At 43.5% G+C, this 235,367-nt stretch overlaps 3 protein-coding genes and 1 long non-coding RNA gene across 6 annotated transcripts; 1 reads left to right on the forward strand and 3 right to left on the reverse strand.

The window, feature by feature from the left end:
- Positions 1–31,600: 31,600 nt before the first annotated feature.
- TMEM182 (transmembrane protein 182) lies at positions 31,601–78,833 on the reverse strand. Of its 2 annotated transcripts, XM_043918494.1 has the most exons (5): positions 78,507–78,828; positions 78,170–78,269; positions 76,416–76,514; positions 48,912–49,049; positions 31,601–33,612 (listed from the first exon to the last, which is right to left on the reverse strand). In XM_043918494.1, the coding sequence occupies exons 1-5, from the start codon at positions 78,636–78,638 to the stop codon at positions 33,392–33,394; spliced, it is 690 nt and encodes a 229-aa protein (XP_043774429.1). In that variant the 5' UTR covers positions 78,639–78,828; the 3' UTR covers positions 31,601–33,391. The 2 variants fall into 2 exon arrangements, with proteins under 2 accessions (XP_043774429.1, XP_043774430.1); XM_043918495.1 differs by lacking the exon at positions 48,912–49,049 and having other exon boundaries at positions 78,507–78,833.
- Positions 78,834–85,079: 6,246 nt separating this feature from the next.
- On the reverse strand, positions 85,080–95,319 carry LOC122703925. Its single transcript, XR_006343668.1, has 4 exons — positions 94,521–95,319; positions 92,413–92,611; positions 86,021–86,086; positions 85,080–85,781 (listed from the first exon to the last, which is right to left on the reverse strand). It is a non-coding gene; the product is annotated as an uncharacterized LOC122703925 (long non-coding RNA).
- Positions 95,320–95,405: 86 nt separating this feature from the next.
- Positions 95,406–107,897, forward strand: MFSD9 (major facilitator superfamily domain containing 9). The gene is made up of 6 exons (XM_043918493.1): positions 95,406–95,613; positions 96,656–96,743; positions 97,885–97,928; positions 101,332–101,461; positions 103,195–103,404; positions 104,972–107,897. The coding sequence occupies exons 1-6, from the start codon at positions 95,440–95,442 to the stop codon at positions 105,760–105,762; spliced, it is 1,437 nt and encodes a 478-aa protein (XP_043774428.1). The 5' UTR covers positions 95,406–95,439; the 3' UTR covers positions 105,763–107,897.
- Positions 107,898–111,192: 3,295 nt separating this feature from the next.
- Positions 111,193–198,197, reverse strand: SLC9A2 (solute carrier family 9 member A2). 2 transcript variants are annotated; one of them, XM_043918497.1, is made up of 12 exons: positions 197,771–198,197; positions 172,176–172,639; positions 164,143–164,393; positions 145,528–145,745; positions 143,998–144,200; positions 133,781–133,870; positions 133,086–133,156; positions 125,621–125,782; positions 121,199–121,295; positions 116,778–116,909; positions 115,036–115,126; positions 111,193–113,828 (listed from the first exon to the last, which is right to left on the reverse strand). In XM_043918497.1, exons 1-12 carry the CDS (start codon positions 198,057–198,059, stop codon positions 113,458–113,460), a joined length of 2,439 nt encoding a protein of 812 aa, XP_043774432.1. In that variant the 5' UTR covers positions 198,060–198,197; the 3' UTR covers positions 111,193–113,457. The 2 variants fall into 2 exon arrangements, with proteins under 2 accessions (XP_043774432.1, XP_043774431.1); XM_043918496.1 differs by having other exon boundaries at positions 133,775–133,870.
- Between the last annotated feature and the right edge of the window lie 37,170 nt (positions 198,198–235,367).

Raw genomic sequence — 235,367 nt, forward strand, 5'->3', positions numbered from 1 at the left:
ATTATAAACTTTTATAATTTTATTAGATAATTTTCAATTTTATTAGATAATTATAAACTATTTTCCAAAGTGATTCTACTAAGGTTTGCCATCATTAGCAGTATAAAAGTATTAATATTCCTTCCTTTTCCTGGAACACATTATCCATCTTTCACAATTTCAATCATTCTGCTATGTTGGGTCATATAATGAAGACATGGGGAAGAACCAGAGCATTCTTAATGCTATTTGGGGTCATTTGTGACCGAAGCACAATCTAGGGTGGTGGGATGTAAGGACAGCCCTCCAGGACCTCTGCCTCCTGGAATCCATGCCCTGACGTAATCCCTCACCTTGAGAATTTACAGACTCGTTTCTGGAACAGAATGCAGCAAATGTGATGGGCTATCACGGCTGAGATTAGGTTACGAAACAACCGTGGCTTCGGTGGTGGCCACCTTCTCCTAGCCTCTGATTCTCTCTCTCTCTCTCTCATCAGCTCCCACCACATCATGACAACACCCAGGCAGCCTATACAGAGACCCATATGGCAAGGACCTGAGGCCTGCCAGCAGCTACATAAGTGAGCTTGGAAGCAGATCTTCACGGAAGTGAGCTAAGAAGTGGATTCTGCATCCCAGTTGACACTTGAGCTGACTGCAGCCTCGGAAAATATTTTGATTGTAGCCTCATGAGATTCCCTGAGCAAGGACCCTCCTGCCTGACCACTCCTAGACCCTTGACCCACAGAATCTATGACATAAGAAATGGTTTTTTTGATCTAAGATACTAAGTTTTCAGGTAACATTATGTGGAAATTTGCATGGGTGCATGCTCCGTGGACTGTAACTCACCAGGCTCCTCTGTCCACGGGATTTTCCAGGCAAGAATACTGGACTGCTTTGCCATTTCCTCCTCCAGGGCATCTTCCTGACTAAGTAATGTAGCAATAGCTAAAAAATATATATTTTGGTACCTGGAAATGGGGTGAAAGTGTTAGTCATTCAGTCCTGTCTGACTCTTTGCTACCCCAAGGACTATAGCCCGACAGACTCCTCTGTCCATGGACTTCTCCAGGCAAGGGTACTGGAGTGGGTAGCCATTCCCTTCACTAGGGGATCTTTCTGACCCAGGGAGTGAACCTGGGTCCCCCGCATTTGCTGGCAGATTCTTTACTGTCTGGTGTCATGATGAAAAATACCTTAAAATGTGGGAATAGCTTTGGAATAAGACGGTTGGTGGAAGCTGGACTTTTGGGAAATGTTAGAGAAGGATACATTTCCTTGCACAGCCTGTTAGTAGCACCCTAGGTTTTGAGGATCTGAGTTAGGACTTACAAGGAAATCACAAATGTATTTCTGGAAACTGGAGGAAGGGGATCTTGGTTAAATAGCGGTGGAAAGGTTTGCAACATTATCACCTGCAGAAACGTGGAAAGTAGAACATATGTCAGATGAAATAAGGAGATTTCCAAGCAAGTTGTTGAAGTTACCAAATGGTTTCTTTTTGCTGTTTATAGTACATGAGCGAGAAAAGACATAAATGGTGGGAAGGACTGTTCGTCACAAAGGAACCAGGACTTAACTGGATTTGAAAGTTCTCAGACCCTCAAGATAACAAGTAGCTATTGCTAAAGCTAAAAGGGCTTACCTGGTGGCTCAGACAGTAAAGAATCTGCCTGCAATGTAGGAGACCCAGGTTCAGCCCTGGGTTGGGAAGATCCCCTGGAGAAGGGAATGGCAACCCACTCCAGTATTCTTGCAGCCTGCCAGAATTCTTGTATTTCTTGCAGCAGTATTCTTGTAGCCCGCCAGCCTCCTCTGTCCATGGGGTCATAAAGAGTTGGACACGACTAAGTGACTAGCACTTTCACTCTCTTTTTCAAAGTTAAAGATGGTTTCCAGGTAAAAGTCAAATCCAGAGCACTCTCAGCAAAATATGGCCCAGAGACGAAGCTGAAGGTAGGAGTATAAAGTCTTCTGTTACATCTACAGAACAAACAAAGTTGATACCCCCGAGTACTATTCAGTCACACAGGAAGTCCTTTAAAAGAGTAAGGGTATATGTGATAGATCCTCTCTGTTGAACAACCAGACCTTGAAAAGCCTAAGGTCTCATTAGAAAGGGGTTAGGAGGCATGGCTTTTGTTTAATGGGAGGAACCACAAAGAAATTCTAAGGCGGCCCACAAAATTTGAGATGATTTTGTTAGGAAAAATATAAATGGGCTGGAATGAATATTCAGAATCAGTACAAAAGGAAAAGAGGCATTTGGACCCCTGAAATTCTACTGGCAGGAGGCAGGACAAGAAAACTACTCAGCTGCAAACAAGTGCTACATTTCTGGAAAAGGGAGGATGGCTTGGGGGATGGAGTCAAGAGTCAAGGAGACTTTTTTCTGGGCCTTCATATCTAATCCCAGAACTGCCAAGATTTTTTTCCCAACAAGATTTCAAAACTGCTATGGACCAATGACTTACTTTCTTGGCCCGCACTTTTCTTATTTTTGAATAAGAATATTTATAGCGGTTATCCTGTCTGTCCCACCACTGTATGTACATGCAGGGGACATGTAACTTCTCTCTTTAGTTTAGACTTATGGATAGAAATGAGCTCCCCATCAGAGTTGTACTTAAGAACTATTCCTGAGGCACCTCCTCCACACCCGAACCTGAGTCAAATAATGGCATCCTGAACTCTGAGCTGAGTTTAGGATGCGATGAAACTTGTGGGCCTTGGAGAGTGTGGATGTGTTTCATAGGTCAGAGAGACAGGAACTTTTGGGGGCCAGAGGGAAGAGTGTAAGATGCCTCCAAGTTAGTCCCACTTCCTGGTAGAACAGATGGCTCGGTGGGAAAGAATCTACTTGCCAATGTAGGAGACACAAGAGACTCAGGTTTGATCCCTGGGTTGGGAAGGTCCCCTGGAGGAGAGCATGGCAACTCACTCAAGAATTCTTGCCTGGAGAATCCCATGGACAGAGGAGCCTGGTGGGCTACAGTCCATGAGGTCGCAAAGAGTAGGATACGACTGAGTATGCATGCACGCAATGCAACACTTGGGAGCTCCAACCCTAGGCTGAGGTGGTTCATCAGAGCAAGCCCTCTTTTCACAGGTCCTGGATGCCAATCTTGCTGTCTTAGGCCCTAGATATTGGCAGATGCAATGTTCAGTCTCTCCCATTTTCAGCTTCTGCCTTATGAACCATTAGTTACATTTGGAGAAAAGATGGCCAAAAGCCAATGCCAATTTTTTGGACCTCTGCCCTTCCTTTAATCTCAAAACACTAAATAGATGTTGATGTCATTACTAAAACATCAGTAGGAAGCTCACTGGATTGTACAGAAGCAAAGGGACCAGAGCTAACATTTGTGAGCAACTTCTAGATGCACATGTTTATTATATGACATTGCATTTATGACTCACTTTAAAAGTGGTAATTCTTCTGTCCCTATTTCTACATATTGATACAGAAACACAAGATTCATAGTTATGATTTGCTTAGAATTTCAGTTAGCAAGTAGCAGAAACAGAATTTATATATCAAGTTTTTCTGACATCAAAGACCCATTCCTATTGCACTCTCTATGCTGACCTCTCATTGAGCTTCCCTTAGAGTTAGAAAAAGTAAATATTTTTAACACCTTATATGCAAAGAACACAGTAAGCAATAATGCACTTGACTGGGACGTATATTACTTATTTGTTTTAAAGTTTGCACCTTTAAAAATTATTTATTTGATAGCTCTACGTTAGATACATGGGCTCCAAAATCACTGCAGATGGTGACTGCAGCCATGAAATTAAAAGACAATTACTCCTTGGAAAGAAAATTATGACCAACCTAGACAGCATATTAAAAAGCAGAGACATTACTTTGTCAACAAATGTCCATCTAGTCAAGGCTATGGTTTTTCCAGTGGTCATGTATGGATGTGAGAGTTGGACTATAAAGAAAGCTGAGCACCGAAGAATCAATACTTTTGAACTGTGGTGTTGGAGAAGACCCTTGAGAGTCCCTTGGACTGCAAGGGGATCCAACCAGTCCATCCTAAAGGAAATCAGTCCTGAGTATTCATCGGAAGAACTGATGTTGAAGCTGAAACTCCAATATTTTGGCCACCTGATACGAAGAGCTGACTCATTGGAAAAGACCCTGATGTTGGGAAAGATTGAAGGCAGGAGGAGAAGGGAACGACAGAGAATGAGATGGTTGGATGGCATCACCAACTCAATGGACATGAGTTTGGGTAAACTCCAGGAGTTGGTGATGGACAGGGAGGCCTGGCGTGTTGCGATTCATGGGGTCACAAAGAGTCAGACACGACTGAGCGACTGAAGGACTGAACTGAACTGAACTGAACATTAGATACTATTCTGGTTTTGTTGAGCCTCTGATAAACTGCTATCTCTGCTTCTTATGACTTATGAAATGCATAATAAAGGGAAGTATGAATCCATAACTGTAGGATCTGATCTAGAATAATCTATACTTGTGCTACTCAGAGTTGTCTGCAGGCATCCTGGTCTGCTATCTGTCACCAGTTCACGGGGAGAAAAGGACAGAAAGTTGAAAGCCAGCATCTGGAGACCTGTGGGTCAATCTGGCATCTCCATGAGCTCCGGCTGTGTAGTCAGGGTCTCCTCAGCTGGAAGGGGTTTGGCCGAATCTGGAGTTGCTGAGCTCAGGCATGAGTTACATGTGACCGGGCTTGTGCCAGCCTGGCACAGCAGGACTTGTTGAGACAGGAGCCCAGGAGTCAATGGAAATTTTTAAAACACGTCACTCACAGCAAATAATCTGAGAAGCACTGATTATTGACAGTGTCCACTCATGTGCTACTCTGGGTTGGCACGCCTGCCTTCCCCTGATGGGGATGTTGTTACCCTAGCAACAGCGAAACCTTGGACTGGACCTTGGAATGGGTCCCTCATGCTGGGAGCCTTTCGACCTATGAGCCTGTGTGTGGTGCCAGCTGCCATATCTGTCCTCTGGCAGGCTTAGGTCCATGGAGGCTGGCTGCTCCAGTGGTCACCTGGTCCAGAAAAAGACCTGACCCAGAAGTGGAAGAAAGCATGGAAACCCACTCCAGTGTTCTTATGGGCTTCCTTAGTGGCTCAGACGGTAAAGAATCTGCCTGCAATACAGGAGACCCGGGTTCTATCCCTGGGCCGGGAAGATCCCCTGGAGGAGGGCATGGCAACCCACTCCAGTATTCTTGCCTGGAGAACCCCTTGGACAGAGGAGCCTGGAGGGTTACAGTCCACGGGCTCGAAAAGAGTTGGACACAACTGAGTGACTGACACTACTACTACTACCACCAGATCAGTGGGGAAAAAATGCTGCATACCAAAATTTGTCATTATTTCTGTATCTTAACCCCCATTTCCCTTTATTTTGGTTCTTCATAACTTAGACCAACACAGAGAAAACTAAATTTGGTACCATCCTGTTGTGTAATTTATTTATTTTACATCTTGTTGCATCCTTCCGGCTTGTTCTACCTTCTAAGATAGCTATCTAGAATTATAACTTTGTTTTAAATAAAGCATATGAACACTAATATTTAAACTTTTGCAACTCTCCAGGAAATCCTCAGGACACCTCCATGTTCTGCTGACAACATCAGGATTTGGAATCCCCACTCTGGTCAGTACTCAGGGACAAGTTAGACTCCTCTGTGTGTGTGTGTGTGTGTGTGTGTGTGTGTGTGTGTGTGTGTGTGTGTGTGTGTGTGTGTGTGTGTGTGTGTGTGTGCGCGTGTGTGCGCGCGCGCGCGTGCGCACATGCACACTCAGTAGTGTCTGACTCTGTGATTCCAGGGACTGTAGCCCACCAGGATCCTCTGTCCATGGGCTTCTCCAGGCAAGAATACTGGAGTGGCTTGCCATTTCCTTCTCCAGGGAATGAGCCCACATCTCTTGCATCTCATGCATTGGTAGGCAGATTCTTTACCACTAGCACCACCTGGGAAGTCCTTAGAGTGCCCTGGGGAGCTTTTAAACTAGACTCATTCATTACTCCCCTCCCCAAAGAAAATGACTCAGTTGGTCTGAGGTGGGACTAGGTTCTGTCTATTTCAAAAACCCTGAGGCGGTATTCTAATGTGTAGCTAGGATTGAGAAACACTGTAAAGCCAACTTCAGCTCATAGAGTGCTTGTTTTTTGCTCTCTGACCCCAGAAGCCCTAGAACAAGCACACGATTCCAAGTATTTCTGCCTTTCAAAGGCAATTTAAACAACAAACACGCTACCAATACTTCAGAAGCATCAGGAAGACTTCTAGTAAAATGACATCCTGGAAGCTGAAGTCCAAGAACAAATCTGAGTCCATTTAAAATTACCTTCAAACTGCACCCCCAGATACATTTAAAATGATTTGCAGGACTTCCCCAGACAAGGCAATGGCACCCCACTCCAGTACTCTTGCCTGGAAAATCCCATGGATGGAGGAGCCTGGTAGGCTGCAGTCTATGGGGTCGCTAAGAGTCGGACACGACTGAGCGATTTCACTTTCACTTTTCACTTTCATGCATTGGAGAAGGAAATGGAAACCCACTCCAGTGTTCTTGCCTGGAGAATCCCAGGGACGGGGGAGCCTGGTGGGCTGCCGTCTATGGGGTCGCACAGAGTCGGACACGACTGAAGCGACTTAGCAGCAGCAGCAGGACTTCCCTGGTGGTCCAGTGGCTAAGACTCCACACTCGAAATGCAGGGACCTGGGTTCCATCCCCAGTCAGGGAACTGGATTCCATCCCCAGTCGGGGAACTGGATTCCCACATGCCACAACTAAAACCTGGCATACATATGCGCTCAGTTGCTCAATTGTGTTGGACTCTCGCTCGGTAACGCCTTTGACACTGCGCCCCCGAAGAAGCCCCTAAGAACCAGCACAGGCAAATAAAAATAAATGGTTTGCAATCTTCTTATAGAACTGTTACTGCCTCTTGTATTTCCTGCTTTGCTCCATGCTGTAGCTGAGGAAACGCGGTCTCCAACAAACCCAGCCCAGTGACTGCAGCCTGGAGCTCGCCAAGGTAGAAGGAGCTGGGGCATGGCTGAGGGTCCCTCCCTGAGGGAGGGATCTACACGCTAGCCCAGAAGGTGAACAGTACAGCTCCAGACAGTTCCTGGGTGCAACTCTAGGCTGGGGGCCGGCTCCCAGGAAGGTTTGGAAACCACCGGCGCTCCTGAGCCAGATTCTATACCAGGCCTGCTGCCTTATCCCATGAGTTGATTTGAGCTGAAATTTTGTGTTTGATTCTCACCTCTATTCCCTCAGTGAAAATCCCATTATCTCTAACAGCTGTGTGTCAAGAAAAGACATGGATTTTGTGTAACAACAGAAGGATACCATACTTGTTTTTCTAGGTAGCCTTAGGCAAAACCGTTTTAGCTCACTTTCTTGGCTTATTACATAAAGACTTAAACTTTGTGTAGAAAGAGGGGAGTTACTTTAGTGTGAGAAACTGGAAAAAAGGAATTCAATCTCTATTACACAGAAGCAAGTTGATAATGATATTTTTTTAAAAAAGTACAGCCTGGACCAAAAAAATGGCACAGATTTGCCGCTAAAATATTATTTGCAGTTTATTATTTCTAGATAAATTCATAAAGTGAAAGAAAACCAGAAAGGTGACATACACTGCTTGTGTAAGCCTTGAAATTGATTTCAGAAGCATCAGCCCTCACGACAAAAGAATTTCACAGTTTAATTAGGATGGCTCAAATCCAGTGTCTATATTTAGGATAAGCTGGAAATTACAGTGTAGAAATGAGAGTCATCCAGCAATACTCTAAATGGGGCCAAGGGATCTATGGAAAAGACTACCACAGCTTTTCTCAGCTAAACATAAAATTTCTCAGCTTTTGTTTTTCAGTGGATACAAACAGAATAATCTCTAAGGATCTTTTACCTGTTCAAACTGAGGAAGAAATTTTTCCTAAAATTCCCTAAATACGAACTTTTAAATCTGCACCTACACATATTACCTAAATTCTTTTTAATACCTGTGTGATCTGTGCTTAAGCACAGTTCAATTTGGCATTTAATTTATAACATATCAGAAGAATCTCATTAAAATTCTGAATGTATATAAACATATTTTATACAGCTAATATTTTGGCTTCATTTTGTATGTGGTTGGCAGAGTTCTCATGGCACTCTATCATTAATTCCTTAAATATTCCTGTTTTCTTCTCATCATTGGTATATCATCAAATAAATCAGTTCAAACCCAAGATGTGACAGAAAGAACCATATGATTACTTTTTTTTTAACTTCAGGAAATGTTTTAAATGATCTCATACAAGTTATATTGGCTTCACATCCAACAATTTATTAGAGGAGCATATGATTATTTATGACCATAATTATGGTTTTTGGATGTCCAGCAAGAGTACTTTTCTTCTTTCTCTTTCTCTTCTTCACCGTGACCTGGGTCTGAGTTTATATATGCTTGTCAGTAATTTCCCTAAAAGCAGTTTAAATGCTCTAAATAATACACTCAGAATCGTTAAGAAAATAAATCGCTTTAGCGAGCTGACCTCCGCAGCAAAGATGCTGGAATGCACAGTGAATATGCAGCCAGAAAGACGCAGAGAGAAGTCAGAACCTCGGGAATCAAAAATCCTTTGACATTTAAGTTACCTGCCTTGGCTGACGGTTTAAGTTTAAATTACAAGGAAGGAAATATTCCAGGTAAATCAGCTCTTAGCCAGCTGTAACTAACAAATCTATTGCAGATATCCGGTGCAGAGGCTGTGTGTGCCATCACTACTTGTGAATTACCTTCTCCTCTCATCTGTTTATTTTGCAATAGTTCCAATACTGCCCCATGCTATCTTTTGAATGTCAGGCAGCTCATTCAATGTGGTCATTCAGATTTGTAAATGGCCCCAAATTCACCAAACTCCCACTCTGAAGACCCAGTGGAACTGAGTTTGTTTGCTTGTGTGTTATTGTAAACTGACAGGTACACTGACTGCTCCTTTAATCCTCAAACTGTCACTTACAGATAGGTGGTCACACTCTATCGGTGAATAAACTGAGGTTAAGTATTAATGCTTTCCAACTGTGGGGCTGGAGAAGACTCCTGAGAGTCCCTTGGACAGCAGGAAGATCAAACCAGTCAATCCTAAAGGAAATCAACCCTGAATGTTTATTGGAAGGACTAATGCTGAAGCTGAAGCTCCAATACTTTGGTTACTTGATGTGAAGAGCTGACTCATTGGAAAAGACCCTGATGCTGGGAAAGACTGAAGGCAGGAGGAGAAGGGGACGACAGAGGATGAGATGGTTGGATGGCATCACCGACTCAATGGACACGAGTTTGAGCAAACTCCAGTAGATAGTGAAGGACAGGGAAGCCTGGCATGCTGCAGTCCATGGGGTCACAAACAGTCAGACATGACTTAGCAACTGGACAACAACAACAAAGTACAAATCAGTAATCTGGTGCCAGGGTCTCAGCGGAGACGCTTCCAGGTGAACACTGTCATTCCCCGAGCTGTGCCTGCTTCTGCTCCTGGGCTCTGATGAAGCAGTTTTGGAAAGATGATCCAGGAGGCACCTAACAGTAGCATGAAAAACTAAGCACTTCTGGCTTCTCTGAAGCCATCTGGTAACTGAAGGTGAAACCAACAAAGTCCATTTTTCTCTTTCTGGGAAAATGGGAAGTGGGGTGAGGTGGTGGTGGCTGAAATAAACACCTTGGGCTGCCTTTCTGTTCTCTGTTAGACCTTCAGTCATGCTCTACCCTTTGCGACTCCGTGGACTGTGGCCCGCCAGGCTCCTCTGTCCAAGGGATTCTCCAGGCAAGAATACTGGGGTGGATTGCCATGCCCTCCTCCAGGGGATCTTCCCAACCCAGGGATCAAACCCACATCTCCTGTGTCTCCTGCATTAGCAGGCAGATTCTTTACCGTCTGAACCACCACGGAAGTGGCTGCCTTAGTTCAGTTCAGTTCAGTCGCTCAGTCGTGCCCGACTCTTTGCAATCCCATGAATCGCAGCACACCAGGCCTCCCTGTCCATCACCAACTCCCGGAGTTTACTCAAACTCATGTCCATTGAGTCAGTGATGCCATCCAACCATCTCATTCTCTGTCGTCCCCTTCTCCTCCTGCCCTCAATCTTTCCCAGCATCAGGGTCTTTTCCAATGAGTCAGCTCTTCGCAGCAGGTGGCCAAAGTATTGGAGTTTCAGCTTCAGCATCAGTCCTTCCAATGAACACCCAGGACTGATCTCCTTTAGGATGGACTGGTTGGATCTCCTTGCAGTCCAAGGGACTCTCAAGAGTCTTCTCCAACACCACAGTTCAAAAGCATCAATTCTTTGGCACTCAGCTTTCTTTATAGTCCAACTCTCACATCTATACATGACCACTGGAAAGACCATAGCCTTGACTAGATGGACCCTTGTTGGCAAAGTAATGTATCTGCTTTTTAATGTGCTGTCTAGGTTGGTCATAACTTTCCTTCCAAGGAGTAATTGTCTTTTAATTTCATGGCTGCAGTCACCATCTGCAGTGATTTTGGAGCCCAAAAAAATAAAGTCAGCCACCGTTTCCATTGTTTCCCCCATCTATTTGCCATAAATTGATGGGACCGGATGCCATGATCTTAGTTTTCTGAATGTTGAGCTTTAAGCCAACTTTTTCACCCTTCTCTTTCACTTTCATCAAGAGGCTCTTTAGTTCTTCTTCACTTTCTGCCATAAGGGTGGTGTCATCTGGGTATCTGAGGTTATTGATATTTCTCCCAGCAATCTTGATTCCAGCTTGTGCTTCCTCCAGCCTTAACTTCCTATCAAATTAGCTAAAACATCCTGAATGTCTTATTGCTTCTTTTAACTCAAATTAAAAACCTTCATCCTCCAACCAAAAAACTTTCTTGCACCTTGGAGCGAACTAATCAGGAGGAGCACTGGTGATTTCTATGACAAGGCAGGCAAACCAGGCTGGTCAGATCTTGTTGGTCACCCTCATGATAGGCACGGGCACTGGGTGGACCCCGAGGAAAGGGGTTTTGCACAAAGAGCCACCAGCTGGCCTACAGCTATTCATTTTGCTCATGCACTCGGTACTGTGTCTGGTGGACACCCGGAAATTAGGCCTCGTCTACTCCTACAGGAATTACAACAAACCAGAGCATTCCAATTAAATTGGGCGCCAGGTCAGTTTTGATTTTTCTCTGGTTTAAATGTCATAAGAACAAGGACTATAACACAGAGCAACCATTGGTTTACAAAAGGTAAGAGGTTTGAAGGAGAAGGAAAATTTTCCAAACAGGTAAAGATAACAAAGGTAATTTTTTACACTGATGTCTTTCCTTTTAAATTTCACTTAAAAAATAGCTACAAAAATATTTTTCTCCAAAAACATTTCTTAGTGTGGATGCTTTATTTTTCTTGAGGTTGGCAGTGGGTAGGACATAAGTAAACATACCAATTATAACCAGTGTCATAGTAACTCTCCATATTAATAAAGTATCTCCTTATTAATCTCCTTATAAATAAAGTATAAACATACCAAATATAACCAGTGTCATAGTAACTCTCCTTATTAATAAAGTATTTTATGTTTCTGAATCAATATCACTTCCAGTGGTTAAAAGATGCCAAAAATCATTGGCTATATTTCAACTTCCCCCAAATTATGATTTCCCTCAGTTTAAGAGGGACCAGGAACCCTGACCGGCAGGAAGATGGGACAGCATGGGATGACAGCCCTCAGACCTTCCCAGGGAGCATGGTCTCTGAGTATCACCCTCCAAAGCCACAGCTTCTCTGCTCCCAGCCACTTCTGCTTACCTCCTCAGGGTAGAGTTGTTACTCTCCATCAAGTGACCAGGGGGCAGCTGTAGGCAAGAGCAGCTTTGGGGTTTGGGAAGAAGGGGAACAAGGCCACTCACAGCAGCAGCATGAAGGGTGTATGTGTCTGGGTGAAGTGCCCTTTCACATTGCGGGGTGTTGTTAACTCACTTCACTCATGTCCGACTCTTTGTGACCCCGTGGACTGTAGCCCACCAGACTCCTCTGTCCATTGGATTTTCCAGGCAAGAACACTGGAGTGGGTTGCCATTTCTTCCTCCAGGGGCTCTTCCTGATCCAGGGATTGAACCCAGGTCTCCTGAATTGCAGGCAAATTTTTACCACTGAGCCACCATTGAAGACCCTCGCATTGGACAGCTGGACACCAAGTCAATGCCAGAGGAGTGGGGGACCCCTATTCCCCTCACGCTCTGCAGCTTCCCATCCCTGGCCAAGGCTGGACCAGGGCAGAGCCTCAGCCTGAGATTCAGCAGAAGGCAGCCCTGGTTAGAAAGCACCTTTGGCCTGGGGCAGTGGCCTGGTTTCAGTCTGGAGGCTCCCGCCTGGATACAATTAGCTTAGGACAGGCTCCGGGAATCAGTATGCAAATATGCCGTAATGCAACCTTCCTTATTTTCTAAAGCCGTCATTTCTTTTTCTTTTCTTCTTCTTTTTTTTTAAAGAAAAAAAAAAAAAAAACCTCATGTATGGATAGAAATATCTGAGACCAGTGGCCTCTGCTGACCACTGGGTCAGCATGGAGGTTCCCAGTCACAAAGCGCCATCCATTAATCACCCTGACAGGAGCAATTACAAAGCGGACGTGCTGCAGAGGGAACGTTGCATTTCCCTGCTGCATGTGAACTGTTGAGGGAGTGGATAATTGGAAGCATTTTTGGAAAAACAAATACTATAATCCCCAGCTCCCTTTAATTATATGTGTAAGCAGGTATACATTTCCTCCATTCATTCAAGAAACATTTATAAGACATGATATGGTACGGGAGAAACAGTTGAACAATAAGCATTAGGAATAAAAGTGATAGGGAAGCATTTAGGCATTAAAGAGAAAAGCAGTTTAAAACAAATTCAAGATTTGTTCTCTGCTAAGGGAAATGGCAACCCACTCCCATATTCTGGCCTGGAGAATCCCATGGACAGAGGAGCCTGGAGGGCTACAGTCTGTAGGGTCCCAAAGAGTTGGACACAACTAAAGCAACTTAGCACTTGGCACACACACTCCAAGTGACTTGCAACTAATTGGGAAGGTGCATTATTGACAAATGAAATGATAAATGGCCATTACACCCCAAGGCAACTCATGTTCAGTGCTGGTTTATACCAGCGATGGTGGAAAAGAGTGGAGGAATGGGTTTCCATAGACTACTGAAGAAGTTCAGGAGGGATTGGGACAGAAAGGCTTCGAGAGACGAGTAACTGGAAATTCCACATAGAAGAGTGAAATTTATTAAGAGAACTGTTTAATTTTAGAGAAGAAATTTCTTAAGGGATTGTGAGAAACAGCGTGATTGGAACTATATCATTAACAGATTAAATCTCCAATAATGTATCAGATTATGCTCTGTCAATTTGTTAACAAGAGAGATACTCTGAGTGACTTGAATAAGGAGAAAAAAGCCTAGTTGCTGGGGCATTTTCTAGGTGGCTCAGTAGTAAAGAATCCGCCTGCCAGTTCAGGGGCTGCAGGAGACTAGGGTTCGATCCCTGGGTTGGAAGATTCCCTGGAGGAGGAAATGGCAGTCCACTCCAAGTATTCCTGCCTGGAGATTCCCATGAACCTAAGAGCCTGGCTGGCTATAATCCATGGGGTTGCAAAGAGTCGGACATGACTGAGCATGACTGGGGGATGCCAGGGTGTCCCATCAGGGGCTGACCTGAGCAACTGGGGCTCAGGGGGACAGAAGCCAGCTGTGTCTGGAAGACTCAGTGTCTTAAGGGATGGCTGCCACTCATGGGACTCAGAGGCCATGACATCAGACCTTGATGTCTCTGTGTTTCAGATCTCCTCTTCTTGGCAGGAGCATCCTTCTGCACGCACTGAACCAGAAACCTGCTCTCTGCATCAACAGCTGCGGCCAAGGGGCAGTGCCAGTGGCCCTCCTGTGTATCAGGATCGTCCCCGGAGAAGGAAATGGTTGTGACTCGGGAGACCATGGAGAGGTATCTATTGTAAGTGAGTGAGGACCAGGTACCAGGGGCTTTGCTACATGATGACGTCACCTGACTATGACATTAAGTCCATTCTCTATGAAACACACAGATGCACAGCAGGGAAGGAACAAGATAAAAATATGTCTTTAAGAAGAACATGCTAGGAGTGATGCACCCTTTGGATTTAAAGATAGAACAGACTCGAGGTCAGAGGTGTATGTGACAATGGTCCCCAACAAAATCCGGAGTATCTGTCACAGCCATGTCCTCCTGGGCCCCCACACTCGACAACTCTGAAGACAGGGATCGGGCGCGGGGAGCTAGAACTGGTGTTTGGGTAGCGCTCCCCAGCAACTCAGGAGTTTCTGAGGCAGGAAGCCAGACCAGCCACCCTGCCAACAAGCAATGCAAAAAAAGCAGCAGACAAAGAGGTGGTGCAGGCTCTGAAAATGACACTGTCAGTTTAGGGATGTGTTTGGAAATGGAGGACCATGACTAAGAAGTTGAGGTGATTCCCACAGTTCAATGTCAGGGAAAGGGGACAGCATCATCACACGGAATAAAGAGAGCAGAAAGGACACTGATCCACAGAGATAATGATCTGGCATTGGTGTCGAGCAGGACTTCAGAGCAGAGAGCGTCAGTAGGCGTTTGGACCCAGATGAGCAAAGCATGTTATCATCCTAGAGGCTGTAATTTATACATGGGTAATAACGTATGAACAGAATCTATTCAAAATGAAATCAAAGTATTAAGATAATAATGAAATCTAAACAGTATCTCAGCAATGCATCTGGATTCAGATGTAACTAACCATATAAGGTGCCTTCATGAATATTATCTTATTTAACCTTCGCAATTACCCTGTCATGGAACTGAGCCTCAAAGCTCTAAATTATGTAAATTGTCCAAAGTAACACACACGTGGGGTGGAGAAGCAAGAATCTGAACCCAGAGTTTGAATTCCTGAGTTCTCTCTGTAATATCTTTATGCTAAGTCGTTTCAGTCGTGTCTGACTCTTTGGGACCCTGTGGACTCTAGCCCACCAGCCTCGTCTGTCCGTGGGATTGTCTAGGCAGGATTACTGGAATAAGCTGCCATGCCTTCCTCCAGGGGATCTTCCTGACCCAGGGATCAAGCCCGAGTCTCTACATCTCCTGCATTGGCAGGCAGGTTCTTTACCATTAGTGCTATCTGGGAAGCCCATAACATCATCACCCCTTTCCATTAAGAAACAAACAAAATATGTATATGGACAATCAGCAGATAGGAGGAACACAGTTACAGACACTGGGAGAGGTAGGCATCTACCTTGTTAGTGTCCCTATGGACAACTATGCTTCTTAAAACAAAAATCCAGATGAACTAAAGAGATCAAAGACAACAGTCACTGCAGATTCCCAGCCTCAGAGTCAGCGGAGGCAGTGTTTCTAATTCCTCCAAGTCACTGCTGCGTGGCCTCGGTACAGTTGTGGTTCAAGGTCTTTGATTGGCAGCTCAGCTAGCTAACACGCAGCTACTATTCCTCTCCCTAGTTCAATAATTCCACAGTGACCCCTGCTGGGAAGAAATCATGGCTCAGTCCCGCCCTCCTCCCATGAGAGTTCCTGCCAGGCCTTGGTGGGGGCAGGAAAGGGGGGGGTCTCCCCCCTCCTCCCGCAGCTGCTGCTCGTCATGTGAGGGTGAGGTTCTTCCGGACGATGATTCACACCCACATTCCGGTGCCCTCTGAGCTGGGTGGGTTCCCGCCGGGTCCCAAAGCAGCAGGACCATCACCCACCCCTCCCCTGCCCTGGGCCTGGCCACTGAAGGGGACACACCTATGTGTCCTTGAGCAGCTCTCTCCCTGGCCCCTGTGTGTAGACATCAGTCCCCTCCGTCACACCCCAGCCGTGACACCATCCTGGGGCCTCCGGGATACTGTACTTAATAACAAAGTGAAATTGAAAAAAAAAAAATTAAAAGTCCCTTGGCATAACTCAGAAGATGACTTCCTCGGAAAGTGCCAAAATGTTTTAGAAATACACAGCAGACAACAGAGGCGCTGCATATTTCACCAGGCGGGATCGTAATTTATGTGATGTATTTTTAACTGTGAGAGGTGATGGGGGAAACCACTTAAATTTCACGTGAGTTGAAGATTTGTCAGTTACGCAGTTCCTGTGGTGGCAGATCTGGAAAATGTGAGAAGGACCGAGCGGTTACCCACAGAGCTGCCTACAGCTGGAGCTCTTATTTGGGCTCTGACTCCCCCTGTTGTCAGGAATTCACTTCTTTCTGGGAATAGTCTGCTTTCTGTGAAAGAAATCGGAGTTTACCTTGTCTGTCAAAAGTTCTTTGCTAAATCCCCTGTCTGCCACCTTTGCTTTATCCTTCAGGTCTCTGCGTCAGCCTCTGTGTGATGCTGAGATGGCCCTGGTCTTTGTGGCCAAATAGCATCTTCCCAACTCAGAAAGCAGGCTTCCAGGGTGGCTCAGGCGGTCAAGAATCTACCTGTAATGCGGGAGGGCTGGGTTCAATCCCTGGGTTGGGAAGATCCCCTGGAGAAGGAAATGGCAACCCACTCCCGTATTATTGCCTGGGAAAGCCCATGGACAGAGGAGCCTGGCTGGCTATAGTCCATCGGGTCACACGCCTGAGTGACTAAACACAGCTCAGAAAGATTGAGAAAGATGCTTGTGTCCAACTTGGTCCCTGCGCCATCTTAGGGGGACAGGCTCTGTGGAGCAGTCACCCGGTCTGGACTGTGCCCCTCCCTCCCTGCCAACACACACACAGAAGAGTTATACTGGAATAAACAGCCTTTAGTTCGTCCCTGGAATTTGTGCTGTGAGTACTAATGCTACAACAATCAGGAAAAACTAGCCCCTTAAGGCTCGGGGACTTCACACTGAACACACACAAGGGCAGAGCTCTCCTGTCTGAGGCTGCCCGGGTCCTCCCCGCCCCCTCCCCAGCTCCCACCACCCTTCCAGACGTGCTCAACAGCCTTTTGGAAAGACACCGGGTTTCCGAGGGAAAATTTTCTTTCTAGATGAAGCGAGCCCTCTAGTGGCGGTTTTGCAAGTTACAGCCTCTATTTCAAGGGGGTGGTTTCAATTTCTTCTTTCTTCTAAAGAAGCACCCAGAGCTAGTCCTCACTGTGAACTGATGGAATTCCATTCCTTTTTACTCCTTTTCCCCCCAAACAATTCTATTCTCCTCTCCCCAGTCTGCAGCACCCCTGAGGATCTTTTTGTCCGTTGTAATCCATGCAACTCATTCTCACCCATCAATCTGGGATCCTCCGTCCCCGTGCCTTTCTCGGCTGGAGAATTGCTGGTGTTCTGACTGCACAAGCCACATGCTGAGAACAGTGACACCACACTGGCAGCTGACTAGCAAACCCTTCTTTGAATAGTTTGGCCATGAGCTACAGCTACAGTGCATTTGAGTTTCAAAGTGTTCCAATATTTACCCCCAAAGTCACACTGTCTGCCATGCTGGTCACATGTAACACTTCTGCTTTTATAGTGCTCCAAACAAACTGAAAAGGAACGTTTTGACTGTCTAGGACAGGATGCTAGGGATGACGCGAATTTGCCAGGAGCGAAGAAATCAGAAATCAGTGCTGACTCAGGTGGGCTGCAGATCACCCCAAACCATTTAAATCAACAGGTTAGATCCACGCAGCCTCTTAAACAGCTCTGGGGTCCTTTGGGGATCCTAATCAGTCAGAAAACGGCATGTATTTAGCACCCATGCTTTATGCCATGTGAAACAAACATTAAATACAAAGGCAAAAAGAAAACTGGTGACTGAAGTGCTCGTGGTCAGATAAAGAAGAGAGAAAAATAAACAGGTGAAAATCAACGGAGAAGCCGAGCCCATCAGAAATATGAAACCAAAGCACCGTCACTTCAGGTTCCTTGAGTTTCTATGCAGCTCTCCCAACAGTAAGTTCTGTTTCTCCCCAGATGGAATCCAGGGCTTGGTTCACGCACTTTTGAGAGGATGAGCCGTCCTGGACTCCTCTCCCCTCACCTCTCACACCTACGATGTATCTGAATCCATCCTTTGCTGCACTTCGTGTGCTAGTGGCTTGGCTGGGCTCTCAGAGTCTGCCTGAGCAGCTGAGACACTCTTCTGGGCTCAAATCCTCACAGTCATTCCACCCAGGCTCCCCATTCTCCACGGATCCCCGATTCTAAAATCCCCCTGCAGATCCAATCCTGCTGCAGGCCCCATCAGGGACCTCCTCATCCTCTGCACCAGTTTCCAGAGTGCGCTCGGGATTCTGACACCTCAAGACGTCGCTGCCAGGGCTTCCCTGATGGCTCAGCAGTGACGAGCCCAGCTGCCAGGGCAGGAGCCGCAAGAGACACGGGTTCGATCCCTGGGTCGGGAAGATCTCCTGGAAGAAGAAATGTCAACCCACTCCAGTCTTCTTGCCTGGAGAATCCCATGGACAGTGGAGCCTGGTGGGCTGCAGTGCATGAGATTGCAAAGAGTTGGACACAACTGAGCATCTCTGCATATGAGTCAGCATTTCTCACTGCTGATATCACTGCGAAGCAGTTTGGACCCATGACTAGCAAGCAGGAGAGTGCAGCTAAAGCAAGTCCTAGTGTGGAGGTCACACAGGCCCCCACCCCCCAGCCCAGCACCAGCACATCCCTACCGCTGCTCCGGGAACCCTATGACTCAGGCGGGTTCCGGGGTCCCATCGAGTTGGCCTCCGGGGCCCCGGGGTCCCACAGAGCCCACTCCCAGCATCGCAATCACAGCACATAACGCTCCCAAGGCCCACACTAGCCTCTTTCACCCTAACTCTGCCATCAGTTTTACATGCTCTCATATTCGCAAGAACAGCATCTCCATCCTGTCAACAACAGCAAAGCATTCACAAGAAATCTGTAAAAAGTCAGTCAATGCTTTTATGATTTTTCTTATTTGAACGAGCAACTTTATAATTCTTGACATTTGGGGAATTACAGCCACCTAAATTGAAACTAAATCCACAAACGTCACTTTGTGTCTAACATTTGTTTTTTAAAATTGAATTGGGTTGGAACTAATGTTCTAAGAATTCTCTGTTACATATGAAAAAATTAGAAGCACCACGGGGTAGCATAGAGCTGGGGATGGAAACCACCTGAGAAGACAATTAGCCTTGGAGGGAGGTCCCATAATAACACAGGGTGTTCATCTGGGCCTAGTGTTCCCGGGCAGGGCAGGGAGTATATTTTAAGCAGACAGCAAGGCAATACTAAGTTCATGTGTTGCACTCAAGAGAGGTCTTCCGTCCCTAATCTGAGCATTAAATTAAGTACATTCAAAATAAGCACTGGGTTTGAGAAGCCTGGCATAGCCTTCATATATCAGGATTCTTCTATGTAAAACCGAGGCCTGTATTCATGCATGCTCATGTGTGTCCAACTCTTTGTGACCCCGTGGACTGTAGCCTGCCGGGCTCCTCTGTCCATGGGATTTCCCAGGTAAGAATACTGGAGCAGGCTGCCATTTCCCCCTCCAGGGGATCTTCCCAGCCCAGGGATCAAGCCCGCATCTGCATTGGCAAGCAAATTCTTTTACCGCTGAGCCACCAAGGAAGCATAAAGTCAAGGATTGCATACATTATCTCGGAAGCTAGTCCTGGCATGACTGATGGCTGAGAAGTTGGGGGTGGTCTAGAGGGTGAGGCCTGTAAGGACCAGTTCTCTTACCGTCCCTAAACGGCCATGACCTCCTGGGGGCCCTTCAGAGATCTGGAGTCCACGTCCTTGTAAAAGCGGTCGTGGAGGCACACAGCAGCACTCACAAGATGGAGTGTTTCACATTCTCAGGGAGCTCCTTGGAACACTCGGCTTCATGCTCACCATTTATGGGGCCAGGGGCAAGTGACGCTATCTTCTCTGAGCCACTGCTTTCCTCTCTGTGAGGTGGGAAGATGAAATCATAGCTCTTAATAGGATTTTTGTAAGGATGAAATGAGATCCTCATCTACAGTGTCTGCTGCATAGTCAGCCCTCGGAAGCTTCCGGCAGATGGAGACACCACTGCACACACGTTTGAAAGTCCAAAATCCAGAGCACTGGCAACAACAAGTGCTGGAGAGGATGAGAGCAGCGGGACCCTCTTTACTGTTGGGGGAGGCATGCAGAGCAGAGAGTAGAGAGGCTTCCCTGGCGGCTCAGTGGCAAAGAATCTGCCTGCAGTGCAGCAGCCGCGGGTTCAATCCCTGGGTTGGGAAGATCCCTTGGAGAAGGAAACGGCAACCCACTCCAGTATTCTTCCCATGGAAAGAGCCTGGGGGGGCTACAGTCCATGGGGTCACAAAACAGTCAGATATAACTTAGTGACTAAACAACAACAATGCAAAGTAGAAGACACTGTGGATGATACTGTGGCTGTTTCTTCAAAGGTGAACATTCTCTTACAATACCATCCAGCAATGGCATTCCTTGATATTTATCCAAAGGAGTTGAAAATTTATAGTAACTAATGAGGACCTGGGCTTCCCTGGTGGCTCAGACAATAAGGAATCTCCCTGCAATGCAGGAGACCCAGGTTCAATCCCTGGGTCGGGAAGATCTCCTGGAGAAGGGCATGGTGACCCACTCCAGTATTCCTGCCTGGAGAGTGCCATGGACAGAGGAGCCTGGCCGGCTACAATCTTTGCGGCTCTGAAGAGTCGGACATGACTGAGCAACAACAAATCAACAACAAATCAACTAAGCAACAACAAATCAAGGTGAGTAGACTTTTAAAAAAAAACCTGTGGTACAGTCACACAACAGAATATTATTCAGTGCTAAAAAGAAACTAGCTGTCAGGAAAATATGTAGAAGAAACTTAAATGGGTATTGCTAAGTTAAAGAAGCCAATCTGAAAAGGCTTGTTGTTCAGTCACTCAGTCATGTCTGACTCTGCGACCCCATGGACTGCAGGCTTCCCTGTCCTTCACCATCTCCCGGAGCTTGCTCAAATTCATGTCCACTGAGTTGGTGATGCCATCCATCTCATCTTTGTCGTCCCCTTCTCCTCCTGCCTTCAATCTTTGCCAGCATCAGGGTCTTTTCTAATGGGTTGACTCTTGGCATCAGGTGGCCAAAGGATTGGAGCTTTAGCTTCAGCATAAAAGTCTGCATACTGTATAATTGCAACTATGGAACAATATGACACTCTGGAAAAGGTAAAACTAAGGAGACAGGAAGAAGATGGGTGATTGCCAGGAGTTAAGGGGAGACGGGGATGAGCAGGCAGAACACAGGATATTCAGGGCAGTGATCCTACTCTGTATGGTACTATAATGGTGGGTACACGTTGTTGTACATGCATCCAGACTCACAGAATGCACAGCATGAAGTGTGAACTCGAATGTAATCATAGGTAATAATGACACGTCAGTGCAGGTTCATCGATTGTACCAAGTGTACCTTTTCAGTGGCGGGGGGGGGGCTGTGGGGATCAGGGTGTGAGCAGAGATTCTATGGGAAATTTCTGCACCCATTGTTCAGTATCGCTATGAATCTAAAACTGTTCTTAACAAATTAATCTACTAAAAAATATTTTTAGCCGTGGTTGTTATATAAAATTGCCTCTAGCTTTAGATTCTGGCATTCTATGTAGCCAGTATGTATTTGTAGGATGAAGTTCATGTTTATGGAGTATTTGTGTTATCCTGGCCTCTGGTGGTGAATTTGCAGAGATGTCAGAATTTTTGACTTCTGCAGTGAGCGTTTCCACAGCACTTTGCCCTGATGTTGGTTTTTCCTGAGCTGTTATAATTTTTGCGCCTTTCCCACCCCCTACAATTTCTTTGTGTGCTGCTGATGACTATTATTATCTTTAATTTCCGAAGGAGGAAATATGCACAATAGGTCCTCATCTAGGAGGTGTTATTTGGGCATAAATAACACCTCAGGTAAAACAGGTGGGGCACAATTTGCATCTTGGCATTAAATTAGAAGTAAACCCCAGGAATATTTTATTCCTGAAATAACAACGACCAAGCGGAAACGCCAGTGTGATTAACTAACGTTACTTGGCTTTCAGAATTGCTTGGTAACAAATTCGGAGTAGCAGCCACCTGCTTACGGGCTGGACTGTTCTGGACTGGCAGCCCCCCCAGGCCCCTCAGCTGGAGTGTCCAGGCAGGTCAGTGGACTCAGCACCAGAGAGCCTGGGTCCCATCAGTGATGCCACACTGCCATGGCGCCATAACCCTGGCAAGCACCTTAACTTTCCTCAGCATCAGTTCATCAGTGTTTTGGTTTGGGTTTTTTTCTTTTTTTAATTTGTGGAGTGATGATAAGACTCTCTGATTTTTACACCTCACCGGGTTGAGAAGAAAAAAGACAAATGTTGACACATGCAGATAAAAGAGACAGTGTATCTGGGGCAGTGCTTCTTCCTTCAAGCAGGCTGTTGTGCCTAAAGCTCATCAACAGATGATCCTTCGGCCCCAGAGTTAAGACCACAGCAATGTGCGGTCAGGGCTTGACTTGCCAATGGCCACAAAGAGCCATAGCCTCATCAGAGATGTGTTTAGACATATATCCATCATGCCGGCCACAAATCACAAAGCACTGACATGAAAAACAGAGGCCCAACCAATGATTCAAGGCACCAAATACTTCTCACAGCACATACATGCAGTGGACACTCGATGTCTTCTAGACTAGCAGTTAACACAAGGTTAGCCAAGCTCCTTTACTAACTCAGGACCTAGTCACAGAAATGGAATAGGTTATGTGTCGCTGACTTAGCAGACCCCACTCTGATTAAGTTACATCACCTAATGGGACATTAATGTCCTGCACCTCAGGATACGAGGCACCGAGAAGACTCCATCATCCCTGTGACATTCTTTCCCCAAAGCCCTGGCTCCAATTCATCAAGGTAGCAGAAAAAACCAAAATGACAGACACCTGAAAAGGTAACTGGTAGGTACACGTCAAAACTGTCAAGGTCATGACCGACAAGGAAAGACTGGGGAAAGGTCACACATGGGAGGAGGCCCAGGAGAACCTGCAACTAGATGCAGTGTGGGCTCCTGCCCCGGATTCCGGGACACAGACAGACACTGGGGAAAGGCTGGTGAATCCGAAAGAGCGTGCAGTCTTGGAGGTCTTGTTGTTGCTGCTCTCGCTCAGTTGTGTCTGACTCTTTGCACCTCCTTGGACGGCAGCACACCAGGCGTCCCTGTCCTTCACCATCTCCCAGAGTTTGCTCAAGCTGGTCCGTCAAGTTGGTGATGCCATCCAACCATCTCGTCCTCTGTTGTCCCCTTCTCCTCCTGCCTTCAATCTTTTCCAGCAACAGTCTTTTCCAGTGAATTGTGTCTTCGCCTCAGGTGGCCAAAGTATTGGAGTTTCAGCTTCAGCATCAGTCCTTCCAATGAATATTCAGGGTTGGTTTCCTTTAGGATTGACTTGTTTGATCTCCTTGCAGTCCAAGGGACTCTCAAGAGTCTTCTCCAACACCACAGTTCAAAAGCATCAATTCTTTAGCACTCAGCCTTCTTTATGGTCCAACTCTCACATCCGTACATGACTGCTGGAAAAACCATGGCTTTGACTAGATGGACCTTTGTTGGCAAAGCGGTATCTCTGCTTTTTATAGCACAGCTAATTTCTGTGCTTTAAGCACAGAGTGCCCTGTGCTTTCTCTGTCTACAGTTAAAACTGCTCTGTAAGTTCCAATTTATTTACAAATAAAAAGTTCTGAAAATATCCCAGTGCTCGGTATCCCAGCCACCGTGCATGACAATTCCGAGGAGGTTCTGGAGCCTGGATTGCCTGTGGTGGGAGAAGGGAATGATAGCTACCCTGCTTAGCTCGATGCAAAGGGTCAAAATGAACATGGCTGTTATCTCAGTTAATACAAAGAGTATATTCATAACTAGTTTATGCCAGACTGTGAACAAATAACTGAGGGTTTATTTGATAAGCTCCTGCCAGCAGCCCTCTTATTTACTAACACACCGCCCCTCTTCCCACATCCCACCTGCCTGGAAAAGAGAAAATCCTCCATGAGATCATCAGCTGTTCCGATTCTCGTGTTGACTCTTCTCTCCTTACATTGTTCTCACGAAGTATGCCACAAGGGCCTCGGAATAATGACAACTGCTGTCATAATTAAGCTCTGGGATGGATTTTAAAGACTCAAGGAGGACCCAGCAGGTCATCCAAGCCCATCTCCCTGCCAGTGCACAAGGGCTGTGCAGGATTTGGCAGGTCCGTCCCCAGGCTGTAAAAATTCTAGTCAAAAAATTACCACCATGTACAAATGATGATAAAAAGTTTACCTTATTCCTGGATGATTCTAGAGGGAAGGGGCTGGGGGCAGGGGGAGTAAGACATGAATAGCTTCCTGGAAACAACTGCTGTTCTATTTGGAGTATATTTTCGAAGGTGAAAATGTGGTTATTTTCCATTCAATGTGATAGCTAGGGCTTATTGTTATGCAAGAGTTGCCTCTGCATCAGATAAATTAAAATTTAGCACTGACCCCCAGCTGTCCCTCAAACAATATTATAAATGCATCTGTCCTAGTTCCAACTTCTTCTGGCTTATACTCAAGTGCTGGACTTGAACACAGTTGTGTATGAGGCTGCCATTGGCTCAGACATCTTAGCAACAATGTCAACATTGCCTAGGAATGAATGCTACAACAAAACCCCATAAGGACCACCACTTGCTCAAGTAACTGTGTGTTATCAAGTTGAGTGGGGCCTTTTCCAATGAAAATTGTGAAATGTACTCATGGGTATATAAATCCAGCAGAAAAGGGCAACAACAACTATGATGTCAGTGAAAACAGGAAGTATTTTCTGGGTATAGAACTTGGAGGAAGATTGAGGAGAACTGTTAAACAGAAGAGTTAATTCAGAAATAGATCCTTGGAAGATGTTTTGATTGTGTAAAAAGTGGAAACCTGGTGGCATAAACGACGAAGGCAGGTGAAGTCTGGTGAAAAATGTGACCGCTGTGTCTATCACAATCGCTCTTCCATGCTGGGCATAGGGAAACAGGGGCACAGAAACACTAAATATGTCCACATTTCCCATTCTTCTTGAGTTTTCTCTACTTGGCACATACATTCACCTTTATACATACAATACAATACCTTTATACATACAACACAATAGCCTATGGGGAAAAAACCCATAGCAAAAACCATGCCTGGCCTTTCCTCACAAGTACCGTGTGAGCTGGGCACATCATGTCTGTTTTAAGTCACAGTGCAAACTTACATAACAGGCCTATCCCAAGGGACTTCCTGGTGGTCCAGCGGATAAGCATCTGCCTGCCAACTCGGGGGACAGAGGTTCCATCTCTGCTCTGGGAAGGTCCCACACGCTGCGGGGCAGCTAAGCTCCTGTGCCGCAACTACTGAGCCCACGCTCTTCAGCTGCTGCAGCCTGCACGCCTAGAGCCTGTGCTCTGCGACAGGGGAAGCCACTGCAATGGGACGTTCGGGAACTGCAAGCAGAGCGCAGCCCCCACTCACCACAACTAGAGAAAGCCCAGGTGCAGCAGTGAAGCCCAGCACAGGCAAAATTAAAATAATTATTTTTTTAAGTCTTAAAGGAAAAAAAAAATAAGCATCTCCAAAGAACCATAGTTCTGTGTCTGAAATTCTTCACCACTCTTTTTTTCGAGCTTCCCCAGTGGCTCAGATGGTAAAGAATCCACCTGCAATGCAGGAGACCTGGGTTCGATGCCTGGGTCTGGAAGATTCCTTGGAGAAGGAAATGTCAACCCACTCAAGTATTCTTGCCTTGGAAATCCCATGGACAGAGAAGCCTGGTGGGCTATAGTCCATGGGGTCACAAAGAGTCAGACACAGTTGAGCGACTAACACTTTCACTTTTTAAAGAATATTTATTTATTTGGCTGCACGGAGTCTTAGTTGCAGCATGGTTGGGATCTAGTTCCTCCACCAGGGATGCCTCTGTATCGGGAGCATGGAGCCTTAGCCACTGGACCACCAGGGAAGTGCCTTTATCACTCTTCTTTTAACATGACTGTATGGAAGATGTATGCAGATGAGCTCCTGTTTAGAAAAGGTTAGTCAGTTGGTTGAAACTGAGAATGCACTCTTCCTGAGCTCCAGCGTTGTCAACAATGGCTTCCACCCCGGGGTGGCTCACGAAAGCCTCCTCGTCAGAGCTGGGATCATGCACTTCTCTACCTCTCTACACAGAATGCTCTAAACCTCAGGGCTTCAAGACCAGTCATTCACACACCACCAGGGCTTAATGCCAGCGATCCAGCACTTTCAAACTTCGAATCCTGGGTCTGTAGGATAAAAAAGGTCATTTATATGAATGGATGTCAAGAGTTTGTTGTTTATGATGTCTGAGGATAATGGCATTAAAAATAATCAGTAAAGTTTCAGACATATGAAATTAGCAACAGTAATAAGACACCTGTACGACTATAACAATGAATGGGGGACAGATTAAAAATCAAATTCTCTGCAGAAGACATAAACCCTTAGGTGTGTGTGCTCAGTCGTGTCTGACTCTTGGCAACCCCATGGGCTGTAGCCCACCAGGCTCCTCTGTCCGTGAGATTTCCCAGGCAAGAACACTGGAGGGGGTTGCCACGCCCTCCTCCAGCCATGGGAGCAGCATCGAGCTTCTCTCCCACAAATACTAGTGAAAATGTGTAACCTGGATTGGACTTGAACCCACAATCTTTAACTGAGAGCACATACCCAATATCTCAGGACTTAATGAAGCTCAGGGTCTTAATGTCTCATCACAGAAAGAACTCAGTGAGAGACAAAGTCAAAGGTAAGAAGCAGATTTATTTAGAGAGAAACACACTCCACAGACAGTGTGGGCCAGCTCGGAAGGTGAGAGCAGCCCCAGGGTGTGGGGTTCTCAGTTTTCATAGGGGCAGTTATCTCATAGGCTTGTGAGTGGGACAAGTATTCTAACTGCTTTTGGGAAAGGATGGGGACTTCCAGGAACTGGGCCACCGCCCATTTTATGAACTTTATAGTTGGCTTTGGAACTTTCCTGGTGGCTCGATGGTAAAGAATCGGCCTGCAATGTTGGAGACCTGGGTTTGATCCCTGGGTAGGGAAGATCCCTTGGGGAAGGGAATGGCAATCCACTCCAGTATTCTTGCCTGGAGAATCCCATGGACAGAGGAGCCTGGTGGGTACAGTCCATGGGGTTGCAAGGAGTCGGACACAACTGAGTGACTAACACTAACTGACCGACCTGGAACTGTCATGGCATCTGTGGGTGTGTTGTTTAGCTTGCGGATGTGTTACAATGAGCTAAACTGAGGCTCAGGGTCCAGTGGAAGTCGACTTGTCTGCCATATTGGATATACTTGGTTCAAACCAATTTATGTCATGTCCTCGGGCTGTGTCACCCTCTTAAAGGTTATGCCCTGTCCGTTTCACTAGCAGCTTTACCAGTTTTTTCCACTAGGGGTAGCTTTCTATCACGAGTGACCTGAGAGGTTATCACCCTTTGATCATTCACAGGGCGGGGACTGGATTTCTCCTTTCTGATTAACAGCTGCACAGAGTGGTGTCTCCTAACCAAGTCACATTCCAGAATATCTTTATTTCTCTAACCCTAAAACCACAGGTCACTGCTACCCAGTGTACGTATCAGCCAAATCTTTTGGAAGTTGCTTGTCTTTCTTGACCATTCTGTGAATACACTGTATGATAATGAAGGTGAGGCTTTACCCTGCTCCTCTAATGCTCAGCACTCCACCACATACTTCCAAATCTTGTCTGAGGCTTCTCAGGCTGGGGGAAAATGGTTTCTTTTCAACAAACAAGCTTCCAAGATCCCATGATGCACAAAACACTTCAGTTTGAAAAGAGAAGAGTAGAGGAAAGACAAATAAAATGGGCTCAGGCTGGAAATCCTTGAAGCTGGGGGATTCTTTGAAATCATTCACAGATGCTGGATGTACTCTTGACAGGTCACTTCATCCCATTTAGCACTTTTTATCTTTGAGTTCCAGAGCTCTTAAGCAAATGGAGAAGGTAGGAAAGCTAACATTTCTGATGATACAGTTTATCAGACTGACAACCAAACTGAAGTTCCCCTGTGGTGCAAGTAAGACATGGTTCCAAAGAGAAATAATGCAAAAGAAAGGAAAAAGGGGATCATAGAGATCACACCTTCACATTTAATTTCAGAGAAGAAGACCTGAAGTTGATGTCTGTTTAGATCAGTTGTGCCCCAGTTGGAACATGGGTGCCCAGACCTGCAGTGCAATAACATGAGCTTTGCTTTAAATAGCTGCCAGTAGCCATGTGGTGGCTGGCAGCAGGCTAGGGTTGCGAGGAGACCGATCTAGTTCAAAGTCAAGTCACACAACAAGGGGGCAAGTAAGGCTGATGTGCAGGAGAGCCATTTTTCATTATCATTCTGCTTTCCTTTATGTATATATATGTATATGTATATAAAAGGGCACTAATTCAATTTGTATATATATGTGTGTGTGTGTGTGTGTGTGTATATATATATATATATATTTTTTTTTTTTTTCCCAGATATGGAAATCCACCCCAGGAACTTCTGAGATAACTTCTCTTCTTTGGCAGTCCTATTTTCTCTGTTGCTGTTGTTTAGTCACTAAGCTGTGTCCGAATCTTTTGCAACCCCATAGATAGTAGCCCACCAGGCTCTTTTGTCCATGGAATTCTCCAGGTAAGAGTACTGGAGTGGGTTGCCACTTTCTACTCCAGGGGACCTTCCTGATCCAGGGATCAAACCTGTATCTCTTGTGTCTCCTGAATTGGCAGGCTGATTCTTAACCAGCTGAGCCACCGGGGAAGCCCCGCCATGAGCAATGGCCTCTAAAGATAAGGCAAGAAAGACACTTCTGCAAGGCGGCCTCTGCTTTCTCATCCTGGGCTTTCTAGTTTGCACTCAGGGTGGCATAAGCCACTCCAGTGGCTTCAGACTCCTACAGCCTCACACAGATTTTAGGTCACCATGTCATTGAACGTGCCCTGGGACCCTTGACCTCTGAACCAGCCCATTTAAAACCTGCAGCAGAGGGGCTGGTCAGGGGAGGATTTCAAAGTAGCTCACTTCGTGCTTCTTCCTTCATGCAACAGATCCAACATGCAACCCTAATCACTCACAGAAATCTTTCTGTTTTCATTCAGATATGTCCAAAATATTTTCCTTCCATTATTAGGGAGAAGCCAAGAGGTGTCATAGAAAGAGCACGCAGTTCAAACACCTAGAGAACCATCTCCAATCCTTCCTCACAGAGTGGCCTTGGGTGACTTCCACACCTTCTCAATTTCAGTCCCTCAGCTCCACAAGGGAGTGACACCACCAAACGGCGTAGGAATGGGTAGTGGCACCCAGGAAGTGCTCAAGAATCGGAGTCAGCCTGTTGTTAATCTTGTCTGGACTTTCATCCGGTGGAAGTCTAGAAAGTATTCTAAGGGTATGTGCTCAGTCGCCCAGCTGTGTCCAACTCTCTGCAACTCCATGGACTGTAGCCCACCAGGTTCCTCTGTCCATGGGATTTTCCCTGCAAGAATACTGGAGTGAGTCATTTCCTCCTCCAGGGGATCTTCCTGACCCAGGGATCAAACCCACCTCTTGCATCTCCAACATTGGCAGGCGGATTCTTTACCACTGAGCTACCTGGGAAGCCCATAACCTAGGGTGGACATTCCTTGTTATTTCTCCATTTAAAAATATATCCACATGAAGAACAGCAAAATGACTCAGAAACAGCAGGATCTCCAGAATCAGTGACTCTAACACAGACCAGGCGGGCCCATGTCTGAGATGCGTGGGCTTGGCTGCTATTGAGAGTGTAGATAATCTCTGAAATATCTAATGACATGAAATTGTTCAAGCTGTCATATTAAGTAAAAATCTGAGTTTACAAACCACTTTTCTGTATGACCCTCTAAGTTATCTAATGTCCCCATGTGGCCTAGTGGTAAAGAACCCACTTGCAAATGGAGGAGGCAGAAAAGAGGTGGGTGGGTTTGATCCCTGGGTGGGGAATATACCCTGGAGGAGGGCATGGCAACTCAATCCAGTATTCTTGCCTGGAGAATCCCTTGGACAGAGGAGCCTGGCAGGCTACAGTCCACGGGGTCACAAAGAGTTGGACATGACTGAGTGACTGAGAACTTTAAGTTACCTACTAGAACTATTTATGTACTGCTTGACTCTAGTGGTGGAATTATGGATGAAATTTCTTTCGTTCTACTCATTTATACTTTCTGAATGGTTTAATGAATATGTATAACTTTTGCAAAGAAAAACAATTTGGAGAAGTAAACAAATTTTAATGTCTTTTTTTTGCTGTCCTATTGTGTCTGTGAATAGGAAATAACAGACCTTAGAAATCATATTTTTCTGGAGGTTGGGTAGGTGGTACAATGGTAGGCTTTCGGGTTCACCATTTTGTGACTAAGACAACAACAGTATGAAGCAACTGCATTAGTTAGAAATGTCATGCTATCATGTGGACAGGTAAAAGTATTAGAACTCATAAACTGTACTGATAATGCTATCGATCAATCAATCAAAAACTAAGTATCTATAAGCATATGATGTGGCCCCTATTCCCAGCAGCCTTGAGATGGTCTGCCAATTGTGCTAGTAGTCAGGTCAAGTGGAGAGAAAGTAGTAAAAAAAAGAAAAACTCCACAAAAACAAACTTATAAACGTAACACACACACACACACCCAAGTTGATAATCAATAATTACCAAGCACTGACACCTCTTCCATCATATAAATATAATCTTATAAGTGGATTTAATCTTCAAATTCAGTAAATACATTTCATAGATTAGTCATAAAAGCAGTCAGTGTCCACTAACAGTACACTTAACAGAATTAGCTGACAGCATACCTTCAACCCCAAATTAAACATCTTCATTCAGCATCTTTGTAGGGTTTTTCCAGCAGTTTCCTATGTTCCCTGTCGCAGAACTGAACTAAACTGCTTGGGCAAAGAGGAGAAGGAGAGAACACAGTCTCCACCAGAGTCCAAGGTCACACCTCACTTTCCTCTTACCTCACTCTTTCTACAAGTGTCACCAAAAAGCTATCTTACTTACTGAACTGAAATTTCAAGACGCAAAGTCAATCCTCTTAAAAAGATTTGTAAAAAGATTTGTAAAACTTTGAAAGATTTGGAAATAAATTAATACACTAAATAGAGAAATAAAACAAAGCATACTATCCCAAATCAGATGTAAGACTGTTACAAGAATATATCTCAGTTATTTTTAAGTGTATTTTACTTGCTGACATGATAAGTACAACTCACCTTTCCTCCATGGATTGTTGCTGAAATAGATCAGGCAATATGCTTGAATTAATGTGATCAATGCATTACAACTATTACTTCCAAAGTGTGGATCTGTGTAAAAGTGTCACGTACATCAGATATTCAGCCAGTTACCTTAAGATAAATATATGGTAGTCACACAAATATTAGAAAGTAAGACTAACCATCTGAAAACTACAAATATTCAAACCTTTACTAAAAAAAAAAAAAAAAAAAACAGCTTGCACATGAAATTCGAATGACGTATAATACACTAGAAAAAGGCTCCATTCCAAAGTTCTACCAAAAGGAATTGTTTTTACAGATGCCATGAGTTAATCAAATACATCTAGCATCATCTGGAAAATTTAATAGCATGCCACAACTTAATATCACAGTCAACACGCATAACAGAACCCATAATTATTTTTGTAATAATCAGGCCAAAAACAAAAAAATAAATGAAGCAATATAAAAAATGAAACAGAAGAACACAAAGGAAAGTACCAGGAAAATGTTTATGACAAAATTGAAACCGTCTGAGAAACCAGTTAAGGCCCTGAAGTCTTTTCTTTTTTTTTCTTTTTTAACAGGAAAGTCCGGTTGGTAGGTAACCCCTAAAACGCCCTGTGATCTGCACACACCTCAGACCTTCATTTTTTTCCCCAGAGCACCCTCCCAGTAAACCAGGTTTAAAGGAAAAGCCCAAGGTGTGCACAGAAGAGACAATCTTGGGACTGGGGATGAGGCACCTGGGGACAGCGTCTCTGCCCCCACCAGGCTCAGCTTCTAAGGGGCCACCCTTTCGTCCGCCTCCGGCTCAAGCCCTTGGTGTCCGCAGCCGCTGCAGAGAGAAACGCTGTGTCTGGAACACGTCAGTCCGCACACCACGCAGGGCGGCCTTCACTAGGCGAGTCCTCTGTCAGGGGGTTTCCAGAATGCAGATTGGACCTAGGCTTCTCAGATGGATGTGATTTGCATCAAAACTAGTGCCAAACAAACATCTTTGATATGCAAAATGTCTACTCTAGTGAATATAATCATTCCTACATGCCCCCCCGCCCCACCCAGCCAAGTTTTCCTCCAAGAGGTTAAAGCAAATAGCAGATCTGTAAATGCTAATGTACTTGCTGTAAAGCTGAAGACAGGGAGGGTCAACAGTGAAGGGCATCAAATGATGAGAAGAGCTACATACAACCCATAAGATCTTGGGGAAAGTTAATATTTCATAGTCTTTAATAAAGCAAGACTATTATCACCCTCATCTGGAAGCATTTTGGACATTTATAGTGAGTGCATATTAAAAACACATGTCATCAGTAAATCTTCACATGCTGGACAGATTAGCAATATAATTTTTAGCTGGAAATTTTAAAATATCAAATAGAATTATGTACAAAGCACAGGCGCTTGGTTTTTACATACTTTCAACCATATTCCATATACAACTAAGCCACTTTCAGTTCACAAAAATCCAATCTGCATTATCGGTGATTTGGTATAGAGATTTGCTTCTTTTAAATATAGCTTAAGATTTATATAAGCATGCACAATTAAGTGAATAACTTAACATAACCAAACTTAATTTTGCTTAAGAAAGCAGAATTAAATACAGGTTGGTTTTGTGGGGGCCCATTCTAACTGATGAGTTTGTGTGGCTCCTGCTAAGGGAGCAACTTTGATCTATTTTTAAGTGGTGAATAATCTGCTCACAGGAGCTGGTACCTGTGTATGTGGATATTTACGTACAGAGAGAAGTAATTACTCTCCTAAGAATTTTTCTTAAGAGCAGCAGAAGTGAATGTGAAGGAGGCTTAAATCAAATCATGATTTGCCCCTGGTGATAGTATTTTGCACTTTCAGGCCTTTGTTACCTGCAAACTCCAACAAGTATGGTGAAAGGGATGAGGCCCATGTTACCTGCAAACTAGGTTCCTGAGGGCACTTAGACAGGACTGAAGCACGTGGAGAGATTCTAGGACACTCCTATGAGAGAAAATCACAATGACTAATTCAAATAGCAAGTAACAAGTTACATCAATTCACTCTATGCCAGGATCATGGAGACAAAATGAAAAAAAAAAAAAAAAAAGCTCTGTTTTAAAATCATTCAAGGAGACACTGAAGGCAGCAGTCTGACTAGTGATGTATCTGAATGTGCCGTCCAACAAGCAGAAACAGTAATCCAGCCAGCAGGGAGAAAAAAATCCCCGCCGGGGCCAGGAAAAAGGACCAGCCGTACAGCACAGAGGGGCTGAATTCTGAGCAGTATCTCATTTTCACGTGTCTGTAGCTTTCCATGTCAGCCACCGCCTGGACCCAGATGACATACAGCATCATCACCAGGGAAAACAGGACGCCTGAGGGGACAGAACAAGACACCTTTAGCCTTTTGAAGATGTCTGCCTGAGAGTGCTAGCAGACCAGTCATACACCTGATGATAACGCTGTCTGAATCCAATTCTAGCTAAATCACCTACTTTGTGTCAGACCTGCTATTGCATGCTTCCTAGGTACATCACTTATCTTCAACGTTCAGGGCATTGAGGGCGAGAGCTGCAGAAGGAGGAGGACAGTGGCTGACCTGTACTGACTGAGCGCTTGCTGTGTGCCAGGGGCTATATCAGGTGCTTGTGAACCTAAGAGTCAAAGATCCCTTGTGCTATTGTGAAAGTCGTGTCTGACTCTGTGGGACCCCGTGGACTGGAGCCCGCCAGGCAAGAATCCCTCTGTCCATGGGATTCTCCAGGCAAGAAAACTGGAGTGGGTTGCCATTCCCTTCTCCAGGGAATCTTCCAGGGATTGAACCCAGGTCTCCTGAAATGTTGGCAGACTCTTTACCATCTGAGCCACCAGGGAAGCCCTGCCTAGCAGAATTTACTTTCCAACATTTATCTGTCTTTATTGTATGTCTTGTTTGTGATGAGCATTGTTATATGTTATTTCTTTCAACATGTACAACATACTCATGAAACAGGTACTCTGAACCCCCAGTTTCAAGTTTATGCAAACTCAGCTGGTAGCTTTCCTAGCTGATTTTTAGTTCAAAGTCTTTAGACTATTGGTATAACAATATAACAGTTATAACTACAGCTAACTGGTGCTGTAGTTAAATGTGACAGTGAAAACAGAAGCTAAGTAAGTACCAGAAAAAAACAGAGATGGGAGCACTGAACTAATATAAAAGAACATACGTGACTCTTTAACAAACTTTCTGTGGATTCGCGATCAAGAGCCTTATTAAATAAAAGAGAGGAAGAAAGAAAGAAAGGAGGGAGGGAGGGAAACTACTAAACAGAAGGCAACATAATTTACCAACCATTTCAATATAAAACTGCAATCCACCTACTCAAAAATACTGTTGGGATTACAAGGGCAGAGAAGTAGCATAGTGTTGGACACTTGACTTTATCAAATAATATGGCAGTTGAGCTTTATGAATGTGGAAATCTGAGACTACTACTAAGCACATGCTTTTCCACCTGGCTGTGACCGTGAGAGCAGAAGGAGGTGGTACCGCTGCACTTAGCTGCAGTCTGGAGAGTCTGCTAAGTTGCTTTACCATTGAATGAGTGACAGGTCCCCATATATGAATTTGTCCCAAAGCAAAATATACTTCCAGTAGTCATGTATGGATATTGAGAGCTGGGCCATAAAGAAGGCTGTGTGCTAAGAATTGATGCTTTCGAATCATGGTGCTGGAAAAGACCCTCGAGAGTCCCTTGGACTGCAACGAGATCAAACCAGTCAATCCTACAGGAAATCAGTCCTGAATATTCACTGGAAGGGCTGATGCTGAAGCTGAAGCTCCGATCCTTTGCCCACATGATGTGAAGAGCCGGCTCACTGTAAAAGACCCTCATGCTGGGAAAGATTAAGGGCAAGAGGAGAAGCGGGTGGCAGAGGATGAGATGGTTGGATGGCATCACTGACTCAAAGGACATGAGTTTGAGCAAGCTCTGGGAGACGGTGAAGGACAGGGAATCATGACATGCTGCAGCTCATGGGATTGCAAAGAGTTAGACACAGCTTAGTGACTGAACAACAACAAAAATATACCTGAGGTCACTTGTTATTTGTCCAGAAGTTTAATCCAAACTTGTTAAGGACCTACTGTACTCTGAATGAATGAACTGAACCATCGGGTATAAAAGCTCCACATTCTAATTGCTAGTCTGTCTGGAAGGTAGGCACCACCCTGGATTAGGAGCAGAGGCCGAAAAACATGGAGAGAAGAGACCATTTAACGTGGGTTACAAGCCTAGCCATCCATCGCTCTTGTGGAGTTAACCATGTTCCTAAAGCATTTAAGTGTCCTCGCCCTCCTGGGTCATGAATTTCATAAAGAATCTTGAGAAGAAGGGACCACACGTTATGTCAAAGTATGTCATCAGAGCCGAAACTTTACCCTGATTGTAATACAAGCTACAGAGTTGTGAAGAGTCAACACAATGGCTTCACTAACAAGAACCATCCTTCACTCTGCCTTCTGAATGTGAGTGTACACGTCGCAGCGCAGAACAGAGCCGTCTAATCACTGCACGACAACTGGATCACAAAGAAACAGTGAAGCCGGATCCGGCCAGCAAGCTTCTCGCAGAACCATGCCTCAGATTGTGACAGCAATACGGTGAGGCCATGTGCTGTCTAGCAACTCTGAGCATCTCAATGCATTTTTTTTCAGCAAATACACCGACAGTGTGCTCTGCTAATGTAAAGGTTTGGCTTGGTCATCTGCATACCCTTTGCAAACACATTGCGAACATTTTTTATTATTTGTTAATATATATACATATTTTTAATCTTCCTTGCATCATGTGAATCTCTTTTGCTTTCAGGTATTTTTATTTTTAAAAATTTCCTTGGTGAAAAACTAATAGCTTTATACATCTTTTCTTCAAGAATTGTAAAACTCTTACTGAATTTAGACTATATTTTTTAAAGCATTGTAGGGGCCTCCCAGGTGGCTCAGTGGTAAAGAACCCACCTGCCAATGCAGGGGACATGGGTTCAATCCTGGTCCAGGCAGTTTCCACACGCTGCGGAGGAACACAGCCTGTGCGCCACAGCTGTTGAGCCTGTGCTTCAGAGCCTGGGAGCTGCAACTACTGAAGCCCGTGTGCCCTAGAGCCCGTGCTCTGCAACCAGAGAGGACACTAGCAATGAGAAGCTCTCGCACGTTACTAGAGAGTAGCTCCCACTTGCCGCAACTAGAGAAAAAGTCCAGGCAGCAGTGAAGACCCAGCACAGCCAAGAATAATAAATAAACAAATAAATAAAATTATTAAAATGTATTGTAGAACATCATGCAGATGATCCACAATAAGGAAGAATTAAGTTACATTTAATTATTGCTGTTCTTTGAAGAGCAATTACATCCTGAAAGCAACGAATAACAGTGGTTTCTATCAATACAGTCTTGTTCACTGGTTGGAGACATAGTCCATTTACTTCATAACAGATCAGCTTATGATTATACCCCTGGGGTAAAACAGTGCTTTCCTACTCTTCATAACCCATTACATCGCCAGTGTGTGTGTGTGTGTGTGTGTGTGTGTGTGTGTGTGTGTGTGTGTGCAGACAGACAAACAGAAGGAAAATGAACTAACAAACATGGGGAAACTATCAATATTTACACAAAAGGCCAACAGATTAGCTAATATGGCAGCAAAAATTTATGATGGGGGCTGCATGAAGTAAGTAGCCAAAAGAAGAGTCAGGAGACTATGCTTACAGTGGGACTGATCATACACGTACATATATTGAGGCAAACTGGAGTCAAGTTCTTTACTCCTGAAAAGGGAGTCACAGATTTGAAAAGGGGGAAAGCTAGAATGAACTCTATGGTGCTTTTTTAGAATTGAATGTGTTGGTGTGAGTTTATGGTTTTAGATAGATGGATAAATGAATGAATATGAAGGCAAATGTGTTCACACACCTTTGTGCGTGTATGTACCTAAATACACTTACTGGCTGTTCCCTGTGAAAGTCTGGGAGCAACCCCACCCCAATTCCATGGAGCACACCAGGCATCCAGATCTTGGCTTCTAAACAAGAGATTCAGGGCATCTCTGAGAAACAGTTGAGTCCAGGCTGGGACAGAAAGTACAAGACGAATCTGGAACATCATGTTATACTAAAAAAGTACAAGTGTGCTCAGAGAATAGTGTGGACATTCAGAAAACAAATCTTGGGGCTTCTCCTAGCCAGTTCTAAGAACATTTGACTATTAAACAAATAATGATAGAAGCCCTTTACATCTCATCAAACAAAAGAGGGATCCAAGAGCCCACAGAGATATAAATAAGCAAGTGAATAAATAAGTAGGGAGAAGGGAATGCCTTTCATTCAGAATGCTGACTTACAAATACAGAAGGAAGAGCTGAATCAGAAATCACTGCTAGGCGATCATTTAAGTCAGAATTAATTCAGGCAAGAAACAAAAATGGATACTAAAACTAGTGGATGAAATTTAGATGGGAAATAAATATTTACACCAGCTCAGAGTCTCTTCCCATAAAACACGTATTAGTCGTAAAGAAAAAACAGCAACTTTACACTGAAGAAACCTGGCAAATCCCACTTTACTCAAGGGATCAAGGCTGGTAAAACCAGGGACAGGACAGACTGACGCTACATACCACCGCAAGAGATTCAGTGAGAACACAAAGCAGCGGCTGTGATACTGCAGTGGAAAGGGAAGAACCCAAACCCAGTACTGAGGAAGCATCAGACAAACCAACTCAGGAATGTCCCAGAAAACCACAGGCCTGTACTCTTCGAAAGAGCCCAGCTCATGAAGGTCAAAGCAGGATTTATTCTGGTTTGATGGATACTCAACTGAAACATCTAAACACAGAGCATGTTCCAGGACTTGATTCTTTTGCTTTCTTTAATAGACATTGTTGGGAAAATTAGCAAAATGTGAAGGGAGTCTCTGGGTGAAGGGGCTTACCATTTCTCTGTACGTTTGAAAATATATCAAAACAAGAAACAAAATGAATGAGCAAAAAAAAATGTGGTGGAAGTGTGTGGCTACCTGTGCTGGAAAGTGAATGTGGTGGGGTGGGAGGAGAGGATGTGTCTTCACACCCAGAGAGATGCATCTCCTATTGGTGGGATATTGTGACTGCTGATGAACAGCAACATTATTGATGATTGGATCAATAATGTATGGATGTGAGAGGTGGACCATAAAGAAGACCGAGCAATGAAGAACTGATGCTTTCAAACTGGTGCTGGAGAAGATTCTTGAGAGTCCCTTGGACTGAAAGGAGAAAAAACCAGTCAATCCTAAATGAAATCAACCCAGAATACTCATCGGAAGGACTGATGCAGAAGCTGAAGCTCCGATACTCTGGCCACCTGATGCAAAGAGCCAACACTTGGGAAGGACCCTGATGCTGGAAACGATTGAGGGCAGGAGGAGAAGGGGGCAACAGAGAATGAGAGAGTTGGATGGCATCACCTACTCAATGGACATGAGTTTTACTAAACTCCGAGACATAGTGAAAAGACAGGGAAGCCTGGCGTGCAGCAGTCCATTGGGTCACAAAGAGCCAGACACAATTTAGTGACTGAACAGCAACAATTATTGATTTGGTCCACCCACCAAGTGAAGAGTCTCCTGTGGGTCAGCACTAATACTATGGAAAAACCTTAACTACAAAAAGAAATTCATAAAAACATAAGTAATAGCTGTCTTGAGAGACAAGTGAATTATATTTCAAACCCACTTGCCACAGTGATTTTAGCAGGAATAGAAAGTATTGCCAATATTCAGGTAATAATTTTTTAAAATGAAGTTATATTTAAATTAGGTCATACATTTTGAAAGCACAATTTATCTCCAATTGAATTTTATAATTTCTATTTTTTGAAGTCTAACAAAAATTCATAAAATATCTTACTGGAGGCATAATCAAAATATGGTCCCAAAGCCCATGAAGCTTTGTGACCATAATAAAACAAATAAATGGAAAAATAATTACAGCATATCAACAACAAGGTGGGTTTCTTACTGGCTGTGTGGTGAGGAGTCATTCAGGCTTATGAGTATGCATAGTTTCTATCACAAATGTCACAAATTCAACCTGGAGAGCATTTTTTTTTTGTACAAAGGTCATTTTTCTGGTCTCATGTCTTTATTTAATCAATGAAATCTATGTATTGGGTATTATCGATCAGATTTTTCAAATACTTACTACTTTTGTAGATTGGCATGATAATTTCTGATAAACATCCTTTATATTCAATACTCTGTTTTCTCTCTCTCTCTCTTTTTTTTTTAACTTTTTGGCCATTCCCCTTGGCATGCAGGATCTTAGTTCTCCAACTAGGGATTGAACCCACATCTCCTGCATTGGAAGCAGAGTCTCAACCACTAGACCACCAGGGAAGTCTCAATACTCTGTACTCTCTTATGAAACAATTATCGATGATAGATAGAGAATGATTGTGCAGGCGTATCCATATCTACTCACAAGTAGTGAGGGGTTTGATCTGAGAAGCAGTTTCATCTAAGCCCAAGGAAGGGTCTACTGCGATAACTGAGTTTCGGGAAGTACTCGGTGGTTGAAGGGCACAGGGCTGCAGTCCGTCCACCCTGATTCAGGATCACCATTTAGAAAGTTTAAACTTTCCTAGCTGAGTAGCACTGAGCATGTTTCTAACGCCTCTGTGTCTCCGATTCATCACTGGTAAAACAGAGATGATGCAAGTGCCCACCAAAGAGAGCAATAAGGGAAATGAACAGAGGAAAGCACTCCAGGAGCAAGATGGCCCAGACAGGACGAGCACATAGCCAACACTGAGCTTTGGCATGCGCTCTTGCTGTGGCTAGAAATATCATCCTCTGAAACCTTCTGAAGCATCAGAGCTTCTCACGTGACGGGACTGTTTCAGGACGGGCCAAGAGGCACGAGAAGCAGGTTGCCCGTGGATTCTCCTTTCTGAGACTTCACGGGTCTGCCCGTGCCTTGCTGGAATCGTCCGCCAGGTGGCGCCCGTCAGCTCACAGACCCCGTCTAGGGATCATTTCAGAAAGAGCATCAGGTGAATCCAGACTGGAGCTTATTCCTATTAAGGACGTTTTCTGTTTCCACTGTCCAGTCAAGCAAGCCTCCCTCCCCTCCACAGCAGCCCCTTAGTCATAGGAAGCAGAGATTCTTCCTAGGAAAATCCAGCCCATGTCGATCTGATCATTCAGATAAATCTATACCTCATGTGCCTCTCTTCTACATAAGAAAGTGTATGTGAAGGGGAAAAAAGGCCTCAGAAAACAGGTAACATAATCTAATGAAGAAAGCAATATGCCCTGTCCACTCACTACTAGCTATTTTTCCAGCAAGTGACAGTTTGGGGCAAGGGTGTGGAATGAAACAGAATATTCACAAACAAATTAAACCCCTCACAGTACGGAGTAAACAGTAGATGTTAATGATACACGTACTTTGGAAAAGGAAAATGAAGCAGATGGAAACACACTCTGCCCGTCCACCTTGGCAAAATTCACTCCAAACCAGAGATCCTATTTGTAGGCCAGAAAGTCTTGTCACCTGACATGTTTAAGACTCCTCAGTGTGGAGGTTAACTATTCAATGCATTCATTTGTCAGGCCTGTTACTCTAGTTCTCAGCTCAGATACATTTTTTAAAAGGGGGTGGGGAGCATTTATTTATCCATGTTTTAAACTGAAGCTTTTTTCAAAAAAGTTCCACCAAAGCTATTACTGAGCGGGCCTCTCACATCCTCGATTCACCTGGGCAGAAGTCAACCACAGTCCAGATGGTCCCCAGCAAGGATGGTGCAACCAGCCAAGGCTGGGGTGGTGGGGGCGGGGGTGACTCCTCTCTCCCCCTCTCGCCCTCCTCCCCTCTATAGTCATCATCTGGCTCAGAGGTTAAACTGACTGTGATGTGTCCTTTTTGCATTCCTCCTCTGGGGACTTGTCCCTTTGCTTTACTGTCACATACAGGCAGACCTTGTTTCACTGCCCTTCACTTTATTGTGCATCTCAGATATTGCATTTTTTAGTAAAGTGAAGGTCTGTGGCAACCCTGCACCGAGCAAGTCTGTCAGCGCCATTTTTCTACACACTATTTGCTCACTTTGCATTTCTGCGTCACATCACGGCCATCCTCACGCTATTTCAACCGTTTTCACTATTGTTACACTTGTCAGGGTGATCTGGCATTGCTGATCTCTGCTGTTCCTCTTACAAGAAGATTATGACCTGGTCAAGTCTCAGATGATGTTTAGCAATTTGCGGCAGTAAAGTATATTTTAATTAAGGTCAGTACATTTTTTTAGACATAATGGTATTGCACACTAATGGATTATAGCAGAGAAGGGTCTGGAAGCAAACCCTCATCTCTTCGAGGTGCGCCTGTGTCTACCACGTTGACTCCCATTCAAAACCAAGACAGGGCAAGTCTGATTCTAACAGTCTATGCCACAAATCTCAGCTGAGAAGCAATGTGGAGAAAAAAGAAACTTTCAAAGAAGCATCTGAGAAAGAAAAGTAGTATGACTTTAAAGTACTTTTGTAAATAATAACTATTCTAAGCTCTTCCCTATTTAATACCCGCCAAGGTTGACTTACTCTGGTACTTGATATTTATGGGGAAAAAAAAAGTCAGATTGAGGATATTAAAATTCCACATGAGAATAGTATCAGAATCCAACACGATGATTTTCCTAGACAAATCCCCAAATGTGACAACTGAAGATGCAAGGCAAGTGTACAAAAACAGGTACTCTTAGAAACATGAGTCATCTGTACACCTGAGACTCTGGACTGAGCACAAGGAAAAGCTGAGCAGCCATTCTGCATTTCCGGAAAATCCAAGACACTAATTCTCCTTCAACAGTACATCTGCCTGACATACCAGCAATGGCTAGTTATTATTCATCACTATTTTCCTCCACCGCCCACCTCCAACAGACCAGAGCCCTGAATAAAATGCTCAAGTCCTGTACTTTGGTGTATATTTGGTTCCATACTGAGAAGCTATGCTTTTGATTTTCTCTGAAAGTCCACTTCTTGCCTGCTAAGAAGACAGAAGCTTTAGCAAAGCCACCCGGCAAGCCCTTGCAGGCCCTCCAGGCCAGTTTCCCTCACAGGGAGGTCCCCTCAGCTCCCCTGGCGGGGGGGGGGGTCCCCTCAGCTCCCCTGGGGTCAGCAGCTATTTATAGTCTGAGCCTCTCACTACAGGGACTGGAGAGGGCAGGGGCGCTCAGAGAGGTGTGTGCGCCTGTAAGTGGAGGACGCTGCCTCCAGGCCATCAGCAGTTCTTCCCTGATCCCTCCTGCTCTTGATCTGTTTCCTCCATACTCTGCTCTGCTCTGACCATTTGGCTTTATCTGGAGGAAGATGTGAGAAGCAAGGCATGACCCCCAAGCCTCCTGTGAGCCATATGTTTGGTCTCAGCCAAAGGAGAGTGAATATCCGACAAACGTCCCTGGGATTCTAAGAACTACTTTTTCCAGCATTAGGGTAAAAAACGTCTCCTGCAGTATGCATCCATCGCATCTGTGTTTTCTCTAGAAATGAGCGTGGTTTGCCATGAACTACTACAAATTCCACTGATCTTTTAAATGAATTAAGAAAACACACCACAAATCCGATGTGCTTCTGAGTCAGTTTTACCGTCTTGAAGAAGAATGTCATGTTCCCTTCACATCCACTTACCCCCCTAACCCATGTTTTTAGGGGCTCCCATCCCGACCCTCTTAGAAAGCACTGTCCTCCAGACTAGAAGGACATGCTCGGGGTGTCTCACCCCACTCACGTCCCTCGTGAGCCACGGCAGCGTGTGAAACAGCTGTGTGGACAAGGAAAGGATGTGCCCTGCGGTCACTGAATGGGGCAGGAGTCAGGGCACAGCTTGGCTTCCATCACCTTCCAAAGGACTCACTGCACTGCCAAGGCATTCCTTTGGCTAGCATACCCTGGGGCTGGATGGAGTGCGGGCTTCGATGTTCCTCTGACCACAAGACGAGTGAGCAGTCTCACCAACGTGAGATGCTAACAAGGCATTTAGCCAAGATTCAGAAGTTTCCCAGCCCTCTCGACCCAGCTGAGACTATGTGGAGCTCTACACCCAGCAGAAAAAAATATAATCCCAGGTTGTCATTCAAGAAAAGTTGATTTCAATTATAGAAGAGAAATCTCTCTACCCTGTTGTTCAGTCACTGAGTCATGTCCGACTCTTTGTGAGCCCCCGGACTGCAACACAACAGGCTTCCCTGTCCTTCACCATCTCCCAGAGTTTGCTCAAACTTGTGTCCATTGAGTCGATGATGCCGTCCAACCATTTCATCCTCTGCTGCCCTCTTCTCCTCCTGCCCTCAGTCTTTCCCAGCATCGGGGTCTTATCTAAATGAGGTGGCTCTTCACATCGGGTGGCCAAGGTATTGGAGCTTCAGCTTCAGCATCAGTCCTTCTAATGAATATTCAGGATTGATTTCCTTTAGGATTGACTGGTTTTATCTCGTTGCTTTCTAAGGGACTCTCAAGAGTCTTCTCCAGCACCACAATTAAAAACAATCAATTCTTTGGCGCTCAGCCTTCTTTATACCCTGATAAGCTGATAAAATACCATTTTTAGCTGTGATGGATTATCACACAATGTCAGTGTCCCAGAACATGCCAAACCCTGTCCTCATTATTTCCGGTACACTCAGGGATCTTACTCATCCACAGCAATTCCTGCATTGACGTTGCTTTGCCGGGCGTGAGGAACATTCAGCCACACAATGATTTTCTCCACATAATTCAAATGTTTTTTAATGCCACGCCTTCTGACATCTTTCCTATCATATCGGGTATCACAGGGTGCGGAGAAGCCCTGAGTCAGCCCTCCATAGCTGAGTCCCATGGAGTTCACATTGGAAGAAACTCAGCCACTCTTCAGGCCTTGGAGTGGTGTGGCAGAGACTCACTTAAACATACTTGGGGGCTGCCACGTCCTGACGATCACCTCGCACTTGGTCCGGAACTGAACTTCCGTGGGGAACACACGGCCCGGCTGGAGGAGGCATCTGGCCCAGAGCGGGAAGTGGCGACACAGGGCCTTCAGACTCTGCCCGAGCTGCTGACAGAGCGTAAGGAAGACCGCGGACTCCATGCTCGCTCACACTGACAGCTGTGACGTCAGCACGCCCCGGCCGTGCGTGCGTGGGATGCGCCCGAGCGGCCTGCGTGCTGACGCCAGAGTCCTGTGCACACACCAGCGAGGCCAGTCGGAATGTGGTTCCGCCCTCTCAAGGCCGTCGGTCCAAATAAAGAGAGAGTGTCTTGTTTGTGGTGTGCATAAAGTAGCTACGGCAACTGCGGGCCCGGGCGACACCTGTTCCCGACTGCCAGGCCCAGCACGGAGAGTTGGCATGGGGAGACAGCGAGGTCTGGAGTGACCAGCACGCCCTGAAAATGAGAGGTTTTGGAATACTTGCCCCCTGGAATGAGAACTCTTCGTTTTGAAAACGTGACCTCTAACTACGGAAAGCTCGATAAATTCGATCCAGTTTAACTCAGTAAATGACTACATGCATGGTTCCATGTTAAATACAGCACAGAAAAATCCTGGCTGCCCCCAAAACCTAGGGACCAGAGCATATTTTCCTAATGTCCCTATAGGATAGTCTGTAAGTTTCCATTTCCAGTTGGAGAGTATTAATTGCCTATTAAGAAATCTGGGGGTGGAAATAATAGACAACTGAAAGATTTGTAAAATTTGTCTCTCAATAACACTCCGGCTTATGGATGATTTATTAAAGCCCCATAATTGCTTTAAAAGATGTGTCTCATGGTGGAAATTGCTACTAGACAGTAAGTTTCAGGTATTCCTGAGGCCATCACTTTTACTGTCCAAACTGATAAAAAAAAATAGTAATTTAAAAACTCTCATCCAATGGAATACCTCCTTGTGTTCTTAGGAAATAAACGGCCATACACAAACAGTAAATAATTGGTCTGTGAAGGAAATTAAAAGTCAGATTTGAAGTTTTCTTATAACTGTCTAGTTGAGTGGCTTTCAGGACCGTATCCCTGGAACACATTGACTCCTCCCTTTCGCATGAAGTCCTGAGCCAAGAGGACCTCAGCCCCATACCCAAGGCAGCCAGAGACCCACTGGAGAGGGAAAACCCACTGAATGGGTTTGAATCAGATGCTTCACCTTTCTTCAGAGTCCTTAGCCAAATTAATTCTTTAGATACACAATTTTCTCAAACAAATTATAAAATGGAAAAAAAAAATGACCAACAATTTTTTCAAGAGCACTGCATACACACAAACGCATAATTCTCTAATAAGACAAAACCCAGGATCACAGTATCTCTGAGTTTAAAACAATCATGTTGCCCATAATGTAAGTACTGGACTACTGTTAGTACATATTCCCTTTATAGAGAAAGGTTTAAAAAGATGGAAAAGCAAAGAAGAAGAAAGGTTTTAGTAGAAAGAAAGGTTTTACATTTTAGTAGAGGGAGATTATTTCTGGGAAGATCATGGGAAAATATACACCATAACTAGACCTTTGAATGAAGTGAGAGTAGAGTGTGATATGGGTGAGAAAATATATTTGGTGAAGAAGATGCTCAGTTTTAAGGCACATAAGGGATTCCAGTTCAGTTCAGTCACTCAGTCGTGTCTGACTCTTTGCGACCCCACGGACTGCAGCACGCCAGGCTGCCCTGTACACCACCAACTCCCAGAGCTTGCTCAAACTCATGTCCATTGAATCAGTGATGCCATCCAACCATCTCATCTTCTGTCGTCCCCTTCTCTTCCTGCCTTCAATCTTTCCCAGCATCAGGGTCTTTTCCAATGAGTCAGTTCTTCGCATCAGATGGCCAAAGTATTGGAATTTCAGCTTCAGCATCAGTCCTTCCAATGAATATTCAGGACTGATTTCCTTTAGGATGGACTGGTTGGATCTTCTTGCTGTCCAAGGGACTCTCGAGAGTCTTCTCCAGTCAAAAAGCATTAATTCTTCAGTGCTCAGCTTTCTTTAATAGTCCAACTTTCACATCCATACATGACTACTGGAAAAACCACAGCTTTGAATAGACAGACCTTTGTCAGCAAAGAAATGTCTCCACTTTTTAATATGCTGTCTAGGTTGGTCATAGCCTTTCTTCCTTTCTTCCAATCTTTTAATTTCATGGCTGCAGTCACCATCTGCAGTGATTTTGGAGCCCAAGAAAATAAAGTCTCTCACTGTTTCCATTGTGTCCCCATCTATTTCCCATGAAGTAATGGGACCAGATGCCATGATCTTAGTTTTTTGAATGTTGAGTTTTACGCCAACTTTTTCACTCTCCTCTTTCACTTTCATCAAGAGGCTCTTTAGTTCTTCTTCACTTTCAGCCATAAGGGTGGTGTCATCTGCACATCCGAGGTTATTGATATTTCTCCCAGCAATCTTGATTCCAGCTTGTGCTTCATCCACCCCAGCATTTCACATAACGTACTCTGCATATAAATTAAATAAGCAGGGTGACAATATACAGCCTTGACGTACTTCTTTCCCAATTTGCAACCAGTCTGTTGTTCCATGTCTGGTTCTATCTGCTTCTTCTTGACCTGCATACAGATTTCTCAGAAGGCAGATAAGGTGGTCTGGTATTCCCATCTCTTGAAGAATTTTCCACAGTTTGTTGTGATCCACACAGTCAAAGGCTTTGGCATAATCAATAAAGCAGAAGTAGATGTTTTTCTGGAGTTCTCTTGCTTTTTCGATGATTCAATGGATGTTGGCAATTTGATCTCTGGTTCCTCTGCCTTTTCTAAATCCAGCTTGAACATCTGGAAGTTCATGGTTCACGCACTGTAGAAGTCTGGCTTGGAGAACTTTGAGCATTACTTTACTAGTATGTGAGATGAGTGCAATTGTGTGGTAGTTCGAACATTCTTTAGCATTGCCCTTCTTTGGGATTGCAATGAAAACTGACCTTTTCCAGTCCTGTAGCCACTGCTAAGTTTTCCAAATTTGCTGGCATATTGAGTGCAGCACTTTCATAGCATCAGCTTTTAGGATTTGAATAAGAGATTTGGTCTAATGGAATTATGAAGTGTAGATAGATTATCAGTCATGAGATCTAAGTCAAAGAAGCCAAACACAGTGTGATTCCACAGACAGGAAATGTCTGGAAGAGGAAACTCACAGGGACAGATAATGGACTGGTGGTTTCCAGAGCTGGAGGGGACAGAAGGGGAGGGGAGGATGAGGTTTCTTTGTAATATGATAAGAAAAAAAAATATCCTGGACTCAGATAGTGCTGATCTTTGTCCAGCTCTGGAAATGTACTCAAAACACTGCATGACACATTTAAAAATGTACATTTTGTGGTATGTGAACTATATTTCAAATATTTAAAGTTATTTTTAAATTCATGAGCTCAGATGGGTAAATCTGGGTCCTTGATAAAGACTCCCTGAAGACTCAGTGAAGAGAACAGTTGAAATAAGAAATGAAAAGAAAGACAGAATAGGTTAGATAGGGCCCCTATCCCCAGGGTGGGCTTTGGTTTCATTTGCTGTTGTTGTTTTGTGGGGTTTTTAAGCTCTTTGAGCAGAGATCACTCTTCTTATTCCCTCTGCAAAATTAAGGATAATTTTTATACAAAAATAGTGCTTAAAGAAGCCATTTTGTTAACTGACCATTGGTTAAGTGATTCTGGGCAGCAACATGAGATATCTTTGCAGCAACTACAAAGGCTGCTGAGCCGCTCAGCCTGTCCCGTCCTTCATGGTCACTACAGTCTCAGGTGAGGCACCTGGACCTTCTCATGTGACCCTGCAACATAGCAAAGGCAGGCCCAGTTGGGTCTTGTTAGTGCTCAGTCGTGTCTGACTCTGACCCTGTGGACTGTAGTCCACCAGGCTCCTCTGTCCATGGGATTGCCCAGGCAAGAATGCTGGAGTGGGTTGCCATTTCCTCCTCCACAGCTGGGTCTTAGGCTGAAGTTTGTCTAAATTCCTAGAATTCTTATGTTTACAAAAAGATATTGTGCTTATGTTTTCAGGTTAGTGCTCTGAATTTTAATTCCTGATGAAGAGAAAAAGTCTTAAAATTCACAAAACTCACCTATTCAGTTATTTTTCTATTTGTACTATGATCATTTCAGTGGGACTTAGAAGGACTAGTTGGAAAGCTGACTAAAATAAATGCAGGTTTTACAGAGAAGGTGCTTAGATAACGCATATGAACCACAATTATGAAAATGGAATGATGATGTTATAGAAAAAATTGATTTTCACCTGAGATAAATAAATCATGAGGGTTTGTAATATCGTAACGGGCTATCTTCTTAGGCACACACAAGAGGCTTCACATACATCCAGATGTTATAGACAGACGTGTCGTGACTCCTGTTTTACGGGTGGAAATTTAACAGGACAAGGGGGATTAAAAGGCTCTTACGGCAGAGCTTTCCTGTCTATTGTCTTCACTCACAGAACGTGGGAACAATGAGCAAATGGAAAACACAAAGTCCCTGGAAAAGTGTGTGCCACCTAGGCAGCACTCAGGAAATACTGTGTGTGCATATTAACATATTACTAACTCCTAGAAGTCTCACCTCTGAAACCAGAACGGGAAAATACAAGGACGTATTCCACAGCTGGAAATCACAGCCTTCACACTGGACGTACCTGCGGCGATGTAGGCGCCTCCCCCGGCTTTGTAGAGAAGGTGGCTGGTGAAGGGTGCTGCGCAGATGATCAGAAAGCTTGCAGTCACCACGGCGACCACCCCCAGCAGCATCAGGACCGCCCAGAAGCCACGGTAAACTGCAGGTCCCAGGAGAAAAGGAAAAGAGTAAGGCACACTTAGACTGTGAACACGGCAGGCTGGCGCACGGTAAGTTTCTCTCTTCTCCACGCTTCTAATTTCAGCCCCAGCACGCTGGGCAGCCTCCCAGGCTGTGGTCCTGAGTTATCTTTGAAACGAAGCCTCACCAGATGACTTTGGATTCAATGATGCCGAACTTCTACCAACACAAGCTTGGTATTTACACCACACACAAGCTTAATATATTCCGGGAGCTCTTTTTCTGACCAGCTTATCCATTTAGAAATGGGAGCACTCACAGTTCTAGAAACACTCCTCTTGAGCAAGTTCCCAGATGGGTCACACACAGGAGTTTATACCAAATGGACAAAGACATAAAAAGGCATTCACATCCACAAAAACTGCCTCTTACTTCCTGCCAAGAAGATGCTTGAACCGCAGTGATCCCTGAGAAGCTGCTAACAGTTCCCCCAGTTTCCTAACAAAAAAGTAGGCTTCTATTTAGATTGTGACTCTATTGGAAAATAGTCTTAAGGTAATAAAAGTGACAAGCAAAGCCAAACAAGAAAAGGTTTGTATAGACTGAGATTTAAAATAAGATATTTTTAAGACTTACTACTTTCTGTGAATACTTGTTCTTAGATTTAAAATGAAAAGTTATACTGGTCTCTTAGTCAAGGGTCAGTAAGTCTGAATTAATGGATGCAGCTGGTGATAAATAAATAGTGGATTTGGTGACATATAGTAATCGAATAAAAAGGAATTCTAATGATCATTTTTGAGTGGGATAATTACTGATCCACTAAACAAATTCATCATTTTCCAAAGGCTAAAACACAAAAACAAATTCCTACATGTGTAAATGATGAAAAGTGTAGCACAACATACTGGGGAAATTACAATGAAACTACAGAAACTTCATAAGAAAGTAAAGAATGATTTTTCTCGACAAGCCCACCTGGCCAATATATAGATATAGATAGATAAATCAACTGGAATCTTTAAGAGGAAAGAGGATGGGAAGATGGAATATTGACGAGAGGAGCCACTGCAGTTAAACAGGACAAGGAAGTTTGCATTTTGGTGTGAGTAACTGGGTTTTGAAGGCAAGAACACAAGGGCAGACTTTCACCTCACACGCCGATGTGCCTCGTGGGGCACGGCTGCTGGGCTGACGGTGTGAGGAGGCATTCTGTGGTTGGATTCCAGCTCCTCGGGGCACAGGGCAGGAAAGTACTGATCGATTTGACTGTGGGTAGTAAGAGGGAAGGCTTTGAGACACACCTTTGCCTTCCCTGTCCGACCAGAGTTACTAGATAACAGAGGAGCCTCACTGTTTACATTTGCATGCACCTCATTTACTGCACCATCATGAGGTGGTTCTGTGGCAAGCGGGGTGTAAATGTCAATAAGAGGTGGTCCGGGGAAAGTGGAGCACGACAAATTATAAAGCATAGTACCGTAGAGAAACACAGCTTTTGGAATCAGAGTGCCCTGAGTATTCACCATTTATAGTTACTTAAACTTAGGTGTTTGTCACCTCACATCCTGCCCAGTGAGCTCAGGAAGTTAGTGACCCATAGGACACATTCTGTACACACAAAAAAACAATAATTTGTGGACCTAGCTTGACCATGCAGAGACAAGAATATTCGCCTGCTCAACCTGGAGGAGGAACTGATGATGGAAGCATGACATCTATTCGAGAAAAGCAAAGAAGCTCTTCTCCCCCTCCCCACTTCTCCTTTGATTATGAAACTGTAGCCCAGTAAGTTCCAGGGTACTGCATTTCTCACTTGTCTGCTTATAAACCTCACAACTAACCTATTCTAAGAAATCACTTCTTATCTGTCACTTTGCCTCTTGCTGATTTCTTTTCTGCTCTGAGACTGAGAGCTCTGGGTACCGGAGCTCTTTGGAGCCCCTAAAGTGACTCCTAACGATACCAGGGGGACTGCAAGAGAGAGAAGGTGGGTCACACCGGTGGGGTGACCGCTCACCCTGAGGCCTGCTGCTTCCGGCCCTGGTTTACTCTATCACAACCACTCGACTTTGGAGTCTCAGTCCCTGCGGAAACGCAGGAGCAACAGACTGGTACTTCATGGAGGGGGTCCCGGCTGCCTGGAGAGTTGTGACCATACAGACAGAGCTTCCAAGTGAACTTCCTTACGGCAGTCACCACAGCCTTTATGTCTGCCCGCGCTTCAGTGTTCCAAAGTGCGCAACTCTCAGCCTGTTTCAGAATTTCTTGGAACTTCCTGTTTCTTAGCTAATTATATTACCTAGTTTGCATATGTGGCACACTTCGATTCCAGAATGGAAATGTTCGGTGGTAATGAAGAATCGTCTCAGAATTGGGTAGTTCCTCCACTCTCTGAAGTAAAACTGAGGCAATCAGAATTTTCAACATGAAGTGAATTACGTTGCATGTGTTTTGAGATATTACTAACTGTGTGACTCTGATAGAACACAGTTTTCTAAACCAGAAAGCACTGTCCTTCAAATAAGTTTATAGGAAGGATTGATAACATACATGACAAGTAGTTACATGCAGTAAAGAATCAAAAATATTTGTTACTACTATTATTTTTACATGCTTTATAATAAAATGCTCTTGTCAACAATGTAGTTAATATTTAAAAGATACCTATTAATCTCATGGATCTAGGATAGGGCAAGCTTTTAGTTCTAGTACATAGACGCTAAAAAGTTTAAAGAATGTTCTTGTTTGGTTAGTGATTTATATACTGTTTAAGACTTCTAGATCTTGAATGTATCTCTGAGAATACTCAATCTGTTTGCTTGTTCTTAATATGAGCCCATAAAAACTGCAAGTTCTGTCTCTGAAAGCTTTGAACTGTGCCAAGTGAAAACATCTCTAAAAATCCATTTCTACCCCCATTAAATACAATTCAAAGCTCAACTTAAATGATATTGAATTTCTATTAATTCCTTAGAACATGAAGCAAGATATACAATATGCATAGATTTACATGTAATCTACATCATCACAATTTGGATTAATTAAAGGAAAGCTTCATCTGAATCAATCTGTGAAAGGCCAGAATTAACTATTGTTTTCAAAGAAATGAAGTTCTGTTAATCCTAAATAAATTGGTGAACTAACCTAACAAAGTGGTCCTTGGTTGGGTGTTGTAATGAGGAGGAGGATGAATAATTAACAATAGATATTGTCAAATAACTAACAACAGACATTAGAGAAATGGTTCTCCTGAAGTACTCATTATATTTTCCTAAATCGATCAAACTTTCACCCTTACACTATTACTTTCAGGGGCTTCCCTGGTGGTTCAGATGTAAAGAATCCACCTGCAAGTGCAGGAGACCCAGGTTCAACCCCTGGGTCGGGAAGATCCCTTGGAGAAGGGAATGGCAATCCACTCCAGTATTCTTGCCTGGAAAATCCCAAGGACAGAGGAACCTGGCCGGCTACAGTCCATCGGGCCGCAAAGAGTCAGACACGACTGAGCAGCTTAACACACACACACATCATTCCTGCAGATGGACAGAGAATGAACCAGCAGGAGAAAGCACAGACCAAGGAAAACAAGTGAAGCAGTCATTACAGCCTCCGGGCGGGGGCTGGGCTGGGCTGGATGGGGAGAGGGGAGGGGGGCAGAGATAACAGTGATTTTGTTGTTAGGGGTGGTAAGAAACCAGCAGGAAAAAGGCTGTGTTCATGGCTGTCGTCTGTACGCCCAAACAGGATGTTCTGTTAAGGTATCAAGACACCTCGACAGGATTTTGTAATATTTTAATTTACACAACAAACCCTCTTTCATACAGAGCGCAGAGAGGGGAAAGTCAATCCAAATGATCACGATTCCAAATCTATAGTGTTTTGATTAATTATTCTGTTGTGTCTATAAAAATGTAAATATTGTCTTTGCAGTTTCAAGATAAACTTCAGTGGTGTTCATTTTTCAAAGCTTGCGATCTTGCCTCAGACACCTCACGAAGCTAGTTCAGAGAGCCAGTCCTGTGTTTCGACACATCCTGGAGCACAGACAGCATGAAGTGCTATAAACCGTTCCAAAAGGAAGCCAAAACAAAGCCCTGCCACCCCCTCCCCGTCCTCGTCGGCAAACGAGGGCCTGCGGCATATGCTGCTGATAGCTTCGGGCAAGCCGCTTCTGCTGCTCAGGCCAGCAAGCCGGCCCTGCATTTCCACACACCACTTGCCTTGGCGACGTCGGGCGGGTCTAAAAATACAGTGATGCCGGCACCGGCACCGGAGCGGAAAGACAGCCGCTGCCCGGCGCGGCCGTCTGAGCTCCACCGCGGAGGACGTGCCAAGTCACGTGCTCTGCCCAGGCCGTGGGTTTTCAGGACAAAGAGAACACTAAGAGGCCCGACAAAGTTTATTTACTTCCCTCTTGTAAACCTGGCTGCGAAGGAATAGCTGAGAGGCAGAAAGTGCCTGCCCCGCCGGCGGCGGGGGCGGTGGTGACCTTGGGAAAGGCCCCGACGCCACCGGAGGAGCGTGGCTTCTCCCACCGGGGAGAGCTGGGGCACACCCAGGGCATTAGTCATTGTCTGGGCTGCCCTTCTGGCATCCTCAAGGTCGTGGTAGGGAGAAAGCCAAGGGTCTCAGAAGCCAGGTGAAGGACCTCAGAACAGGCCACCCCCACACATGCCAGCTTGGTACCAGGGTCACTGTGAGCTGGGGTCAAATGGGAACCAACGCACACTTGCAGGAGTTTTCCTTGTCTGAGGGAAGGAGAAACTTCAGAGAAATGAGGACCTCCAGAGGAGGAGTTTTATGGCCATGAAAAAGACAGCAAGTCAGCATAGCGATGGGTCTTCAGACAAACCTACCAAAACAACCCATCTCTTCCGTTAGTTTCTCTCATATATTTCTCCTGGTCACTTTCCCCCAATTTACAACCCAGGCTCAATTTTCTTTTTCCTTTGTCTTGTCGCATCTCCATGTTCATCACTCTGCTAAAGGATACGTAAGTTCCCAGGCCTATTGGCTTCTTCAGGTCTCGCCTTTCTATGAAGGCCTCCGTGTGCACACAGAAGTGTCAAGCTTTCCTCTGTCAATCTGTCTTTTCTGTCTCTGTAATGTGATAATACCGGCAGCCATCCCACCACGCCCTTAAGAAGACTGAATGAGCTAATGCGGGTCAGCGTGGAGTGGGGCCTGGCCTCACACGCTCTCCGAGTTCCCGAAGCCTGCCCATGACCGGGCAGCACTCTGCACTGTCCTTCTTTACATTCCCACATCCACGTCTGGCCGGTGCCCTCCTGCAGGGCAAAGACTCAGTCTGGCCCATCTTTCCTACTCTAGGAAAAGCTTTATACCTGACATGCAGTGGATGCTCAACAACATACGAGTAAGTGGATAATTGCTAACTTATCACTCAGTCCCCACTGAAATCTCAATATATACAGTCAAGGTTGGTGAGATATTTAATGACCATGAGAAAGAACGAAGCCCACCCATTCACAATGGAAACGAATCGATGGTCTTGGCCTCTGGTCACGATGACTGGAGGGGACCATTATCACTGAAATCACTACTAGGGAGAAACGGGCACAGGAAGAGAAGAGCTGAGTAGTCAAGTGGGGAGACGTGAACACCTAGATGCTAGGAGCACCAAGGGCTGCTCAGCTCTTCATACTTTTTAAACATTAAATATGAATCTGTTTACCCAAAGCTTTGGGCAGACAACTGAAAATAAGTATGGCAAATCCTTGCTTACTTGACGGTGAATATTTTGTTGTAAGTTTCTTAGGACCTCTGAGCCCATATCTTTCAGATGATTTGCCTCCAATAATTTGTAATACCCTAGACACACATTTCTCTGAGGAATTTTATGGTCATTTGTCACAACTGTACATCCAGGAATCTTTCTCTAAGGGAGCTGACTCAAAAGTAGTTTCTCTACTTCTTTGTCAGAAAAGTTAGTTTAGGAATTGCACAGCAGTAAAATGATTTGATATTTCTCCTCTATTTTTATCATAAAACACCAAAAAAAGAAGCAATTAACAACTGAATTGAATTCCACTTTTTCCTTTACCCATGCTCAAACAGGGACTGAGAAATCTACTGTGTACCAGGCACCGTGCTAGATAAGCACATACTGGTGATGTGCCATGAAAAATGCCCAACATGTGCTACCAAGCAGTCACTGGGAGTGAAAGCCACAGTCAGATGACTGCAGCTGTGCCAAATGCAAGGGCAGGATCCCGTGGTACGCCGCCCAGGAATAGAGGAAGGGCACGTGACCCAGTCTTGGCATATGACAGAAGATTCCTTGGAGGAAGTGCTTCTTAAACGGGAGAGCAGGAACACAGGAAATGGAGGCAGAGAGCAGAAAGCATGAACAAAAATCAAGGAAGAAAGTGGTGTGTGCAGGGAGCTTAGTGTGAGAGCACAGAGAAGGAAAGCTTTGGTGCCGGGGAAGTGGTGAGAGAGAAAGCAGGCAGGGGGAGGTCACAGGGGTCCTTGGAGAAAACAGTTGCTCACCAGGAGAACACTTTGGCCCACATTACATGAAACTTTCCCTACAAACGATACAAAAAAATCATTGATAAACTTAAATGAAAACAGGCATTTTAACCACATAGAGCTTTAATCTATCGATAATCACACCACTGGCAAAAGGTTAGGAGTCTGGTTTTGTGGGGGTGGGGGGTTGTTCAGGGAGAAGGAGAAACAAAGGCAGTAAAACACATACTCCCTTCTCTTTATTTTATAAATTTACATTTTCTTGATTTTTTTTTAAAGGGTAAAATACTTAGAGATAAAGGCACCCCAAAAGATCTAACAATACTTCATGGAAACTAGCCGGTCTTACGAGTAAAATGTAATGGCAAGAGACCTTATCAAGGACTTGTAATAACAAAAGGGAGTTAAAAAGTTTCTAGGAAGAGAAGAAAGGAATAGAGTTGAGAGTGCCCATTGGCTGCTGCGGTGCAGAGGGCCCTGCAGGCAAGCAGGGGCGGGTCCCAGGTAGCGAACACCTGGGAAGAGTAGCTGGCCAGCTTGGGACCCAGACCTGCATGGTTTGGGATGTGAACCCGCAAGGCAGGAGTGCTAGGTCACGGGTGTGAAATGACTGTCTCCTGGGGACAGACAAGATAGCTTGTGTCCCTGGCAGGGCAAGCCTGCCTCATTCACTCCAAAACAAACTCTCACAATTTGCTTCTTCACCAACAGACTGAGAGTCACATTTGCTCCACTGGTCTTTGCTGTTCAATATCAGCATTCACCAAGGACCTAGACCCCTCTCCCCATCTCTCACTGACTAGGCCTCTGCTAGGGCTCAACCTGAAGGAACGGGGCAGAAATGCCTATCTGCACCCCAAGTCCTCACCGACTTGTCTTCTATTTGCTGCGTGCTCTTGAGAAGTACTCACTGTCCAGCCGCCCTGGTTTTCTGTTTGTTTCCTGATGAAAAGGTAGACTAGCAGTCTCAGAAGTCACTTCCAACTTCCCTGGTTAGAGTTTCAACAAGTGAATAGTCAGTATTTCCCTTTGATAATGAACTGCATAGACTGAACTTCCAGCTCTCCGCTAGAGAAGACCAGCTTTCTAAAACTGCACATTTTAGGCAGAAAACCATTGAAAACATCAAACACAGCATTCCCATAGCTACTTTGTACATGGCGTAGTGGGGGATCTGGTTTTATTTATTTATTTGCAGTGATAAGATACATCTTTGGAAGACTTCCCTCTGGAGTTACTCAACACAGCAAGTTATTAGAGCAAATGCCTGTCATATTGTGTCGCAACAGCTGTTGCTTTGGGAACAAGTTAACACTTTGCTTTCCATAAGATGTGTCACTTCCCTTAACAATACTAGATCAATGCTCTATCATGGCCACATGCAGTATTGAAGCAGTGAATCTGAGCCCTAGAAAAAGCACTTTATAAAAATCAGTCATGTTTTAAAATAACTACATTTAAAAATCACTTGAATTTTATTTCTACACTCCCAAACTTGTTTGTAAAGAGCAATAAAGAGTAAAAAAGAAAAGAAAAAAACTCATATTGAGTCACCATACCAAAACTAAATATAACAGAACTCACCAATTCTCCCCCAAATAACAAATATATTTTGTTTTAAACTATATATTGCTTGTTAGAAAAATAAGGCATAATTTCCCTTACAATGTTATCAAGAAAGCGACTGTGGAAATGGAGGCAGCTCGCTGCAGAGCTGGACTCTGAGTTGAGAAACCCAAATGCTCTCGGTTTCCTTGGCTTTGAAAAGGCAGCAAATGAATCCTACCTGACAGCATGGTCTCAAGATCCAGGGTGGCAGCATTTGTAAAATAAAGTAGGCGGGTTCGCCCAACGACTGCACGTAATAGGAGCTTGTCACAGGAAATAGAGTAAGTCATTTTGTTGTGATAATAAAGATTTTTATAAAGTAAATAATGCTTTTCTTCTTATATATTTGCCTGTAGTTATTAGTAGGTTTTAATACTCAGAAACAAGAAATTTGGGTATCAGTGAACAACTTTGAAGAAATGATGATGGTGCCTTTGAGCAATTAACAGCTGCAATAATTGATAAACTCGCTGGATCTAATTAATCCCTCATGTCAGCACTGAAATTTATCAAGCAAGACTTACATGTATCATTCATATACTCTCATTTAAAGGTAAAAGAAAAGAGAGATTACACAAAATGTGATGTATGTGTTAAAGGGGATATAGGGGTAGTGAGCCTGAGAAGTAAATCTAGGTTGCAAAGCACGAGACCAGGTTGTTGTGGACAGCCTGCTCAATTCAAGGGTCAGACCCCCGTCCACGCCTCACTCTCCTTCCAGGCAGCACTTGGCCAAGGGTATCACTCCTTTCTCTTAGAAAGTGCTCCCTCTCTGGTTTGCAGAACACCACACTTGCCTGGCTTTCTTCCCTCTCCCCTCGCTGCCCATCCCCAGTCTCCTCTGTGGCTCTCTCCTCTTCCTGACTTCTGAACAACAGATCATCTTAGGGCTCCAACCTCTGACCAACCTCCTTTCTCTCTATCTCACTCTCCAAATGGTCCTATTTTTCTCCATGGTTTAAGTACACCCCCCAAGCAATGTCTCCCAAATGCACACTTTCCGCCCAAAGGGCTACTTTAACTCCAAACTCTGGGACCCCAAAGCCTACATAATATCTCCACTAGGTGTCCTGAACTCAACATGTCTGAAAACTACACAAGCTTCCTCTTAGCAATCTATCTCAGCCTTCCCCATCACTAAAAATAACAGCTTCATCCCTCCAGTTGCTAAGAAAGTGTCCTCATTCACTCTGCTCTTTCCCTCACACCTCACACCAGGCCATCAGTGAATCCGGTCAGCTGTGCCTTCGGAATGTAACTAGATAAAGTAAACTTCTGCTTCCAGGAAGATGAAGCACACATACGTTCCCCTATTGCTTCTTTTAGTCACCACGAAAATCCCTGGTGATCATCTATGAAACAAACAGAAGAGGCAGAAAGATGGGAGAAGAAGAAGGCCGACCGGGAAACCTGGAGTCCAAGGAATGATGTGATGGTGAGTTCAGGTTTTCTTTTTGTTCATTCATCCAATACTTAGAGCACAGGGAGCCAATAACTGGGAAACAGCAAGGGACACAGCAGCAGGCCAGCCCCCTGCTGAGGTCATGTCAAAGAAGGGAGGAAGGTGAGGCTTTTATCACCACCAGGCAGTAACATTCACTGCATATGGAAAAGCAAGCAACCCAGAAATGCTAACAATCACAGTGAAAAAAATTTCCAACAAAAACAGTTTGGTTTGATCCCTGGGTTGGGAAGATCCCCTGGAGAATGAAATGGCAACCCACTCCAGTATTCTTGCCATGGGAAATCCCATGAACAGAGGAGCCTGGTGGGATACAGTCCATGGGGTCGCAAAGAGTGGGACACGACTGAGCAACTAAACCACCACCACCACCAAAGAACCAGGTAAGGGTCTGCCTATCAAAGCAAGAAACTTTTAGAAAATAACCACTTGACACAAGTCTAACACTATGGAGGACTTCCCTGATGGTTCAGTGGTTAAGAATCTTCCTGCCAATGCAGGGGACACGGGTTCAATCCCTGGTCCAGGAAGATTCCACATGGCACCCGTTTAACACAACTACTGAGTCTGCACTCCAGAACCTACAAGCCACATGTGCTGACCTCATGTGCTGCAACTACTAAAGCCCACGCACCCTAGAGCCCGTGCTCTGCAACAAGAGAAGCCACGACAATGAGAAGCCTGCACACCACAACTAGAGAAGAGCCATCCACTTGAGGCAACTAGAGAAAGCCCAAGTGCAGCAATGAAGACCCAATGCAGTCAAAAATAAAATAATTAAAAAAAAAAAACAACACAGAATAAAATGTTGGCCCCAACCCTACTCTGATCAGTGAAGACCTAGAGGGGAGACTAGTTTTTGACTTCCGACAGGCTGTAGTAAGGTGCCCTCCCTGCTCCACTCACACGAAAGGATGTAGAAGACAAAGCTGAATGTGGGGTCAAGACGTTGATCTCCGTAGAGTAACAGGGCCACCGTTCACAGTGAGAGTGGAGACCACGTGGGGACCTGGACTTCCACCCCTGCAACATGGGAATTAGACATCCCTCCCCCTGGGGCGATAGCAGAGGAGGCCGAGTGGAGAGTTAGGACTTTCACCGCCAACCATAGTAGTGAGACCACCTTTGCAAACCTATCGTGTAAGAGGAAATCATGGTTAAAGTTGTAATGATTCAGTCCTTCCCCTCCTGGTCAGGATGGCATCAGCAGAAGCACAGTGGGAAGCCAGAACTCTCACTATGGCCCAGAAGTACCAAGGAGGGCTCCTCCTTATGTCAACACAGTCTAAGTGGGGAACCTGGAATTCCATCCCACCCGATTTTATTGAGGCGATGCCCCCCACCGCTGCAGGAGCAGGGTAAAAAAGCCAAAAAAAAAACAGGCGATCTCGAGTTTACTAACATAATATATCCAAATCCCTGGCTTCATTTTTTTTTCATTGTTCCTTTTTATTTTTTAAATTGCGAAAATATGATAACACATTTACAGGAGATTTGGAAAATACAGAACAAAGTTACATATAGTTTCACCATATATTACAATTGTTTTAAGTAGATAAATTAAGATGTTTAGTTGGAGTTTCAATATCAAACTCTCAGAAGTTAACAATGAATGGATAGAGAAGTAGAAGAATATAGTATACCTGAAGAGCATTATGAACCAATTTAACATAATTAAGATTTATACGATTTTCACACAACAGTAGGATACAAATTTTATTCAAGTTCCCATAGACTTTAAACTAGGAGACACTGGAATATATCCAGAGACATGAGACCAAGTGCAGCAGACATTTAATTTCCAAATACATGGGATTTTTTAAAAAGTATCTTTGATGTTAATCTCTCATTTAAATGCTTTCTTCTCTGCAACCACCCTCTGTGTTTTTCCATTCTTCTAACTTTATTGAGGTTTTCAATGGCTAAGTCAAAGATCTGGTTTCATTTTTAAATGAGGGCATACCAAGAACCAGAAAAATCTCAACTTCAATGGAAAAGATCACTCAGTAGATGGCAATGAAGATAGAGATGTTAAAATTATCTAAGAAGGGCTTTGAGAGAGTCATGATAAAAATGTCTCAAAGAGTAAACATGTACATGCTTGACCCAAATTGAAGAGAAAACAAAAGTTACTGGCAAAGAAATAAAAGATATAAAAAAGAACCAAAAGGAAAATTTAGAAATGAAAAATATAGTAGCCCAAAATAAAAATGCAGTGGATAATCTAGACAGTCGAATGGTGCAGAGAAAAGATATACTCTAAAAAAAACTTCAGATAATTCAAATGGAATGAAACTTTTAAAAATCCAAGTAACCCTTAGAAAGGCAGTATAAAGAAAAGAGAAATGAAAAACAGAACAAACAGAAAACAAAAATTAAAATGGCAGGGTGAAGATCAATAATAACATTAAGTACAAATAGTATGAAAAAAAGTAGAAGTGTTAGTTGCTCAATCATTCTAACTCTTGCAACCCCATGGACTAGCCCGCCAGGCTCCTCTGTTCATAGAATTCTCCAGGCAAGGATATTGGAGTAGGTTGCCATTCCCTTCTCTAGTGGATCTTCCCGATCCAGGGATCGAACCTGGGTCTCCTAAGTTGCAGGCAGATTCTTTACCATCTGAGCCACCAAGGAAGCCCATACACTAAAAGTGTAGACTTTGCCTTAATGTGTAGGTACCTAACAACAGAATATTAAACTATGCAAGGCAAAAACTGATAGAGCTTAGAAGAGGATAAGAAGGATACACTGTTACATTGGGAGACTTCAACACCTCTCTATCAGAATGGACAGATCCATCTGGCAGGAAATCAGAAAGGACACAGGCAGACTCAACAAGGTCATCAATCAACTGGATACACAGTTGAAACCCTGGAACAACATGGGTTGGAACTGCATGGGTCCACTAATATGTGGAATTTTTCAATAAATAGGCAGTTGTCCCTCCTAAGCCATCAGGTCCACATCCATGGATTCAATCCAGATGGGTTTACTGTTAAGTTCTACCAAATATTTAAAGAAGAAATTATACCAGTTCTCTCTCTACAATATCCCAGAGGGAAAGAAGCAGATGTCATACTTTCTAACTCATTCTATGAGGCCAATGTTATCCTAATATCAAAACCAGTCATTTATAGGGAAAGGAAATTATACTCAATATCTCTCATGATCATAGATGCAGAAATCATCAACAAAATATTAGCTAACCGAATCCAATAATGCATAATTATACATGATGATCAGGTAGGCTTTATCCCAGGTATTCAAGGCACCTTCAACATACAGAAATCAGTTAATATAACCTATCATGTCACCACATCAACAAGGCTAAAAAAGAAAAATCACATGATCGTATCAGTAGATGTAGAACAAACATTTGACAAAATCCAACACCAATTCATGATAAAAACTCTCAGTAAACTAGGAATGAAGGGGAAATTCCTCAAGTTGATAATGCATATTTAGGAAGCCCTATAAGCACACACAGACAGCTAATATCATTCTTAATGGTGAGAAGCTGGAAAGTTTTCCACTAACATCGGAAATAAGACAAGGATGTCTCCTCTCACCACTCATTTCAACTGCCCTGGAAATCCTAATTATGCTATTAGATAAGAAAAGAAAACAAGGAAACAAAAGGTATACATATGGAGAAGGAAGAAATAAAGCTGTTTTTGTAGATGATATGATTGTCTATAAAGAAAATCTGAAAGAATCCATTAAAAAAAAAAAAAAAACACCACTGCTGGAGTGATTAGAATAAGATTTCAGGATACAAGGTTAATATACAAAAAAATTTTTTTTCATTACAGCAATAAACAAGTGGAACTTGAAATTAAAAACTTATAGTTTACATTAGAGCCCTCCAAAATAAATATTTAGGTTTAAATCTAACAAAATATATATAAGATTTATATGAGGAAAACTATAAATCTGATGAACAAAAGAAAAGAATTAAATAAATGGAGAGATGTTCCATGTCTAGAGTAGTAAGATAGCATTATCAGGCTGTTAGTTCTTTTTAACTTGATCTAGACATTCAATACAGCTCCAATCAAAATTCTAGCAGGTTATTTTGTAGATATAGACAATTGATTCTAAAATTTATTTGGAGAAGCAAAAGACCTAGGATAATACAATACTGAAGAAGAAAATTACCGTGGGAGGACTGACTACCCGGCTTCAGGATTTACCATGAAGCTAGAGTAATCAAGAGAGTGTGGTACTGGCCAAGGAGAAGACGGACGTAGATCAGTGACACAGAACAGAGAGCCTAGAAACGGACCCACAAAAGGATAATCAACTGACATCTGACAAAGGAGCAAAGATAATAAAACGGAGCAAAGAAAACGCTGCTGAAACAAGTGGACATCAAATGCAGAAAAAAAGGAATCTAGAATCAGACTTTACACTCTTCACAAAAATGAACTAAAAATGGATCGTAGACCTAAAAGTAAAATGTAAAACTATACAATCTTTAAAAGATATTACAGGGAAAACCTTGGGTATGGTGATGACTTTTTAGATGTCCTTGGGTACAGTGGTGACTTTTTAGATACACCAAAGAAACAAGCCATAAAAGAAATAACTGATAAGCTGGACTTCACTAAAATTAAAAGCATCTGCTCTGTAAAAGACAATGGCAAGAAAATGAAAAGACAAGCTACAGCTTGGAATAAAATATTTGCACAAGACAACTGATAAAACACTGATCTGAAGTACACAATGGACTGTTAAAACTCAACAATAAGAAAACAAACACCTTAAAAAAATGGCTCAAAGACCTTAATAGACACCTCAGATAACAGAGTTCATATCTCCTCCACCTCTGCACCCCCAGGCCCCTCAGTCTCCAGGTCCTTTCCCCATCTTATGTTTCTCTGGACACCTGCCATCTTCCAACGTACTGTAAAACTGGTTCCCTTTGTGTCACTTTCCCCGCCCCCCTCACTAGGATGGCAACCCCGTGCGGGCAGGGACTTCCAGCTCTTTTGTTCACTGCTGTTTCCCAGAACCTAGAACAGTGAATACACACAGTGATTGCTGAGTCCATTTTAATCAGCATTGTCACATAGAGTAGCCAATCTTGGCCAGTACATGTGGCAATATTAACTCTCATGTACTAGGATGATGGGGATCATGACATATAATGATGAGCTTTATTTATGAAGTCCTTATTCTTGACCAGAAACTGTACCAAATGCTTGATGTGGTCACACACACACACACACACACACACACACATATTTACGAAGTCCTTATTCTTGACCAGAAACTGTACCAAATGCTTGATGTGGTCACACACACACACACACACACACACACACACACACACATTTACGAAGTCCTTATTCTTGACCAGAAACGGTACCAAATGCTTGATGTGGTCACACACACACACGCATGCACTCAGAGAGCAGAGAGCATTCCACTAGGGAGAAGCTGGGATGAACTGACATGCCTTGGAGATGACTTCTTTGGGGTGTTGTAAGTTGGGATAGCATATTAAGAATGAATGACATTTATTGAATACCAAAGACAGGGCAACCACTATGCTAAGCATTTGTACTATTCTCTCTTTCTATTTTAACCACTGTACGAGGTTGATACTAAGCTCATCTTCCTTTCACAGACAAGTGAGGTGAATCTGGGGGAGACCAGAGACAGGAAGTCACGGCTCCAGGTAGTGAACGTAGACATGCTGACCGAAAGCCCAGCTTGTAACGCCCACAGAACCTGTACCAAGAGCCAGTCCCTGTGCCGAGCACTCTGAACAGCATTCATCTAGTTCACAAAAGAGGGGTCAGGAAACAGTGACCGTTTAGCTGGTGGTGGCTCCATTCAACTCAGAGCTGTCAACTCAAAACAGACATCACCTTTTCTGTGCAGACTCCCTGTCTCTGTAGTTAATACTGAGGTCCCCTCCACACACACTCTTTCTCCTTGTATTTCTCTCCAAGTATGTGACTGGTTTATTTTTTGCCTCCACTGCAATGAAAGCCCCAGGAGGGCAAGAATTTAGGGCTGGCTCTAGAGCATCCAGAACAGTGCCCAACATACAGCAAACACTCAATAATTTTTTTTCATCAAATCTAGTTAATACTGTTTTCTCAAAAAAGGTCTGAAGCCTGAGGCAGAAGCGACGCTAGTTAAAGATAAAATCGAGGCCAAGATGGTCTTCTTGCTCCTTTCTGGTTTAAATATCCAGTGTAAAAGAAGACAGAGGAAACTAAGCGTTATTTGGGGTCCAGACTTGGAGTTGGGCACAGAGTGTGGATAATACGGGTATAATTCTGAAGAGGAGCTTGGGCCCTGGGTCAGAAGTCTTAGGGATGAATGTCTAGTGTCCCAGTAGTTCTCAATGAGGTGGTTCTGTGCCCATCCAGATAACCCAGGATATTTGGCAATGGTTGGAGTATTTCTGATGGTCACACCAAGAGGTACCACTGACATCTAGTGGGTACAGACCAGAGATGCTGCTAAATGTCCTACAACGCACAGGACCGTCCTCCCACCATAGTCATCTGGCCCCAGTGTCCACATGCCAAGGCTGAGAAACCCTGGTCTACGGCGCCAGGAGGTGTCCTTTCATTAAAGGGCGTTTCTACTTCTGTGTGTAGCTGACAGCATCACAGATATTACCGGCACCCTCTGTCCAGGTTGCATGTAGCCTGTCCTCTGGGAAGGGAAGCCAAGGTACACTGTTGTAAATGACCAGTCTTGTTTACAGGGGCTTCCCATGTGGCGCAGTGGTAAAGAATCCACCTGTCAATGCAGGAGATGCAGATTCTATCCCTGGGTTTGATCCCTGGGTCTGGAAGATCCCCTGGAGTAGGGCATGGCAACCCACTCCAGGATTCTTGCCTGGAGAATCCCATGGACAGAGAAGCCTGGTGGGCTACAGTCCATGGAGTCACAGAGAGTCAGACATGACTGAGCAACTAAGAACAGAAGGTATTTCCAAATAACTAGGTACTTGACATTTGTGACCAGAAAAGAAAAAAAAGACTGAATTGTATTTTCTATTAAACTTTTCAGAGCATGCTTTTTTTTTCCCCTAAACAACTTAAACAGAGCAGAAGTATTTAAAACTATCTGGCAAATTTACAACCATGTCCAGAATCATCATATACAAACAAAAGAACGGGCAAATAAGATACGCTACACTATTCATACTGGAATTGCAAGTAGAACGCGGTGAGGGGTGAGTGGGGCAGGAGGGGGTGGGGAGACATTCCAATGAGATTAGTTTCCTGTGACATGTTGATCGGTCTCCTCAATTGTTGAAGCATTTATATTAACCCTAGACTCAAATCTTAATTCAGTCATTCACTGCCTCAAGCTGTCCAGTACTAGGGCATGCATTTTTATGGTTTAGTTTGCCCTGAAGAGTAAAGCGTGGAGCTGTTTTGTGGGGACCTGCAGCTTTCTAAAAGGCTGTGCTCTTGGAGTTGCCTTCCCAAGGCCCAGGGTTGGCTAATGGCAAAGGTCTCCACTTCCTCGCTGCCCGCTTCCCGGACACCCGGTGTGAGGTTTCACGTTCTGTCCTTCTGCTGCCCTGCCCCTTGAGGAGGATCACTGCCTTCTGACCTCCTCCGGAGAAGAGGAGGAGAAGCCTGGGGCAGGGCCTGGCTCCCAGGAGGATCTGATGTCAGAATGTGCAGGAAAATGACAGAGAAAAAGCAATGCCAGGGAGAGAGAGCTGGGCCCCCGGCTCAGCCCCAGGGGATGGCCCATGCCCAGCAACGGGACATAGAGCAGAAGGGCTGGGGTCGCAGGCCGAGCCAGCAGCGCCTGTGGGGCTAGATTCCGCAGGAGCTGGCTTCACGGGCCTCCCCTTGGTGGCGAGGGAGCTACCAGGGCTCCGCAGAACCTCTGCATCATCGGGGTGTTACCAAGCCCTCTTGCCCCTTCTCATCCTCGTCCACTCCACGCCTGCACTGAGGACAGCCTCATTCTGCCCAAGACTGGTGCCTGTGCAGACCCCTCTGGCAGCACACCAGCCAGCCATTGCCTCGATTCTCCCTGCCTCTCTCTCTTTCTCCTTCCTGGACTGTCTTTGCTTCTTTCCTTCTCCTAAGTATAACTGACATTTTACCACCTTCTTCACTATGACCTCTCTTAAAGATCATAATGTATCAAAAACCATCTCTGCAATTCTTGGTAAATGTAATGCTAATTAAAGTCTTTTAAATCAGTTGGCAGTCCCACACATCAAGTTACTTGCTGAATTATTTCAAACTGGTATTCCACTATCAACCCAAATTTAATGTGTCTAAATCCAAACTAAATCCCCAGTCTTCACTTCAAAACAGGCCCTCTCCTCCTGAGTCTCATATTTCTGTCTTCCTACCACATTTTCTTAGTTACACGATACAGTACTGGTTGGCAAGCAGTTTGGTACCTTGGGAAAATAATAAAAATGCAATTTTATTCCTACCTTTTGATTCACATTTATGTAAATACAATCCAAAGAACTAATACAAATTGCAACAAATGTTACACACATAAAATTATTTTTAATGTGGAGGTGGCAACTAACATTTAAAATCTGAGAGACTATTAGGCACAAACATGGAGAAATATTAGCTAACTTAAAAATTAAAAAGTGAGATATACGTTTGTATTTATAATGATCAAAACAATGTACAATATGCATGTAAAAAGGACTGGAAAGAAACACACTAAAATAATATTTATTGTCTGGAGGAAAGTGACCATATTACCTTGACTGTATGTTATTTAGTAGTTATATCTACTACTGTGGGCAAGAATCCCTTAGAAGAAACGGAGTAGCCATCATAGTCAACAAAGAGTCCAAAATGCAGTACCTGGATGCAATCTCAAAAACAACAGATTGATCTCTGTTCGTTTCCAAGGCAAACCATTCAATATCACAGTAATCCAAGTCTATGCCCCGACCAGTAATGCTGAAGAAGCTGAAGTTGAATGGCTCTATGAAGACCTACAAGACTTTCTAGAACTAACACCCCCCCAAAAATGTCCTTTTCATTATAGGGGACTGGAATGCAAAAGAAGGAATTCAAGAAATACCTGGAGTAACAGGAAAATTTGGCCTTGGAGTACAAAATGAAGCAGGGCAAAGGCTAACAGAGTATTGCCAAGAGAACGCACTAGTCATAGCAAACACCCTCTTCCAACAACACAAGAGAAGACTCTATACATGGACATCACCAGATAGCCAACACCGAAATCAGATTGATTATATTCTTTGCAGCCAAAGATGGAGAAGTTCTATATAGTCAGCAAAAACAAGACTGGGAGCTGACTGTGGCTCAGATAATGAACTCCTTATTGCCAAATTCAGACTTAAATTGAAGAAAGTAGGGAAAACCATTAGACCATTCAGGTATGACCTAAATCAAATCCCTTATGATTATACAGTGGAAGTGACAAATAGATTCAAGGGATTAGATCTGATAGACAGAGTGCCTGAAGGACTATGGACAGAGGTTTGTGACATTGTACAGGAGGCAGGGATCAAGACCATCCCCAAGAGAAAGAAATGCAAAAAGGCAAAATGGTTGTCTGAGGAGGCCTTACAAATAGCTATGAAAGGAAGAGAAGCAAAAGGTGAAGGAGAAAAGGAAAGACACACCCATTTGAATGCAGAGTTCCAAAGAAGAGCAAGGAGAGATAAGAAAGCCTTCCTCAGTGATCAGTGCAAGGAAATAGAGGAAAACAATAGAATGGGAAAGACTAGAGATCTCCTCAAGAAAATTAGAGATACCGAGGGAACATTTCATGTAAACATGGGCACAATAAAGAGCAGAAATGGTATGGACCTAACAGAAGCAGAAGATATTAAGAAGAGGCGGCAAGAATACACAGAAGAACTGTACAAAAAAGATCTTCACGACCCAGATAATCACGATGGTGTGATCACTCACCTAGAGCCAGACATCCTGGAATATGAAGTCAAATGGGCCTTAGGAAGCATCACTATGAACAAAGCTAGTGGAGGTGATGGAATTCCAGCTAAGCTATGTCAAATCCTAAAAGATGATGCTGTGAAAGTGCTGCACTCAATATGCCAGCAAATTTGGAAAACTCAGCAGTGGCCACAGGACTGGAAAAGGTCAGTTTTCATTCCAAAAGTCCCAAAGAAAGGCAATGTCAAAGAATGCTTAAACTACCACACAATTGCATTCATCTCACACACTAGCAAAGTAATTCTCAAAATTCTCCAAGCTAGGTTTCAACAGAACGTGAACCATGAACTTCCAGATGTTCAAACTGGATTTGGAAAGGGCACAGGAGCCAGAGATCAATTGCCAACATCCGCTGAATCATCGAAAAAGCAAGAGAGTTCCAGAAAAACATCTTCGGTTCAGTTTGGTTAGGTTCAGTCGCTCAGTCGTATCCGACTCTTTGCGACCCCATGAATCGCAGCATGCCAGGCCTCCCTTTCCATCACCAACTCCCAGAGTTTACTCAAACTCATGCCCATCGAGTCGGTGATGCCATCCAGCCATCTCATCCTCTGTTGTCCCCTTCTCCTCCTGCTCCCAACCCCTCCCAGCAATGAATCAACTCTTCGCATGAGGTGGCCAAAGTATTGGAGTTTCAGCTTCAGCATCAGTCCTTCCAATGAACACCCAGGACTGATCTCCTTTAGGATGGACTGGTTGGATCTCCTTGAAAAACATCTACTTCTGCTTTATTGACTATGCCAAAACCTTTGACTGTATGGATCACAACAAACTGTGGAAAATTCTTCAAGAGATGGGAATAACAGACCACTTGACTTGCCTCCTGAGAAATCTGTGTGCAGGTCAAGAAGCAACAGAACTGGACATGGAAAAACAGACTGGTTCCAAATCGGGAAAGGAATACATCAAGGCTGTATATTGTCACCCTGCTTATTTAATTTATATGCAGAGTACATGAGAAATGCTGGGCTGGATGAAGCACAAGCTAGAATCAAGATTGCCGGGAGAAATGTCAATAACCTCAGATATGCAGATGACACCACCCTTATGGCAGAACGTGACGAGGAACTAAAAAGCCTCTTGATGAAAGTGAAAGAGGAGAGTGAAAAAGTTGGCTTAAAACTTAACACTCATAAAACTAAGATCATGGCATCTGGTCCCATCACTTCATGCAAATAGATGAGGAAACAGTGGAAACAGGGACAGATTTTATTTTCTTGGGCTCCAAAATCAGTGCAGATGGTGACTACAGCCATGAAATTAAAAGATGCTTGCTCCTTGGAAGAAAAGTTATGACCAACCTAAACAGCATATTAAAAAGCAGAGACATTACTTTGCTGATAAAGGTCCATCTAGTCAAAGCTATGGTTTTCCCAGTAGTCATGTACGGATGTGAGAGTTGGACTATAAAGAAAGCTAAGTGCTGAAGAATTGATGCTTTTGGACTGTGGTGTTGGAGAAGATTCTTGAGAGTCCCTTGGACTACAAGGAGATCCAACCAGTCCATCCTAAAGGCAATCAGTCCTGAATATTCACTGGAAGGACTGATGCTGAAACTGAAACTCTTTGAAATACTTTGAAATACTTTGGCCACCTGATGGGAAGAACTGACTCATTGGAAAAGACCCTGATGCTGGGAAAGATTGAAGGTGGGAGGAGAAGGGGATGACAGAGATGGTTGGATGGCATCACCAACTCAATGGGCATGAGTTTGAGTAAACTCTGGGAGTTGGTGATGGACAGGGAGGCCTGGGGTGCTGCAGTCCATGGGGTCACAAAGAGTTGGACACGACTGAGGGAATGAACTGAACTGATGTTATATAAACTGAATTACATCTTATTCAGAGAGCAGTTTCTTTATCAGCCTAGATACCCCTAGATTTCTTCTGTTTGGCTACCAAATTTACCTGTTAACTCTTTAATATCATTTATGCCCATCACTCCCTCTTGACCTTTGTTGCCCCATCCCTTGTCCTGCCCTGATAATGTCCAGGGAGGACCAAGATGCTGGTCCATGAGGAGGATCCTGTAGGTTGCTCCATCAACCGTCTGAACTCTTCTCCCCCTCCCCCTCTCCTCTTCCTCTACTCCCCTGCCACAGAGCCTGGAAAGCAAGCAACTCCAAGCCCCAGCCCAGCAAGGCCATGTGACATGGTTCTGACAAGGGAAGCATTGGCAGAAATCTACTGGAGAATTCCAGGAACACGCCTGCTCTCCTGAAGATGGGAGAACATGACAGGAGCTTCCACCTGCCAAGGATGTGGAAGAAAAGGAGGAAAGGCCAGGGTCCCTGACAGCATCATGAGAGCAGCTGCTTCTGAACTTCTTATTGTGGGACAAAAATAACCCTTATTCTTCAGTTGCTATTTGTTCTTGGCTCCTTCCAGCTTGATGAGCTGCTGACTAACACCTTGCCTACTCGCCTTCTTGCTTCTAGTCTTACATCACTCACATCACCCCACCTTTTTTCGTAAGACTGAAGAATGAGCAGACCAGAAAAGAATAGTAAATAAATATTGACAATAAAGGTAAAAGAGAAAATAAAAAAAAAAAAAAAAAAAGAATTAAAAGAGCTAATAAAGGTAAAGTACTCAAAAAAAAAAAAAAAAAAAAAAAAAAGGTAAAAGAGAGCTGACACATGAAAACAATGTTGTAGACCTAAAAAAGTTACCAGAAGTAAGAAAAAACAACTTTAAGAGTAAACAAGGCCCGCTGAGTAAAGGTTTAAAAATTCCTACACGCATCAGGAGTTATTCAAGGCATCAGTGTCAGTACCACAGTCCAGTCCAGTTAGTGAAGACTCTCAAGAAATAGTAGTTCTACAAAAACATTCAGTCAAGAGTGGAAACAACGGGGAGTCAAACAGAAGACATTACAGTTGTGGAGCCTAGAGTTAAATCGGGAAGGGATATATGAACAAAATAATTCTGCAGGAAATATTTAAAATCTGTGCTGTAAATTATCAAATGAAAGCATGGGTTTTATAAAGGAGAGCCTGGTCTAGCCCCCATGTTAGAGGGGGAAGGGGCAGCAAGGAAGTCTTCCTTAGGAACTGAAGTCTGAACTGCACGGTGGGTGATCCTGCTTCATCAAGGAAACGGGGAGGAGGGTGTGGGACTAGGAAGGAGCACCTGGGGAGAAGGATGGACACCCCTTGGGCCCTGCAGTGAGAGCACAAATGCTGATTCTGAGCTGCTGAAAGAAGGCCGTGTGGCTGGCCTGTGTCCGCCTGCTTGTTCCAACTCATCAGGAAGAAACCAGAAATTATGTTCAATATATTCTACTTCATAAGAAAGCCGTTTCCACTTGGAAGTAATAAAGTTAAAACAGTTTATCGCTGAAAATACAAACTGCAATTTGGCATTGTCATTTCACACAAACACTGAAGGATCTTCTAAGTATCCGGCACTATGCTAAGTGCTGGTGACGCAAATATGAGTAGGTCACAGTCTGTGCCTTTGGAGAGCTGCGATAAACAATGAAGAAATCGAGTAAATGAACAGTCGCAGTTAGGTACAAGGAGCACCTTGGTGGGTGTGGTTAAAGGCCAAGGGGACGCCTACAGAAATGACTGATTCACTCAAGGGTTGAGTTACCTTGAAAATTAATCTACGTTCAGTACATCATCACCCGATGTTAGCAAATTAATGGACTATGACTAAACTTAAGCATGAAACAAACCAGAAAATCTGAATTCTGACAGATATCGAGAGGTAATGAAATTGTTTAATGGACTTCGAAGTACACAGTCCTACTTCAGAAAACAATTCTGAGAATTAGATCAGCCCCTCTAAGCTTGGGCAACCATCCAAATAACAAGATTTGAACATAACTGGATTTTAGAATGTACGTTTGAGATTAAAACAAAAATAAAGGAAACAGTGAATTAGACCAGACTGTACATACAAGTCAGGATCAAACAGAAAGGTAAAAAAAAGCCAACATAAGTTTATTTTGTTTTTTTATTGAGATCCAACTAAAAGACTTGACTTTAAAAGATTTAATAGTAAGAACTAAAATCAGCCTTTTCATTCACTGTACTTGATAAGATCATCAATAAACAAAACCCAGAGGCTTGGACCTTACGTTAGTTCTGCCAGTGATCAACTGTGTGAAGACAGAAATCACATGGTTTCTCTGAGTCTCAGCCCCCTCATTGTGAAATAAAATAATTTCATCAGTAATGTCCAATAATTCTAAAATAGTCTTTCCAGAAAACTATCCACCACTGTATCATTTTCACTGATTTCAGTATTAGCTAACTGTAATTGTAAAAATTCTGGAGAAGGCAGACATTTTGCCAATAATTTGCCTGGCCACAATACATCATATTTCACACACAATACTTTGAATTTGCAAATGTACTGTTGTTCAGTTTCTAAGTCATGTCCAACTCTTGGCAACCCCGTGGACTGTAGCCCACCAGGCTCCTCTGTCCATGGGGTTTCCCAGGGAAGAATACAGGATCACCATTTCCTTCTCCAGGGGATCTTCCCAACCCAGGTATCAAACCTGTGACTCCTGCATTGGCAGGTGGATTCTTTACCATCTGAGCCATCAGGAAATCCCAGCAAATGTATAATGCCTGATAATTATGAAGCTATGAAATTGACAAGTAGTTCTGGAGTCTAGTGAAATCTCGTGGCTTTATCAACTAGGAAACACACACTTTCAACCAGATTGAATCTTTTCAATGAAGTCTGTATCTTTCTCTTGGATAAAAGAAACAATAAAATAATCACCCAAATATAATGTCAGGTATCACTGTACCAGTAGTAGGAAGATAAATGGAACTTGCATATACTATTTCTGTTGTAGGGCATACCTCTTCTCACCTCAGTCATTTTCCCTTACTGTTTTTGCTTAAAGTGAAATAAGGGATTGCAATATGTATGCCAAAGAGGACTGTGACAACTTAAAAAAATGGAACACAGTTTTGTCACTTGATCCAAAAAGTGACATAGTAATTATATGTAACGCAGCATAATAATTCTAAACGTAATTGCAGTGCAATTTCGCTGACATGCACTCACTATCCTTCCCCATCATTATTATGCACAGATAACGTTACCTTGTTTTGCAAGTTCACCACCATCTCCTTAGGGCTTCCCAGGTGGCACTAATGGTAAAGAATCCACCTGTCAATACAGAAGACTAAGAGACGTGGGTTCGATCCCTGGGTTAGGAAGATCCCCTGGAGGAGGAAATGGCAACCCACTGCAGTATTCTTGCCTGGGAAATCCCATGGACAGAGGAGCCTGGCAGGCTACAGTCCATGGGCTCGCAAAGAGTCCGACACAACTGAAGCAACTTAGCACACATGCACTATCTCCTCGAGGTGCAAATTTTTCAAATATGTAGATTCACTTTTAAGTACATGGAGCCTACCGCACCTATCTTATCACAGGACCTCAACATACGAGTATCAGCAACAGCAAAACACATATTTGTGCAAATACCTAATGTCCTAGAAAGAATGACAAGGAAGGGATATCGTTTCCATAACTTTTTGTAATGCAACTTTTTATAACACAAAGTAGTTTATCTGCCTTTTTCCCAAGCCATGTCCTCTGTCGTCAGTGAGAAAGTCCACATCATAAATGATGTAAGAGGTTTGGCAAGTGTGACTGAGGTGACTGTTTTAAAAAACAGCTGTTTTTTAAAACAATTATGAAATGATGGGGGAACTTTACTTATCTATTTTTGGTTGCACTGGAACCCAGGCAGATTTTTACAGGAAAGAGCATCTGCACCACACTTATTATCAAGACCAGCAGCCCCAGGCCCTCTGAGCTCCGGCAAGTCTGGTGGACAAGCACGGCCTCACCCCTTTTCCTACCCAGATCCATACCTGCTCCATAACACGTCATGTTAATAATGTGATCTAAACAGATGCTATACCCTTTGACAAACTCAAAACAAAATTAAAATGTATGGAAATTCATATTTTATATAAAGATGAAAAAAAATGGATGACGGATGTAAAAGTTCATTGAGTTCTGTGATTGTTAATTTTATGTGTCAGCTTAGTTAGACGATGGTGCCCGGCTGCTTGATCAAACAGTAGCCTTAAAACTGCTCTAAAGACATTTTGATGTGTCAGTGTTTACAATCAGCAGACTATCAGTAAGGTAGATTATCCCACAGTATGAGGGGGTGGGCCTCATTGAAGGACTTAAAAAACAAAAAAGGATTTTCTGAAAAAGAAAGAACCCTCCCCTAGACTGTACCATCACCATAGAAATTCTACCCAAGTCTCCAGCACTCAGAGTCAAGACCTCAACATCAGCTGTTATCTGAATCTCCAGCTGCAGCCTTGCCCCCCAGATTTCAAACCTAACAGCCTTTCAAACAACAGCATGAGCCAATTCCTTAAAACCTCCCCCTTAATCAATCAATCAATCAATTAACCTCAGTCTCTCTCTCTGTACACACACACACACAAATCCTATTGATTCTCTGGAGAATCCTAACTAATACACATTTATCCAGAATATTAAATGTTAAGTATTCTCTTTGAAAAACAGATTTTTGTTTTTGGCCCTGTTAATGACACCACTAAATTCTGTACCAACCCTTAGTTTTAAGCTTAGGATAAACACTCTCTTATGAAAAACTTCATGAAACCAGCTGAGAATAAAGTTGACATACTGAGCTCATGTACTTTTAAAAATTAGATTTATGTGCTAAATATTGTGTACCTTGTACAGAAACTAAGTTTATATACTTTCTATAGAAAAAGTAGTATGAAAACATGAAAGAAGCTGGGCAATCATGATTCCCAGTTAACAGCATAGGACTGTCCTTCTGCGGAATGTCATACACAACAAAGTTCATCATTTTGTAGAAATACAGTAACATAATAGCAGCACTAGTGGTCAAGAACCTGCCTGCAAACGCAGGAGACATAAGAGATGTGGGTTCAATCCCTGGGTCAGGAAGATCCCCTGGAGGAGGGCATGGCAACCCACTCCAGTATTCTTGCCTGGAGAACCCCATGGACAGAGGAGCCTGGTGGGCCACAGTCTACAGGGTCACAGAGTCGGACATGACTGAAATGACTTAGCACGCAATCATATTCTTATGTATGACAATGGCAAAAATGTTTTAAAATCAGGGTGTATATTACAATGTTTTCCATTGTAAGACTAGTTTTACATCAGTTAAACTCTTATGGAGCAGTTCTTCCTGATGTGTATGTATCAGTCGTGTCCGACTCTTTGCTACCCCATGGACTGTGGCCTGCAGGCAAGAATACTGAAGTGGATTGCCATGCCCTCCTCCAGGGGATCTCCCCAACCCAGGGATTGAACCTGGGTCTCCCGCATTGCAGGCATATTCTTTACCATTTGAGTTACCCGGGAAGCCCATCTTCCTGAAGAATACCATTATTTTCATATCAGAAAACAAACACACTTATAAAAAATTATCATGATAAGCAACAAGCAAATGGGCTTTGATTTTGGACCAAAGTTGTATTTTATCAAGATTATAAATGGTATTTTAAAAGTGACATCTTGGGAATTCCCTGGCAGTCCGGTGGAGAATACTTCACCTTTCAAAGCAGCAGGTGTGGGTTCAATCCCTGGTCGGGGAACTAAGATCCCACATGCCCCATGGCCAAACAAACATACAGCAGAAGCAATACTGTAACAAATTCAATAAAGATTGTAAAAAAAAAAAGTCCACATCAAAGATAAATAAATAAATAAAAATGACATCTTATTTATTATTTTATATATAACTGCTCTCAAAACCACATTGAAATTATAAATTATTTTTTGGTTGCCCACAAAGCTGCTGTGTGGGGGAGTGTTTCAGAAAGACCGCCCTTCTGGAGGCGCCCTGAGGACCCACTACTTACTCACTGCAGAGTCATAGGAGGTGGAATTGTGCTCGCCTCTCAGGAAGGGGTATGGCGACAGGTAAGCGTGGGTGCAGTTCTTCCATGGGGGCTGATTGGCTGCGAAGGAAGGCAAGACAGAGGTATTCGTTACTGAGAGGCTACATGAAGACTTGTTCCCAGTAGAGGAGAAATACAGGCTGTGGGTGGCACACAAGCAAAATAAAACTACAGATCAACAAACTCAGAGAATTATTGAATAGGGAGGAACTTCCTTAAAAGTCTCATATGGAATAGCACAGGAGACCTGGAAAGTGGATTCACCTAAAACATCTAGCTCATGACCTAATCCAGGGGAGAGAATGCCCTTAATATCACCTACAATTGAAATCACCAGATTTCATTCATTTTTACAACAGTATTTTCCAGTTCCTAACATAATGCCCAGCACAGAAAAAAAAAAGTTGCTTAAAAATCTAATAAATTTAGATCTAACTATGATTGGTTCTAACTAATGCAAAATTTCTTCTATATTCCACTTTCAGGGAAAACATGTAGATGATAGACCATACAAGTTAATGATTATAGTTTATTTTTAGCATTTGAAGAAACCACAAGAAAGAACTTTAATGTTGTTTGAAATCTTGATGATTTCATCATATACCTTTTAAGGAGTAAAATATTTTCTCCTTCTCTAAGTCTTGGCAAACTCTTCCCCTTGCAAAGTCTGACTTCACTTCACCAAAGCGTAGATAATTTTCATCGGCAGATCACATGCTTATTCTCCTCCCCCAAATGACAATCATAAACTCTATGAAATATTTCTCTCAAAATGCCATTTCATCATGACTTTGTTCCTTTTAATATATGCCAACTTACTATTGGCCTGTCTTCTGTGATCTCAAATTTTTATGATATACTCCATAATCTTGACTTGTTTAAATGCCATACTTTGATTTATCACAGGAGTAGTTTTGATAAGAAGACTAATAATTTCAACCCACAGTAAGTCAGAAGGTAATAAACAGTTCTTTCATTGTTGGATGCAATAAGATAAAGGCTAGCTATTTTCAGTGAATTGATTTTCAAAGATTAACAACAATATAGAAAATACAGTTGAAAGAATGCAACTGTATTTTTTAAGGAGCTACTCTATTTCAAAAAAGAACTTTAAAGTTTCTGTAAGAGAGTGGAAACATCAAAAGCAAAGCATTTCTTGATATTGCCCACAAACTTGGTTTAAGCCTTAATAGAGCAAGCTTTCATCTGTCACTGCTCATAATTGTTTCATTATAAAAAAAGATTTTTTTTAAATTTTGAAGCTGTTACTATAAAATAATACATCTCTAATTCTGAATTTTTTAATTTGTGATTTCAAGGATTTATAGCCCCCAAAATAAAAACATTTTATTTGCAACATAGCGATAATAGACACTCCAAAAACATACTATAGATAATATTTGTTTTGTTTGTTAAGGATGATGTATTTTAAATGTGAGTGAAGAAATAGTGGATTGTCCAATTCTGCCATAAATACTGACTGCAATTTTATGTTAGGAAATAAAATAATTATTTCTATAGCCAATTCTGTTTACTGAAAAGGAATCAGTAACCTTGGAAAGGAACCTTTGAAAGATACCCCATTGAGATTCCACAGCTAGGAATCCAATCCTGTTTTGTAAGTGACGTACACCAAAATAAGAAACTATTCTTTTTTATTGACAAGCCAGGTGTTGGGGTTGGAGGGGGTGGAAATAAAGCTGAATTGTACTTACTGTACCAGAACTGCCAGATATTGGAATCATTCTCTCCCACAATCCCATTAAACCAACATCTCCAGAAGAATCCCTCATGGTGGAAAGTGACGTTTTCTATCTGTACAGAACACAAATGAAGTAACTGGTATCAATACAAGGAACACAATCGGAATAATTACATCTGGGAAATTTTTTAAGCAACATATTGTTTCCCAAATAATAGTGATCATTAGCTTTCTACATATCTCTTCCGAGAAGAAACAGACATTCCACTGCTATTTGTGGATTCGCAGAAGATATGTAAGGCTATCCTCGTTACCACCAAGTACGGCAATATTTTGAAGAAGAAACGCACATTTTGTTCACCTGAACACTTTCCCACTTCAGTCGCGAGAAGCCAGTAATCTGATCCAAAAGCCACCAGAAAGAGTAAAACCCCCAGAGCACCAAAGAGAGCCCCAAAGAAGATGGCAATATTTAGTCTCATTGTCAATTCACTGGTTTCTGTTGAAATAAAATAAGAAAATAAATGAGAGCGGACACCCAGATCCTCAATTGAAAAAAAAAAAAAGAATAAAGACTTCTGAGCAGGCAGGATCTTCTTGAGCAGCGTCTCTTAGTTGGTGTTTCAGCAGAGTCCCACTCACACGGGCGGTGGATTCTTGCTGCCTTTGCATTCCCCTGGAGGGCCTCCAGCCCAGCAGCTGAGAATGGCAGGCTATTTTAGGACACTGACTGAGGAGTTGCCTCTCTCCCCAGGGGATCAAAAAATAGCTGACCTTCCCCTGATGGTGGAGGGGGTAGTATCAGGAACTGGCCGGAATCATCCTTATTGCTGTGGGGCAATCCGGAGAAGTGGAAAGATGACGGAATGGTGTGAGGTCCCTGCCAGCACTGGCCCAAAGTCTTAAGTGTCTGAACGGCTCCTCTTGATCCAGAATGGCCATGACAACTCTGCAGACACTGAGGACCCTCTACAAGGGTAGATACGTCACAGGTGTAAAGAACCACAAAGACCTCTCTTGGATGTAACTGGAGAAAAGGCGTAAGTAGTTCAATCAGTCAAGAATCCACCTGCAATGCGGGACACTGGCTGCACCACAGGAGACCTGGGTTTGACACCTGGGTCTGGAAGATCTGGAGAAGGGCATGGCAACCCATTCCAGTATTCTTGCCTGGAGAATTCCATGGTCAGAGGAACCTGGTGAGGTCCTCTGAGGATTGCAATTAATTTCTTTTTGGATATTTTTGGAATAGAAAATAGTGGGTCAACTGACCTAACATAACACCAAGTACAGTTCAGGTTCACAACCTAGAAATTCATAAATATATTTAAAAGATCAAGAATATGGTAACATAAATTCTTAAAGCAGAACAAAGTACTTTTATGTAGCACATGCTATGACATAAATTGCAGTTCCCAGATCCTGTACAAGTTATTCCAAATGATCATCCCCAAAGTAGACTCATGAAAAAAGTCTCAAAAATATATTATTTTCTAGATTAAAATGAGAAAATACAGCCCACATTTTTTGTTTCTTTCATTTAAATATTCAACCTCCTTAAAATAGGGAGTCCTACTTGACCCCCCTACAAGTCACCGAATAGCAATTAATCTACACATTCTTCATGTCTAGCATCTCTAGCTCACTTCTTTGTTTTCACTCCATGTCTAAATATGCCAGAGAGAATTTTTTAAGTATTTGCACAATATTTGAAAACTTTCACTGTCTCTAATGATTACTGTCTTTTGTATTCAGTTGTAACAGTGGTCTCTGCATCTTCTGAAGAGGCATCTGACCTCTATCAGCTTCCTTCACCACTTTTGTTTGACATGGGATGGGTCCTTAGAAACAAAATCGTGTGTGTGTGTCTGCATGTGTGTGTGTTCGTGTGCATGTTCAGTCACTCAATTGTGTCTGACTCTTTGCGATCCCATGGGCTGTAGCCCACCAGGCTCCTTTGTCCATGGAATTTTTCAGGCATGAATATTGGAACGGGTAGCCGTTTCCTCCTCTAGTCATCTTCCTGGCCCAGGGATCAAACCTGCGTCTCCTGCGTCTCCTACATTGGCAGGTGGGTTCTTTACCACTGAGCCACCTGGGAAGCCCCCGATAGGCAGAATAATGGGTTCCCAAAGATGTTCACACCCTAATCCTAAGCATAACCACATAATCAATGAATACTTTACCTTACATAGCAATGACCTAGATTATACAGGGTTGGCCCAATCTACACACATGAACCCTTAAAAGAAAAGTAGAGAATCCTTCCTGACAGTGGTCAGAGAAAGAAATGTGACTCCAGAAAGAGTCAAAGACTTGCCAGTTTAAAGATGGAGGAGAGAGGCTACAAGCCAAGGAATGTGGGCAGCTTGTAGAGCATGGAAGAGGGAAAAAAAAAAAAACCACCAGATTCTCCCCAAGAGCCTTCAGGAAGGAGTGCTGCCTACCAACAGCTTGACTTTGAGGATTTCTGACCTCTGCAATTGCAGAAGAGTAAATTCATATTGTTTTAAGCCACTAACTTTGTATTGTTACATTTTTACGGCAGCAGTAGGAAACTATTAAAGATGCTGTTCTATAGTTAATGCAATATAAGATCAAATTAAGAGGTTTTTCTTGAGGGATGGGTGGAAAGAATGCACCTTCAAGAAGTGCTTATTGGGAGCTTGTGACTGTCCAGGCATTTTATTAGATACACAGGCCCTGACCATGAGGAGTTCATGAGCTAGTGGGGAAAAAATGATTCATTGGAATAAGGCGCATAGCGGTTGTAGTAATAAGCTTCTTGTCACCCCAAATAATTCTCCCTGCTCACCCACACATCCCCTCCCAAGATAACAGTAGTTGTGATCATGCAGTTTTATTGTAGGTAACAATGTTGTTACTCGGAGAGGAAGAGGAACCTTTATAGGAAAAGTTTAATTCATTGTATTTATATCGTAATGGCTTATGATAAAAAACCTATGCATTAATACCAAATCTTTAGCATATGCATTCACAAACACACACATATATACAAGCAACTAGATTTTTTAAATAAGTAGAAAAGAGTGTAGGATTTTGTTATTGAAACAATTCATCTCAATTTTTATCTCTGTCACACACAAAATATCACCTTTCTGGAAGAGGTTCATCAACTATTTTTTTCACCATTTTTGGTTTATCCAAAAGTGAATAAGCATCATTATAAAAATGTGTATACACACTCACACATGTGTGTGTGTATGTATATCAAAGCAGCTAATTAACCAATCTAATTGTTTTCAACCATTCATTCATGGGCAACTATTTGAGAAAAATACTAGAGACTAGTTCTGATTTCATAAAACTTTAGTTCTGATTTCATAAAACTTAACTCCTTTAGCTCAGTTATCATTATCCTCAATGTTTATCATAGTGCTTGACATATATGGAGCGCTAAAATAAAATAAAAATCTACTTGTATTATGACTCTTGGCTGTGATGTTAAGTACACAGCCTGATTTATTTAACTGGTGATCCATCAGGAAGAAATATTGCTCATCTTGCCTGTTCTTTGTGAAACCTGTAGAGAAGGATTTTAGCAGAGTCTGTGCTTCCTCTACAGATAATCACAAACCATCTTTTAAAAAATCCACTGTCGATTCTTCTTTAGAAATAAAATAGAATTTACCATCCAGGGGTCAAAAAGTTTCTTTTTAAGAAAATTAGACCATTTGCCTTTCCTTTGAAACACCTAATTTACCACCATTCCTAAAATATTCCCAGCGATCATTCAGTTATCTCTTTCTTGAAGTCTGTCAGCAGCTTAAAATGTTGTCTAAGCTCCAGCATAATTGTTAAACAGCTGCTGTGTTCCTGTGATGTGTTCACAAATTCAGACATTGGATCTTCTCCCTTTCCATCTCTTTTCTAGTGAAAGACCGGGAGATGCGGGGAGACAGACAGACCTTAGCATCGACCTCAACTGACAGTGGCTTCCCTTATAGCTCAGTCAGTAAAGACTTTGCCTGCAGTGCAGGAGACCTGGGTTTGATTCCTGGGTTGGGAAGATCCCCTGGAGAAGGAAATGGCAACCCACTCCAGTAATCTTGCCTGGAGAATCCCATGGGCAGAGGAGCCTGGCAGGCTACAGTCCATGGGGATGCAAGAGTTGGACACAACTTAGCGACTAACCCCAACTCACAGTAACCCTATAGCAGGACAACTCCATCACTACTGTGTGTGCCCATGCCTGTGGTGAATACTGAGTCTATTTCATGTGGATACGATGATCACAGTGAACCTGCCAAGGCACAAGCATGGTGTCTCAGGTTCAATCCCTTGGGAGACCTTGATTGTCAGAAATGTAAACGGAGGTGAATAATAGTAACTAATATTAATGAGCATCTGCTCTGTGGCAGATACCATCCTAAGCATATTAGATGCCTTGAGTACAAATAAGCCTTCAGTTGGTAGAATATGAAATAATCTGTTTCTTGGGCAGGAATTTCAGCATCTAAAGTCCTTCTGGGTGGGAGTTAAAGATCTTCCTGGTGGCATACAGAAGGCCAGACGTAAGTATGGGGAGCTCTGCATGGGGTCCTCCTGACTTCCTGGAAATAATATCCCACATAGAGTCTGCTGTCTCTGAGAGAAATTATGGCAAAAACTATTTTTAAATTAATTTCTCAATCTAAAACAGTTTTTAAATCCATCTTTTAAAATCTTGAGGATACAAAGATCATAAGCATTCCAAGGTAGTGTGGTAAACTCCTCCCTTGTTTTTTACAAATTAAATAAAACCTGACAACCAAAGGATAGATGACCATAAACAATGGAAGACTTTGCCTGTTTTGATTCAATGTCTTTTTATTTACTTAACTGTGTTTTTTTTTTAACCAGTAAACACACTACAACTTAACAGAAATCCCAAGTCATGTTTAATTTGTGAGTGATAAGGAGCAAAACATTTTTTCTACGGTCATAATTTCCAATCTTGATATTGCAATAGTCTTAATTATTTCAACATATCTACTGAAGCTAGCTAAACATTCTACAAAAAAAAATTAATTCTGGTTTACTTTATTCTTAAAAAAAAAATACAGGGATGACGACAATGCTCAACATCCAAAAGTGCTGAACAAATGTGTAAATAAATAAAGAAATCAAACTTTCAGAAACAGAAGTGGTTTTGTGGAGATTTGAGGGTAAATTCTTTTTTGTCTTGGAATACTATGTTATAGATCCACAATCTTTGTCTGCCATTCCAACATTAAAAATTTCTGAAAACCAAAAGCTTTCAGCAAACCAAACCTGATTGGCATGAGGATGCATATAAACTATAGTATGAATTCTTATACATTTGATTGCACAAGCACAAACGCGTTTGATTACAGTGCTCACCAGGTTCCACAGGGGTGTGGTGGTGAGGGTGTTAGGTTATGTACAGTACACACATAGTGCTACTTTTTCAAAATACCCCAAATTCTGAGTTCTAAACACACCTGGCCCTAAAGGTTATGGATAAAGGTTTGTGGTCCCAAGTCCTAGACACAGACAATAGACTGAGTGATGACCCTAAAATCAATTGTTTCCCTTTGATCACTATTTAAACAGATTTTCACTGCCCATGAACCATCACCACAGGTCTCTGTGACCCTAATGACCTCTTTAAGTCTCTTTTGTGTTGTGGTTCTTGGGTCTTGTATGTCATGCTCCCTGCTTCCTCCCCCATCCAACAACGTGACAATAGGACCACAGCCTGTAATTTCACGAGATTATCTTTACAAGCCTTCTCATCCTGCACATAGTATAGGAACAACAAATAAACTTTGTGGGGGGGCGGGGGGATGATAGAGGTTCTGTCTTTGTTTACAGCTACATCCCTAACCCTAGCACAACGCCCTATGTAGGTTCTCAGTAGGTAGCTCAGCTGGTAAAGAATCTGCCTGCAATGCAGCAGACCCTGGTTCGATTCCTGGGTCGGGAAGATTTGTTGGAGAAGGATAGGCTACCCACACCAGTATTCTTGGGATTCTCTGGTAGCTCAGCTGGTCAAGAATCCGACTGCAATGTGGGATGCTTGGGTTCAATCCCGGGGTTGGGAAGATCCCCTGAAGAAGGGAATGGCTACCCACACCAGTATTCTTGGGATTCTCTGGTAGCTCAGCTGGTCAAGAATCCGACTGCAATGTGGGATGCTTGGGTTCAATCCCGGGGTTGGGAAGATCCCCTGAAGAAGGGAATGGCTACCCACTCCAGTATTCTGGCCTGGAGAATTCCATGGACTGTATAGTCTATGGGATCACAAAGAGTCGGACAGGACTGAGTGACTTTCACTTTCACAGTAAAAACTTGGCTGACCAAATAGCCATCTGAGTTGAATTAAATTGGGTTGAACAGTGCCATCTGCTGGCCGCAGGTAAAGTTTGCATTCCTCCATACACTAAGGTCCATAGGGAGTTTTATCACACAAATACTGCAGTGCAAGGATTTGCTGTTTTCAGAGTTTGATGCTGACCAGCCTTAACTAAGATGGTGCCATCCCAGTACTAAGGCTCTGATAAATAGCTTACGTTGAATGTAAGTGAATCAGGATCCATCCACAGGCTCATTCACTCATTCATGTGGGCACTTTACACTCCACTGAATTGACAGCTACTTACACAAGGAACTCACACAAAAGGATTATATTACACAACTATCTTCCACTTTGAAAAAGGGTCTGATGCCCAGCTCCAAGATCAGTTCCCCAAAGAACTCCATTAGTGTGCTGAAGGGCATTAACTCTTGAAAGTGGAAAAAAACTTGGAACTTATTTTTTTAAACCTGCTTTCGATTAAAATCAACACACACACACATATCACTTCAGAAACAAAACTGGGGACCAAAGGGGAAATTTTTTGATATATGAAAGTAGAAATGAAAAAAATGTAACTTATAGGAATGTGTGTATTATATAACAAATATAAATTTAATGATGGCAATTTTGATTTTAACTTACTCATCCCTTTGTTTCCTTGTATTTTTTTCTGAAGGAATACATTATACTCCCTATACCAGAAGTCTTGCGAATGAGAAGATTCCCCTCTCTGGTCCCTAGGCTATGAAAGCGCTTTGAGTGAATCTTGCATACATTATTTGAGTCTTAACTTAGAGAAAGACATTTTTATTTATCCTTGCCTCTGGGGTATGTTGCCTTCCCCTTAAAAACCTTTGTCACTGGGTCATTCTTTACCTATCAAGATGAAGATGGACTTTTAAAATTTCCATTCCAAAGACTTTTCCAAGAAGAGACTTATAGAAGGCTCAGATGACTCCAGGGTCTGTGAGCCACTTCAAGTCGACTCACAGAGGAACGACAATCCAATTCAGGAGTGAGTGGGACGGCGGGGAGACACATTCCTGTTACCTCTTTGTGTCCCCAGGCCTCTGTTGGAGAAACAGCTGGTGTTGCATTGATGTGAACACAGTCAGAACTGCCACAGGTACTTCAGCCTTCTCTTCATGTTCTGCTCAGTCAAGTCCCTGTTTAAGTCCTGTTTAATTTGACCATACATGTGCTAAGGGATACAGCTGGCTTCCCATGCGGCCCAGTGGTAAAAGTATCTATCTGTCTGTCAGTGCAGAAGACAGGGGTTCGATCCTTGGGTCAGGAAGATCCCCTAGAAGAGGAAACAGCCCACTCCAGTATTCTTGCCTGGAGAATCCCATGGACAGAGGAGCCTGGCGGGCTACAGTCCACGGGGTCGCCATGGACTGAGTTAGACATGACTGAGCAACTGGCATGCACGCAAAAGGGATACAGTTAGAAGCTACGAGGATACTCAAATAGCACAAAAGCTAAATAACAACGACAGCAGCAACAAAATAGTAACACCTCGGGCACACACAGAGCACTCACTTTGTCCTGGGCATTGTTCTAGGAGCCTGGGGCTTATTGATCCACTAACCTCCATGGACTTACGACCTGTGGAAGAGGTAATTAAGGTTAAACGAGATCATAAGGAAGGGGCCCTAATGTCATCCCAAAACAGGGAAATAAAGTCAGGAGTGAGATGTTCTGGGCACATCTCAGCTCAGTATCAGTTGACAAATAAATAACACAATGTGACAAAATCAGTAAGACTTCCATTTCCATCTTGAAATTTAGAAAGCTGGAAAGAGCACTCAGCCACCTTTCCTGCAAGTGAAAGGTGAGGCAAACCGGCCCGCACCTTAAACAGAAGGCAGCACTCGGGCAGTGCTCCCCACCTTCGGCGCCACGGGCGTCGGACACTGGATGATTCTGTTGTGGGAGCTGGGTGCCGCCCTCTGAGTCGCAGGACATTCAGCAGCACCCGTAGTCTCTACTCACTGGATGTCAGGAGCACAGCCCGAATCCCAGCATGCCCCAGGCAGCGCCAAATATCCCTAGGAGGCAGAGTCACCCTCAGGTGAGAAGCACTGCGCTAGAGAAAGGAGGTCCCATGGCGCGATGGGGGTCACCATGGCAACGAGAAACCACCCCCACACTACTCTGGACCCGAATAACACACACCCTCACACTGAACGGCTGGCTGAAGGAAAAGTGTGTGTGTGCGTGCGTGTGCGTGTGTGTGTGTGTGTAGTAGTAATAGCATAACTTCACTACCTGCTGTCCCATACAGCATGCCAAACTTTCAACAAAATATCACAGGACGTGTAAAAAGCAAGAAAAACCAGCTTGAGCTGTATTTCCAGAATGGTAGCTTGGGCTCCACAGATCCATTCCCCACTGAAGCAAATGTAACCCGTGAAATCTATTTCAAACATCTGAACATTTAAAGCCTAAGGAAATTGTCCTAAAGGCAAATAGAACATTAGTCAAAATAAAGACTACTTAGATTTTTATAAGAACACCAAGTGTCCTTGACATTTTAGCCATGACCCACTCTCTCCTTATTTCACAAAATACACAAAAAATAATAATTCACAACAGACTACTGGCCTAAATGTAAGAACTAAAACCATATAACTCTTAGAAGTAAACGTGGGTATAAATATTCATGACCATGAATTAGGCAATGATTTCTTATATAACCCAGGAAAAGCACAAGCAATACAAAAATTAGATAAATGGGACAACAATGAAATGAACTTTTGTTCATCAGTGGAAACTACCAAGTAAGTGAAAAGATAACCTGCAGGGTGGGGGAAATATTTGCAAATTATATATCTGATAAAGGACTTGTATCTAGAATATACAAAGAACCGTAACAACTCAATAATAAAAAGATAAACAGTTTAGAAATGGGCAAAGTGTCTGAACAGACATTTCTTCAAAGAAGACATGCAAATAACCCAAAAGCACATGAAAAGATGACCACCAAATGCTACACAAAATCCTACACTCTTCCCATCAAGAAAATGTAAATCCACCATCATTGGAAAGTAAATGTTGAAGAGGATGTGGAAAAATTAGGGCCCTCATATACTCACAGGGACGGGGGAGCCTGGCGGGCTGCCGTCTATGGGGTCGCACAGGGTCGGACACGACTGACGCGACTTAGCAGCAGCAGCAGCAGCATACACTGCCAGTGGGAATATAAAATGGTGCAAGCACTCTAGAAGATAGTTTGACAGTTCATCTAATGTTTAAACATAGAATTGCCAAATGATCCAGAAGCCCCACTTTGAAAAGAAAACATGTATTTATACAAAAACCTGTACACAAACGTCCATAGCAGAATGAGTCATAATATCCAAAAACTGGAAACAACTCAAATGTCCATCAAAACTACCAGTTTGGTAGCATGCAAATTATATCTTAATAATAAATCCCATGTACAGAAGGCGCCTGGTGGGCTACAGTCCAGACACGAGTTAGCCACTAAACAACGATATTGTTTTGGAAAAAAAAGAACAAAAAAAATGCAGGCTGAAGAGACAAAGCAATCATCACAATTAAACACAGATATGACATAGATGCTGAAACTATACCCCAATGGGATTAAAATAATTTTGATAAAGATGTTAAAAATTATATTGGAAAAGACAATGTGTAAGATAAGATACGCATCTTTAGCAGAGAGGTGTAAACTATAAGTAAAATATCAAATGCAAATTCTAGACGTCAAAACACAGTAACAGAGGTGGAGAATGTCTTTGACAATTTCATCAGCAGGCTAAAGACAGCCAAGGGACAAACCAGTGAACTTGAAGACAAATCAACAGAAATTATCCTAGCTAAAATTATAAAAAAAAAAAAAAAAAGTGAAAGAAAAAAATAAACAGAACACATCATTCAAAGTCTAATGGGCAATAGCTTTAGATCATGTTATCGTATCACTGAAGTCCCAGAAGTACAAGACAGAAAATGGGGCAGAAGAAATATTTGAAGAAATAATGGCTGAAAGTGTTCCTAAATTAGAGACACATCAAAGAACAGAACAAAGAAACTCAGTGCAAATAAAGCAGGATTAAAACCAAGACAGAAAAAACATACAAGTAGGCCGATCATATTCAAACTGCTGAGTATCAAAGAAAAAGATAAAATCTTAAGAGGCTGCCAGAGAAGAAAAAGTGGGCTACCCTGGTAGCTCAGCTGGTAATGGATCCACTGCAATGCAGGAGACCCCGGTTCAATTCCTGGGTCAGGAAGTTCCCCTGGAGAAGGGAGAGGCTACCCACTCCAGTATTCTTGGGCTTCCCTGGTGGCTCAGCTGGTAAAGAATCCACTTGCAATCAGGGAAACCTGGGTTCGATCCTGGGTTGGGAAGATCCCCTGGAGGAGGGCATGGCAACCCACTCCAGTATTCTTGCCTGGAGAATCCCCATGGACAGAGGAGTCTGGCGGGCTAGTCTATGGGGTCTCAAAGAGTCAGACATGACTGAGTGGCTAAGCACAGCCCAGAGAAGAAAAAGACACAGATAGGACACAGCAGACACATCATCAGAGAACATACAGATATGAATACAATAGAGTGATATCTTTTAAGGACTGACTGAATTAAAAACCCACATTTCATCTCAAATAAAAGTGAAGGGAAAATCAAGCCTAGCCATACTATAAAAACAGGGGGAATTCATTGCCAGCACAGAAGATAAGAAACGTTAAAGGCTTCAGGAAGAAGGGATGTGATACAGATCAGAGACTTGGTTCTAAACGAAGAAGATAAAATTGCTCTAACTGTAGTTTCCTACAGTGGAAGCATTTATTACTGATTTAGATCTTTCTTGTTTCTGACACATGCACTCAAAGCTGTAAATTTCCCTCTAAGTGCATGTTTGTTGCATCTGACAACTTTGACAAGTTGTATTTTCATTTTCATTTAGTTGAAAATGCTTCTTTATCTTGAGACTTCACCCTTGACCATGTGTTATTTAGAACTGTGCTGTTAACCTCAAGATATTTCTGAGTGTTCCAGTTACTTTCCATTATCAAGTTTTAGTTTAATTCCATTGGGGGTACCCAGCATACTTTATATTGTTTCTCTTTTTTTGAGATCGTTAATGCCTATTTTATGGCCCAGACTGTGGTCAATGTGATCTTGATATGAACGGCTATCCTGCTGATCTAGCTGAATTTTAGATCCAGTGGAATGTGACGCTGTTCTTTGGCTTTCTGCATTTGTGAATATGATATGTCTTATGTGTGTGTGGGGAGGTTGGTATTTATCCTGCTTGCTGTTCTGAGTTTCATGTGCCTGTGTGTACAGTTGCCTGTCATTAACTTTGGAAAATGTGAGGCTATTTTTACTTTAATTGTTCTCTCTCCCTTCTTCTAGATATGATCTCAGGTGGCCTAGACCTACAATAGCTTGGAGTGGGGCTTGGGTTCCCAGCCAGAGACTGAGGTTGTGTCGGGGCAGTGCAAGCACCAGATTCTCACCACTAGACCAGCAGTCAGTGCCAAGGTCTTTGGTGCTTCAGCTTTGCAGAAAAGAATTTCCATAAAGACGGAAAGCAGTGAAGCAAGTAAAGTATTTATTAGGAGGAAAATGAGAACAATACATGTAGACAGACACACAGGCAGACTCAGAGGGAGAGTCCCTGAGCTGTGCCTTCGTGGTAGTTTGAATTAATTTTATGGGGCATTTCTTCCAGTTTCCTTTGGCCAACCATTCTGATTTGCCTGGGAGTTCACAGTCCATATTGTGCTTCCCTGGTAGCTCAGTTGGAAAGAATCTGTCTACAGTGTAGGAGGCCCAGGTTCGATCCCTGGGTGTGGAAGATCCCCTGGAGAAGGAAATGGCAACCCACTCCAGTATTCTTGCCTGGAAAATCCCATGGACAGAGAAGCATGGCAGGCTACAGTCCATGGGGTCACCAAGGGTCGGACACGACTTAGCGACTAAACCACCACCACAGTCCATATTTGGTATATCTTAGGATCTTTCCATATGTGCACACACATCTCTCAGCCAAGATGGATCCTACTGAAAAGGTCTATAGGTAGAACATCCCTTGACATGACTCCCCTTTGGCCTCCAAGAAGCCTTTTCTGTGTGTGCATGGTCGGGAAGGTCTCCTGACTTTGGGAACGAGAAATAAGTCATCTGTGCAGGGTTCAGCCTCCTTCCTTAATTGCCTGCTGTTCTTGTCTTGGAGTTTTGGTCAATAGAGAATGAATCTCCAGTTGTTTTACCCTGGAGGGGCGGTGTCCATCTGCCTCCTGCCTTAGTATCCCAATTTTGTATATATGTTTTGAAATTGACTGACAGTTCTTCAACATTCTGATTAATTTTTTTCACTTTTTTTTTTTTGTCTTTGCTTTCCAGTATGGGAATCTTCTATTGACTTAACTTCAATCTCAATGATTTTTTCCTTGGCTGAGTCCAATCCACTGATGAGCCCATCAAAAGCAATCTTAACTTCTATCACAATGGTCTTGCTTTCTATCATTTCCTTCTGATTCATTCTCAGATATTTTGTATCTGCTTATATTACCCATCTGTCCTTATATCTTGTCTACTTTCCATGAGAGCTCTTAACAGTAATCACAGTTATTTTGAATTCCCTGTTTGATAATTACAAGATTTTTGTCATATCTGACTCTGGTTCTGATGCCTGCTTTGTCTCTTAAAACTATTTTTCTTCTAATAAAATCATAATTGTTTTCCTGAAAGTTGAATGTATGTATTAGGTACTAAAAACTCAGGTACTGGGGCTTTTAGCATAAGGCTTTATGTGAATATGCGTTGGAGCTAGGTTGTGTTTAATATTTTCATAACTGTAGGTGCCAGAGACTTCAGTTTCCTCTTTTTCCCTTTTTTTCCCCCTATCCCTGTTGCCTTTGAACTTCCCTAGAAACTTGTTTTAAAATAGGGTCTCTGTCTTACATCTTTCTCAGCTGTAGTTTACTGTTACTATAGCAAAGCCCTGTTTATATTTTCATAAGGTGGGGGTACTTTTATAAGCTTATGATTAAATCTGTTTCAGTGAGCTTGAGTCCTTGGATGGTGACTTCCAGAAGCATTGCTTAGCTTTCTCCCTGCCTCCCATTACGTGAGACCAAAAGACAGACAGGGTGCTGGAGTGGTCTGATTATCCTTTTCCCAGGTGCCTGGTGGCTCAGACAGTAAAGGATCAGCCTGAAATGCAGGAGACCCAGATTCGATCCCTGGAGGAGGGCGTGGCAACCCACTCCAGTATTCCTGCCTGAAGAATCCCATGGACAGAGGAGCCTGGAGGGCCACAGTCCATGGGGTCGCAAAGAGTCAGACATGACTGAGCACATGCTACTATGGACTTAAAAAGTTACTGGTTTTCACTTTGTCATCTTTCTTTCCCTTATTTTTCAGTGTGGAAGCTGCAACCGCCAAGCTCTTTACACATTGGAACTGAAACCAGAGTTCTCTAAAATCTTTATATGAATGGAATTATATAGCATATCCTCTTCATTTGGCTTCCTCAGTCAGCATAACTATTTTGAGATCCATCGATGATGTAGCATGAATTCATAGTTCATTTTTATTGCTAAGTAGTAATACCACAACTTGTTCACTAATTCACTTGACAGATATCTGGGTTGTGTTCAGTCTAGGGCTATTGCAAATAAAGCTTGTAGCAATAGTCGTGTACAAAATCTTGTTTGGCTATATGCTCCTTTATCTCTTGGGTAAATACCTCATATGCTGGGTCATATGTTAGGTGTATGTTTAACTTTTTAAGATATTTTCAATCTCTTTTCCAAATTGGTTGTGACATCACACATTCCCACTAAAATTATTGTTCCATATCCCACCACCTCTTGGTATATTCTTTTCATCTGCAGACATTCAAATGATGAAGAGTTGGATCCCAATGCAGCATACTATAAATGAGAATGCTTACCTTAATAATATTCAGTCTTCCAGTTCATGATCATGGTATACATCTCTCCATTTAGTTATACACTTTTTCATACCTCTCAGCAACGTTTTGTAGTTTCAGTGTACAGGTTTTTGTTAAGTCTTTAATTTAATCTTGTCCCATTTAAAAATTAAGTTAGCTTACTACAGTTTCACAGATGCCAGCAGAAGACATGAGACGCCTGCATCAGAAACAAAAGACTTTATTACTCATAATACAATGAGCAGCATAAACATTAGCATGTTTGTATCTGTTTCTCTTGCCTCCACATCCCACAAAAGTGATGTCCATATTGATGCTGCACATCTAGTGGATTTTCATTTCAAGTGAGAACACTGGGCTTAGAGTATCTATCATTTTTATAATCTGTAAGTAAGCTTTATCTTTAACCAGTGGGGATATGCAACATCTTTCAAAGCTGTGGCATAAATAGGAACAGTTACAGGTTTACCATTTGGCCTACCCCTAAGTAGTACAGGCATCAACAGGTCCAAAGAAAAAGGGATGTCTCTTTGCACAATTGTTGGTCAAATGTATCCCCATTTCACATTTCATGTTTACAAAATGATTTTTAAACTCCAATTTCTAATTGCTTTCTGTAGCATTTGTTGCTGTTGTTTAGTCGCTAAGTCATGTCTGACTCTGCACCCACCGGGCACCTCTGTCCCTAGCAATTCCCAGACAAGAACACTGGAGTGGGTTGCCACTGCATTCTGCTTTGCGGCATATGGGAACAAAATTATAATTTGTATATTGATCTTGTATTCTGCAACCTCGTTACCCTTACTTTATGAGTTCTAGTAAATTTTTTCTGTAACTTCCTTAATGTTTTCTACATAGATGACCATGTGGTTTATGAATACAGTTTTATATCTTTCTACCAACTACAGATGTCTTTTATATCTTGTGCTTACCTACTGCATTCAGCTGGGAAACATGAAAATCACTGGGAAGCTACCGAGCAGTGCCTGTGGAAATGGCCAGGAAATTACTTGCTGGGGCACCTGGGAGGTTCTCCTGGAAACCAGCTGGGATGCCCAGGGAATGTGCTGCGTGTCACAGAACCTTGCTAGGGGCTAGGGACCACTAGATGTCTAACAAGTCAGCCACACACTGCAGGAACAAGAAGAGAGAAAAGCACTTCAGTGTGTCAGAGAAGCTCCTTCCCCATGCAGTGTCCCTCAGCATCATCTACAGACATAGTTTCACATCGTGCCAGCTAGCAAAGATGTGTCTACAGAGTCCAGCACCAAGATCACACAACAGAGCAACGATGCATGTATTTGGAGCTGATACCAATAAACTGATCACCGGTACAGTCCGTTCTTTGGCTACCTGGCTTCCAAATGCATCCTTCTGTTCACATTTCAATTTTCGTAAAACAACACCACGAAGGGAAAACGTCGCAACAGTCATTGTACCCATTCTACTCCTCAAATTCAGTCTTACTGAATTTTCTGTTACCTAAAGACTAAATTAAGCTAAATTTACTAAAATTATTAATTAATTTAAAAATTACTAAAATTAAACTTCAAGGACCTGTAAAATTATATTTGGAAGAAGAAGACAGAAGAAAATAGTGAGCATGTGCCAACACCCACATGCATAACAGAAAATAGGCAAAACCTCAACAGTCCTTACCCTGGAAATGGCCCCAAAGTCATAGCTGGTTTCTGTGGCTTCCCTCTTTATTTTACTACCTATTTCTTCCTTTTTTTTTTTTTTTTTTTAAGACTAAGGCTCTTTATCTAAAAAAGGAAACCTTTGTAGAGATTTATTTCAGAAATAGCAGTAACGTTAATGACCTAATTCAAACTGAGGACAGCATGAAAATTAACATATAAACTCTTCATGTCTTTAAAAGAAGTCTGCAACTTCTCCTTTAATCACCTTATTACTGAAAACACCTATTACGGGAATAACAAGAGACACTGATTTCTAAAATGAGATTTTTTTGTCTGGGGGTTTTTGTTTTTTGTGTGTGGTTTGTTTTGATTTTTTTTTTGGTTTGTTTGTTTTATTGCTTTTTTCGGCCTATTTCTTCTTTCCCTTGCCCTCAGCCTAAACATCAGCTGATCAGGGGTCTTTACCTCACGCAAGGATGAACGTCTTTCTTCAGGAGTCCAGGAATTGATTCTTCCACAGTTCTACATTCTTTTGTTTCCTTGTTTTTGGAACGTTCCACGCAGAGTCCTTCCTCACTCCACTGGAAACGATCACCCAACCTGCCCTCGGTACTCCGGCTCCATCACTTCAGCCGGGAGAAGGTCCCCTTGGGTTTCCTGACGGTTTGGTGGCTTCGGGAGGCCCAACCATCCAGCTGATGGTCTCATTGTCGAACACAGCGGAACCTCTGCCCCACCCCTCGTGGAAGGTCAGCCCTCCTGGGATAAAAACCCTCCAAACCAGGAGGCTCCAAGTTGCCAAGACAGACGGCAGCGAATGTGCTACAAGTGAGCCGCCCTCGCAGGTCCCAGAAAAAGCGCTGGGGCGATGTTTGTATTAATATATAGACTCCTCACCCCTCCAGGAGGCTGGTCCACACTGGGTCCTCCTGTGTTTCAAGTGGGAAAAACGAAGCTGGGAGGGGCCGAAGGTTCTTTCTCCAGGTCAGTCACCGACAACTAGGCACGCCCACTCTGAGTCTCTTCCCGCCAAAGCCGGCGATCCCCTGGGACACCCCGTCACTTCTGAGCTAAAGGCTCATCATCGCAATTCCCTCCAGCCAGGCAATGGCAGGGCGAGGCGGGCTCTTTATCCCCAGGGTGCGTAGAGCATCATCACCACCATCACAAAGCTGCCGCGCGTCCAGCACGGACGCCCGTTCTCTGGGCGGGTCGCGAGCCCGCGGGGCCGCGCGGAGCCCACCTCCCTGCGCCTGCGTCAGAAGCTCCGCCCCTGAAAGAAGGTGAGAGGCGCGCGGCTCTGCGCGGGCGCAGCCGCTCGCTTCCGCCGGGGGCGGGGCCGGCGCGCCGAGGGCGGGCCCCCAGCGCGGAGCCCCCCGCGCGCATGCGCATGGAGCCGGGGGAACAGTCCAGCGGCATGGCCCCGGACAGGGGTTTGATATCAGCAACCCCGAGACCGCGGCAGGAGCCCTGGACAGGGACCCAGGAGGGGGCTCCCGGCCCCGGTGCCGTTCGAGCCCGCCGCTTCCTGCTCTGCCTCTACCTGGTAGGCTTCCTGGTAAGTAACTGCGGGGCCAGCGGGCTGTGTCCGCGACCTGGATCCCGACCAAGGTGCTTTTCCTTGCACATCCTGAGTGGTCGCCAGGCTCTTCGAGGGCTGGAAACCTGCGATCCTCCAGCTGATGCCTCCCTACCTCTCAGGTCCCTTCTTGCCCCACATCCCCTTTTTCACACTGCACCTGGACACAGATGAGGCTTGCCCCTCTCACCCACGCCGAGGCCAGTTCGCCCCCACCCTCACCCCGGCCCCGCGATTTAAGACTCTTCGGCACCAGGCTCAGGTGTGACTCGGTGATCGAGCCTCGCACAAGGGTGACCCCGGGTGGTAGATGCTGTGACGGGTGCGTCGCCCAGCAGTGCGGTGGCTTCAGGTGTGGTAGGAGCAAACAGGCCCTTTTTACTAGGCCATGTAGGAAAGTCGCTGTTGATAACCCTACTTGGGCAGAATTAGGTACATTTTCAGAGCTCCCAGGTGGCGCTAGTGGTAAACAATCCGCCTGCCTATGCAGGAGACAGACACCAGAGATGCGCCTTGGATTCCTGGGTGGGGAATGAGTTTGATCCCTGGGTGGGGAAGGATCCCTTGGAGAAGGAAATGGCAGCCCATTCCAATGTTTTTGCCTAAAAAATTCCATGGACAAAGGCCCTTGTCGGGTTATGCTCCATGGGGTCGCAAAGAGGCAGATAAAACTGTGCTAGGAAGCATGCATTAAACTTGACAGACTGTTGAACACCTTGCATTGAGGTTGGGGGAGGAGAATGTCTTCTTGCTTCTCTCCTGGCTCAGTAGAGCTCAGCACCCTAACCTTAGTCAGGCACCAGACTGGAGAGTCATGGCTATGGTTGTAACACCCTGTATATGGATTTCTCCATGCCTTTAACCAGATGAGTGTATCTTACTGTAGAATGCAATTATGAGTTCTTGTTTGCTCAAAAATTTAGATATTGTCCTTAAAAAATCAGCTTATAATCAGGATCCCACTTTAAAAATACCCAGGCCCCTGTTTTTAATTTGCATTAACCAGCAATTTGTTGTTTAGGATTTGTTTGGTGTGAGCATGGTTGTGCCTTTACTGAGCGTTCATGTCAAGTCTCTTGGAGCAAGTCCAACAGTTGCTGGGATAGTAGGTGAGTAGGTTAATCCTGCACTTTTTCAGAGCACTGAATTTTAAGCCCCCTGGACTGAGTACCTGGAAACAAATCAGTCTTTTAGCTAAGTAATATCCAAAGGTAAAATGAAAGGATATAAGATTAATTTTCAGAATGTTTCGAAGTCTGACCCTGGAGCAAATGTGATTCATCTTTTCCCGGACTACGTATATTCAGAGAGGTTTCTTGGTACAGTTCACCCCCATGCCCTGCCCGACCAGTGCCATCACAGGTAACTTACTTAGTCTCTCCAGGGGTTCTGGTTGTGCATGTTAATAAGGGTTAGGTATCGACGCCTGCCTGCAGGGACCTGTAACCTAATAGGAGAGCAGAGAGACATGATCTACAGAAATCACACCACAAGGAACAGAGTGCTTGCAGGCTTCCTTCACCACCACTAGAAGCACAGAGGGCTTCTCTCTCTGTGCAGCATAGAATCTCCATCCAGAAGTTGTCGATTTACCCAGGGAACAGTGGGGGTAGGATTCTGATAATTAATGAGAAATTGATAAAAACTCACAGCCTTTGATCATTCAGAAATGAGAAGAGCAGATGAGTTGCGGGGGGGTGGTGGTGGTGGTGGATTGTACATAATATTTGGAAACTCCTGAGCCATGCTATGGCTTGCATTTCCCTGGAAAAGTGTATCTTGAGTTATACTGGTCCACCCAGCAGAGGGAAGGGGGTCTTTGAAGAGCAGAAAGAATTCAGTAATAGGATGGAGCTGAAAGCGCTCCATAAAACTTTGTAAGTTCTTTACAAAGCAAGCATTTTATAAAACTGAAATATTAGGGACATAGGAGGTAATATTAACATTTTAAGACTTAATCGAGACTTTATGGGATTCAGATTTCTGGTCCTGCGTGCATGCCTCACGCAGGGTAAGAAGCAGTCTCTCAGGGTCCCTATGGGTGACCTCGGCCTTCAGTCTCTTTTCTGCTTTCCCTCAATTTTACTCTGAAGACCCGTACTAAACCTTGTATGACCCGACTCTCCCATCTGAAAAAAGTACGGTCATTTCCTTTTTAAAATGGTCTTTTTCTCCTAATGTTTTCTGTTAATTTTATCCATCTTCTTGATGAATCTAGCTTATTTTACAGATGTCACTTGTTTTTTGCAGGCTCCTCCTATGGCATTTTGCAACTCTTTTCCAGCACGTTAGTGGTAAGTTCTCTTCCGTCTGGCAGCACATCTCAAAAGCCCCCATGCCCAAAAGACCCCTTGCCTCTAAGGGCCATCCATCACGGCTGTAGAAAAATCAGGGCTTGAGGTTTACTCAAAAGCAAGTGTGTGGATGGCAAGGACCTAAGTGTCCTTAGACCAAGAAAGATGCGTTGGTCATCTCTCTCCCTTAGTCAACCTCTGAGAAGACATAGGCCTGAAGGGGTTGGATGGCTGGATCTAAAAGGACCTGGTTGAGTCATAGTGAGCGCCTGCTATTTAAATCATAGCGTGTTCTTCCCAGGATTACTTTTTACTAGAAGAAGAGGATGCAAACAGCCATTATGACCAGTTTTGTTTGTTTCAAGTAATTGACAGTCATCAAACCCATTCAGATCCTAGGATTCTATGTGAAGTTGTGCCTTTTGAATGACATGGCTTATCAGTTATAAAACTTAAGTGTATAGACAGAGGAGCCACTGGCAGTGATGGGTTGGACATTGACCACAGAAAGTAGAAACACCCAGAGCTGATCTTGCCAACCCCACCCACTTCTTCTTTTATTAATGGCCATGCTCTTTGGGCATGTGGGATCCTAGGTTCCCGACCAGAGATCAAACCGGTGCCCCCTGTGTTGGAAGCTCGGAGTCTTAACCACTGGGCCTCCAAGGCAGTTCCCCACCACTCCCACTTCTGACTATGCAGTGGTTTGAAATTCAGAATCCTTCACTGATTCTGTGTGCCCTCTGTGTAATACTGGTCCTGGGGCCTCAGCCTCCAGAGGTTCATGCAGTTCAAACAGAAAAGTCAGTTTGGTTCCAGGGACTGATCAGCTATGACCTTGGTCTAAATAACCGGTGTCACCTCGAGTGAGCACCAGGTACATATAGCACTGTGCTTCCGAAGAGTGGCTCGTGTGTGAAGTATATTTTAATATCAGGGAGCAGTCTGGTGAGATTTCATTACAAATTCTCAGATAACTAAACAGCTACTCCCTAATTTATCTTTGTTACAGTGTTTCATGCTTTAAATTGGTAGAGCAGCAATAGTCATATTCTCATTTAATCATTAAAAGGACCCAGGAAAATAGTAGTCTGCCTTTTATTGAGGAGGAGATTAAAACTTAAACAGCTTAAGTAATTTGACAAGGTCACCTAATCCCAGTATCTAAACTCTTAAGTGCCTTTTCTCTCCATGCCATCTGCCTCTGCCTTAATCTAAAAAAGTAAATAGATAACAAGTATCAAACTGTATGGGAAACTAATGCATTTACTTGTAGGGCAGCACATCATATTTCATATTCTTTCTCATGAGAGAATGGTCTGGGATACATCTTAGTAAATATCTTTTCTGTTGTCTTTGGGAACTCCATACCAAAATACTTTAGATGTGTGTGTATAGTGGCTTCCCAGGTGGTTCAGTGGTAAAGAATCCGCCTGCCAATGCAGCAGATGCAGTTTTGATCCCTGGGTAGGGAAGATGTTTTGGAGGAGGACATGGCAACCCACTCCAGTGTTCTTGCCTGGAGAATCCCATGGACAGAAGAGCCTGGCGGGCTACAGTCCATGGGGTCGCAAAGAATCATACACAACTGAGCATTCACACACATGTATATATTAGACCAGTTAAATCGCAGTGTATTTTAAATACTCGAGTGCCTTTCTCCTACTGGACTCTGACCTCCCTGAGAACACAGACCAGGCTTGATTTGTTTATCAGCAGCCTTGATCAGAGAACCTGGAACTCAGCAGCGCTTTATGAGTTTTTATTGCCAGCCACGGCCCAACCCTGTTTTTCAAATTGATCCTTTGCTTTATGACAGTAGTGCTTACAAAGCATATATAATAGATCTCAGCTGTAATTTAATGAGACCCTTCCTTAGACATCCTTCCGTTAAAGGAATACCTACTTAAAGTGTCTTCTTTAACCACTACTTTTGTAAGTACATATTTTAATTAAAAGTTTTATGAAAACATTTTAATTTTAAAAATAAATATTTTTGAAGAAAAAGTTTGCTCAATCACGTGAGGTTAATATTTTTTTCATATGTGTATTTTAATAAAAATGACCAGCGTTTCTTACCTGTGATACGTCAGGCTCTGCTCTTGGCACATTATTACATTTAATCTTCATAATAACCAGTCTCAACCACCAGTCTGGGAGTTGTGGGTTTCTAATGATTCATTTTAACTCAAAGCATGTAGCAAGTGTTGATGGGGATGGGGAATGGCTGAGGCAGATATGATTACTCCGACTTTATGGTAGAGAAACCGACCTCAGATACACCTGTGGGTGTAATTATCTTGACTGATGCCCGGGTCATATGTGGAATGATGAAAGTTCGGAGCTGAACCTGGACAGCCTGGCCCAGGGCCCAAGGCTTTAACTGCCAGATTACATCATGCCCTATGAACACGGAAGGCCAGTGACCTCTCCCACGTTGAAAGAGGGGAGAATTTCTAAACTGTTGAAAAGTGAGGAAAGATAAAAGTGACTTTTTCACAACATGAAATGATGTTCAAGATACACTGTTAAGTGGAAAAGCATGTTCCAAAATGGAATGTATAGGATGGTCATTTTGTTAAAAACATAGGGGGCTTCCATGGTGGCTCAGTGGTGAAGAATCCACCAGCCACTGCAGGAGACACAGATTCGATCCCCGGTCTGGGAAGATCCCACATGCCGCAGAGCAACTAAGCCCATGCACCGCAGCTGTTGAGCCTGTGCTCTGGAACCTGTGAGCCGCAGATCATGAGCCTTGTCCTGCAACTACTGAAGCCCATACACTTGAGCCCGTGCTCCTCCGCAAGAGATGATACCACAGTATGAAACCCACACACCACAACTGGAGAGTAGCCCCCGCTCTCTGCACTGAGAGAAAAGCCCATGCAGCAACGAAGACCCAGCACGGCCAAAAATATATGTATACATGTTTTCTAAAAAGTATAAAGGGAGGAAATGATCAAGTCTCAAGGGACCATTTAAAAAAAAAAGATTCAGGATTACGAGGTTTTATATTCATTTTGTTTTTCAGTGTTTTCTAAATTTCTAAGCCATGAATATAGTTGCTAAGAAGTTAAGTTGCATAAAGGATTGAGAATACAGACAAAATGAGGCTTTAGAAATTATCCTTCACCATCTTTACAGCCTTTCTTTGCTACCAGGTCATCATAGATGCTTCCTTTGGTATCTTAGGCTGTTGAAAAACTCTGTTGTATTTTCCCACTTCACATGGGAAAGGCCGGAGAACATAATTTATGTGGCAAGGGGCACAACAGAATTGATCTGTGGATCTTAAACCCGGTTCCCCCGTGATTTCCACGGGGTCACATGTTGGGGCATTTCCGGGGCGGCCAGGTTGTTTTACGGGGAGTCAGAGGCTTTCCGCTGTCCCTTGCTTCCTCAGGGCTGCTGGAGTGACGTCGTGGGAAGACGGTCTTCCTTACTGGTGTGCATCCTCTGCAGTGCCCTGGGTTACCTTATGCTCGCAGCATCTACCAACGTGTTCCTATTCACCCTGGCCAGAGTCCCTGCAGGTGAGTTCTCGCTCCGTGGCTGGGTGTCCATCCAGAAACAATCAATTTATGCGTCTGCATCCAGAGAGCCTGTCCCTGCCTAGCAGCGCCTCTTGGAGCAGACTTTATTTTTTAATACTTATTTATTTATTTTTAGCTGCATGGCGTCTTTTTTTCTCTGCACGGGCTCTCTCTTGTCGCAGAGAGTGGGGGCTCTTCTCTGGCTGTGGTGTGCAGGTTTCTGATCGCCGTGGCTTCTCCTGTGGCCGAGCATGGACTCTAGAGTGCGTGGGCTTCAGTAGTTGTGGATCTAGGGCTTAACTGCCCTGCACCATGTGGGGTCTTCCCAGACCAGTGATGGAACCCATGTCTCTTGCACTGCAAAAGCGGATTCTTAACCACTGGACCGTCAGGGAAGTCCCTGGTTAGACTTTATGTGCAGAGCCTATCATGATGTTAGCAGTTACGACTGTTAACACCGGCCGCTGCTGTTGACCAAGCACTCGCCACCGCCAGGCTCTTCTGACGGCTCCAGGATTACAGACCTTGCACTCACAGAGCCTGGAGCCTTCCTCGCCCCTCAGCGTGAACACCCATGCCTCAGTCACAGGACCTGAGTGCTGCCAGTCCACCTCTCTGCATCCGGTCAGTAGGAATTCCCTAGATGTCTTCAGCCAGCACCACAGTTGCTGTTCTCTCCCTCGGCGAGCTTATAGTTTTGAAATTGGGCTTCCTGACCTCAAATTGAGACAAGAGCAGCAGCAGTCAGGCCCGCCATATGTTGGTGAGGACAGTGGACGGCCTGTGGCTTTAGCATCCACCCACGTGTGAGTGTGTGTGGGTGTTCAGCAGACAGTGGCACACACATCCGTTATATCAGCATGAGGTAGAGGGATGTAGAGTTGTTACATACATTGTCATCTCTCATTAAGGCAAGTCAGTTTGTCAACAAACTGCCAAGCTGCTTGTGGTAGGAAGTTGGCATTGGTTAGATGATCATGTCAGAGTGTTTTTATACTTTCAGTCGCTCTCTGTCTTTCATACCCCTGCTCTCTTTCTCTTTATAGCACTTATCACCCTCCCGTGTCTGTGTGTGTGTAAAATGATATGTAGGCTCTGTGAGAACAGGGATGAGTGTCTGTTTTATTTCGGTTTTTTTCCCTTTGTTCCTTCCGTTATCCTCAGGGTCACGGTGAGTGCTGGGCTTGCAGAAGGCACATGGGAATTGTTTATTTACTGAGCAAATAAAGCATGGTCAGTCTTTGCATGGAAACCACCATGAACTGCACTTGGACCGCAGACATGGCTGGAGACCCTGGAATGTCCTGGTGGGAGGTGGACAAGGTGAGGGCTCCGGGGGCTTGGTTCAGATGAAGGTGACCCACTCGGGTCTGGGGCCGGGCCAGGAGTCCAGCCACAGTGGGGTGGGACCTGTAAGCCTTACAACACAGGTCCCCAACCTTCCTGACATCAGGGACAGGTTTCATGGGAGATAATTTTTCCATTAAGGGGACAAGATGATTTTGGGGTGATTTAAACACATCACATTTCTAATGCACTTTATTTCTATTGTTATTACATCAGCTCCACCTCAGACCATTAGGCATTAGATCCGGGAGGGTGGAGACCGCTGCCTTAGAGGGTCACGGAAAACTGAGATCAGAACTCCATCAGGGATGAAGATGAAGCTCAGGATCCCAAATGAGATGCTTTTGGTTGGAAAATGCACAGACGCGTTTCTTGTCGCCTCGCAGGTATCTTTAAGCACACACTCTCCATCTCAAGGGCCCTGCTCGCTGATCTGGTCACAGAGGAGGAACGGCCAGTGGTGCTGGGACAGTTCAACACGGCATCCAGCATGGGCTTCATCTTGGGCCCAGTGGTCGGCGGGTATCTGGCTGAGCTAGACGGTGGGTTTTATCTCACGGCCTTCGTCTGCTCTTCTGTCTTCCTTCTCAACGCTGGTAAGTTGACATGAATCATGAGAAGGTGGTTTGCTTGATATGTTTATCCCAACCAGTCTTATCTACTTTCTTTCGTTACAGTGTTTTCCTTAGAATGTATTGTGTTGTATCCAACTCTGTGCAACTCCTTGGACCGGGTTCCTCTGTCCATGGGATTTCCCAGGCTAGAATATTGAGTGGGTTGCTGTTTCCTTCTCCAGGGGATCTTCCTGACCCAGGAGTCAGACCCACATCTCCTGTGTCTCCTGCATTGCAGGCGGATTCTTTACCTAGTAAGCCATCAGGGAAGCTGTTTCTTAGGACAGACAGACTCATTACTCACAGAGGACAGTCCGGTCACATCGGCCCTGCTGGGGCCGCGCGGTGGCTCCCGTCGCGCGTGTGCCCCTGGGTCTGTCTGTCTCTCTCAGGCCCCACTTGGTGTGGGCCGGCCGCCCTCTGCCTCCCCGACAAATGTCGGCTTCCTCTTGCAGGAGGACTCTAATCCAGTCTTTCCTCCACCTACAGTGTTCTTTTCACATATCTATACTGACTGTTTCTTGGCTGATTATTCAATTTTCAGATGTTTGCTTCCTTAGACTGGCCGTCCCTGATTCTTGTCTAAAATAACTCAATTTTTTGGTAGCACTTCTGAAATCAGAAGTTTATTTTCTTATGTTCTGTTCCCCCACCACGTACACAGTTAGAAAATAAAGTCCACAAGGATAGGGGCATTCAGTCAACATTAGTCGCTGTGATTGTGATCGTTTTATCATCATTTAAAGTATACTCTTCCTCTTGGTTCATCAGCAGCAGTCCTTTTGCACTTGTATCAAGGTTCTGTGAAACGTCCAAGGCCCGTGGTCAAGGATGAGGACAGATGAAAAGCCCTCACAGGCCCACGTTCTCTGTGGCTAGTTTCCTGCATGAATCAGTTCTCCCTAGCTCCCGGTCCACTTACACTGTGTTTCGAGGAACCACAGGCTTGTTGGTGAGAACAGCCCCAAGCAGGTCTGATCAGCACTGGCCCACGTGGCACTGCAGTGATGAAGGGCTGAAAACCACGGGGATGACTTCAGAAGGATGTCCAAGAAGGGCAGGTTTGAGTGTGAAAGAAAGGGTCATTCGCTCAGTCGTGTCCAACTCTTTGCAACCCCGTGGACCGCAGCACTCCAGGCCTCCCTGTCCATCACCAGCTCCTGGACCTTGCTCAAACTCATGTCCGTCAAGTCGGTGATGCTGTCCAATCATCTCATCCTGTGTCCCCTTCTCCTCCTGCCTTCTATCTTTCCCAGCATCAGGGTCTCTTCCAGTGAGTCGGCTCTTGGCATCAGGTGGCCAAAGCATTGGAACTTCAGCTTTAGCATCAGTCCTTCCAGTGAATATTCAGAGTTGATTTCCTTTCTTAAGGTGGATAACAGAATTCTGATATCAAAATGGAGTCTAAGTAGCTGTGGGAATGGTTAAAAACAGGTTTCAAAAATCCACCTAGTAAGTGGACTAATACAGGAGAAAGAGTAGTGGCTCCCCCCGAGGAGGCCCTGCCGGATTCTCTGAGGCTCTAACAGGTCTCATCCCACATTGACAGGTCTCGTTTGGCTGTTTCCATGGAGTGAAGTAAAACTCAGCGGTCCAGAGGATGACTTGCCACGGGGTAGGAACCAAGCGCTTTGGGGAAAGACAGACTCTGCCACGCAGAGGGCAGCCAGTGCCCAGGGGACCCCAGTGAGCAAGGGGCCGGCCAGACTGCCCTGGGCGGAGGTGCTGGCCACCCTGCGGGGCCTGAGGAGCCTGGTGTTCTCCGCCCTGTGGGTCGTCTTCGTGGTGCGCCTGCTGATGGCCGTGGCCGTCATGCTCCACTACAGTAACTTCGTCCTGGCCCTGGAGGAGCGCTTCGGCATGGGGCCCCGGGCGGCCGGCTATCTCACCAGCTGCAGCAGCGCCCTGGGGGTCCTGGCCGGCTTCGCCCTGGGGCCCCTCCTGCGGCTGTATGGCCACCAGTCTTACCGGCTCCTGCTGCACTCCAGTGTGCTCACGTCTACGCTGCTGCTGCTCTTCGCCTCGGCACGCGGCCTGGACGTCGCGGTCGCCTGCTCCGTGCTCCTGTCCTTCTCCACCGCCATCGGCAGGACCTGCATCACCGACCTCCAGCTGACCATGGGCGGGGTGCGGGCCGGCGGCAGCCTCCTGGGCATGGGGCAGTCGGTGACGGCCATGGGCCGGGTGCTTGCCCCCATCCTCTCGGGGGTGGCCCAGGAGGTGAGCCCCTGCGGCCCTCCCGGCCTGGGGGCGGCCTTAGGCTTCGTGGCGGTTGTCATCATGTCACGAAACAGACCTCATTCCGGCGGCCAAGAGGGTGATGAATTAAAAAGCGAGTAGGTGGATTTAGACAGCGGGAAGAGACAAAGCCAGAGCTGCATGGATGTGGGCAGAGGCCCTGAGATGGGTGCTATGGAAAGGATCAGTGGTGATGAGAAATGACTTCTCTCCAAAAAGAAGCTCTGGTGGCGGGTGTCCCGTTAGGCCTGCGGGACAGTCAGAATCAAGATGGCACACACACATGAAGACGGGAGCTGAGCTTGGCCGGAGGGGAAGGTAGTCAGTGTCTCCCCGAGTCTGCTCTGCATCTGGCCAGTGAGCCCAGGGCTTTCAAGGGGAAATGGTGGTGGGCTCGCAGAGCAGGGCACGTGCCAGGAGGGGAGAGACCGCGGGGATGTCCCTGCTGAGCAAAAGGAAAGAAACGTGAAGGAAGTGCTGGTCAGCTGGATGCAGGTGTCAGGCGAAGTTCCATAAGCTCCAAGGAGGCTTTTCTGCCACCAAAATGCCAGAGATCGAAGAAGCTGCTGTACTGAAACCAGCCTGTCCCTTTTTCAGGGCCTCACGGTGTTCCACCCGGGATGCTGGCTCAAAACCAGAGATGCCCATCTGAGCCCATGGGCCCAGGTGAGGCCCTGGAATCTGTGTGTTTAGTGAGTCCAGCTTCCAGCTTCTCCTGGAGGTAGAGAAAGGGTCATTCCGAGACCTGCTGGTTTGGGTTTAAGTAAAAGTCAGAGACTGGGTTGTTACTAGTAGCTAATGCGTTTGCACTGTCTGTTAAAATCATGTGAGCACACGCAGGGGCAGCTCCCGGCAGTCACACTTACACCAGGGGAACCCGGTCCCCTGTGCTCCATGTCCCCAAGGCCCCGCCCTGCACAGGCCCGAGCCTGCCTGCACCCACATCTCCCGGAGCCCAGGCGTGATGATCTGTCTGCTCCTGGAAGAGGGGAAAGAACCTGGTGGAGAAACCAAACCACTTAAATGCTTCTGAGATGAACGTCGTCTTCAGGATAAGAGAGAGGCTGGCCTCAGGACGTGTCACAGGTGCTGCAGTGTCTTTGTTGAAAATCAATTCCTCTCTTTCATGTTGATATCACACCTGGGAACAGAAGTGCCATGTTGACCTACAGGTAAACGTTCTGGGTGCCTCCAGGGGCCCCGAGTAGGGTGAGCACAGATGCCCGGGAGGCTTTGCAAGCACTCGCTGACCCTCCAAGGTGACGTCAGTTACTGGTACAAACGGTTTAGGGGCCCCCTCTCTCCACACAGACCCCCAGAGCTCACGCTCCTTTCGGTCCTTTTAATCAGTCTGCTAGGGTTGTATTCCAGTCTTCCACCTGATGTGTGTAATTATAAATGATGCTTTAATACACTAATTTGTTATAACTTGAATACTTGCTACTTGCAGAGCAGAAAAAAATGTTCTGCAGCTATAGAAGTTGTGTGTTGGGTAAACTCAAATATTTATGAAGAATTAACTGCAAGTTTAAAGTTTGTCCCTGTTCCTGTTTAGCTACAAGAAAAATGTTAGCTTCTTATAAGTGTGAACTTACATACAAGTGCTTTTGAGGAAACCAAAATATATAAAATGGCCTCGCTCTGGGTGAGTGTACCAAGTTGTCACAGAGATTAGACTCAAAGGAACAATATATAATCAAGGGTTTATGCAATGAAGGAGAATTTCAAAAGAATTTCTCTAAAGATTGTCTTTTCTTCACTCTCAGAAATAGGTTTCTGAGAAGCTCTTAAATCTAGCCATGTGTTTATCTTTGTAAACTATAGCACTTTATTTTTGAAGTTATAAAAGCGTGTACACTCAATGAGGTTTTATAATGAACTAGAGACATAGAAATACTGAGAACCCTAAAAATTGATCTCAGTGTGGAAAGCAGAGACACAGTTTTGTTATTCTCTACTACTACAAATTTTAGTGTTTTGTTCGCATGATTTTTTCAGATATTTATATTAGATAGTCTAACATGTTGCTACTCGAAGTGTGGGCTGGGGACCAGCCACGTCCCGTCCCTGGAGCTCCTCGGACACGCAGACACTGGCCCACCCCACGCCTGCGGGAGTCATTTGCACAAGACACCCAGCTGCTTTGTTCGCACGGTGAAGTTTGAAAACCACCACCAGTCTCATGGACACTGTTTGTTTATAGTATGACCTCAGGGAAATTAAATCTGCTCAAAGTTTGGGTTGTTTTGTTTTTTTTTAATTTTCTTGAGTATCTTCTGTTATCTTTTACGACGTGTTACGTCAAGCCACATGAAACTGCAGTTTTCATATGTCAAAAATTTCTGAAGTTTACATCTGGTTCAACTTAAATTAACTGTTATAATGAAATCTCACTTCAGAGGCATTGAATGTGCCCAAGAAGTCTGTGAAGGAAATGGCCCCCTGTCCAGTACCGCGTTAGCACAGCTGGTACATTCTGTGAAACAGCCTGGGGCTTGGGCATCTGAAAGACCTGGCCTTTTTCAAAGAGGAAGGCGTGCCTGTGCGCCTGTCCACCTGTTCACGTGTTCAGAGAGATGAGCAGGGAGGGAGCGGAGTGTACCAGGCTAGCAGAGACATGTACCTGGCTCCACACCCAGGGACCTGTGCCCTCCTGGATCCTGAGGTCTGATTATACCTGGAGTTTGGAAGCAGGGGGCTGGAGTGGGGCTCGTCTGCCCTGGCTCCCTGTTAGAGTCGCCTGATGCCCAGAGCCTGCCCTGCACCTCAGGGCGGCCCCAGGTGCTCAGCGCACACCCAGAGCTGAGCATCGAGGGGTTAGATGCTTACCCGCCAGGCTCGGGGTAACCTTGTGTGCTATCACGACTGGGAGCCCTAAGCATTCATGCTGGATGGTGTTCCAGGGGCCTTCACCTTCCAGGAAGACCCCTCTGGCAGCAGGGAGGGGGACCAGCTGGAGGCGGGAAGTAGTCTGGGCTGAGCAGCAGGGGGCAAGGGGGGCGTGAGGCTGGAGGGAGCCGGAAGGAGGGAGAGTCCCGGAGGCTTCAGGGAGACTGGGAGGGGCTGCGGTGCCGCCCAGGTGTCTGGTCTGGCGGAGCTCTGCCAGCCTTGAGAGCCTCCGCCCACGTGTCCGGTACACTGTGCCCTTCCTGTATTACCTGATGGAACATTCATGGAACATTCAGAACACAGCAGGCGTCTTTTCCTGAGGACACGTGTAAGACATGGAGCAATCTGTTGGGGTGAGAGGCAACCCACCTGGGGAAATTTTAGGCATGTGGGAACTGCTGGAAGGGACGAGCTTTTCATTTGGAATCCACAGTAAAAGCCAGCCTGGGCTTCCCAGGTGGTGCGGTGGCAAAGAATCTACCTGCAGTGCAGGAGCTGGGGGAGACGCAGGTTCAATCCCTGGGTCAGGAAGATCCCCTGGAGGAGGAAATGGCAACCTGCTCCAGTATTCTTGCCTGGAGAATCCCATGGACAGAGGAGCCTGGTGGGCTACAACCTATGGGGTCACAAAACAGTCAGACACAACTTAACGACTAAACAACAACATTCTAAAATACATCTTGATAGTAAAAACAACAAGCCCTTGGCTTGTAAACTATCATATCCAGTATATACATAATCTGAAATTTATTCTATACTGATGGTGAGCTGATTGTTTTCAGATAACAGGTCATCAAAATTTATTTCTAATTTGATATAAAAAATACTTACTTAAAAGTGAAAGTTGCTCAGGCATGTCCAACTCTTTGCAACCCCATGGACTACACAGTCCATGGAATTCTCCAGGCCACAATACTGGAGTGGGTAGCCGTTCCCTTCTCCAGGGGATTTTCCCAACCCAGGGATCAAACCCAGGTCTTTCACACTGCAGGCGGATTCTTTACCAGTTATCAGGGAAGCCCAACTTACTTAAAAACATTTTTACTTTATATCTGTTTTTCTCAAGTATCTAAACACCATTTTACAGATAACTGTGAAAACAAAACTAACAAAATTTCTACTGTGTTCTTGATTCAATCCATTGTAAGTGTGCCGATTCTTATTTTGAAAACGATTCTCTCAAATAGTTTTGTGTTGTTCCTCAAGGGAAAAAGATAATTACAAACATTAAAGATTGTTAATTATTGCTAATGAACAGTATAAAAGTGGACTGTAAAGATCTTGTTAGAAAAAAGTTTTGTATTTTGATTGTTGTTCAATCGCTTAGTTGTGTCCAACTCTGTGTGACCCTATGGACTGTAGCCTACCAGACTTCTCTGTCCATGGCATTCTCCAGGCAAGAATCCTGGAGCGGGTTGTCATTTCCTCCTCCAGGAGATCTTCCCAACCCAGGGATTGAACCCAGGTCTCCTGTGTCTCATGCATTTTCAGGCAGATTCTTTACCACTGAGACACCTGGGAAGCCCATTTATCCATATTTATTCTTGGATGTTTGGAGATTGGAACTCACGCTGCCAGTTATGGCCACAAAATTTAAAAAATAATTTTAAAAGTTGCTTTAAAGATGACTTGAAGAAATAATTTAAAAAATAAAGTAACTTTTGCTCTAAAAGTGGGGAAAACAAAAACAGGAAACCCCAGAATACCAGACAGGCTCATGAGCCTGACTTGTTCAGGCTGATCAAAGAAATCAATATTCAGTGTTCAGGCCTCAAGAAACAATGTCACAGCTACTTCAACTGGGCAGAGAAACCCTTCTATCACTCTTGAAAGAGTAAAATCAAGTATGCACAAGGAACTAATAAAATACTACAGTTCTCATACTTGTGAAATGCCAGTTTTAACATAAACGTGATTTGTGTGATGTAACAAATGCAAAACATGCTGAACATAACCATGCTTCTCTCTTTTTATATAAACAACCATGCCCTGCACCCCCCCCCCCAGGTAAAATGGTACACCCCCACTACAAAGCTTAGCAAGAGCCCAAGGGAATTTCACTCTAGATGTTTGGGAGCATATACAGCAAATGCATGTTTTTAAGAAGTGTCAGACTTTGGGACCCACTTCTAACCGTCTGCTAACTGACATAACTGCTCCCAGCTCCCAACAGCCAGCCTTAGCATCATATATAAAGAAATAAGCTGGGTGCTCCTGTGGTTAAGACTCAGAGCCTCCAATGCAGGGGGCATGGGTTCCATCCCCGATCAGGGAACTAAGATCCCACATGCTGTGTGGTGCAGTCAAAATATAAATTACAATAGTTAAAAATTAAAATAATATTTTATAATAATAAAAACAAGTTAAAAATGTTCCCAAACCTAAAAAAATGAAAATAAGAAATAAGCCCTGACTTTGCATTCATAAATAGTTCAAATTTGTTAGCGCAAACACCAAAGACACAGCAAAATTCCATGGTCACATTGGAACTTGATTATATCAAGTACTATTTGAAACGGGAATTATTTATAAGGGTATGGATGTTTCTGTACCACAGAAATTTAGATTGTTATGATATTTAAAGGGTTTCAACTCCATAGACTCTCCCATAATGTCTAGAATTTAATTACATAAAAAGAAGTATAAAGTTAAATAAAGTCACATTTATTTTTCATTAATTTTACCATTCCACAAATAAGGAAAAATGATATTAATTATAGATAAAATGACACGTGTTCATTTTTTAGAAATTGACACAATACCCAAGATTTTTTTAATCTGACTTTTAATTAGTGAAAGCTGAATTTCGTCTATGTGCTTAACAAGAAGTATCTAATAAACATTTTTACGTTTTCTCCTTCAGTTCCAGAGCATTAGATTCCTTGTGATATTTATTAATCTAGGACACCAGGAAAAATCAGGACATCTATTTTAAGGTTATTATTTTACATTTCAACTTTCCATTTCAGATTTCCTAAACTGTAACTTACTCTTCAAAATCTCAAAAATATACATCACATCTCTTGATGAATCATAGTCCTATAATAAAGAATCTACATTAAAATTCAGCTTTAACTTATTTCCAGCAGATGAAATATATACTTTTTATATAAATATTCCATTTAAAATTAAGAATTTTGGCACAGAGTCCTAAGCTTGTAGTCTTCAAATTGTGTGTACATTGCTTTCCACCAATCAACCTGGGGGAGTCTGGGAAAGAAGTGGTGCCCTTTTTACACTTGTACCTGGTGTATTTACCCTTCCCTCTGTCTCATGCTTGACAATCCAGCGGTATTCAAGATTTTAGAACATGAGAAAAAAGGGTAGAAGATTTACTTCTCCACATCAGTGAGGGTAGAAGAAAGGGACAAGATCTAAGCCTGAGAATTTCTAAGTACCGGATCTTTTGGTTTAATTTATTCTTGTTTTTCCAGCAATTACATGTGGTCACTTGTATCCTTTGCTATGTCTCCAAGAGAGAGACACAGCAAATGTCTCTCCAATGTGAATCCATCGAGAGTGGCTTCATTTCATATCTAAACCCCTAGAAATTTCAAGTCTTGTTCAAGTCAAATTTTTATAGAAAGGTTTCTCAGGGGAAAATGACAGGCCAACAAAATCAACAGTCTGAGCGATTCCAGTATTAATCTTTAATGGTTATGTTCCATTTCTGGTCTTTCTGCTGTACTTTTAAAAAGTACTCAGATGAGTAGAATTCATTTTTATATGAAGAATTTGAGCTACTACTTTCTTGAGGGGGGAGAGGTAACAAATTAGACTAGTGCAAAAAAAAAAAAAAGAACTCCCACATTCTCCAAAGTGCTTCCTGTATGAAATTCAAAACCTGAATCCCCACCAGTTTATTAAAGGTCGGAATATCATTTATCTCAACCTTTATCCTTGTCTGCTTGGAGCCTCTGTCCTGGATTAAAAGTTCTAGAATGTTCTACAGAAAAGTCCTAAAGCAGGTGGTCGCGGATGGGTGTGACAGGGGATCTCCTGCACCGTCCCCCCAGTATTGCACAAAAGCCCGCCAGCCGGCTGCAAGTGGGCACTGTCCTGTCACCCCTCACCCAGCACATGAGGCCAAGCTTCATCCCACACTGGCCCTGAGTCTGTCATACAGCGTAAGCTGGTTTCACCCACACCTTTCACCTTTCTCTTGGTACCATTTAAACACGACGGGGAGATGGAATCTGTACATCACCCACAGACACAGTAGAAAGAGGAACACATTAAAAACCAGCCGACTCTCACAACTTCAGAGGACCTACAGTCTGGCAGCCAGGCCTCGTCTGCCCAGATGTTCTGGCTGTTAGTGTCCTCAGGAATCTCTGCTCCATGCTGTGATCTTTCTTAACCAACAGCCATCAGCTCAGAATCATCAGGAAACACCCCCCCATCTGGAGCTGATGACCTGCCCCCCATCCTGTGGAAGCTGCCCTGGATGCCGTGGAAAGGTGTTCTGAGTATTTTTAGTGCCATTCACTGAAAAACTAATTACAGATATACATATTTTTTCATAAATAAAATCTGAGGCATATATGTATATATTAAAACTTTCACCAACAAGGGTGTGTTAAAAATTTCAAGTTCTGTCCTTCAAGGTCAATAAAGGCACAAGTGTTTTGGTTTGTTTTGTTTTTCTCTCTTTCTTTAGGCTGGCAAAGAACACAACTGCTAGCAACAAGTCATCAAAGACACTGTAGGGGACTTTTTTCTTTGATTTTCTTCTTCCTGGGATGACCATCTGCCCCATGGATCACTGGCCGATGGCGTGATTTCCAGCCAAGGACAGTATTTAGATGCATAGAGGGTTTAAGTGGATTCGTTGCTGTGTCAGATTGCTAGGTAACAAGCCACAGCTGGGCGGGGCCGGTCCCCCCAGGTCTGCTTTGGCCATTTCCATTAAGGCTTCTCGCTCCCAAATCGACCCTTCCGGTTTCCAGGTTCCGAGGCCCTTCGGACCAGCCTGGGGGGTGGCTGGGGTCGGATGCCTTCGTGGACACGGTCACCCCGCACAGAGCCAAAGTGGCCTTTGGAGAGGAGGGGCTGGCAGAGCACGCCCGGGGTCTGGAGGCACCCCTCTTTACTGTGGGCAGCTGGGGAGCTGTGGGGTTGGTCCTGCCTGGAATCCACGTCCACCTCGTTCTTCCACTCCATTTTATAGGCCTGGGGGGCTTTCTTCGAGAACTGTTCTGGCAAGAAGCGCCTGGCCCGAGGCTGCAGGTTGAGCACCGTGGTCCCCGCCTCCAGGTCGGAGTCGCTGCTGTTGCCACCTGCCAGGGGGCAAAAGAAAGACAGTGTGGGCAGGCATTTTAGGGAGAAGATGATACAAGCAACTGGTCTGGCACCTGCTTGGCCCTCCCTGGGGCTCTGGAGTTCACGCAGAAAAGCCAGAGGACTCACCCTGACTCCACCTGAGTCCTGGGCCTGTGCATATGCCCTGCGAACATCTGTGTCCACAAGTGTGCACGCTTACTAATTCTAAAGAACTTCTGATGTACCAGCCGCTGTACTGAGCACTTTCAAATGCATTAACCTATGGAATCCTCACGATCACCCGCTTTACAGATGAAGTAACTAAGGTTCAAGAGATGTTAGTAAGGGTTGAATGAGTGTGTGTGTGCACTAAGTCATGTCCGACTCTTTGTGACCCCATGGGCTGTAGCCCGCCAGGCTCCTTTGTCCATGGGATTCTCCAGGCAAGAATACTGGAGTGGGTTGCCATTTCCTTCTCCAGGGGATCTTCCCAACCCAGGGATCGAACCCGTGTCTCCTGCGTCTCCTGCTTTGGCAGGCGGATTTTTTACCACTGGGCCTCCTGCTGGATGTCAAACAGACCATGTGGCAGCAGTTGCCCGCCCACTTGCCCCACCCAAATGGTCCCGGACTGCTCAGCTCAATGTCTGGCACACAGGAGACCGATCAATAATTAGCTGCTATTATGCAGATTCTTGTCCTGATCTACCATCTCATGCGCAGGTTTATTTCCTTTATATTTTCATAAAATGGTCAAAACACCAGTATGGCTTGAAATCTACATAAAGATTACCATCAATTAAAGAGATATTAGCCTTCATGTCAAAGCTTTAATAATGAGAGCTGAAAGTCAATTATATGGTTGCCTTTATGAAAATATATTAAAATGATGAACATTTAAATTAGAAATATAGTAAGAATTACAGAATTAAATGTAAACCTTTGAAGATGGACAACTTTCTATTTACCTGTTCACCAGTCACACGATGACAATAGTTCCTTTTGCTATGTCAAACAGAATCATTATCGGATAAAACTAAATTGTGTACAGCGTGCACCAAACTCTATTCCAAAGGATGCAACACTAATAAAGGTCACCGTGTTATGATGTTTGCAAATGACTGAACTCACTGTCCTTAATAAAGAAGAAAACAGAAAAGTTTTCTATTTTATAAACATCAATAAATAAGTTTAAAGTCTTTTTGCTCCAACTGCCTTCATTACCTGCATTAGAGACATTCTTTTTCTTCTGTAGCTTTTCTGGAAGCTTTGTATTTTTGGGTAAGGATAAATATCGGGAGGTTGAAGTGGAAGCCTGTAAAAAAAAATAATAGAAAACCTTATTTAGGTGTCACGCCATTTATTTTATGTTAGAAGTTTACAAGTCTACAGCAAATCTTGGTGTTAAAAATTAAAATCTTAGTTCTTAATTCCAAAACGACTGGGTGAGGAACTGTAAGGATGGGGAACAAAGTTCCAAGTGATAATCATTTGATTTAAAATGTGGAAAGCCTCTTTTAAAATATCACAGAAATCAGTACTATTAAGGAAAACAGAAATAAATTGGGACCCTTAGGAACAGGATATGAAAACCTCTGGCTTTTCTTAAAGAAAAGCTACAGAAACATCCACTTATAAGAGCATTACTAAAAAAAAAGACTTAGAACCTACATATATAGGGAGGAAGGTATATGAAAAATGTAGCATGTTTAAGTTGTATTCGCTTTAATAAATCTTGAAAATGATAGAATTAAAAATATCACTATAGCTAACTTGCTGGCATTTCCAATGCCACAGCCTCTAGTTTCTTCAACTTTTTCTTCTGTTTTCTATTAATTTCTACCAGAGTTCAGTTGCTTTACAATGTTGTTGTTGGTTTCTTCTGTACAACAAAGTGAATTAGTCATATGTATACATACATCCCCTCTTTTTTAGATTTCCTTCCCTCTAGTTTAACTTTTAGTTGATGCTGCCACATTTCACACATAAAGTGTAATACTGTTCAGACAGAACCATTTTGACCTCTAACAGTGCAATACAGATCATTATTAACAATGAGATGCAGTGCCTGCTATATTCAGTCACAATATACTTTTTAAAAAATTATGTACTTTTGTCTATTCTGGGTCTTCGTTGCTGCTTGTGGGGTTTCTCTAGCTTCAGAGAGCAAGGACTACTCTTTGTTGCAGCGCGTGGGCTTCTCTTGCTTCCGAGCACAGGCTCCAGAGTGCTCAGGCTCAGTAGTTGTGGCTCATGGGCTTAGCTGCTCCGTGGCATGTGGCATCTCCCCAGACCAGGGATCGAACCTGGGTCCCCTGCATTGGTAGGTGGATTCTTATCCACTGTGCCACCAGGGAAGTCCCAGAATCGCCTTTTAAAGTGGCTTCCTTATCTAGGACAGGGCCCTGGACCAAGTGGAGTGCTGAGCACAGAGCATCTGAAACTCTCTGGACACAGACACAGGGCCTTCTAGAAGTTTCCACTCATGCTGACTGGCTCACCCTCAGGCTGCACCCTCTCCCTGGAAAGAGCAACCGTGACTCCCCAAAACGAAGTCTGACCCCCCCATTCAGCTTAACGCTGCACACTGCCTGACCTGTCCCCGTCTTCCCAAACCTCCCTCCTCAGCCCTTTCTGGCTTATTTTGTCCACAGCACGTATCGCCTCTAACATAACAATTTCCTTATTCAGGCCGTTCCTGGTGGCCTTCCCCCCACTGGAATGTGAATTCTACCTAGGAAGGGAGCTTTGTAGTTTTGTTCACACCAACGTATTCCAAGTGCCCGGACAGCGTCTGGAACATGACAGGTGTCTCAGAAACACCTGGAAAGGTGTTACCATGGGCTGCATCCCAGGATTCCTGTGGGCCAGCCCCCCACTGCCCTGTCCTGTCCCCAGCTCCCCCGGGACGGCTGCGGGCTCTGCTGAAGGAGCCTCCCGCGTCCCAGAGGCGTGAAGCGCCTTACCCGGTGCTCCCGGTTCAAACTGCTGTCCTTCCGAACGCTCTCCCGGAGGCTGTGCCGCCGGCGGATCAGGATCTCCTTGGCCTGCCTCTCACTCGTGTCAGCCGTCAGATTGTGTCGGTTGTAGGACAAGGTCTGAAATGAAGACACCAGTGACATTTTACCAAAACGCTGACCACTGCCCGCAAGTTCCAGCACCTCACTACATTTCTTTGGCTTTGCAGCTTGAAGAGATATTTGATGATGAACGTACGGGGGGTGGGGGGGGGCGTGGGCAGGAAGAAGAGAAGTGAACATTCTTTCCAATTGTGTTAACATTCAAAGGTTATTAACATTCATGAACTTTGAAAGAATTCATGTTCTTTCATGAATTTGGGTAACAACGGTAGAAATTTCAGGTTGTGTTGTTATGTGTTGTTACTCACTCAGTCACTGTCCGACTCTTTGTGACCCTCTGGACTGAAGCCCACCAGGCTGCTCTGTCCATGGGGACTGTCCAGGCAAGAACACTGGAGCTGGTTGCCATTTCCTTCTCCAGGGGGTCTTCCCGACCCAGGGATCAAATTCATGTCTCTAGTGTCTCCTGCATTGGCAGGTGGATTCTTTACTACTGCATCACCTAGGAAGCCCCACATATATTCAATAACTGTGTTTGATTGAACCAAATAAAATTCTCTACTTAAGGGGGAAAAAAAATTCATGTTCTAGTAAAAGTCAGTGAATACTTTTCATTGAAAAGTATGATCTTTATAAATCAAAAAATGACTGAATTCATCAAACATCTTTGACTTCTTTGAAGTACCTTATACGTATTTACTCATCAGTAGCGGCTGGGAAAAAAACAGAAGTCATACATTCTCTACTGATAGTAATGACTGGTATGAAAACCAACCACTTTGGGCCACTTGGTGGTGCTATGACCCTCTAATTAACTTAAGAGCATTTCTCTTCAAATTGAGAAAAGTGGCTGTCTCCACCAGCAATAATCAATATTTGAAGCCATACAACTTATAAAGTAGGGCTGTCCAGGGTATACATTTTTAGTTCTATAAGCTATCAGTCAGTCAGTTCAGTCACTCAGTCATGTCCGACTCTTTGCAACCCCATGGACTGCAGCACGCCAGGCCTCCCTGTCCATCACCAACAACCAGAGTTTACTCAAACTCATGTCCACTGAGTCGGTGATGCCATCCAACCGTCGCATCCTTTGTCATCCTCTTCTCCTCCTGCCTTCAATTTTTTTCAGCATCAGGGTCTTTTCCAGTGAGTCAGTTCTTCGCATCAGGTGGCCAAGTTCAGCCACCTGAACTTGGAGTTCAGCATCAGTCCTTCCAATGAATATTCAGGACTGATTTCCTTTAGGATGGGCTGGTTGGATGTCTTTGCAGTCCAACGGACTCTCAAGAGTCTTCTCCAACACCACAGTTCACAAGCATGAATTATTCGGTGCTCAACTTTCTTTATAGTCCAATTCTCACATCCATACATGATTACTGGAAAAATCACAGTTTTGATTAGATGGACCTTTGTTGGCAATGTAATGTCTTTATTTTTTAATATGCTGTCTAGGTTTTTTTTTGGGGGGGGGGAGGGCTTTCCTGGTGTCTCAGAGGTTAAAGCGTCTGCCTGCAATGCAGGAGACCCGAGTTCGATCCCTGAGTCAGGAAGATCCCCTGGAGAAGGAAATGGCAACCCACTCCAGTATTCTTGCCTGGAGAATCCCATGGAGGGAGGAGCCTGGTAGGCTACAGTCCATGGGGTCGCAAAGAGTCGGACACGACTGAGCGACTTCACTCACTCACTCACTCAGGTTGGTCATAACGTTTCTTCCAAGCAGCAAGCATTTTTTAATGTCATGGCTGCAGTCACCATCTGCAGTGATTTTGGAGCCCCAAAAAATAAAGTCTGTCACTGTTTCCCATTTCCCCATCTATTACCATGAAGTGATGGGACCAGATGCCATCATCTTAGTTTTCTGAATGTTTAAGTTTTAAGCCAACTTTTTTACTCTCCTCTTTCACTTTCATCAAGAGGCTCCTTAGTTCTTCTTCGCTTTCTGCCATAAGGGTGGTGTCATCTGCATATCTGAGGTTATTGATATTTCTCCCAGCAATCCTGATTCCAGCTTGTGCTTCATCCAGTCCAGCGTTTCTCATGATGTACTCTGCATATAAGTTAAATAAGCAGGGTGACAATATGCAGACTTGGCATACCCCTTTCCCGATTTGGAACCAGTCTGTTGTTCCATGTCCAGATCTAACTGTTGCTTCCTGACTTAGAGACCTACAAATCTGCACACAGGTTTCTCAAGAGGCAGGCCAGGTGGTCTGGTATTCCCATCTCTTTCAGAATTTTCCACAGTTTGTTGTGATCCACACAGTTAAAGGCTTTGGCATAGTCAATAAAGCAGAAGTAGATGTTTTTCTGGAACTCTCTTGCTTTTTCAATGATCCAGCAGATGTTGGCAATTTGATCTCTGGTTCCTCTGCCTTTTCTAAATCCAACTTGAACATCTGGAAGTTCACGGTTCCATGTACTGTTGAAGCCTGGCTTGGAGAAGTATAGCTATAAGCTATACAGAAATCCATTTCCTAAAATAAACTGTAGTCAGTAATTAAGTTCATTTTCTGATAGAATTAATGCATACTTCTTAGGAATATTCTTATCCCCAGAGCCATATCACACCTGGGCTTTCCAGGTGACTCAGTGGTAAAGAATCCACCTGCCAAGACAGGAGACAAGGGTTTGATTCCTGGGTCGAGAATATTCCCTGGTGGAGGAAATGGCAACCGACTCCAGTGTTCTTGCCTGGGAAATCCCGTGGTCAGAGCAGCCTGGCAGGCTACAGTCCATGGAGTAGCAAAGAGTGAGACACAACATATTGAGTAAACAACATATCAGATCCAGTAGAGATAAACAGAAGTACCATAGAACCACACTCATTTCCTGCCTTGAGGAATCTGCTATCTAGCTGAGCATGTGAAAGTAACAAAATAATACAAAATTGTGAAATGAAATGCTAAAATGATGTGGGATGTAGGAACTCTAAGTGATAGCCCATTCAAAGACAGGCCAGGGAATAATTTAGAGGGTGTTGAGGAAACCTTAAAAATCGGAGAAGATGGATCAACTGACAGGAAGGAATGGGGCATTTCAAGTGGAGATGCAGAAGACAGCAACACAGTCTGAGGAACGAATTCAGACCCCTCGCTCTGTGGGTGCATGGGTGGGTGGGTGAGGTGGAAGGGGGAGCCTGAATACAGATCCCAAAGGCTGAAAGAATAGTTGAGCCTGGAAGCCACAACTGTTTTGTCTCATTTTAAATAGAAAGATGCTTTATTAAAAGGGGCTTTAAGGGACATCCCTGGCAGTCCAGTGGTTACGACTCTGCCTCCCAGTCCAAGGCGGGGTGAGTTCAATCCCTGGTTGGGGAACTAAGATTCCCATATGCCTCCAGGCCCAAAAGCCAGAACATAAACAACAGAAACAATATGGAACTCGACAATGACTGAAAAAATATTTTAAATAAATAAAAAGAACTTTAAGAAAAGAGTGGAACCGCCATGATGTCAGATGGAACGGGATGGGCTGGGAGGAGGTCAGCTAAGAAGCTCCAGAAAAGGCCCTGATGTGAGTGACCGGGATCCCTGACAAGCACTGTGTCCCTGCCCCAGGGCACCTCACTGTGCCTCAGTTTCTTCATCCATAAAATGGAGACAATAGTTAACACCACTTGCTGGAGGATGAAGAGTTAAGACCCACAACGCACGGAAACGGGGGCTGGCAAACCGCACACACTAAGTGTTGGCTATATTACCAGCGAACTATGAGAATGAGGCTCCGTGATGGAAATGGGCTGAAAGAAGTGGCTCAGAAGATACAGCGAGGGAAGAAATGGTTGCACTTTACAAACGAGGAAGGTTAAACACATTTTGAAAAGTTTTCTAAGTGATAAAGCTATTTCATTCAAAAAGTTTAAGGAGCAATAAATTAACTTTCTTCACCATTAGATAACACGTGTTTTTATCTCCAAGTCTTTGGTAGCAGAACTCTTACCTCCCAGGGATTCCAGCCTCCAGCCTTGACCAAGGTGTCTGGGGGGAGAGCTGTACCCTAACGGGACAGGCCCCTGGAGGGGGGAGGTCTGAGGGAAGGAAGTGCCTGGTGTGGGCCCTGCAGAGGCTGGCGTGATGGTGGCAACAGCCTCCGTAACTGAACAGCGTCTAATCTGCAGGCACATTTTTAACCAAAGGCAAGTATGTGTGTGCTCAGTCGCTCAGTTGTGTCCAACTCTTTGCAGCCCCATGGACTATAGCCCCGCGGGCTCCTCTGCCCACGGGATTCTCCATGTAAGAATATTGGAGCAGGTTGCCATTTCCTACTCCAAAGACAAGGACCTATTTTGCTAAATAAATTATTCTTACTCGCTGACGGATCTGATAGAGATTTCTTGACAGTATTTCTCGGATTTCATCCATTTCACCAGGTGTGAGCTTCCTTACTTTTTCTTCACGACAGTCACTGTGAACGTTTAGGAAAAAATATTTTACTATTCAACAAGTATTAAATTCATCTATGTTCTTTCTTAGAGATGTAATATCATCATTTAAGAAGAAGAAACTTAATGAATAAAACAGGAATTATTTAGTAGTTTAAAATAATTCAAAAAATCTAAAACATTTATTTCAGTGTCAAAATCATTCACTTAAGTTTAATCATGCAACAGTTTTTTCAGTCTGTTCATGCAACTATTTAAAGAGAAAAGACTAGAGTGGCTTGCAATGCTATCACTTATTATTTCTAATGCTCTATAAATAAAGTAGCATAGGGTTGTTATATTCCCACAAAACTTAATTAGCTGAATTTTACTATTATGGCTCTATTTTTTAAAATACCTCATTAGAAGTATTTACAAAGACACCATTTATACTACATATGTCCATACAGTTGATCCTCTTTATTCAGGGAGTCCATATTTGCAAATTCACTGACTTGCTACAATTTGTTTATAAACACATTATCAGTACTCAGGGCACTGTCCCAGTCATTCTCAGACATGTGCAAAGTGAATAAAAATTTGAATCGTTGGGCATGCAGGTTTCCAAATGAGGCCAAATATGTCAACCCTTTGCCTCTTTGTCTCAGCTCTCATGCTGTTTAAAAAAAAAAAAATGTCCTTTTCATCATCTAGTGGAATGTTCTTCACATTTTTGTGCTTTTTATTAAGGCGATCCTGTTGTTTTAAATGGTTCCCAAGTATAGTTCTGAAGTGCTGTCTAGGGTTCCTAAGTGCAAGATGTTTCTAAGTTTTAATTCTACTTTTTTAAAGGATATTTTAGCAGGATATGGAACTCAAGGTTCAGCTACATTTTTTCAGAATTTTGAAGCTACCAATAGTGTCCACTGGTTTTACTGAAAAATCAGTGGTCAGGTTTTTTCTCTTTTGAAGAAAATAGGTCTCTTTTTTTTCCCTCTGAGTATGTTTAAGATTTTCTCTTTGTATTTTTGACCTTCAGCAGTTTTATGAACCTGTATCTACTTTTGGTTCTCTCCTTATCTAATCTGCTTGAGGCTGTCAGAATTCAAGTCTTTCATCTGTTTGGGGAGATCCTCAGTCAGCATTCCTTAAGGTATTGCTTCTACCAATTTCCCTCTCATCTCCTTCTGGAGCTTTTCATTATATATGAATCTACCCCATATATTTCTCACTTTCTTTTTCATCTTTTTTTTTTTTTTCTTCATACTGTTTTTCATTCTGGTCTTTCCTTCTGTCCTATCTTTCAATTAATTCCTTTTCTCTTCAACTTTATCTAGTCTGCTCTGATAGCTGTCAAGTGAGATCCTAAATTTAGTTACTTTATTTTCAGCTCAAATACTTCACTTTGGTCTTTTTTGTTTATATAATCTCCATGACAATGCCAAAAGTGTCAATGCCATTTTCTTCCCTTAAGCATGTTTCTATTTCTGTTTTAAAGTCCCTGTCTGACAATCCAGTGATGGGAATCCCTTTTGTGTCGACTATTATTTTCTATTTTGTTGCTTGTTTCTCAGTGTTTTCAGTCACATTTCCTGTCTACTCATATGCTTGGTTATTTTGGATTAAGTATTACACATATATAAAACAATCATGTGGATACTTAAATGCTGTTTACAATCTTATTTTCTTCCACAGAAGGTTTAAACTTACTTCTCTTGAGCAGCTGAGATAGAGGCAATCTCAGTCTCTGATGATTTAAACAATCAAGAATTGAGATAATTCCAGGCTGGGCTTCTTTCCCTTGAGGGTTAAGGTGTAGGACTTTGAAGTAAAAACCTATACATACAGATGTATGTACATACATTGTATGAGTACATACAAATGGTCCTCCTTCTTGGTAGGTTCTGAATTCTAATTTTATTCTCTAAGACCAACTAGTCTGTCAAAACCCCTGTTTTAGCTTTTTAGACTCTTAAGACATGTTCTCCAAATTCCAGACAGAAAATAGCAATAAATGCCAGTTCTATCCTCTTGAACTTCCCTCTTTTTTGACTTCTGACCAAGAAATTCCTCACTGTATGGATACTGTCCAGCTTTCCAGCAGATATTTAAAATATATTTTGTCCTTTTTCCTCTAGTTTTCTCAGTAGTTTGGTCTGGACTCAGTTCATTATTGTCAGAAATATGACACCTTACTGCCTCTCTTTTTGCTTCTATCCTCCTCCAAAGAAGACACTTCAGAAGAGGTGAAATAGTGAACATGGCAATCATTTACCCAGCTACGTAACTATCCATCAATTTTTGTTACCCACTTCCCTAACCCTAAACCTTTGCCTTTACTCCACTTTCAACTGGCTTCAAGATGAACTGCGAACAGGGGTAAAGCTAAGATTTCCTTCTTCTATGACCACAAAGTCAATGACTCCCTTCTGAGAAGCTGGATAGTTGAATTATTTTGTGCTGCACCCACAAAAAGGAACAGTGCCTAAGAAAGATCATAAATGGTAAACCTGGAGTAAACTTCAAGGAGCAAGTATAGCCCCATTTTCTACTTGAAAAAACAATCTCAGGGAAACAGATGGACCAGCTTAAGGTCACACAGTGAGTTATTAGCAGAGCTGGGACTATAAACAGTCATTCTGCTCCATCACCACTATTTCCAGTGCAATATAATGCCTTTATTTCTGAGTCATCCTGACCACTACTACTTTTTATTCTGTATGGTGTAAACTACCATAATTTTTATAAGGGACTATCATCCTAGTGAAAATCACAGTTTATATGGTTGGGTGTGATTTGGAGTTTCTCTTTCATTTCAACCCTTCCATAGCTAGCATTTTAATTTAGGTGAAACTTTGCTGAAATGAGCTTCAAGCTCATCAGTAAAAGAAGAAATCATCGTAACCTGAAATTTGTCATGTAGAGGAGGAATGATGCTTTTGTGATAAACTCATTTGCCAATTTGCTGACAGTATGTATTATTCTGCTATGGATTTGCTATAAGAGTTTAAGTCACTTTACATTCTGGGTATTCATCTCCTCGTTTTTAAAATTAGGGAGACAGACTAGGTCAGTGCATCTCAATACTGGATTCCTTATTATACACTTCTATAAGTTTATATATTTTATTAGAATATAATTGCTTTGCAATGTTGTGTTGGTCTCTGCTGTACAACGTCATGAATCAGCCATATGTGTGCATACATCCCCTCCCTCTTGGGCCTCCCTCTCGCCCGCCTCATACCCACCCTCTAGGTTATCACAGGGCACCGAGCTGACCCCCTGTGCCATACCGCAGCTTCTCCTAGCGATCTATTTCGTACATGGTAGTGTATGTAAATCAAAGCTACTCTCTCAGTTCATCCCACCCTCTCCTGCCCCCTCTGTGTTCATAAGTCCATCCCCTACACCTGCATCTCTATTCCTGCCCTGCAAATAGGTTCATCAGTACCATTTTTAGAGATTCCATATATACAGGCTAATATGCGATATTTGTTTTTCTCTGACTTAACTTCATTCTGGATGACAGGCTCTAGGTTCATCCACATCACTTATATATAAAAAACCTATACCTGAGCCTCAACACCAGAGATCCTGATTTTATTTGTCTGGGTGGGGCCCAGGCGTGTGTGTTATTTAAATGCTCCTACAGTATTTCCAATGTACAGCCTGCGTTGAGCACCTCTGCACGAGATCGCCACTAAATGTTCTTTCCAAGCCTTAAATTATGACTCTGTGAAAAATCCATGCGGAAATAGCTATGTAATTACATTCATCTTTATAACTGAAAATCATAACACACCTTAAACTATCCCATTTCAAAATGCCTGCTAAAGAGGCTTTACTTTCAGAACAACTTAACTGTCTAAAGCAAATACAATAAACACATAATCATCCTAAACATGACCAGGTACTTTCTGACTAGTCCATTCTATAATAACACAACACGGTGTGACGTGACATGACATGACATAGCATAAAATAATGCACACATTTCCAGGTTTTCACATTTTATCCAGTAGCTCTTTCTGCTGTGAGGTCTTAAGGACTCATGTTAGGATATAAGTCAAATTTCTTATTATTACTCGCTTCACAAAACTATAAACACCTACTTAGCAATAAGTTGCTCAGATGCTCAGTCATGTCTGACTCTTTGCAACCCAATGGACTGTACCCACCAGGCTTCTCTGTCCATGGAATTTTCCAGGCAAGAATACTGGAAATACTGGAGTGGGTTGCCATTTCCTCCTCCAGGGGATCTTCCTGACCCAGGGATTGAACCTGTTTCTCTTGCACTGGCAGGTAGGTTCTTTTACCACTGAAGTACCTGGGAAGCCACATTAACTTCTATTTTCAAAACAGGACTTACTTTAAAGATGCAAAAGAAGGAACAGTGCTTATCATCCCAGTTTCTGCCATCTCGATGGCATGTTTTATTTCAAGCTTTTTGTATAAAGACACAATGCTTGACTTGGGTTGGTTCTCCCGAATCAAAAGCTTCCGCAGGTACTTGTCATCAAACTTCTTAAACCTGGAAATAAGCAAAATCAAAACTTCAATTAATTAACATGACACTGATTTTAAAAAAATCTATTTTTACCAATAAAATAATTTCCACTACTCCTAGGGGAAAAAAATAGTAGCAGTGTTTAATTAGTCTGATCATTGTATTTATTTCTGTAGGTGCATACCTGAATATACAGAGAGAGCACATATTAGTATATTTTTATTTTAACCACAACATACTTATATCTAATGGGGCTTCCCAAGTGGCCTTAGTGGTAAAGAACCTGCCAGCCAATGCAGGAGACACAGGAGACATCAGCTTGATCCCTGGGTCAGGGAAGATCTCCTGGAAAAGGAAATGCCCTTCTACAGTAATTCTGCCTGGAGAATTCCATGGACAGAGGAGCCTGACGGGCCACAGTCCATGGGTTCACAAAGAGCAGGACATGACCGAGTGACTAACACTTTCACTTTTCACGCCCAAGACTCCCAAATGTGTGTCTCCAGCTCTAACTTCTTTCCCAAACCCCAGAAATGAGTATCTAGACCCCTGCTCAACTTCTCCGCTTGGACATCTCAAACTTGGCATGCTCTAATGGATCTTCTCCCAAGTCATCCCCATTTCAGTTAGCGACAACTCCACTTGGTCAAAAACCCTGATGTCATCTCTGATTCTCCGCCTTCTCCCATATTCCACATTATGGCCTGAACTGTGTTCCCCCCAAAATCCATATGTTATAGTCCTGGTCCCCAGGACCTCAGACTGTGACCATATTTGGAAATAGCTGATTAAGTTAAAGTGAGGTCATTAGTGGGCCTGAATGCATTATGACTGGTGTGTGTATTTTAAGAGGAAATTCAGACACAGACATGTAGAGAAGACAATGTGAAGAAGCAGGAAAAAGAAGGACAACCACAAGCCAAGAAAGGATGCCTGGAGCAGACCCTTCCCTCTCAGTTCCAAAGGAACCAGTTTCACTGACATCTTATTCTTGGACTTCCAGCCCCTAGAACTATGAGACAATAACTCCTATTTAAGTCATGAACATGCGGTAGTTTTTGACAGCAGCTCTGGCAAACTAATACTCTACATCCACTCTATCAAAGACTTCTGTTGGTTCCACCATTTCAGTACACACAAAATCTAATCATTCCTCCAGCCATCGCCCTGGGCCCAGCATTGCATGCTAAGTCATGCTAGTCCTGTCCAACCCTGTGCAACTCCATGGATTGTAGCCCGCCAGGCTCTTCTGTCCACGGGATTCTCCAGGCAAGAATACTGGAGTGGGCTGCCATGCCTTCCTCCAGGGGATCTTCCCAACCCAGGGATGGAACCCATGTCTCCTCCGTCTCCTGCATTGGCAGGGGGGGTTCTTTACCACTAGTGCCACCTCAGCATTATCATCTCTCAATGGGTTATTGCAACAGGCACCAAACTGGTTTTCCTGCTTCTGCCACCATGTTCCTATAGCCTATCCTTGATGCAAACCAGCTGCTGCTGCTAAGTCGCTTCAGCCATGTCCGACTCTTTGTGACCCCATGGACTATACCTACTAGGCTCTTCTGTCCATGAGGATACTCCAGGCAAGAATACTGGAGTGGGTTGTCATGCCCTTCCCCAGGGGATCTTCCCAACCTAGAGAGAGAACCAGTGTCTCTTACTTACCTCTCCTGCACTGGCAAGCAGGTTCTTTACCACTAATGCCACAGGGATCCCATTAAAGTGTAAATCAAGAACTTCCCTGGTGGTCCAGTGGTTGAGAATCTGCCTGCCAATGCAGGGGATATGGGTTCGATCCCTGGCCAGAAAAGATCCCACAAGCTAAGCCCGTGATCTATGAGCAGTGCTTGGGCACTACCGAGCTCAAGCATTCCAACTATGAAAACTCAAACCCACGCACCTAGGTCTTGTGCTCTGCAACAAGACAGGCCGCCACGGTGAGCAGCTCATGCACCAAACAGAGAGTGGCACCCACTTACTGCAAGTAGAGAAACAGCAATGAAGACCCAGCACAGCCAAAAATAAATAAATAAAATTCTCAATAAAAAAGAAGTAAGTCAAACCACACAACTCCTCTGCCTCTCACTGAGCACAAGTACGATGACCTGGATGCCCGACACCACTTGGAGCTGCCTGCCCCAAGGCTGTGCTGCCCTAACTCAGGTCCAGCCTCTCTGAGGCCGCCCCCGTCCCAGAAACATGCCAGCCCTGCTCCCATCTCGGGGTCTCTGTACTTACTACTTTTTACTTTTACTACCTTCAAGTCTTTTCCTTAAGGTCATTTTCTCACAAGAGCCTTTCCTATCTACCCTACTAGAATTGCACTCCAGAACTTCCTCTTCTTCCCAGACACATTTTCCTCCATTGCAGTCAGCACTTTCTAACAGGCTATCCAATGCTTATTTACTGATTTTCTTCTCCTAGCGTTAATGACCCATGCGCAGACCGCGTTTCGTTTTGTTTGCCTGTGTTCCTATCTTACCAGGGTCCAGGACACGGCCAGGAGCTTTGTAAGCTTAAAGGCAGACTGAATCATCCGGCCCAGTTCCTCCCTGGACCCACACCCTGTAACAGATCAGGTTACTTGGTGATGCCCTTCCACCATGGCTGAGGTGACCTGCTCCGTCCTGCTTCCTGCCACTGAGATCAATAACGTCACCTGCTTTGGTCAATGGGCAGTCAGGAGACACGGTGATGAGAGCAGAGGCTATGGATGGGCTTGCTCACTAGAGCTCACTTCTTATGTTGCCACATGGCATGAGAAGGATGTACCCGGAGTGACTCCTTGGTCCCAGGACAAAGGTGAATGTCCCATGAAGCAGAGTTAAGTGACCCCAGTTACATCAGAGAAGGCCGGCCAGGATCAGCTGATGACCCACTGATGCTCTGAAGCTGGAGCAAGAATAGGCCAGATGAGCTGACTCTCTGCCTCCTAACTTAAGTACTTTAGTTCCTTTTTCTACTACAAAAAGATAATGTATTTCATTTTTTCCTATCAAAAATAATACATTTCCTTAAGCAGCATCATAGATTCTGAAGACATTTGTGCACCATGTTCATGTGATGATAGAAGATGAATGCTTTCTGCCATATGTCACCCTGAATTTGGTTCTTTGTGAAATATTGAACAATTTTTTCCCTTTGCTTTTGAGGGTTTTTTTTTTTAATTCTTTTTTTATTCTTCAATTGGAGTATAGTTGTTTCACAATGCTGTGTTAATTTCTTCTGTACAACAATGTCAATCAGCTATAATAAGTGACTGCTCCTGTAAGCAGTTGAATATTGACTTGGTTTGTATATAAATATTACACCAATATTCAAGTGAATCAATAGGCAGTAAATATTTGATGAGGAAAATAATGTGTTACAGTGATCACTATAAGTCCAAGGTGGTTTATAGGCACACCTGTGCTATGAAAGTGAACAATGTTAAGCCACGTTCACGGTACTAGTCCTTTGTTCCAAATACAGGAGACCTAAGAACAATGGCAGAGAGCTACCTTGAAAGGGGTTTGCTATTGACTGGTCTCCACACAAAACACCGGGCCTATTTTTATCTAAGTTTATTTTGAATTTCACGTGAAGCTCACTGAACCAGGACGCCAGGCAGCAACACAGCACCTTTACAAACTTGTATTAATGTTATTGTTGTTGCTCTTTTAGTTTTCTCTTATTTTCTTTTTTTTTTCCCAGTTATGTCCGACTCTGCAACCTCATGGACTGAAGCCCTCCAGGCTCCTCTGTCCAGAGCATTCTCCAGGCAAGAATTCTAGAGTGGATTGCCACTTCCTACTCCAGGGGATCTTCCCGACCCAGGGGTCAAATCCGCATCTCCTGCACTGGCAGGTAGATTCTTTACCACCCGTGCCACCTGGGAAGCCCAACGAGAGATTTGCAAGAAGAATAAACATTAAAGACAGTGACATCTGATCTATGTACTGTAGGATTTATACCCTTTATTTGCTCTATCTCCATACTTTTCATTTCTCCACCAAGCTACATACACATAGGTGGCTTTTTTACTATCATCAGACAACTTTTGCCAAACATGAGAAACATCCTTACTGCATGACCCTTTCATTTCATTTTCAAAGGGTCAAATGGCTCAAGAACCCTCTGGAAGGACCATTAGAAATCTACAGTAAAAGGATTTCAGAAGGAAGAGAAGGATACCTCTAAAACAGTTGCTTGTTTTTTATGCCATTTTTGTAACATCCACAATTATGTACAGACCAGAAATGAGATCTGAGAACTCATTTCAAGAATGACCTGTGTCAGCATCAAATCCCTTCACACAAACTTCTCTACTCTACCTGCAGTGCACAGTGTGCTTGACAATCCAGAAAACTATTTTAATTTACCTGGAAAACTTCATGCATGCAAATATGTAAGCCTTCATAAACTTCTTCAGTGAAGTATGCACACTGCAGAGGAGGTGTCAGGTATGTCGCAATATTACCTTCCAGACGTGAATCAAAATCGGCTCCACCACGTTTTATATTTATGGTCCAATTAGCCCAGAGCTTACAGATGTCTGCCCAGAACAGATTCACATTTAGAGATAAGGTGTCTTTGCCTGGAAGGCAGGACGAAGCTAGACTTTCTCTAGTCCTTCACTTTCTGGACCCAATCACATGTTCACAGGGCTCACCTTTTCCATCATCTACCATGGCCCCAGGGCCAACCAGCCTCATTCCTTCATCATATCTATGTTTCCTTCTGTTAGGACGTCAGAGCAGTGGGATAAATCTCTAGTTTTCAATCTCCCCTTGGGAAAAGGACAAACTGCTCTGGATGACCATGCTCATTTAATCACTTCAGAAAAGAACGGATAGGATGCGAGAGAAAGAAAAGTGGTCGGGCTGAAAAGGATGCTGAAGATGGATAAAGGCATGGGGCTCCCCTGCTGGCTCAGACAGTACAGAATCCACCTGCAATGCAGGAGACCTAGGTTCAATCCCTGAGTCAGGAAGGATGATCCCTCGGAGAAAGAAATGGCTACACTCTCCAGTGTTCCTGCCTAGAGAATTCCATGGACAGAGGAGCCTGGCGGGCTACAGTCAATGAGGTTGCAGAGTCGGACACAACTGAGTGACTCACTTTCATGCAAACAACAAAGAACAAGAGGCAGAAAAGCCTGTATCATGGGCTTGGCATAGACATCCAGAGACCTAAAGCAGGATGATGTCGGGAGTCACAGCAGGGTTCTCCGCTCTGCCCCCTGCCTCCAAAAAAGTGAATACCACCAGGACAATTGGCCTTCTGTTTCATGATTTTACAACAGAGATTTTAATTCACTTTATTTTATTACTGAGTGTTCCCATCTCACTAATTAAGTAGTCTGTTCCTACAAACAAAATATTTTCCCTTTAGTTATGAAGGAAGGCTATGAACAGGGGCCTCTGTACATTAGCAAACAACGTGGTCAGTCTTGTGAAGGTTGTGCCAGCACTTGTAGTCCCTATAACTCATTACCTAATGATGTCACACACACACACACACACAACCCTGTTTGCTATGTGACTGTTTAGTTGCCTTTACTACATTGCAAAATTTTAAAGGCCCAAGTCTATGGCTTATACTTCTCTTGTAGTCCACTGTCATGTCAGAATACGTGAGCAAACAGTAAACACTCAAAGATGTATTTATGTTAAATTACGTAAATTGGTAGGTTGGTGAACTTCATGTAAATTTGCAAGGGTGGGGGCAGAAATCTGCTTGCAAGCTAGGAAAGAAAAGACAAGCGATTGAACAGGAATCCACTAAATATATCTTGGGACCTGTCTATCTCTCTTCAAGGACCAGCTGAAACACCCTCCTTCAAAAGTCTTTCCCAGACAGTGATGTGCCGGCAAATTTGACACATGTATGATTTGGAGCATTTGTCAGTTCCCTGGTTCACTCCCCCCATGGCTGAGTCAAGTCACCAATGTGGATGGCATTGACTTAGATACACACAGTCAGCTCCCACCAGCCCATGGGAGCTGCTCCTGTACCACACTGGCCCTAACCCTGCTATTAGAATTAATCCGTATTTCTTGATCCCATAAGTCTGTTTCTCAGTATATATTAAACTGTATACCTAATTCTCCCTGGTAGTCTATCTCTTGCATTTCAGCTACAAGATCCTTGAAGAAAGACTCTAAATCTTTATTATCATACATGTATACACACATATATGTGTGTGTGTGTGTATATATATATGTACATATAAATTATATATTAGCTCAGACAGTAAAGAGTCTGCCTGCAATGCAGGAGATCCGGGTTTGATACCTAGGTTGGGAAGATCCCCTGGAGAAGGAAATGGCAACCCACTCCAGTATTCTTACCTGGAAAATCCATGGACAGAGGCGTCTGACAGACTACAGTCCATGGGGTCGCAAGAGCTGGACACAACTTAGGGACTAAACCACCACATAAATTATATATACATAGAGAGAGATACACATTTATGTGCATACGTGCATGTTTAGTCGTGTCCAACTCATTGCGATCCCATGGACTATAGCCCACCAGGCTTCTTTGTCCATGGAATTCTTCAGGCAAGAATACTGGGGTGGGTTGCCGTTTCTTGCTCCAGGGGATCTTCTCGATCCAGGGATCAAACCCATTGGCACGACGATCCTTTACCACCGTGCCACCTGGGAAGCCCACACATCTATGTAAATACACATGATTTTTCAGAGAAGTGTAACTTTTGCTCTTTTTGCAAGTCTATGTATCTCCTCAGGTGCTCTGGAGCTCTGTATTTGACAAAGCCCCTCAACATGTGTGGGAGAACAGACAGTAATGGAACCCTCGGTTTTAAACCAGACAGACTGCATTCCTCGGCCTCCCCCACAGTGAGAAATGCCCATACAATCAGCCCTGGTCATGCAAGGCCAGGACACGCGATTCAGCTGGAAGAACTGAGTGCAGCCTCTGATAACTATGATTAGGAGGAAGCTAGTACGTATTCTGCGTCTCTTTGTTGGCTTTCTTCCCGGCATGCGCACATAATAGCTGGTGCTGCAGCAGCCATTTTTGGTCCGAAAGGCAACGTTGGAAACGGAGGTTCTTGGTGGAGGAAGGGTCCTGGGACCACGAGGAGTCTGTGGAGCATAATTCACCTGTCAATGGTACACTGCCTACCTGATACTCACATAAGAGAGAAATAAGCTTCTACCTTGTTAAAGCTACTGTTGTTCTAAGCCTCTATGAGAACCAAACTTTATCTTAAAGAAAAGACTATGGCACAACAGGAAAGATCAGAAAGTCTGAAAAATGACACAAGTCAATGTGTCCTGCTCCCGGACTGATCCAGAGCCACTTAAAGCCTTCTTACTTGTCTCTCCAAAAGTTGTGACCCCAATGACCACAAACATCTTCAATCCCGGTCTTCACGTGATCAAAAAACTAAAACAGAAAAAGCCAGCTGGTTGATTAATTCTTATCTGAAATCAGTCATTCTGTTTCTATTTACAGAAATTATTAATTCCTACTTATAGAAATGGTAATGATTATTTCTGTGCATAGAAATTATAACTATAGAAATTTATAGAATTCTAATAGAAATACTATTACTATTTCTATCATGCCTAAACTTCAAAATGCTGATACTTTTTGGCTTTGGTTTGCTTGAGTTTTCACTGAAAACAAATAAGACAACAATTCATCTTCAAACAAATTCATGAGATGTTTGTCATATCGATCATTAGAATTCATATTTTTTAACACAATAGTTTGTAATTTTGGAAACTATGAAGTATGGTCACAATTTTCCAGTTAAAACATTTCAGGCTGAAGTAAGGGCTAAAAGGGGATTCCTTGTCCCTGTATTCCTGAGGTGTGTAGCCTCCATGGGGGGGCTATGTTCATTCTACCCTCAATACACCTCTTCCTCAGCCCACCCCCCACACCCCATCACCCTCTGCCAGTTACCTCTTCTTCAGGAAATGAGACCCTGGTGTCAAGCTGTCTGACTTAATCCCATAATTTTCCCTTTGACCATTTAAACTGATCTGCTACATTAACACCTACCCGACAATGGATTTCCTCACTGACAGCTTGCTGTTTCTTATTGGACCTCTTAACATCAAGGAACTCCACCAGTGGTCGGATAGTTATTCCCTGCACAAAAGAAGGGGGGAGGAAAACCTTATAAAATTCAAGAATAATTTGTAACCTCCTAATACTTGATAACCAACAAAAGATACCCTGCCCCCAAGACTTAACGGAGCATAAGTAACATTTTGTTAATTTTTTCTTCCTCTTTAAAAGCTGGCATATTTTCAGAGGGCCATGTCCCAAAAGCTGCTACTAGAAACAAAAAGTGGACAGGATGTAAGAAATTGAAAATGTGATACTCTGTAATTTTAAGAAAAAGAAAATCCTTCTAAGAAATAATAAAGGCTCACCCAGTTCAGAGGAATCATCTACTTGTCTTATTCACAGAAAACGTTTCAATGATTCATTCATTAAACTGTTAAACAATCTGAATTGAGCATTTAAGGTGTCCATGTCAGAGGCTTGGGAATCGGAGGTGGATAGTTAAGAACCTCAGCTTGAGGACGTCAGAGTCTTGTGAGGAGAAGGATACACACAAAACAGTTAACAAAGTAGAAACAGGAAGAATGAGAGAGATAGAGAGGGAGCAGGTCAAGGAAGGCTCTGTGGAAAGGCAACCCTGGATCTGAGCCTTACAAGATGTTGTGCTGCTATGCTCACTTGTATCCGACTCTGCGACCCCATGGACTGCAGCCCGCCAGGCTCCTCTGCCCATGGGGATTCTCCAGGCAGCAATACTGGAGTGGGCTGCCATGTCCTCCTCCAGGGGATCTTCCTGACCCAGGAATCAAACCTGCATCTTCTGCATTGGCAGGTAGATTCTTTACCACTGAGCCACCTGGGAAGCCCATTATATACATAATATTATATAAATACTAAATATATATATATATATATAAAATTATATACTCTCTCTGCATATGCATGAAATACATAATCCTACTTACGAAATGCACAAAACCTTTACAGAGAGAACTATAAATGTAATTAAAGGATACTGAAAATATTTGAGTTTTAAAAAGACACAATTCCTAGATAGGATTACATAACACCATCATGATGACAATTTTATCTCAGTGTATAGGCAATACAATTCCAATCACATTTCCAAAGGATTTTAAACAGAACTTGAATATTTAGAAGCCAAGAAAATGTTCAAAATTAACATGAAAGAGTAAATGTAACCAGAAAAATTTAGACAAAAGAGAATGGTGGTGAACTTACAGCTACCAAGATAAACTCTCAGCTAATATGTTTAAAATTATGTGATATGGATACTAAAATAGGCCAGGGGGAGGAAGGGGTGAGGATGTGGGGTCAAAGAGGATCCCCAAGTTACTCGCCTGGTTGGCAGATGGCTGCTACCACAGGGCATGAGGAATTCATGGGGTCACTGGACTTGGGGAAGGGGTGACTATGTTAAGGGATGCTCCCTGACACAAATTTGATTGCTATTTCATCTCTCTGCACATCTTTAAGTCTTTCCTTGGTGGCTCAGACAGTAAACAATCTGCCTGCAATGCTGGAGACCCAGGCTCCATCCCTGGGTCAGGAAGATCCCCTGGAGAAGGGAATGATTACCCGCTCCAGATGACTGCCTGGGAAATCCCATGGATGGAGGAGCCTGGCAGGCCACAGACCCCGGGGTTGTCCCACAGAGTGGGACACATCTTTGCGACTAACACTTTCACTTGATAATATAAACTGTGAGGCACAGAAATTTTAAAGGAGGTCGTTAATTTTGTTCCATCAATCCAGCTTCAAGCATTTTTCAGCTTTAATTTTCTAAAGCATGAATGATTTCAAGCAAACCTGGAATAAGACACACCTTGGGTTCTACCTGCATTTCCATCTGCCACTTTGAAATAACACAGGAGGTAACAACCATTTTTCAATCAACACATAATCTGCCATTTTTAACTTATGCAATTGAAAATAGGTATCAGCACGTGGTTTGAAGTGATGGGTGATTTCATGAGTTTCAGATTCCATGAAGCCTCAAGGTTAATAATAGCTCTAGGGGAATGATAGAGTGTGTTCTCAGTACATAAAGTGCTGTTTCATATGCTTTTATCTACCAGCATCCATTCAGTTAATAATAAGGCAGTGTTTTATATTTATAACAATAAAGTATTGATGAGATGCAATGGAACATTGCATCTTTTATTCACTCCCTAACTTTATTTTTTATTTTATATTGGAGTATAGCTGATTGTGGTTGTTGTTCAGTCGCTAAGTCATGTCCAACTCGTTTGGATTCCATGGACTGCAGCACACCAAGCCTAGTGTGCTTCCCTGTCCATCACCATCTCCCAGAGCTTGCTCAAACTCATGTCCATTGAGTTGGTGATGCCATCCAACCATCTCATCCTCTGTCAGCCCCTTCTCCTCTTGCCCTCAATCTTTCCCAGAATCAAGGTCTTTCCAGTGAGTTGGTTCGTCACATCAGGTGGTCAAAGTATTGGAGCTTCAAGCTTCAGCATCAGTCCTTCCAATGAATATTCAGGGTTGATTTCCTTTAGGATGGGCTGATTTGATCTCCTTGCAGTTCAAAGTGAAAGTGAAAGTCACTCAGTCATGTCTGACTCTTTGCGACCCCATGGACTGTAGTTCATGGAATTCTCCAGGCCAGAATACTGGAGTGGGTAGCTTTTTCCTTCTCCAGGGGATCTTCCCAACCCAGGGATCAAACCCAGGTCTGACGGGCTACAGAAGCCTGGCAGGCTACAGCCCATAAGGTCACAAAGAGTTGGACACAACTGAATCAACTTAGCACGCACCTAGCACACATATTCTAGTATTATATATAGTCTCTCTCTATTTTTCATTAGTCTTCTGTAGGTGTTTATGTTTTCGTTTTTAATTTCCAAATGGGATGAATTTGTGTATGTTCATTTTATGTCTAGCCATGTGGATTAAAAAATAAAGAAATCCCTTAGTTTTCCAACAAACCACTGAAAGACATATTTAATATTTACAAAGCATAAGTTAAATTTTCATACTTTCATGCAGCTTTGGCGCAATAAACACAACACCCCAGAGCCAGGCCTGGCAGAGAGGAATGGTTACGCAGCGGTCCCAGGGAACATCAGCGCAGTGAGGTTTATTTTTCCCCTGGGGTTCCCAGATGACTCTAGTGGTAAAGAAACCACCTGCCAAAGCAGGAGACAAAGGACACAGGATTTTGATCCCTGGGTCGGGAAGATCCCCTGGAGGAGGAAATAGCAGCCCACTTCAGTGTTCTTGCCTGGAGAATCCTATGGACAGAGGAGCCTGGTGGGCTGCAGTCCATGGGGTCACAAAGAGTCGGACACGACTGAGCGACTTAGCAGGCACCCGCGTGCCATCGCTGCTTTCTGCCCACCCTCAAACCCTCACTCTCCCCCCCCTCGCAGCAAAGTGGGAAAGAAAAAGGAACTGCTGTCTGATTAAACACGGTGCATTCTCCGCGTTTGTTCTTTAGGAAGAACTTTCTTTTGTTTTCTTTGGAATTAAATTTCATATGAAAAAAAAGAGGGGGCTGTGATGGGGGTGGGTGGGTATGGCTTTATATTTCTTTGCTGATTTAGCAGGCAACTTCCTGAACAACTTGAAGAAACTGTTTTCATTCATTAAAAAATATTACGATCATGCTATCCTGTATAAAGCTTTCTTACATTCCAAGTTTGATCAGAGAGATCATAAATACAGTTGCACACACAGAGTTTATTTTAGAATAATAAATAAATCCTACTTACCCCAGGGGTAAGTAGGGTGACAATCATAGAAGTATTCAAGGAGGAGCCTGTGAACTTGCAAATCCAGGTACCTCACAGTTCCAGACAATGACTTAACAGCCAGTTACAAAACCAGCCTCCTATGGAGGCAAAAGGAGACCCCATTCTTGTAATTCCAGTCAACCGTGCTCCTTGATGGACTTCTAGTTAATAACTGAATGAATTTCCAGAATTGTGACAATCTGCTCTATAATTATAAGGACTAACTGATTAATAATTATTGGGCTCTAAAATACTTTGAAAGGAGTTGAGTTTTCCTGTCTTTTAATATTTTACTTAATGTTATGATGAAGACAGAGAAAATCCCCAGGTTAAACACTGCATCAGGTATTGTGTTTACATACATATTTCCTCCGTACTGCCTGGGAGGGATTCCATGACTCAGATCTTACAGCAAAGCAAACAGAGGCTCATGGAGGCTGTTAGAACACCGATCCAAAACAGCTTTACTCCAAAACCTGCACTTGCCACTGCTGGATCTGCATGATCATTTGAAAACCAGAGAGACAGCTTATATTGTCTATGCCATCACCAACCTCATTTAAATGAAACTGAATGTACACATACGAGCAATCAGAATTGTTTACTCATTCAATGTTCTGGCTCAGATGGTAAAGAGTCTGCCTGCAATTTGGGTTCAATCCCTGGGTCAGGAAGATCCTCTGGAGAAGGGAAAGGCAACCCAGTCCAGTATTCTTGCCTGGAGAATCGCATAGACAGAGGAGTCTGGCAGTCCATGGAGCCTCAAAGAGTCAGACACGACTGAGCCCAGCACAGCACAGTTGATTTACGACGCTGTGCTGTTTTCAGGCATACAGCAAAGTGTTCCCATTATGCATTTATGTATACCTATTCTTTTTCAGGTTCTTTTCCCACATGGGTTATTACAAAGTATTGAGTAGTGTTCCTGTGTTATACAGTAGTTCCTTATTGATAATCTATTTTATATACATCAGTCAGTCAGTTCAGTTGCTCAGTCATGTCCGACTCTTTGTGACCCCATGAATCGCAGCACGCCAGGCCTTCCTGTCCATCACCAACTCCCGGAGTCTACTCAAACCCATGTCCATCGAGTTGGTGGTGCCATCCAACCATCTCATCCTCTGTCATCCCCTTCTCCTCCTGCCCCCAATCTATCCCAGCATCAGGATCATCCAATGAGTCAACTCTTCGCATGAGTTGGCCAGAGTACTGAAGTTTCAGCTTCAGCATCAGTCCTTCAATATATGTTAATTCTAAACTCCTAATTTATCGCTTCCACAATGAACTTATTTACAGACACACTGCTCTTTTTCAACTTGACACATTAAAAACTTTTTAATCAGTGTTAACTATTGATATACATGGTCTTCATTCAAAGTGGATGCACAGTCTTCTAACATGGGGAATCAAACCCTCACTTGTATCTTTTGGTTGAGCTCCAATTCCAAAAAAGCCAAAATACCCAGAGTGTAATAATAATACCTTATATTAACCACCTATGCACACACATTCAATGAGCAACATTGAATAAATATAAATTTATTGCAGCATTTTTCTTTTTCCTATTGATGTCTGTTCTGATTGTAGAAGTGCAATTCTACACCTGTCCGACCTATTCAATAGTATCTAAAATCTGAGCCTGCATTTTGTGTGTCCTCTCTCGGATTACATCTTTTTATTCAGCCTTTTTTATTTCATTTTACAAAGCCCACACCCATGGTATTGGGGCAGGGGGCTGTTTTTACACTGTGGACATTTGTGTAGATAATAAGAGCTGATAGATTTATCTTCAAACGACCCGGCTGCTACTTGCTCTAAACTGACACGGTTCTATTTTTGCATTTGAGACTCAGACATGACACCTTGAGCTCTGAGAGTGAGGAGAGGAGTCCAGAGCACTGACTCAGCCTGGCCAGAGCTTCCGGTGGGGCGTAAGGACAGAGCAGCAGGCTTGGGAAGAGGAGGAGAGTGACACCCTTGGTCTGACTTGTCCCCTCAGCCACTCTGCCCTAAGCTGCTGCTGCAACATTAAAAGGCTCAAGGCAAAATGGATTCACTTTCTTTTTCAAATTCCTTTCCTACTTAGGCTGTTCTGTAATATTAAGCATCGTTTAGAAAAGAGTTATGTGTGTAACCGAATCACTTTGCCGCACGCCTGAAGCTAGCACAACACTGTTAATCAAGTATACTCTGATACAAAACAGAAAGTTACACAAATGGATTCAATATATGTCACCATATTTAAAACAGAGAGCCAGTGCGAATTTGCTGTATGATGCAGGGAGCTCAAACCCAGAGCTCTGCGACAACCCAGAGGGGTGGGATGGGGTGGGGGGAGGCAGGGAGGCTCAAGAGGGAGGGGACGTACACAGACCTATAGGTGATTCATGTTGATACATAGCAGAAAACAATGCAATATTGTAGAGCAGTCGCCCTCCAATTAAAAATAATATATATATCTTTTAAAAATGGATTCATTTCACAGCATCATCTCCCCCCTACTCTGAGAGCAGCCACTTGGATGCTTGTCCCAAGGTTCCTGTAAAGACACTGTGAGAAGATGGAGACAGGGTCTCCGCTTCTCTCCACCCAGAGGCTCCATGCTGTCTCCCTGCATTTAGGACAGGAGCTCTAAGCAACCCGGGATGTCTGAACCCAATGAGTTTGTTAATCAACTGAGCTATACCTAGCCATAACCTGGCAAAGACTGTCTTCTCTCAGGGGTCAGCAGAGCCCCAAGGTTCTGAGCCTGTCTCTGGAGATAGGGTCCTGGGCTCACCCCCAGCTTCCATCACTCACCAACCTGTGCCCTGATCAGCTCGCTTTCCCTCTCTGAGCCTGAGCGTCCTCAGCTGGGGGAACCGCTGGCCTCCTTCACCAGGGCTGGTCTGGAGGATGAAATGAGATCATGCACCTAGATAGCCCTCGTCTAGCGCCCAACACAACAAGGAAGAAGCCACTGGAGGGCACTGCATGGCAAAGATGCTGGTGACAAGGACCTTGGGGGACAGGGGCCACTTCTCCACTCGGGAAGGGTCTCCCCAGGCTTCCTTCCTTCCTCCCTCCCCAGGATTCCTTAGACTGGACAAACTACCGTCCACAGTGTTGGCAGGCATGAGTGAGTGAAGGATGAACCGCTACGTGGAGCGGTAACTAGAAGGAGAAGAAATAGGAGGACATATAATATACTCACTCTGCACTGGCCACTCTACCAGGTACTTTATTTCTTTATTTTTAAGGATTTTTTTTTAACATGGACCATTTTTAAAGTTTTTATGAATCTATTACAATATTGTCTCTGTTTTACGCTTTGGTATTTTGGCCATGAGGCAGGTGGGATCTTAGCTCACTGACCAGCAATGGAACCCACACCTCCTGTACTGGAAGCCAAGAGTCTTAACCACTGAACCACCAGAGAAGTCCTGCAGGCCCTTTATTCAGAGTTAAGACCAAACTGGTCTCGACCCCCCCCGCGCCACCTTTTCCTGGCTGTGTAAACCTGGGGGAAGGTCTTCACCTGGGTTGCAGTGCCTCAGCTTCCCTGTCTATGAAATGGGAACAAAGACAGTGATTCGTCCCAGAGTTTGTGCCTTAGAACAGTTATGAGGATTTAAAGAGCTAACATCAAAGGCGCTTACATCTGAGTCAGGCACCTAGAAAGCATTCCATGACTACCTGGTAAACAAAATATTTTTTTAAAAAATCAAACAAAACATCTCCTGGTTTTCTTATGGTGTCACTCATCACCCTTCCTCGGTCCTCTCGGCTGCTTCGTCTCCTCCCAGGGTCTCACGGCTGGGCTGCCCCAGAGCCCAGTTACTGGTCCTCTCTTGGTTTCCTCAATGGATTTTCACCCCCTTGGTGACCACTTCCAGCTTCCCAGCTGTGGATCCCAGCCCTGTGCTGCTGACCCAGCTCCTTCCTGGATGCCAGGCTCAGGTACCCCACACTCCTGTTCATCACCCCCACCCGCAGGTCTCACAGCCCCCAACCTTGAGTGCTGGAAAGTGGGCTTCCAGCCCACCACCCACAGCACCTCTTCTCACGTGGGGCCAGTCGGTCCTTACAATAGCTCGGTCCCTCACGGCTCCTTTTTCCACCACCCCACACCAAACCCACCAGGGGGGTCCTGCAGATTCCAGCTTCAGAAGTCATCCCAGGACCCCAGCCCTTTCGCCACCCGGCCGCCATCCTTCTGCCTTGGCTGCTGACTGGCTGCACTGCTCCCCACCCCATTCCCCACCAGACCGGCTCATCTTCACCGTCCCGCCCCACAGCGGCCGGTGGGATGCTCTTATAAGGTGAAGCACACCCACAGCATCACCAAAGTTCCCATGCTGCTTCCATTTCACCTGGAGAGGAGCCCATGTCCTGACACCAGCCCGCCCGACCCCACATGACCCAGGACCCCAGACCCTCCCTCGCTTCCTGCATCCCACACCGCACTACCCCCCAGCCACGTGGGCCATGTAGCTTCAGATCTACCACACTGTCTTCAGATCTTCATCTTTAGCCCCCTTTGCCTGGAATGTCCTTCAGCTTAGCCAACCCCTTTACCTCCTGCAAACCTTTATTCAAATACCATGTTTCTCATCGTTGCCGTCTATGACTATTCAATCGAGAATTATAACCCTGTTCCCCATCCCCTGGCCCGAGGCCCACTGTTTCTTTCTTTTCTTTTTTTAATGATTATTTACTTCTTTTTGACTGCACTGGGTCTTGCTGCTGTGCATGGGCCTTCTCTAGCTGCGGTGACTGGGGGCTACTCTCTAGTTACAGTGCACAGGCTTCTCAATGCAGCGTCTTCTCTTGCCGTGGAGCACAGGCTTTAGAGCACTCAGACTTCAGTGGCTGCGGCACATGAGCTCAGTAGTTGTGGCTCCCAGGCTCTGGAGCACAGGCTTAATAGCTGTGGCACATGGGCTTAGCTGCTCTGTGGCATGTGGGAACTTCCTGGATCAGGGATCCAACCTGTGTCTCCTTCGTTAACAGATTCTTTACCAGTGAGCCACCACCACCAGGGAACCCCCTACTGTCTCTTACAGTCCACCATCTTTCACCTTCTCATAGACTCTCATTGCCTCACCTACTAGACTGACTTTCCCTGGAACAGAACCTCCACAGGGTTGGGGATATTTCTGGATATTTTGCTCACTCTTGGATTCTAAAAGCCCAGAGCTCTGTCCGGCACACAGCAGGAGCCCAAGGCATATTTTCTAAACGTGTGTATGTCAGTCACTCAGTGGTGTCCGACTCTTCGCAACCCCATGGACTGTAGCCTACCAGACTCCTCTGTCATGGGATTCTCTGGGCAAGAATACTAGAGTGATTTGCCATTTCCTTCTCCGATTTTCTAAATGAATATCCACAAAATAGAATCTCTTAAGGGCTGGATGATTAACATAAAGTGAAAGTTGCCCAGTTGTGTCCGGCTCTTTGTGACCCCATGGACTATACAGTCCATGGAATTCTCCAGGCCAGAATACTGAGTGGGTAGCCATTCCCTTCTCCAGGGGATCTTCCCAACCCAGGGATTGAACCCAGGTCTCCCGCGTTGTTGGCAGATTCTTCACCAGCTGAGCCACCAGGGAAGCCCAGAGTGAAAGCCGCTCAGATGATTAAACTAGAGGCTGGTTAACTTGCAGAGTCAGGACCCTGGCTCAGGCCCATGCCCCCCTACCACCGTCTCTGCCCCTCCCCATGTTAAACGTGCACTCGGCCCTCCCTCCGTTCCACGCACAGCTCTACAGTGAACCTATGTCCCGGAGCTGCTGGAAGGTCACAGCATAGCTAGCACTAACAAGCACCTTTACGAGGTCAGCCAGGGAGACAAACGCCAAGGATTAGCAAGTGCAGTTCATAAGTTTCCAGGAGGAAGCTCAGCTCACATGGCTGTTTCCTTAAATAGCAATTCTTCTGTGCTGGCCAAGTGACCAACTGGACTCTCTGAGACTGCTGCACAATCCAGTGACCTGATGAAAGACTGTCTCTCTCCTGCCCTAATGACCAAAGCCTCAAGTTGTTGCTGTTGTCAAGTCACTAAGTCGTGCCCAACTCCCACAGACTAGAGGCCTGGAGAGTTCCATGGACTCTCCACGGGGTCACAAAGAGTTGGACATGACTGAGCAACTTTCATTTCTTCTTCATAGCCCCGCAGGCTCCTCTGTCCATGGGATTCTCCAGGCAAGAATACTGGAGGAGTGGGTTGCCATTTCCTCCTCCAGGGGATGGTCCCAATCCAAGGATCAAATCCACATCTCCTGCATTGGCAGGTGAGTTCTTTACCACTGAGCCAACAGGGAAGCCCACCAAAGCCTCAAGACACCTCAGCAACATGGCGTCCTATGAGAGAAGTTCAGGATGACCCTCCAAGTGACCCTTTTTCCTCCTGGTAAAAGGAGGGACTTTGCTGGGAGACAGAGCTCTACTCACCAGGATGAAGACAGTGAAGAATATGACCACGATTGCTGCCGTGATGAATAACTTCTTCCGGGGAAACACGGAGGATGGAAGGAGAAACACCAGCGCGAAGCAGATGGCCCCCCGGAGTCCCCCGTAGGCAATGATGAACTGGTCCTTGAAGGTCAGGGGAATCGTCCGGAACCAGTTAATGACCTGAGTTAGGACGAAGACACCTGAGAAGGAAAACAAAACCGAAGGGAACAGCATGTGTCAGGCCAGGACACGGGAACAGGAAGACATGTTTTCTGTTTCAGGGCAAAGTACAGTTAAGTCCCCAACACAGGAACTTTCAAGTTTCGAACTTTTCAAAGATGTGCACATTTGCCACCGTGTCTAACCGCATAAATCAGTTCACTTGTCTGGCATGCACTGTGACTTGTCACACAAGAGGCTGTGGTTTTGTACTTTACAGGACTCTACAGAGTGGGCTTCCCACGTGGCTTCCCTGATTGGGAAGATCCCTTGGAGGAAGAAATGGCAACCCACTCCAGTATTCTTGCCTGGGTCATCCCATGGACAGAGGAGCCTGGCAGGCTACAGGCCATGGGGTCGCAGAGTCAGACATGACTGAGCCACTAAACAACAACAACTCTGTAGAGTACAACAGTATAGCGTCTTCATCTTAAGCCCAGGATGTCACCTATGACACCTATGATAAAAAGAGCTACCACCTAGACATTACACAATCTTTTTTCAAGAGGGTGCACAGAATTGAACACAGTAAGGAGCCAGAACATGTGCCTTCAATGTCAGGCATGAGTGAAGTTGCAGCTCGCCCTCCGTCTCCTGTTGCTGATGATCCTTCAGCTCTACCATCTCCCACCTCCTCTCCTTCCTCCAGGAAGTAACTCTTCGTGCCTATTCACTTGATGCCAGCCCCTGGATGCCAGCAGCTGTATTGTTGCTACTATACTTTTTAAGGTACAGTAAGATTAAAAATCTTCTCTTTATTTTTTGTGTTTGTTAGTTTTCTTATTAGTACTGTTTGTGTGCAAAGTATCATAAATCTATTCCAGGACAGTACCATATAGCCGATTGTATTAGTTGGGTATCTAGGCTAACTTTGTCGGACTTACTAACAAATTGGAAGTATGAACATGCTCTTTGAACCAAATTAGTTCCCACGCAGGGGACCTTCTGTATTTCAGAAGAAGCTCTTTCCTATCCTGGCTCACATCACCGGGTTCTGGGACCTGTGTTGTTCCAAGACAGTGAGTGAGAACGTGGAATCAGAGACACCAAGAGCAGTTAATTCCACTTAAAGCAAAGGCATAAAAATACTCCAGGAAGAAAAGAACATGTCAGGATGCAGGGAAAGAAGGAGGAGGAGGACATGGAGAATAAGGAGGAAGAGGAGGAGCTGGAGGAAGGAGATAAGAAAGACAAGAACCTAAGATGAAGGGAAGTAACAAGAGCAGCCACAAAGCAGAGGGAAAGAAGGAAGGACCAGTGCTTCTGTGCCAGACTCCCAGGCCCATGGAGGAGACACGTGCTCATTACCCAGCGCCCTCCAGATCAGGCAGAAGGCCAGGGTGAAGCAGACGAAGGCCCAGTTCCACTCGTGGTTCTTCCCCACAGTGGACACGCCCATGAAGATGAAGATCAGGGTCTCGCTGACGCTGCTTAGCATTTTCATGAAATACTTGATGGTCGTGTAGGATTTCTGAGACACGTTCTCTTCCACGTACTTATTCATGGTCATCGCACAAGCCGTGATTCTGCAAGAAGAGATTAGCTTCTATTTAAAAAGGATAATGGTCCCAATCAGAATATGAGTCAGCAGGTAGCTGATGAGGCTGGCTCTACCCTTCCGCCCACAACTACATCACTGATTGATTTTTGTAAGTGACTGTAATTTGCATCCTTGGAAACCCTATTATTTCTGGAAGTCTTCATCAATATCCAAGGCTCCAACTTGGCTCTGCCCAGCTTTCAAGTCTCTGGATGTGGACATCAGTACATCAGCTAGTCTGCCAACATCACAAATAAAACAAGCTCCTAATAAATTCAAAGCCCATTATCTTCCTATAAAGCCAGTTCCATCTTCTTTTTTCCTCTAGTGCCCCAAATGCTACACTATTGCCTAAAATCCTAAATTTGAAACTGGTCACACTGGACTTCTCTTTGCACATCCTCAGTGCCCCTCACCATTTGTCTGCTCACCAGGCATCTTCTGTCCCTCATCCTGAATCTCCTGGACCTACTCATTCATTGTGACTCTGATGCCTTACTTCTGGTTCTCATTTCTATTGCGTTGGCCCAAAAGTTTGTTCAAGTTTTTCCATTAACATCTCATGGAAAAAAATCTGAATGAACTTTTAGACCAACCCAATGCTTATCTATAATATTCACTTCTGGAAAATTCAAAATGTATTCATAGGCTCTGAAAATTCTAAAAGGAAGGAAACTGTTTTGCTTGTTTTCCCCACATTTCCAAAACTCTGGGACTACAGAGCTCTTTATGCTCCTTTTTCTTGACCTGTACGCTTTTAACTTTCTATTTTGTATTGGAGTATAATTGATTAACATTGTGGTGTTAGTTTCAGGTGTAAAAAGTGATTCAGCTATACGTATATGTGTACATCTTCTTTTTCAAATTCTTTTCCCATTTAGGTTGTTACATAATATTGTGCAGAGGTACCTGTGCTATACAGTAGGTCCTTGTTGGTTGTATAGAATTTTTTAAAAAATTTTTATTGGAGTAAATAAAACATAAAGATGGCCAAGAGGCACATGAAAAGATGCTCAACATCACTAATTTCTAGAGAAATGCAAATCTAGACTACAATGAAGTTATCATCTCACACCCATCAGAATGGACATCATCAAAAAATTTACAAACAATAAATGCTGGAGAGGGTGTGGAGAAATGCGAACACTCCCACCCTGTCGTTGGGAACATAAATCAGTGCAGCCACTATGGACAACAGTAAGGAGGTTCCTCAAAATACTAACAATAGAGTGGCTGTATGATCAAACAATCCCATTCCCAGGCATATATTGAGAGAAAACCACAAATCAAAAAGATACACCCGAGTGTTCACTGCAGCACTATTTACAATGGCCAAAATGTGGAAGCAACTTAAGTATCCAATCACTTTCATTTTTAATAATAAACCATCAGCTACAGAATTGAAGAAGCCACCAGTGCCTCAGCGGTAAAGAACACTCCTGCCACTGAAGAAGATGTGGGGTTCCATCTCTAGGTCAGAAAGATTCTCTGGAGGAGGGAACGGCAACCCATTCCAGTATTCTTGCCTGGGAAATCCCATGGACAGAGAAGAACAGCAGACTACAGTCTGCAGGGTTGCAAAGAGTAGGACACGACTTAGCGACTAAATAACAACATAGAACTGAAGCCCCTACTTGTCTCATACTAACCCTATTTCCCTCAGTCCCGCTTGGATTTGGATTTTTTCTTTATCAGTCAAGAAGTGATTTTTAAGAGGTTAAAGAAAGTTGTCCTGTGAACATGGTATTTATTTCCCTCTGAGATCATGCTCACATTCATTCACTGGGAAAAATATAAACCACACAGGCGAAAAGCAATCTTTAGTTCATTCAGGGAGCGATTTAACAAAAATTTCTATTCAGAAATTATTGAAAACTACAGCTATGCTGTAGGAATAAAAAAAAAAAAAACCCATGAATTTTACATGAGTGTTCACAGGATCATTTTCCATTGCTTTGTGTCCTTAACATGACACCGAGTGAGGCTTCTGTCTGCTAGACACCTCCCTGTAACTCCACACTGCCTCCGACCAGCACAGGTGTGATCCTCCAGGGTGAGAAACAGCCTTGGCAGGTATCAGAGACCCAGGGCCCACGCGCCCTTGTTTGGGAAACGTGGACATCTTTATGATGCACTATTCAGGCTGGGGACGAGTGTTCCAAGGGTCACTTTCTAGTCTGTCACATACAGGTTAATGCACAGAACCTCTCAAACAAAATACAGGAGGTATTTCACTGCAAACAGGGGTCTTTTTTTGACATAGGGTGCTCTAAGCCAGTCAAACCACCTCCCCTTCAATACCACCCTATGTACTCAAAACTACAAATGAGCTTTGTTGTTGTTGCTCAGTCGAGTCTGACTGTTTGCAACCCCATGGATTGCAGCACTAGTCTCCCTCTAATTAGGGAGGCACACACATGACAAACCTAGACAGTGGATGAAAAAGCAGAGACACCACTTTGCTGACAAAGATCCCTACAGTCAAAGCTATGGTTTTTCCAGTACTCACGTACAGATGTGAGAGTTGGACCATAAAGAGGGCTGAGCACAGAAGAACTGATGCTTTTGAACTGTGGTGTTGGAGAAAACTCTGGAGAGTCCCTTGGACTGCAAGGAGATCCAACCAGTCAATCGTAAAGGAGATCAGTCCTAGGTGTTCATTGGAAGGACTGATACGGAAGCTGAAGCTCCAATTCTTTGGCCACCTGATGCGAAGAGCCAAATCATTGAAAAAGACCCTGATGCTGGGAAACATTGAAGGCAGGAGGAGAAGGGGGCAACAGAGGATGAGATGTTTTGATAGCATCACTGACTCAATGGACATGAGTTTGAGCCAATTCTGGGAGATGGTGAAGAACAGGGAAGGCTAGTGTGCTGAAGTCCATGGGGTCGCAGAGTCGGACATGACTTAGCGACTGAACAACAACAAGGACACGTGACACTCTTATATTGAATATGTGATGCTTAGGAGCCTATTCTATAGGCTGGAGGGGAAAACATGAGATTATATCTTCAACCATATAATTAAAGTTTATCTCCACAACCCAGCTGGAAGCTTCATGGGGGAAACAGTGTCATCAATGCTTATCACAGTGCCTGGGACCTCGTTAGTATATTCTCAATTCATGGGACTGGTGGGGTGTCATCGACAGTTCTGTGTTTTAGAAAGAAATCTTAAGTACATGTGCAGGACAGATCTGGAGGGGCACGACCTAGAGACTACAGTCACCTTCTTTCCCACAATGGTTGTTGGTTTTCAAAATCCACTGCAGCACTTGGTCCATATAATCTCCCCAAACAGGTCCTCCTTTGAACGGGTGTTAGGTTCTATTCCATGTGACTACGTGGAGGGAAGGTACATACAGAATTCACCAGTGCCCTCTGCTTTGTTAAATCCATACTAGGGTTTAACATAACTGCAGGGTGATTTTTACCAATTTAGAGATGGAGAAGCTAAAGCATGATAACGAGTGGTTTTTAGATTCACCAGCAGTTGAGATTTTTTTTTTCTTCATCCCTGTCCCACTCTCAATGCAGTATAGAAAACTTTCGGGCCAGCTAATACTATCTCAACAGTCTTCAGGGAGAAAACAGACTTTCTATTCTGATAATCTGTCACTGGACTATTTTCTGACTAGAAAACTCCAACCAACACTTTTTTCCTTTATTGTACTCCATGCCTCCACCCTGGTGGTCAATGAAACAATGTTCACTTCCTTTCCACCAGCATGCACACTCTCAAGCAGGGGTTGGCCATCTTCCTCCACCTTGGCTCCCTGCACGCAGTGGTACCACGTGTATCTTCACCTGCTGCTGGCTGAAAGTGAAAGTGTTAGCCACTCAGTCATGTCCAACTCTTTACGGCCCCATGGATTGTATCTGGGTAGGCTCCTCTTTCCATGGGATTTCCCAGGTAAGAATATTGGACTGGATTGCCATTTCCTTCTCCAGGGGATCTTCCCAACCCAGGGACTAATCCTGATCTTCTGCCTTGCAGGTGGATTCTTTCATCTGAGGCACCAGGAAGCTGCTGGCTGAGTCTAGCTTAATGGAGACCCAGAATCCTTCACTAGGCAGTTGGCAACTGTAGAACCAAAGAGAAAGGCATCCATACAGATGGTGGGTGGTGAAGGCAAACTTCTGGTTACGAAGATAAAATACGTACACACCTTATCTGTGTTTACCTACATATTGTGTAGCCATGACTCAGTTCATTCACTTTATGAATACAAACGCTTTTATGTCTTTCAAGAGTGATCAGTTCTCTAATGTCAGTTGCAACATTGGGAGACCTGTTTAGAATTAGAATTGAACTGATAGAAAGGATGTTGCAAAAGTCTCTGGTGTCCATGCCATGTCTGTGTGTGATCTTAAAATGTATGGATTCAGTTGCAGGAAAAGACAGCCCAAACAACAGTTGCATATTCTCCATAAAGTCTTCATCAAACATAAAAGCCTGCTTCACTAATCAGAGCCAAGCATTAGCAAAGACGAGGGACAATTAACAAGCTTTCTCTGCACTGATTAAAGCCAGGTCTGCGATGACTCAGGGTACACTGCAAGTTCTCAGAATAAAGTACTCACTCATGTGAGGTAAATTAATTATTCCAGGGCACAAATTACTATATAACGGATCGCCTCTTCCAGTAAACCTGACAACCCAGAGAGAGTGAGTTTGACACATGAGGAAATGAAAAGAAAAAAAAAAGTTTTGCAAATAAATATCCAACCACAAAAACTGAACAACCTTTCTTAAAATTTCAAAATGAAATGAATTCCAACAAATATAGATGTTTGGTATTCATGAATTCTTGTCCATTTCACGGATTTTCCACATCTTTTGTATTTTTCTCCTTTGGATGTGTTCAACTATTATTTATAGTTCATTTTCTGGCTCCTAAAGTTTGGTCCCTGGGTCAAGGTCTCCTGGAGGAGGAAATGGCAACCTGCTCCAGTATTCTTGCCTGGAGAATCCCACGGACAGAGGAGCCTGGTGGGCCATGGTCCATAGGCTCACAAAGAGTTAGAGACGATTGCAGTGACTTAACACACACAAAGCAATCATGGTTTTGTGCAAAAACACATAAGAGGCCACAGCTCATTGTCAAAAGTATGATATGAAATACAAGGCATCAAGGGACCCGCGGTGTCCACTGACTCTAGTTGAGGACTGCTGATGAAGGCATGAGTGACAGAAAGATTGGACCAAGATCACGATGATGGAATTAAAGTTTTCCAGCTGGAGAACACCTGGTGGACATTGGGAGAGGGTTGCAGGCAGGTATGAGAATCAGCTGCTATGTGACAACCCTGCACCAGTGAACAGGCAGAGTAGAGTGTTCCCAGGATTTAACCTGGGAACACTGAGACCCTCATCGGAGGCTGCCACATTCTGGAAGTCCTCCTGCTCCTCACACTAGTAGCCGAGAATTATTTCTAAAAGTGTAGCTTGTTGACCACATGATTCTGAGTAGTCCTTGGAAAAAAACGCAAATGCCAAGACCCCCATCTGAGACCTATGGACTCAGAATCTCCGGTGGGGTCCTGGGATTCTGTATCCATAGCAACCTTCTCAGGGGATTCCAAAATACATCAAAGTTTGAGGAAACCAAGGGAGCCGAGGAAGAAGGTTCAGAGGAGGAAAAACGAAAGAGAAAAAGAGCTGACACTTGAATCCTGTTATTTGAAGATCTATTGGAGAGTGGAAACAAGGGTTCACATGAGATGTGAGGACTGTGGTGGATTTAATTTCGCTTTGCCACCTGTTTTCCCTTCCCTTCTCACAATATTCATGATTTGCATCCGGGTGTGCATTCCCACCTTCTCTTGCCTAGACTAGTATGCAGGCACTTTCGCTCTGCTGCTGGACACACGTTCCCACCCTCCTGCCTGGACAGAGTCCTCATCCCGAGGCATCCAGCAAGCCTGAGGCCCTGCCTTCTAGCTTCCACCGCAGTTCTTGTTGTTGTTCAATTGTCAGGCTTCCCTGTCCTTCACTATCTCCTGGAGTTTGCTCAAATTCATGTCCATTGAGTCAGTGATGCTATCTAACCATCTTACCCTCTGAAGACCCTTTCTCCTCCTGCCCTCAGTCTTTCCCAGCATCAGGGTTTTTTCCAATGAGTTGGCTCTTCACACCAGGTGGCCAACGTATTGGAGCTTCAGCTTCAGCATCAGTCCTTCCAATGAATATTCAGGTTTGATTTCCTTTAGGATTGACTGGTTTGATCTCCTTGCAGTCCAGGGGACTCTCCAGCGTTTTCTCCAGCACCACAATTTGAAAACATCAGTTCTTCTTCAATGCTCAGACTTCTTTATGGTCCAACTCTCACATCCATACATGACTACTGGAAAAACCACAGCTTTGATTATACACAGAGGATTATTCAAACATTATCAGTGTCCTGAGGGATGGTGTAAAAGGGTTTAGAAGCTCTCCAATCATGGATTCACTAGAAAGCAAAAAAAAGAGCGAGTAACCTCCCTGCTTACAGTTTCCAAAGGCTCCCGAGTGTCTACAGAAAAACACAGGCCAAGACTAGGCATCTGCTGGGGGTGGGGAAAGGACAGAGTGGGAGTTTGGGATTCGCAGATGCAAACTTTTATATATAGGATGGATAAACAACCAGGTCCTATCGTATATGATTAAGCTGGACTACTAAATAGCTTAGATATGGAAGCAACCTAAGTGCCCATCAACAGATGAATGGATAAATAAGCTGTTGTCCATATATATAATGGAATACTGCCCAGCCACAAAAAAGAATGAACTAATGCCATCTGCAGCGACACGGATGGAACTAGAGATGATCGTATGAAGAGGTTGGGATTACCAGATGCGAACTATCATATATAGGATGGATAAATAATAAGGTCTGACTGTAAAGCACAGGGGACTATATTCAATATCCTGTAATAAACCATAATGGAAAAGAATCTGAAAAGAAATAAATATATATAGATAGATAGATAACTGAAATATGTATATATGTATAACTGAGTCACTTCACTGTACAGTAGAAACTAACACAACATTGCAAATCAACTGCACTTCAATAAAAAAGAAAAGTAGACATGTGCCTCTCTTATCACCCTAGACTCAGTTCTTATGTGTAGGTGGGCGCTTCACCTGGGAGCCTTCTGTCTCTCCCCAGAATGCCCTTCTCTTCATCACTGAGGCTTCAACAGTATCACCAGCCCCACCCCACTGTATTATTTATATGTTTTATTATCAAGGATTGAGCTTCCCTTAACGACGTATAATCAACAGAGATGGAAATGGCCATCTCTCCCAGTGGGTTTTACTCTCACTGCTTTCTTCTGCTAACAGACTCTATTTCTCATACCGTCAGCTGGTCATGAGACACAGGCTGATCCAATCACAGTTCTCCAAATCCCTGGGCCAATCACAGTCCTTCCCTCAAAATTTCTTCTGCCTGGGGCTGGCAGGGTAGATCTCTGTTTATAGGGACGAGGTTGTAGAGACAGAAAGCCCAAAGTCTGTGACCTTGGTTTGATGAGAAGGTAGTCATCACATGGAGAAAGACAAAACTGAAGGAGAAAGACTGTCCAGGTGGCCAGGTGACCTGGAGTCTCCGTTATCATCACACCAAGGCTAGACCTACAAGAATTTATTTATATGAGCCAATACATCCCCCTTTATGGTGGAATCTGCTTTGATTTGGAGTTTGCCTGGTGGCTCAAAAGGTAAAAAAAATCTGTCTGCATATGCGAGAGACCCAGGTTGGATCCCTGGGTCAGGGAAGATCCCCTGGAGCATGGAATGACAACCCACTCCAGTATTCTTGCCTGGAGAATTCCATGGACAGAGGAGCCTGGTGGGCTAACACAGTCCATAGGATTGCAAAGAGTCAGACAAGACTTAGCAACTAACACTTTGGCTTTACTAACCCAGAGCCTCCCTCTATTGTTTCAGCTGGGCTCCTGCTTACAGAGCTTCTTTGGCGGCTCAGCAGTAAAGAATCTGCCTGCCAATGCAAGAGACACAGGTTTGATCCCTGGGTCGGGAAGATCCCTGGAGGAGAAAATGGCAGCCCACTCCAGTATTCCTGCCTGGGAAATCCCATGAATAGAGGAGCCTGGTAGGCTGAGGTCCGTGGGCTTTCAAAGAGTCAGACATGACTTAGCAAGTAAACAATAACTGGTTTTGGAAGTTGGATCCGCACCCATAGCTGAATTCCCTGGTCTAACACTCTCATGAAAGGAATGAAAATGTGACTTTAATCATGTGGTCAAAGCTGTCATACTCAAAAGTGTGAAGTGAGTGGTCCCTGTACACTGCATTTCACGATGAGTTTTCTAGATGTGGTGCACATAACTGGATAATACTGATTGTGCCATCCCTTTTAGGGAAAACAGAAATGGGAATTATTTCTCAGCCATTATATCATGTTTACATTTCTGATTATAACCTTGTTTTGCACCTTGGCCTACACAGACTTATAGCAAGTCTCAGACTCGAGAGTTTGAAAGAGGAAAATGCAACTTGAAATTGTAAGCTCTAGGGCTTCCCTGGTGGCTCAGTGGTGAAGAATTCACCTGCCAATGCAGGAGATACGGGTTTGATCTCTGATCAGGGAAGATCCCAAATGCCTCAGGGCAACTAAGCCCATGCACCACAACTACTGAGTGTGTGCTCTAGGGCCCAGGAACCACAGCTACTGAAGCCTGCATGCCCGAGAGCCTGTGTCCTGCAACAAGAGCAGCCACGGCGACGAGAAGCTTGTGCACCACATCTAGAGAGGAGTCCCCGATGGCAGGGCTAGAGAAAGCCCATGCAAGAAGACTCAGCACAGCCAAAAAAAGAAAAATTGTTAAGCTCTCGACCAAGAGCAATCTAGTGATGACTTGATCAACGAATCAAGTTATTTTCTACAATTTCCACGAAGCATAGACCTGAAGCAATATAATCATTTTCAGATAAAGACAAGACAAAGCAGCTGGAAAAAGCAAAGGGATGGCACAGTCAGTATTATCCAGTTATGTGAAAACTGTTTAGTCATTCAGTCATGGCCGACTGTTTGTGACACCATGGACCACAGCACGCCAGGCTCCTCTGTCCTCCACACTCTCTCACTGTGCCAACCTTTCCTTTCACAATGCGAAAAGATCCGTTCTTCAAACAGATCTCAGGGAATCAGTTCTTAATTCAACAAACTGCTACAGTTTCATGAAACTTAAATTTACCGGGAAAATACTAGATATTTTCCTGTCTAAGAATTCTCAACCCAGACTAAACCTCTCGATTAGCTGCACTCACTGAGAAGAGCAGTGGCAGGATTGGTCCTAAAGAATAACCAAAAAATTACCCCCAGTCTGTCTTTTAGGTAAATGTCATTCTGAGAAGGTAATGAATGGGTTTTCACAAGCTGCTTAAATACAGCATTTATTGGATTGACTATGCATGGGACCAATTCTTCCTCAGAAATTTAACTTTTCTGTTTGTGTTTCATATAAACTTAAATTATTATTCCTTCAGTACAACTGATAAACACAAGATTCCAAAAACATTTTAGGAGATGGGGAGTAGCTTTAAAAATCTATCCTTAATCATCTGCAACAATGTGGTACTTTATTTTACTTAGGTTTTTTTGGTTTGTTTTTGCCTCCACCAAAATCAAATCTTTTTTGAGTCTACCTAGAATAAGGCTCCTTGAAAATGACCCACTTCAGAAGCCACCACACCACAAACCTTGGGTGAGAAAGGCCCCAAATTATGTTACTTTATTCATTTGGTCTTAAATAGAAATCCATAAAATATCGTTCACAAAAGAAAACTCTGGTAACATTTATTATGGCAGCTATTTTAAATTGTTGTTCTCTGTTTTTTAACTACTACTATGGAATACCCCATATACTATTTCTTGAATTCTTAACATACCTTAAAACACCTAATTACAAACTGTGTAACTGAACACAGGACTCATGTAATTGAAATTTCACGGACTGCATAAGTAAACTGCATTTCCCATACAGACCACAATACATAGGTGCTATTGATCTTCGTCTACAGAACAAATACAGACAAAAACAAAGATTAAAATAGTGCTTGAAGGGTTGTTTTACCTCTAAGAAAATAGGGTGAGAAAATGTATTATTCTGAATATTACATATACGTTTGCAATTTTAGTTCATGAAAAATATGAAATCTCCAAACATAAAGAATCTGTTTTAAAGGATTTTGTTCATCCCTGTATTATGTGTGTGTGTGCATGCGTGTGCATGCTCAGTTGTGTCCACCTCTTTTGTGACCCCATGGACTATAGCCTCCCCCCCACCTCCCCAGGCTCCTCTGTCCATGGAATTTTCCAGACAAGAATACTGGAGTAGGTTGCCTTACCCTCCTCCAGGGGATCTTCTCAACCCAGGGATCAAACCTGGGTCTCACTACGGCTCCTGCATTAGCAAGTATATTCTTTACCACTGGGCTACCTGGGAAGCCCATGTCTGTAGGAGTGACAACTTTTGCTCAGAGAGAATCCCACCACTGAGCTAGATGTTGAAGGTGTTTATACCAAAACTCCTCTTCACACTGTTCATGAGGTTCTTGAGGCATGAATGCTAGAGTGGTTTGCCTTTCTCTTCTCCAATAGCGAAGGACGGGGGAGCCTGGTGTACTGTAGTCCATGAGGTCGCAAAGAGTCGGACACGGCTGGGTGACTGGACAACAACATAGCAAAACCCCTAAATGCAGGTTTGGGGCAACAGTTTTCATTTTTTATGGTGGCTTAAATATGACTTCTTAATCATCTCAAGCTGCCTCAGAAGACCCCTCCACTCTCCCTTCAGTGATCTTCCCCTTCCTTTCTGATCTCCCTGTTCCGAAAGAAAGGTTCTTTATAAACCACACAGCTACCATTGATGGGGAAATTGCACATCAGCTCTATTTTTCCCATTTTTTTCACACCCTCATTTTTCTTTCTTTTACTTTATCAAAGGGAAGAAAACACATTGGAACAAATCTTTAAATATCCAAGTAGCAAAACTAACACTGGTAATGTGTATATTCCAATGCCATTCTCTCAAATCATCCCACCCTCTCCTCCCATTGAGTCCAAAAGTCTGTGCTTCACCTCTGTGTCTCCTTTGCTGCAGAAGGAGGGGACACATGTATGCCTATGTGAAAGTTACTTAGTTGTGTTCGACTCTTTGTGACCCTGTGGCCTATACAGTCCATCGAGTTCTCCAGGCCAGAATACTAGAGTGGGTAGCCGTTCCCTTCTCCAGGGGATCTTCCCAACTCAGGGATCAAACCCAGGTCTCCTACATTGCAGGCAGATTCTTTACCAGCTGAGCCACCAAGGAAGCCCATATGTGCCTATGGCTGACTCATATTGATGTATGGCCAAAACCATCACAGTATTGTAAAGTAATTATCTTCCATTTAAAAAAATAAATACATTTAAGACGGAATATGTAATAAAATCTCTAAATGCAAATTAAAAAAAAAAACCTAAGTGAATGCTATGGAACAAAGCTAACAGAGATGTGATACAAGCTACATAAGTAATCTTCAATTTCCTAGTGGCCACAGTTAAAAACATAACAATAAACCAGTGAAGGCAACTTTCATAATGTATTTATTTAATCCAACAGAACTAACACATTTTCATTTAAACATGCAAACAAGAAAGATAAAAAGCATTAATGAGATACTCTAGTCTCTTCCGACTAAATCTTAAAAATCTGGTGTATATTTTATACTTAGAGCCCACCTCAAGTTAGAATGACCACATTTTAAGTGCTCAAGAGCCACATGTGGCCGATGGCCACAGTGACCACAGCACTGGACAACACCCAGGGGAAAAAAAAGGGACAGCCCACCAGTTTTCTTCCTCCTTCAAAAAAAGCCAAGCAAACACTGGAGCTCACCAGCTGGAGCTAGTTCATTAAAAGTTTAAACCATAAAAATAAGTGAAAATAATTTCACAAATCACACTTTGCTGTTTTTGTTGTTGTTCGGTCGCTAAGTTGTGTCAGACTCTTTGCAACCCCATGGACTGTATCACCCCAGGCTCCTCTGTCCTCCTGTCTCAAAGTATTTGATCAAGTTCATGGCCATTGAATCGGCAATGCTATCTAACTATATCATCCTCTGAAGCTCCCTTCTCCTTTTGCCATTTTTTTTTAATAAAAAACACTATTTTGGGTGAATTTACATACTTTGGGCAAATAGTATATTATTTCACTCACATCTCGAATCTTTGAAAAAAAAAAAAAGCAGTCACAGAAACAGAGTGTCCATTGGTGGTTGCCAGGGGTTTGGAGGGGGTGTAAGGGAAAAAGGTGAAAATTGCTCATAGGCTACAAATTTCCAATTATAAGATAAGAACTCTGGGATCTAAGGGGCCATATGGTGACTGGACAATCCTGCATAGAATGGTACATGTGGGCAGTTAATAATGCTGTATTGTGTACTTGAAAGTTCTCACTACACACACACAAGGATGGGGAACTATGTGAGGCGATGAATATGTCAGTTAACTTCACGGTGGTGATCATTCTGCAATACACACCTATTATCTAATCATCACATTTGACACCTTAAATTTATACAGTGCCCATTACATCTCAGTGAAGTTAGAAAAAAAACGGGTTATAATTTCAAATTCCTCCCTGCATTTTCTAGTTTTGCCATGTAGGTGAGGGAAAGTTATACAAAATAAAACAGAAGATAGGTGAGTCACCATTTAAAAATAATAATGCAGTTTTGTTTGCTTCTTTTTCACTTTATTTCTTGAACAGGGTCAGAAAATTAGGGGAGATATGATTTATTTCTCTATTATTTAACTAATTTCCTGCCTCATTCTACTATCTTCCTCCCCTCCCCAACTCCTTCACTCCATTTAGTGATAGAGGTGGTAACATAAGATTTTTTTTTAATTTTTAATTTATATTTTTAATTGAAGTTGATTTACAATGTTTCAGGTATATAGCAAACTGACTCAGTTATATACTTATATATGTATTCCTTTTTTAATTGGAGTATAGTCATCTAATCTATGACAAAGGGGCAAGAATATACAGTGGAACAGACAGTCTCTTCAATAAGTGGTGCTGGGAAAACTGAACAGTTACATGTAAAAGAATGAAATTAGAACACTCCCTTATACACAAAAATAAACTCAAAATGGATTAAAGATCTAAATGTAAGACTGGATACTATAAAATTCTTACAGGAAGAACATAGGAAGAACACTCTCCGACATAAATCACTGCAAGATCTTTTTCTGACCCACCTCCTAGAGTAATGAAAATACAAACAAAAATAAACAAATTGGACCTAATTAAACTTAAAATTTTCACATAACAAAGAAAACCATAAATGAGACAAAAAACCCTCAGAATGGGAGAAAATATTTGCAAATGAAGCAACTGACAAAGGGTCAATCTCCAAAATATACAAACAGCTCATGAAGCTCAATACCAAAAAAACACCTAAGATTTTAACGAGGTCTGTTTGGATCAGTCAAAGATATAAGTGAAGGTACAAAAAGCATCATCAAAAATAAAGCTTTTATTTGCCTAGACAACATAAGGTACAAAGAGACAGTGAACAGAGCAGGAGACCCAGAGCCATAGATGGAAGCCTGTGTTATGGTCCCCTCTCTCCCTCCCTCAACTGTTCTTTGTGATTCAGTGGGTTGTTCTTTGAGATTCAATGGGTTCTTCATGATTCAATGTGTTGATGTAAACAGGATACTCTGTCTCTGAGGATGGGTGCACGGTGTGGCAGGGATTCACCCAGCAGGACAAACAAGGCTTGCTCTGAGCCTCTTAATACTTCATCTCCCTCCCCACCTCCCCCATCAGAGGAACTCCCATCACAAACGCCATGCACTGATTTTGGAAAAAGAGACTCCTCATCTGGAGCAACTGCAGCCTTTAGACCTCGAGGCTCTTCTGAAAGCATGCTCATGAATACTCCAAGCATCAAAGTCTAAAGAATTTTCTCTTCAAGTTAAAACTGGGTTCTTACTCATTCTTACGACACACCCCATGTCACGCGCACCAGGGCTTCCCTGGGACTGCTCTTTGGGGCAGTGGCCGTAGGGATGAGGTATTTGGAGAAACTTCAAGAGAAGCCTGTATACCAGAGGCCAGGGCTGGTACCTGCCTTAGAAACAGTTAGTAGCTTTGCTGGTTACATTTTGGATCTTTGTAATCATTGATGGTCTGTAGCGCAAGTGCTTCTTTGTTCATCTTGACTTAATGATGTTAGAAACGAGATTCTACCTTGCATATTTATCTATCTATTTATTTATTTTTTTACTGCACTGGGTCTTTGCTGCTGCATGGGCTTTTCTCTAGTTGTGACGAGCAGAAGCTCCTCTCTAGTTGCCGTGCGCAGGCTTCTCCTTGTGACAACTTCTTTTATTGTGGAGCATGAGCTCTGGGCACACACGGTCTTCAATAGTTGCAGCTCCCGGGCTCTAGAGCACAGGCTCAGTAGTTGTGGTGCACAGGCGTAGCTGCTCCACGGCATGTGGGATCTTCCCGGACCAGGGATGGAACCTGTGTCTCCTGCACTGGCAGGCAGATTCTTTACCCTGAGCATCAGAGAAGCCCCAGATAATTGCATCCTGAAGAGATGGTCTTCTAACTGCTTACAATTGATGGGCGAACCATCACCAGGAGGAACCAGGAGAGAAGCTACAACATGGCAAGCAAAGGCACGGTTTCTTATTGTTCTCCAAGTTTTCAGTAGATGACAATCACCAACTCGTACAAAGGAAAACAGGAAGGGAAGGGAACATGACCTTCACGCCTCAGCGGTGACCGCCACAGTCCGGGGACATCAACACTTGACTTCATCCCTGAGCCTATCACTCTGGAAATTCTTGTTAAAGTCTCGTTTTAAAATGTCACGGAGAGGACTTCTCTGGTGGTCCAGTGGCTAAGAATCCGCCTTCCAATGCAGGAGATGCAGGTTTGATCCCTGGGTGGGGAACTAAGATCCCACATGCCATGGGCAACTAAGCTCCCACCGCAATGAAAACCCAGCACAGACAAAAACAAACAAACAAATGTCATGGAAAGGTGCCCATTTTTAATATTTATTTTACTGGACATACCCTGGGTGGGCCTGAAACCTGGAGATGCAGGGTCCAGGCCTCACCCTACAGCCAAGGATTCTGCCCACCAGGGCCTCGGTCTGCTCATTCATAAGATTTTTTGTTGTTCAGTTGCTAAGTTGTGTCCGACTTTTTGCAACCTCATGGATTGCAGCCCACCAGGCTTCCCTGCCCTTCACTATCTCCTGGAGTTTGTTCAAAACCATGTCCGTTGAGTCGGTGATGCCACCCAGTCATCTCATCCTCTGTCGTCCCCTAGTCCTCCTGCCCTCAGTCTTTCCCAGCATCAGGGTCTTTTTCAGTGAGTCAACTCTTCTCATCAGGTGGCCACTTCAGCTTCAGCATCAGTCCTTCCAATGAATATTCAGGATATTCAATGAATATTCATAAGATGGAACTGGTCATTAACATTTCCTACTTTCTTTGCAATAATGTGCTAACATAACTGAAACAACAGATCAAAAATATTTTGTGTGTGCTTGTGCTTAATCGCTCAGTTGTGTCTGACTCTGCGACCCCGTGGACTGTAACCTGCCAGGCTCCCCTGTCCATGGGAATTCTCCAGGCAAGAATACTGGAGGGGGTTGCCATACTGGATCTTCCCAACCCAGAGAGAGAACCCAGGTCTCCTGCACTGCAGACGGATTCTTTACCTTCTAAGTCACCAGAGAAGCCCAAAAGTATTTTAAATGTCCTCTAAAAAAGAAAGACTAAGGAATTATTAATACATGAAAACAAAACAAGAATATTGGGTACCCACTGTCATATCGAAAGGAGGACTTCTACATTTTCTGAAATTCTTAGAGCACAGCAAGAAGAAGTCAGTAATTGCCCGGCGGGCTGCTGGCTGCCATGGGAACAAAACATTCCCTCCTCGGGACAGTAGGTTTTCAGTATCCCACTGGCTGGATCCCAAAGCAACGCAAGGGTACAAGGTGAGGACCAGAAAGGGGTGATGTTCACGAGGGGGAACAGTCCCGGCTCAGTTCACATTCCTATGGATCCGATTTGAGGAATTACATTAAGCATCTGTTAGTGTTCTTGGGTAAGGGGGACAATGGGAATTATCCCTGAGCAGTTTTCTGAACATAAAGTTCAAAACACATGAACAAAGACATGAATTTCTAAAATCAATGCTATGAGTCCCTTCTCCATCCCCAGCAATAAAGCTATGGTTCTCAAGGGTCCCATACTATGGCAAAGTTTTCCCAACTAGAAAACTAGAAACTTTTCATTAACTTCAGCTCCAGAGCAGTGGAAATGCACTCTGAAACACACATGCACAGACATTCACAAGTATGCACCTTCCCTATTTCAACGACTTATCCCAGTATAGAATGAGCAGGAAGGTATCAGAAAATTAGAAAACAAGAAACTAACTAACTCTTAGTGTCTGAATATAAAACTCTCCTGAACACTTGAGAAGTGTGATGTGGCCCTAATTTGTCCCTAAGATCCTAGTTCCCAGAGCAAGTAAAGCACTGATCCCACCCTCGCGGAAGGTCAGGTACCTGGGGCATCACCAGCCTTCTGAGTTCTGTGAACTTCAGCCCAGACACAGCTAAGCAGAGATGTACCAGGACTCCGCCCCTATTAGCACTTCACCTGTCCCCCCTCCACACTCAGGATCTTCCCGTATCAGTTGCTGCTTTGAACATCAGGAAAGTTGACAAGCATATTCAGATAGCTCCATGGATGTTCTAGAACTTTTACATATGCCCAGGGTCAAAATGAGGGCTTCCCTGCTAGGGCAGTAAGTAGTAAAAAATCCACCTGCCATTGCAGGAGATGCAGGTTTGATCCCTGGGCTGGGAATATGCCCTGGAGGAGGAAATGGCAACCATTCCAGAATGCTTGCCTGGAGAATCCCATGGACAGAGGAGCCTGGTGGGTTATGGTCCATGAGGTTGGAATAGAGTCAGACAGGACTGAGCGACTAAACAACAACAACAAGGGTCAAAATATATTCAAGGTTCTTACATCAACCATTGCAAGAACACTGCTGGGAAATTAGATGCAAAGTCCCAGCCCTGTAATCTTTGCAGAGACCTTGTCACCAGCCGATCAGACAGTTTCAATGACACGAGTCAAAGAACAGTGAAGACACTGGAGGTCATACAAATGATATGAATAGCCACCAGGAAGACGCTGCCCCTTTCATTACTGGGTCAGACTGGATTAGTCTGGTGCTTTATTTAGGTTCCCTGGGATACAGAACATCACACAACTTCCTAATGCATGGCTTTCATTACAGAGGGTTCCACTCTCCTTGTGGAGGGAGACGAACCTCACTGCTTCTGCTACAAAAGTGGTGATATGGGCAGAAAATAAACAGTCCATATTCAAAGCATCACTGAAATCAGACTGCAAAAGAAAACTCCAAGAAGAACTAGACCCATGTTTACAACACAAACCCTAAACATGGATAGCAGACCCCAGTAGAGATTCTGGAGTGTGTTAAGCTGTAAATAAATACTCATCAAAATTAAAACCTTTAAAGGCATTCTATTACAAAGCATTTCTCACTGGCCCTCTACAAGTTATGGCCATAATATAATAGGCTTATTTTTGGAAGCTGCAAAACACCCACACCCAACAAGTAAACTCTGTCAAAGTGACACTCCTAATAAGCTAACATTGGGCCCAAATGTAACCATTCTTCAGCTACTTGTAGAGCTTTTTGAGAACATCCTTCTGAATCAGTTAGTGGGTGATACACTAACTAGTGGATAGTGGATAACTAACTATCCACTCTTGCTTTATAACCATACTTCTTTCAGCTCAAAGGCCATGATGGCATGCCTTATTCATTGAGTTTTGCTTTGAATGATATAAAGTTACAACCTCAAATCGAATATATCATACAGAGTGAAGGTTTTCTACTACTAATGTTGTTCAAATGAATATACAGAAGCAATTGCAGAACTCCAGACTCAGCTTGGAAAACAACCTTGTTGGAGTAAGCTGACCTGGGCAACACTAAATGGTCATCAAACTCAGAAAATTCTTGGTGCCTCACCATCCACCCCAACACTTTCTCATCATATTTCATGAGACCCAAGAGGTCACTTTTAAGTACTGTTCCATGTCAGCACTGGATCACTTTAGTACAAATCTGGCTGACCCATACTTTCATTTCTTTGAAGCAAAAAGTAAGCAAAATCTACTTTTAATTTTTTCTTAAAAGAATTCAAGAACATCTACTCTTTTTACATAACATGTAACACACACAGCTCGAAACTCATGAATTCCATGAAATGCCATCATGTGCATGAGTCAAATACTTACGCCATGATGCCTGAGAGATGGAACATCTCGGCCGTGATGTAGGACAGGTAGCTGTAGAGGAAGACGAAGAGTGGCTCGATCACGCGGATGTTGTGTGTGAAGCGCGTGGTAAACGCCGCTATAAAGCCCAGGAAGATGCCGATCAGCACCCCACCGATCCCCACGACGAAAAAGTTCGCAATGCCAGCAAACACATCAACGGTCTCGATGGTCTTCATCTGGCAGAAAGACTTGAACAGGTTGTACAGGACCTGTGGGAGACGCAGAGGGACGTCAGGACCTGCCAACTTCCCCATCATCCACGCAGCCCCAGAAACACACCTGCCTCCTAATAAGGCCGTGTCTTCTGTGCTCCAAAGTGGATGATGAGTGGGAGCGACTGGACATCTTTTTATCTCACATTTTAACAGTACATTTAATTGCTGTTGTGTTTAGTTGCTAAGTCATGTCCCACTCTGTGACCTCACAGACTGTAGCCCACCGGGCTCCTCTGCCCATGGAATTCTCCAGGAAAGCATACAGGAGTGGGTTGCCATTTCTTTCTCCAGGGAATATTCCTGTCCCAGGGATCAAACCCACATTTCCTGCATTGGCAGGTGGATTCTTTACCACCTAGCTACCTGGGAAACTCAGGCATTCAATAGCTTTAAGCAAAAAGTGTTCATGAAAGCGTGTCATCAGGAAATCTATTTCTAGACATGAGAGAGAGGAGACTTCAAAATTATTTACATGACTTACTCCTAAAACATCATTTTTTAGACCCTCAGTTCAGTTCAGTTCAGTCGCTCAGTCATGTCTGACTCTTTGCGACCCCATGAACCACATAACGCCAGGTCTCCCTGTTCATCACCAACTCCCAGAGATTACTCAAACCCATGTCCATCGAGCCAGTGATGCCATCCAGCCATCTCACCCTCTGTCGTCCCCTTCTCCTCCTGCCCCCAATCCCTCCCAGCATCAGGGTCTTTTCCAATGAGTCAACTCTTCACACAAGGTGGCCAAAGTATGGGATTTTCAGCTTCAACATCAGAACACCCAGGACTGATCTCCTTTAGGATGGACTGGTTGGATCTCCTTGCAGTCCAAGGGACTCTCAAGAGTCTTCTCCAATACCACAGTTCAAAAACATCAATTCTTTGGCACTCAGCTTTCCTCACAGTCCAACTCTCATATCCATACATGACCACTGGAAAAACCACAGCCTTGACTAGATGGACCTCTGTTGGTAAAGTGATGTCTCCGCTTTTTAATATGCTATCTAGGTTGGTCATAACTTTCCTTCCTCGCAGAAGGTCAGGTACCTGGGGCATCTTTTAATTTCATGGCTGCAATCACCATCTTCAGTGATTTTGGAGCCCAAAAAAATAAAGTCAGCCACTGTTTCCACTGTTTCCCCATCTATTTGCCATGAAGTGATGGGACCAGATGCCATGACCTTAGTTTTCTGAATGCTGAGCTTTAAGCCAACTTTTTCACTCTCCTCTTTCACTTTCATCAAGAGGCTCTTTAGTTCCTCTTCACTTTCTGCCATAAGGGTGGTGTCATCTGCATATCTGAGGTTATTGATATTTCTCCCGGCAGTCTGGATTCCAGCTTGTGCTTCTTCCAGCCCAGCATTATAAATATTGTCACCCTGCTTATTTAGCCCCTAAAAGATTATTTTAAAAAGACTTGGTCACCCTTCAACATGCCCTGCTTGCGTTCCCAATGCTCAACAAGGACTGTGTCACAGAGAAAGCTTGCTGGTGTCGGCTGTGAATTTAGTGACCTTTCAAGGCCTCCTTGTGGGGTCGGTCTGCCCGTCCATAGTGGTCTCTGCCCTGAAGACATCCTCCTCCCCTGTCACTGAGGTCCTCACTTGGTTCCTCCCTCCTTGTCCTGCCTACACACGCACCTCTCATGAAATGTAAGACCCAATCAGGTTTTCTTAAAGAGCAGCAACCACTGTATGTGTGTATCTGCTGTAACTTCATACATATCTGTCCTTCTGAAGTGATGAGACTACACTGGTGCTCAGTTTCTGAAAAATCTATAGTCTTTTACATAGTTTAATTAAGTATTCCAAAATAACAGGCATTCACACCTGTTTTCAAACATGTTTCTAAGGACCACTGAGCACACGGCACTGGAAGCAATGCCTCACTCCTGAACTTTTTTTTTTTTTTTTCATGAAACCAGCAAGTGACATACAGACAGGCACATCCTCTGCTTCCTTTCATTGTGATGTTTGCAGCCAGAATCTCCAGGAAAGTCGGCTGATGGGACATGGGGACAAAGACCTTAAGGGTACAGTCCATGTGATACCTTCCCTGGGTTTCTGAGAAACTCAAAATTAAACCCACTCATCCACAGGCACTCGAAATATCAGAGGTGATACCAGAATCCAGGTATCCCACCTTTGGGTCAGTTCTTCAATTTTAACCACGAGAACGAGGCAGAGACTCTTCTAATCAGGGTGTATCCCAACAAATAGCCATTTCACTCTTTTTCTCCTCATTTAAGGTCCTTTATAGTCTACACTTTACAGGTTTCAGGGAACTTTTCCTCTTTCCTACGTAATCATAGGGATTTCCTACGTAATCATAGGAATCCACCTGCCAATGCAGGAAACACAGATTCTATCCCTGATCTGGGAAGATCCCTGGAGAAGGAAATGGCAACCCACCCCAGTATTCTTGCCTGGGAAATCTCATGGACAGAGGAGCCTGGTAGGCTACAGCCCATAGTGTTGCAAAGAGTCAGATACAACTGAGCAGCCAAGCATGCACACAAGAGAAGAAATAAGCAACTTACAAACCCAAGGACTTAAATATCCTGGAAGATTATCCTTTTCCAGGAAGGAACTGGCTTCAAGTCTTGCTGCTTCTTACTGTCACCCAGAGACACACACATCAGATTTCATCCGCATCAACACACCACGATTGCTTCCTGAGAGTGGATCAGAGGTGCACTATATTTATCCATTGCTTCTAAACAACCAGGCCAGAAGGTGACGGTCACCTGCTGCCTGGGTGAGGGACAGGTTTCCCAGTTGCCAGCTCTGCATGGACAGCCCCCGGGCCACTCAGGCTCTAGGGTCTGTTCCCAGGTGCCATGGCTTCCTCTGCCCTGCTGCCAGCCTGCACCAGCAAACCACATCACTCATTTGTCTAGTGCTTCCTGGAGCCACCACAAGACTCATTTTCTTTAAATACTGCTATTCCATTTCTCAGGTTTCCCTGGTGGCTCAGATGGTAAAGAATCCGCCTGCAATGCTGCGGACCTGAGTTAGATCCCTGGGTCAGGAAGATCAGCTGGAGAAGAAAATTGCAACCCACTCCAGTAATCTTTTCTGGAGAATCCCACAGACAGAGGGGCCTGGTGGGCTACAGCCCATGTGGTTGCAAAGAATCGGACATGACTGGGCATGTTCCATTCCACACTCTCCAATTTAAAATCGTTGGCTGTCTGACTCTGGGAAGAAGGCTGAATATGCCTGATGCATTTCTATTTTTGTCTGCACCATGGCAGCATATGGGATCATAGTTCCCTAACCAGGTATTGAACTTGTGCCCCCTCATTGGAAGCGTGGAATCTTAACCACTGGACCACCAGGGAAGTCCCCACTTGATGCATTTTTTAAAAATGCATTAGAACACCTGCAGTTTAGGACAGGGTCTCATTACTGCTCCACAAAGCACATTGTAATTATGTACCCCTGCCCCTGGCTTCTCTTGGCAGAAACCCAGCCTGCAAACCAGGGGAAACTTTATCTGTCTTCCATGGCTCAGCTGAAGCTGCTGTTCTCCTCTGGCCTTTCTGGACTCCGACAGCCCTTGCAAATCGTCCTTCCCTCTGCCCTTCTGCAACACAGGTGATCCCCCAAACCATTCAGCGTCTGGGGACGAAGCTTCCTGTGTTGTTGGCGCTGTCTCTTGAATGCTGACCTCATTTCTTCTGAGGAATGAGAAATTCCTTGTGCAAAGAACTTGTGACTTCTCCTCTTTCTATCTCATCTCCCCACCCCACCCCATCCATATACCAATGATGTCTCCAAAGGCAGTCAGGTACTCATTCCTAAGGGTCAACTCACTGGCATACACCCTAAACTTCCCCAAGCCATTATCCTGGCAGCTCCATCCATCATGCTATCAAATGCATATTCTGTGTTTCGCATCCCTGTAGGTTTTGCAAAGGGTATGGCTGAGTCACAGGCTCTCCACGTTTAGCGAGCTGGCAGAAGCTCCCATTTGATCATTCAACTTCCTCAGATGCTGGGCCACATTAGGAGAAAGGATCTTAGGTAGAGACGTTACCTTGACAACAAGAGAGCTTTCCATAACCTCCTGCCTGTTGTACACTGAACCTGATACCTAGCGATCACCACGAGATAAAATTCTTTTAGGTACAACCAGCCATAACCCCATGGTGAGTTCATTCCAGTTACATCTTTTCATTTTACCACAAGGGAATCTACACAGAAAGGTGCCTTTGAAGCTATAATTTATATACAGTATATGCATACATATTACATACGTGGCTACAATTATGTCTCTAGCTTGTCCGTGCAAAGCTGACCTCAACTTGACAACTGTATTTTTAGAAAACTGAAAAGCCAAGAGGGCCTGTTTGCTCAATTCTGAAATGGGCTAATGTGAAAACTGGGTACTTTCAAATGTTTCTATTCATTGTTATTATTTTCAAAATACTTGTACATATTAACATGTGATATGATCTGTTTTGAGTCAGTCCCTGTGCTCAGTCATGTCCGACTCTTTGTGATCTCATGGACTGTAGCCCACCAGGCTCCTCTGTCCATTGGATTTCCAAGGCAAGAATACTGGAGTGGGTTGCCATTTCCTGCTCCAGGGGATCTTTCCCACCCAGAGATCCAACCCACATCTCCTGCATTAGCAGGTGGGTTCTCTACTACTGAGCCACCTGGAAAGCCCCCAACATCTCTTCCACAATTCTTTAAGGATACCTGACTGGGAAGCAAAATTGTAGTTTTGTACATCATTTTCTAATTGTTCCTAACACCTGGTTAATTCAGCCAGCCCACCTTCTTCTCCTGCTGTGTCCAGAAATCCATTCTCTGTATCTGTGTGAGATCTGATTCTTTTTTTTTTTAATTTATTTAATTGGAAGAAAACTGCTTTATAATGCTGTGATGGTTTCTACAATAGAACAATGCAAATTAGCCATAATTATACATATATCACCTCCCTCTTCAGCCTCCCTTCCTCCCCCCAATCCCACTCCTCTAGATCATATTAACATATATTTATAGACTCTAGAAAAAATGGTATTGATGAATCTATTTACAGGGAAACAATGGAGATGTAGAGAACGTACTTGTGGACACAGCGGCGGAAGGAGAGGGAGAAAGCAGTATAGATATGTATCACTATCATGTGTAAAATAGAAAGCCAGTGGGAAGCTGCTGAATAACACAGGGAGCCCAGCCTGGCACTCCATGAGGTCTGATTCTTGATACACTCAGAGACTGAACCAGTGAGGTGACTGAATGTGAAATCTCAGAAGAGAAGGGACAGTCATGTAAGGAAGTGGCAGGTTATCCTGAAACAGACCTGATGATGCTACCCTATTCCTAAAAGCAATGCATCAGGATACTGCTATCTCTTGGTGAGGTTTTCTATACACTAAATAGATCCAAGATTCTCAACTAAAATTTCCAGTCTTCCTGGTAACAGTGTATATACATCAAACATCAGTCAGCACGGAAAACGTCATGCCTCCAGAAATTGGAATGAGTTATAAAACATCTTCATCATTAGGGCAGTTTCCCACTTCAAATGTAATACTGGTGAGTGAATGACTAACCACTATTAATGAATAATGGAATAAATGAAGTGGATTTTGTTACTTGAATGAGGTGACTTCACTGTCTCAAAATAGCTCTCAGCTATTCTAAAAATGATGAGATGGTTAGATAGCATCACCAACTCAATGGACATGAATTGGAGCAAACTCCGGGAGACTGAGATACCGGGAAGCCTGGTATGCCGCAGTCACTGGGTCAAAAGAGTCAGGCACGGCTTAGCAACTGAACAGCATTCTAAAAGTGGGGTTTCCTTATCAGAAAATTATTTTTACATAATAATATCCACACAGAGTTAACGAATATCCTTAAAGGTGATGTTTTATTCAGGTCAAGGGTGTGAATACAGACTAACAGAGAACAATGTTGGTTTCTATGTTAACTTTTATTTTGGATGTTGTATTATTGTAAACTTTAACTGAATTATTAAAAAGATGGTCTCAGTTTGCTTCTGAAGCTGATCACAGTAACCTGTCTTTGAAGAGCCGATGCCCCGTGACCTACACACAGGATACTAAACATTGTGTGTGTGTGTGTGTGTGTGCTCAGTCGTGTCCAGCTCTCTGCGACCCCATGGACTGTAGCCCGCCAGGCTCCTCTGCTCATGGGGTTTCCCAGGCAAGAACACTGCAGTGGGTTGTCATTTCCCTCTTCAGAGGATCTTGCCGACCCAGGGATGGAACCTGTGTCTCCTGCGTTGCTGGAGGATTTCTGGCCACTCCACCAGCTGGGAAGCTCAAACATACAGGAGAAGATATTACTTAAAGGACCCTCTCTCCAACTCAGATGGAGGGACTCTTTCCAGGTACTCTTAAGTTTCACAATAAAACTGAAAGGAACTGATTTTTTTTCCCTTGTAATCTATCTGAACTTTTCAACAAACCAAGAACATCATTTCAAGGATAGGAACTAACAGAGGGGGTAAAATAAACTATTTAAGTTACTCAAATACACTTTACTTACTATTTCCCTCAATTTTCCCATCTGCAAAATGGGAAGAATACCTATTTCATAGGTTGCTATAAAAACTCTGGACACAAGATATACATTCACAAAAGGTTACTGACTATGATCCTATCACCATCCCTGCTACAGAAGCCTGGCTAACATAAGACAGCAACGCCAACACTCGCTGGCTGGTTAACATCGCCAAGGTCACCTGAGTGTCCCTGCCTGGTGGAGGAGCTCCGTACAGCTGTGTGGGTGAGGAGAGAGGCTTCTTGCCTGAGCTCGGGAAGCAGGTCAGTTCTGCTCGCATTAAGCTCATAAGAGTCTCTGACTCGAATTATGCGTCCATTAGTGAGAATTAAAAACAATTTGCATTTTCGGAATTAATACCCACCTACGGAAAAATGAGGACCCAAAGTCTGCTGGCTGAGTAGGAATAGGAAGTGAGCTGGGTAATGAAAACTTTGCTTCAAATCAGGAAATAAAAAAACACAGCATCCCCAGATGGAGAACGGCACTCAGCGGGCTTGATCATTTCACTTGTACTACACACGTCACAGGCTTCCCTGGTGGCTCAGACGGTAAAGAATCCTCCTGTGATGCAGGAGACCCAGGTCCAGTCCTTGGGTCGGGAAGATCCTCTGGAGAAGAGAGTGGCTACCCACTCTTGAGTCCTTTGACTTATGATCAAAGACCATTGTTGTGGAAACCTCCACAGTGACAAACCCCCGGGATACACAGGTCATAGTCACAGCGAAGCTCCTCTGGCAGCAGCAAAGCTGTGCAAACAGGATGAGCCACACAGCTGGTGTGATCCAAGCAAATGAATGAGGTGCCCTTATATAATCATGAATAAATTGTTGTTGTTGTTATTGTTGTTTAGTCACTCAGTCGTGTCCAACTCTTTGAGACCCCATGGACTGTAGCCCACCAGGATCCTCTGTTCATGGGATTCTCCAGGCAAGAGTGCTGGAGTGGGTTGCCATTCCCTCCTCCAGGGGATCTTCCTGACCCAGGGATCAAACCTGCGTCTCCTGCATTGGCAGGCAAATTCTTTACCACTGAGCCACCAGGGAAGTCCATGAATAAACAACAAATAATAAAGGTATTGAGAATTTTAAGACAGTGAGAGCAGAGTATGGAACCAAGCCAGGGGCCCTTCCCAGCGCTGGGGCTGGGGACCATTCAGACGCCCGCTCTGTGCACAGGGCCAGTAGGTGGGGCCCCGCCTGGTGGAGCGACACTGTGTGAGCTTGCTACTCACCACTGTCACGGCATCATTCAGCAGGGACTCTCCAAAGACCAGGATGTAGAGCTGCTCGTTGACGTGGATGTTCTCAAAGACGGCAAGCACGGCCACAGGGTCCACAGCCGAGATTAAGCTGCCGAAGAGAAGGTTCTGGAGCAAAGTGATGTCACTCAGACCAAAGGCTTCGATCTGGCAGATCCCGAACAGCGACACCCCAATGCCAATGGAATTCCATAGTGTGCCGACCACAGCGTACCAGAAGATGGTGCCAATGTTCTCAAAGAACGGGCGGGTGGGCATGAAGTAGCCCGCATCCAGCACGATGGGTGGGAGGAGGTACAAGAAAAACACATCAGTCTTCATGGCCGGCGGGGACTTCTCATCCACTCCAAAGATAATCCCCCCCAGCAGAAGTCCCACCATGATGAGCAGGCAGCTCTCAGGCACTATGGTGGGAAGCTTGTGATACAGATGGAATCCTGTTCAGGAAAACATAGGGACAAAATTTGGGTTACACAGGAATTATGGGGGCTTCCCAGGTGGCACAGTGGTAAAGAATCTGCCTGCCAATGCAGGAGACTCAGGAGACACAGGTTTGATCCCTGGGTTGGGAAGATCCCCTGGAGAAGGAAATGGCAACTCACTTCAGTATTCTTGCCTGGGAAATCCCATGGACAAAGGAGCCTGGTGGGCTATAAAGTCCATAGGGTCACAAAAGTGTCCCTATGTAGGTATCTTAATTCACATAGCCATCAAATATACATTTTTTAAAATAAAATGCAACATGCAATAGAAACAGTGAGAAAATAGTAAATACCATTTTGATCAGACACATCAACAAGCTGCTATTACTGCATGATAATTCTAATGGACAAAGACCAAGTAAGAGAATTTAACTCTAAAAATAAATAGAATCAGTGTAGACCTAGTGAGGACCAGGGACTCCCATGGCCATGAAGCAGTAATAAGCAGACCCTCAGTGGGCAATGGAAATGAAGTGGGGAACTTGAAAATCCACGCCTATCTGGCAGTAATGATAAGGCAGTCCTTCCCCGTCCTACCCTCACCAGAGTGGTGCCATAAGAAGCCATCTAAAACAAAAGGTATAAATAAGACCTTTGGTCTCATAATACCCCAAATGTCTGTGTTCCAACAGGAAATCCCTCATCATACCAGGAACCAAGAAGATGGCAAGCTGAATAGTAATAATTTTAAAAAAGATACCACCATCATAATGACAGAGATGTTAGATTCATCTGACAGAAATGTTAATACTGCCATGATAAAAATGTTGCATGAGCAACGACAATCACACCTGAAACAAATTTTAAAAATGGGAAGCCTGAGAAAAGAAATTTAAAACTTGAGTAGAGAAATACATGATACAAAGAAAAATCCTATGGAGATTTTAGAATTGAAGAATACAACAACTGAAATTTTTAAAAATTCAATTGTATTGGCTCAAAAGCAGATTATCAGTCAACTGGAAGGATGAATTAGTAAACAGGAAAGAATTAATAAACTAGAAGATCGAATGAGAAAAATTAGCCAATCTGAATGACAGTGAGAAAACAGACTTATAACAGACAGAACGTGGCAGACCTGTAAAACTGTAGCAGAAGATCCAACATTCGTGTCATCAGAGTTTCAGAAAGAGAAAAGGAAAAGGGTCGGAGTGGAAAACTGCTCAAGAAATAGTGGCTGAGACCTTCCAAAATTTGGCCCAAAATATGTGCGCTTCGTCACCCAGCTGTGTCTGACTCTTTGTGACCCCGTGGACTGTAGTCCACTAGGCTCCTTTGTCCATGGGGATTTTCCAGGCAAGAATACTGGAGTGGGTTGCCATGCCCTCCTCCAGGGGATCTTCCCGACCAAGGGATCCAACCCAGCTCTCCCACACTGCAGGCAGATTCTCCCACATTGCAGGCAGCCACCAGGGAACCCAGGGCACAAAATATAAACCTATAGAATCAAGATGAGTGAAACCCACACAGGAGAAACCCAAAGAAATGCACATCTAGAGAAACTATACTCAAACTTCTGAAAATATAGAAGAAAAAAAATCTTGATAGTAGATAGTGTAAGGACACCTTATCTATAGGTGAGAAAACAGAATTTGAGCAGATTTCTTTTCAAAAATTGTGCAGGCGATCAGGAAGAGGCACAGTGCTAAAAAATAAATGCCAACCCACAATTCTATATCCAGTGAGACCAGTCTTTGGTAATGAAAAAGAAATCAAAACATTCTCATTTGAAAAAAAACTAAGAAAATGTGTTGCCAGCAGACCTGCCCTAAAATAATGGCTAAAGGAAATCCTCAAAATGGAAAGCGATGGAATTTTGGAACATCAAGGATTAAGAAAAGAGAGTGGAAAGAGTAAAAATACAAGCAAATTCAATACGTTTTCCTTCTCCCCTCGAATTTTCTAAATTCAGCTTGGCCACTGAAGCCAAAATTACAACACCATTTGATGTGGTTCTCAATGTATATAGAGAAAATGTTTAAGACAACTAAGTGGGGAAAGTGAAAAAAAAACATTCAGGGGGAAAGGTTTCTACACTCACAGTGGCAAGTGACAACAACAGTAAGCTGTTATTAGTTATATGCATATACATTTTGTAGATATACATATATATGTATATATATCAATATATGATATAATACTTGGAGGAATCACTTTAAAAAAAAAAGCTATACAAAGCTCAAAAACACTATCGATAGATGGAAATGGAGTCCCAAAAAGTGTCAAGTAACCCACCGGAAGACAGAAAAAGAAAACAGAGAAACGAAGCACAGAGAGCAAACAGAAAGGAAAATAAAAAGTGACAGATTTTTTAAATCTCAAACACCACAGATACACCAATAGTTACCAAAAAATGTAGGTTGTCTAAATGCATCAATTAAAAGATAGCTATCAGCAGAATATAATAAAAAGCATGGCCTAGCCATACGTTGTCTTTAAAAAACCTGTACTTCATATGCAGCGGTGTAGTTACATTAACGAATGGAAAGAGTTACATCACTAAGTGTTAGTTGCCCAGTTGTATACAACTCTGCAACCCCATGGACTGTAGCCCACCAGACTCCTCTGTCCATGGGCTTCTCTAGGCAAGAATACTGGAGTGGGTTGTCATCTCCTCCAGGGGATCTTCCCAAACCAAAGACTAAACCCAGGTCCCCTGCACTGCAGGCAGATTCTTTACAGTATGATCCACCGGGGAATACATCATAAAAATATTAATCCAAAGATCAAAAGAAAATGGGATTGGCTAATATCCAATAAAGTAAGCTTTGGAGCAAAGAAATTTCCCAGAGACAGGGAGGGACATTGGATAATTATAAAAAGGATCAATCCACCAAGAAAACATGGGAAGTCCAAATGCATATGCACCAAACAACAGAACTATAAAACATACGAGACAAAAACTGATGGAACTGAAGGGAGAAATAGGCAAATACATAACTATAGTTAATAACTTCAATACCTCCTCTCTCAATAATTGCTAGACCAACAGCCAACAGGATCTAATTCTATAGAACGGAGGTCTTCAACCTCTGGGATCTAATACCTGATGATCTGAGGTGGAGCTGATGTAATAACACTAGAAATAAAGTGCACAATAAATGTAATGAGCTTGAATCAGCCCAAAACCATCCCCCCATCCTCAGTCCGTGGAAAAATTGTCTTCCAGGAAATTAGTCCCTAGTGCCAAAAAGATTTTAGACCGCTGCTATAGAAGATCAACCAACAACAGCAGATACACATTCTTTCCAAGAATCCACAGAACATATACCAAGATAGAACATTTCCTGGGACATAAAAACAAAGGTCAAAAAAATTAAATTTAAAAGAACTGAAATAATATAGGATATATTCGTTGATCACAATGGAGTCAAAATGGAAATCAGTAAAATACGGAAAATTTAAAAAAATCTCTAAACTTAGAGACCTAACAACTCACTTCTAATTAATCTATGGGTCTCACACCCACCAAGATGGCTATAATAAAAAAGACAGAAAATAACAAATGTTTTCGTGGATGTGGAGAAATCAGAACCCTTATACGATGGTGAAAATATGAGTTGTGCAGCCATTTTGGAAAATAGTCTGGAAGTTCCTCAAAAAGATAAACAAAGACATCATTTGACCTAGAAAATTCACCCCTAAGTATGTGAGGATGAGATGGTTAGATAGCATCATCCACTCAGTGGACATGAATTTGGGCAAACTCGGGGAGATAGCAGAGTACAGAGAAGCCTGGCGTGCAGCAGTCCATGGGGCTGTGTTGCAAAGAGCCGGACACAACTTAGCGACTGAATGACAATCACTTTCCTACTGCCAACTTTTCTGTCTTCTTTAACCTTTAACTTTTCTCTTTTATTTCCCAATGGAACACACAGCTCACTGGTTTATATCTGATTACACTAAAGGTTTATTTGCACCTGTTTCAATTTTGTTAAGGTTGTAAGCACTACACTATAAAAGTAATATCTTTACTGTCTCCAAACACAAAAGAGCAAATACTGCCTGATTCAACTGATATTGACTACATTAAACAGTCGATTTCATGGAGACAGAAAGCAGAATAGAGGTTACCCAAGGCTGGGAGGAGAGAGCTGGGGACTTGTTGGTTGACACGCAGAGTTTCTGCTTGAGAAGATGCAAAAGTTCTGGAAGTGTGAATGGTGGCACATCGTGAATGTATTTAACGTCGCCAAATTGTAACTTAAAATGGTCTAATGGTCAACCAAGTGTCAGAGGCATAAGAAGGATGTGTTGGCCTCCTGATGGCCACCCCAGCACTGTTTGCACGCACAGGGTCCTTATTCGAAGGGTAAAACATGAAAATCTCTCACACACAAATTCCATAACAGCTTCCCATTTTCATCAATGGTAACAGTATGTCACCATTTGTACTGACTCTCTTTGTAACACGATCCCACTCTGAGAATGGCACTCATTTTGATTATTATTAAGTTGAATACACAACAAATTCCAAGTGACCCTAACTGTCCCAGACAACAGACTCTGCTCCCTTCAATAAACCGAGTCTATATCCTGGGAGCAAAACTTCACGTAACATGAAAAAGCCTGGACCAGAGGTTGCAAACTGGCAGGCTATGGGCTATTATGGCCTTCAGGGCTATTTTGTTTTGTTTGTCTGGTGTTCTAAAATACTGAGCTAATATCTGGAAATTGAGTTTGCAGGTACAAATTCTCTTGTCTGGTTTATCCTGGAAAATCAGCAGACTGGGCCCTCTGTCCCTCACCCATACCAACGTGATCAGGGGGACAGCCAGCTTTAGCCGAGGCAAGGAGTGGCCCTCCAGCTCACCTGCCAGCTTCCCCCATCCCTGCCTCCCTACTCACATCTCACAGGTGCCCTCCCTACTCACGCAGCGCTAGATCCCGGCTGTCTGCCACCTGTCAAGAGCTCATTTCCAAAAGTCAATCTTAAGACGCAACTAAGACTGTAATGAAGATGAGGTTGGCAGGGGCTAGGGGAAACGCCCATTCTATTTCTCTCACTGTTCTTTTTAGACATGTGTGCAGGCTCAGTTGCTCACTCATGTCTGACTCTTTACAATCCCATGGACTGTAGGCTGCCAGGCTCCTCTGCCCACAGGATTTCCCAGGCAAGAATACTGGAGTGCGTTGCCATTCCGTCCTCCAGGGGATCTTCCTGACCCAGGAATTGAACCCATGTCTTCTGCTTGGCAGGCAGATTCTTTACCACTGAGCCACATGGGAAGCTCATATGTATGTATATATAAAGACTATTATTTCTCTGGATTTCAAGAAAAGTCACAAATTGAAAACCATAACAAGCTATTCCTTCAAATGACAGTTGTTCAGTCCCACCCTTGGAGGTGCCTGGGAGAAACAAGGCTCTGACCAGGGCTGGGGTGGCCAGGAAGATGCTCCTGGCACTGGATTCCTTGGCTCACAGGTCCTGGGGTGGGGGTGGGGGGCTAGCAGACACGCCCAGGGGGGCCCCCAGGCTTCTGCTGCCCCAATCAATGCAGGGCACGCAGGTCACAAGGGAAGTTCTCCAGGCTGCTGAAGAGGCTAAACCATGGCGGTGAACTCAGGAACCACAGGGCAAAACAAATAGTCCACTGATACGGCCCCCTCATCCTGTGCCTCGTGGAAGTTCTAGAACCCTCCAGTATCTCTTTAAAATCTATGCCAATGAAGGGACAAGCTTGGGCCACATCTGCTAGAGGGCTACCTCTGTAGTCCAAGGGGGTCACTCTTTGCCCAGGGATTGTCCAAGAAACTGACATGAAAGAGACGGCTAATAGCATCTATGTAAAGTATACATTCTGCATAATGATCTTGTCAAAAGTAAATTGATCTCTTCCTTTCCAAGATAAGAAATTGTCCTTGAAGTTGAAGGAAAGAGAAAACAGTGAAGAAACGGCAAATAAATAAACAAACAAATACACACACACTGTACTTTTCTGTAATCCTATTTCTCATTTCTCACTTAAGAGTTATTCATGGTTTTGAATTTTACATTCAATTGTTTACCACTAACTAGTTTTCAAAAAACCGAAACCAATTATGTGCTTGAAAGCCTTGATTACTTCCTGCCAAGGAAGTAGATTACTTAGAATGCCCTAGTAATGGGTCACATTCCCCTTCTTGAAGCTACAGCTGGGAGGGGACAGGGGGATGGGTCCCAAGGATGTTCAGTTCTTGCTATCAGGACACTCAGGGTCTAGGACAGCCAACAGAGGAACAATGTGAGGCTTGTATCATATCAATTCTGCAAAATACTCTGTGAGCAAAGTGCAGTCGAGGTGGAAGACACAGCCCGCACCATGCAGACAGCCTGGAGAAGACCACCCACAGCCTACCACCTGGCTTCCCTGGTGTCTCAGCACTAAAGAATCCGCCTGCCAATGCAAGAGACACGGATTTGATCCCTGGGGTGGGAAGATCCCCTGGAGAGGAAATGGCTACCGACTCCAGTATTCTTGCTTGGAGAATCCCATGGACAGAGGAGCCTGGCGGGCTGCAGTCCATGGGGTCTCAAAGAGTCAGACACGACTGAAGAGACTCAGCACACACAGCCCACCAAGGCAGCAGCTCTGTCCCAGGAAATAACAGTGACACTGGACAGTCAAAGTATTTCTGCAGATACAGTGCCCTGGGATGAAATACGTGCCTCCCAACACCAAGTAAAGTGATCCAGGGGGCTTTCTAACACAGCCAGGTAGGAAACAGGATCCCTGATGGCAAAATGCTGAGCATGAGCCCTGGCCACACCGACTATTCTTATTTAGACAAGTCTTTAGGGTGTGTTTCATGTGAACTGCAGCTCTAAGTCCTCACAGAACTTGCTCTGCATTCACTCTGCCTGCCTACTTACATTGTATGGCTATGAAGCAGATCTCAAAGCCCTTTTTTTATGCTGGGCATCTTTTTTTTTTTTTTAAATATTTATTTACCTGACTGTGCCAGGTCTTAGTCACGGTATATAGGTTCCTCAGTTGCCGCATGTGGGATCTAGTTCCCCAACCAGGGATTGAGCCCGGGCCCCCTGCATTGGGAACACAAGGTCTCAGCCACTGGACCACCAGGAAAGTCCCGCTACATCTTTAATTTTACTGCGCTTCATCTCCTTGTGACTCTGGACCCTCATCTTTTCTCTTTTCCTTCATTTTCCATTTTAGTGATAGAAGAGGGATGACCAAGAAAGGATTGGGTCTGAAAAAATCATTCTGAGGATAAACACTTTCCAGTGTGCAGTGATTCTTTAGGGGGAATTTCAGAATTCAGGGACTTAGTAAGTTCTGGTGACTGTTTACAGAACAGACCCTTTGCAGAGCCTGCTACAGCACAGAGGGAGGAAGCTCTGGGCTGGGGGAGAGGTGATAAGATTCTGTAACCTAGTTTCAAAACTTTCTGTGCAGGCCAACAGTTGAAAGCAATTTTTATTTTAACACCCACCCGCCCCCCCAACCCCCGGTTAGATGTTAAATCCTGGACATTTGTCTTTCAGCCCACGTGTTAGTAAATGATTGATGCTGCTTGTGGGTTTTGCCATTTGCCCATTGTCATTGTTAAGTTCTACGAGGCTATCCAGGAAGCCTACCCCACCCACCCACCCACCTTGTGCCCCGGTTTTATTTTCTGTTTGGTTTTTAATCCTTGAAGAGCCTGCCTTCTAAATAAACTGACCACTTGCTTAAAATAAGTAGATCAAAGGGTAGGAAAGGAATCCACAATTGCCAGTAATTGCTACCTGATTTCATTTTTCAATCAAGTGGTTGCTTGTATTCAATCACCAGTGATTTACATGGTGGGGACCTATGGGTACACTGGAGCCTTGGGCTAAACAAAGAGACTGCCCTATTTGGTAAATTAGACTATTTTCCAAACCATCTAGAATCATAGCATGTTCATCTACTTTGCCTCCTCTCCGGTTTCTGATTTTTACCAGCTCTTTGCACAACCAAGTGTTGTACCATTTGCCTTTCATTGCAAAGACCACCAGGGTTTCAAGGAACATCAAGATGTTTGCATCTTAAGGATCCTTATGTAGTCTTACAGCTCCACCTTCATCATATATATTATGTTTCATCAAAATAGCAGTTCAACCTACTAATACATTGAGGGGGTAAATGGAAGACTGGAGTCCTGCCAATGATGCACTTTCGTCCAAAGATTTAGAATTGAATCCCTGGTGTCAGAAACTTCAAAACTCAAAATTGAAAACAGCAAGATCAAATGAAAAAAACAGCAAACAAAATCGCTGGGGAGGGAGTGAAGTCATTCAATACATACATTAACTATCCAATCAACCAGTCCTTTTGGCAAAACTATTAGCACTCTTGAGACAGGTTAAGAATAAGATAAAACACAGTAAAGACTTCCAGGAAAAGCAACATGGATGATAGATATGAAACAACTGAAAATATAAAACAATGTAGACACCCTAAGTTTTATCTCTGAACATACCAAGCTCCACAGAGGTAGACAAACACAAAGATACATGGTTTCCATCTCAGGAGACTGTACCTTGAGGAGGGAAGGACACTGAGTCCAAGGTAGCCAATAAACAGCCATGTCAGATAGTAACACAGCGCTCTGCAGAAACTCAGCCTGGGCCACAGGGCGCAGAGGGACTGGGCTGGAGCTTGCACGCAGGCGTATGCGTTTTCTAATTCCCTGAAAAACATAAGCTCAAGCTAGAGGCAGCATCCTCCCTGCCTTCCAGACAGTTCACCAGAGAAGTTACAAAGAAGGATGCCCATTCTCCCGAGCGAGAACAGCTGGTACCAACAGGGTATCCTTCCCAATCCAGCAGAATGGAAACTTCAGTCAGATAGGAAGGAGGGGGCTGGGATTTCTCATCGTTCCTCCTTCTCACCATTTTAGTGTTTTCTTAGAGAAAACGTACACTCAGCCAACATGCGGTTCTGCCTAAGGATCTGGTGATACAGAGGGTCATGTGCACGCTAAGTCACATCAGCTGTGTCCACCCCTTTGGGACACCGTGAATTGTAGCCCTCCAGGCTCCTCTCTGTCCCTGGAATTCTCCAGGCAAGAATACTGGAGTGGGTTGCCATGCCCTCCTCCAGGGGATCTTTCCGACCCAGGGATCGAACTCACATCTCTTTATACCTCCTGCATTGGCAGGCAGGTTCTTTACCATTAGCACCACCTGGGAAGCTCAGAGAGGGTCGGTGGGTGGTTTTAAAATTGCAATAAGGACTCTGAGTAGCACTTGTGTTTTAAAACTCTTTCCCATCCAGATTTCTAAAGGAACCCTGTTTGTACACAATGTACAAAGGGACTTGGAAATACGCTGAAAAAAAGTGTTTCCCCTGCCCGTGTGTGAGCAGACATGTCTAGGGACCTTGATGACACTGTAGACCCAAAAGCTCCGGAGGTGTCAGGAGCGGGGTAGTGAAGAGAGGTTGCTGGTGCAGAGAAGGACTCACCCGACCCCTGACCCTGAGTGTTGGGTTTCAAGACAGGAACCTGGGATAAAATAATGAGTTTTCTCTTGCATTGCAAATTAGCTTACAAAAGCAGCATGATGGTTTCTTAAGTGTAGGCAACATTGGACATTGAAATACACACAATTTAGAGAGAAACCTACACATAACACCAGCACCTGGAGACAGGAACATCTAGGCAATCTGACAATTGGCTACAGAACCACTGGACAGGGGACACTTCTGTGGCGTCATACTACGAGGCTCTGGAGAAGGAAATAGAACGTCTGCGCTCATACAAGGGCCAACCACATTTTCTCAGGGAGCAAGTTTTCTTAAGGGGATAAACTCTGTCTCAACAACCCAATCAGGAAGCTACGGTAAGTCTCCTACATACGAACTGTCAAGTTGTGAACTTCCAAAGATGTGAACATACGTATGGTCCCAGCAAGGAACCAGAAGCTGTGCCATGGACGTCAGGCAGGACTGAAACTGCAGCTCGCCCTCTGTCTCCTGCTGCTGACGATCCTTCAGCTCTACCAGCTCCCACCTCCGCCAGTCAGTGACTCTGCTTGCCCGTTCACTCAATGCCAGCCTCTGGATGCCAGGTATTGGGCTGTTACAACAGTACTTTGCAAGGTACTGTACTGTAAGATTAAAAGTGATTTATTTTCTGTGTTTGTTTTTTATGTATTATTTGTGCTAGAGTATTATAAACCTAGGACAGTACAGTACTGTATAGTCGATTGTATTAGTTGGGTGCCTAGGCTAACTTCGTTGGAGAGAACAATGGAGAGACTTATCAATGCTCTCTCAGGATGGAACTTGTTTGTATGCAGGGGATTTACTGTACTGCCATTACCCTACAGATGAAATAACTGAAGTTAGTTATGAAGGCTCATTAACTCATCCCCGAAGCCACAGCTCGTATGTGGGTGCACTCAGGTTTGGGGCAGCAGAGCCCAAGGCACCACTCTAAACTGGTGCAATAACAGCAGATGCATCCTAAGTGGGGTGACTGAGTAAACCACCATACAAACCAGTATATTTGAGAAGGAAAGGGCACAGTGCTACGACCTGCACTAGGACAACAAATGTAAACCATGGACAATCCAGCATAGATGATTGCCTTCCCGACCATGTGGTTAAAGGAGAGGAACAAAAGCATCTCTAAATATTACTTAGTTATTTAAACAATGGTTGTTTATTGGGTACCTACTATGAGCCAGGCATTGTTCTAGACAGTGAGTCAACAGATAAACTCCCTTCCTGCATGAAGCTTAGGTCCTGAAGTGTCATTTACATGTGCATCTGTGGGTATGTGCATGTGTACACGTGCCCAATTTAGTAAGTATGCACGTGCAACAGTGAAACAGATTTAACATATTTTCTCCTGTAAATCTGTTGCAACAGAACTTTGTCCTATTAACATTTACATGGTGGCTCAAGTTATATGGGTTGAACCTCTAGCCTATGAACCTCCATCATGTTAAATATTGTTTTAATAAACAGTTTTTATTCAGAGATTTCACATATTTAAAGAAATGTTCTACTCTTATGAAATTCTTTTTCTATTGGAGTATAGTTGCTTTACAATGTTGAGTTAGAGGGGCTATATGTACACACACACACACACATATATCAAAAGGAGAAGGGGGTAACAGAGGATGAGATGGTTGGATGACATCACTGACTCAATGGACAGGAATCTGCACAAACTCTGGGAGGTGGAGGAGAGGACAGCCTGGTGTGCTGGTCCATGGGGTCACAAAGAGCTGGACACGACTTAGCAGCTGAACAACAGTGTACACATATAGCTGATTGACTCTGCGGTAGAGGAGAAACTACATACATATTTCAAACACACATTCAGGTTCTACAATCGCTGAGTTAGGGAGGTGGAGAAGGCTAGACCAAGATTCAGGAATTCTAGACACACGCTGAGGAATCCTCGAGTTACGGGGTTTGCCTTCTTGTAGTTTTCTACGCTAACTCAGCACAGAGTCGCCATGTGTCACACTAACCGTAACTCTGCAATCACAACTTGCTTTCATGTATCATTTCAGTTGGTTCCCCCAGTGACCCTCATCACTGTCCGATTTTACAGTGAAAATCTGAGACAGTCCACACGAGATGATAAGGTTCAAGCAGGACCGCAGCGCAGGTCTCTGGGTCCAGGTGAAGGTCGTATGACACCGGGCACGTCAAGACGTTCTGGAGACCATGGGCAGATTTCCAAACCTCATAGTCTTCTCCACGGACGGCAGGCTGCCAGGGCGAGACAGGGCAGTGCCCAAGTACACTCCCCATGGACCCACCTCTCCCGCAGAATAGCCGTGACACCTAAGCTCTCTAAGCCTGTTTCCTCATCTCCTTTCTGCCTCTGGTGCCTGCCTCCAAGAGTTAATGTGAGGATTAAAGAGAATACTGGGCGTAAAGCAGCTGACTCAGATTCCTGGCATGAAAAAAGGCTCCATCCTTGTGAGCTATTATGACTCCATGGAAGAGGCCCCCATACAGGGACTATCGGCCTCTCCCATCTCCACCCTCCAGGCCACAGGGGAGACACTGCCGTGCTGGGGTGTGTGACACGGCTCAGGTGTCCCAGCCCACGCATCGTAGGAAATAAGCTCACGAATTGGGAGTAGCAGGACCGGCCGTGGCAGGATCGCAGAAATACGGCAGTGGGGCGTTTCTCGGTCCTGGGCCTCAATGAGGAATGTCCACGGTTCACAAAACCTTTAAGTGACCTCAGAGTGATTTCAATGCAGGGCGAGTATGTGTACTCTGTTTCATTATCAGTCAAAATTGCTAAGCACAACTGTGAATTTCGTTTCTCTTTCCTTGACACACGAGCCTCTGTAGGCCAACACTAAGGAATAACGTGAAATTCACCTTTAAAATATGACTTCTGTCCTTGTTGGTTATCTATGTTATTAATATATATAGGAGTGCGTTATCTGTTAATCCCAAACTCCTAATTTCTCTCTCCCCCATCACCTACTTTGGTAACCACTAAGTTTGTCTTCTATGTCTGTGTTTTGGATATAACTTCATTTGCATCATTTTTTTTAAAGATTCCACATATAAGTAGTATCATATATTTATCTTTCTCTGTCCAGTTTACTTCACTGAGTATGATAGTCTCTAGGTCCATCCACACTGCTGCTAATGGCATTATTTCATTCCTTTTTATGGCTAAGTAATACTCTCTTGTATGTATGTACCATATTTTCTTCACCCATTCATCTGCCAGTGGATGTCTAGGTTGCTTCCATGCCGTGGCTATTGTGAATAGTGCTTCAATGAGCACTGGGGTGCATGTATATCTTCAAATTATGGTTTTCTCCAGATATATGCCCGGGAGTGGGACTGCAGGATCACGTGCTGACTCTATAGTTTTCTAAGGATCCTCATACTTTTCTCAATGGTGGTTGCACCAACTGTACAGCACAGAGAACTATACTCAATATTTTGTAATAAGCTGTAAGGGAAAAGAATCTGAAAAAGAATATATATATATATGTGTGTGTGTGCATGCTCAGTTACTCAGTCCAGTCTGACGACCCCATGGACTGTAGCCTGCCAGGCTCCTCTATCCAAGGAATTCTCTAAGAAAGAATACTGGAGTGGGTTGCCATTTCCTCCTCCAGGGGATCTTTCCAACCCAGGGATCAACCCCAAATCTCCTGCACTGACAGGAAGATTCTTATCATGGTGCCACCAGGGAAGCCCACATATATGTATATAACTGAATCACTTTGCAGTACACCTAAAACTAACTTTACAACATTGCAAATCAACTATACTTCAGTTAAAAAATTAAATTAAACTAAATTTAAAAATATTATTTTTTCATGACCACAAGGAGAACTTGCAGAGGGATTCCCATGCCTTCCCCTGGAACTACTGGAGAGAGAGGAACACACCCATCTTCAAACAGGAATGAATCTATAAAAATCAGGATCAGAAACCCTTGGACACTGATGAACAATGTGCAGGATTGTTGCAGGAAGTATATCAATTATGACTCATTACATTTAAACGATGTAATTGCAAGAGAGTAAGCTATAATTGTATATGTCTCATTTAGCATGACAAGACGCCCATGTTCACACAGCTCTTTAATAATAATGAACACATGTTTCCCTTGGCTTAAGTTTTCTTTTGCTATAAAAAGTAAAATCTTTGTTATGAATGTTTTTCTTCCGTACAGAGTCTTTCACATTATCCCTATGGAAATACTAAACAGTGGGGAGCAGATACAGATCCCTACTTCTACCCTTAAATGCAAAAACTAAGTAGGTGAAGACCTGCCAGGATCACAAGACAATATTAACGGTAGAACTGCAACTGAATAGTATCTTCCTACCTCTGGCGTTACTCTACCGACAAAGGTCCATATAGTCAAGGCTATGGTCTTCCCAGTGGTCACATATTGGTGTGACAGCTGGACCATAAAGAAGGCAGAATGCCAAAGAATCGATGCCTTCCAACTGTGGTGATAGAGAAGACTCCTGGAATTTCCCTGGAGAGCAAGGAGATCAAACTTGTCAATCTTAAGGGAAATCAACCCTGAAGACTTGTTGGAAGGACTGATGCTAAAGTTGAAGCTCCAGTATTTTGGTCATCTGACGCAAACAGACGACTCATTGGAAAAGTCCCTGATGATGGGAAAGACTGAGGGCAGAAGGAGTAGAGGGCATCAGAGGATGAGATGGCTGGATGGCATCACTGATACAACGGATATGAACTTGGGGAAACTTCGGGAGTTGTTGAGGGACAGGGAGGCCTGGGGTGCTGCAGTCCATGGGGTTGCAAAGAGGCAAACACAACTGGGCTACAGCAACTACAGCAGCCTCTGACTGGGAGACATCTTTTCCAAAAGTAGGTCCAGCACATCTTCAACTGCTGAGCTGCTTCTCTTCTATTCAAATATGGAAACTACAGGTCAAGAGAAAAGTCAGGTTAACTCAAAGTGCAATGAGAGTGACAATGAAATTCTCCTTCACAACCAAAGAGAACAGAAGGTAATGAAATAATACCTTCCAAATGATAAGGCTTCCCCGATGGCTCACCAGGTAAAGAAACCCCCTGCAATGTAGGAGACACAGTGGAAGTGGGTTCAATCCCCGGGTTGGGATGATCCCCTGGAGAAGGCAGGGGCAACCCACTCTAGTATTCTTGCCTGGAGAATTCCATGGGCAGAGGAGCCTGGTGGGCTACAGTCCATGGGGTCACAAAGAGTCAGACGTGACTGCGTGACTAATCAGTAGCAGCAGATGATAAATGATTATAATTTCAGCTCCTATACTCTGTGATATAATCATTCAAGAGAATACTCAAAGACATTTTCACACAAAGTTCAAGAGAATTTATCAGTGGAAGCCTCCCTTCCCAAAGTATCCACTAAATTAGACATTTCATTAAAAAGAAAACAATCTGGAAAAAAGAGGAAACAGAAGAAGTAACAATGAGGAAAAAATGGTAAGCATGTTTAGAAATCTGTGTAGACACTGTTTGCAAAAATTAAAAACTAACTCGTGGAGGAAATTAAATACAAATCAGGTCTAAATTATAAGGTAAAAAGATATAATTCTGAAATTGGCAGATAGCAGGTAAAATTTTTTTTAATTTAAATACTATTCATGAAGACAACAAAACAATAATAAAACAGAAAATAATATGTTTACTGTGATCCCAAATGTAATTTTAACGTTTTACATATATTAACAAACTTAATTCTCACAACAGCCTAGGACGTTGGCACTTTTACTATCCCCATTTTACCAAAGGGTAACTGAGCTCAGAATTTCAGTTATGTACCAAAAAATCATACAACTACAAAATTATGCAAGAAAATGTTCCTGAGATGTGAGCCAAGGCAGACTGGACTGGATCCTGTTTAATCAGGTAATCTTATTAAAACTGAAGTGCAACCACAAAAAAATGGAAAGAGAATATATGATAATATATTAAAAAATGAAGGGAAAATTTGACTAAGAGAAAATATGACAAGAAAAGAGAACTGAAGAGACCAGGTAAAAGTGTAGTAAACAGACAGCAAAGTCCAAATATATCATTACGCACAACATATATAATTACCCTTCTCCTTAAACTGCAGATATTTGAAAATTTAAATTAAAGATAGAAAGTCTACTTACATGTGGTTTAGCGATGTACAGCTAAAGGAAAATTACCCAGTTGATTTGATATGATAATTATGGTTAGGGAAAAAATATGTCTGGAAAATATAGGTGTGGAAAACGTAGATACAGAAAAAAATATATGTTCAAAATGAAGTTTATTTTGAATAGCAATAGGAATATAAGAAAAAATAGACTTTGAGCCACAAGAAAAATATTTAAAATAGGGATATTAATGAGTAACCTAATAAGTAAAGGAAGGATTTACTGGGAAGATTTTAACAATATTGAGCTAGTATGTACTTAATAATAAAGCATCAAAATACTAAGGCAAAAATTAACAAACTTACAAGCAGCAATTGACATCACAGTCTTAGAGAATGTACCCCCAGAAACTAATAGGTAAAGTAATCCAAAAATTGGTAATGCCATTTAATATCTGCACTCCATAATTTGAAATTTCATCTAGTCCTCTGTGTGTATGTACATATGTGTGCCTGTATATGTGTACAAGAGCCTGCATGTAATAGAGAACACACAATCTTCTTCCATCAAAGCTTGAAATGTAGTTTTAAATGACCACCTACTAAGTCACCGTGTGTGTGTGTGTGTGTGTGTGTGTGTGCACGCGCGCTTGCACTCAGTTGTATCTGCCCCTTTGCAACCCCACGGACTGGAGCCTGACAGGCTCCTCTGTCCATGGAATCTTCCAGGCAAGAATACTGGAGTGGGTTGCCATTTCCTATTACAGGAGATCTTCCCAACCCAGGGATCGAACACAAGTCTCTTGTGTCTCCTGCATTGGCAGGCAAATTCTTTACCACTCACCCAGCTGGGAAGCCCCATTAAGCCACACAAGATGTCTCAATCAATATCAAAAATCAATCAGGTGTATATAACTAAAATGGACTAAGCTATGAATAAAATAAAAGAAATAGCCATACATCTCGAAATGTTTATTACTACAACTCAAACTATAATCCTAAATAATTATTGGGCTACAATAAAAAATCACAAGGAAAATTTAAAACACTGAGAATTGAGCTAAAGTGAAAGCTCTATACATCAAAACTATGCAAAAGCAACTGAAACAGGATCAGAAGGATCTATTTCTAGCCTTAAATACGTATATTACCATTCCTCTAAATTATACACATTGGGATCATGAGAATTCCTCTTTAGGAAGAGTCTCATTTAATATTCCTATTTCTTCTCATGAGGCATTTATTTGACTTCATAAAGACCCAACCGGATGTTACAGGGCCTGATGCATCATCAACAGTCATGATTCCAGCTTAACCACCAATGTGTGGTGTTAAGTCCTCCTCAGAATACAGATGGTGTGCAAGTTAAAAGCAGCAATGATTTCACACCAATTATTAGAAAGTGCAATTTCATTTACACCATCTCCCCAAATTCTTTAGTCTTTACCATTTTCTTTATTGCTATTATTATAACTTGCAATAGACAAATTTACATCGAGTACCATGAATGCTTATTAATTTTTATTTTATTTTTTAAAAGTTTTTATTGGATTATCATTGATTTAAAATGTTGTGTTAGTTTCAGATGTACAGCAAAGTGAATCACATATATATATATATGTATATATATACACACACACACACACACATACATATATGTCTCCACTCTTTCTTTTTAGATTCTTTCCCCACACAGGCCATTACAGAGTGCTGAATAGAGTTCCCTGTGCTATACAGCAGGTTCTTATTAGCTATCTATTTTATATGTAGTAGTGTGTATATGCTGGGCTTCCCGGGTAGCTCAGCTGGTAAAGAATCCACCTGCAATGCAGGAGACCTTGGTTTCATTCCTGGGTCAGGTAGATGTCCTACAGAAGAGACAGACTACCCACTCCAGTATTCTTGGGCTTCCCTGCTGGCTCAGACAGTAAAGAATCCACCTGCAAAGTGGGAGACCTGGGTTCGATCCCTGGGTTGGGAAGATCCCCTGGAGGAGGGCACGGCAACCCACTCCAGTGTTCTTGCCTGGAGAGTCCCACGGACAGAGGAGCCTGGCGGGCTGCAGTCCACGGGGTCGCAGAGTCAGACACGACTGAGCGACTCAGCACAGCACAGTGCGTGTATGTCAATCTCCAATTCCCAGTTTTATCCCCCTTCACCCTAGTCAAGGCTGTGGTTTTTCCAGTGGTCATGTATGGATGTGAGAGCTGGACTATAAAGAAAGCTGAGCGCCAAAGAACAGATGCTTTTGAACTGTGGTGTTGGAGAAGACTCTTGAGAGTCCCTTGGACTGCAAGGAGATCCAACCAGTCCATCCTAAAGGAGATCAGTCCTGGGTGTTCATTGGAAGGACTGATGCTGAAGCTGAAACTCCAATACTTTGGCCACCTGATGCAAAGAGTTGACTCACGGGAAAAGACCCTGATGCTGGGAAAGATTGAAGGCAGGAGGAGAAGGGGACGACAGAGGATGAGAGGGTAGGATGGCACCACCAACTCAATGGACATGAGTTTCAGCAAACCCCAGGAGTTGGTGATGGACAGGAAAGCCTGGCATGCTGCAGTCTATGGGGTCTCAAAGAGTTGGACACGACTGAGCGACTGAACTGAACTGAACTGACCTTATCCCAGGTAACCATAAATTTGTTCTCTACATCTGTGACTCTTGTTTTGAAAATAAGTTCATTAGTTACCATTTTTTTAGATTCCACATGTAAACAATATCATATGATATTTGTCTTTCTGGGTCTGACTTACTTCACTCAGTATGATCATCTCTAGGCCCATCCATGTTGCTGCAAATGGCATTATTTTGTCCTTTTTATGGCTGAGTAATACCCCATTGTGCATGTGTGCCATATTTTCTTTATCCATCCCTCTGCTGATGGGCATTTAGGTTGCTTCCATGTCCTGGCTATTGCAAAAGTGCCGCAGTGAGCATTGGGTGCATGTGTCTTTTCAAACAAAGCAATCAACAAAGGATTAATCTCCAAAATAGAGTACCATAAATGTTTTGTTTATAACATAATCTCAGGTATCAGTGTTCCACAGCTGTGAGTTTAATGAGAATAAATAAATAGCCATATTTTGGACAAGATGATGACAAGAAAATGGCTTAGTAGGAGTTATAACAACTAAACTATTTAAATATCTTTGTCCACTTTAATAAGACTAATGTCATATAGCCATGCCAATTGTGGAGCTTGTCAGTTCATAAAACTATTTATCACTGAAAATATTGAAAGTAATGCTAATTATGTTTTCAATTGTAAGTGTTTTTTCAGTGATGAATAACCCTTATAAGGTTGGAGTCAACATACTGGAACACAAGTAACTTCAATAATTAATGAGGTAAACTTTCAATGCAGTAATTTTTTAAATAAAAACAAAATACACCCTAATAAGGTAGAAGTAACTAAATAATAGAGAGCAGAAATTAATAAACTAGAAGCCAACCAGAAGCAATCCTTTGAAAAAGAATAAAATAAATAAACTTCTATGAATTTTGATCAAAATAAAGAAAGATAAAAATAACAATATTAGGAAAAATAAAGTAGAACTTAAACACAAAGTGAAGATTTTTAAAATCATGAAAAACAGATTTCTTCCCATAAATTTAAAAATGCAAATGAAATGACTTTCTAGAACAATAAAAACACCAAAACTGACCTAAGAGGACATAGATAAGCCAACAGAACAATAAACTTTAAAGCAATTGAATCATTAGTGAAAATATGCCTATACACAAACCAACCAATTCACCTGGTTTTACAGGTGAGCTTTTACAAGCCTACAAGGAACAAATAAGTTTATACAAAAGGTTTTCTGTATACCTCTTTAGGACTCCAAGCTATGCAAAAGAATTCTGTGAAAGACAAAGCATCTCATTAATGATAAATATTATTCTCATTTTTAAAGTTGACCCAAAGACCAACACTTTTGGTAGGAAATCACCTGCTGTTATTATAATAGGTACAAAATTATATCTGTGGTAGAGTGCATTGATAATTCTAGAAGGCATTTGAAACGATCTTTAGAAAGAAACCCTTGAAGTCATCCTTTGGACAGAAAACAGGAAAAGTATGGTCTGCCCAATAGGAAGAGATGGTGGCTTTGAGAAAGAAAGAAATTAGACTTCTTCTTTGAGCTTTATTAGGAACAAATACACGTCATTAGGAGCACCTGGCTTTACAGGTGTGTTCAAAGTGAGGCGTGGTTCACAAAATAAATGAAAACCATGAGCCTCATCCAATGACCAACCAGTTGGTGAATAGGCATCAGCCAAATGTAACAAAGAGAAACAGATCAAAGGCAAGGATGGGTTTTTCCAGAGACCAAGATCTCAGTAATCAGGTGGATATTAACCAAAGAAACTCTCTGGTTTCATATTTAAATTCAGAACTGCCTGGAGCCCAGAGGAGAAACATTCATGCACCAAACTGCTTTGTCTTTCTCTTAAAATAACAATACAAGTTGCTTCCTTTCAAGATGACAGGATGAAGAGAAGCCGAAAATTCTGCATGCTAACCCAAGTTCAAGGGCAAAAGTGAGAGATGACACCTGGAAGAGGCAAACAGGCCAGCTTCACATGACTGCAAGATAAGTGACCGGGTGTCCGGAGAACCACTGAGACAAACAGGGAGGCTGTGTTACCCTAAACAGCAGGGGCACACTGCCTTATCCCAGGACCCTGAACAGAGTTAGAAGGTATGCCCAAGTTCACCCAGTTTAGGACAAATCCTACTAACCCACTTCTTGGGCAAGGAATTCAGAGAAGACAAGCTTAGGATGAACAGGTTTCCCAGGTGGCTCAGTGGAGAAGAATCCGCTGGCCAATACAGGAGTCATGGGTTTGACCCCTCAGTCAGGAAGATGCCCTGGAGAGAGAAATGGCCACCTACTCCAGTAATCTTGCCTGGAAAATCCCACGGACAGAGGAGCCTGGCAGGCTATACAGTCCACGGGGTCATAAAAGAGTTGGACATGACAATGACTAAATAAGCAACAAACAATCTTAGAACACTCTAGGAAATTTTTCTCTTCTTCATGCTCTGGCTACCTATTATTCCAGGTTGTAGAACTCCATCCCTGTTTCCAGGATTTACCAGGCAGACTGAGCAGTTATAACTGTTTAAAAAAATCAAGTCACTCAAAATATAAACATCCAAAGTGAAAGAACAATAAGAGTTCAAATGCATGAGGATCTAAGTGAAAAAAAAAAAAAAATCAGGAGATTTTTCTTGACAAAAACAAAACAAAACTTTTCAAAGGTGGACCAAATCTGCTGCATTCTTTTATTTACTTAACCCACTTCACACACACACATACACAACATCATCATCATCAATTTAGGAAACTTTTCAGCTGCAGAACTTTCTTTTTGATCAAGTCACTAGAAAGTGGATTGTCCCTGATAATCAAGTTGTTGTTCAGTTGTTAAGTTGTGTTTGACTCTGCAACCCCATGGACCTCAGCATACCAGGCTTCCATTGTCCATCACTATCTCCCAGAGTTTGTTTAAACTTATGTCCATTGAGTCAGTGATGCAATCCAACCATCTCATTCTCTGTCTCCCCATTCTTTTGCCCTCAATTTATCCCAGAATCAGTCTTTTCCAATGAGTCGACTCTTCACATCAGGTGGCCAAAGTATTGGAGTTTTGGCTTCAACATCAGTCCTTCCAATGAATATTCAAGGTTGATTTCCTTTAGGCTTGACTGACTTGATCTCCTTGCAGTCTAAGGGACTATCAAGAGTCTTCTCCAACACAATTTGAAAGCATAAAGCTGGATCATTCAACACTGCTAAAAATGCATTTTCTCACTTCTAATTGTAGTATTTCTAAGGTTACAGTAGACAGCAATCTAGAAAATGATTCTGAATTCACCACTGAAAGTGATTTCAACCTCCTACAAACGCTATTAGGTGCCTCCGTTGGGGGCAATCTGTGATCCACATTCAGCTTAATCACTAGCAATGTTCCTCCATGTTCTCTGGGGCAGGTAAGCTCAGGTACACTAGGTACACGCTAAAACAACTGCCCCAAATACAAACCACAACATTTTGCATGAGTTAACACTCCCATTCCCCCATAGCCTTACATCCCCCTGCACTGACTGCTCAATTCATCACCCTTCCCTAATGTGAGCTAGTCACATCATACAAGTCCTGCCAAAGTAATAGTCTTTCCAGAGTGTACATGCTAAGTCACTTCAGTCTTTCCAGTGCACACGTTCAACAAGAATCTGAATGACCAGACCACGGTTTAATGGGCTGTAAAAATGCCTTAGGCACCTGCACAGTCTTCCCTAAAGCCAAAAAGAAAGTTTAGTGCCTTGGGGGCAGGGGTTGGATCCCTGGGCATTTTATAGCTCTTCTAGGAACAGAGCTACAGCAGATGGACAGGGCTGGACTATACACTGGAAGAACCCAGAAAAGACCCTACACACTAGCTTGTGGCTCAGCTGGTAAAGAAGCTGCCAGAAATGCAGGAGACCCTGGTTTGATTCCAGGATTGGGAAGATCCCCTGGAGAAGGGATAGGCTACCCACTCCAGTATTCTTGGGCTTCCCTGGTGGCTCAGATGGTAAAGAATCCGCCTGCAATGTGGGAGACCTGGGTTCAATCCCTGGGTTGGGAAGATCCCCTGGAGGAGGCCAAGACAACCCACTCCAGATTCTTGCCTGGAGAATCCCCATGGACAGAGGAGCCTGGCGGGCTACAGTCCATGGGGTCGCAAAGTCAGAAACGACTGAACAATGAAGCACTAGCTTATCCTTATTTCTCTGAGAACCACACCCTCATCCCACCACGGCGGGATCTCTACTCCACTCAGACCCTTCCAGCCAAGAGACATGAACATCATCTGTTTCCATCTGGATGCCACATCACAGGCAGGAAGGAAAGAGGAAGTTCCAAATTTGGAGGGGGCAGAGTGATGGGCAGAACAGCAAAGTGCCAGGGAATATAAACACATCTGGATGAGAAAACTGCCAATGGGAAGATAAATACATCCATGAGCTCACACAAGCAAGAACGCCTTTTAATAAAACACTGTACAATTAACATGATAAGGTCAAATAAGATAGATAGATCATGACAGAAAAATAAAGCAAGTGTTAAAAGGCAACCTGAAAATAAGAACGCTTGGAAAAGGCAGAGCCTAAGACAGAAGCAGGAAAAGGGGAGAGGCAGCCCAGTCCAGAGGAAAAGGAACCGTAGTGCCAGAAAACTGTCAGAGTAATTTCTGCTTCTCTTCCACCACTTCTGATGGTGACAATCCTCAGTACTCACTGCATGCCCAGCTGTCCTAAGAAGGTTATACACATCTCTTCTCATTTAACACTGACACCAAACAAGCCTCCAGGGTAGACAGGAAGATGAGCCACTGAGCAGAGCTGGGTGGGATTCTGGCTCACCAGCCGGCAGCAAGGCAACATTCCCATCTCTCAATTTCCTTGCACGTGAAATGCGGTCATCATTTCTGCCCTGGATGATTGTTAAAATTAGAGATAATGAACTTAAGTGCCTACTAGCAGCTGTTATTAGTGTGAGTGATCAGAAGAAGATAATCAAGAGTGAGGAACAGGAGAAAGAGCCACAATTGAATAGAAATGGCAACAGAGAAGCAGTCATAGAAACAGGGGAAGGAAGCACTATGCCAGGGACAAAGATTCAGAGCTGAGAAAAAGAGAACACAGAACACTTGGCTCTCCCCTTTGTGTCTGTGCAAACTGTCTGAGTTTTATTTTCCACCTCTACCAAGCGGGTATATACTATCTGCCCTTCCTACCTGGCAGGGTTGCCCTGAGGACAATATAAGGAGACGAGCACCCGCATTTACAAGGACAAGCAACACGTTTATGCAAACGTGCAATCTGCCGAATAGACGGAGAAATCCTTTCCCCCTTATTCATTTCCCAAGGGAAATTAAAACAGTCAACCAGTTTTAATGTCAAAACCGGGCAATTACAGGCTGCAAAGCCACTAAACAGCACATGTCTTCTTTGGTCACCATTAACAGAATCTGGTTAATGTAATCTAATATCAAAGATTCAGCTTCTTTCCTGCAACGTGCACCTTCTACAAACTTGTTCTGCGTTTCTGTCTCAATTTATGTCTTTGTTTATTCTTCTCTGGAATGTTGTTCCCTTTCATCTGCGATGGACCGTCTTCTGGTCATCCCTGAAAACCTAGTTGAAATGTTTCTCCGGCATGAGGAAGTGATTCCCTTCTCCCTACACTGCATATTATCTTTCCTGAATGTCTTACTCCACCTAGCACCTTTCTGGATTATGATCACTGGGCTGTATGCCATCCCCTCCCCCCAGTCTCCAGGTGTGAGGATGCCAGCAATGTGTCTTTTTATCATTTACGGAGACCTTAGAGCATGGGTCTTTTCAAGGGGCAAATCTATAAAACATATGCAATAATGCATAAATTCTGTCCACCTAACAACTTTTTGTAATCATTACAACAGTAACTGCCATATTCTAAGATTAAAAAGTATATAAATATAAAGTAAAAATAATAATAAAGTACCACAATCATAATAAAATTTATGTGGGGTGAAAATAAATGAAGATGAATGAATAAACCAACAAGGCCTACTGTAAAGCATAGGGAACTCTGTTCAATGTTATGTGGCAGCTTGGATGGGAGAGAAGTTTGGAGGAGAATGGATACAAGCATATGCATATGTATGGCTGAGTCCCTCTGCTGTCCGCCTGAAACTATCACAACATCGTTAATCAGCTATACTCCAATACTCCAATACAATAAAAAATTTTAACTTTTTAAATTAAAAAAAAGGTAAGAAAATAGATTTGGAGATGTAATTTCCAAATGAGAGTTTACGGTAGTTTTTGAAACTTGGGTAAATTATTTTTAAACACGCAACTGGCTTCACTGGCCTTAGTCACCAATAAAATGCTTCCTGGAGAGCTGTCACTCTCCAGCCTTGGCCCAGAGGAGGGAGGGCACAGGGCCTCTTTTCCAGACACCCTGTCGCGCTGCAGGCGCTCCGGTCTCCCTGGTCCCCTTCTCCAGACACCGTAGCAGTCAGGTGCGGGGCAGGGTCTGCGTCGCTGCCAAGGCGCATCCATCTCCAAGCATCAAGAGCTTCGACCATTCTAGCAGCACTGGCGCCCTGCTCCCAGTAAGTGAGACCCTAAATTTCAGCCCACTTTCCTCCTCCCGCAATCAACACATCTCCACTTGGCCAGAGGGCTGTCACTCGGCGTGCCAGGCAGAGGAAGCAGCGAATCGCTAAGTTGGTTACAGGTTGCAACTCCCGGGCTATTTCAAGGCCAAGTTCCACAAGAACCAAAGCATAAAGCTGCTCTCCCCCCACCCCACCCCCGCCGGCCCCGGAGAGGGGAGGTCCCTTTGGGCCAGATGAAGCTGCTCTGTCGCCCCTGCCCGGGTCCCCGGGGAGGCGGCCACGACCCAGAGGTCAATTCGCCGCGGCCCCGGGCGCTCTCCGGAGCCGGGCCCTGCCCCACCCCCGCGGGTCCGGCGCGCTCACCGATCTTGGCCAGGGAGGCCAGGAGGATCCACAGGGTGATCTCGAAGGGGATCTGCACGTGGGGGTAGTCCAGGGTGAACACCGGCAGTCGGCTCTCCTCGAACGGCGTCGTGCCCGGAGCCACCACGCTGGCGGGGCTGGGCGGACTGGAGCTCGTGCCCCGGGCCCGCGGCGCGTCCAGCAGGGTCTCTGCCCGGGCGCCCGCCGGCCCCGCCGCCTGCAGGAGCAGCAGCAGCAGCAGCATCAGCAATGGGGCCTGCCCGCTCAGCCCAGGGCCCGCCGGCTCCATGGGCTCAACTCCCCGCGCCGCTGTAGCCGGAGCGGTCGGCCCTCCGTGCGCTCAGCGCATCGCCCCTGAGCCGGCAGCGCTGCCCGCCGCCGCCAAGGGAACGGGAGTCTGCGGCGCAGCGGCCGGGTCCCTGCTGCGAGCACGCGCAGCGCCTGGCGGGCGCGCACGGGACACTCGAGGCCACAGCACGGACCCTCGGCGCCCTTAGCCGCCCGTCGCCGCCGGCCGCCGGCCCATGTCCAGTCCGCCGCCCGCCGCGGTTGCAGGCCCGGCCCCGGGCGGCCCGCGGGCGGGGGCGGGGCGGGGCGGGCGCGGCGCCCGCGGCCGCTGGGCGGGAGGACCGGCCCGGGGCGGGCGCGCGACGCACCTGCCGAGCCCGCCGGCGACGCGGGGCCGGGAGCCGCGGGGGCGGCGGCCGCGCTCGCCTGGGGCCCACGCCGCGCGGCGAGACCGGCCAGCCCCGGAGCCGGGGAGCTCTGGGCGCACGGGCCGCGCCGGGCGCGAGGTGACCGGAGCTGTTCCCGCCCCGGAGGCCGCGTCGGGCATCCATCCAGGGAAGGGGCCGGCGCACCCACGCGGCGCGCGCGGGGGACCCGGGGCGCGCGCCCGGCACGGAAGGTCTAGAAAAGTCTCCTGGGGTCCCCCTTCCTGCACTTCGCCAGGTCGCGCCTGGGGCACTCTCTGTCTCTCTCTCTCTCTCTCTCCGGGCGCCGTGTTCCTGCGCTCCCACCGGAGCCCCGGCTTTTCTTTCCCCCCGAGTACGGCTGTCAATCGCCGGACCCCTGTCGGTTCCACTATTCTTCCCGCCCCCGTCACGAAAAAGAAAAACATCTTCTCTGATTTCAGGTTTCGAGGTGTTCATGTCCTCGAGCAGCAGAACCATCATTATTTCGTGGAAAGCCCATGATTTGCAGAGCTCAGATGAACCCGCTCCGCTAATTACAGGACAGGCTGTGGTCTGGAGAGCGGAGGCGAGGAAGCGCGGTTCCCCTTCTGGATCGGAAGGAGCCGCGTCTGCTCGCGCAGCCGGTCCTCCTGGTTCTGAGATTCCGAGTGAGCGCAGCGGCCTCGCGGGAGTCGTCCATGACCCTGCTGCCTGCCATCCGCTGTCGCAGCATCTTGGTCACCAGGAACTGAAGGCTCCCTGAAAGCAGACCAGTGGTCATTTCAGTACCCGAAACTGTTTTGCCTTCGTTAGGAAACCAAAATCCTTCTCTTTTCTCATTTTGTTAATGCGTCCAGACATGGCTCCTGCTGTTAAACACCCTGAAGTTCAACATTCGAAGTAGATTTTACTTTCAAAGTTCTAAAATAGGGAATCTGAAATGTCAGCAAAAGGGACAAGAAAAAAATAAATAAATAAAATTCCTTGACCTGAACACCCGTCTTCAGACCTTGGAAGAAATGCAGAGAGACAAGTCAGGAGAAAAATGGGAGGATTCTAGCAGAGGGCACAGAACACTTCCCTTAATACTTTACAGAACATATCTGTTTAAAAAGTGCAACAGAGTAGAATTTAAGGATCGTCTATTCTCTTAAAAAAAAAAATCATTGAGTCATCCAAAAATCTGCCTCCCCTTCTCTATTGGAAATTGTCTGGAAATCTGCTGGAAATTTGTGTTAAAGGGTGAGCTTAACATTTCCTTGTAAGGAAGGAGCAGCAAATGATAACTGCTTTTAAAAAAGAAAAAGTGTATCTCCACATGGGAAGCTTAAGGCAAGGTTCTTTTTGTGTGTTGTTGTTAATCATCCTGAAACCCAAAGACATGCTGTACCCATTGTACCCGTTTTATGAGTAAAGAATTATGATAAAGAAAGGTAAAAGCAAAGAAGCAAAAAGACTTACTCAAGCAGGCGAATCAATTAAGGGTCTGAAAGGAATTCCAGCCCAGGCCTGTCCAGGTAACAGTGGTTCCATCCCACCTTCCACCCTGTGACTAGTTGCTCCCCAAAGAGGAGGTTACTTCCTTAGGAACTTTCAAATAGAATAGTAGAGATTCATTTAGGAAATAACCCCGAAAGCTGTAGCAGAATAAAGTCTTATTTCCAGTAAGCGAATCAGGCCAGTTCTACACATTGAGTGAAATAATGGTAGGCCAAGGGCACATTCTGACAGTAATTTCTAGGAGTCTGACTCATGTAATCCTTTTAAGGATAATGGCACCCCAGAACCAGGCCGATGAAGGTCAAATCTACGATTCTGGGACCTTCCTGCCCATGGGAGCTGTAATGACTGCAAACTCCAGGTTTGATCCTTGAGTCAGGAAGATTCCCTGGAGGAGGAAATGGCAATTCATTCCAGTATTCTTGCCTGGAGAATCCCATAGACAGAGGAGCCTGGGGGATGGGAGGAGGCGAAAGCTTCCGTCCACGGAAGCACAAAGAGTTGGACATGACTGAGGGGCTAACACAACATTGCAGTTGAAGGTTATCAACTTTTTCTTACATTTGGAAAAATGCTTTTTTATTTATTCTTATCCATGGAAGATGAATGACTTGACTTTGTAAACACTCTCGTCACCTCTCAAACAAGAAAGAGTTAAATTACACCCCCTTGCTGACAAGGGCTTGGCTGAACCATTTCTCTGAAGGGCCCCCTGACTAGGAACTCAGCCCCTAAAAGTGATAAAACATCACCTATTACTGTACCCATGGAATGAATGAAGTCTCTGCCAAGTTAAAAAGCCCTGAGTGGCTCCTCGGCACCTTCAGAAAGACAGAAACTCTGCAGTGACCCACCTAATCTGACCTTTGCCTTTTCCTCTCACAACTTCACTTCTGGGCCCCACCCTCAACGCTCTATGAACTCAGATCAATGTTCTAGGACCCCTCTCACCTCAAGGCCTTTGCACACTGGTCCCTGTGTAGAGGAAACTCTCTGCCCTCTGCCCTACATTTTGTTCACTCCTCCTAGGGTCTCAGCTCAAAGGTAACTGGCTCAAGGAACAGTTACCTGGCACCTGCATTTCTGGACTAATTAGGGCCCTTTTATGCCCTCTGATCTCTCCCCCTACCTTTCTTTGTTAGCACTTCGTCATTTTCCTTTTCTCCAACAAGACAGCAAGCTCCATGAAGGTAAGGATGACCTGTTTGGTTCACTCTTTAATTCTTAGTTCCTGACACAATGCCTGGAGCACAGTAAGTACCCACTGAGTATGTGCTGGGTGAATAAAAGTGGTCTAACCTGGAATGACAGTCCTCCAGCCTTGGGAACATGGGCTGCAGAACTTTCTCGTGGTTGGATCAGTTTCAGGATGGATGTGAATAACTCCATGTGAAATGTTTCCTTCCAATGATTCTGGTTCATATTTTAGGAGCTCACATCTCCTTTTCTCTTTTCTACCCAAATGTGAACATCCAATCACATGATGTGATTTCTAAATAATTTCATACATGATAATTACCTGGAGAAGGAAATGGCAACCCACTCCAGTATTCTTGCGTGGAGAATTCCATGGACAGAGGAGCTTGGAGGGCTGTAGTCCATGGGGTCACAAAGAGTTGGACCCAACTGAGCACCTGAGCACGCATGCACACAGTCTCCAGATAATGTCATGTTGTTATGTGTTAGTTGCTCAGTCACGTCCAACTCTTTGTGACCCGATGGACTGCAGCCCTCCAGGCTCCTCTGTCCATGGAATTCTCCAGGCAAGAATACTGGAGTGGGCTGCCATTTCCTTTTCCAGGAGATCTTCCCAACCCAGGGATTGAACCCACTTCTCCTGCATGGGCAGGCAGATTCTTTACCAACTGCAGCACCAGGGAAGCCCCTTACCTGGAGAGAGTAGCACTGAAACATGCCCTCCAATGTGTGAAATAGATAGCTCGTGGGAAGTAGTTGTAATACACCAGGAGCCCAGCCTGGCACTCTGTGATGACCTAGAGGGGTGGGATGGGGGGAGCGGAGGGAGGCTGAGAAGGGAGGGAATATACGCATACTTACGGCTGATTCATGTTGTTCTATGGCAGAAACCAATACAACATTGTAAAGCAATTATCCTCCAATTAAAAATAAAATTTTAAAATATCAATATTTTAATGTCAAAATTATCAAAATATCAAACTATTTTAAAATTTTAATATTTTTATAAAATTTTTATATATATTTAAATTATATTTTTATTTTAAAATTAATATTGAATGTAATATTGAATTTTTAAATATTTATAATAATTACCTGATTTGAGATGAACTATCATGTATTAGCATAAGAATGCTTCCTAGGAACATAGGAATCCTCTCAGAGAAAGTAGTAAATATCTTTTTTCTGCATATCCATCTAAAGTGGTCTGTTAGAGGGACTTCCCTGGTGGTACAATGGTTAAGACTCTGCCTTCCAATGCAGGAAGCATGGGTTTGAGCCATGGTCCAGTAACTAAGATCCCACATGCCATGCTGTGTGGCCAAAAAAAAAACCAAAACCAAACAAAAAAATAAAGATCTGTTAGAATTTTAATGTAATCATATTTAATGGATCTTTTAACAAGTATAACTCTACTGAAGTAGGACAGTATCCCTGGAATGACTAAAACTCATAAAGGATTTGGAATTTAGCTTAGGAGGAAGTGTACCTTAAAGAATAAAAATACGAGCCCTGCAGAGGAGATTAGAATTATCACCAAGTCCAAAGCTGGTCTTAAATTCTCCCCACCCCATGCCCCTTGCCATAGAAGGTTCTAGAGGACCTGAGATTTAATTTTGTGTCTTCCCTGGTGGCTCAGAAGGTAAAGAATCTGCCTGTAATGTGAGAGACCTGGGTCAGGAAGATGCCCTGGAGAAGTGAATGACTACCCACTCCAGTGTTCTTGCCTGGATGGAGAAATCCATGGACAGAGGAGCTTGACAGGCTACAGTCCATGGACTCAAAGAGTCAGACGGGACTAAGCAACTAACACTTTCACTTTCTCTTGCTACACAGATCTCGGAGCGTAGAGATGCTGTTGTGTGTTGATCCCCCAGGAAGTGCTGTGCAAAAAGGACGAGCAGAGATCTTGGTCTCTGCACTGACAAACAGCTCCGGAAAGATTGACGGTCCCAGCTCTGCTTGTCAGATGCAGAGTGGAGGCTGGTGGAGGGGGAAGCCATCTGGTCCTAAATGGCAGTGTCCCTCTTCTCCACTGAGGGGCGCCAGCACCCTCTCCACGGGTCAGTGACTCCCCGAGCGTCCAGCCCACTGTGTGAGCTTAATCAATAGCCAGGAGACAGAACGCCTCCATCATTATACTATTGTAGTATATTGTCAGGAGAGTCCCTAGCAATAGTTAGATAATAGAACTGATATTTCACACTGTGTATTTTTTACACATTTTTATAATATTCATCCCTTAACTCCCCCATCTTTGAAATCTGCATTGTACAACCATGAACACTTAGTTTCATAATAATATTGCAATTCAAAATATTTGCTTGTGAAAAGTCAACACTTGTGGTACTGTTGATTTTAGTTTTTGTTTTTTAATTTTTAATTTTAAAATAGGTTAATACATTCATGTGTTCAGCACAATGAGAGGTTTGACTTTTAAAATGTTTATTTGGCTACACGGGGTCTTAGTTGCAGCATGGGGAAGCTTAGATCTTGTTGTGGTATGCAGTTGATGATTTTATTGTTATGTTTGAAGTCAAAGTCTTAACTAGCTTTTTTTAAAACAACAAAAAAACTTAGTTCTCCGCAAAAATCTAGAGCCCTCTTCTTAGAATGCAGCCTTATGAAGGATCTTGCCATGGTGTGAATTGCTTTATTGATATGCATGGAATTAAGTGTGTTCTCTGTTTCTTTGTAGCCAGAGGTATTTGTTTCATTTCAGCAGAGAAATGTCTTGCTATGTGAAAAGCTACTGCCTGCAAATTCCAGGTTATAAGAGTGGTGCTATTAATATGGAAATCTCCTAATATATTTAAAATGAGATTCTGCCTTGAGATATTCAGCTGGGAAGTCTTTCAGAGCCTCAGTTTTCCTTCATAAAATGAGAGATTTGGAATAAGAAAATTTGTTTCTTTATAAAAGGCTTTGCAGGTCTAACATTTGAATCCAACAAGTCCAGTGGAAGAGGACACACACCTGCATTCCTTCTCACCTTCCTCAGGGACCTCAATGTCACCTGTGAGAGAAGGTCAGTGTCAGCCTGTCCTTCAAGCTTTGCAACCTTGTGTCTCTACTCTGATGTGCAATGCAGTCAGAACACAAAATGACAACTGATAGGACCTTCTGAGTAGCATTCCACTATTACATATAAGGCACACCCATTCATCAATTCAACTTACATTTATAGAACCTCTACCGTTGCTGGGCACCTGCAACTAAAAGTGTCTTGGCACCTATGGAAACCAGTAAGTCAGAGTGCTTCAACGGATTGTGGGGAGGATAAGTAGTATTTCCTCCACCCTCCATAGTGGAAGCAGAGATATGACCAAACCCAAACCTGGAAATAAAGGAGCCAGGGTTTAAGACACTGATCTTCTAAGCATGCTCCTTTCTGCATGTTCATCTAAGCATCTTCATTCACTTCCCACCCCCTTCAATCTTGAATAAATCCTTAAAGTTTTTTGAGTTTCCATTTATCTGTCCAAAGTTGCTCTAAAAAGCATGCTCGTGCAGATTTTATTTAATAAGAGTTTACTCTCGGAAAATCTCGTCAGCTGCTTCCAGTGTGAGCTTTGGTCCAGGCTGTTCAAAGTGGACTGTTTCTGTGGTTTCCTAGTACTTCCTCAATGGGGAGGAGCAAAATCGAATCTGTATATTTTAGAATTTCTGCATTTCCTATAGTCCTTGAACTCCTACTATTTTATGATCAGTCTTAAAACTTGAAAACAGATAAATGAGACAATATTAGTTTAAAAGTTAGTGTGTGCTTCATTATGCTATGCCTATCTTTGACCTATGTTTTCATCCACCCACCCATTCACTTATCTTTTCAAACAACCAAACATGAAGTCAACTTTTTGAGAACCTAGTATGTGCATGCATGTTTAGTCACTTCAGTGGTGTCCAACTCTTTGCAACCCTATGACTGCAGCCCACCAGGCTGCCCTGCCATGGCATTCTCCCGGCAGGAATACTGGAGTAGCTGCCCTCCTCCAGGGAATCTTCCAGACGCAGGGATGAAACCTGCTTTTCCTACTTCCCCAGTATTGGCAGGCAGGTTCTTTACCACTCGCATCATCTAGTGTGTGTGGGGCGTTAATTCCTACAGAGATACAGAGACAAGCTGTATGAATCTTGCCCTACAGAACTACACAGCTTGGTAGAAAAGACAGAATAATAGCAATGGCTACATTTACTGAGCACACACAATGAGACAGTCTGGCTTCAAACACTGTATTGTTCATCTCACTAAATGTTGATAATACCTTACAATTATAGATATTGTTATTAATGGTACAGCCCATTTCACAAATGTGTAAACATGGAAAAGTTATGTAATGTGCCCAAGGTCACAGAGTTAGTCAATATTTTAATACAAGTCATTGAACCCAGAAGCTACACCATTAAACACTATGCTATAAAACAATGGAGATGATGATGACAATGCTGGTGAAAATGGAGATGGTGTCTGATGGTGGTGATGGTCATGGTGATGCTGCTGCTGATGGTGATGATAACTCTGATGTCAACATGGATTTGGAACTTTGAGGATGTTTTTATTACTCACTGGAAACCATATGGTGAGCATTATTTCCCCTTGTTTCAATAAAAGAAACCTAAGACTCAGAAAGGTCAAGAAAGTTGATTCTGTTCAGCTGATGCTGAACCAGGACTTTGTCTCCACTCTCCTAGGCTGTGCACACAGAACTGTGAAAGTGCCTTAGATGTGACTCTTCCTTAATTTCCAAGGTCAGACTGTGCCTGAAGTGTGGTAGGTTCTCGCAAATGGACCAGGTGACTCAAACCCTTGTATTTTAAATCTTAAAAATAGAAAAATTAGATCTTAAATGTATAATGATAATGGGAGATACAAAATGGAGGAACCTGATAAATATAAAAATAAGGACCATAAGAAAGCAGGACAAAGGAAGTGGTTCTACGTGTTCCCTTTTGGAAAGAAAATTGGAAATTAATGCAGAACCACATTATATTACATTTACTTTGATTAACATGCTACTTACATTTTCAATCTTTTGCATTTTTAGAAAACAGCATACATTTCCTGCCTATGCTATCTCCGGGAAGAACAGTTTGCTCATTCTGGGTTTATAGAGGGCTTCCCAGGCAGGGCTAGTGGTAAAGATCCCGCCTGCCCATGCAGGAGATGAGGGTTTGATCCCTGGGTCGGGAAGATCCCCTGGAGGAGGAAATGGCAACCCCTTCTGTATTCTTGCCTGGGAAATCCCATGGACAGAGGCTCCAGAAATCCCAGGCTCCTCAGCCTGGCAGCCTGCAGTCCATGGGATCGCAAAGAGTCGGACATAACTGAAGTGACTAAGCACGCACATATGGGTTTAGAGAATTGAGATTATTTATATACATTGTTTGCAAAGATACCTGGCACAACTTCTACACCAATTGTGTTTCAAATATCAAGAAAGTTTTACTCCCTAAAACTGCACATTTTATGATGTGCATTTAATATTGTCAGTGTTCTTTGCAGTTAGAATGCAGACTTCATTTTATGAAAAATACTGCAATAGCTTTGAAGAGATAACTATAATTTAGGCCAACTAACAAGTATATAGTATGCTGCATTAGATATAATGATGATAATATGATAATAAAACTACTCTTATTGTATTTTAAAAATCTATGTCCAATAAAATAAACAGGCTATAAACAGCCAAAGAGGATTCCTTTGTAAGAGGCAATATTGCATTATCAACATGAATGACTCAAATAAGCACAACCACTGGCCCTGGAAATGAAGTTTCACATCACTGTGAAGCTCCCTGAGAGTTCTGTTGAGGAGGTAAAGTCACTCTTCTATAAATAGTCATAAATAGTCCCTTCTCTGGAATAATTGACCAAAAATTAGACTTTTTAGCGCATATTATAATTACTGTTCCTTTGATGACTCTAAATTTTAAGCCTATATTACCATTGTTTTGTCTTGAATTGTTCTTTAGGTGTGAATACCTTTTTATCCTAGAATTAGTGGAGAAAAGAGATGATACACAGGCATGATGAATGAATGGTAAGGAAAACAGCGGTGGTTATCATGCAGGTGAATGGTGTTTGTGGGCATCCTTATGTGGACACAGATTTCTGCTGCGTGCCGGATCTCAATTTCTGTATTTCTTCACTCATGCTACTGAAGTGCTACCGTCTGCCATAGACAGCCGCTGTCAGAGTTGACGGGAAGACGTGTGGCCCAGCGCCTGGCCTGGCTTGCAGAGTGCCCACCGTGAATGTGGCTGTCCTTCCTGCATGGTCCCTGCAGGTCCCCGCCAGCCCCAAGACTCTCTGCACCACAGGGTGCAATGCCTAAGGGCCATCCACACTGGATACTTGGGTCCTATGCGAGTCCCAGAACGAAACAGGAATCTGTTCATATATTCAGACAGTCTTCATTCCACTTACCCAGAGGGTCCCAGTCTGAACCAGTGGAACGGTAACTCCTTCACAAGCATAGATAGGAAATGAAATTTTTTGTCTTTATGATTCCAAGGGATTTAAATTTTCAGTGGTTCAAAACTCACTTGTAATCTTACTTTTATATTTTGATTATGTAGGCACTATGGAAATAGTCATGAGGAAATAAAAATAATGGGGGTGGAGGGTATAATTGTGTATACCATGTACTCCATCCACCTTTGAAACCATAGATACTGTACACCCAGAATGGTTAGATCCTATTGGCTCTACAAAGAAAAATTTTATTTTAGTTCTAAACTAGACAATTTCAGGACTGCTAAGGTTTAAATTCAGGCTTTGAGTTCCAGATTAAATTCATCCATGTTTGGATTCACGTCCAACGACTTGGAAACTTTGATACAGTCACTAAGCTAACAAGTTAACGGTTCAAATATCCGTAGTCATTGAGGTTAAAGGCTAGCAGAAAGGACTTCCAACAATGATTTAAGAACACATGAATTATAGCCATGGAGGCGGAGGTGGGGGGCAGTGAGGGGGTGCTGGTGAAGTTACACTGGGCCTGGGATGTTGCCCAGATGTTCGTGCTTTGTGGTTACATCATGAGCACAGACCAGGTGATCCCAGCTGATAAACTGACACCACGTGAATCCCTGAAGCAGAAAGGCTCAGATGCCTTTTCAGTAGCACTTACAGAGGGTGTGACTGTCTCCACAATACGAAACAGTAGAAGAAACCAAGACGGTGAAATGTCCATACGCCAGTTCTAAGGAATAGCATGTTCAGTGCCTCTCCTCTCATAAATGAATCTCTGGGCATCTGACTGAAAAGGATGAAGCTGAGAAAAAAGAGCTACATTTTCCTCTTGTGGGGAAACCTTACACACACACACACACACACACACATGGTCTTTTTCCATTCCAACACCTGCATTTACAGGTGAAGAGAACGAATGAGGTCCTAAAAGATGCACTGACAGATGCAACTATCATTGCCAGATCCCAGTAAGGGATTCTGACCTCCTGATCCGGGAGCCTGGTCTCTTGACATTCACCTTAATAATCCTCATAGCTTCTGAAAAAGTCAATGAAACTTAAATATTTCCAGGTACCTATCTGGAACTGAATGGAACATATTCCATGTGACTATGTGGCCTCAGTAAAGATACCCCATGAATTAAAAAACATCATCACAGAAGTTGTTCAAACATAGTGAGATTCCACACGACTCGATTGTCATTTTGAAATACTGTATTTATCAAGGAAGATGAAACTTAGGGGGGGAAAGTTAGCTGAGAGTTTGTCAAGGTAAGTGAGATTTAGGAGAGAGAAACAAATGATTTTTCTGATCCCCACATCTGCAGAGGGAAGCCCCATGGCTCAGGGGTAAAGAATCTGTCTACCAATGCAGGAGATGCAGGAGACTCAGGTTCAATACCTGGGTCAGGAAGATCCCCTGGAGGAGGAAGTGGCAACTCACTCCAGTATCCTTGCTTGGTAAATCCCATGGACAGAGGAGCCTGGCGGGCTACAGTCCACGGGGTCGCAAAGACTTGGACACGACTGAGCGACTGAGCACAGAGAGCAAGTCTGCAAGATAACCTGGTCCATTCTCCTGACCAACAGAAAAGAAATGGAAAGTTCTTGTTGATTCACCATGAAAATACAGGCTCACTCGGAAGTTGAGGCCAAATCAGGCTACACTCGTTAATAAATGAGAAACTTTATTTTGCAACACACGTATGCACACACACAGAGACTCACACACATACAGACAATATATACACACACAGACACACGCACACCCTAGCTCAGTGGTGGCCTGGCTTCTCAGCAGGGAAGTCAGGCAGGGTTTCACTGACCGCAGCACCTGCTGCCTTCCGCGTCGTGTTTTCCAGACGCCCACAGACTTGCCTGCCCCGCTTAGCGAAACAGCTGCAAAGAGGCCTTGGTGACTAAGCAGAACTGTTCCCATGTGATAAATCTTGGGAACAAAGGTCAGCTGTGATAAGAATCTCCATGGTTGTGGATGAGGAGGAAACGAAATCTCAACCCTGCTTTTCCTTTCCTCTGCATTTACTCAATAATGTCCTTACTATTTTTCAGACTTCAGGTCTACGGAAATTTTAAATTATCCGGAGGAATGAAGCAAAAGGAAAGAAATGGTTATGTCAGTGATTGTGCTTTTTCCCCTAAATTACCTGTATAATTCATTCTTTTCTCCATTTAATTTTTATGATTGAGAACTGACCTCCAATATAACCCCAACAAAAACAGTCACTCCCAGTCCCTATCTGACTCCCTCATGCTACATATGGTCCATATTAGGAGTTCTGTTTAAGTGTATAGCACACATTCTTAAATTTACTTATTTTTTATATCAGTTCTGTATGCCCTGTTGGCTCAGAATCTGAATCTGCCTGCAATGCAGGAGACTTGGGTTCGATCCCTGGGTTGGGATGATCCGCTGGAGAAGGAAATGGCAACCCACTCCAATACTCTTGCTTGAGAAATCCCACAGACAGAGGAGCCTGGCAGGGCTACAGTTCATGGGGTCAAAAAAGAGCTGGACACAACTGAGTGAGGAAGCACACACGTATGTTGATGTGTTTTGTCTTTCCCTTTGCATTTCCACAAAAGAGGGTAGAGAAACTAGAATTACTCTTTAGGGTGGGCAGGGATGGTCCCCTGTGCCTTTCACATGTTTCCTCATGGTGTGCATGAGAAAATCTTCCTACCCCAATCCTCCGTCTCCTTCTCCTCCTCTCTCCCTTTCTTTCCTTTCACACACACGTGCACACGTACACACGCACACATGCATACAAACACACTTCTGCTTGAAGCCATGTATCGAGAATCAAACAATTCCATCTGATGATAATATATCAATATCCAGCTTGCTCTATCTATCCATCATCTATCTATCTATCTATCTATCCATCTATCTATCATCTCTACCCCTGTAACTTCTCCCCTTCCAAACAAGGAGGCACACTTCCTTTTCTTCATGATCCAGTCTAAATTTAACCTGCTCCAGGGTTTTTAGTCTATCTCAGCTGGTCAGAGAGTGAGCTCTAATTACTCTCAACATCTTCATTTCATTAACGTCATTTGCTATGGTCCCAAGAGAGAAGATATTCTAGGATTTAGGTTTGTAAAATGACCAGGAAAATCTGGAAATTAGACTTCAAGAAAAAAAAAAAAAGAATATGTCCATAACCTAAAAGTAGTGGCTAGGCTGTATTCACAAGAACAAATCATTTGGCTTATTGCTGAGTCATTTTTAATCACTGGTGTTGCTTGTGGCCTGAGTCCTAACAGTATGAAAACAATCAAAATACATGGAATATTTGGCTCACTCACATTGTGAATATTCAGTTCAAGGTAAGAGTAAGTTTACTTTTGAAAAATATGCCCACAGTGCAGTCCAGTTCTTACTATTTAAGAACCAGTTACAAACCTGTTCTTAAGACCTGTTGTTTAATTCACAGACATCAAGCAAAGCTGTAAAACCAGTTCTTCTGTTAGGCTGTAACGAGAAGACAAGAACCTATTTCTATAAATCTTTTTATTAGATTGTGTAATTGTCTCTCTAAATAGGCCTATATTCTTCTGCTAGTACCCACATTCCACCTTTTATAATTGTTGTATAGGTTGGGAATGGCAATACACTCCAGTGTTCTTGCCTGGGAAATTGCATGGGCAGAGTAGCCTGGTGGGCTACTGTCCATGGGTCACAAAGAATTGGACACAATTGAGTGACTAAGCGCTCATGCACGCGCGCACACACACACACACGTGACTTTATCACAAGATGCTTCATAACAATTTTTGAATGTAATGACACCCTCATGTTTTCTACCAACATTTCAGTGTGTTTCTATCCTAAGATGCATTTACACTCCAGGAAATGGGAAAACACTTCATCAGTCATGGTTGTATTTTGATCTGAAAGGCTGTGGTTGAAATGATGCCTATTAAAACATATATTTCCTAGTTAGATGTATTAACATGTAAATTGTTGATCTGTATAAATTTTTTCAAAAATTTTGAAAGTATAGTGGTCAATTAGCATATTACTATAGAGGCTTTTTCCTGAGGTATTTCTTATCTATACAGTCTATACTTCAACATCTGTCTATACTTAAACTTCTATTGAAAGGAATTTTATTTTCAATCTTGCTAGTAAATTTATATTGAATTTTGAGATGTTGGCAATCCTATTTACTTGGCTTTCTAGCTTAATGAATTTCTATATTAGTAAATTCATTATAAAAATACAATATTAACAATTATCTTTGACTCTTTCCTAAATAATCTTTGGATATAGAGAATAAGAAAAGCTAATAAATTGATTGTGTCTACTGAAGTCACTCGAAAAGAAACTTAAGAATATCAATAAGAGATTGAAGCAGTAAGCATGCATTGTTATGGAAAAACCATTTTTGTTTCTTTACCATGGACTAAGCAGTTGATTATTTTTGAGTAGCATAAAAAAAATAAATAAATTCTGGATTTTTAAATCAATTCTAAGAAAATTTAAAAAAAATAAGCTGGCATTGAGCAAAGTAAACCCAATGTCCTCAAATCTCTCACTGCATTGTCCTTCTGGCAGACATTGCATTTGGCAAACTCTTGCCTGGATGAAGCCAAATGTCTTCTCTGTATGTGGCCACAGATGCCGATGGAAAACCACACAGCCAGTAAGGCGTGGGACATGATCAATTTGCAGTCTCCCACCATCCCTGGACCTTTCATTCTGCCAGGACTCTGCCTAGGTTTTCTTAATTTTCTCTCCCAGTTTGTACTGTTTCATTTTTTTTTCAAACTTTCTCTACTTATCTCAAGGATAGCAATTCACCTACTCCCCACACCATTTTATTGTCCTTAAAACAAAACAAAACAAAACATAAACCACCAGTGCAAACTCTCTCACTTGCACCAGAATAACTATTTACTCGCTTTCATATCCATCTTCTTCTCTTTCCTACTGAAGCGGGCCATGATGCTGACCTAAATTTTGCTGTTCTCGTTCTCTTGAGGCTTGTTATGGAGTTGCTGTCCTGATGATTCCCTAGCTCTTGGCTACTCAGTCTCACCCTCCAAACAAGCAGGGGTCCACTCTTCCCCTACATCCTTCCGCCTATGGCTTTTTAGTCACTTTCTTAAATAGCCTCTCTGGCAAGATCCTTACATCTGTCCTTTGATTGCTGAGCTTCCTTCATCTGTCTGTCCTCCTATTCTTATATTTTCCATAAATGTTTCCTCCTTCACCCCAGAGTCCAAATCTGCCAATCTTGTGATACATAAATTGACCACCAACTCTAAACTCTCTGGACTTCTTAGGTGGCTCAGTGGTAAAGAATCCACCTGCCAATACAGGAGACTCAGGTTCAATCCCTGGGTCAAGAAGATCCCCTGGAGAAGGAGATCGCAACCCACTCCAGCATTCTTGCCTGAGAAGTCCCATGGACAGAGGGGCCTGGCAGAGCTACAGTTCATGGGGTCACAAAGAGTCGGATGTGGACTGAGGATGCATGCATGCCTAAATGCTCTCTGGAACTCAAATTCATATTTATTGCAGAACAATGCCTTCAGGATATTTCACAGTTATTAAAAATAAGACAACAGCCCCAAATGGAATCACTTATCTAAGCTCCAAGTCACCAAACCCAGACTTAATTAAATTACAGTTTCAGCTCTCCCAGAAATGGAATCTTAAACCAGTTCATCAGAAATCACCTCGCCAGCACTAGCAAGGTCACCTGCCTAATAGACCCTGCCATTGCCCTAAAGGAAAGGAGTCTTGCCATAACCAGCCTGCTTTTTTTTGCCTAGTGTAACTTCCTTGTTTCCACTCTTGTCTGCTGATAAAAATCTCTCCTTCTGTACACCTCCTCCAAGCTCCTTTCCATCTGTTAGATTGGCTGTTGCCTGATTAGAGTCCAGTTTTGCTCAAATAAATTCTTAAAATAATTTAAGATAAAATAAATTATCTTTTCCCTTGGAGAAGGGAATGGCAACCCACTCAAGTATTCTTGCCTGGGGAATCCCGTGGACAGAGGAGCTTGGTGGGCTACAGTCCACGGGGTCACAAAGAGTCAGACACAACTAAGCATCTAACACCATTACTACTACTACTATTACTAATGTATCTTTTAACACAGGTAACTCAGTATTTTTAGAATAAAGTTTATTGTCTGTTCCTCCCATCAGCTCCATGTAACCCTTTCCTCTAAGGCTTTTCCCATGGCTCAGTGGGTAAAGAATTTGCCTGCCAATACAGGAGACTCGGGAGACTTGGGTTTGATCCCTGGGTGGAGAAGATCCCCTGCAGGATGAAATGGCAACCCACTCCAGTATTCTTGCCTGGGAAATCCCATGGACAGAAGAGCCTGGCGGGCTACGGTCCATGGGGTCCCACAGAGTTGGACACGCCCGCGCACTAAGCACGCACACTTCCCTCTAATCCTTGTTTCATTAAATGCAAAACCATATGTTGATTGCTTAAGACATGTTGGCATTTCACTTGATTTCTCACTCCCCCTTAATCCTACATAGAATCAAACTCCATGACTCCTCATGGGGACTCCAAATCTCACCAGAAGCCATTTATATCTGTCCACCCCTATTGCATCCACCCATGTTTTCCACCATCACCTCTGACCTAGATAACGCAGTAGCCTCCCTGCCACCTGTTTCTCCATGCCTGAAATCCACTCCCATTCTGTGGCCATGGGGATCTTTTCATTCAACCTCCATGCTACATCCAGCTATTTTTTTAAAACATTTTTGGTTGCGCTAGGTCTTTGTTGCTGCACCCAGGCTTTCTCTGCTTGCAGCAGCAGGGGCTACTCTCCCTCTCCAGTGATGGTTCCGGGGCTTCTCACTGCAGGGCTTCTCTTGTTGTGGAGCACAGGCTGAAGGGTACGCGCTCAGTAGTTGTGGCACATGCGCTTAATTGCCCCAGGGCATGTGGAATCTTCCCGGACCAGGGATCGAACCCATGTCCCCACTGTGTTGGCATGCAGATTCTTAACCACTGGGCCACCAGGGAAGTCCTGCATCCAACTATTTTAACTTCTAAGTCTTCCTGCCCTTCACTACCTCTTGCACATACTAACAGTCTTCTCCACCTTTGTCTTTTTAATGCACACTTACCTGTTAGGCTTTAGCCTAGATGTCATTTTCTTTGTAAAAGCACTTCTTTACGCCATGAGTCCAGGTAAACAGCCCTTCCAGGGGACTCCTGTAACATACTGTTGAACTTGAATTCCCTACTTAGAAATTTCAGAAACCTTGCCTGTCTGGTTCACTGCTGTGATTCTAGAACCTGGCCTATAGTGGCTGTGGCAGAGAGGAAATGTGCTACATAACTCTTTAATTCATGAATTCCTGGATAAGCAAATTGTTTTAGGGCTTGCTGAAGACTAAATGTAAATAAATTGGTTTGAGGGAGGAAAAATCAAACATTGAGGTGGTGCATGAGGGCAAAATAGTCTAAAAATCATTTAAAATGCCTGCGTTCTATCATTAGTACTTAAAAACACGTTTGTAAACTTAAAACATTTACTTGTTTGTGACGTATGCTGAATCTCTCAGTCCTGTCCGACTCTCACGACTCGGTGGACTGTAGCCCACCAGGCTCCTCTGTCCATGGAATTTCCCAGCAAGAATACTGGAGTGGGTTGCTGTTTCCTCCTCCAGGGGATCTCCCCGACCCGGGATGGAACCCACGCCTCTTACGTCTCCTGCATTAGCGGGCAGGCTCTTTACCACTAGGGCCACTTGTGATAGATTTCCATTATTCTCATTCTCCTCTCCTCCCTGTCTGTGTCACTTGTCACATGATTTTGCACAGGTCTCTAACTGTGGGCAGCAGACACAGTTTCCCCACCTCTGACTCTGGTTTCAACCACGATGTCTGCTTTGATCAATAGATGGATGTGAAGATGGCCCTGTGTCCTTCTGAGTCTAAGCCTCAAGAGGATGTGCGTGTTTCTCTCGGTTGTTTTGTGCCTCAGCCTCACCCAGGAGAACATGGCCATATTCACCCACTGCCTCCAGAGGAGAATAAGAGACCCATGGAGCAGAGCTCCCCCAGCCAGGGTACTTCAGCTGACCCCAGCCTAACTCAGCTGACCCCAACTGACCTGGAGCCATTGTTGTTATATAAAGGTTTACGGGCTTAAGTTATTGAGTTTCAGGATTTTTTTTTTTTAACACTAAATTCTTGTAGCAGTCACTTCCTGATATGTTGGTCACTTGAATGTTTGGGTACAGCTATTCCAGAGAATGGTTATGATATAAACTTGCCATTGTTCATTTTTAAAAATGAACTTTTAGAAAAAGCATTTGTAATACATATGTCTGACTAAAGAGTTGAATCCAGAATGTATCAAGAACTCAGGTAATTTCTTGATAAGAACTCCATGCCTCCACTGCACAGGGCATGGGTTTGATCCCTGGTCAAGGAACTAAGGAACTGAAGAACCCATACCCACCCCCCACCACCAAAAAAAGAGAATTCATATCAAGTAATAATAAAAAAGACAATTTAGAATGGCAAAAAAAAAAACCCTCCAAAAACAAAAAAATTCACCTCACCTTGGGAGGAATATTTCACAAAAGAAGGAATACAAATGGCTAGTAATCACATGAAAAGGTACTCACCATCATCAGCCATAGGGAAATGCAAATTAAAACCACAATGAGATACTACTTCCCTCACACTAGTGGAGCTATTACCCGCAAACTTGACATCCCGACAGAGCAAATGTTGAGGAGCCTGTGAAAAACTGGAACATCATCTATTGCTGATAAGGGTGCAGAGATGCTCGACCACACTGGAGAACTTCTTTGCCATTTTTCATAGGGACAAGCTTTACCTGATGACCCAGCAATTTCACTCCTAGTTACTATTCACCAGAAGTAAAGACTCCCTGTCCACCAAAAAAAAAACCTCACTGAAGAATGTTCTTTGTAGCCTTCTTCATACTTGGGGCTTCCCTGCTGGCTCAGATGGTAAAGAATCCACCTGTAAAGCAGGAGACCTGAGTTCAGTCCCTGGGTCAGGACGATCCCCTGGAGAAGGGAATGGAAACCCACTCCAGTATTCCTGCCTGGAAAACCCCGTGGACAGTGGAGCCTGGCAGGCTACAGTCCATGGGGTCGCAAGACTTGTGAACACAGTGAGGGGAGGAGAGGGTGGGATGGATACAAAGTTTGCTAACAACAAATTCCATGTTGGGAGCTTAAAACCTGGGAATCAGAGAAGTGAAGTGGTTGAGGTATCAAAACCGGTCAAAGTGGGTAAAGAATTTTCTCTGGTTTGCAGACTCCTAATCAGACTGCTGGTCCCCATTTTGTCCAAGACACAACTGATCTGAGAAATCAGCTTTATTTTCTCCCTAAGAGCCAATAAAAATTTAATTAGAATATAGAATAAATTGTTTTGTTTCCCTCAAAATTTATGGACTAATGTTCAGGTCACTTTGTAAAAAAACTTGGCACTAATCAATCTGAAAGAATTGACCCACACTGTTGATGGGAATGCAAACTAGTACAGCCACTATGGAAAACAGTGTGGAGATTCCTTAAAAAACTGGAAATAGAACTGCCATATGACCCAGCAATCCCACTTCTGGGCATACACACTGAGGAAACCAGATCTGCAAGAGACACGTGCACCCCAATGTTCACTGCAGCACTGTTTATAATAGCCAGGACATGGAAGCAACCTAGATGCCCATCAGCAGATGAATGGATAAGGAAGCTGTGGTACATGTACACCATGGAATATTACTCAGCCGTTAAAAAGAATTCATTTGAATCAGTCCTAATGAGATGGATGAAACTGGAGCCCATTATACAGAGCGAAGTAAGCCAGAAAGATAAAGAACATTACAGCATACTAACACATATATATGGAATTTAGAAAGATGGTAACGATAACCCTATATGCAAAACAGAAAAAGAGACACAGAAATACAGAACAGACTTTTGAACTCTGTGGGAGAAGGTGAGGGTGGGATGTTTCAAAAGAACAGCATGTATATTATCTATGGTGAAACAGATCACCAGCCCAGGTGGGATGCATGAGACAAGTGCTCGGGCCAGGTGCACTGGGAAGACCCAGAGGAATCGGGTGGAGAGGGAGGTGGGAGGGGGGATCGGGATGGGGAATATGTGTAAATCTATAGCTGATTCATATCAATGTATGACAAAACCCACTGAAATGTTGTGAAGTAATTAGCCTCCAACTAATTAAAAAAAATTTTAAAAAAAATGAAAGAATTGACCCCTTCTCAACAGATTAATAAACATCAATAAATTTTATACCTCAAATTTTGCTTTGTGAATTCAATAAGATTCTTGAATGTCAAATCAGTGATTAATTTTGAATTCTAAAGTATTAGGAGTACATTTTATTATTACAGATACAAAATTTTAGAAGGCAGACTTTTTTTACAATATTAATTATCTTTTATTTGTTTATTTTTGGCTACACCACACAACATGTAGGATCTTAGTTACTTGGCCAAGAATCAAACCCTCACCCCCTGCATTGGAATTGCAGAGTCTTAACCTGTCCCTAGAAGACAGATTTTGAAAACTATCTTTAAATATATTTAGCGAGTTGAATGTGATGAGAAAATTCCATTCCCCATCTTGGTTATGTGTTTATGTGGATATGCTGAAACATGCAACACTTGATTTTTTTCAGTCTAAAATTAGTAGAATAAGTTATCAAATGAATACAGTAGTTCCATTTATCCTTCCTGATATCAACAACTAACCATGATGGGGGGTGATCCATCTAGGAGAAAAATGAGGAAAACTCAAATGGCTTTGGTGACTAAGCATCTAAATTTAGTTTTAAAATGCCATACTAAATAGTTTACTAGTGTTTAGAAATATTTCTAAGCTTTATTGTATCTGTAGCTAGATCTAATGCATTCAAACTTAAAAACACTTTTAAAATTGTCATTTTTGTCAAATGCCTTTTCTTCAATTTTTTTTCAGAGGATGATTACTTTACAATATTGTGATGGTTTCCACCACACATCAACATGAATCAGCCATAGGTATACATAAGGCCCATCCCCCTGGAGCCCCCCTTCCTCTTCCCTCCCCATCCTACCCCTCTAGGTTGTCACAGAACACTGACTGTCAAATGCCTCTTTATCAATAATCAATGCTTAAAAATGCACTTGGGGGACTTTCCTGGCAGTCTAGTGGTTAAGACTCCACCTTCCAATGCAGAGGGTGCCAGTTCGATCCCTGGTCAGAGAGCTAAGATCCCACAGTGCCTTGTGGCCAAAAATCCGAAACCTAACACAGAAGAAATATTGTAACAAATGCAATAACATCTTTAAAAAATGCTTGCATGCATACTATGTCACTTCAGTAGTGTATGACTCTGTGCGATCCTGTGGACGGTAGCCCTCCAGGCTCCTTTGTCCATGGGATGCTCCAGGCAAGAATACTGGAGTGGGTTGCCACGCCCTTCTCTGGGGCATCTTCCTGACCCAAGGATCACACTCGCATCCTTTATGTCTCCTGCATTGGCAGGCAGGTTCTTTACCACTAGCACCACCTGGGGAGCCCCTTTAAAAAATGGTCCACATCAAAGCAGCAACAACAACAAAAATCTTTTTAAAAATGCATTTGGGAAGTCTTATTCATTTCTCATGCCCCATTGTATACATTGAAAGCATTATTTTAAGGTATTAATCTACGTCAGTGTCCAGTTATTGTATATGGCACCGAACAGAAAAATAAGCAAGCCAAAACACAATTCCACAAATTGCAGGCGAGCAGTAACGACCTGCCTGTATAGTAGATTCATGTGCTTTTTAAAATGAAACCTCCTGTAATTCTTAACTAGCCCAGAAGTGTTTTCTCATCAGATGGTATCACTTCTGAGCTCGTGTGACTATTTTTTCCCCTGGATACTTACGATGACTAAGCTACACCACTGATCTTGCTGCTGGCCCTGGCACACAGTCATATTCTCTGATCAATACTGCAAACACATGCAGACTTAGGGATCTACATTTCTATGGAAGGCTAGTGCTGCCAGATTTCACAAATAGTACACAAATTCACAAATAGTGCGCTATTTCACAAATAGTACAGGGTGCCAGCTAAATTTGTATCACACTTAAACAAAGAATCATTGTTTTATGAGAGTATTCTCCCTTGTCTATCTGGAATTCAAGTTAACATGGGCACCCCATCCTGAGAAGTAACTTAAGGAAAAGCCCTATGAAAGTTTGTATTAATATGTTGTTGAGGATATTGTTTATTTTACTGTGTAGTTTCTTCTTCATAGGGACCAAGCATAAGTTTTCTCTCTCTCTCTCTCTCTCGGTTTTAATACCAGGAAGCCTTGGTTGTCTTTTGTGAAATTCGTTTGTTTTTATCGTAGAAGGTCTGCACAGGAGTGCTTGGTCAGGCTCCTGTTTTCACCTTGACTTCTGAAAGGCTTAAAGACACATTTGTGGCCCATCCAAGTCTAAGAGACACATGGGTACCATGTTTATGCTTATTTTTAGCCTTTCTGGCCCCATCTTTGGTTTCCTTTCCTCTGTTGCTTCTAACTATGTTATTGTTATTTTCTCGGGTTTTGTATCATTTTTAGCACTGTTCAAAAGCCCCAGGGACAGGGTGTGTGAGGAAAAATAAATAGGCCAAACCTGGCATCTTAGGCAGTCTTACAAAAATAATTTGATAATTTGATGAGGAATTCGTTGTTTTGAATTCCATCTCAAGTGGTTTTGTGGCTAAAGATTTACTTATTGCTACGTGGAGGTCTATAGCTTTGGCCCACAGTGAAGGGGATCCCATGGCTGAAGCCCTGAAGGTGGTGATGGAGTCAAGATGGTGTTTCCATTCTCCATCCAGGAAAGAAAGTGAATTCTTCACCTGTTCTTTTGTATACTCTTTCCTTCATCGCCACCTCTAAAATCATTGTTTTGTTCAAATAACATTTGTATTAATATCTTATTTCCAGTCAAATAAATACCCTACCTCCCGTCTCTTTCTTTAACCTCTATGTTATCAAAAGGCAGATAAGCCATATTATACCTCCTTGTTGACAGGGAAACAGGACGGCTGTCCTTATGGTTTGCTTTACGTGTAGTTCCATCTGAAAGTTGAGTTAATTGGGCAGAAAGTTAAGGGATTCAGTCAGTCTAAAGGTTAAAATTTGAATAATTCATTGAGAGCCAAAGTCCAAGTTAACTCCTGGCTGGCTTGATACCCCCTAGCAGAAGTGTTTATGATTGGTATTCCCATTTTTACTTCTTTCATAGGATTAAAGTGTCTTACATTTAATTTCTTTTTAAAAAAGAAATATAGTCCATGGGGTCGCAAAAGAGTCGGACATGACTGAAGTGACTTAGCATGCAAACACATGCTTCTCCATCCATTCCCCGATCAGTGGGTATTCTGGTTGTCTCCATGTCTTGGCATACACTGAATTTCTGAAATGGCTTATAAAAGCTATCACCTTGACACTGTTATAGAAAGCCGTCTCTTCCATTTCTGTTTTCTCTTGGTTGACAGCTAGCAATAAGAGTATGTAGGAAATTAGGGGGAGCTGGAGACATGGAATTGGATGCATGGTTCCACCCATCAGTACATAAACAATAAGAATAAAAATTAAGAGAACAGTTTTTAAAACTACCCTAAAGCTTTGTGACATTTTCTTTTAAAATGTGGCAGGGAGTTTTTAAATTGCCTAAATTAGACTACCTTGGGTGGCTCATTAAAAAAAAAAATGCACAGTACAAAATGTTTAGTTCTTTGAATGATGAAAAACTAGCAAAAGCATTTTAAAAAGTGAATTCAAACTTGGGCCTCTGGAATGTGGCCACCGAGAGACAGAATCAGACAAGTAGTTAAGAAAAATGCTGGGCCGGACTGCGGCTCACCACTCTGTTCTCCACATCTTCCTTAAGCTCATTCACCTCTGATCACAGTTCCCAGCCTGAAACCAGGAATAGCTCACCTTTCAACCTCAGCTGGACTCCTTTCTGGAGTTTCTCTCACTGCACTTTCTGGTTTCATCAAGAGAGGTCACTGTGGCTCTGCTACTAATAACAGTCTCTCTGGCTCCCTAAACAATAGAAAAATGCAGTCAGTCAGTCAGTCAACAACCAGCAGTATACAGAATCAGGCACATGGCCAGCCAGTAGGGATAAAGAGGTATGTGAAGGAGGTGGTCTGGACGGCATAGGAACATAGAAGAGGAGGAACAGAGGATATGGTTAAACAGGCTAAACCAGTGAATACGGGCCAGATCACAAGGGAAAGCATTGATGTCCTAGTTGCCTTTGGTAGGCATTGTGTTTGACAGCATTTATGTAAGGAGATACTGGAGGCCGGAGGAGCCTCACATGCTGCGGTCCACGAGGTCGCTTAGAGTTGGACACGACTTAGTGACTGATCAACAGCAATGTAAAGTCTCAAACATAAAGAACTCCTTTTTAAAAGATTTGACTAGCTTGCATCATTTTGATCCTGTCTCTATTTCAAGATACCTTGTAGGTATTTCTTCGAAACAAACAGGTTTAAACAGACCAAAAACATCCTCATGAATCTCTTCCTTTGAGAAACTACTATGTTATTATCCATTTTTTATGAATAGAGGGCCCAACATGAGGGAACAGTTAAACAATGACATCCATTATGCCCCACTGGGGCCTCCCTTGTGGTTCAGATGGTAAAGAATCTATCTGCAATACAGGAGATCCAGGCTCGATCCCTGGGTTGGGAAGATCCCCTGGAGGAGGGCATGGTACCCACTCAAGTATTTTTGCCTGGAGAATTCCATGGACAGAGGAGCCTGGTAGGCTACAGTCGATGGGGTCGCAAAGTCGGACACAACTGAGCAACTAACACTTTCATTATCCCCCTACTAGAGTGCTGAGGGCTTCTTTACTTGGTTGAGGGTCTTATAGAAATCCCCAGGCCAATACATCAGAACCTTGGGGGTGGGGGTGGGAACACTGGTATCTTTTAAAGCCCCCAGGAGAGTCCAGTGTGCAGCCAGGGTAGGGAGCCCCTGCAGGACAATGTCATCAAATTGGCTTCTCATCCAACACTGAAATGAGTTTTTATAAATGACTGAAGAAAAGCCCATTTCATGGAAATACTTGACAAATGGAGAGCCATTCAGTTCTTTTAAAAAAATTGTACAACCTGAATGTAGAGCTGGTACTGCAGTTCCTTTGGGAAAAGTGTTGGGGTTGTGCGCTGGTACCCTTTTGAAGGCTGCCAACCATTATCATATGGTCTTTCCAGTAGTCATGTATGGATGTGAGAGCTGGACCTTAAAGAAGGCTGAGCACTGAAGAATTGATGCTTTCGGACTGTGGTGCTGGAGAAGACTCTTGAGAGTCCCTTAGACAGCAAGGAGACCAAACCAGTCAATCCTAAAGAAAATCAACCCTGAGTTGTCACTGGAAGTACTGATGCTGAAGCTGAAACTCCAATACTTTGGTCACCTGATGCAAAGAGTCAACTCATTGTCAAAATCCCTGATGCTGGGAAAGACTGGGGACAAGAGTGGCGGCGGGGGGCGACAGAAGATGAGATGGTTGGATGGCATCACTGATTCATTGGACATGAGTTTGAGCAAACTCCAGGAGACAGTGAAGTATTAATAGGGAAGCCTGGTGTGTTGCAGTCACAGAGTCCAAAGTGGGGTCGCAAACAGTCAGACATGACTTAGCGGCTGAACAACAAGGAAAACCATCATTTGTGGGTCAGGTGAAATGAGATTTATGTCAATAGAGTAGAAGCTGGTTTTTCTGTGCAGTTAAGCCCTTTTGCCTAGGTAAATAAGCAAACAAACCTGGGGCCTGGAAAGGAACTGAGTTTGATCTGCTTCGTGTCACCAGACAAGTGGGCTCCCTTTCCCCTAGTTTGTTCTCAAACAGAAACTGTGACTCCCACCTCCGCCCTGGTTCTGTAATTGGTTACAAAGAGATCTTTCTGCCCAGCATACTTACTGGTTCTCATCCCACCAAGGAAAAGAACATGACTTTATTTTTACTTCTTTCTTAAGTGAAACAACTACTCTTTTCACTGACATGAGCTTTAACCTATGTGAAGACTAACTGCAGGAAGAGAATCAGCTTTAGTTAAAAAAGCTTGTATAAAAATGTCATTTAATAAAATTATTTTTGTTTTTTTAACTTTTTATTTTATATTGGAGTATAGACTATTAACAATGCTATGATAGTTTCAGGTGTGAAGCAGAGCAACTCAGCCATACATATACATGGATCCCTTCTCCCCTATATGTGGTGATTATTTTTAAGGCATAAAAATCACTAAAATACTTTCTACTGCATTATGGACAAAGTATGGGGACATAAATAAAGGTGTGTGAGTCAACTGAAAATTGTCCGACTGCATTTATAGTGGAAGATCTCAAATGAAAGCAATGATAAAGAGCCTACATAATTTAAAAAATTACAGTCTGTGGTTCTGTTGAAGATGTAAATGGAATTGGTGTACCTGGCCATTGCTGGAGACCATATAAAGTAGCAGAAAGAATTTGAAAAATAACTTGAAAATACTTTTAAGAGCTTTGAAGAATTCATACCCTAAGTAATAACAAGCAAGTAATATTTCTATAATATATGGTGTTTGTAACAATATATTTAAACACTATGAGAGAATAAGGTGGCACAGTGATAAAGAATCTGCCTGCCGACACTAGAGACTAAGGTTTGATCCTGAGGTAGGGAAGATCTTCTGGAGTAGGAAATGACAACCCACTCCAGTATTCTTGCCTGGAAAACTTCATGAACAGAGGAGCCTGGCGGGCTACAGTCCATGGGGTCAAGAAGAGTCGGATATGACTGAGTGCCTGAGCACACACACATAGAATCACATGTAAGAACACGTATCCAACATGCATAAACGTCTCCAGAATGTTCTTAAAATCTTTAACATAATTTATTTGCTGATAATAAGTTGTTTATGTTCAATACATCATTGGTTGGGTCATCTTTTACCTTCCCCAAACTTTTTCAGGCTGTGATCAAATGTTTCTTTTAGGATTCAAGGCCACGTGACGTTGTTCTTTCTCACATGTTTCTTCAATGATTCTAAGAGGTTAGTACCCTCTCCGTCTCCATGGTACAACCAGTTCTGCCCTTCTGAATCTGGGGTGTTACTGGGCAGTTGTTGACTTTCCAGATAAATAGACACTGACTGATTTATTCTTCTTCATATGGAACCTTCTCTACCATTTTAATCTTACAAAGTCCAGGGATTTGATGCATGGAGCTTGCATCCTGCCCACCACCCCCCACGCAGGAAGAAGAGCAGAACAGGCAAGGGTAGAAAAGGAAGGACCAGGGGAGCCCCCAACATAGCCAAGACCAAGAAAGAGGGTGGGCTCCATGGTCCTGCAGATAAATGACACCTTCTGGTTCACCGAAGAATGGACACTGTGTACATCTGTCAAAATGCAGATGCCTTGGTCCCAACATAGACCTTGTGGATCATTTCAGGGGACATGAGAGGGAGAATGTGCCAATACTCATGCTTTGAACAAATTTCACAGGTGAGTCTTATGCACAATAAAGTTTGAGAATCATTAAGACAAAATGTTCATAGGTGGGACTTGCCCGGCAGTTCAGTGGTTAAGACTCTGTGCTCCCAAGGCAGGAGCCTAGGTTCACTCCCTGGTCTGGGAACTAGATGCCACATATCACAACTAGGGGTTTGCATGGCACAAATAAAAGATTCCACATGCCAGAACTAAGACCCAGCACAGCCAAATACAGAAATAAAATTTGAAGATAAAATGTTGATATAAGCATTACTTTTGCATGTAATTACACTTGTTCTTAAGAAAATATTTCATATTTCCAAACATTCAGAAAATAACATTTTAAACTTTCAACTTGTCCTCTGTTGAAAGACCTCCCAAAAGAAGGTGGTTTAAACTTGTGTGGCAAAGACAATTTCATTTTCTTTTCTTTTCATATTCTTTTCAACTGAGCTTAAAGAGACACTCCTAAGTGCTCTCTGGTTCTTCTTGCACTAAATTGGGCTGAAAGGGGTGACTTCATGTAAGTTTTGTGCAAGGTCTGATTCAGATCACTATTTGGGTTTGTACACAGATCTGAGAATGTCCCACTTCTCTTCAAGAAGCTGTTACTCAGTTCAGTTCAGTTGCTCAGTCCTGTTCAACTTTTTGCAACCCCATGGACTGCAGCACACCAGGCTTCCCTGTCCATCACCAGCTCCCAGAGCCTGCTCAAACTCCTGTCCATCGAGTCAGTGATTCCATCCAACCACCTCATCCTCTCTCGTCCTCTTCCCCTTCTGCCTTCAGTCTTTCCCAGCATCAGGGTCTTTTCCAGTGAGTCAGCTCTTCATATCAGGTGGCCAAAGTATTGGAGTTTCAGCCTCAGCATCAGTCCTTCCAATGAACACTCAGGACTGATCTCCTTTAGGATGGACTGGTTGGATCTCCTTGCAGTCCAAGGGGCTCTCAAGAGTCTCCTCCAACACCACAGGTCAAAAGCATCAATTCTTCTGCACTCAGGTTTTTTTATAGTCCAACTCTCACATCCTTACATGACTACTAGAAAAACCATAGCTTTGACTAGACGAACCTTTGTTGTCTGTTATTAGCTTATTGAATTTTAGTTATTTGAAGGAAAAAATTTATTTATTACCTATTCTTCATACAGAAGTAAATTCCATATGAATTCAAGAGTTAAATATAAAAATAGAATCATAAGAGTTAATTAAAAGAATGATTACAGAGTTTTCTGTATTATTCGGTGCAAACACATTTTAAAGCTTGGATTAAAATAAAGATAAAAAACTTCCCAAACCCAAAGATGAATTTACCTGGCAAATCCCAAAAGCTAACTTGAGATCAAGTGGGTGGCCATGTGGGAAGTACATTCCAGGACTATGAAGAAGCTGTTGTTAGAGTGAAGTCAACTGAAAAAAAATAGAGTCATAACCTGAAAAGTAGAGTTATTTTATTTAGTGGGAACATTTAAGACTCCAAACCCAGGAAACAGCATCTCAGTAGCTTTGAGAAAATTGCTCCAAGTAGGTGGGAGGGGGAGTCAGGCTATACACAAGTTTGCAACAAAGGGAGCAGGCAGTCTGAACATCAAAGATCAAATATCAAATTAAGGAATCTAGCGTTCTATGTACGGGAAGATGCAAACCTCTGGGCTCATTGAATTCATTCCTTTCACATGTACCTCAGCTATCTGGGGTCCCTTGGATCATCGAAAAAGCTAGAGAATACCAGAGAAACATTTACTTTTGCTTTACTGACTACGCCAAAGCCTTTGACTGTGTGGATCACAACAAACTGTGGAAAACTCTTCAGGAGATGGGAATACCAGACCACCTGACCTGCCTCCTGAGAAACCTGTATGCAGGTCAGGAAGCAACAGTCAGAACTGGACATGGAGCAACAGACTGGTTCCAAATCGGGAAAGGAGTACGTCAAGGCTGTATATTGTCACCCTGCTTACTTAACTTCTATGCAGAGTACATTATGAGAAACGTTGGGCTGGAGGAAGCACAAGCTGGAATCAAGATTGCTGAGAGAAATATCAATAACCTCAGATATGCAGATGACACCACCCTTATGGCAGAAAGTGAAGAAGAACTAAAGAGCCTCTTGATGAAAGTGAAAGAGGAGAGTGAAAAAGTTGGGTTAAAGCTCAACATTCAGAAAACTAAGATCATGGCATCTGGTCCCGTCACTTCATCCCAAATAGATGGGGAAACAATGGAAACAGTGAGAGATTTTATTTTTTTGGGCTCCAAAATCACTGCAGATGGTGACTGCAGCCATGAAATTAAAAGATGCTTACTCTTTGGAAGGAAAGTTATGACCAACCTAGACAGCATATTAAAAAGCAGAGACATTACTTTGCCAACAAAGGTCCGTCTAGTCAAAGCTATGGTTTTTCCAGTGGTCATGTATGGATGTGAGAGTTGGACTATAAAGAAAGCTGAGCACCGAAGAACTGATGCTTTTGAACTGTGGTGTTGGAGAAGACTCTTGAGAGTCCCTTGGACTGCAAGGAGATCAAACCAGTCCATCCTAAAGGAGATCAGTCCTGAGTGTTCATTGGAAGGACTGATGATGAAGCTGAAACTCCAATACTTCGGCCACCTGATTCGAAGAACTGGCTCATTGGAAAAGACTCTGATGCTGGGAAAGATTGAGGGCAGGAGGAGAAGGGGACAACAGAGGATGAGATGGTTGGATGGCATCACCGATTCAATGGACATGAGTTTGAGTAAGCTCTGGGAGTTGGTGATGGACAGGGAAGCCTGGTGTGCTGCAGTCCATGGGATTGCAAAGAGTTGGACACGACTGAGTGACTGAACTGAACTGAACTATCTGGGGTCAAATCCTGTTTCCTTATTTGCCTTAAGAAATGGTAGATGACTGTTTTTTGCATCAACCCCTCCTCCTTCCACCCCCATCACAGTTTTGTGAGCACTCATTCACATTTGGAAGTCAGAAATCGCTGATGGCTATGACATTTCTCATTTGTTGATATGGCAGGAGATATTTCATTTCACAGTGAGAAGGAAGTCTCTCTTTCCCTCAAAAACTCTTTTTAACCACTTTGATGCCTGAAACTCATTTTTCTCAAGCGAGGCTTAAATGCTAGGACTCTGAGAGATCTAACATGCCAAAATGTCAGGTGCTCATTCATAACTTTCTTAAAAAGGGAATATTTAGTAAAAGGGGCAAGAGGAAGCCCAGAGGACGGGGGAAGTCTGCACAGCACCAAGAGACTGATGCTTCACAGAGTTGCCCCTTTCCTTCTCCTGGGGCCAGCCGGCTGGTCTCCATTTCCTTCCCCTAAAAGGAAAGGACTAGGAATTTGGAGGCAATGCCTTGGGCTACCTGAAGCAAAACTGCTGGAGCTAAGGAAGCCTTAACTCTTAATTCTGGTCCCTGGTCTGAAAAGAACAGAGGAAAGAAAGCCTGTTTCACTTTATCCAGATAATAGATCAAACCAGGGAGAAGAGATAAATCCATAAAAGCCTTTCACCCAGACCATATTTGCCATAGAGAAAAAGAAAGGCATTCTATTTCAGCGCCTCTGGGCCTCCTCCCGGAGCTGAGCTAATTAAGGGTCACTCCAGGATCTTCTGAGTTTTCTTTGGTGGCTTCAGAGGGGAAAGATAGGAGGTGGCTTTGAACAAACAGGAACCTCACCCATAAAGCCAATCTCAGATTTCAGCCTCAGTTCTTTTGCCAGCTAAATCATCCACGTGGAGAAGGGAGTGGGCCATTCTGCCAGGGAACTCACGCTTAGGGAAAGACAAAGCTCCAACAGGCACAGAATAACAAAGGTAATCTCAGAAACATGCTCTTAAGCCTCGGTCCCTTATCATCAAGACCAAACGTGGAGAACTGGATCCCTCTGGTGGAAGAGTACGGCATGTGTTTAGGCTTATAGGTCCGGGTTCTCCAAATTGTAGGCAGAGGTCATCTGGAGTCTCTTGAGAAATTTCCACTGGACCAAAGCCTCCCCTGGTCCTCTCCTAGCTGAGAACCTGGAGGTGGTCACACACACCACCCCTCATCAAGTAACTCTTCACGGTCTTGGGGTGTCACCTTGAGATTCTGTCCTCAGCTCCACACTGCCACACCCAAGTCTGAAGGCATTTTCTAAGAGAATTTGAAGAATAGCCAAATGCAAAGTCAAACAGGCAGAAAGGTTAGCGAGAGATTAGTTCACATTAAATATGTGCGTTTTGGCGCCCTGCAGGGCAGTTTTATACTATTTATACAGGGCAGTGGAAAAACTATTTGGAGGTTTACTTTGCTTTTAAAAAGTTGGCAACAAATTAACCTGTGAGTGATTTGAGTTGATGTATGGCGGAGGCCAACACAATATTGTAGAGCAACTGTCCTTCAACAATTGTATTTTGTTCTATACTTTTCAAGATTGTACAGTTATAATCTTTGATAATTAAAAAAAATACACACACAAAGAAGTAAAAAATTTATTAAAGTCACACCTTATAAGTTTCTCTAAACATTTAAGGTGGATTCACATTCAAGGGGACTTCCCAAGTGTGCAAGGTAAAGAATCTGCCTGCTAATGCGGGAGATGCAAGAGACACAAGTTCAATCCCTCAATTTTTCCCAGCATCACAGTCTTTTCAAATGAGTCAGCTCTTCGCATCAGGTGGCCAAAGTTTTGGAGTTTCAGCTTCAACATCAGTCCCTCCAATGAACACCCAGGACCGATCTCCTTTAGGATGGACTGGTTGGATCTCCTTGCAGTCCAGGAGACTCTCAAGAGTCTTCTCCAACACCACAGTTCAAAGGCATCAATTCTTTGGTGCTCAGCTTTCTATAAAGCTCTCACATCCATACATGACCACTGGAAAAACCATAGCCTTGACTAGACGGACCTTTGTTGGCAAAGTAATGTCTCTGCTTTTTAATATGCTGTCTAGGCTGGTCATAACTTTCCTTCCAAGGAGTAATTGTCTTTTAATTTCATGGCTGCAATCACCATCTGCAGCAATCTTGGAGCCCAGAAAAGTAAAGTCAGCCACTGTTTCCCCTGTTTCCCCATATACTTGCCATGAAGTAATGGGACCGGATGCCTTGATCTTAGTTTTCTGAATCTTGAGCTTTAACCCAACTTTTTCACTCTCCTCTTTCACTTTCATCAAGAGGCTCTTTAGTTCTTCTTCACTTTCTGCCATAAGGGTGGTGTCATCTGCATATCTGAGGTTATTGATATTTCTCTCAGCAATCTTGATTCCAGCTTGTGCTTCCTCCAGCCCAGCGTTTCTCATGATGTACTCTGCATAGAAGTTAAGTAAGCAGGGTGACAATATACAGCCTTGACGTACTCCTTTTCCTATTTGGAACCAGTGTGTTGTTCCAAGTCCAGTCCTAACTGTTGCTTCCTCTTGCTTCCTGACCTGCATAGAGGTTTCTCAAGAGGCAGGTCAGGTGGTCTGGTATTCCCATCTCTTTCAGAATTTTCCACAGTTTGTTGTGATCCACACAGTCAAAGGCTTTGGCATAGTCAATAAAGCAGAAATAGATGTTTTTCTGAAATCTTAAATGCCTCCCAAGAAACCTATTAATTTCCCAATCACATGACCACTATCATCAGTTTTGAGATGAGAAGACCAAAATTTACTTGTCCAACATCATAAAACCAATTGATATACGTGTGTTTTAGTCGCTCAGTCATGCCCAACTTTTTGTGACCCGTGGACCCACCAGGCTCCTCTGTCCATGGGATTCTCCAGTACTGGAGTGGGTCACCATTCCTTTCTCCAGGAGATCTTCCCCACCAAGGATAGAACCTGGGTCTCCTGCATTGCAGGCAGATTCTTTACCATCTGAGTCACCAATATAGGATCTTATATTAAAAAAATTAGGCAGTCAGGCTCCAGAGCCTCTTAACCTCTGGCCTATATCTACACCTCAAAAACATTTTTGTTGCCTTTTCTCGGCATTTCCCTCCACATTTGATCTTCGCAATTCTTGCCACATTTCCCACTTGGACTACTTTAAAATAAACCCTAGTAGCCATGAGGTATGTGTGTCTGAGGATGCCTTCCTAAAATTTCCCAAATGTACTTTCCACTTATTCAGTGGGTTGTGTGTAATTGGATTACTTGCATAATACCAAGGCACAAGTGCTCTAAACATTCATATCAGAAACACCATTCTCATTTTTTATAGCCTCCTTTGACAAACACTTCCCCACCCTGTACTCAACCTGTTTTCCTTGTTACCAGTCTATGCAGAGATGTACTGCTATATTCTCAGAGTATGACTGGTTACCTCTCTGAGTCATGTTTACCGTTATTGCTTCTTGGTTTCCATATTCTCCTTTGTACGAACTATCTAAGTTTCAGAGAAACTCGTGTTCATTTCCTTATCTTATACCAAACCAAACACTCTCTCAGAAAACCTACAGAATTCCTAAACAACCCTGATGGAGCAAGAACTTGGTATGTGTGCTTCCTTTATCTGAGTCTGTTTAAGGTAAAGATGAAAATCATTTTGCTAAGTGTGAGGTACCCTATTAGGCTTTCAAGAAATAAAAATGAATAAGACCTGGTGATTGCCCCCAAGCAGCTAGTGAACGATTCAGTGGCAGATCATTAATAGACCCTTGTGTGGAGCTAGTGAATGTCTAGAGAAGAAACCCAAGCAGAGAAGCAAGAATTCTGACTCCCAGATTGACCTCGAAACTGCAGGAACCACATTTCCATGTAGGATCAGGGGAACTGGTCATTTGCAAAAACTAAATAAACAACAAGTGAAGGCCTACCATGTGGAAGACTTTGTTTTAGGGCCTTTTTCTCTATTTTTCAAGTCTTTATTGAATTTGTTACAGTATTGTTTCTGCTTTATGTTTTGTTTTTTTGACCATAAGGCTTGTGTGATCTTACTCCCTGACCAGGGGTTGAACCCGCACCCCCTGCAATGGAAGGTGAAGTTTTAAACCTCTGGACCACCAAGGAAACCCCCGTTTTCAGGATCTTCAAGAAGAATTTTTAAAACTCACTGCAATCTCACAAAGTAGATAGTAACAATTATCACCCCTTTTTCATAGATAAAGACATTGAGGCACAGAAAATTAGAGTGACTTTCTGGGGGTCACCTAGCTGGAGAAGATGAAACGATATTTTCAATTAAAAATAGTCTGATTACAGAATATATTTTTATCACCAATATCACATATTTTCACTAACTGGGTAGTCTCAGACAAATTATTTATCTAAAAGTAAAAGTAGTATTTGCCCTACTTCAAAAGAATAATTACCATTAATTGAGTAACTTGCTCAATTATTGAGTTGCTCAAATATTGCTCAGTAATTGCTATATTTCAAGCCCAGGTAGCTCTAGCCAGTGCAGGAAATGTGGGTTGAATCCCTGGGTCAGGAAGATCCCCTGGAGGAGTAAATGGCAACTCACTCGAGTATTCTTGCCTGGGAAATCCCAAGTAAAGAGGAACCTGGTATGCTACAGTCCATGGGGTTACAAAGTGTCAGAAATGATTTAACGACTGAATACACATATTTCAAACACTAATTTTAGATTCTAGAAAAAAACAATAGTAAACCTTGCACACATTAGTGTGCATCACAGCAGGCCATAAATCAAGAAGCCTACCTAGATGGTTTTGTTAACTACAAATCGGCACTTGCCATCCGTGGGCACTTGCCATCTACCTCTACAAGGATAAAGCCATGTGCTACTGCAGCTGCTGACCCTCAACATTCCCTGAAGGAATTCAGGATGGATAGCAGAAATGAGGCACTCTGTGCTTGGGGGCAGAAACTGGCAGGGCAGGTCTTCAGATAGTCAGATATTCTCAGGAGCTGATTTTATGAGCGCTATTCCTGTATCTCCTGAAATCCAGAAAAACACTAAAATCCTTCATGGTAATGACTGTTTCTCATGACTAGCAAAGTTTCATGAGACTAGTAGAAACTTTCTACAAGAAAATATGTGCTTAATTAAGCATATACTCCTCCTTCACCAAAATCACATACATACTGACCTCCCCCCACCCCCATCCACCTCTTTGGAGTAGTTTCTCAGAGCTATCTGAGGTGCCATCTCCAGGCTGCAATGCTTATTTTGCCCCAAATAAAACTTAAGTTGCAACTCTCACGTTGTACATATTTTTAAGCCACCAGTATTCATTCATTGATTTCTTCATTCACCCTTGTGAAGGTGTTCATGGAATGAGTAAAACAGACAATCCTTCCCACTGTGGACGGACATCATCCAACCCATGAGGGCTTGAATTGAACTGAGAAGAGATGAATTCTGTCTCTTTGACGGTTTGAGCTGAGATATTGATTTTCTTTTGCCATTAGATTGAGACCTTCACCATCAGCATTCCTGGTTATCATGCCTTTGGACTCAGTGGGACTGTACTGTTGGCTTTCCTGGATCTCCAGTTTGGAAATATATATATATATTATATTTTTTATATTTTATGTTTATATATATTTATATTTATATTATATATAAACATATTATATAATCTCTATTAATATATGAAATATTTTATATTCATATATTATATATAATATATTTATATTTTTATAATTTATATATATATTTATATATATTATATATAATCTCTAAGAATATATATGAAATATATAAAATATAAATACTCTAACATAAATAGGAGACGCTCTGGTGACTCAGTGGTAAAGAACCCACCTGCCAATGCAGGAGACCCAGGATTGGGTCTCAATTCAATCCCTGGATTGGGAAGATCCCCTAGAGAAGGGAATGGCAACCTACTCCAGTATTCTTACCTGGAAAATCCCATGGACAGAAGAGCCTGGAAGGCCACAGTCTGTGGGGTTGAAAAAAGTCAGACACGACTTAGAGACTAAAGCAAACATCAAAACATAACATATATAAAATAAAAATACTACAAAATATATTGTTGTTGTTCAGTGGTGTCTGACTCTTTGTGACCCTGTGGACTGTAACCCGCCAGGTTCTTCTGTCCGCGGGATCCTCAGGCGAGAACACTGGAGTGGGCTGCCACGCCTTCCTCCGAGGGGCCTTCCCCACACCCGGAAGGAACCTGCATCCCTTGCACAGGCAGGAGTGTGCCTGGCCACTGAGCCACTGGGAAGCCCTACTTTGCAAATACTCATTTTCATTCTTGTCATGACTGAAATATAATGAATATTCTTTGCAGATATTGTTAACAGAGAGCTGCCTGAAGTCCCAAATGTGTAGCAAAACTGCAAGAATTCCAGCAGTATTATCTAAATTCAGAACTTGAAATTCAGCTCCAGGGGTGTGGGTGGAAGGCAGCAAGCATTGTTTGCTAAACCCATGCTGGCTTGTGCTGCCTGCTCTGTGTGACTTTCCCGTGGGCGGGTCCCTGGATGAGGACCTGTCCTTTTGGCCTCGAAGAATACCCCCTTCTTGGAGGGCATAACTTTCCCCTCCTTTCCTCTTTCTGATTCGCTGTTTTTTTTTAAACTCTGCATTTGAACTTTGGGGACTCCCTTGTCCCCCCTCCACACAGTCCCTTTTAAATACAGTATAGTTAAATAACAGGGCTGCCTCCTGAACCGGATCCGGGACAAGTACAAACGCAAAACAAGGGCAGCCTTCACCTGCGAAACAGAACACCAGCGAAACCCAGAATCCGAGTTTCACTTGCGCTTAGTCACCCAAAAAAACTCCTGGGAGGAAACAAAATAAATGAAACCCCGTGGGACCTTCCTTCCTTTTAAACTGGTCCAGAGCCATGGTGCTAGGTGACCCTTAATTTTATAAGTTTCTAACTGGCTCTGTTTCTCATACTTCCTTGAGTTCAAAGATAATATGTAAATAGAAATAAAAATACAGAAACACAAATAATTGCTGAAGGGATAATTCGCGTTTTCACTTCACTGTAGTCAATGTGAGAGGCACACTCCCAATCAATGATTTGGCTACAGCCGCTGCGAGCTTCCCAGGCGGCAATAGAGACAAAGAACCCGGCTGCCAATGCAGGAGACAGAAGAGACTCAAGTTCCATCCCTGGTTTGGGAAGATCCCTTGGAGGAGGAAATGGCAGCCCACTCCAGTATTCTTGCCTGAGAAATTCCATGGACCGAGGAGCCTAGCTGGCTACAGTCCATGGGGTCACACAGAGTCACATAGTCGGACACAACTAGCACACCCACGCATATTGATCCCAGATCTGCATTGCTCTGCCTGAAAACAGAGTAGTGACC

Source organism: Cervus elaphus, chromosome 11 (genome assembly GCF_910594005.1).
Source record: "Cervus elaphus chromosome 11, mCerEla1.1, whole genome shotgun sequence".
In the NCBI taxonomy this organism is placed as follows: domain Eukaryota; kingdom Metazoa; phylum Chordata; class Mammalia; order Artiodactyla; family Cervidae; genus Cervus; species Cervus elaphus.

Coding starts and splice junctions, on each gene's coding strand:
- SLC9A2 (XM_043918496.1), bottom strand. CDS start 198,059: ATGGAGCCGGCGGGCCCTGGGCTGAGCGGGCAGGCCCCATTGCTGATG. Junction 172,640..197,770: donor GGCCTCCCTGGCCAAGATCG/GTGAGCGCGCCG, acceptor TTTCCTGAACAG/GATTCCATCTGTATCACAAG. Junction 145,746..164,142: donor CATCTCTCAGGCATCATGGC/GTAAGTATTTGA, acceptor CTCTTCTTGCAG/AATCACGGCTTGTGCGATGA.
- TMEM182 (XM_043918494.1), bottom strand. CDS start 78,638: ATGAGACTAAATATTGCCATCTTCTTTGGGGCTCTCTTTGGTGCTCTG. Junction 78,270..78,506: donor AGTGTTCAGGTGAACAAAAT/GTGCGTTTCTTC, acceptor TGTTCTGTACAG/ATAGAAAACGTCACTTTCCA. Junction 76,515..78,169: donor TATCTGGCAGTTCTGGTACA/GTAAGTACAATT, acceptor CTTCCTTCGCAG/CCAATCAGCCCCCATGGAAG.
- MFSD9 (XM_043918493.1), top strand. CDS start 95,440: ATGCGCATGGAGCCGGGGGAACAGTCCAGCGGCATGGCCCCGGACAGG. Junction 97,929..101,331: donor TCTTTTCCAGCACGTTAGTG/GTAAGTTCTCTT, acceptor TTGCTTCCTCAG/GGCTGCTGGAGTGACGTCGT. Junction 101,462..103,194: donor CCTGGCCAGAGTCCCTGCAG/GTGAGTTCTCGC, acceptor GTCGCCTCGCAG/GTATCTTTAAGCACACACTC.